This window comes from Argiope bruennichi, chromosome 9 (genome assembly GCF_947563725.1).
Source record: "Argiope bruennichi chromosome 9, qqArgBrue1.1, whole genome shotgun sequence".
NCBI lineage: Eukaryota > Metazoa > Arthropoda > Arachnida > Araneae > Araneidae > Argiope > Argiope bruennichi.
In genome coordinates, this window is record NC_079159.1 from 84,539,361 (window position 1) to 84,827,718 (window position 288,358).

At 29.5% G+C, this 288,358-nt stretch overlaps 1 protein-coding gene across 2 annotated transcripts; it reads left to right on the forward strand.

Moving 5' to 3' along the window:
* The first annotated feature begins 30,969 nt into the window (after positions 1-30,969).
* On the forward strand, positions 30,970-243,237 carry LOC129984054 (calcium/calmodulin-dependent protein kinase kinase 2-like). 2 transcript variants are annotated; one of them, XM_056093823.1, is made up of 17 exons: positions 30,970-31,204; positions 121,868-121,946; positions 148,180-149,269; positions 163,572-163,625; positions 173,449-173,500; positions 216,100-216,218; positions 222,244-222,280; positions 223,584-223,605; positions 223,714-223,802; positions 224,785-224,858; positions 228,335-228,434; positions 228,539-228,564; positions 230,825-230,952; positions 233,948-234,035; positions 236,754-236,882; positions 239,937-240,064; positions 242,950-243,237. In XM_056093823.1, the coding sequence occupies exons 1-17, from the start codon at positions 31,186-31,188 to the stop codon at positions 243,002-243,004; spliced, it is 2,289 nt and encodes a 762-aa protein (XP_055949798.1). In that variant the 5' UTR covers positions 30,970-31,185; the 3' UTR covers positions 243,005-243,237. The 2 variants fall into 2 exon arrangements, with proteins under 2 accessions (XP_055949798.1, XP_055949797.1); XM_056093822.1 differs by lacking the exon at positions 30,970-31,204 and adding an exon at positions 96,916-97,060.
* Positions 243,238-288,358: the final 45,121 nt, after the last annotated feature.

A 288,358-nucleotide genomic window follows, 5' to 3' on the forward strand; every position in this document is an offset into this window, starting at 1 on the left:
AACATTTATGCTTTCTTTTTTATAAATCCTGCTGCTGCGTTTATTCTACGAGATATTAATATTATTTTGATTATAATGGAAATAACAAACCGAACATTATACCAAAATTTCAAGATCTAATTTGTTTTTTTACCAGATACTGTGTATTTTTTATATGCAAAGCACATCATAAATTCGTTTAAAGTTCAAAACTCTCGTTATAAAAATAATGCTAGAAAAAAATTTCGTTTTACAAGAATATGATCAGACATTCGATATTTTTCCATGCATGAAAAAAGTATTTATTCCATAAATAGCGGAAAGGAACGCCCACATGTAATATTACCAAGAAATGTTAGTAATTTATAAATACTTTGCTGGAGTATTTTCTTCCCCTTCTCGTTTTTTCAACATATGTTTTATATAAATATCATTCTCATTTCCACGTTTAATTGCATAAAATCATATTACTAAAAATAATAATTCTAAACCACCAAGATAGTTTGCGCTCTATAATTTTCGAATAGCTTGTCTATTTCCAAATGCAGTCGTTGGCTTCGCAATAACAGCATTCCTTCCAAATAGATTGCCATTTCGCAATAACGCTATGGAGTGTTACTACCGGAAAAAAACGTCTGAGGGAAAAAACCATTTTGCCAATTAAGCGTCGAAGTTACGTAACAATATAAAAGGGGATATGATGAAAAATATAGTTGACAAAATCCACCACCGATGTCAGAACTATAATAGAAACAACAAATAAAATGGAAAATCGACAAAATAAAATTGTGATTAATCTTAAATTTAAATTCTGTCAAAAAGTTTTCCTGATACTAATTGTTATTAAAATTGGATATTTTACTGTCACTGTTTATAATTCAGTTATTTTATAAAATATCTAATAATATCATGATATAAAAGGATGAAATAAGTGAGATTAAGAGATATATTCGCAATTCTTAGCTTTAATTATTTTATGAAATGAGTTATTTTATTATCTAATTAATAATACAGACGTTCAGATTTCAAAGAAAAAAAAATATTACACGTATTTTTTTTTTATGTTATTACGTTTAATGAACATAATAATGTCGATATTTTACACTTTAGATCATGAAGCATAATTCTCCCAATTATTTTTATTACCATTATTTGAGATAACTTTGCCGCATATTTCTTTTCTTTTAACTACTTTGTAAACGAAAAAAAAAAACAATACTTCAAGACCATAACAGACCATTAGTCTCGATTGCTACTTTTAAATTGTGCAGAATCAAGATAATTGAAGTAAATATTTATATATAAAATAATAGCCATGACCATTTTATCCTGGAAAAGAAACAATTTTGCAAGTTGTATAAAAGTCTATCACCCCCCCCCCTCCCCCCAAAAAATAGAAAAAGCTATTTTTGAAAATATAAAAACGTTTTATACATTAGTAGCTAATTTTTATTATAAAGAAAGAAGTATAAAAACGTGGGAATGTTTAATGAGAAAATTAAAAAAAAGGGTTTATAATTTTATCTTAATAGATTAATTCCCCCCGATTTTCACTGTGAAAGAGTCAATAAATCAGCTTCATATTTTGCACATTCAGTGAAGCTTTATTTTCCCTATTTGGAACCAAAAAATTATTTCTCCTGTTTCTGGTATAAAAATATGAAACTTCAAAATCCCATCTTCATAACACTGAGTAAATTCATCAACAAAATGATTGACTCTCTTCCTCCTGAAGAACATTACAGTAATAAGCATTCCAATATTTAATTTTGAAGAACCATGCCAGCAATCTCCAGGATTTTACATTTTATCATGTTCGACAGGTATATCATGTAAAGAAAATACACAATAAGATTTATATATGCTGTAGTGGTCATTCTTTTCTCTCTATTTATAAGCACCGCCCACAATTTGATTTGCTGAAGAAGTACATGCAAGGGATTGATCTTTTTTTACCAATTGCAAAATATGTCTGGAGATCTAGTTTAGTTATATTAAAGTCAAATTTTAAAACAACACTAGGGCTATCTAGGAACAGACTTCGTAATTTTGAGCCGCTGTCAGATGACGAGGCTGGCACCTCCCTCTGTACACTTCCACACCACACCAAAGATTCGACCTGGAGATTTAAGAAATCTTTCACGAGAACATTAAGAGGCATTCCCCATTCTCCACAAATAAGGGTCTTATCTTCCTCATCCTTTCTCAGAAAACTTCGGCGTCTTCATTTTTTAGCAAAAAAACACTTCACTTTTATTGTCAATGAATATTCAAAGGATATTATTACTTTAAAATGATATTCTATTTATCATTAGCTACAGTACAGACAGCAGTTTGCAATTCAGTTTTTGCACATATGATTCAATTGTACATGAATTCCAGACAGCCTTTTCAATTATTTATTCTTCTTAAAACTTATTTGAAAATACATACATTATTTACAGTAAAATAATTCTTAAGGGTGTAAATTGCTATAGTTCTCCGGTACGTTCCACTATGTTTAAGTACTATGTTTCCGATAGCTGCCACAAAAGTGAAGCAAAACTTATATCAAATTTAATAATACGCTGAACTGTGCCATCTGGCAAAGCAAAAATCCATTATAATTATTTTGATAAATGCTACTTCCCAATTTGGAATCTTAAATACATATAAAACAAATGCGGAAAAAGCATGATTCAAAAAAGGTGTACTAGAATTTAAAGAAAAGAAAAATCCGAGACCGGTAAAATTCTCCCATTTTTACCCTGATTTCTAGTACAACTTAGCTAGGTTACGTCATTAAACTGAAATGCAAATGAAATTTAAATCTAAAACTGTTTCTGAAATGGTGCTGTATGCTAATATAAGTAAAATCAGTTTAAAAAAAACTTGCATTTGACTAAATGGGTTTTCTGAATTACTTTAAAGGACAAATTGAAAACAAGGGTTAAAACGTGCAAGAAAAAAGGGGCTTCCCTTAAATTTCTCTGTCATAAAATTATTGACATCTTTATTGTTTGGTTCAGACTAGGAAACCAAACATTTTTTTAACAAATTGGTTTATTTTCCCATATGGCAAAGTTGCACTGGTTTATGGTACGTTAATTTTATCATGCATTATAAATATACGGAAAAATAGATGCCATTATTTCATAAAATAAGTAATTATTGAAATAACTGCTATAACATATTAATTAAATAAAATTCTTTGTAATAATTAACTATCATATTAAATAACTAGTCATTTTATAAATGAACTAATGTCAAACAAATAAAAACATAATTTATTTTTGAAGAATGTCAAAAAAAAAAAATCTTAAAAGAGCATTATTCCAAATGTGGTGTTTATTAAATTAATTCAAAATCGTGGCTTGTTTAAGTGGAATTATTAGTAAATAAGCTCTGAGGAATAATTAAATAAATTCTTAATTTTTCCTAAGAAACATATTGTTAAGTAAAATATGAACATAATTTTTTTAAAAATAATATTTAAACAATATTAAATAAATTATTTAAAAAAATTAAAAAAGAGTTTTTAAGAAAGTAGTAAAAAAAATTTAAAACCCTATTTTAGAGAATGAGTTTTAAATAAAATATTAATACGTTGTTAACAAAAACATATTAACCAAATATTGTATTTATGTACAGTGAACCAGTGGGGTTGTCTCCACAAAACTCCACCTCTTGGCGACTTATTTGAAATCTCGCCAAGTTGACTACTAATTGAATATTTGTTATTATTATTTTTCAATTAAAAAACGATACTTCAAGACCAGAACTAATAATAAATATAATAAAAAATAAATATAATAAATAAATAAATAATAATAAAATAAAATAATAAATAATAAATAAATAAAAACTAAATTAAATAAATAAAATTAAAAAAATCCGTCTAGGTTGATTATTTATTAATAAAATAATAAATAAAATAAAATAATAAATAAAAAATAAATATAATATAAAATTTTAAAAAAATCCGTCTAGGTTGCCACATTGGCGGCGCCATCGCCACTCGTTTGGCGAGAATTCAAAAAGAGGCCAAGAGGTGGGCTGTGCTAGGATCCACCCCGAAATATTAATCTTTGCCACGAATTTAGTAATTTTACTAAATTTATTGGCGAGTGTTTTGGCGATTAATCCCGGACATTCGTTATTATTATCCAAAAACCGAATTTAGGATTTAGATACGTTTTTCTCAACTGGTTGAAACAAAAATTGAATACAAAAACTACACTTGTAGTCAAAAATCTCATATCAAATTTCATATATTTAAATCATTGTGTTTTCGAGTTATTACGTTTATGTTTCTGAAAGTACAGATGGACAGACGGCCAATCCGTTGTTGAATTTGGCTCAAAATTTAATAGATGTCTACATTGTAGTTGTTAAATCTGTGTAAGGAATTTTATTTATCTAGCTCTTTTTCTTTAGCAGTTATGTTAAATTATATTCGAACTGCCTGACAGTTTAACTTCCTTTTAACAGATTTTAATGAAAATTTGTAAGATATCTAGAAATTCGGTGTAAAGACTGTATGCCAAATTTCATTAGTCTACCTCAAAATATTTTTGAGTTATATTTGTCACAGACAGACAAATAAACATTTTCCAATAATGCATTTTTTGAAATCATGGAGGTCTAAAATGTGGATATTTATCAAAATTTCGAGTTCGAATTTATTACAATGTTTTCTCTATACTACGTATAAGAGAAAGCATATAATCTATATTTAAGTGTAAGCGTGCATGCTTGCATGTGTGTGTGTCTGTGTGTACGTGTATTCGTTCATTAGATATTTATAATCAAGTATTGTTTTAAGAATGAATAAAAAAACACTCCGTAGCAGCTTCTTTTACATTTCATTAATAATAAAAGTTAACTTCCTAAAACAAACTATCTTTTACAACACAAGAAAAAAGTTTTACGAAAACGTTAATGGTAGCACTGAAAAACTTTGGGTGTTTCTTGGTTAACAGCGTTTCTTGTGCGACACCATTTAGTTACTATTTTTCTTTTTGTCCTTACTGAAACACCATTTGAAATATCGAATCTAACACGAAGGAACTTTTTACTGCTAAAAGCCATCCGGGGAGGTATTTAATGGGAAGAAAACCTCGCAAAAACATTTTAAACTTCCTCAAAGAGTGAAAGAAATACTTTTTAGTTCATTCCCAACAGAGTGGACAATTCCCTTAAGTAAGAGATTCTGCAACTCTTCCAATTACAGAAGCTCATACTTAATTGAGATTTTTCCAAGTCGTCTTCGCAAAATCTTAAGCTGCAGTTTCTATAACTAGTTTAACTGATCTTCTCCAAATATTCTCGCATGCTTTCTAACAACTTTATTATCCCAGAGAACACTTTACATAGTGTTACGAACCTGTGATGCTGCTTCCCAGCATAGTTGGTTCCATAGGAGGTCCCAGAGCTTGACGACAAACTTGGCGACCATTCGGCGACTTGGCGACGAATTTGGTGACTTTGGCGCCAAAATGGATTATACCCGAAACATCTTGAATTTTCCCGATCCGGCTAGAAGGAACGGTGATACGCCTCGGACGTTCCTGATTGGTTGAGAGGCTTCTAGCTCCGCCTCCTAAGACCTATAAAAGGAGCTGCAGCTGGCGATGAATTGAGTCGCGAACCAGTGGAGTCGAAGAGTAGTCGGAAACGACGATAAAGAACTTGCCTTCCAGAGATAAGCGGAGCAGTCGGAGTGAAGCTAGTGCTGAACTAAACTGTGTTCTACTGTCTGCAGTAGAGTCTGTTGTATGCTGCTGTGTATACTGTTTTGTATGCTGCACGTCTCGGCTGAAGATAATTGTGTGTTGTATATAGTTGTCTTCTTTGTGCTGTCCTGTGTGTCTTCGTGTAAATAAACGTCGTTGTTTCTTTTTCTACAGCCGCCTGCTGATTGAGCTTTCTTCACACCATATAACTTCCACTATCCAAAATAACCCGGGAAATTCCGTAACAATAGTATTGGCGTTCAATATTTGTGAAATACTAACTTTTGGCATGAATTTGGCATTTCTACTGATTCTTGGCGAGTGTGTTTTGGCGATTAATCCCTGGTGTGGGGTAAAAAGTATCTGAAAGACAAAATTGGTTTTTATATACCTTCTTCTCAATCGATTGAAACAAAAATTTGACACAAAACTACACTTGTAATCACAAAATTAGACACCAAATTTGAGATATTTAAATCACTGTGCTTACGTATTTCTAAAATTACAGACTGACAAATGGTCAATCCGAAGTTGAATTTGACTCGAAATTTGATGAATGTCTAGACTATAGATGTTAATTCTGTATACTAAATTTTATCTTTGTTTTGTATTTGTAATTTGTTAAATTATATTCGAAGAGCCGAAACAGACTTCTTCTGAACAGATTGTCTTCAAAATTCGATAGATAGAAAGCTACGAATTTGGGAAAAAGTCCGTCTACCAAATTTCATCCATTTAGATCAAAGCGTTTTGGAGTTATTTTTGTCACATACAGAGGAATATTTCTCAAAAGTGTGTTTATCGAGTTCAGGCAGGTCTAAAACGAGAAAATTCGTCAAAATCACGATTTTGGATTTTTTTGATAATTACTATACTTTCTCTATATTAAGTAAACGAGAAAATAAAAATGACAAATTAAATTAAATGAAACGCATTTAAGCTCATATAAATAATGGATATGTTTTTGGAATAAATTTTTTGATCACTACGTGTTTCTCCAAATTCTTAAATCGTACTGGACACAATTATTATCATTTCAAGGTGCTTTGTGCACCTTTTTTACAAAATGTTCAAGTTTTGCACACGTATTAGTAGATGGTGCACAGTTTGTCACATTAAAATGTATTTAATAAATTTCAATAAAAGTAACATTAAGTTGTATTTATATTATTATTGCTAGACAAATATTTCCTTGGATCGTGAGATCAAACTGGACAAAAGTAAAATCATTTCTTTTTCCACCTTGGTTTATCGTGAAACTTTGATTTCATGTAACTAACAAAATGAGAAACAACAAATAAATTTAAAATTTTGTGAGCATCGAAATTTGGTAACAGTGGAAATTTATCACTTAGTAACAGTCATTGCTTATTATAATAATAATATTTATAATAATACTTAATATAACAATATTTAATAATAATGAAAGAATAACTTTTCCTCGGTTTATCTCTAATAATAAATTAATTAGCACGGGATACTATCCACTGGTGGAAACATACACTTGATTCCTGATTCATACGCCTGAAGACAAAATTATAGTATTCCGACGAGCATCGGAAGCTCCAAAATTAAACAAGCAGCTACTAGAACATGAGTGTTATTGTAGACAGCCTCCTCTATTTGGTAGCCGTGAATGCAATATCTAGTGGATGTTTGGAATTTAATTATTAGTTCGCTCTACAAAACTAGCGACCTTTGAAACTGAATTAAAATGTAAATAAAGTTGTAAAAATTATATGTAATGAAATCGAAATGCCCCAGGTACCAAAAACGCATATTTCGGAAATCATTACTTTTAGAAAAGGGAGAATCTTAATATTAAAATTCTTTTTCCTTGTTCTAAACGCTTTTGTCTACCGATAAGTAGCTCATCAAAATTTGTGTTATATTATTTTATTTATATTTAAATTTTAAATGACTAGATGTTAAATATAAAATATGACAATACATGTAAGTAATAGATATCAGACTTCAGTAATTATTTAAGTATTAAAGCTAATAAAAGGCCTATTCAGTTGAATGATTTTTTACGCCTTGATATTACTTTGAAATGTGCAATTCTAGAAGTAATCCTTATATAATCGAGGGAAAAAATGCTCTATTGAAATGGTGTAATCAACATATTTGTCCATTTTAACTAGTCTAATTAAAATGATTAGGTTCCACAGACAATAGTAAAAAAATATACATAAAAAAAGTTAGGATTTTTTTGGTTTTTTTAAAAAAATTTTTTATTGGGAACAAAACAAGTTCTTGTCGTAGTTTATATTAGCATTTGTGTTGTTCGAAAATTTCCCGTATGTTTGAAAGCAAAAGTAATTTTCATTCTAACCAAAATATCAAAATATGTCAAATTTGAGATTTTTTTTCTTCCTTTCTCTTCATATATTTAATACAAATCTTTATCCATTTTTAGAAACAACCAATCGCGTTTGTTGATCAACAATTCTCCCATCATTAATATCAATTTATTCATTTCAACCTAATTTAATTAACTTTATCTTATCGCCTCAAATGAAAGCATTATTTTTAATTTTAATTGCATAATAAACATAAAATACTTTGATTAGTTAGAAATGTTTGCAAAGTGACGAAAAGAATTGGCGAAATCGTTTCAATTATTAAGATTGAAGGCTACGACTTTTTAATTTCCAATATAATCAATATAATTAAAAAAATGGAGAGTGTTTTGTATTTAGGTGACCATTGATAGTGTATTTAGCTACCATGGGCTTTTATTTGAAATAAAAACTAACTAAATTAGTTCAATTTTGCGCGGTTAGGGAATTCAATTGAGGGGCTTTTCTTTTCTTCAGTAGTTTTTTTAGGTTAGTTATATTAACTTCCCGTTTTAAAGTAACACTAGGGTTATTTTGAGATGGATCTCTTAATTTTGAACTGCAGTCAAATGACGAGATTGGCATCTGAGTTGATACTCACCTCATCAAATGTCCACATGACACCGGCGGGTGACATTTGACCCCGATAGATTTTATATGAACCAGTACGAAGAACGATGTTTCTTCCGTGGAATCAGGTCTCGAACTTGAAACCTTCTGGCCCCGAAGACGAGGTTTTATCCCAGGACACCAAGGTCTTTTCCTTAGAGAAATCGAGGATGATGAGGGATAGGCGAACACTGATTATTTATCTAATTATTATTAACCTTCAAATGAAATAAAATGTAGTGAATCGGACTAGTGGTTGGAGCTGAATGTCTAGTTCTTAGATTTTGTTAAGTATTTTAAATACAGAGATTATTTACAGTATATTTCATCTAAATTTTACTAAATCTAACAAAAATCTATGTATGGTATCATATTCGTGAATATATTTTTATGCAGCAGGAGCTCATTTGTTGTAATTGGAAATCTGCATAACAAAGGGAAAACATTCCTTTCAATTACTTTCATTCCTTTCCAGTGTCTCATATAGTCATATAAATATTTGATGAGGTCATTCAAATATATCAAATAAATTATTAATCCAATTCTACACCTGAAATTTCTATGTGAAAATAAGTCACCGTTCCCTCAAATTTCTGTATGAAATTAATATAATAAATACATTGACATTTACTGTTTAGTCGATTTCTGAAATCTGTTAATATGGAAAAAAATGACTCTGGTGTGTTTTAAAGGACGTAGATGGTTTTGAAACTCAATTTCAAAATTTTTTGCTACACTGATTGTTCTTTTCCTTTTATACTAAATAGTTTTGTGTTAACCCTTTAAAGAGCCATTTTTTTCTAGTCATATTATGTTAAATTATTTTTAGGTTGAAATTAGAATAAGGGATTCATTTAGCTGATTAGATAAATTTAATTTGATTCATTAATTAATTTGGTTAATTAATAATTAAGTGACAAACCAAGACACATCATTTTGCGTGAGATAAAGAACTGAAGCATCTAAGTTTCTGTCCTTCTAAAAAAATTTGTCAGAACTTATGCCAACCTACATAATTTCATACAAAGATTGAAAAATTTGGTGGGAAACATACTTCCCACGGCCATAGAAAGGGTTAATAGGCAAGTTCAAGTGCCACTGTTCTGTATACGAACATTATTTAACCATTTTCTTTTCACTGTTTCCCCTTAACTATTTGTCTTTGATTTACATATTAAATGAATTTGTGCTAATATAGAAAGGAAGATAGCACTGGCTGATTAAAAACAGTATTTTTATAGTTAATCATTTCCTTCAGCCTATTTTTCCTTGAAAATTTAATATTATCTTTGTTTTATGTATTAAACAATTTTACGTAAATAAACAAGTGAAGAGGACAATTCTTATTTGAGATATTATAATTAATTTTAACGGCACGTCTTTTGTTATGATTAAGTCAATGGTTTTATTTAGTTTCATGTTTATATGGATGGAATTTTGAAATCGATATTTCTGGATATGTAATAGTTCTGAATAAATATACAGTTGTGAATTGCCGGTGATAATACAATATTTTAATATTTTGTCAACTTATTTATTGCATAATCAATTTTTTATTAAACTTCTATTTCACATTAAGGGTAATAAAATTAAGAAAATTAATTTTAAGAAATCATAGTGTTTATTTAAAAAAAATTATGAGGTATATTATATATTATATCAAATATTAAACACCATAAAAGAAGAAAATAATAAAATTAAAAATCATTATAAAACTTTCTGTAAATACTGTATATAAAATAAGAAATTTCTTTTCTCAAAAATGGATGTTGAAATTAAATTACAAAACTATAGACGCTAAAAATAATGCTATGAAACTTTAAATCACTGTAGATGACATAGGGAAGGAAAGTTTAATTGAATTCTTAGGAAGTGTGACATATCTCTGCTAAAAATAAATATGTGTGTTTTTATTACAGTCTACAAATTCTGCAGCTATCTAATTCGGTATCTTACCTTATACCTTAGTGGGTGTGACTGTCCAGTTCGGAGTGATGTTTTTCAGACTCTAATTAGAATTTTAATTAATTAAAAATTAATCTAAATCAAATTTTTTGCAGTAAATACCAAAAATGTAAATGCAAAAAAGATTTTACTTTGTTTCAAAATCCAAAAACTTACCTTTTTCGATAAAGGTTTTTCATGGTTTTTGATCATTTATTTTATTTATTTATTTTACTTTATTTCCAATTGATTTGATTATTTATCTGGAATTCAAAACTTTTTTCATTGTTTCATCAAAAAAAGGCTTGATTTTCTTTCAATATTGAAATATTGAAATTGACTCTGTTATCAGTAATCATATATAAAAAAAATGCTTTGTTTCAGTAAAAAATATTATTATATTGATTGCAGATTAATTCTTTCCACTTTAATTTAAAGCATAAATTCTACGAGAGCTAACAGAAAATTAGTGAGATACATATCACGTTATGACTGAAGGCTTTTATAATATTATGAGTGAATTATATGACTATCAAAATTTGAAGTTTTAAAATATTTTGATGAAAAATCTATTAAAGTAGGAATTGCGTAAAATATTTAATTATTCAAATTTAAACCAACATTAAGATTGGCGAACCAGCTGGTCGCCAAAGGCGGCTAGTATTGAAATAAAAGAAAGATTCTATTTAATGTCTGTGTACATTACTAAACGAATGAACAGTGAATTTGAAATGCCAAATTTAATGTCTAACAATTTGACGGAATCATAGACATGAAATTACGTCCAAGCGATTTAATTGAATTTATATATAACCAATATTCTCGGCGAATCATTTAGTTACAAATTTTATTAATATTATACGGTTACTTGCAGCATTTCCGTTAGCGCATTTACGATAAAATAACATTCTCGGTATTATACCTATGAAGATGTGTCTTTAAAATATTTTCAATTTCGTTATTCATATAAAGAAAATTATACAACACTGATAATTTTCTGAAATATAAAGATAAAATATAATCTACCGAATGTGAATATTTGAGACAATAATGACTGATATAAATGTTCATTTCTTTGTTAAAATGCATATACATTTGTATGAAAAGAGAATTCTTATTAATATTTCTGCATATGTTCTGATATATTGCACACAATAGCAGCATACAATCCTCATGTCTAAAGAATACCAGCAAAACAAATGAAAACAAATCGCTTATCTTTAGAAAAAAAAATCAGACACATTTACGCTCTATACGTTCCTCAATTACTAAAAGGAAAGAAATTGAAGACAGTGCCCATTTATTTCGGATGTATCCTAGGCCAGTATCTATTCATTATATTTCTCTTCGACGTCAAAACCTTTGAGTAATGTAATAATCATTCATAACGAAGTTAATTATTCGTTGAATGAGAGTTATTACTTCACCGAGCCTTTCAGTTAATTTAAGCAAGCCTTATTAAGTCGAGTGCAATAAATAGGATAAAAGCGCTACAATATGTTTGTAAAATTAGATACTTCCTCATAAGCCCTGAATAATTCTGTAGCAGTAATAAGACTAATGGAAAAATAAAAGGGATGTTGATAAAAAAAAATGATACATTCGTATATTAAAAGTTAAAAATGTAATTCACTCAGACACATCATGGGCAAATTACATACAAGATTGGATATTCCATATCCAAATCGTGTGGTCATTTTAGCTGGGTAAAGACGTGATTAAGAAAACATGAATCAGAAATTGAAATATATGTCGTCTATCTAGCTGTGCTGTTAACTGGAATTATTCAAAACCTGGCAGACATATTATCATTTCAGCAGCTAATTAATTCCTCGCGAGTACGAGCTAGCTTGTGACTATATTTCTCCAAGCGAAACGCATATGTGGTGTAACTAAATCTAAAAACCATTAAGAAAACAACCGATTTTCCTAAATATAAAAATTAAATCATATTTCTTTTTAAGATATTACCTGGACATAATTAATATGGTATAGTATCACCAGAAATGTCCCATTGCACATGGTAATAATGATTAAGTGATAATAATGATCATGGTAATAATGATTAAGTGATAATAATGATCATGGTAATAATGATTAAGTGATAATAATGATCATGGTAATAATGATTAAGTGATAATAATGATCATGGTAATAATGGTTAAGTGCAAGACATACACCTATGCTGAAAGTAAAGTTCTTGTTTCATTATATATGTGTGTCCTTTTAATTGATCAATAGAACTTAATTCCCACATCTCCAGAATAATAAAAAATAAATAAATAATATGTGATCTCCCCGAAACTTTTTCGCATTTCTCCAATAAGTATCTACTTCCCCTTTCTCCATGGGCCGCGGTTGCCTGGTGGTAAGGTCTCGGCTTGCGAGCCGTAGGGTTTCAGGTTCGCGACCCGATTCCACCGAATAACCGTCGTGTTAGGGGTTCTGTTGCGCGTTAAATCCGTCAGACCAAACGTCCTACCGCTGGTGCGGTGTGGAGATGTCATCTTCGTCATCTGATCGCGGTTTAAAATGACGAGGTCCGTCCCAAAATAGCCCTAGTGTTGCTTCACAACGGGACGATAATATAACTAAACTAACTCCCCTTTTTCCGTATAAAATTTTGAACCTTGGGTAAGAATAAAAATAATTTGCATGACATTGGTGAACTATAATTACGAAATGTAGATCTTTGCTCTGAATCGAGCATTTTTAGTGAATCTGTTTCAAGAATATGTATTTTGGACCTCTTTTTTGCCGGCCGATTGATACAAATATTGGTCACTAAACTACGGCTACTGCCACAAGATAACATACTGATTTATTTATTTTTTATTTATTTAAGTTACTGGTTTATGAGCAATTGCGTTTACATGAATTTGAAACACAAACCGACAGACGGTAAATCTTTGGCGGATTTGGTTCAAAATATGATTCGTATTTATATTTTAAATATTAAACCTGCGTACTAAATTTTACCTACATAGCGTTTTGGGTTTCAGGCTAGTACATGACCAACAAACAGTCAATTTTTGGTTGAAGAGTATGGTTGAACATTTTATTTACATTTCTAATGTCAAATGCACCAATGTGTACCAAATTATACCTAAATTGTTTAATTATTATAATTAGCGAATTCAATTATAATCGAACAGACAGACAGACTTTCTTTGAATAGTTATCATTCAAAAATTGATATAAATCTACAAATTTGGTCATAATTCCATATTTCAAATCTCAGTTTTCTAGCTTAAAGTGCTTTTGAGTTATCGCACAGACAGACAGACGTTATGACCAAAATGTGTTTTTCTGATTGAACATTGATTGATTGATTGATTTTTGATGAATATTTATCAGTATTTCATATTATTATTTTAGATGCTAATACTTATGTACCAAATTGTATGTATCTAGCTCTTTGCATCCTGTTGTTATTGAGATTATTTTTACTAGCACAGTCAGCCAGATAGATTTCTTGTTAATGGTTTTCATTGAAAATTTGACAGAAGTCTATAAATAAGATCGTAATTCCATATAACGAATTTCAACCGATTATCAGAAAGCATTTTGGATTATCAAGTTCATAGACAGATGTAATATTATAATGATTTTTTTAGACTCAGAGTATCGTAATACGTGAAAATTTGTCAAAATTTCGAGTCCCAAAATTTTGACGATTATAATACTTTCTCCGTTCTCCATATAAGTGAAAATAATAATAATAATACAAAAAAAAAGAATATTATTAGTGAAATAAAAATTACTCAGAGATAAATACAAATATTCTATCGAAGATAAAAAACAGACCACTTCTTCTACTTTAAAAATATAAATTTACACATATGTTTTGGTAGATTTCAACAAAATACTCGCTCTAAATGATAGTTGGCTTTATAATTGTTTTAGGGGAAATCACAGCATTTTAACCCTTTGTACTCGAAAAATAATTCGATGCATAGTTTTTCTCTCTAATACCTAGTACCTTGTTTAGTGTCCCGGAAAATAAAAATATCTTTGTTTTCAGTTGAATTTTCCCGAGAAGGTAATCTGCCTCTTCTTACAAATTTGTAGGCATTTTTAGCAATAAAAAGTAAAAAAATAAAGAAAGAAAGAAAGAAATGGAACTTCAAAAGGATGCGCCGTCTTGAATGGCGAGTGAGAGTCACCATCCGAGTGCAAAATGTTAACAAAATATTTTAAGTTTCTAATAAACTTTACAACTAAGATAACAATAAATATTCTTTATAAAAAAAAACCCAAGAAATTTCACGTTCTATTTCTAAACATATATTTCTAAAATTCCATATTCAAATATCTATTTCTAAATTTTTCAGTATTATGAAATTATAAAGGAACTGAAAAATAAATTCTTCTAGATCCTTACAGCGATATTTAACAAAAATGGCAATGGAGAATTTTAGATTTCAACACTTTTACTCCCAAGAAAAGACAATAAAAACATTCTTGTTATAGTTTCCTCAAAATAATTCTTTGAAAGCTTTCAGCAATTTTCTGTACTCTCAGTCAACATCCAATTATGAGTCAGCTGTTGCGTTTTCGAAAAATCTGACAAAATTTAACAACAAATGTTTCGCTAAGTTTTAATCTTTTGTTTACAACCGATAGATACATCTGAGATATCGTGCATTCAAAAATAGGGTTCTATTTTAAACATAATTTATTTTAAGTATAATCTAATTCTTTGCAGCTAAAATATGTTATTATTTTTTAAGTTCAAAAATTTTTTAAGTAAATCGGATTGAAAATAATGGAACTTATAAGAAGAAGAAAAAAAAACTTATGATTTCAACAAAGATTAAACACACGTGTATTAAGGTTTAATAACTGGAAATTATGAAGATAATCAGATTAATGAAAATAAAAAAAAACAACATTCGTTGGCAAGATTGTGTAGAAATAGGAGATTTCTAGAAGCTGCGCGTGTGTTTATTCTTTTTATTATTATTATTATTATTTATCTTAATCTAGAAGCAACATTATGGGCTTTTTTTTTGCCCACTTTTTCTTTTAGCATTAAAAATAAAAAGATAATTTTTTATAAAGCATTTTCTTAAATTTTATGCAATAAGACGAAAAGAATTAAAAGCTACGGCTGCTTCAGAAAGGGGGAGGGTCGTAAAATTCAATATTTCGTAAACATTATATACTTACTCATAATAAAGGGGGGGGGAATGTATATATTTATGGGGAAAGGGGATGCTGGCACTCTACAGGCCAGACCGTTTCTTCTAGAGCTATAAAATCTGATATTTGTACAATTTGGTGAGAATGTGTACCTCTGATGAAGTTTTTTCATTTTTAGTTATAAACTTATTTAATTAAAAGTTAAGTGAAATTTTGGCGTTTTCATACATTAGCTTCAAAACTTGATTTTTACATAATTTAAAATTTATCAGATGATTGTTTAAAATAATAATTATCTACCAAATATTTTTTTTTTATTTTTAATCAATTTTAAAGAAATATTTTAGGTATATTTTACAACGAAGTCATTCATTGAAGAAATGAAACTCAAATCGCTTTCTTGATTTCCTCGTGGCTTTTTTTTTTCATTGATGATCAAGACATGAATATTCGGCTTATTTCTTCATATTGAGTCGGATTTAGTATAAAGTATGCTTTTGACACTTTTTTTTGAAATTTTACTGTGCTTTCATTGAATATTTAACTTCAGAATTAAGAAACAGTGAAAAAAGTTCTAACGTATACCTTTTACAGTGATATAATTAGGTGTATAAAAATATAGATGGAAAGGAAGAGGCGTAATACAATAAACAAAACAACATAAGGCTTTTAATAAAGTATAAGCTGTTTCTTTTTCTCGTCCCTCATATTGTCTGAGTCCCGGCTTTCTTGCTGGCTACTAAACTTCTCCCTACTTTTTGTCTCTAAACCTCCCAAACTACCAATACAATTTTTTTTTATTCCAACCACATTTCGGCGGCGGACAACAGTCAGTCATTCTTTATACCATGATTCGAAGTACCTACCTCTTCTTTTTGGTACTTGTGTACCTGATAGAAAAGAAAATCGCCACAGAAAGTATTTCCTGTTCACTGTAAGGTGTATGTACACACTTGAAACTTCGAAAATCGTTCAAAATATCGAATATTTTCTTTATTGCTTAATAATGTTGTCTAATCCTTTAGCTTTCAAACGATACCAAGATGTTATCAATATTCGAAATATTTCTCGAGTTATAATTATTTTTCTTGGGGAGCTTTCATTAAAAACTCTAGTTACGGTGTTTTTAAAACTCATTTTATGAAGAATGTTATTTTTCCATTATGTTGCTTCATTCAAACAATCATAACTCAACAAGAAAGGAACCAAATACAGTTATTTATATATCAAAATAATCTGTAAGAAATAGCGGATGTTTTGTGCCTCAATCAAAGTTAGCTATAAAAAATTTATTTCTATAAATATATTTGAAAGTTAAAATGATAGAAAAAATCTCGTTTTTTCTATTCATCGTTGATGAAAAAATTGTTTAAAAAAAACTATACATTTTTATAACTTGATTGAGGCAAACAACATGAAGATTAATATTAGGCATTATTTCTAATTAGAATTATGTGTCTGTGCAAATTAGAATTTAAGATATTATGTTTCAAAAAATAGACTAATTAGCTCAGTAAATATTAATTAATTAATTAATAATTAGTGTAATATGGTTTTTTCTCACTGAAATGAGTTTAAACATATATTAATGACCTACCATGAAAAAACTGGACTTTTAAAGTTAAAATTTTAAAAAAAATCTTCAAGTGTGTACGTACACCTTAAGACTCCTTTCTTTCCTCAAAGGAAAAGAACTTTTGTAATCTTATATAACCTATAAAAGTAATTTAAAAATAATGAAAATTAAAAAAGACATGGTTTAATAAATTAACAAATATCAAAGAATTGCTTTGAAATGCTTAAAATTAAACCTGGAGATTTAAATTACTTTTTAATTACTGTACAAAGAAAGATATATATATAATTATTTATAATAACTACTATAAGATATTTTTATTTTAACTTTAGGAGTAGCAAAACACGTAAAGGAAATGATACTTATTCGATGAGAATACAAGCTTAAAATTGATGAGGATTCGTTTTTGAAAGTTAATTATTAACCTCCTTTTGAAGTTTATTATTTGTTGCATTTCTCAAATAAAATAAATGTTTATTTTTTTTTAATTTTAATTCTTATGTGAAATTTTTAATATTTTTACGTCAATATCAAAAGAATATGACTTCAGAGAAATTTAATCAGTTGAAAATAAATATTAACATAAAAAAACTACACCTAGAAAAATATTTTTTTTAAGTATAAATTTATATCAGCACAATTTTCCCATCTTAATTATCATTTCAGAAATCATGTCCTTTTTAATTTATTGTTGGTTTTCCTAATAGAAATTGGTTTTAATGTCTTTGAAAATATTTTCACATATTTGATGAATAAAACACATTGAAAAGATATAAAATTCTTAAATTCTAAATAAAAAATATTTCTAGACCTTTGAAATGCTAGACTGTAAGCTTTTCGTTATATGAAGAAGTTTAATAAACATAGTTACTTTTATATCTTGAAATATCTAAAAAAATTTATCTGAGACGCATGCATTTTTAAAAAGGGCGTCCTGAAATTTAAAATGTTATATTCATCGTCTTTTATACAGGATATTCTAAAAATGCGTGCCTTTCAATTCCATGATTTCAGCAGGTTTTCTTGTAATATAAAATGAGAGCTATTCCTTCTATTTGGCTAATTTAAAGATAAACATTGAATCTAAATTACCTTCCTTAAGATAACTTTTTTTCCCTTGAGAATTACTTGCAACCTACCCTGCTTAGCCATTTTATTTACTTCGTTCAAGAAATTCATATGTAGAGAAATGTAAAAATTTAGATAATGTTTTATAATGGATCTTTTATGTCTAAATGTTCGCTCAAATGTAAATGTAGTAAAAGATGTTGACTCTTTGACAAATTATTTTTTAAAAAAATCACTGTTTAAATGCAGCGTTTGCAAATGAGTTGTATTAAAACGCGAAATGTGGAGATTTATATGAAAGAAATCGCTGGATGTAACAGAAAATGATTTGATTTCAACCCGCGGACTGAAGATTGCTAATAGTAGTTACAAATGCTCTAAATATTCCATATAATGCACAATTACATTAGTTATGCAATTATGATCTCACAATCCTCCTAATTATTAAATCCTCCCAATTATTTTATCTTATACGAAATATAGAGAAAGTATAGTAATCATCAAAAATTTAGTCCTCTCTGAATTCGAAAATGCCTGTCTGTCTCTTTGACTGTGACAAAGATCATTCAAAATTATTTTGCGCTGGATAGATGAAATTTGGTATACATGCCTAAAACCGAATTTGTAGATTTCCATCAAAGTTTGAGCAAAATCCGCTCAGAAGAAGTCTGTCTGTTCCGCTCTTCAAATATAAATTAGCACTATAACTACAAAACGAAGAGAGCTAGATAGATAAAATTTGGTACACAGATTTAGCATTTGTAGTATAGACGCTTACAAAATGTTGAGCGAAATTCAAAAAGAGTTTCATCGTCTGTCAGTCTGTACATTCAGAAGCATGTAAACGCAATAACTCACAAATGAAGCGATTTAAATATAACGAATTTGCTACATGATTTTGAGATTGCAAGTGTAATTTTGTGTCGAATTTTTCTTTCAAACGGTTAGGAAAAACGCGTCTGAAACCGAAATTCAATTTTTGGATACTGTTGACCGCATTCCAGGGATGAATCGCCAAAAACACTTGCCAAGGATTTCGCTATCCCATGATATTGATAATTATTTTAGAAATCAAAAGAGTAATTCTCAAGATTTAGGCTAAAGTTCTTCTGGCGTGACTTCATGGAATTGCTCATATTCATGTTATTATTAACCCATTCGCGCAGCGTAACGAGCTACAACCGTGATGCATTATTAAAGCCGAAATTTGTAGTAACGAGTCAGACTCATGCATGTGTCTCGAAACTTTACATACAACTTAGCAAGTGTCTTTCATGCTGCGTATGTAGTAATTGATTTTATGTTATCTTTCTATATAATTAAAGTATTTATACAGAAAGATAATGATGAATCATTGTTATTATGTAATGATGAAGCATGGCTAAATATGATTACGCGTGGCATTAATTTAGTAGATAATAGTGATAGTGGCAGTGATGTATGTAGTTTTTTGCAAAAACGTAATAGAAAACGTGTCAGACGTTTATCGTACGAAGACTCCGATGATGATATAAGAAATGTAACTGATACATTAATTGGTGAAAAGAATTCTAATTCATGCTGCGTATGTAGTAATTGATTTTATGTTATCTTTCTATATAATTAAAGTATTTATACAGAAAGATAATGATGAAGCATTGTTATTATGTAATGATGAAGCATGGCTAAATATGATTACGCGTGGCATTAATTTAGTAGATAATAGTGATAGTGGCAGTGATGTATGTAGTTTTTTGCAAAAACGTAATAGAAAACGTGTCAGACGTTTATCGTACGAAGACTGTGATGATGATATAAGAAATGTAACTGATACATTAATTGGTGAAAAGAATTCTAATTCATGCTGCGTATGTAGTAATTGATTTTATGTTATCTTTCTATATAATTAAAGTATTTATACAGAAAGATAATGATGAAGCATTGTTATTATGTAATGATGAAGCATGGCTAAATATGATTACGCGTGGCATTAATTTAGTAGATAATAGTGATAGTGGCAGTGATGTATGTAGTTTTTTGCAAAAACGTAATAGAAAACGTGTCAGACGTTTATCGTACGAAGACTCCGATGATGATATAAGAAATGTAACTGATACATTAATTGGTGAAAAGAATTCTAATTCATGCTGCGTATGTAGTAATTGATTTTATGTTATCTTTCTATATAATTAAAGTATTTATACAGAAAGATAATGATGAAGCATTGTTATTATGTAATGATGAAGCATGGCTAAATATGATTACGCGTGGCATTAATTTAGTAGATAATAGTGATAGTGGCAGTGATGTATGTAGTTTTTTGCAAAAACGTAATAGAAAACGTGTCAGACGTTTATCGTACGAAGACTCCGATGATGATATAGGAAATGTAACTGATACATTAATTGGTGAAAAGAATTCTAATTCATGCTGCGTATGTAGTAATTGATTTTATGTTATCTTTCTTTATAATTAAAGTATTTATATAGAAAGATAATGATGAAGCATTGTTATTATGTAATGATGAAGCATGGCTAAATATGATTAAGCGTGGCATTAATTTCGTAGATAATAGTGATAGTGGCAGTGATGTATGTAGTTTTTTGCAAAAACGTAATAGAAAACGTGTCAGACGTTTATCGTACGAAGACTGTGATGATGATATAAGAAATGTAACTGATACATTAATTGGTGAAAAGAATTCTAATTCATGCTGCGTATGTAGTAATTGATTTTATGTTATCTTTCTATATAATTAAAGTATTTATACAGAAAGATAATGATGAATCATTGTTATTATGTAATGATGAAGCATGGCTAAATATGATTACGCGTGGCATTAATTTAGTAGATAATAGTGATAGTGGCAGTGATGTATGTAGTTTTTTGCAAAAACGTAATAGAAAACGTGTCAGACGTTTATCGTACGAAGACTGTGATGATGATATAAGAAATGTAACTGATACATTAATTGGTGAAAAGAATTCTAATTCATGCTGCGTATGTAGTAATTGATTTTATGTTATCTTTCTATATAATTAAAGTATTTATACAGAAAGATAATGATGAAGCATGGTTATTATGTAATGATGAAGCATGGCTAAATATGATTAAGCGTGGCATTAATTTCGTAGATAATAGTGATAGTGGCAGTGATGTATGTAGTTTTTTGCAAAAACGTAATAGAAAACGTGTCAGACGTTTATCGTACGAAGACTGTGATGATGATATAAGAAATGTAACTGATACATTAATTGGTGAAAAGAATTCTAATTCATGCTGCGTATGTAGTAATTGATTTTATGTTATCTTTCTATATAATTAAAGTATTTATATAGAAAGATAATGATGAAGCATTGTTATTATGTAATGATGAAGCATGGCTAAATATGATTACGCGTGGCATTAATTTAGTAGATAATAGTGATAGTGGCAGTGATGTATGTAGTTTTTTGCAAAAACGTAATAGAAAACGTGTCAGACGTTTATCGTACGAAGACTCCGATGATGATATAAGAAATGTAACTGATACATTAATTGGTGAAAAGAATTCTAATTCATGCTGCGTATGTAGTAATTGATTTTATGTTATCTTTCTATATAATTAAAGTATTTATACAGAAAGATAATGATGAAGCATGGTTATTATGTAATGATGAAGCATGGCTAAATATGATTACGCGTGGCATTAATTTAGTAGATAATAGTGATAGTGGCAGTGATGTATGTAGTTTTTTGCAAAAACGTAATAGAAAACGTGTCAGACGTTTATCGTACGAAGACTGTGATGATGATATAAGAAATGTAACTGATACATTAATTGGTGAAAAGAATTCTAATTCATGCTGCGTATGTAGTAATTGATTTTATGTTATCTTTCTATATAATTAAAGTATTTATATAGAAAGATAATGATGAAGCATTGTTATTATGTAATGATGAAGCATGGCTAAATATGATTAAGCGTGGCATTAATTTCGTAGATAATAGTGATAGTGGCAGTGATGTATGTAGTTTTTTGAAAAAACGTAATAGAAAACGTGTCTGACGTTTATCGTACGAAGACTCTGATGATGATATAAGAAATGTAACTGATACATTAATTGGTCAAAAGAATTCTAATGATTGGAATTGGATTCCTACCGAAATGTATCCAAATCAGACAATGGATTAATTTATATTTTTCAATTTTTTTTCTTAAATAACCTCATTTTTTTATTCTCTCTTTCTATGCATATTCCTCTAATCAGGTTTCAGGTTTTTTTTTTAATACTTTGCGAGGACATCATCATAAAATGTCTTAAACATCTTACCCCTAATATATACAGAAATGAATGCCGTGCGAATGGGTTAATGGCCTTCCTTTTATGATGTAGCTATCAGCGACCAAGAGTTAACAGGGTGAAAAAAAGTATTTGCTAGTCACTCCATATAATGTACATATATGGCGAATACAGGCGAAAGTCCCTTTAATTACTTTTTCTACAATGAATTTCATTCCTTAGAACTTCCTCAGTTACTTTAAAAGTATAATTTGTTCATTATTTAACATAATCAAAAGTACATCAAAAATAGGCATCTATGCTTTAAATTAAAGGAAGAGCTGAATCGTCCATAATTCGATTTATCAAAAATAATATTTTATAAAAAAATTTGATTTGATTAGTTGACGATTATATATATATATATATATATATATATATATATATATATATATATATATATATATATATATATATATATATATATAATATATGTAAATACATAATTTTTGGAAGCAGTTTCGTGGCCGAAGTGAGAAAAGACATTATGTTAAACTTTGCTTTTATCCCATCCCGGGAGGCATGTTTTATGTACAAAGGGCACGGACGAACTAGAGTCCATTCACCAGAGATGCAAGAGCAGAAGAGAGTAAAAGAGAGAAAAAGGGCAGAAATATTTATCCCCGGTCTTATATATATGAAATTCTTCTATATATATGATAGGGATTTCTTTACACGTGTAGATTTAGATAAGAAAATTATAGACATCTTTTCAAAGAATGTGTTAGCTCCACATATTTTTATCCCTTTACTCAGAGTGCAGGAACTTGATGTCAGTAATTTTACAGAGCTTTTGTTGCATTAATTAAATAAAAAAGGTGGAATTGAATCGGAAAATAAGAGAACATTTAAGAATGAATTTAATATGGACAAAATTAAGATGAAACTTTGTAAATTAATTAGAATTAAAATTAGATTTTAAAATATTATGACATCTATAGTAATAAAAATTACAAGCAATATGAAATTAAAACCTATTTCGGAAACAATCTAAATTATTTCGGAAACGAAACTAAAAATATTTCGGAATCAAATATATATATATATATAATATAAAGTTAAATTAATTTTAATGAGATACTTATTTACTTTTCAAATCATAGTATATTTATGCCGAATATATTTAATGCTCTACAGAACGAACGGGCGTTTCTCTGACTCTTGTAAGGTAATAGATTTGTCTTTTAATGTCATCAGTAATGAAATGTAGATGAGTGGAAAATAATGCTTCGGTAATGTGCGTTGTTTTATTTATTTTTATTTCTCCTCCCACGATGCATATGATGAGCCAAGCTTTTATGTTTTCAAAGCAAAGGTAATCGATCCCTATTTTGAATTTTATTCACGTCAAATGGATTTATAAAACTCCGATTTCACCGCCTTTGGAGCATCGTTTCGTCATCTTAGCCCGTGATTTCGAAATAGAGCTCTTTTCACAAAGTATTGCTGAATGTATCCTAATGCATTATTTCCTCAAACTTACTATTACATTAAAAGTAATCTGTTTTAAGTGATATTGGCGCAATTTTGCAAGGCGAATTATATTTGCTTCAGCGTCATTTCCAATAGTAAAACTCTAATTCTTGATGGCATAATCGCGTCTATTTGTCCAAGTAAATGCCATTGTATTTTCATTAGATACAACTAAATGGACAAAACTTTGAATATTAAGTACAACGTCTCTTAGCCAAAAGTCTTTTTAAAAAATTAAAGTCTGAAATTATTTAAATTTATAGACCAAAATATCTTATCATAGCAATATTTTATGATTTATTTGCGTTTTATTTATTTTTTGCAATTTAGTTTTAAGTATGCGGCAATTATAGTATGCATATAAAAAAATCAGTTTTACATCGTTAGAACACGCATAGGTATAAATCAGAGAAAATTTTATAATCGTAAACAATATTTGAATTCGAAATTTTGATGAATCTATATTTTTCAGACCTGTCTAAAACTAAAATTTCATTTTTGGTATAATGTCTGTCTCTCTGTGAAATCAAAAACACTTTAATCTAGACGGTTGAAATTGGAATTATAACCAAATTTGTAGATTTATATTAAATTTGGAATGAAAACAATTCACATGAAGTATATCTGGCTGGCTGTTTGATTACAATTTTATTCGATATTTACAATAAAGAACAATATAGGTAAAATTTGGCACACATCAGTACATTTAACATCTGAAACATAAATAAGATGTTGAACCAAACTCTCAAAGGATTGACTGTCTGCTGCTCTTGTATTGACTGGAAACGGAAAGAACTAGGTAAATAAAATTTGGTACACAGTTTAATATCTAAAATTTAGTTTGGTATCAAATTTTGAATCAAATCTGTCAAAAGGATGTTGCTGCATGTTATCTTCAACTCTAAGTTTTCTATAGTTTTCAAAATGCATATTCTAGCATGAAAGATTTAGTAAAAGTGTTAGGTTCACGCTAAAGATCTATATTTGTAACTATCATTTACCAACACCATGTAAGTTATTCATGCTCTTATCCAAAGTTAACAATTTTATGCTTATAAAGAAGGACAATGTCTTATTTGAGAATATGTAATTTTAGGGAAGAACACTCTTGATTAAAATTTAACGTGTGTTTAAAATGTTCTTAGCAGAATTGGCCACGAACTACAGAGGGAAGTCAGCCATCTAACTCTCCGACCCGCCACGAAAGCACACGGATTTAAACCCTAAAAACTGAATGACCGGACCGCCGCAACACCACCATTGGTTGAGTCCTAAGGCCCGTCACCGGCCACGGTACAACCCTCCCCGAAGGAAGTACGTCCCGTCATCGATGGGAGGAGTCAGATCCCCCACCTATTAGTGTACCCTCCAGGGGGGCGAGATCCAACCACCATGCCGGAAGCATCTCATCCTCATTCCGAGGTGCTCCCCCCGGGGGGGGGCTTGAACTATTGAGGGAAACGTTAAATTTCAATTAACTCTTATTTAAAAACGTAGTTAAAGTTTTGAAAATGCTTTTATTGTGAGTATTCACTATTTAAGAAGCAGTTTCTATCACTGCACTGCATAATGAATTATTTTTTTCATCATGCCCTATCACGCATGTCGCATGAAGCAATTTAATAAAAAAGTATTAAAGCGACAGTATATCATCGTATTTAAATAATTTTTGTAATAAGTTATTCCTATTTACATTCAACTAAAAGAGAACTAAATTGTGCAAATACATCATGTTTTGATTTTTAAAAAACGATTTTTTTTTTCTGTAAGATTTATATTTATTTAAAGAAACTGCATAAATGAGGCTCAAAACGAACTCTTGGAAATTAAGATTCTGCTTCTGAACTTCTAAAATGTATTTTCTAATAAGTTATGGTTTTAAGATAGGTTTTATTTTATTTATATTTGCGTTCATGTGTTAAGAAATTGGTAGGAAAAAAACGCTCAAAATTTAATAAATATTTCTTTAAATTATAATTAATATTATGAAAACACACACTTTCGGATACCTAATATCCAAGAAGTAATTACATGACAATTTTGTTTGCTTTTTTGTTCAACGGTTTGCATTTAATGGTAAAGGTAGAACAGTGTAAACAATTTTTTATACTGCAAGTTACTTTACGAATTTCGCATCGTGCAATTTACAAATAATTAGTCACTTATTAGCATAATCAAGTTAAAATAATTTTTCTAATTAATTATGATTTAAATATTATTATTTTTTGCAACAATACGCTTAATGTTAAATGTTTTGCTGAAATTATGGACGAATAACATTAAAAACAATTCATATTCATTATAAACTTAATTAAAATTTTGAAACACTTTTTTTGTGAGTATACCTCAGTAGAAACTGCATGCCAGTGTGGTTGTTCAATGCCCAAAGTCTTCTCTGTAGAGTGCTTTGAACCATCATTTCATCATTCATACCATATCAATTTGCATGTTGCAGTTCACAGATAGATACGCCAGCTTTCAATATAATCTTTCTAAAAGTATTAACTTATTCCTAACTGCATTAATTAGCTACTGAATTGAAAGACCAGAACTAAAATATGCAGATATATTTTGATTGATAAGGAGGAAAAAAGTCTTTTCCCTTTATGATTTAGTTTCAAATGAAGAAATACCACAAATGTCAAGCAAAAATTAGTCATATGTTTTAAAATTCTTGCGAGATTAAACATATCAATTTGTATCCTTGGTGGAAGAAAATATTTCTTTGAACATATAATAATTTGAAAAATTTTGAATAGTTATTTTCAACTTTTTTTTGTCTGCCCAACTAGTTCTGTCCTCTGCATTGCTATAATCTTAAATCTTAAACTGGCTACTCCGACCCTCTGGAAGACACACGAATTCAATGATCGGAATGCCATGACAGCAACTCTTGCGGGAACTGTGGTTGAGTCCTAAGAGTCGTCACCGACCACGGTACAACCTTTCATACGGGAAATAAGTACCCTCATCGAGGGGCCAGACCCCCACCTTTTTCTGTACCCACCAGGGTGGAGAGAACCAACCATCAGGCTGGTAACTTCTCATCCTCCATTTTGAGGTCCCCCCGGGATACTCTGCATTGCTATAATAATAATTTTCAAAAAGCTATTTATTTTTAAGATATAGGTAACACGACGCAATTGTTTTCAATTGTACCGTGTTATACGAATCCGCGTACAAAAGAAAAAATAATTTAAAAAAAAGGGAGATTAGAGTGTTCAAATTGAAATATAAAATTTTTCATTATCTGCAAAGGTAAATTTCATGCTAGGTAGAATAGGCAACTGCTTAACGTCGCTAGACTGAAGACAGTCGCAGACAGATCAATAAAAATGTTATTAAACTAATTACAAAATCAATATTTTTTTATCAAAAATACAAATTGAATTAATTATAAAATATTCGGACTAAATCTGTTAATTAAATTATTAATATCCTTGGTAAAGATATTATTAATGGCTTTTTTATAATATATTAGATTATCAATTTAAATAAATTATATTCATTGTCAAATCCTATAAAATTATTATTATTTTTGTTTGGAGTTTATTGTTTCAAAATAAAATATCGTAATAAATAAGTTCTTTTATTTCAAATAAGGGAAATAATTAATTAAGAGATTAAATTTTCAATTTTTTATTTTGATGATTAATTTTATATTATATGCAATTTCAAAAAAAATATTATCTGTACTAGTCCTAAAATGTACTTGTGTCTGTTATTGTGCGATAGCTCTCTGAAGAAAGCTTGATCTAGAACTATCAGTATTAGTACATTGCTTGATCTAGAACTATCGGTATTAGTACATTGCTTGATCTAGAACTATCAGTGTTAGTGCATTGCTTGATCTGGAACTATCAGTGTTAGTGCATTGCTTGATCTGGAACTATCAGTGTTAGTACACTTCTAATTTTATTCAGGATATTATTTAATTAAAAATTAATCTAAATTTTGAATTTTATTCTCCCAAACTGTCGAAAATATTATAGCATAAAAATGACTTTCACGTTATCTTAAAATTCAAATATGTGTTGAATAATATTAAATTTTTGCCATGTGCAATTTTTCTATTTTCAATTAATTAAAAAATATTTTAAGCATATTTTACCTCAATATTTTTCATTTTTGAAGTAAAACTGAAGACGTTTTAATTTTTGCTTCTGTTTTTTTATAATCGATGATTATATCTTGACTGATTAATGATTTCTTGATTATCAATTTAGGATCATATTTTCAAGATATGATGAATCGGTATATATTTCAAGATAAGAAGACTTGTTTTTTCTACGCTGAATAATTTTCAATATTTGTATAAAATTTCAAAATTTTTTGTCTACTTATGATTAAGGTTTAATTTCAGAACAGGCAATGATGAAAAAATTGTTAAGCCATTCTTGTGGTATAACTAGATGTATAAATATACAGACAGAAAATTAGAAGAATGCATACCGCAGTGAATAGAATTATAAAAAAACTTTTCTCTATAAAAATTTGAAATTTAAAATTATTTTGATGAAAAGATAAAAACCAACTTACAAAAAATATTTAATTGAAACTTTTAGCAACTATTTATCTCGACGAACCAATTGGTGGTAAAAGGCGGGTAGTAAATAAGCAAAAACATATATATATTTGGTAATTTACTAGTACAAAAAAATCAAATTAAATAGTATCATTAATATGTTGATTATGTTGAAAATGTGTTGAAATATGAAATTAAATTGAACGAGTTCTGGAAAAAGGAACCTATGTAATTTGCATTGCTTAAAATCATAAAATGCTTATTGATGCTGATTGTGCATTTTGTTTCGATTAAAAATATACAAAATCAATCTAATTTTAAATCTGCATAAAATCAAATTTAACCAAATATCTACATAAAAATTTATTATGTAATATTTTACTTGTTCATTATTTCTAAAAGCACTACTCGAAAGTTCTAAAACGAGATTTTTATTATTTTATCAAATCTCTTTTGTTTGCTCTTTTGAGGCATTTTTTAAACATATTAGATATTTTTGTCCTTTAAATCTCTGATAACAATGCATACTGTACATGTATTTTCCTTTTGTGGAATCGAATTTCTTTCATTTTTATAATCTTTTTATGTTCTGCGTGCTACGGATAATCTTCTCTGCTTGTTAGATTGACACAAGCAATGTTCTTTAAGAAAGAACATTCTCATGAAATTAGATTTAAATCCCATTTCACTAGTTTTGAAAATGATTACTGTAAACAAAATTTCTTATCAAACATAGAATGACGATAACAGAAAATATACTTCAACTTCTAACAAGATCAACAGGATTTTATCATTGATTTTTATACGACATTTTTCAAAAGCAGACCAAATTTGCAATAAGAATACAAGACTTTTTTTTGTTTAAATCCTTGCAAAATTGGACCAAATTTGTTTAGCACAAGTTAACATATGAATTCAGCACACTTGCTTTTTAATAAGATTGTCTTTAATCCAAATGTCCCGTTTGTTATTTAAAAAAATAATGCATTAAATATTATAGTTCATAGATTATTTTTAGTTATATATAAAGGATGTCCCAAAGTTAACGCAAGAATTGGCCACCATTCGTACAGTAAAGTGTTGACAACCCTATTAAAAAAACCCACAGTTGATAGTAAAAATGGAACGTAACACGATAGAAAAACGTGTTAACGCAAGGTTTGAATTAAATTAAAAACAGGGTTTCTTTTTCTTTTAAATTGTTATATTTTTATTGAATCGTGAAGTGCACAGGATAGAATTATGTATGGAATAACACAGAGCGCATCCACAGCTTTGCTGGCATAACGCACTCTTTTGTCGTAATTTTCCATAACCAAACGTGGCTGAATTTCATTGATGCAGAGTTGAATTTCCTACTTCAATGCATTTGTGCTTGTGAACTTGTTGGCATAGACATTTGACTTCAAATAACTCCATAAAAATAAATCGAATGATGTTAAATCCCACGATCTTGGGGGCCAGTTCCCAAATTTTCGAACTGCGGCCGCCAGACTTTCATTATTTTTTGCATACTGTTCAACAATGAAAACATGTTGCTCTATCGTATAACATTCCATATTTACTAACCTAAACTATCGGCTATCAAATGATTTTTTTAATAGTTGCCAACTCTTTGCTTCCCGAATGGTGGCAAATTCAAATCTTGAATTAATTTTGGGACGCCTTTTAGATATGTATGTCGCTAAGTACTACACCAGAAACAAAAACATTGTGTGCATTTTTTTTTTTTTTTTTTTTTTTTTTTAGTTTCTGCTTCAAAATGATTGAAATAACAGAAAAAATATAAAGTAAATGACGCAATGATATTCAGGTAATGCTTATCCCACAGATTATTTAAGATATTATGTACAGGATTTTACAATATGTATATTATCTAAATAATGGTTATCAGTTTCATAATTTTTTCTATCGCAAAGAATAAAGAGCAGTACTCATTTAGATAATGAACACCAAATATTAGAAAATTAAAGAATAAACACAACGATAAAAGATTGCATTGTGTTCCAAAACAAAGCATACTTCATTCCTATTTTCTCTGATATTTTATTGATACAAATTTCTTACGCATCGATTCTATTTCTAAAACTATCAATCAATATTTATCCATTCAGATAAAAGGCAACATATACACATAAATAAGTAAACACGCCCGATCCACTTACCACATAAACATTGCACAATTGTTCATTGTACTCCCGATCACTGATTTGGCGCAGTTTCGACAAGCGATCAGTCGCCAAGCGCCAGCAAACTTCCTTCAAGAGAGCCAAAAGCTGACCTGGTTCAACTTTCTTATCAGTAGCTCAGTTCGTGTTTTGGAAACCAGTCGTCACGTGACACGGGCTTGAGGTTCTCTCTCTCTTGCCTCCTTTTCCGAACTGAAGGAACGGTTTTTCTTTAAAAAGAAAATCCCCCTCCTTTTGCTGTCGCTTTGTTCTGCCCTGAGCGGAACTTTTCTACAATTGATCGATGAATGATTTTCTTGGCTGCTTAATTGAACCTGAAGATGACAGCTGAGCCAAACGGTGAGTGTGATTCTATAGCGTTTTTCTCTCTCTGTTTTGGAAAAGTTTTCGAATGTTTGATATAGTGCGGGGGTGGAATGATGATGATGAGAAGAATTGCGCAATAGTTGAATTGTATCTAAAAAATGCACTGCTAATAATTGTTTATGCAATAGTTATGAAATAGTAAATAAATAATTTCGATATAAAATGATTTTTTTTGCTTTTTTTTCAGAAATTTTTATTTAATTACGTATTAACAGAAAAGGGAAGGTAAAAAAGCATTAATATAAAAAAAAACGTTTTCATAAAAATACTAATGTATTAAATTCTAATTTCCAATAAATTCTACATAAGATTCAGTTATGGACATAGATTTTTTGAAGTATAATATAATCTTCTTTTTCTATTTTGCTGAATAAAAGTATTTTATTCGAAAAAAAATATGTAAGTATTTCAAGAATATTTTAAGTTTATGTGAAAGAATGTGCTCCTATTTAAAATATATATAAAATTGCGTCTATTTTCTGCTATTCAAACCTATTGGGCATACTTCTATTTTTGTAACAGATTTTGATAATATGATTGATTAGACAACTTAACTGTCATATATAAGACAAAATATGTTTTCTGATGACTTCAAATTTTCTTAATATACATTTTGAGATTCGATTCAATTCATTCAAATACATCTATATATTTTTTTTTCTTAAATTTCTCTGATCTTAAGCAAAATTAACAGTTTATTTGCATAATAATAATATGACCTGTTTTTTTTTTTAATATTATGATTTATACTTCTTTAAAATTAAGTGATGCCACAATTTGTAGAAATTTTAATGCTTTGAACAGTGATGAACAAATTATATAAATTTTATTCATTTGAAATGGTAATTATACTTTCTAAAAGTGAAACATAAAATATATTATCCTCAAACCAGGGTACTTATTCTTAAAAATTTGCATATAAATTTCTCATAAAATTTCGCTGGAGGATAGATACTTTGTAGCTAATGTACCAAAACTGAAAATAATACAATAATATACGAGTGTTGATATTCGATAGTAAATGACCCGGAAGTATTTTAACTAGCACTTAACGAACTGAAGTAGTAAGTTAAATGTCATCCTGTTTGATAATCCTGCTGTTTTCGCTTATCGCATCACAGCGGGAAACACCTGTGTGATGCCCGCCGGAAAGATCATCTCCGTAACCTACTTTCTTCAAGTTCTTCGATTAATTAAACGTCCGTTAAGCGCTAATATATCTTTTGGTCCATTACTGGAGAATCTAATTTTCTTTCTTTCTTTTCTTTTTTCTGCTCGTAAAATTCGTTCGAACTTCTTTTTTTTCTCCTAGTGTTATCGTGTGGTACTGACAGCTGCTGTTTTCATTTATCGTTTGCTAATAACAAAGAACATAAAGCAAGAGTTGCGATAAAAATTGTATTGCTGCTTAAAATTAGTTGAAACGCTCAGTTTTAAATAATTAAAATCAATTTATTTGTGGAAATGTAGAAATGAATTTTTTTATCCGAAATTTTTCAAATTCATAATATATTTATTATCCACAGAATTTTAGAAATTGTATAGTAGAAAAATATTTGTTCGCTTAAAAATGTGCTTACCCGAAACGGGGCATAAAATTATTGTGCATTTAAATATTAAAGAAAAGCTTTATCATTTCGTTATTTAATTTATAACGGAAAACAGAGTGTTTTCATTTATGAGTTATTGTATTACATAGTAATTTTTTCAGTGCATGCGTTCAGTGTTCGTTTTAAAATGAGCTTTTTATTCGTCAGACATTCGTTTTACATTTTTGCTTGAATTCTTTTTAAAACAATCTACTATTGTTAGAATATTGGAGTTCTGTTTCCTATCACAAGCTCTTATTTTGTTTCGGCATCCATGTTGTTTGTTTCGGAAACTGAATGTAATTATACATCCATTTAATTTCCTCCATTGAATTTTAAATACTTGATTGTTTATAAAAATATATTGGTTCCTTGAAAACTTATTACAATATGTTGCTTGAAACATTTTCTTCGATTTCCATCGAATGTTTCTGCAGTTTATGAATATAAAATTGAATATCCATTTGTTTGTTTGATCTTTATACATCTTAACCAGTTAAATGTTTCGATCTCTTCGGAAAATACGTATCTAAGTTGTGTCAGAAAAATTTAACTATATGTACTATTTATTACTCCTGACGAATAAATAGCGCAAAATGTTGCACTTTTTCCATGACGAGTATGCTCGTCAAAAACATTTAACCTGTTAATGGAATCGGAACAAAATTTGGCACACATGTTCCTTAACACCTAGAAGGATTAACTGCACTATTAAAAAAATTCTACGGTTCTTAAAAGGGGTGAAATGGGGATAGAATAATTGATTTAAAGTTTTCCCATCATAGTTTTAACATCATCCAAAAATTAAAAAAAAATAGCTTCTCAGTGACCGAATTTGATTTCTCTACGACTATTTCTCTAATTTGAATCAATTTTTTTTTGTGCGATAATACTATTTAGATTAGAGTTTGAGGGTTTTTTTTTTAACAACTTAAGTTTTTGAATATAACAATTCAAAAACTGTTCGACCTAATGTGGTATATATTGTATACGATTACAAGTATACGATTAGCGTATATATCGTATACTTGTAATCATTTGAAGCACATATTTCTTCCAATAAATTAGAAGCAAAGATTTCTTTCGTTATATTGTAGAAACGTTATCTTTTGGATGCGGATTAATATTGCTTGAAAACCTTGAATATCAACTAAAGTTGCAGGATTTTATTTTTTCACCTTTGACTAGCGCTCTTTTGAAAGATTTACGCAGTTGGGAGAACACACTTCAATGTTAGCTTCTTCAAAGTATAAGTAGCCTCGTGCAAGCAGATGTTTCTTCTTGACACACGTCTAAGAATAAACAAAAGGGTGTGTTTAGTGATGTCAGCCTTTACGATGAAACGCATGGTAAGTGCTAACGTTAACAAGGTAAATGTTGAGTGATTCAATATCGCAGGAAAAATGATTTTAATGCAGCAAGGATATGGAAACAGAGATAGAAAGAAATGTGCTTTATCATATTAAAATGCATCTCTTTGATGCATAGGAAATATTGTGAACTGAGTATCAGAAATTCATTATGTAATGTAACGTGAAGCTATGGTTCGCCAAGGAGGCAAATTTGTACACAGTGATTAAAATAAATATTCTCTGAAATTGCTTTGTTTGCTATTATGATGAATATATGGAAATAACAAAAAATAAAATATGTAGTTGTTTCATAAACCAAACTCTATAGAAAATTTTACTCTGTTCTCTTCCATACCTGCTGTTTCCCAATTTTTACTGCTTATTGCTAAAAAAAAGCACGTGTCACTATCTATGTTTTTACTTCTGCAATTGGTGATATGCAGTGAGTGCGAAGATAAGCTTTTACGGAGTTCTACGTTTAGCGTGTCTTTCTTTTAACTAATCTTTTGTATAGTTGGTTTTTTGATATTCTTTTAGAATCGTAATATTTTGTTTTGAGAAAGTGTAATTTTTCTACTTATTGCTTAGCGTAAAATAAATATATCTTCTTACATCTTTCATTTCTTTCTTATTTTCATGAAACCAAAGCTGATTGGAGCATATGCAAAACCTTGCAGTGTTTTTGTATTTGAAAACAGCAGTGTTATTTTTTACTTTTTTGTATAAGAAAATAAAGTTTTATAATCGTTAAAAATTTTGAACTTGGAATTTCGGCGAATTTCCATGTTTCAGATCTCCTGCGTCCCTAAAATACATTTTTGGAATTATGTCTTCTATCTGAATACTGTTTTTAATTTGATACAATATGGTCAGCATTTTAGCCCTAACACCAAATCGCCAAAAAAAAATTTTTTTTGAGTTAAAAGAATAAAATTTTGCATGTGGTGTCATACCAAATTTTAAAATTTCCATCGAATTTTGATTGAAATCCATTCTCAGGAAATTTATCTGTTATATCTCCAAATACAAAAGAATACAATAATTACAAAACGCAAAGAGCTGGATAAAGATATTTAATATACAGTTTAAGCAAATAATATATTGATCAGCATCAAATTTTGAATCAAATTCGTCTACGGGTTGAACCATCTGTCTGTCTGTATATTGCGTGAATGTAATGATTAACTGACGAATGTAACGACCTAGATAAATGAAATTTGGCATTTCATCTAGCGAAAAAAATTGTAGTTATCTGTCAAATTTTGGTTTCAATTGGTCGGAAAAAGAACCATCAAAATACATAGTCTTTTGGCTTGAGTGCGGGATTCAAAATCTAAAATTTGGCGTACTTATAATCTTTTAGACTTTTACTGTGAGGTTGGTGGGGAAACTTTCAAAACACCTTTAATAGGGAGTAGGCAAGAAAGTTCAGGAGAGACTACTTCAGTTGCTTTTCTTGGCTTTTGTTTACTTACACTTCGATTGCATGATATGTGAAATTGGCACGTGCGCAAATACCAACCGTTTGATCATGTGACTTCCGCTTTTTTCTTTTTGTTTTTTTCATAAGACGACTTTACAAGAGCCTAAGTAATTATTCCTTTCTCAAATTTATATTAATTAAAGGAACTGTAGTTTTCTTCAAATGTTCTTTGATCAAATAATATTCCAGTACTTTTTTAAAAACATTTTCTCTCAAATTAAATTCGGAAAATCAAGAATTTTCTCTTCTAAACCGGGGCCAACCCTATTTTCTCAAAATATGGCACAAAGAATCGAAACTCTGGAACTACCCCGTCTGGTACTGAACGTTTAATCATTTTAATAAGAGTAACAAATATCTTTTTTAACGTTTTATCTTTTGAAATATGTGGCAATGCATGAGGTCTTGCAAACGATTTATTATTCCACAGTTAAAGAAAAACAATAACTACTACATTACATTACGTTTATCGTAAAGAATCCTCATTTGACAGAATGAATGATATTAATTAGGAAATACTACTCTTACGTAGCGAGTTCAAACATAAACAAGTAATGTTTCCCACTCATTTGAGTCAACTTCCTTCTTCTTTCAGTGGCAATAAGTTATTTGAAAGAATTTTGCTAAAGAGATAAACTGTGTGAGTTATTGAAGAAGTAATAGGTTATGGGTTATAGAATGGGATCCAAGAGATATAAAAATCTTTGTTGCATACATATTAAATTATGGCATATTGTTCAATTAGTGTTGAAATTCCTATTTTCTTTATTTAAGTTCATGTTTTAGTTTTTCTTATTTTTACTCAAACATTTTAAAAGGATTGTGGCCTTTGTCCGTGTCTGGCTACGTTTTATTTAATACTAGCCGCCTTTGGCGACCAGCCGGTTCGCCAATCTTAATGTTCGTTAAAATTTTAATAATTAAATATTTTATGCAATTCCAACTTTAATAGATTCTTCAGGAAAATATTTTAAAACTTCAAATTTTGATAGTCATATAATTCATTCATAATATTATAAAGGCCTTCAGTCATAACGTGATATGTATCTCTCTAATTTTCTGTTACCCCTCGTAGAATTTATGCTTTAAATTAAAGTGTAAATGATTAATCTGCAATTAATATAATAATATTTTTTACTGAAACAAAGCATTTTTTTTAATAATATGATTACTGATAATAGAGTCACTGAGCGTTTAAGCTTTATGGGCACTAAAGAATATCTTTCTTAATTTATGTAATATCTCAAGAATTTGTCAACAAAATTTCTCAGATTCATCAAGAACAGATTGATTAATTAACAATGTTTAATTTTAAATGCATCAAACACTAAGAAAATAAAATAAAATGAATCATTTAAAATAATTGGTCTAAAACAGGTTTAAAAAAAGTACTTAAAAAACGATGGACTTAAAACTATAAGCATATACAAAAAAATATATAACTAACATAAATACAATTTAATTACAAAAGCATGCAACTAACCTAAAAATAATTTAAATCATACGTTGATAGTGGTTGTCATGACAACAATCAGAACAATGCGCATGCGTGAAGTTTCTTCGCCAGTTAGGTAACGCAAATACGTGAATTTTTCTACGCCAGTTGGGGTAACGCTATGCAGATTAGACATTTTTAATTTCCTTTATTCTGTGTTATTTTAATTCAAAAGTACTTCAGAATGAATCTGAAACATGGATTAATTAACAATGTTTAATTTTAAATGCATCAAACATTAAGAAAATAAACAGAATCGTTTGAAATAATCCGCCGAAAAATATTAACCCTAGCCTCATTACTGTTGGGAGAAAAAGTCTTACTCATTTGGAGGTGGGGAAAATGGAAGATTATTTTGGCGCAAAAGTTGGCGGTGGGAAAAATGGAAGATTTTTTTGGCGGGAAAGTTAGTTTTTAATTAATAATTAAAATTCTAATTAAAATTTCAAAAAAAGGGACCCCAGGTGCACATTCCCGACCTCTAAGGTATACATGTACCAAATTTGATAGCTGTATGTCAAATGACCTTGCCTGTAGAGCGCCTACACACACACACACACACACACACACACACACACACACACACACACACACACACACACACACACACACACATTGAGCTTTATTATAAGTATAGATGTTTTCATTTAACAAGGCATACTATTAGACTTAGTTTCCAAATTACACTTTTATAAGCTTCGGAAGTTGAAAATGTGCATCTCTAAGCGACTTTTCATATTTTAATTAATTGAAAAGTAAGCGAAATCTTGATGTTTCCCACCGTATGTGTCGAAAGGATTAAGCACACGAATCGGTTTTGCACCATTTTTAAATTCCAAAATATTATCTTTTCATTGATACAAATTTATTTGCTGAACAGTTTTTTTAATTAAATTTTAAAAAGACTTTTTTAAATTATTTTACGATACTTTTCATTGTCATAAAAAAATTGAAACTGTTGTTACAGATATTTCTTCCTGCATTTCTGCATGCATCCCTTTGTTGATGAGTTATATAAAGAAACCCGACCAATCGATAATGAATAGATTAAGACATGAATATACATCGCATGTTTTCACAATACGTATGTTTCTGCTTAGTGTATGTTTTGAATAATTCACTTGCAATTTTATTATTTCGCAAATAATCAATGAAAAAATCTTAATTTCGTCTTTATCTTAAATTGGTTTCAATTACAAAGTTTTATATCGATTGAAGTTTCATCATTTCCATTACTAATTCAAATTCAAATTTCAGATAAGTCGCTAGAATTGATAGCACATTTTAAAGAATTTGTAAAGCGACTAAAAACTATGTGATTTATGTTTATCAAAATTTGAAATTTAAAAATGTATTGCTGGAGAAATTGTTAAAAAAAAAAGGCAAAACACGATAAACGTTTGATTGGAAATTTTAGCAATCATTTATCTTGCGAACCAACAAGTCGCCAAATACGGCTAGTGTACACTATTTCTCAAAAAGGAAATTACTGTTTGAACTGTATGAAACAGTTATTTAGAGTTATTGAAGTGACTAAGACTGGTATAAATCAGATTCTTTACCGCTGAGTTAGATCACTTTAAAATTTTTCAATGTTATTTATTTTTATTAACTTTAAAATTTTGCATTGTTATTTATTTTTATTTTATTCCGTTATTGTTTAAATTAATTAATATTTTTAAATCGTTTGCTGATATATTACAAACGATGTAATTGGGATAGAAAATATTATTAAAGAGCTATCGCTTTTAAATAAGAAATAAAATAAAATATATATGTCTGCCATTTAAGGTTTAAAATAAAATGATCATATTTGTTAGGCATTTATCCGTTGCGGTCAGACAAAAAGAAATATCACGTGATATATTGCAATATTATTGTTATTTTGATTCTACCAGCAATGTCAACCTAAATCTTCGTATTGTTTTAATAACTTTCGAAAAATTTGAATAATCCTTTAAAAATTTGTCTCTTATGCATAGTGAAAATAGAACAGAAGAATTATCGTATTTAAAAGTTTTAAGTAATTCAGTCAAGTGAATAATATATATTATTCCAAAAAAATTTCATATGACCTACTGAAAATGTATTTGACTTTGTAAAGACAGAGCATAGATTTTTTAACTCATGATTGTTTGTCTCATCATGTAAAGTAAAGTTAACAGAAAAAATACAAAATGCATTAGAGATTTAGTAATAGGTAAAAACATCTCTCAGAAAGCACCGTTCCTCAAATTAAAAAAAAAAATCTTTTTTAACTGAAAAATTTCTGGCAAATTTTTGACGATTATCTTTTGCAAGAAAAGGGGACACCAAATATAATTAATAGTTCTAATGAATAATTGTTTAAATTAAAATTTTAATTTTATGATTTAAGTATAAGTAAATTAATTGACCATTAATACCTTTGCGCCTTTTTTGGTGCTTTTTACTTATGGGGTTAGTGAAAAAAACAGGGATTTTTCGTTATATAATGAATTTCTTTTTTAAATAAGGAAAAGAAAGATTTCTTCTTTTATTAGAAATCTTTTAAATAAGGAAAGAATAAAGGATAAAGCTTTCCAAATGTTTACAGCTTCCTAAATCTAAGAACAAATTAGTATAAATAATAATAAATGAATGTTTGTCAAATTAAAAGAGGAACAATGCAAACAAATTAAAAAAAAAAAACTGAGAAAATCACAGATTTATTTTCAACTTTTAAGAGTCGTATAATAGGAGAAAATACCTAATTTGATCAAATTTTTGAAAGAACAATTCAGTTGAAACTTTAAAAAATAATTGAAAGTCAGTCATTAAATTCTTTATTTATTTATAACTAATTTTTAAAGTAATATATTTTCAACAAAATATATTACTTTAAAAATGTCATTTATAAAAAATAACCCAAAGACTATTTTGCTATAATACTATTAAAAATTATTAGTTATTTCGTAAAAATGCATAATCTAATTTTATTTAAGTAATTGAAGTATTAGTAGATTGAAGTCCTAAGTATTGAACCTTCTAATGAGAGCAACGAAAAACATCATCATATTTCTTTTTTTATTAACATTATTAATTATATATACGTCGCATAAAACTTTATTATGCCTTTTGATTTATAGTCGTATGTTTGGTGTCGAAATGAGCAACAATAACAACAAACAAACAAAAAACTATTCTCTGTATTATGAGATGAGCAGCTGGTTTCTGCCTTTTGATTTATAGTCAAATGTTTGGTGTCGAAATGAACAACAATAACAAAAAACTACTCTCTATATTATGAGATGAGCAGCTGGTTTCTGTCATGTCTGACGAACGTTTCATCGAAGACAGGACGGTATTTTGGATTTTTAAATATAGTATATATCAAACATCGTTTCCTCACATTTTCATTGGTTATCATTTATTTTAAAAATCAAAACAATTTTAATAAAGGCTTTTTCCGCAAAGAAAGATTCATAGATTTAATACTTATATTTGTGTTTCCCCTTCAAAAGTTTTATCTCTGAATAATTTCCATACATGTGTACATTTCATTTTAAATCGAAAATTGAAATTCTTGGTCATTTTTCAGCTGATTACTATTTATTTTAGTTTGTTCCATATTATTCTTATATCTTGGATATGGAAAGTTCAATTGCTTTTTCTGTTTCGTTGTTTTGAAATATATGGAATATTCTTTAGTATTATTATCGTCTGTTCAATCTGAAAAAAAAATAATAAGAAAAAAAAACTTAGGAAAATTCTATTTTAATAATTCTATATTAATTGATGTCGGTCTAGATTTTATAGTTAAAGTTTTGTATAAAGCACAATGCTTTTTGATTTTACTTTCTATTCACAGAATTTCCCTCTATTTTATACTTTAATTTAAGAGCTTACTGTTACAGTTGCATTAAAAAGATCACTACGGGTAAGAAAGAAATAAGCAGTATCGGAAATTTATCAATTTAAGATAATAATACTCCACGCAACATGGTTTTCAATAAATAGTGTGGCTAAAATTTCCAAATATCGATACGGAACATTTAAGTGTTAAATAAATAAAAAGATCCTTAAAGTGACAAGTAAGTGCCTTATCTTTCTTTGATAAAAAACATCTATAAAATTAAAGAATCTTATAAAATTTAATATGCAGAATTATAAAAAAAAATATTTCTAGATCGATCATAATTCATAACTATAGCTTTTTCTTGCTTCACATATTTATAAAATCGGGTTGAAAATATTTTAAAATTATAATGACAAATTAAAGTTATATCTATTTATCTACTTTATTTATCTCTGTAATTCCAACCTGTTTCTTTTGTCTGACCATTGAGTTCATATTCGGAAAATATTTTTTCCACATTTGTATTGGGAATTGAGATGGCAAATAATTATTTCCTTATTTTAGGTAAGAATTCTGATAAATATAATTTGTATCTGAAAAAAATTGAGCAGTTTCTCTTCCATGCACAGTTTTGTTGTTGCTTCATAATTTTAGTTGATATTATTTGTTTTGTAAATATTCTTTTAAATCTACAAAATGATTAGCCGGTATCTCAGTATTGAAATATTGTTGTTTTGTGCAGTTTAGAGAATAAACGAAACATAATAAAATACTTGATTAAGTAGTGAATTACGGTAGCAATCCAGTATATGCGGGTCGTATGGCTATACAATATGTATTCCACAATGTGGGACTTTCTAACTATATTGTGTATGGGTTTTTGTATATGAAGTCAATGTTACATATATATATATCTTCCATATTCAATTTTGTAGTTGCTTTGCAGTTTTGATTGGTATTATTTTTCTCTTTCTTTCCTGTTTATAATCTTTTAAATGCACCAAATAATTGAACGGAATCTTAGTATTCAAAATATCGATGCTTAACTACGAAATTTAGGGAAAAGAAAAAAAAACGGAAAATCGGTAATAGATGCGATTGAGTAGTAAAATACTTTGACAATTCCGTACATGTGAGTCGTATGACAACTTTACTTATATATTTTCGCAAAGTGCGGGATTTTTTTAACCACATTATGTATGGGTCTCTCTGTATATGCAGTCAGTGTTATACATGCATACACACTAGGTGCTATACATGTATATATGCAGTCAGTGTTATACATGTATGCACACTAGGTGCTATACATGTATATGCAGTCAGTGTTATACATGCATATGCACTTATTGCTATACATGTATATGCAGTCAGTGTTATACATACATATGCACTTATTGCTATACATGTATATGTAGTCAGTGTTATACATGCATATGCACTTATTGCTATACATGTATATGCAGTCAGTGTTATACATGCATATGCACTTATTGCTATACATGTATATGCAGTCAGTGTTATACATGCATATGCACTTATTGCTATACATGTATATGCAGTCAGTGTTATACATGCATATGCACTTATTGCTATACATGTATATGCAGTCAGTGTATGTATATATACATGCACTTATTGCTATACATGTATATGCAGTCAGTGTATGTATATATACATGCACTTATTGCTATACATGTATATGCAGTCAGTTTTAAACATGCATATGCAGTCAGTGTTATACATGCATACGCACTCGGTGTTATACATGCATACGCACTCGGTGTTATACATGCATACGCACTCGGTGTTATACATGCATACGCACTCGGTGTTATACATGCATACGCACTCGGTGTTATACATGCATACGCACTCGGTGTTATTACATGCATATTCAATCGGTGTTATACATGCATATGCACTCGGTGTTAAACATGTATATTCAGTCAGTTTTATACATGTGTACGCAGTCAGTGTTATACATGATAGCCTAAAAATTTCTTGTAAAGATATAAATCTCTTATTTTTCTAATCAGAAAATCAATTTAGAATAAATTCTAAGCAATCCAAAAAATGTACTCCAATCCATTCCAATCCTATGTTAATTTCAATTACATAATTTCTTTAGTACTGGTCATCGTTAACTTCTCCCTTTGCTCTTAATTTTAAGTTCCAACAAGGCAAATAAATTTCAACTAGCAAACTAGACAAAAAAATCAAACAAATCAATCCGCTATTCCTATGATCTTACTGAAACAGTTGCTGAAACTCGCATCAAATACATCGAACTGATATCCTTCTGATGTTTGTGGTAGAGCAACAAATTGTGGCGTTGCGTTATTGTTGCCATTATCGAGGGAAGTGGGCGTTGTTTCATTCGAAATGAAGCATACACGAGCGTGATATGTCGTCCCCGGAGTAATGTAGCCATACAAACAGTTCGAAGTAGACAAGGCCGCGACATTCGTGAGGCAAATAGAGGGCAACGTTCTCGTCCTTCACCGGTCGGCAATTTGACCCAATTGGGTTTCCCTTGCATATTCACGGAGGCCCGTATATGTTCAGTCGGAGGAGTTCGGAACTTGTTTCTTTGGCAAATTATAGGTTTCTTTTAATGTAAACACTTTCCTAAAGAGGTGGTAGAAACTGCTAAACAACACTATTTCTTTTAGTTTTCATTGGTGTTAATGAAGCCTGTTATGTTTGGTACAAATTGTCTTAAGTTGCTTGGCAATACAAAGAGACTTTGACTTTTTATTTTTTTTTAAATTCGAATTAATTTCTTAAATAGTCTTATTTGAGTTTAGTTATGTATGTTTGTAATGCCATTTTGAAATCTGAATTAAATTCTAATTAATTTCGTAATGTTTATCCTAAATTAGTCGATGTCAACTTAATTATAAAATGTTTTCTTATTTCCTGATCCAGTTCCCACTTTTTATTTAATTACTTTTAATACGTGCTCTAGAAAATGACGACTATTCATTTTCTCAGTCACCGATCGAAGGGATAAAAACCCATAATGCTTACGACATTCTTCTAAATATACTTAAGATTCTCTTGTCTAAATCGACGTGGCAAAGAAATCCTTATTAGAATCTCATAGTAAAATCACTGAAGGGACAAATTTCCGTGTCTTTTGTTCTTGTATAGAGATGCATATTGACTAATCTCCTATCGTTTTTTCTCTGTACATATGACTCTCGTGGTAAAATAAATCGGAGTTAAAATTAATTTTAAAAGTTTCTTCTTTTCGACCATGTACCTGCTAATATATATATATATAATATAATATGTGTGTAATGATATTTTAAAATTTAATTTAAACTTAATTAATTTCCTAATTTTTAGCTTAATTTAACCCATATTAACTTCATTCTAAAATATTTTTTTATTTTCTGATCCCATTCAACTTTTTTTATTTAATTAATTTAGCATGAGTTCTAAAATTGCTGAATCGGCCGAAAGCCGATACTTTCCCACACTCCGAGTGAAGGGATAAAATATTGCTGATTTAAACAAATTCCACTAAAAAATCACTGCGTCTCCCTTACTTATGATTGAGACGTGTTAGAAATTCCTATTAAAATCTCATTATACATTTTCACAGGAATAAAATTTTCATTGGCTTTTCCGCATTTCGTGCTGTCTTTCTGTGTTGTGCTCGTCGCTTCTGCTTGTGCAAAAAATCATGGCTCCCGGGACGGAAATAAAACAAAGTTTAAAAAAATCAAAAGTCTCTTCACTGTCTTCAAAACTGTTTTCTGCTTCAAAAATTATGCATACATTTTATATATATATATATATATATATATATATATATATAATATGTAAGCAAATTTGAATCCTGTCGGCTTTTTAATATGTAATATTATTTGTTGTTAAGCATGATGCAGTTATGACCAGCAGTGAAGAGACTTTTTATCTTTTTAAATTTCTTTTTAATCCATCGGGAAAGCATAATTATTTACAAGCAGAGACGCGGACAAGACGTCCGCTACAGTGCAGTACAATAGCCGAAGCGGGGAAAAAAGGGCCGAAATAAATTATCCCTCGCCTTATATAACCTTACATTTTGATAGGGAAAATATTTCTTCATAGTGCTAATACATTAATAAGATTCTGATGCATGTCAATCACATGTAAGGGAAACACAGGGATCTTTTAAGAAAGAATGTGCTTACTGGACATTTTTACCCCTTCACGCCGAGTTTGTGAAAATATCGGCGTTCAGCTGACTAAGCATTTTTATAAAGCTTCTCTTGAATTAATTAAGTAGAGAAAATGGAATTGTATCACGAAATAAGAGAATGAACTCACTATGGGCTAAATTAAGATAAAATCTTAGAAATTAATGAAATTGAAATTAGAGTTAAAATATCATTACATATATATATATATATATATCCAAATTAGAAATAAATAAATTTTAAGTTTAAAAGCAAAAGAATTAAATGAATAAAATTGTATAAAAACCAAGGAATGAAGAATCTGGCCTGAAGACTTCATCAAGGATCACCCTCAGGCGGGGATTCAAACGAGAGGTTATTTTCTCCGAGATGTCTGACTTTCGTCCAAGTATTGACTCCTCGAGGCGCGAAAATCCCAAGGAATTGAGATTTTTGAAGACAGAAATGGATATCAATAAAGCAATGACAATAAATTACACAAAATAATAAGCAAAATATTATTTCAAAATTCAAATCTAAGCAAAACCATAACAAAAACACTAATGGCTATTTTCAAACTGTAAAACCAAATAACATCAATAAAATGTAAAAGCAAAGAACATATCAATGGAATGCAAAAAATAATCCAAAAGATTTTATAAAGAAAATTAAACTTATCTCTGCGGACATTTACACACATATATACATGTATATTGCTTTTGTAGAAAAATGGACGTGTTTTAGAGAGAAAGGATAGATAGTGATGTATAAATTTAAAGGGTTGGCAAGGAATTTTTGATTTTGTGTATTGTTTTATTGAGAAATCTAGTTTTATATCATGGTAATTTCAAACTGATAAACTGGTTTCATGAATTTTTGTTATTTTGTACAAAGTCAAGAATCTCTCTGATTTTTTTTTTCAAAGCGCAAACAATTTTTCTTTATTCATTACCTTTCAGAACTAGATTATCCATATGTTCCATGTGTCAGACTGATCCATATTGTATGTTTTTTGTTAATATTGCAAGGACATCGAAAGTAAGAGATAAACTTTTGGATTTTTAAATATTCCACCGTTTTAAGTTATTTTTAATGCTTAAAGTACATTTTGAAGCTTAATCATACTTAAAAATTGATTCTTTAACCCTTTCTAGGGCCGCCGTGGGAAGTATGCTTCCCACCATATTTATCAATCTTTGTATGAATTTTTGTAGGTTGGCATAAGTTCTGACAATTTTTTTAGAAAGACAGAAACTTAGATGCTTCAGTTCTTTATCTCACACAAAAGAATGTGTCTTGTTTTGTCACTAAATTATTAATTAACTAAATTAAATTTATCTAATAAGCTAAATGAATCCCTTTTCTTATTCTAATTTCAAGTCTAAAAATATTTTAACATAATATGACTTGAAAAAAATGGCCCTTTAAGGGGTTAATATTGCAAGGACATCGAAAGTAAGAGAGAAACTTTAGGATTTTTAAATATTCCACCGTTTTAAGTCATTTTTAATGCTTAAATTACACTTTAAAGCTTAATCATATTAAAAAGAAAATTTTTTTAAATAGTAAAATGACTAAAAGTGTAATAATAAAGAAAGACTCTAAAAAATGCAATGATTTAAATTTTCATTCTCGGGATTCTTCCTATTTATTTTCTTATATACGAAATATAAAATATTTTAATCATCGAAAAATTTGAATTCGAGATTTTAACGAATATCCATATTCCAGAACTCTTTCAGCTCCCAAAACTCATTTTGGCATTACGTCTGTCTGTTTGCGAACGTAGTAGCTCAAAAGTGTTTTGAATTGAACAAATATAAATTGATTTCTAGACTTCAAACTAAATTTGTAGATTTCTATCAAATTTTGTCTGAAATTCATTTTGAAGGAGTCTGTTTATCTGGGAGTTCGAATACAAGTGAACTCGACAACTGTAAACCCTATATGGGTAAAATTTGGGACATGGATTTAGCATCTGAAATGTAGATTCTTATCACATTTTGAATCAAATTTGTCAGTATATTGACTGTCTGTCTGCTTCTACTTTCGCTTGCAAATAAACGCAATAAATCCTAAATGCAATGACTTAAATGAATGAAACGGATTATGATGTAACTACAATTGTAGTTTCGTGTAAAATTTTGATTATAATCGATCGGAAAAAGTCATCAAATATACATATTCGTTCGATTATGTAAAAATGAAATATTCAGACTAATGATATGTATTTCGTAATATATAATATACTATGATAATTAATATATGTATGCAAAAACATGTTTTAGCATATGCGTCACCGAATCGACGAAACTTTTTCTTTTTTTAAACTTTGATTTATTCCATCACGAGAGGAATATTATGTACAAGAAGCGATGATAAAACCGACATCCGTTTACATCGCGATACAAGAGCAACAGAGACTGACATTTTTCCCTTCAGTGATTGTACAATGAGATTTTTGAATAGACATTTCTTTGATTCGTGTAGATTTAGGAAAGGGAAAATTAGGTATCTTTAAAAGAATGTTACGTTAAGGATTTTTATTTCTTCACTTGGAGCGTGGGAAAATGCTGAATTCAGTAGTTTAATTGAGCTCGTGTAAAATTAATTAAATAAAAAGTGGAATTGGATTAGGAAATAAGAGAATATTTTAAAATGATGTTAATATGGGTTAAATTAAGATAAAAATTAGGAAATTAATTAGAATTTGAATTATATTTAAAAAATAGTATATATAATAATAATTTTATACTAGGCATCCGAGGCCGTACCTAATGTCCACAATTTTAGCGGGGAGATGGGTAACACGAAAGCAGAAACATCTTTTTTTAGAGAAGATGCAAGAAAGTTTCGGAGAGACCATTTCAGATAGTTTATAATTATTTTAATGTATCTCATTCATTTATTGCCCTATTTTCAAAAAACAGATTATTGAAAATAAACAGATGGTACAGAAAATAAACAGATGATTTGAAAGATATTATAAAACTATACTCGTTAAAATTATAGCGTTATAATGTAAAAGGCATTAAACTCATTTTTTGAAAAAAAAATTCTTTTATTGTTATGTAACCTCATATATGTGTTTTCTTGAGAGCACCCCAAAACTATTTTCTTAAGGCGCCACAATATGTGGCCAAACATGGTGGTAGTCTTAGAAGTGTTTCCAAAATATATTTCCCACTTCCACGCAATATACACGAAATTGGTCTGGGACTGCCCTTAAAAGATGTAAACAGAGATATAAATGTGTACGATTTATCCTCCGTTTTGCTCCAAACGGTCTGAAATGTCATCACTCTGATATTAATGGATAGAGTATTAGACTGTGAAAGAGAGGACATCTGCAATTCTAATCGCGGTCAAGGTCAGACATCGCAGACAAACATCTGATTACTTTAAGTGTAAAGTATTTGTTGCTGGGGTTTGTAAATAAACAAAATAATCTTTTTAATCGTAGAGATTTTAAATATTTATTCTAGGGCTTTAGATATTGAACTTTGCCAGATTTTGAAATGTGTTTTATTATTATTTTTCTTTCTATAAAAAAGACTTTGATCGAATATGTATTTTATTCGGTTAGAAGTTTAAAATATGTGATTTTATTAAAATTATGATTTAAAATGTTAAAATTAATTTTATATTTTTATAATTATATATATATATATATATATATATATATATATATATATATATATATATATATATAATTATTTTAATACTTAAATATTAAGATATTAAAATCAGTATAAAATGTGTGATAAAAAAAGCTGAAAAGATTATAAAAAAGTTGACAAAAAATACTAAAAATCTGTGGAAATCTGTTTTTAGAAAGAAATATAAATAAAAACCTAAAAGTAAAAAGCCTTCTGGTTAAGAAATTTACTAAAGGATGCGTTCAAAATTTTACAGATAACTTAAGATAACTTGCTCCTAAATGAAAAATAAACTGTATTTTGTTTTACTTTTTAATAATGTGATTTAACTTGATATTTTCAATTTCTCCGCTTTATGTAGCATTAAAACATTTGCAAATGTTTTGAAACAAATTGCTTATTATGTAGTGCAGAAATTGCAGAACATATTGAGGAATTATTTTACTAAACTGTAACAATAATATGTGCAGGATTTTAAGTGATGATTTAAGTTTGTAAGCAAATTCCTTCGAAATTTAAAAGTTAGAAAATAGTGATTAATGACGTAAAATAGCATTAAAACGCAAATTTTGTATTTATCAAAATGGGCAAATAACTTCCCAAAGAATGAACATAGAAATGAAAGCAGAACGATTTTTATAATGCAAATCATTAAATTCAGAATATTGATTTAAAAATATTTTATATTTTCGCCCAAATTCGAGTTTTTAACTTGGTTACTTATTTGTTGTAATCACTTCTTTAATGTTTAATGTTAAGGGAACATCCCAAGAAGAAGAATGCATTGAAGAAGTTGACGAGAGCTATGGAACCATCTGAACATTGAAACAATGAACATACATCTTTTATATCTGTTTTGTAAATTATTTAATTACTTTTTTGCAGTTTGAACACTCGTTTTTTCTCAAATCGATTTAAATTTATAAATCATTTAACCGATTTAAACTTTGGCTAGCTTTCAATCACAGAAAGGATTAGTAATTGTAGTTTTTTTAATAAATCCATAATTGTAAATTATGGATTTATTAAAACCATGAATATATATGGATTTATTAAATGGGTTTATTAAAACCATAAATATTTATAAATAAATTTCTATTATTGTAGTTTTAATATTATATATATTGAATGCGAGGAAACTCGTTCAATCCGAGACAATGCAAAAATAAATAAAATAAAATAAAAACCATGATTGGGTCAACTATTCTCTCAAACACCATTTTACTTTTGATTCAGTTACCAATTGCACAAACCTACTAGAAATGGGTTAGATTCCATAGATTTACTGTTAAGTTATCATTCACTAAAGTAGAAGCATATTCTGTATTCAAGGTGCACGTTTAATCGTATTTCGAAAGCCAGTTTTTAAGCCCCTGAACATAAACTTGCATTTAAAATTTAAAAAAAAAAGGCCTTTAAGTAACGTAAAAATTATATTTTATGTTTCAGTCATTAACTATTCTGGTTAAAAAAAGTTGCCAAACCTAAATTTTTATACAATCGTTTTCAGTTTGATCTTTGCACTAATCTCTATCTAATTTATTCACAGTTAACGGCTTCAAAAATGTAGATTGGTTGCGTCTGTAAATACCATCATTTCTCTGAAAGTTCAACCCATTGTCCATTTGTTTTTGAGTATTATTTTTGTTCTTTTCATTTAATTATTACTTTGATGAAACATTAAATATAGCTCTCCAGGATGTCACATTCTCTATGGAGATCCATGGATGATTTACCGTTTCTTTCTTTCTTTCTTTCCTCTTCTTTTCCTTCCGTCTGTACTCATCCAATTGGTTAGATAACTCAGAGTATTTGAGACACAATGGGCGCAGGATGACGTTATGTTATGTGAAATTAGTTATCTATACTTATAATAAAGCTCAATGTGTGTGTGTGTGTGTGTGTGTGTGTGTGTGTGTGTGTGTGTGTGTGTGTGTGTGTGTGTGTGTGTGTGTGTTGGCGCTCTACAGGCCAGACCGTTTGACAAACAGCTACCAAATTTGGTACATGTATACCTTGGAGGTTGGGAATGTGCACCTGGGGTTTCTTTTTCCGAACTTTTAATTAGAATTTTAATTATTAATTAAAAACTAACTTTCATTAACATTCTGAAGAACTTTTGAATTAAAATAAAACAGAATAAAGGAAATTAAAAATGTCTAATCCGCATAGCGTTACCCCAACTGGCGTAGAAAAAATCACATATTTGCATTACGTAACCGGCGAAGAAAATTCACGCATGCGCATTCTGTTCTGATTGTTGCCATGACAACGTTATCAATGGATGATTTAAATTATTTTTGGGTTAGTTGCATGCTTTTCTAAGTAAATTGTATTTATGTTAGTTATATATTTTTTGTATATGCTTATAGTTTTAAGTACATTGTTTTTTAAGTAGTTTTTTTAAAACCTGTTTTCAACCGTTTATTTTAAACGATTCGTTTTATTTTCTTAGTGTTTGATGCATTTAAATTTAAACATTGTTAATGAATCGATCTGCTCATAATGAATCTAAGAAAATTTTGTTGACCAACTCTTGAGATATTACATAAATTTAAAAAGATATTCTTTAGTGCCCATAAAGTTTAAACGCTAAGTGACTCTATTTTCAGTAATCAGATTATAAAAAAATGCTTTGTTTCAGTAAAAAATATTATTATATTAATTGAAGATAAATTCTTTCCACTTTAATTTAAAGTATAAATTCTACGGGTGCTAACAGAAAATGAGAGAGATACATATTACGTTATGACTGAAGGCCTTTATAATATTATGAATGAATTATATGATAATCAAAATTTGAAGTTTTAAAATATTTTGATGAAGAAGCTATTAAAGTAGAAATTGCATAAAATATTTAATTATTAAAATTTTAACGCACATTAAGATTGGCGAAGCGGCTGGTCGCCAAAGGCGGCTAGTAATAAATAATTCTAAGAACACTTGTATTTTAAATTAATTTACCGGTTTTCTACGACGAAAATTTATTGATTTAGGAATGTTTGAATTTCATAATTGTATGACCAATCAGTGCCATCGTTCCTCGTTTGCTGATCTTTCCAAATATAGGGATTGATATTGCCTAACATCAGCTGAAACTAGGATATTGAAAGCTTCATAATTATGTGAATTCCTTTTAATATTGTGATTAGAATATTTTTACTTAATATGAGTAGAAAACTATATAAAATTTCAAACTCCATAATTTTTTTATTCATAGATTCTAATGCTTTAGAAATTAACCTTTCGGCATGGATTTCAGTTGGAGCCCTGTATATTAAAGATCAAGCGTTCTTTATAGGTTTTTTAATACATAAAAAAATTATCTTCTTCGAAGAACTGTTTTTGTGTATCTCAAAAATGGCTCTAAGATTTGGATCAAATGTTATATTTAGATAATGTTTTGTTTTTTAAGTTTATCTATATAGGTGACTTTCCTGAAAAACCGTGTTTTAGATACACACACACACACACACGCACACACACACACACACACACACACACACACATTATAACTAAATATTGGCATGTTATACATGTGCTGCATAAGCATGTTAGAAATAGAGTAGTGGTTAGCACTTAAGAAACCCATGCATTTTTGTCTTGTTCGATCACGCGTTTGCAATTCAATTAGATATCGCTTATAATTTTAAACAAGCCATAGAATTTTATAAACGATTTTCAAAAAAAACAACTGTAAATTGCAGTTTTGTTTCCCAGGTACTGAATTATTTACTTCGAATCACACAATCAGACATATTTTATTAAAAACAGACCAATCTACGGCATTCCTGAATTAAAGCAAATAATCAGAATTCTTGATTTCTCAGTTAATAAAAGAAGTTTCTTTACTTTTTGACTATTACTTTTGCCACTGTTTTTAGGAGTAATAGCTACAGAATTTCATGTCCATTTTCCCAGAAAATGTTCTTTCTTACTTTATCATTTTTCTGACTGATATTGGAAAGTATTTATTATTGTTATCATTTTTGTAAATCGAAAAGTTACGGTTGTTTTTACTCCGAAGCATTGATAACAGATTAAAAAACTATCGAATCCTATAAGAAATACTTCTATTATATAGAAAGTAATTATAGCAATCGCTTAAGTAAATCGAAATTTATATGAGATTAACAAACATGATAAGATGGAAGGAAGATGATTTTTGAATTGGGAAAAAAAACCGCATTGTACTTAAAAATCTTTTAAAAGTCGCTTATTGCTTGCTCTCTTACCACTTAAATAGATTATTGTATTTGAGTTTTGTAAACTTCCTTTATAAAATTGCTCTTAAAAACATTATTTTTTAAATTAACTTAGATACCATCATGAGGATGAGCTTTTATTTTTTATCCTAATAATTACTCCTTTTTAAATTCTGTATATGTTAGAAAGAAAAAGTATAGTAATCGTCAAAAAATTCAAATTCGAGATTTTGCCGAATCTCCATGTTTCAGAGTTCCTCGAGGTCGAAAAACACATTTTTGAAAAATTTCTGTCCCTCTGTCTGTAACAAATAAAACTAATAAACGCTTTGACCTAGACGGTTGCAATTCCGTATAAGTTCTTTACACCAAATTTGTAGATTTTTATCATATTTTGAGCAAATTTAACGCTGAAGAAGTTTATTTGTCTGGCTGTTCGAATATAATTTAACACGATAACTACATAAAGAAAACAACTATATAGATTAAATTCGATACACAAAATTAACATTTATAATTTAGATATCTTTCCAATTTTGAGCCAAATCCAACAAAGGATTGACGGTCGGTTCGTCTGTACGTTCAGAACCATATTCAATAACTCAAAGTCGTAGTGACTTAAATGTATCTGATTCGGTATGTGGTTTTATGACTACAAGTGTAGTTTTGATACAAATTTTTATTTCAATCAGTTGGAAAAAACGTGTCTAAAATACATATTCGATTTTTGGTTGCTATTAATTGCATGCCAGGGATTAATCACCAAGGATGGCATGATATGTAGATTCAATAAAGATGCTAAATTCACATCAATGGTTAATATTTCGTAACTATTGTACGCCATTGCCAAACAAAGCGTTCTCTGGGGTAACACCTTTATTAGAGAGAATGCGAAAAAGTTTTTAGGAGACCACTTCCGCTAGTTTCTCTTCATTTTAAGATAGAATTAAGCAGTATTCGTCTTTTCCTTAAACTGGTTTATTTATTTTGGCGCCAAAGTCGCCAAATTCGTCGCCAAGTCGTCAAATGGTCGCCAAGCTCTGGGACCTCCTATGGAACCGACTATGCTGGGAAACCGCATCACAGATTCGTAACAATATTGTTTTGACCTTGATGAAATCATATTTTAAAATTTTATGCTAGCCTAAATGCGGATATTTTTCAAAAGAAATTTTATATGATCCCTAATAAAGTGCTTCAACTGTGAAAAAGTTTGACATTTTGTACTGGCGCGAATGGTTCCCACGAAACGTTCCTGCAAGGTCCTTGATAGAGATATTATCTCTCGTCTACATACTTAATAAATTTTGTACAGATCTTAAATAGTGTCGTAAATGCAAAGAGTATTTAGAATTTTTTTGTGGAATTACACACATGAGCGTTTTGTACTTCGTAATATATGGAAGCAAACCGAGAATCCATTTTGAATAACTTTTCGTTGACCGGCTAAAACAAATATTTGATACCGAGTCATAATTCTCATGACAAGATTATATTTTCCAACTCGATTTTTTAATTAAATGCATTTTTTTGTTATATCATTTATACCCATATGTACAGTCTGCCAGACGGAATCAAAATTTGATTGTGGATCTACTTCTAAAATGATAAAATTGTGTACCAAATTTTATCCATACAACTTTTTATTTTCTCGTGTATTTAGCATAGAAAAAGTATAATAATCGTCAAAAAATTCGAACTGAACAATTTGACGGATCTCTACGTTTTAGATTTTTTGAGTTTGGAAAACACATTTTTGGGAAATGTCTGTCTGTCTGTGACAAAGAAAACTGAAAATCGCTTTGAGCTAGACAGATTAAAATTAATATAGAGTCTTCACACCAAATTTGTAGCGCTGGTGTGGTGTGGAGAGGGGGTGCCCGCTCAGGTGTCGTCCTCGTCATCTTCAGAATTACGAGGTCCGTCCCAAAATAGCCCTAGTGTTGCTTCAAACGGGACATTAATATAACAAAACAAAACCAAATTTGTAGATATTTTTCCGTAAAATCCGTACAGAGGAAATCTGTCTATCCGGCTGTTCGAATATATCGAATATTAACATAACTACAAAACAAAGAGAGCTAGACAGTTACATTTTGGTAAGAACATTCAATATATATATAGCGTAGCCATTTTTCAAATTTTGAGTCAAATCGTCTGTCGGTCTGTACTTATAGAACCTATTAAAACCCCGATAACTCAAAAACGCAGTGAGTTAAATATATTAAATTTAGTATAGGATATTGTGACTAGAAGTATAGATGCTAGCGTTTAACAAATTTCTGTTCCAATCGGTTGAGAAAAGTGTTTAAAACACAAACTCGATTTTTGGATGCTATTAACCGCATGTTAAGACTTAATCTCCAAATATCTCGTCAAAGATGACACGATATATTCAATTAAAATGCCAAATTCACGATAAAGCTAGATATATTGTAATTATTGTACACCAGTGCCATGCAAGGCGTTCTCTGGTATAACTTTATTAGAGAGTATGAAAGAAAGCTTTGGTGAGAAAACTCCTGTTGTTTATGTTGTATAACTATTGTGCTCACTTGCGTTGAAAGACAGAAAATTTCATGTGAATATATTTCCTTTAAAATTTTATAAAAAAAAAATATTCAAGTTTACTATAAAGAATACGCAATAAATTCCATCCATTCTAACTCAAAGCGTTTTTGTCTCATCGTGTAAACAGACAGACAAACAAACATAAAAAAAAAAAAAAAATGTAAAACCATCTGCTAGCACTGCGAAGTTTCCGCTGTGCTGCAACGTTTTTCTCTCTTACTGTAAACAAAGAGATGCTTGAATAAATTGTTCATGTCGTTGTTGTTCTGAGTATAAAAGCAATGACTTCTCTGAAATCAAGCAACTTTATTATTAAGCACATAAGTGGACGGCTCATTAAAAGATGCATAAACAAGACCCACATAAAATGCACTATGTGCATTAACATTTAAATTGCGTCTATCGTCAGTTTAATATTTTTATTATCTTTTCTTTTATTTTTCAGCTTTATTGTTTGTTTGCGCAACGAATGTGAATTTTCGATTTAACCAATTTGTTTTATCTAATCCGATTTTATCCCTAACTATTTTATCAAACAACAAATTTAAAAAAAATTAATGATGAAAGAAAATTTCTTGGTCCATTTTTTTCTACATTTGTTAGGATTATTTCGAGCTACATCCTACACTCATTGTTACTCGGATGAAATCTTTATATTTTTTTACTAAAGAAAAATAATTGTCTCGTATCCTTCATTAATAACTTGTTTGTATTTTAGTGTTCATATACAAAATTTTAGGATGTGTCGTAAGATATGTATAAAGTAAAATTCGATTTAATACTATCATTCAATGACATTTTCAAACCTGTACAGTACTTTCTGTTTCCTTATGTCGAAGATTCTTTTATACTAGTCTTTTGGCAAACAATTGGTTTACCAAATTGATGATTTCTAAAACTTTCAATTAATTATTTTATGTAAATTGGTCTTAAGGATTTCCTAAGCAAAATTTGTTTAAGCTTCAAATTTTCATATAACTTTTGATATTTTATATTTAGAAGCCGTACACCATTTTGTTTTTTAAAAGGTATCATTGAAAAGATAAAATTTTATAGATGAAATAAAAATGTTTCTCATGGAATAATTTGTTTCGACATAGTGGAAAAACGGCAAAAGTTTGATTAAATTCAGATTAATTGATAGTTTAGCTAACTTGTGCTCTTCGGAAAGTTTTCAATACTTCTTCTCTTATCTTAGATAATATATATTTCCTGAGCAAAATTAGTTTAAGCTTCTCAAATTTTGATAGTCATATAACGAATGATATTTTATATTTTGAAATCTTACACCATTTTGTTCATTAAAAGGTATCATTTGAACGATAAAATTTTGTATATGAAATAAAAATATTTCTTATCGAATAACTTTCTCCAAGGTTCCTGTTGAAAAACGGTTAATTTCTAATTAATTTGTAATTTAATAAACTTAAAGTTTAGAAAATTATCAATATGCCTTCTCTTATCTTTGATAATATATATCTCCTCAGCAAAATTTGTTTCAGCGTCAAGTTTTGATAGTCATATAACTACTGATATTTGATATTTAAAAGTCTTACAACATTTTTTTATTAAAAGATATCATTGAAAATGTAGACTTTTATAGATGATATAAAAAGAATTTCTTATTGAATATTATGCTCCGAGGATTCTGTTGAATAAGGAAAAATTTTGGCTAATTTCTGATTGTTAATTTAACAGATTTCTGCACTTTTGAAAGTTTTCAATATTCCTTCTCTTATCTTAGATAATAAGTATGCGGAGTCTGGTTGTATTCTGTCTTGCTGTTTAAGACCTTGTTGTTTATATAGATTAGATACAACGACTTTATTTTAATATATTCCCTTAGATTCTCCGATGAATGCTACACAACCTCTACGAAAAATCACTTAAAACGGGACATCATTTTTGAAATACTTTCTAAAGCACTCAGCATTCCCCTTTCATGATGATTCATATAGAGACATAATCTCTTTTCCGTGTTCGAATAAAGTTGATCCTCATTTGCATTCTATACGTTTTCGCATCGCCACGAAAATTGAGCCTAGATAATTTAAAGCACTTCCGCGGGGTTAGGGGGGGGGTGGAATTCCTAAAAGCTGGCGCACGACTTTTCGCTTTCATTATGGCGGATTATTGATGATATTGCGTTACCAACATCATTATGGGTGATGGTTATTATACCATAAATAAAAAGAAAACGGAAATGTTGCTCGCATAAATTTTGCTGAAAAGGTTGTTTTGATATGATTACTATGGCATTTTGATGAAGAATTCTGATTATAAATTCCTAGAATTTAATTTGGATTTCTACCAGAAACTCTTTCTAATGCAAATCTGTTTTGTTTTTTGTTTTTTCATTTTCGTATACAAAACCAGAGTATTGTAACCATTAGATCTCGAAGTTCTAGTGAATATCCTTGTTTCAGATCTCCCGGAGATAGAAAAACAAGTTTTTGGAATTATGTCTATCGCTTTAAACACAATAATTCAAAAATACTTTTAACAAGACAAATGGATATTGTGTGCTATGTGGTTTTTCACCAAATGTTTTTTTTATCAACTTTTGAACAATATACGTTTATAAGAAATACGTCTGACTGACTGATCCAGTATAATTTATCATGATTACTACGAAACGTAGCGAGTTACCAGAAACTCTTTCTAATGCAAATCTGTTTTTTTTTTTGTTTTTTTTTCATTTTCATATACAAAACCAGAGTATTGTAACCATTAGATCTCGAAGTTCTAGTGAATATCATTGTTTCAGATCTCCCGGAGATAGAAAAACAAGTTTTTTTAATTATGTCAATCGCTTTAAACACAATAATTCAAAAATACTTTTAACAAGACAAATGGATTTTGTGTGCTATGTGGGTTTTCACCAAATGCTTTTTTTATCAACTTTTGAACAATATACGTTTATAGGAAATACGTCTAACTGACTGATCCAGTATAAGTTAACACAATTACTACAAAACGTAGTGAGCTAGATGATGCATAGACTTAGCATCCAAATTCTAGATATTTACAAATTTTTAAGAATATATGTTTGAGAGTTGACTGTCTGTCGTTTTGTACTATAAATGCAATATCTCAAAACAGAACGTTTTGGAGAAATGAAAATTAGTATATAGTTTTAATTTTAATATTACAGAATTTTGCAGTGCCTTTTTTCTGAAATTCATAACTCTTTTCATATGAAATCAAAATTTAATTGAAGTGCAACGATTAAAATTCATAATTAATATATGAAATAATGAGAATTTTTTATTGTCCTCGGGAACATATAATTAATTATATGGAAAAATTGTTTAAATATATTTATTTCTTGCCTGCTAATGAATGCTTTGAGGGAAGGAAATATTTGTCTTTACAGTATATGAATGCTTTGGACGGACATCTTTTAATATAGATATACCTAGTGAATAGTGTTGCGAATTCCTTTATCCAATTTCGACAGCCAATCCTCCTGTGCCTTTCATGGTGTAATGGTGCACGGTATATATGTCGTCATCAAACATCCTCAAGTTGGTGTCGCTCAGATGTTTGGTAAGAGCAAACTCAACTAGGATGTTTTCATAATCATCTAATCATGATGCGAAATTACATTCTATAATTGATTCAAGATTCAAAGTCTCTTCTCCGTATAAACATATTGCAATTCATTCTATAACTGATTCATGATGAATGTAGAAGTTACCTTCTATAATTGATTCATGATTCAAGGTCTCTGCTCCATATAAACATATTACAGCTTCACAATAGGTTTGCTAATTAATAATATTCACTAATTCTGGTTAGTATAGATATTTCTTGATTGAATCTTGATTCAGATGATTAGAGCGTCGTTTAAATTGCTCAAATCTATTTCTGTAAAGATTATATCTACAGACTAACCAATGCTGATGGTTAACTGGCTTATATGGAATATATTAGTTACCTTTTTACGGTTTCTGCTCCAGTATATTTTTAAGTTTAGAATCATGCCTTTAAATCCCTTTATTTCAAAAGCCTTTCACTTGTTGCGTCCTTTGTTTACCACATGAAATAAAAACATATGATATCACAGAATCATTATAACGTAACTATGTGGGTCCTATTTTCTTTTGCGATATCGTTCACTTTTTTTTATTTCTCATCCAGAAGGTTCAGATATTAGTTTGAATGTTTATTTTAACAACTTCCGACATGGATGAAAATCGTACGCTTAAGTGTTTGATGAAACAACGAAAATTGTTTGAATTTATTTTCAACAATGAAAACAATTGTTGAAAGTTTTGTTAAAAATTTCTTTTAAAAAAATCATACAAATTTATGAAAATATTTTAAAACAATTAAATTGACATCAATGCTTTCTTTAAATTTTAAATTGGATTTGAAATTTAACATGGTTTTTAATTAATTAAACTTTCAAAAATATCAAGCTGAGATACATTTTCTCAATCTTTGATGTAGTACGTGTGAAATTTGGTAATTTTTGGTTAATCAGTCTGGACTGTAGAGCGCCAATGCACACATACACATATAAATAGTTCTTCATAGCAGTGCGTGTTTATTTATACTTCATCTAATTCGTAGTAACATTTTTGTTTATAATATTTACATGTTTTTTTGTTAATCATGGGCCAAATATTCATTTGTAGAGAAACTCTGTTTACAAATAACAAAATTCTAAATTCAAAAAGTTTTCTAGTAGGTATAAAGAAACTTGGCTTCCTCAACAGGCACATTTGTTTTGAAATCTAGAGGCCCCCTTGAGGGAGTCTTGTGAATTGAAGATTATTTCAAGAGGCGAAAGGGAGTCGAGAAACTACCTATGCTCCCTTTTCACGCATTCAGACTACATGACCTAAATATTTTAGAAATTTTTATTTGATGAAAATTGAGTTAGATCAATTAAACTGTCCATAGTTCATTGAACTTCAGTATGGGGCTTTGGATCGTTGTACAATTGTTGAAGGTTTTTTTGGGAGAAAAATAAAGATAAATTAAGTTAATTGTCATAATTATTTTTAAAAAAAATATTAAAATTGAAATAACAAAAATGAATGTTTTTTTATTAATTTTTATCTTTATCCTTAAGATTAATTTATATTCTTTGGTCATTGATAAAAGAACCTATTCTATGATGAGAAAGATTTAGAAAAGAAAAATTCTTCAGAAAATGTTTTTGAATATTGAATCAAATTAATCTTTATTAATATAAATGACTTGCTAATATGTCTGAAATGGGAACAAATCAAAATATTTTATTCCAACAGGACCACTTTCAATTCAGTACTCTTCTTTAGAAAATGGAACCGTCCCGATCAATCTGGAACTTCTTTTCACTTCATGACGAAAGTTGAATAAGAGATAATTACACTTTCAGTATGTCTAACATGCATAAAGATGATGATTCAGAGCATTTTATTCAATTTGGAACAGTTTCAATTCTTCTGTACTTTGTGCTTACTTTTGAAATTAGAACATCGGAGAACTTAATCGGAGATATCTTGTCATTTTATAAGTGTAATGAAAACTGGGAAAATGCTTTCACGTTTTATTTGAAATAAATTAACTATTGTTAAAGTTTTAAAAATTAAAGTTGGTCTTTTTTAATATGAACTATTTGTTTATAAGTATTATATGACCTTTTAATTCAGATTTGAAGGGAATAATCGAGATTCTTGTGTATCCCAGCTGTACCGAAGCCAGCGTGGATTTTGGAGTCCATTGACATCCTCAACTTCTACAATCAGTTATTGTTTACTCATTTCAATTTAATCTGTGAATAAGCAATTTTTTAAATAATAAATATTATGGCTAAGAGAAACATCATTCATTTAATGCTAATAACCATCAAAAAGATTATTTAACCTATGTGGCGCAGTAGATTTAATTGATCTAAACGTTGGTGACGTGACGATTGCAGTGACAAAATTTTATGCAAAATTTCATCCATGTAAATAGTTTCTTTTTTAATATATTGTTGTGTTCATACGAGAAAGGACAGATAGACATAGATATTTTGGCTATAGGTTTTATTTGAAGTTTTATCGCAATGTACGATTTCGGTGTTGAGAGTGCGTCCAAAATTTTATTCGCCTCGATTTTTCTACTTTTTTTTACTTTATCAAATACAAAGTACAGAGAAAGTACAAATCTCTACTTCCTGAGTTCGAAAAACGCATCTTTAATAAATGTCCGTCTGTCTGTGATAAATATAATTAAAAAATGTTGTGATCTAAACGGGTGAAATTTATTACAATCTATATTACATATGTGTAGATCTGTATCAATCTATTGTGCAAACTCCGCTCAGAGGAAGTCTGTCTGTCTGTCTCGCTATATTGCAACATGATTATTATAAAACAGCTACATATGTAAAATTCAGTAAAACAGATTTAACATGTACAGTCTAGACACCTGCCAAATTTTGAGCAAAATCCAACAAAGGATTCGCCACCTGTTGGTCTATAATTTTAGAAAAAAATGTAAACTCAAACTGTGACTTAAATTTGCTATGTGATTTTGTGACTGCAAGTGTAGTTTTGTGTCAAATTTTTGTTTCAGTCGTTTGGGAAAGACACATTTAAAACACAACTTCAATTTTTGGGATACTATTAACCTCATGTGAAGGATTAATCATCACAAAACTGGCAAAAGATAAATCCATTGATCCAGTAAAATTGCTAAACTCGCGCCAAAGTTTAGTATTTCATAACTATTTTACTCCATTATTATGCAAGACGTTCTCTGTGATAACATCTCTATTAGAGTATATACGAGGAAAATTTGAAGAGACCACTACTTCTATTTTCAACCAGTAATTTATTGATTATATTCACAAACGAATCGAAATAGAGACATTATTCCAAAAACAAATGTTTACTGTGCCTGTGGGGAGTCAAAACGTAGAGTTTCAGTAAATTTATTATTATTATTATTTTGGCAATCAAAAACTTTATCTGCCAATAACATTGGGAAATGTCAAAAGGATATTAAAATTTTGATTTTTTTTTTTTCTTTTTTCTATCCATTATGACGATACAAATCTTCCTCTGTCGATGGCACAGAGAAAGTCAAAAGTGTGCAGTTTCATCAGAATTTCGAGGATTTATTTATTTATTATTATTATTTGAGGATCATAAAACTTCTATCGCTGTTTGAATAAATTCAATAACACCACTTGCTTTTTAATTTTTTAAAAAAATATTCTTATTGGACCTATCTTCGAAAACTGTTAAAAGTAATTCTGATGAGAATATTAAAGCTGCAATTCCTTAGGAAGTCCATAAAATGAAGTAAATCTTTCTGATGATTCTTAAACATGAGAATAAAATGCATATCCAGTCATTGAAAGAGAAAGCCAATTGGCGATAATCCTTATCTGCTCTTGTTACAAAGACACTTCCTTTGGCGCTAACCCGATATAATCATCGCCTTCCTGTATTACCTGTGGGTAAGGCTTCCGCTTATCTTGGAGCAGTTGTCATCGCCTTTTGCATTGGGAGTAAGTAGTTTAACTTTCTCAAAATCAATGCTCGCCTTCCTATTTACTTAAGACTTTCGCTTTATGCAAATATGCGATGAAATCCGCGATTCGGACGACTTTCCTCACCACTAAGCCCCTGGAGTTAAACGGAGAACTTCCGGGTTATGTCGTAAGGACCGAGTGCAGGATCGTTATTGACGTCAATTCACAGCAGGATGTTAGATGATGATACTCCTTCCTATGGTCTTAATCTAAATAAGGCTCTTTGTCGCCCTTGCTTTTCTGTGAGTCCACGTGGATTTAAAATCAAACTAATGCTGGAATGCCAATGGGATAATTATGCAATAAATTATTCTAATTTTATCGTTGTTTAATGTTTTATCAGAAATTAGTTATGTAATTACGAACACCTGCGATTTTAGTGATGGAAAGTGTCTCCAAAAGTGAGCTATAATAAATCCTTCCAATTATGTATTACTTAACTAATCGTCTTTGGCGACCAGCTGACTGACTTGCCGTCAACATTTGTGGTTATTTAATGTTCATGACATTCATACGAAAATATTTTAAAGACCAAATAGTGACAAATTAATGACCTATTAGCTTAGTATCCTACACCTATTTTGTTTATTGTGTATATGAATTATCCGAATAGATCCATATTCTATGACATCGTAAAGCTTAAAGATGTAATTTTACCATTCATTTATCATCTAACTTTCCCGGTATTGTAGCTCTTATTTGTTATGTAAATTATATTACTAAACAATTTTTTTTTTCATTTGTTTTCAGTAAAAGAAAATTACCTGATTAAATATTTGAAACAATGAAAACTTTTTCAATTTTAGGGCAAAAATAAGTATCTGTAATTTTAATGTTAATTAGTAAGAACATTTAAATTCGAAGATACGTTACGTAATAATTTTAATTCTTATCTATGTAATAATTCTATTTCTAATATTCTATTAAATTATTTTATTTTTTATTATACATTTTTTATTTCTTAGTCTAATCTAATTTAGTATCGATGATGCTAAGCAATAGAATAGTTAGGCCCATTTTAAGTGTACAATTATTATTTCTTAAGTAAAATTTCGATATTCAAACAGAAATCCAGAAAATAGATTTTAACTCATATTTGACATTACAATATATACATATTTCAGAACAATATACCACATTTTACGTCAAATATGAAAAATAAAGTTTGACATTTTTATTATCCTTTTTTTTATTATTCTGTTTCTCATAGCTTCCTCTAAAAGATTAACCAGCCGAATTAAAACAATAACTCCTACTAATTGAGTCAATTTTATTCAACTTTGATAGGAAAATTAGAGCTTGAATAATTGAAGATAAGAATATGTTCTTCAATGAAGGATAATTTGAACGATATTGAATGTACCGGCACAAATCTTTTTTCATGAACATTTCCCTTTATAAAAAGTTTGTTTTCAAATAATTCTGACTCTTGAAGTGAGCAGATGAAAAGGGAATGGCAGGTGTTTTTTGAGCGCAGATTTTGAACTTAACTTGAATATTGGAAGCTTAAAAGTGTGAAAATATATCGTTTGGTGTAAAAGTATGTTTCTTTAATTCGCAAATGGAGCGATTTGAAAAATCGGTTGCAGGTCTATATGGACTAAAAGTAAGTTCTGATTTGTTGGATTTTTATGTGATGTAAAATACGAATAAACATGCTAATATTGATTGTCTTCATATTGCTGTGGAATTTAATAATATGTCTTGCTTATAAATATAAGAAAGTTAGCAAAGATATGTCGTGTTTCTTTCTTACGTTTCCATTTAAGTTATCAGCGTTATTCATAATGAGCATCTATGAAATTAACAATTTCAATTATGAGTATTTTATACTTTTTTAAATTCCTGGCTAAATATATATTATCGATTTATTCTATTCCTTTGAAGTTCGCTGATAATTTGATAGATGTTATTTAGTGAATATCATTGATCTAGTTATAGCTAGTAATATTGTGCCTTGGTTCGATGAAAGTTGTTTAAATAAAAAAAAATGCATTTTTATTGTATTCTAAATTTTCTTGTGTTGTGTTTTAGAGTAAAGTTGTGAGAATTATGATAATTTCGAAATTGATATAAAAATTAATGATTTAAAATTATACCAATATCAATTATATTGATATAATTTTAATTCATTAACTTTTTTTTTGTTGAATCTGACCAGATCGTAAAAAAAATGTGTTTAAATAAAATATTTTTATAATAATAAAAAATATTCAAAATATTTTTCTTCAGATACCTAAAATAGTCATGGGTTTTTTTTCTTGTCTTATTTTAGTTTATAATAGGTAGCTAATAGTGAAGAAAAAATATTAAAAAAAAAGATTCAAACTATAAAAAAGTTAGTTATTGATGTTTTTTTAAATTTTATTACTGAGTAAAGGTTGTTACTTGTTTGATTATTTGGATGATATTATTTTGTTGAAAAGGCTTAGGCCTACTAAATTTGGCCCCAAATTTTATAATAATGTGGAATTGAAAGTAAATTTTTTAAGTAGAAGTTCCTCACAATGTAAAAGTTTCTCAAAATTTTAATTCATTGAAAAGAAATCTGAATTTATCTATTGCTATAACTTTGAAGCATATTATCGCACACAAATAATTCTTACAAAAAGTTTCTTGTTAATGATTCTTTTAAGTGTTTTTCTTATTTTAAAAAGTATTTTCAAATTAAATTTCAATACATTTTTAATAATGCTTTTTATCATTATCATAAAATTGTGGCCAATTTTATTGCTTCATGAAATCACTCACTTGCTTTTGTGTGTTAACGGTCTGAAATTATTTCATAACAATTTCAGGCCGTTAGCATCTAAAGAATATTGTATTTTAGATGTTAATTGCGAACAAAATTTTCATTTTCGCTGTTATTTACATAAACTTATTATGGCGGTATTTTTTTGGTAATTGCAAGACGTAAAAATCATTGAACACAAATGGATGATGTGAACAATTATTATATCACCATATTTCGTACTATTAGTTTTAAATTAAGAAAAAAATTACTTTTTTTAAGAAAAATCGAAATAGTAAGTTAATTTTTTTATTATTATTTCTTAGTACAATGTCAGAGCCAACATTTCATTGTGTACCTGCATCCTAGAAGTTCAGACAATCTATTCGATCTGCATTTGATTTGAAAGGATTATGTCAAGAATAAAACTAAATTTTTTTGATTAAAAAATCGTTTATCCTTATATATTAATAAAAAAATTACTTTTTGTATGGCATATCAATTTGAAAATTTAATTTTCCTAATTGCTTATCTTCAAGGGTCTATTATTAAGAGAAATATTCGCTATTGTATGGATGTCCAACACGCAAATCTGTTTGATTTGATAAACCGAGGAATATTTTATGAAAAGTATGCCATTTCAGAGTTGTTATTAAGTGATTATTGGCCTAATATTCATTTTGTTTTTGTAACTGATTTTTTCTATCTAATTCGATGTTTTGAAAAATTTGATACTTCCAATTCAGTATAAAGAGAGTTGTTGCAAAACAGAAATAATTTTAATACAATTAAAATATTTTTCACGACATCTTACGTAAGATAATATTTTTATAATATTTAATTGAAATCAAATATCTAAACTTCAATTGAACTGTAAAAAAAATCGATTAACGAATACTTTAAGTAGAAAGATATTTATATATCTGTATTTTTGATATAAAATTTTGGAATTATAATAATTTAGAGCAATAAATTTGAATTTTGTGTAATTTAGAATCGATTATTGTTACAGATAATGTATTACTTTGAAAATTTTATTAAAAGATGGATACGTATATTGGATTAAAAACAAACAAACAAACAGTGGACATCTCGATATTTTAGAATCTAAGTTGTTATGCCTAAATTATCAAAACTCTGTGCTTAGTAAATTTAAATAACTTCCCTTTAAGCATTCGAGGATAGTAATGTGTTCCGTTGAGATAAAAGATTATTTTGATTTGTATGCTAAATACTGTTAATGGCAGTTTTTCCAAAATATTTTTCAAAAGATTGCTGCATATTAAAGTTTGAGATAATGCATTGTATTCCCTAATTACTTTTTAAGCATAGTAAATTAAAAATTATTTGGGACAATTTTTCCATCATGCGTTTTTTCAACTTAAATTATAATCTTCTATAGTTTCTTTTAAAAATAAAAATTATTTTGAATTCTAGAAATTTTAAATTGCTTCAAATTACGTCAATTGTGATCAACGTTAACGAAGTATAGAAAAATATCTTTTTACAGAAAAATATGTGTTTGAATTTTGTATATGGTCAATATGTTTAACGGCGGTAAAATGCACTTTATTCGTCTTTTCCGAACAAACTACCAGTTTTAACAACCTTGAAGAGGAAACGCGTAGGAGAAGTTGTCTTTCAAATCATGACTGACTTTTCCGTTGTAAAATTGTGAAGAATTTTTTTTTTTGTTTAGATTTTCCTGAAAGTTGTTAAGCATTTTTATTGGTGTTGTATCATAACTATTGCTTAGCAATAATTGTGATGAAATCACTTCTCTGATCATTGGAAATTTTTTTATCCTGTGATATTTTTTGGCAATAAATGTACTATTTGCTCTGTTAGTTACCTCATTCCGGATGTTGTTACATTAAAATATTGAAAGCTATTGCATTAATGCTCAAAATATACTTGGTATTTGAAATAAATAAGGCTAAGCATCGGAAGCATTTATTTCTCTGTCATTGAGATTATTTTTTAATTCAGCTTTGGCGAATTTCTATATTAAAATTTCTAAAATGTGTTACACAGTTTTAATGCATCCGGCTTGAATTTAAAGAAATTGATAGTTAATTTTTAAAAAATACGCTGTTAAATTCCGATCTTTGATCATTTTTATAGTCCAAAAATTTACTTTACGAATTTCAGATTACACCAAGAACGCCAAGGTAATGTGATCATTTGGCGATTTCAAATGATTCCAAAATTGACATAAAATACCAAGATATTTCCATTTCCGTAGTTATTAGTCAACATCAAATTATCTTTCGCCAAGTTGGCGACGATTTGCATTTTTTTTTTTTTTGACGATTTTTCTTGAGGAGAATATAAGAAACTAGTATCTAAATCTCTTTAGTTGTAAACGGAGGATTTTACTTAAAACATTTTAAGTACGGGTCCTTCAAAAACAGAATCACAAAAATACATGAAAAAGTTTACTAATACATTTTCTTTAAACTGTATATAATTTATGGGTGAGATTCTTGAAGGCGCCGTATTTTAATTTCTAAAATCTGACCTTCAAGATGAATCGCTAAAATATTTCATTTTGGAACTATAAGTATCATTACAAAGACATTCTATATAGTGTGACGATTGAAATCGACGAATTGGCGAAATTTTTTTTGGTCGCCATTACAACCGTCAAGTATAAAAAAAAAATCTGAGATCTCAACGGGACACTACTAGTAAAAAATTACTTTTATTTATGGGTGTGACGAAAAGGTAAATATAAATATGCAAAAATCAACATACATATACAAAGAGACAGAAATTATCATAAGATTCAGAGATAAAATTATTTGTCAAAATGATAATTAGCAGCAGTGATGCCAAATAATGTTAGTAATAATGGTTAACTAATTACAAAGAATTATGGTAATGAATGAAAAATTATTGAACAGCAATAATATTGTGCAGTAACAGTATATTGTTACAATATCATAAATAGCTCGGGGCTTCATACCCAAAACAAATTTCTACAGAAAAAAAACCACAGATTTCCTGCAAAACGATGCGACTTTTTTCAGTAATCATAGTTCCATGACAATCGATGATCGCGAGACTACACGTTCCCCGTTCAGATTACATTATAATCGCCGAGGTAGTGATTCCAATAATCAATACATGTTCAAGCAATTTGTAATGTCAAGGTCAACAGATCCGTCCAAATTGCTTCCACCCATTGTTTTCAGTCCAATCTTTTTCCTGTTTATTTTATGTGCGAAATCTTTTATGAACTAGTTTTCCAAAATAACGCTTTTTTGAAGAGGAGACAGAATGGCGGGTTGATTTGGATGGATGCATGTGCAACTACGCTTTGAAGTGAATAAACAGATTAAATGTGTTATCATTTTAAGAGGATCTGATTTTAAGATAAGAGATTTAAAATATAGAGATGTTTCTGCTTGTGCAAATTGATTGTGGATTAAATAGCTATAAGGAAAAACAAATTGCTTTGATTGGATGATTAAATTTACTTTCAGGCTTGTTTTTTCCTTGCTCTCATTTTGATTCGTATAATTTAAAGCAAATTATCAACTAGGTTAGTTTTTTTCTTTTTTTAATTATGTGGAATTTTGAATGAAAAGTTTTGGAAAAAATAAATGTTTCTGATTGTTTATCTGATATTTATTTGTTTTTTTTATCATGCTGCATTTTATTTTATGCATTAGCAATAATTTTTATTCCGGATTTCAAATTGACCGAAATTCTGAAAAAAATAGTTTTTTTTTGTTGTTTCTTTGTAAATATGCATTATAAAAAGAGTTTAAAAAAATTTCAATACTCTTAAAATTATTTATTATATACATGTTAGTATTTGAAGAATCTATAAGAACTGAAATGTGGAGATTCATCAAAAAATTCTCGAGTTTACATTTTTTGATTATTATAATGCTTTCTATTTTCTTGTGTACGTAGTATAAAGAAAATATAGTAATCGTCAAAAAATTCGAGATTTCGACGAATCCCCGCGTTTTTTACCTCCCTGTGTTCGAAAAACACATTTTTGGAAAATGTTCGTCTGTCTGTTATAAAGAACACTCAAAAACAGTTTGAGTTAGATGGCTGGAAATCGGTATAAAGTCTTTAAACCAAATCTGCAATGATCTAAAACATTTTAAGTAAAATCTGTTTGGTGGAAGTTCATCTGTTCGGCTGTCCTATTATACGATAATACTACTATTACAAAACGAAGAGAGCTAGATAGATAAAATTCGGTTCGTAGATTTAATTCTATAATGTAGATACCTATCAAATTTTGTACTAAAGCCAACTATGGGCTGATTATCTGTCGGTTTGAACTTTCAGAAACATGTAAACGCGATCATTCATAAATTCAGTGACTGAAATCTATCAAATTTGGTATAGGATATTGTGACTACAAATGTAATTCTGTGTCAAATTTCTGTGTCACATGCATGCACGCTCGGATGGGATTTACACATATATACATGATAGTATTCCATTTAGATATTAACGCATTAAAAATTTGCAAACTAACGAAGTTTTGTCTTTTAATAATAACAAAAATGCAGATAGTAAGGTAGTAATTTTGAACTGTTTGAAAAATAATGTTTGATTTCGAGTTATTTTAAACTAAATATTGAGATTTGAACTTTTGGCGGAGCATTTCATTTTACCGATCATTGGATACACTGACTCAGTCTGCCTTCTTCCAGACTTTTCAACCGAACATTTCTGATTTCTCGGGAATATGCAATCTTTTATATCTGGAATTTATGTATGGAATATAATATCAAAATAGATATGTAAAGGATTTTGACAAAATTTAAAGATGATAAAAAAAAGACGACAAAGTTTGTGTATATATTTTAAAATAATTGTAAGGTAGTTTACATTGGCATCCACTTTTTAAAATCATTCTATGGCTAACACTCTCTGATCTCAACTGCTCTTAAATAATGAGAACGACACTTACGACATATCTATCCCTCCACAAATTAGACATAGTGGCCTAGTTATAAGATCCCCCTCCTAAGTCGGCCCTAATCCTTTAAACAGGTCTTTATAGGATTGCAAAACCAATTCCTATAAAGGTATGTCGCGTATGTGGCTCTGATGCCCATGGGGCCAAGCGTTCTGCCTTTTGAGTCTTGTGAAATCTTTGAGAGAAGGATGACAACTCATTTATCTTCTGTTTTATCTCACCGCAGTTAAACTCGAGGTCCATCCCAAAATTACTCTCTTGTTGCTGCTAAATACCTATTTAGAATCTGAAAGATATGTAACTGGAAAAGGTTTATAGTAAGTGTTCAATAGTAAGTGTTTGACATCTTCAATTTTTAAGGCCGCGGTGGCCTGGTGGTAAGGACTCGGCTTCGGAACCGGAGGGTTTCAGGTTCGTGACCCGATTCCACCGAAGAATCGTCGTGAAAGGGGGTCAGTTGCACGTTAAATCCGTCAAGACCAAACGTCCTCCCGCTGGTGTGGTGCGGTGTGGGGAAGCTCAGGTGCCGTCCTCGTCATCTGACCACGGTTCAAAATGACGTCCGACAAAGGTCCGTCCCAAAATAGCCCTAGTGTTGCTTCAAACGCGACGTTAATATAACCAAATCAACCAAACCATCTTTTAAACTCACAATCCCTTAATCCAGAAATCGAGTTTATCATCAGATGATCATGTTTTCTAAGTAAAAATATACAGTAGATCCATTGTAGTCTCCAATGCAATGTCGCATTCTTTATAAAAATAAAAGCTGCAACGAATTCCAGGGGAATTTATCTCAGTGCGTGTAACGCAGATTACTACATACTTAAAGTATTGGAAATTCGATAATCGAGAGATGCTTGTTTCACAGTCCATTGGACGTTAATATTTAAAACATTAATCGATTATTTGTCGCGTGGCAGCTGTAAAGGAATAGATCAGCCGTGAATAACCTTGAATTTGAAGTTCGCAATACAAGCATGAGCAGCAGAATTTAATTAAAAATTGCATGAAACCGAGAAAATGAGTTTAATCCGTCTTTACTGATATAAATTGAATGGCACCGTTAATTAAATTAAATGGTTATTTTTAAAGATCATGCATTGTCTCCGTATTATAAGAGAAATTCAATATATGGTACAGGCATGAAAATATTATCTTAATTTTAAGAATTACTGAAATTTCTAATTTTGTGTATATATATATATATATATATAGGTTTTATTTAATAATGACAACGCCATTGAAGCCACAGAAGCTATTTAGTTAAATATATAGTACATTTAAATTTCAAACTTTTTAATCATTTTTATATTATATCTTATATATTTCATATAATAATAAAAAATATTATAATCTACCATCGAAAATTTTAAGTTATCCTGTGCGAACATTTTTATTTTACAATGTAAATTTTGATTACCGAGCGTTCTATTTTTGAACCACACATAGTCACACGGAATGAATTGATGAACTGAACAAGGCCGCGGTGGCCTGGTGGTAAGGTCTCGACTTCGGAACTGGAGGGTTTCAAGTTCGAGATCCGATTTCGCCGAAGAACCATCGTGTAAGCGGGTCTGGTGCACGTTTAATTCGTCACGACCAAAAGTCCTCCCGCTGTTATGATGCGGAAGTTTGGAGAGGGGGTACCAACTCAGGTGTCGTCCTCGTCATCTGACCTCGGTTCAGAATTATGAGGTCCGTCTCAAAACAGTCCCAGTGTTGCTTTAAAACGAGATGTTAATATAACTTGACTGAAAAAAAAAAGACTGAACTGAACAATTCCATATATTATGGGTGTAAAAAATTTGATTTCCTTTATCCCATAAACTTTTTGCAGTGAGATTCTCATTAATTCTATAAATGTAGGAATTTCAGATTATGATTCATAATCCAAACATAAAAGATTTAAAATCGTAAAAATGTCCGTACTTTTCTATTTCGTACATTAACATTTTAAAGTTATTTCATGCTCATATTATGACTTGGTACAACCTAAATTTTTGTTTCGATTTCTCTTTTAATTATAATTTCTCCCTTTGATTTGTTTTTTTTAATCGAAAGTCTCTATGAATTAATTTTTTTTTGGCGGGTGGCTTTATATTTTCTTCCAGCTTCTCGCATATTTTCTTTATATTTAGGTTTTCGCCTGACTTCTTTTCGTCGTTTTTCCGTTTATTCAGTTAATAACTTTTTACAATCCATGGTCTTTTTTATGTTGACAGAAAAAAATAGTTTCAGAAAATAATTTGATTTATTTTAAAAGGAAAAATAAAGAGAAATTCTCGCATTAAAGGTAAAATTTAAGAAAATAATTCAATCAAAAGAATTAAAACATGTGAAAGGTCTGGAAATCTAGCTAGTCATTTCTTCATAACGGTGCAATAATTACTTCTTGTATTTATTTAACTTGTTTTCTTTTAGTTATCAAACGTTGGGCCATGTCATAAAGAAATACATGTAGAAGCTATTTTATTTTTTCTTTCTCCTATAAATAGTATAAAGAAAGTATAGAACGGTCAAAAAATTCGAATTCAAATTTTGACGAATCTATACATTTTAGACATTCTTGAGTTAGAAAATCGCATTTTTGGAGAATGTCCATCTGTGACAAAAATGCTTTAAGCTAGACGGATGAAATGTGACGTGTGGTCTGTACACCAAATTTGTAAATTTCTTATAAAATTATAAGTCTGTCTGGCCGAATATTTTAGTATGATAAATACAAAACAAATAGATCTAGGTGGACAAAATTCGGCATACACATTTAACATCTATTGTATAGACACCTGTCAAATTTTGAGCTGCATACAATGAGGGGTTGACCGTCTATCGGTCTGTACTTTCAGAAACATGTAGAGGCAATAACTCAAAAACGCTACGAGTTAAATTTATTAAATTTAGTGTGGGATTTAGTGACTACAAGCATACAGTTTTAGCTAATTTTTGTTTCAATTGATTGGAAAAAACTCATCTAAAACACAGATTCAATTTTTGAATGCTATTAACCACTTGCCAGGGTTTAATCATCAAATAACTCGACACGATATATTCAGTAAAAATGCTAAATTCATGATAGATGTAATATTTCGTAATTATTGTACACCAATGCATGCAGGGTGTTCTCTGGTATAACACCTTCATTTGAGAGTATGCGAGAAAGTTTTCGGAAGACCATTATTGCTGGCTTATTATCTGTGGTAATATTTAAATTTGTCCATTTTTTCGATATTACAAATTCTATTCCTAATATATCATTAGTTTCTCATATGATAAAAATGCAAAAAATACAATGATTGATTGTTAATCGACTGAATACGAATACTAGCAGAAAATTTATTGAGAATTGAAATCCTTGTACTAAGGCAACTGGAATTTCTAATAGTGATAGGATTGGTGGAGTACCTAGTCCAGAAAAGGGTTCATCTCCGGTAAAGATAAAATAAAGTTGAGGTCTTACGGTCAATATATTTTTGTGATGTCTAGGAAAGGGCCTGGACAGTTTGATAGAGCTACATATCATGAGCAGAATAAGTAGATCAAGGGGAGTAGGAGAACCAATCACTGTTAAAGTGGGTAGAGTCAGCGTTTCAGGGTTTGTAGACTATCCTGGGAGAAAGGTTAGACTTTTGGTACGTCTGTATTGTAAAGGTTAATCCTTTGTTTGTAGAGGACCAATCAAGAGATGAATGTTGGCCAAATGGAGTGAGTATGGTAAAATAAAATGAATGCTAGAAAAGATTATCATTTTCATCTTAATCACGGCGCTGCAAATTTTATATCTGGATAGTTAATTCTCTCTTACTTTATTTATTTTTTACATGGCATACTTTATTTTATTTATTTGTTGTTTTTAATGATACACAATTTTGTCTTTTTTTTCTCTTATTATTTCTTGTATACATATCAGTTTTATCTTGTTTGTATAAGTTTAAAATTAACTACATAATTTTGTACAGTTTTGACCATTATTCTGTACAATGTTGATGTGCATATGTACAGTATCATTTTTAATTTGAAGACTTAAATACGAGAAAACCCCGAATGAGGGTAAACAAGGTCTGAAACTGATTGCTGCTAAATTTTTTAAAAACTGAAAGCAAAGTAATGATTCATTTAAATTGTTAATGAATTTGTAATTAATAACTAAGAATTAAGCAGTGAGTAAATTTGATAAATAAAGTAATAATTATAATGATTATAATGTTAATGATAATTTGAATAATTATTTTTAATTATTCCAAACCATATACGGAATTTTGAATACCAAAAGTGTTTATTAAAATTCCAAAATTTAATAGACAATTCACATCCTACATATTGTTTATGCCTTCTGAATTGTTAAGTTTTAATTCTTTTTTTCTTTTTTAAAATTCTAATAAAGTAGTAAAATTCTCAAGTGATTGTATGGGTATGGAGCTTTCTCACTTGCAATTACTGAAAACATAAAGTACCGACATATGTAACTAACCAAAACATTCCGGACTACAAGCAAGGCTTTGTAATTTTAAATTAACTTAAATAAATTGGAATTATAGAAGATGCATTAATATTATGTTAATAAGAAATTCAAAGTACAAAAGAAGAAATTTGAATTACCAATGAATTAGTATTAAATGTCTTGCGATTTCGAAATCAGCGGAAAAAATCAACCCGAATAATATACTTTTCATTTTATGATTTTCTCTCCAATGTATATTTTTTATATGTAAATAAAATGTTGTTTAAAACATGCTGTGTAAAAATGAATAATTTATGCATTCAGAACAATAAATATGATTAAAGATGATGGCTTTTTCAAAATGATTTTTTTTAAAATATGCATGCATCTGAAAATTCCATATTTGAATTCTTTATGCGTCTTGCATTTTAACAAAATCGTTTGGGATTTGAAATCTATCCTGTATTAAAATACACATGAGCATTAATTTTGGATTTCGAATATATTTCGGTTATTAAAATTAAATTTAAGTAAGAAAAGCAAAACATTTTTGTCAAAATTCATTGCGTATGAATGAAAGCGTATTTTGTGAATGAATATCTCATTCAATTTTTAACCAACAAGAACTTTTAAATGATTGCAATGAGCATATAAGTGAGAAATAAAAAAATCGAAAATTTTGGAATGTTTAAGCATTTTTTAAACAAAATTTTCTTAAAATTAAAAAAAATAACCAAAATATATTTGCAATGTTTCGTATTGTTTCTGTTTATTAGTACAATACAACTTTGTTGCTTATTTTAGAAGATGATCGGTCCTGTTAGGTAATTATGTTGATAAATAATTTAGAGTTAATGGTATTTTATTTATTTACTTCGCATATAACCAACAAATATCTTTTTAAAACACTATTTACATGTAAATAAGCTTAAAAACAGTTTTAAAAAAATGTGAGTACTAAGTAGTTTTTTTTTTTTAATTTAATATTTGTCTATATTTAATCCCAAAATAATTTTTTCCTTCAAATTGCTCGCAAATGGCGTCCTTAGTTTAAATTCCAAATTCAATTTTGATAAATGGATAATTAAGTTGAGAAAATATTTATAGATTGTCATAGAAATAATAAATGTGTACGAGATCTCAAAATTTTGTGTTATTTTGTTTATATATTTTAAGAATGCAGTTTGTATTTACTGTTGGCTGTTTTTTAATATTTGTATAAAAGTTTACTAAAACCAATTACTATCTTTACAAAAATTAAGGAAATACAATTAGGTAAATGTAAAACAATTTTTATAAATGCACTTAAATTTAAACTAATAAATGGAACTTATTAGTATACAGTAAAACGATATTTTATAATTCATTATTAAAAAAAAATAGTTTCAACTTCGCCATTAAATGATTGTTCACATTCATATGGAATTTGTTTTATTAATTTTTCGATTTACGAATAATTAGGTCCTAAAAATATTAAAATACGATTTTGATCAGCAACAGGTATAAAAAATATATCTGAATTCTATCGTTTGAAAATAAGGGAAGAATCAATAAAATAATTTAATTATTTCACACTCCGAAAAAGTGATGCTAAACACAATTATGTTAACATATTAAGTCCGCTGATGAATTTTGAATTAATGAACTTCCATTAACTTAATTTTAAAACCGAATTCAGAAAATATCGTGTAATTCTGAATTTTTACTGCCCTTCACATCTCTCTCCTATTTGTCAACATATTTCCTGAAATATAAGGCTGCTTTTTTCGCGCTTAGTTTAAACATGACATTTCCTCCCTTGAGGTTATATTAAGTGGGTACTCGGGGTGCAGGAACTCTAATGATCCAATCAGTGAGGCACTTTAGGGTCACTCGACAGGCGCGTAATCTTAGTTTCTTTATGAAATGTTCCACCAGAAACAAACAGAGGATGTTAGTTTTGGCATAAACCTCTTGTTGAGATCCTAAAGCACAATAAAAAAATCATGTTTATGAATTGAGAGAATATTTTAGAAGTTATTTTTTTTTTCAAGAAAAATATCCTGCACTGAAAGTTTTGAAAAGTGAAGGTTTTATGTTGATCACATGGAAGACTTACGCCTTTTCGAAGATTAAAGATGATTTGTGTTTTATAACATTAATTTAACTCTGATAAGCTTCGATTTGGTTAACAATTTTTAATTGTTAATTTTTCAACTAATGAATTATTAATTCTTCAAATTCGCAAATTATTTTTAATTGCCTGTTTTTCACAGTCTATTGAAGCTAAACAAATCTTTATTTATATGATAAGTTAATTAATCTGAATTTGTTACTTATTTCAATTACTTATTTGAACTGAAATAAATTTTAAATCATTGGAAATTGTAGTGCGAACCTTTTTATTGAAAAACAAAAACTTGAAAAAAATTAATAGATAATGTTTCCAATGTAAAACCGTTCAAAGTTAACTGAATAACGAAAATCTGTAATAAAAATTCTTTCTTTTTTAATAACTTTCTTGCATAATCTTTTTTCGCATCTCTTCCATTAACCTAGAAGATTTAAAATCCGCTTTGTTTTTAATTAAATACTATTTCTTTTAACATCATGTTTCATTTTCTTTGCATAAATACATTTCTATTATAACTGGTTTCTATCTTATAGCTAACGCACTAAATAATTTGAAACAGTTGATGTAGATTGTTAATGTTAGATCTTACATTGTGACAGAGATGTCCTTCCCAGGGGACTTTCTACTAAAATTGGTCTCTGTTCATTCAATATGTATAGGAGCCTAAGCGATGAAGCAATTGAAGCAGATATTTCATGCTAATTACCTTTTTGTTGTAAACTTGGCCTACCAGAAAAACACTTTATTCAATACATTGTAAAGCCTAAGCGATTCAAAACACTTGGAACAGATTGCTGCTGTAAATTCCTATATTGTGAACTTATCCTTCCTGGAGGATTTTCTAAGATAATTAGTTTCTATTCGTTCATTTAACACATAGAGGAGACTAAGTGATGAAGCATTTGGTGTAGATAGTTCATGTTAACTACCATTTTGGTGAACCTTTTCAGAAAAACATTTCATTCAATACTTTATAAAGCCTAAGCGATATAAAACACTTGAAGTAGATTGTAGATCTCCTTATTGGAGAACTTTATTAGGTAATAGGACTTTTCCTCTTCTTGCGTACAGCCGACCACCCCGCCACCACTGAACGTAGCAGTATCGACAGGATTTGTTGTGGCCGACTGCTATCTTGAGCATTGTCCATCTTTGCATTGACCGATTTGTCAAACTGACATTCTCCTCGAGAGGTAATAGGACTCTATTCGCTCATTCAACATGTAGAGGAGTCTTAGCGCTGAAGCACTTGAAGTAGATAGTTCATGTTAATTACCATTTCGTGATGTGATTCCAGAAAAGCATGTTATTTAATACACTATAAAATCTGAATTATTTAAAACACTTGAAGTAGATTGCTGATGACAGCTCTTGTATTTTGGTAGACTTTTACTTCCTGGGGGACTTTCTAAGGCAATTGGCCACCATTCCTTCATTGAATATGTATAGGAGCCTGGGTGATTTGATGCACTTGAAATAGAGTGCAGATGATAGCCTCTATTTTTCGCGGATTTGTCTTCCTAGGTAAATATTCTAAGGTAACTGCCCTCCCTCCTTTTATTCATTCATTCAACACATTGGAGAATTTAAAGCAATCCACATACTTAATGAATATAGTTGATATAAGTTCCAGTATTGTTGTAGCTCTGGATTTTGTGAGTACTTTTCTAAGGTAATTGGAAACCATTTAATCTATTCTCATTTATTTGCTGAGACTAAGAAGCAGCGACAACGAGTGATTCGTTGCTATGAGCTCTATCAGTTTATATCCTTGAAAATTGAATACTTGTCTCATTATAAGAGCACAGACAAGGTCTCATTATAGGAGACATTATAGGTCTCATTATAGGAGCAAGTTTTTGTCTCCAATTTGTGTTCTTCAGACATGTTACACAACTCTTTAAATCATTACGAGCTGTTTCAAGATTTCCAAAGCACCACTCTCTTCTAATTTCTTGTATTTATCGATACGGATAAGAAATGAATAAACAAGGGTTTTAAATCTTAAAAGAAATGAGCACCATCATTATTTGCAGTGAGTTGAAGTAGTCTGTGGTATCTTCATAATGATTTCGTTACACTCCTTTTCTTAACATCAAATAAAAGCTTATTCGGGGAATTTATCCTTTAGTAGAATTGATTCAGTTCTCTAAGAATAAGTTTTTTTTAATTCTTTCTATATTTTCCGTCGCATCCCAATTACTCAATTGCACTGAAATAAGTATAAAAAAAATAGTTAAAAAAATTAGCTCGTAAGATAAAACTAGGAGATTCCAGATTGAATTTCTTGTCTCATTATTTTAAATTGCACCTTCTAGGAATTTCGCATCTGGTTTTCATTTACTTCGAAGAATTCGTTATCGTTTTCTTTCTTATTGTTAACGGAAGGAAAGTAATTCCGGCTAGATATTATAGAATTCTTTTTCGAGAAATAAAATTTAAAAAAAAAATGCATTTGACCAGTGTTACAATGCTTGTAACAAGAAATCATTTGTACATAGTAGGTCTTTATAATTAGTAATACTATTATAATTGCATCTAAGTACAATAAATACGAATTATAAAATAGTTTTTGTAAAAGTTGAATTTTTGCAAAATGTTCGAAAATAATATTTTTGAATATTTGCATAAAAAAGATTGGAAGAATATCTATGAAACCTAAATATCTATGACATTAAAATATCTACGACACTAAAATATATCGATATTTCAAAGATATAAATGACTTGTTTCTTTTGCTAAAAAGATGTATAAAGCAAACATTTTCTAGTTTAAAGGTTTATCAAGTTATTTACTTAACATTTTGCAGATAGTTTAAGAAATATATCATCTAGTTCTTGAACTAAACCATAAGCTATATTTCTGTCCATTCTTTAAATACTGGTGTTTCGACTGATAAATAAAACGAAATTTTCATTTTTTTTTCACATTTTGAAGCCTTAAAACAATTATAAAAATATTTCTAAATGAATAGATTACCTATTCTGTATTTCAGGAACTGCTCAACATATTGAAAAATTAATATACAACATTTTAAGGAAAAATATGCTTTAGATTTTAATTTATGAGGGTTTTCGTTAGAAAATTCTATCAAAGATTTGAATTTGAAAAAAATACCATCTAAAGATGTGAAATAGCATTAAAATGTATGTAAAAGAAAATATAAAAATCAGTGTAACTTCCCAAAAAATAGACTTAGAAACAAAATTCTAACGTTTTTATAAAGAAACCTGTGGAATCATCAAGCATATTAAATAAAAAGTTTCATAATTTCTCAAGAAAACGACTTTTCAAAGTTGTCACATACTTAATAAAGCTGGAAAAGGATGAGAGTGTAAGGCAGGTTTTAAGTAATTGAAAACACTCAAATTTGTGTCGCCAATTAAATATATGTGCTTTGTAGAACGTAATAACTGCTACCAGAGCTATTTTGAAGGAACAAAAAAATTACTTTCATCTGGAAAATGCAGTAAATGACAAAATATATTATTATTATTATTATGAATAATAATAATAATATTGTCATGTAGGTACTTTAGTGTAGAACGCAAGACACACACAAGAAGTAGAGCTAAACCAATTTATTAACTCAACTCAGAACAAAGTGACTGACAGGATCTTCTGCTTTTATACTAACAGGGAAAGTTCCAGAATACTTTTCTGGGGACAGTAAGAAAAGTCCAGAGCACTTATCTGGTAAACTAAAGAAAGGTCCAGAATATGCTGGAGCATGAAATAAAGGAAAACATAAAATCAAGGAATTAAATATTTACACAAACTGCGAATCGCATTGTCTCTAGCGGGATTCAAACTTACGATCTCTTGATTATGAGACCAGTGCTATGACCATTCGGCCATGGAGAGTGGACTGCCTTTTTTCAATGCGGCAATATCTTAACCAAATTTTTAGGACTAATATATTATTTAAGTATGTATGTGTTCAACATGGAAAATGAGAAAAAAAATACCCTGTAAGTTGTTGAAAAAGCTTCCATGCAGATCGCTAATAGCATAAATATCCTGAAGTATGAACTAGAGGGCATAATAAGGACCATCAGGTTCGGCAGGAAGGACAGCAATATCACTAATTTGGAAAAATAAAGACTTTTCATACTCCAAACATAATTTCCAACCTAAGGAAGTATTAGAGACATATTAAATATTCGATATTAATAATGGGAAAATTTTAAAAAATCAATTTACATCGGCTATTTAGAAAACAAGCGATGGATTCAATAATTTCCGATTCAACAAATTTCATTTTAAATAAATATTCATTTTTTTATATTTAAATATATTTAAATGCGTTTTACTTCATAATCAATTAAAAAGATAAGTAAATTAATTATTAATTGTGCTGAAACTATTTTATATAAATTATTTTATTTAAAAATATAAAATCTTACATTAAATAAAATGCTATTCTAAAATTTTGTTCATTCTTGCATTGAAAGTAACCAACATTAACTATTTAATTCGATCTGTTTATTAAAAGAATGTAAAGTTTCAAAATTCAGGATGATGTGACGAAATAATTTTTACAATAACGATTGGCATTCTATAAAATACAGAAAATTTTCAGACCTGAATAATGTGACAAATAAAATGATTTCAGCATTTTCTCCAATAAAAACATAGAAAGAAAACACAAAATTATTTTCTCATTTCTGAAAATTATGCACCATTTTGACTAAGAGTGAATATATTTCATTCCGGGTGTTTACACATTTTTGTCTTAAAAGTGTGGCGACTTTTAAAAGATTAAAAACTTAAATTACCATCTTAAGATACATTCACTACTTTTATATCCATCTTATTATTATATCCCACACATAGCTGACAGAAATGCTTTAAAAAACTCCGCACTCCGTTTCGTAAACAATTGGATTAAACATCTTTTTTTTTCTTCCTAATTTTGACGAGCACAGCTTTATAAGTTGCGTTAATTTACATTCGCTATATTAGTCCTGTCAAGAGCGTGTGCGTTTTTAATCCTCTTATCGCGGCTTATTTTGTTTTGGAATAATTCTACTAGAATGTTTTAGCGAAAATCCACTGAGAATGGGATATTTATTTTCTAATTAATTTTCTACTGCGTAATGGCGATGGTATATTTTTGAAAAAAATAATTACCATATATTAACCAAACTACCAAACGTAAAATGTATATCAGAAAGATTGAAATTTATGTAAATTCATTTGGTGCAGATAAGCTAAAGAAATGAAAACAAATGAAAATATTTAATTTTATTTTATACCAGTGATGTCGAAACAAATTGATTGAAAGATTGCTATGAGAAATATATTTATTTTATGCCGTGAAAAATTGAATGTATTTTATACCGTAAAATATATATTTATTTTATGCCGTGTAAAAAAAATATATTTATTTTATACCATAAAAAATGTGTTTGTTTTATGTCGTGAAAAAAATATATTTATTTTATGCTGTGAAAAAATATATTTTATGCTGTGAAAAAATATATTTTATGCTGTGAAAAAATATATTTTATTCCGTGAAAAAATATATTTATTTTATTCCGTGAAAAAAATATATTTATTTTATTCCGTGAAAAAAAATATTTATTTTATGTCGTGAAAAAAAAATATTTATTTTATGTCGTGAAAAAATATATTTATTTTATGTCGTGAAAAAATATATTTATTTTATTCCGTGAAAAAAATATATTTATTTTATGTCGTGAAAATGTATGTATTTAATACCACGAAAAAAGTGTTCGTTTTATGTAACGAAAAATATATTTATTTTATACCTACTATATGAAAAAGATTATTCCAATATTAAATATAAGTTACATTTAAAAAAATATCTAATTGAAATAATAGTATAAATTGTTAACTGAGGATATTGTAGATGACCATAAATGTTTGCTTAATTTACCATATGTTTCACCAAATCTATCTTTAATGCCATGGATCCCAACAAATCTTGGTCAATAATACGGCGCTGATTTATATAATTGTTCGAACAGCTTTGATGAAACTTATAAAAGTTAATTCAGTTAAGGTTAGTAATTGATGTGTGCTTGTTTTAACAATTCGTATTAATTTATTTATGCTTGCTTATTTATTGAAGCTGCATGATGGCAATTTTATCAAAATTTTCATAATTCTAATATTAGAACGATGAGGTTAATGATTGAGTGGACACTAATACTTCAAATTACCTCACAAGCAGACATGTGCTTAAACCATAACCAATATTTGGTGGATGTATATATTTCGAACTAGGAATCTTAAGCTGAAATTCAATCCCGTAATATCAACGGCGCAGTTCGATTAAGTATTGATATTATTTAGTAGAAAAACTTAATTTAAATATTATTTGTTATCGGAAATGTTCCTTTATGGCTCAGAAATACCTTATGAGACCATGAAATAATGTATTAAAATTTATTTATTAAAGCTTAAATAGTAGATAAAATTTATTTATTAAAGCTGTTATTTATAATGTATTAAATAATGTTAATATTAATGTATTAAATAAAAATTTATTTAATACAGTATTAATGAAATAATGTATTAAAATTTATTTATTAAAGCTTAAATAGTAGATAAAATTCTGTGACATATAGAGGAGGCTTTATATTAATTTCATATTTATTTAAGCATTCAACTTTGTAAATTCTATTTAATTTGAATATCTTCCTTAAATATCATTTATATTTGCATCTGTGAAATTAGTGCTTAAAATTAATGATGAGAATGTGTTAAATAATATTTCAGAAAAAAAAGTAGAGGGGTGGAGTTAATCTCTCCTTCTTTTCCACAGTTATCAGCATTTTCACAATTTCTACCAATATACAAGCTAAAAATACTCATAACATTATAAATGAGCTTCTAGATTAATAGATTCAATATTTCAAAATCTATTCGGTCTCTGTCTATATATAAAATGCTATCATACGTAGCGCATAAATCGCTGTTATTACTTATTGCTGAATGGTAATAGTGAAATGTAAACAAACCAATATACAGATATTTCAGATGGCTTCATTAAATAATTTTACAGCTGCACTTGATTTAATGGAGCTGCAAAATATTATTAGAAATACTTTAGAAATAACTGGCTTTACCATTTAGTCATAGGAAACAAGATGTAAAAGAAATAAAGAAATACGAATCAAATAGAAAGTTTTGCAAGCTCTAAAATATGCTTAACCGTCGGCAGATGGATAACCGCTGTTTCTTAACAGATGGTATTAAGTCTCTACCTTGTTAATTCCAAGAAAACAGTCTGGTTTATTGAATTTTTCTTGGCGCATAAGAAAGAACCATAAGCAAGCACTTTGTTTAAATCGAAAACCTTCGTACAGTGAATATTGGATTTTTGCATTATTTTTAGGGAGAACACTTTGAAGGCACTATATAAATACAATTAACTCATTTCCTGAAGTCATATTTGATGGAAAAGCAAATAATAATAATTTGCATAAGAGTCTATTTAATGTCTTTTCTGTAAAGAGAGGATTAACTAAAATGATTAATGCAAGTACTTTTACAGGATCTAATAAAGTCAAGTAAAGTAGTAACACTTTGAAGGCACTATATAAATACAATTAACTCATTTTCTGAAGTCATATTTGATGGAAAAGTAAATAATAATAATTTGCATAAGAGTCTATTTAATGTCTTTTCTGTAAAGAGAGGATTAACTAAAATGATTAATGCAAGTACTTTTACAGGATCTAATAAAGTCAAGTAAAGTAGTAACACTTTGAAGGCACTATATAAATACAATTAACTCATTTCCTAAAGTCATATTTGATAGAAAAGCAAATAATAATAATTTGCATAAGAGTCTATTTAATGTCTTTTCTCTAAAGAGAGGATTAACTAAAATGATTAATGCAAGTACTTTTACAGGATCTAATAAAGTCAAGTAAAGTAGTAACACTTTGAAGGCACTATATAAATACAATTAACTCATTTTCTAAAGTCATATTTGATAGAAAAGCAAATAATAATAATTTGCATAAGAGTCTATTTAATGTCTTTTCTCTAAAGAGAGGATTAACTAAAATGATTAATGCAAGTACTTTTACAGGATCTAATAAAGTCAAGTAAAGTAGTAACACTTTGAAGGCACTATATAAATACAATTAACTCATTTCCAGAAGTCATATTTGATGGAAAAGCAAATAATAATAATTTGCATAAGAGTCTATTTAATGTCTTTTCTGTAAAGAAAGGATTAACTAAAATGATTAATGCAAGTACTTTTACAGGATCTAATAAAGTCAAGTAAAGTAGTAACACTTTGAAGGCACTATATAAATACAATTAACTCATTTCCTGAAGTCATATTTGATGGAAAAGTAAATAATAATAATTTGCATAAGAGTCTATTTAATGTCTTTTCTGTAAAGAGAGGATTAACTAAAATGATTAATGCAAGTACTTTTACAGGATCTAATAAAGTCAAGTAAAGTAGTAACACTTTGAAGGCACTATATAAATACAATTAACTCATTTCCTAAAGTCATATTTGATAGAAAAGCAAATAATAATAATTTGCATAAGAGTCTATTTAATGTCTTTTCTGTAAATAGAGGATTAACTAAAATGATTAATGCAAGTACTTTTACAGGATCTAATAAAGTCAAGTAAAGTAGTAACACTTTGAAGGCACTATATAAATACAATTAACTCATTTCCTAAAGTCATATTTGATGGAAAAGCAAATAATAATAATTTGCATAAGAGTCTATTTAATGTCTTTTCTGTAAAGAGAGGATTAACTAAAATGATTAATGCAAGTACTTTTACAGGATCTAATAAAGTCAAGTAAAGTAGTAACACTTTGAAGGCACTATATAAATACAATTAACTCATTTCCTGAAGTCATATTTGATGGAAAAGCAAATAATAATAATTTGCATAAGAGTCTATTTAATGTCTTTTCTGTAAAGAAAGGATTAACTAAAATGATTAATGCAAGTACTTTTACAGGATCTAATAAAGTCAAGTAAAGTAGTAACACTTTGAAGGCACTATATAAATACAATTAACTCATTTCCTGAAGTCATATTTGATGGAAAAGTAAATAATAATAATTTGCATAAGAGTCTATTTAATGTCTTTTCTGTAAAGAGAGGATTAACTAAAATGATTAATGCAAGTACTTTTACAGGATCTAATAAAGTCAAGTAAAGTAGTAACACTTTGAAGGCACTATATAAATACAATTAACTCATTTCCTAAAGTCATATTTGATAGAAAAGCAAATAATAATAATTTGCATAAGAGTCTATTTAATGTCTTTTCTGTAAATAGAGGATTAACTAAAATGATTAATGCAAGTACTTTTACAGGATCTAATAAAGTCAAGTAAAGTAGTAACACTTTGAAGGCACTATATAAATACAATTAACTCATTTCCTAAAGTCATATTTGATGGAAAAGCAAATAATAATAATTTGCATAAGAGTCTATTTAATGTCTTTTCTGTAAAGAGAGGATTAACTAAAATGATTAATGCAAGTACTTTTACAGGATCTAATAAAGTCAAGTAAAGTAGTAACACTTTGAAGGCACTATATAAATACAATTAACTCATTTCCTAAAGTCATATTTGATGGAAAAGCAAATAATAATAATTTGCATAAGAGTCTATTTAATGTCTTTTCTGTAAAGAGAAGATTAACTAAAATGATTAATGCAAGTACTTTTACAGGATCTAATAAAGTCAAGTATAGTAAATAGAAGAATTACTTTTGAGTTTTTACTTAAAAATGAATAATCTAGATAGAATCCAGTGCAAAAATGATAAATTTAATATTTAACCTCTTGGACAAATATTTCTCTTTAAGTGCTTGAAACCACTTTTCTTGAAAATTTTACTTCCCGTGGGAGATATAAGTTGTGGACATTGTTGACAGAAAACCCAGGAAACAAAATATCGTAAAGTTTATGCAAACAGATTTACCGGAAGATTCAACAAGCGCGGTGCAGTATTTCTTTCCTTTGAACTCGCGTCCACGTATCCGTCCAAAAATAAAATTCAAATGCAATTTTAACTGCTCGGCTTAGAAAATTTTTTCTATCTATTCCTGAAGTCAATATTTCCAGAACTTCCATCGATAAAGCTTCGAGTAAAGTAAATTCCATCTTACAGCAAATCTCTGCTACTAGATATATTTTAGGAATTTAGCTTTTTCAATAAAGTTTTAAGTCCCCCCCCCGCCCTGAAGCAAAATGCTTTGGCCTTCATAAATATTTTGGTACGTTGGATATCTTCTATTGTCAAACATCTTATTTCAGAAAAGCGCTTTAGGATAAAAGCGATCGAAATCTTTTAACTTCCATACTTGAATTGAATTCTTAAACAGAAGAATTTCGCAATAATCTAGAAGGATTTTGTGAATTCACTGGTAGCAAAACATCGATCTTTAAAATGTTTTTCTGTTGTTGTTATTGCCTTCTAGGTCGGTCTCAGTTCCAAATAGCTGCGAAATTGTGGTGTGTCCTTGAGGTTCGCTTTTCTTACGTAACAGATGGTTCTCGATTTCTCGCAGATTTGTCATGTTTGTTGATGACATTAGACTTAGTTTTGGTCATGGTCAAATATTTGTAATTGAAATTTGGTGGATATTTGAGAAAAAAAGGAATATCAGAGCAGGTGTGTTTTTCTGAACGGATAATAAGCTTAAATTTGCAACTGCTCAGAATTTCTTTTGAATTAATATTTATTCTGTTATGCTTTTGCAATGTGATTGATTATAATTTGAGATCGGGCATAATTGTGGTACCGAAATGTTCCTTGTGCTTATTACTTTTTGAGTAGGGCTGATTTACTTTATTATGATAATTTAAAGTTGGAAAGCCCATTGGATCCATATGAGCAAAATTCGAGGAATTGTTTCACTAAAACTTTTATGCTGGCTCCAAAACTGTTATTATGGTTAAAAAAAACAATTAATTTTTACTGGACAGTTAAATATCAGCCAAATGTAAAACATTTCGCAAGTTTTATCAAAGTTTAAATTATTTTGAAATTCTAGTTGATAGCAAGATAAAAAAGGAAGAATGGTTGTGTATAACCAAAAATAAATATTTCTACATTTTAAAATTAATTTAATAAATTTATAATCTTTTGATGTTTTCGCTTAGCAAGTGCACTACAAAAATTAAATTTAGGATCCGATGGACCATCATCTTTCATTAGCATAAAATGACTTTTGAAATTTTTGAAAATATCCTTGCGTGTGTAATAAATAATTTCCAATCCTGCTTTTCAAATTAAAACTTGCAGTTGTCTCAATTTGTCGGCAGGTTACAGTGAGTTACCAGAAATTCTTCAAAATTCTGTATGAGCAGTTTCTTATATGTTGCATTTCAAATTAAACTCCTTTTCTGTTTCTTCTTAAAATCCCCGTCACGAATTTGGCGCATTTTTTCTATAATTTTTCGTTGATTGAAGATACATGCAACATGGCATCCATTATGCCAAAGTGACTATGAATTTAGATATTTCTTTAACAAAGAATTCTGAAACGACAGTTAATTATTTTATCAAATCTATTGTTTTTTTAAAAAAAATATCAAAATAATTTGCGTAATATATTTTTTATTACATTGTTTATTATATAAAATAATGTATACCTTTTGTTCGTTTTTATATTTAACGCAGCTGTTGGCACTCCATTGTCTTTACGCTCTATAACCAGAAGACAATTAACTGACTTTAATAAAATGTCCAGAAAAACATTTCCAAAAATCCAGGGATTTGGAATGAAAAATATTAGTTAGCAATTACAAGAATCTAAACCAGAAATCTAATTGCCAAAAATTGGATGAGAAAAAAAATACTTTTATTTTTAATTTTCAAGTTTATTATGTTCCGGTTATATGTTCTTATGTTCCGGCCGGCGTATTCGCTTCAATTTCTGACAAATATTCTCATTTTTTTTTCCGTGCTTATCTCTCCTGTTTGATATTTTGCATGAAACACTCTTCTATAAACCCTCTGCATGGTGGCATGTCTTTCGATTTTGTTGTCTGAATGTATAAACATTTCATTTTCGATATCCGATTTTGTTGCAATACAAACTGTTCTCGAACCGTTATCCTCCGAATTTATTTTTATTACTGTTTGGATGTATTTGTATATTTGATATATTTGTATTTCAATAATATTTTCTTTACTTTTATTTATGTATTGTCCCAGTGTATTTTGTTTCTATTTTTATATTCTATTTTATCCGGCAACCGTTTTATTTGTGATAGCATTGAGTTTATCTCTCTGTGAATGGCATCGTTGTTGTAGTAAAATTCTGTATCCATGGCCGCACTATGCTGTATGCATATTTGTCACTTTATTATGTGCCGTCCTCGTTTTAAATGTGAAATAAACTTTGTGTGTGTGTGTGTGAAAGAAACGTATTTTTGTCCAAAGTGACCAATTACTTTATTATTTTTGTCTGACTTGATCAGAATAATTATTATGATAGGTATTAGAATTCTTTTGTTAAATCTTAAAAAGACCAAAATGAAACCACAAAATGATAAAATCATCACATTTATTTCTTTAAATAAATGCAAGATGGAAAAATTATTTTGATGCTACTACAAAATATTTAGAAATATACTTCAAAAATAATAATAGCGCTCATTTTTTTCTTCCCCCCCCCCTTTTATCGTTTCTGTTTTATAGATAAAAAAGGCAAATGAACTATAATATACTTTTCTTATAAGAGAAGAACTGGATATTTAAAATATTTATATCAAAGAAGAAAATATTTCCTTTTGTAGATTTAATGTGCAAACGATGAAGTGTCAAAGTAATTTAGTTAATGTTTGGGTTCCATTGAAATTCAACGAGAATCCCAGAAATTATATTAAGCTAATCGAATAAATGCTTCAAGTTTCTTCTTTGACAATAAAAAACTAAGTCTTTAGAATTCTTAATATAAATTACTTTTTTAATGGTCTTGAGATTAAAATTGTATCGGAAAATAAATTTTTCTAGACAGATTTGATCGTAATGTAATTTATTGCTATAAACATATTCTTTGTGAATATTTAAGTACATTAAAGTTAAAAAATTTAATATTATACCTGTTTTTCATTCTGTAAGACTGTAGCTGGACTCCAAATATATATATATATATATATATATATATATATATATATATATATATATAATATGTAGAAGCGTCTTTTTAAATTTCATTAAATGAAATTGTTGTTGAAATGTCAATATACATTTTGTAGTTTCTGTTTATTTCTTCGTTAATTAAATTTCAGTTCAAGTATTCTAGCATTTTCTCAGTATTGCAATATCTCTTCTCTTCTTCGGTGAAATTGTAATTTATCTGCAAATATAAATAATGCAGCTACATATTAGTTCTTCATTAAATGATGTTTCGAACGATTTTCAAGTTGTGCATAAATAATATCTAGCTTAGAAGCATTATATGGTTAAATTTTTTTAAGAAATCAAATTAGATATATATTGAATAAATTATTACTATGTGTATGCATTTCGCTATTCAAACTGCAGAATTCTAGCGTAATTCAAACTGTCATATTCGAAAAAAATCTATTAATCATCTCTAAAAATAAAAGAGAACATATTAAAATTTTGAAGCAATGTTTCACAAAAACAAATTATATGTATTTTATTTAATACTGAAATACTCTTATGTTCAATTCATCATTCTTATGTTCCTTTTTTATTCAAAATTTTTTTAAGAAAGTTAGAAATATCCCGAATAAATTATTATTATATGCATGCATTGTTTTGTATCTTCGAATTGTAAAATTCTGGCGTAATTCAAGCTATCAAATTCAAAAAGCAATCTATTAATCCCTTCTAAAATAACAGAGAACATAGTAAAATTATAAAAAAAAAAAAAACGTTCTACAATAACAAATTATATACATTCTATTTAATACTGAAATATCCTTATGTTCAATTCATTATTCTTATGTTCCACGTTTATTCAAAAAACTTTAAAGAAAGTTAGAAATATATCGAATAAATTATTATTATTTGCATGCATTGTTTCGTATCTTCGAATTGTAAAATTCTGGCGTAATTCAAGCATTCAAATTCAAAAAGACAATCTATTAATCCCCTCTAAAATAAAAGAGAACATAGTAAAATTTTGAAGCATTGTTTAACAATGACAAATTATAGATATTCTATTTAATACTGAAAGAAATTCATTATTCCTATGTTCCTCTTTTATGCTAACTCGATACTTAACAACAGCCTAAAAATTCTTTTTAAAATTAAACATCAAGGCAGAATTTTACCTATAAAGATAATTAATGATCCATGATAATGGTTGACATGCTCAACTATTAAACAACCGTGTTATTGAATAATGACATAAATTAATATTTCCGACGAATAACAACTCATCGCTCAAACTATTTCCCAAAACATTCACTATTGCTGCACTTATTTCATTCAAATGCCCATAATTACACCATCATTGGATAAACATAAGTTATTATAATCGTATGCCATAGAATGAATTCGCACAGCAACAGAACCATTATTTGTCCTCCGCTGCATGTTGACGAAATTCAATATCGAGCCCATTTCCCATCCGTCTTTGTAGTGCTTGACAAATGGGAAGGATGCGCCTTGATTGATGAACGTTATGATAAATGAGTTGACAAATCCTCTTAACCACAGTGTAATGCATCTTTTGTGCGCCATTGAGTGGGTGGAGAGCTGTGTACTGCATGCAGGGCTTTATATGAATTTATGGATTATCTGTATATTGGATTTTCGTATGGTACCGGAAATAACCAGTATTAAATCATCTCACATGTTTTTAAAAGTTGTATAAAAGTATTATCATGCGAGAACATGATGTTGTTTTGGTTAGGAGGTTTTGAAACTCGAAATCGCGTAAGCAATAAATAAAGCATAAATGTCAGTTTTCATCATCATCATCATCTTTTAATCGCATATATTTTTTACCTGCTTTTACCAGTATTGCATTGTTATTACGTATGCTCTTTTGACAGCAGAAATGCGTTTTTAAAAGGTTGATATGACATGCATAGAACTATGACATCATAGCTGTTATTTCATCTCAAAATCGGTCGAGCTCCAAACCTTCGTTTGCCAGATAGAAAAATTGAAAATGAAAGTTTAAAAAAATTATCATTATAATATATACCAGAGGGAGGGAGGGAGGGATAGAGACCCATAGAGAAGTCTCGTGATTGTTTCAAACCGCTTTAAACTGATTAATGACTTAAATTAATTAAGACAAATAATGCCTTAAATATAATAATGTTCTCACATGATAACTTGAAATTTTCGATCGCAGATTTCATTATTTTTTTTTAAATATTTTTTATCTTAAATTTGTACAAATGCATTTAAATTAATGTGTCGAAATCAATTATTGGCTTAGTGATAATGTCTCCACTCCAGATTCGAACCCTCTTTCCACCTAAAAGTCTTTCTGCAAATTGGTCTGGTATATGCTAATATGCTCGTGGTGGTCTGTTGTTGAAGTTGGAGAGGTGTCAAATCAGGTGTCAACCTCATCATTTGATCTTGATTCAAAATGACGAAATTATGGTCCCACAATAGTCGTAATGCTACTATCAAATTGGCATTAATTGATCTAAATTTCTAAATTAATTGATCTAAATGCGTTGACAAATCTTCTTAACTTTATTCTTAGTGCGCGACTGAATGAGTAGGTGTTGCGTAGGTATTGCAGAGCTTGATATGATTTTATGGACTATCCATATATTGGATTTTCATATTATATCGGAAATAACCAGTTTCAAATCGCCTCGTATACTTTTTGAAAGTTGTATGAAAGTATTTTATATTATTTTATGCATGTAGTTTATATTCTTTCGTGAATTTTTATCATAAGTTTGTAAATTAATGTGTCAAAATCCATTATTGTGGTGCACCGTTACGGCCTAGTGTTAATGCCTGAACTCCGGGTTCTAACCCCGATTCCAGTGAAAAATCGCTGTGCGAACTAGTTTAGTATATATGCTAAATCTGTCGGGGACAAATATTTCCCTGCTAGTGTGTTGTGGAAGTTAGAAAAAGTGAAGGGGCATCAAATCAGGTATCGTCTTTATCATTTTATCTTGGTATTTTATATATTTTATGAATTTTTGTCTTAAGTTTGGAAAAATGCATCTAAATTAATGTGTCAGAATCAATTATCAGGTTTGGCCACGGAAACCTGGTAATAATGTCTCGACTATAAGTTCTAACCCCGATTCCGATACTTTTTCATAATTTAAGTCATCTTTAAATTTCGAACCTCTTGTCCGAAATATCACACCATGATATTGATTTAGGCTTCATTGACTATCTTGTCTGTGTCAAAGGTGATTGGTGATTGCTTAAACTGTTACAATACGTGCGTAATAATTTTTACAGTTAGCAATTTTCAGAAATTCAAAATTTATTATCCGTTTTGTTTTTCTGAAGTTTCACTTTGATATAATTACCGAAAAATTTTGAAAAACTCGGAAATTTTATCGTATCTTTGACTGTGACGTCTGTGAATATAACGTCAATTTTTTTTATAACAATAACAAAATTTTCAAATTTACAATTTTATTTAAAACTATTTAAAAAATCAATTAGAGAAATATTTACAAGGAAAAATATAATGTAAAGTTAATATTTTGCATGTTCAGATGTTGATGAGATCATTTTTGTTCAATAATATTCGCCGGAATTACTAGCAAAAAAATTAAAATTTTGATTATTTTTTAACTAATATTATCATTTTAACATGGACTGAATTACGTGGACCGATTTTTCTATCACGCAATTGACATGTCATATCAGTACATTGGAAATATCCAGTTTAAAATTGCATTCTAATATCACGCTTTTTTGGGGTTGGGGGATTCACAGTATAATTGCTTTTAAGGTTATGCTGCTTCCATGGCAACGTTTCGATTTTTTTCCCCCTCAAGAAATAATACTGTACAATACAGCGAAAAACTTCCGCAAATTGCTTTTTAATGGTTAAATGAAATTACTAGTAGTTTGAAGGAATTTTTGATTCAGGTAAATAAAATGTCCTTTATTTTTATTTTTGTTTTTCCTTTATAAAAAATTTGTACACCTATCGTTAAAAAAACAAATATTATTTTTCCAATATTTTGAACCTATCTTTGCAATTATTGGCGTTGATTGAAAACTGAAATTCTCAGCAGTTTATTAAATAATTTATGCTGCAAAAACTATGATATTTTAAAATTAATGATGCATATGTTTGAATGTGTTGGGAAAAATTATTTATGTTATCGTTTGCATCGTTTTATATAATCGTTTGCGAAATACTGAATGAAAAAAATCTAGATCATTATTGCAATCTTTTTTTATGCATTTGTTTTATTAGAATAAATTGTTGTATAGATACTGTAAAAGCATGGAGGCAAAATCAAGAGTATATCTTTTCTTTGAGAAAGTCGTATATATTGAAGATCAGCAAAATTATAAAAAATAATTGTTTCCTAACAGAAATGATAAGGAACGTTTATTCTTGTTTCGCATCATTTTGAAAATTTAACTCTAATTTTTGTTATATAAAATGTTCGAATTAATTCTCTAATAATTAATACCACATGAACAAATATTTAGATTAACATTTTATTTAATGAACGAATCCATAGTATTTAAGTCATCCAATTTAAATTAATTCCATTTAATTGTGATCCTATATTAATAAATCAAATATTTAATGTAATCGATTTTAACGGATAATTATTTCAAAATTCAATTTAATTGTGTACGGTTACAAAAGTTCAAGTTAATCATAATTAACAATGACTTAAAAATCCACTTCAATTACCTTAATTTGTTAAGAATTAAGAGAATCGATTTAATTGTGATTAGTTCAAATATATTTCTATTTGCGAAATTAATTAACGAAGTTCTATGTCTTTTGGAAATATTTTTAACATTTAATTAAGAATTTGTTAAACTTCTTGTATTTAAATTAAATTTTATGAGTTTTAAATATTTTTAATGAATAATTTTCCTAGTTTCAAAATTTTAAATACTTAACGCACAAATGTAATCTGTGTTATTTATATAAAGTTATTTAAACTGTCTCTTAATTATTGTTTTATCAATTATATTTGAAGAATATATCTTTTAACTTTTTCATATTTTAAGAATCAATATTGTAAAGATCAAAAAATTCTACATCGATGTTTTGACATAATCTCTATGCTTCAAATTCCCCTGAATTCGAAAATACATTTTTAGAATTATGTCTAACACTTAACAGAGAAAATTGTATGTGTTTTTTTTTTTTTTTTTGTTTTTTTTTTTGCCAAATTTGTTGATTGTTTTCAAATTTTTAACGAAATTCCTTCACAGGAAATATCTATATTTCGTGTTTTTCCTTAATTCGAAAGTGCCTTTTTGGAACTATGCGACAATTTTGAGTTAGATAAATGCAATTTCTTATATGGTCTTTTTGCCCAATTTCTTGATTATTTTCATATTTTAAACGAAATCCATCCCCAGTAAATTTTCCTAACTATCCCAGTAGAAACGAATCCGATAACTAGAAACGTAAAACTCGAGATGGGTTAAATTTAGTCCAGTTTTATTATATTTTAAATCTTATTGAATTTCTGTTTAAATACGTTAAAAGGTCAATTTCAGGTCAGTTAATTTACATTTTGGCAAACGATAATTCTAATATTTGCAACTTAAATGAAATCTGACATACGATATTATTACTAAAATTTTATTTCTGTGTTAAATTTTGGTATTAATTTAACAAAAAGAAAACTATTCGAATCTTTAAATGTTTTCTTGATCATAATACGATTTACAAAACGTTTTGGAAATAATATATCAAATATTGACTCCTCTCATGTCCTTAATTTTATACGTGTGGAATTGAAGATGTGACCTATATTAGAAGATATGGGCGAAAATTTTGAGATGATCATTCTGAGTTCTTTATTTTTGTTTCAGCATTTTATTATTCAATTTTTGTTTGTACATTTTATCATCTTAAGACTGAAAAACATAACTCGTTTATACTATTTTATTTGTCAGTTTGGCTGCAAATTGTATTTGATTAGCAAAACGTGTCTGCATTCAAATCAACAATGAGTGTTAATACAATTAGGAAACAGCACCATTCAATTCCAGCTGTCATATTAATATTGAAGGCCACCGCCAACAAAGGCGGATGTAAAATATAACAAATGACGAGCAATATCCTGTGCGTAGGGGCAACGCCCTACTAAACGAGATGCATTTTTAGATTCAGATGTCGGTCAAAACAGAACGATAAAGCTTCTTCTGGGGCAGAAAATATCTTAATATAAAAAAACAAGAATTCATTCTATTAAATGAGATGTTATTTCTCTTTAAGACTGAATTGAAGGACGCGCATTTCCCAGATAACATTTGCCTGTTTAAATATTTGTTGTGACATTGGAAAGGAGCAGATACAGTTAAATCGTGCACCTGTTGCTTATGGAAGCAGATAAAGAATTCAGTGACGCTTGATGATACGATGGAAAAGTGATTGGGATATTTGCTTTGAGGCATACAATAGCAGATAGCTGTACTGAAAGCGTGACAGTTAAAATATCAGCTTGCTATTCAGAAGAGTGTTGGGAAAGTAGTTAAATATTTGGAATTAAACTTATGAGAAAAGAATGTTCTGCTATGAGCAGTTTTTAAGGCGATGAAAGTCGGCATTCGAGAAATTCCTTTGGGTTTGTGCAACTTTGAATGAATATTGTATTTACCTTGAAGTTAATTTATTTTGCTTGTAAATTCTTTGAGAATGAATTGAATATATTATTGTGGAGTGTAATAATTTTTCATCTTATAGCACTCATTTTTGATGAGAGATACGTTGCGTTAAGATTCAGATATTTAATTTTTTTAATAAATTAAGTTTATTTTAGTAATATTTCATAGCTTGTTTTAGAAATAATGAAAAACTGGTCATGAATTCACTTTGTGCTTAGAGAATGTACTGCTTGATCATTTTCAGCTTGATTGCGAACAATTAACAAGCGTTGACTATGTCCTTTTCACGTCATCGAAGTTGAAGGAACAATTTATCAATATTTCTCAATTGTCTTTGATGGAATATCCAAGAAATATTTTTAATATGGTACGCAAGTTTTTAATTTAAAAACTGTAAATGGGGAAATGAAATGAGTATAAGATGCTTAAGTATTGTTCCTGCTGAAAACTGATTATATTTCATAAATATGTATAATGAATATCATTCTTACATGTATTTTATTTGAAATACCGATGCATTTAGTAAAAAGGATGTCTTTTGAACAATATTTTCTTATTACAATCAAAAAGGAAATATTGAGTTTGGTTCCCTATTCCTTTTAAAAAAGGAAAACATGAGCATGAGAAATCAATGTTCGTTTCTGTTTGTTTTTTAAGCATAGCCTTTATATATAGCCATTCTGTTCTTAGTAAATATTGTATTCACGATTTGGGAACATTTTGATTTCGTCTGTTTTTTACCCGGATATCTTCATTTGCTTATATATCTGTTGAAATCGAATATATAAAAAAAAATCTAGAATATGATCAATAAAAAGTTTTTAAAAATTATCTTTATGGCAGGGGTTCTCCCAGTTTCTTTCCTCCCTTGCAACCTTGAAGAAATGAAATATATCCTTCTTCGTGTGTATTTAAGAACATGATAATTCTAAAAAAGATAAGTGGAAAGAATTAGAAGTAATGGAATTAATTCTCTAAGAAATTTTGATACCAAAATCTATGTTGATCTTGGGATCGATATTAAATTTTGGATGGAATCTGTCAAATATAATTATGATTATTTGTTTGTCTATCTTTTTGCAGTTTAGTTTTTGTGCAGTTTTAGCAGCAAAATCCAATTATCAAATTAGAGATATTTATGCCTTTGCGTTTTTGAGTTATCACATTTACGTGTTTCTGATAGTACAGACGGACGGACAGCCAACCTGTTGTTGGATTTGTTACTATGGCTCAAACTGTGACAGCTATTTAAGCTGTAAATGTTAAATTTGTGTACCGAATCTTATCTATCTAGTTCTCTTCGTTTTAAAATTAACGTGTTAAATTATAATCGAACAGCCGGACGTGCGAACCTTTTCTGAACAGATTTTACTAAAATTTGATAGAAATCGGCAAATGTGGTGTAAAAACCGTACACCAAATTTCATCCGTCCAGCTTAAAGCGTTTTTGAGTTATCTGTCGCAGACAAGCAAACGGACATTTTCCGATTTTTTTTTTTTTTTTTCGAACTCACGGGGTCCTGGAATAAAGTAATCGTCAACATCTCGGATTCGAAGTTTTTGACGATTGCTATACTTTCTCTGTACTACGTATGCGATAAAATAAAAAAGAAAGAAAAGAAAGCATGAACAACGAGCCGAATGAAATTTTGGATGCACTCTCAACACCGAAACTGTACATCGACCTAAAATGTCAGATGAAACCTGTCGCTAAAATGTCTGTGTCTTTATCCTTACACATATGAATACAACATTATATTAACCTCTTCGTCGTCCGTAACGCGTTCAAGTGAAACTTCTGCAGGGCAGCCATAACGCACTTCAAGACTTAGCTTCGCTTTAAAGCTTTTAAACTTTTAAAACACTTTGGAAATGTTTACTTGTTTGAGTTTTTATTTTCGTTTCTTCTAATGCGGCGAAATACAGAAATTTTCGCGGTCAGGAGACGATGGCAGAAGGGTTAAAGAAACCATTTACATGGTTGATAAAACTGTTTACATGGATTTTGTATAAAATACTACGTATACAAAAAAGTAAAAAAGGCATGGTGAATGTTTATGAGTTGCATCCCCCACACACACATACACACTCTGATGATACACGAGCAGTTGACCTTGATAACAAGCAACAGACAGTTCTATTCTACTGTACTAATAGCATTACTTTCGTGTGCTGTGAAGACAAAATTTTCTCTTCTAAAGGCATACGAAAATATTTAATAAAACTATTAACTTTTTGCTTCAGCATTTTCAGCCGATTGATGGTTTATGTCTTTAATGCGTTTAAAGCATTAAGCAGCAGTAAACAGTCGCATCTTGCCATAGAAAAAAAAAATCCCCGAGTGAAAAAGTTGGGAGTAAATGCTTTGGCGCAGTTGTAACAAGTTTAATGTTCTTTCAACTATCCCGTTTAATAGCGACACTAATGGATGTCCAAAAATCGATGATTGTGTTACTGTTTCCTACTATAAAACAGTAACTTTATTTTTTTTTCAAATGTGTAACATTATTAAAATATTTGTTGGATAATCCTCGGAAATGTCCTAAACCAATTACAGGAATTAAAAGACGCAATGTCACCATTTATTTCTTTTTAGTAATTTTGCTTTGAATATTATGACATTTATTATGAAAGAATTGAAGTTATATAAAGAAAAATAAGCATAGACGTTATTTTAAATTTTTGATTGCATGAAATTGACAAAGTTAGCGAGAGAATTTTTAGATTATTTATTGTTAGAGTAGAAATAGTTACATCATCTTTTTATATTAAAATTGTCTAGAAATATCCTTAATGTTCTTTTTGGCATCTAGCCAATTTCTATTTAGGCATGTGTTTTTTTACACGCGTGTGGATCATGACTACTGGCAAATGAAATGTTTATGAACATGCATATGATTTTTTCTTTTCTTCTATTCAGCAATTCCTTTTTATTTTGTATTTGGCAATGCATTAGTTTTGCTTAGTAAATCATCATTTGTTTCAATATGATTTTAATGATTGGTTTTAATTCAACGAGAGCTATTTGTAATTATGGGATCGTAAACTTCACATTTTATTTGCATTTTTTTATGTTGAGTTGTAGCAAAGATAATTCAGCTGAGGTCTGCCAATATTTTCTTTCAGTATTTTTATTTTGTATTTGGGCATTTTACTTGCATGGAAAAAGCGGGTTACAGTGTTTTTGAATCAAATTTTAACTTGACAATTTTTTTTTTTGTTTAAATTTGTTAATTTTATTGTTTATTTAATCATGCTTACTTTTGTGTACTTGGTGTTTATGTCTTGCAAAATTCATTATTTAATGAAATGCGTGCTTTTTTTGTTCTAAACACGTGATATATATACAACATTATTTTTTACGCACTATGCTAACGTGCATGAGATTTTCTATTACAACAACTTTTTTTAATTGGATCTGTGACATTTATCTCGGAAATTATCTGTAGGGTAACAGCCCGTATAGATGGTTAGATCTGCTAATTAGTAAATATCTTAAGGATAGGATTCTAGAATAGTGTAAATTAAAAAAATATTTATTTTGTAACTATGAAAATATACAATTCAAATATTTTAAAGTCAATTTAATATATTTAAAAAAATTAGATTTGCTTAGCATTTAACTTAAAATAATACAAAATGCAATACAGTACAGATACGTTGTCATCGCAGTATTATACCGTATTTAAAATATCGTACAGTGTGGTAAAAACATTGTAGAATATCTTGTGTCAATAAGAAGCCTTTAAAAACTTATATAACAGTTTCAAAGAATTTTCAATTATGAATATAATTGCATATTCACATCAAAGGAATATTCTAAGTAAATATTATCTAGCATTAATAATTTGTTCTTAAAGATATGGTTCCAAATATTTTAAAAATAAATATTAAAGATACTTTAAAGCTTTAGTTTTGAAATATATAAATGTATAAGTAGAAGTACGTATATTGATATTATAAAAGTCTGATTTCCATTTAGATTTCAAAAATATTTAAATATTCTCTTCTATTTAATGAAATATTTTTTATAAACTTTTATAAGTAGATTCATTTTTGTATGATTTGAAACCGTTATTTGTACTAATTTCCTGCATAACTGGATTGTATTAATTATAAAAATGTACATTTCAGTGTTCAAAACAGGAAGGACTACAGTAAAAACTCCTTTTATCCTAAAAAAAAAATCTAAGAAAAACTGTATTTAATAATTAATACTATAAGAAGAAACGACAATTTTGGAATTAGTTGGCAACAAAAATGTATTGATACTAATTAAGAACTTCAATTACAGCTATTAATATATTGCTAATTAGAACATTAGGTTATTTAAATTATCTAATGTTGATTAAAACAAAAATTAATGAAGATGTTAAAAGATTAATGATATGTTAATTTTTAAAGCCATGCAAATCTTATACAGAAATTGAAAATTTAATTGGAAATGTGGTCATTAAATGAAATTGTTTGCTCCAATCTCAGAGAAATTCTTTGAAATAAAACAGTAGAGCATTTATGGCTGGAAACAATCATTACTAAAAGGTTCATCGCGGTTTTGGAATACATTGCAAGTATTAGTAGAATAACCAGTCATTTCGTGGCTTATGCCATGTACAGTGGGTAAAAAAAGTTTCCGTACGCAGCTATGACTGTTAATAAAAGTTTAATTTTTGGCACAAAATATTTTGTTATAAAAAGGAAAATTTTAAAATTGGTTTAACACAATTTCATTTATTATTTATGAATATTATAAAGGAAAAACTATGAAGAGAATTAAATACTTAAATTGAAAGAATAAAAAAATGCCACTAATAAGGAACAAAAAAGTTTCCGTACGGTATTTACATAGTACATGAAAAACCTCTTCCTTGCTGACCAACTTGCATTTAATGATCGGTTGGCCTTCCTTTAGCCTTTATCACTTCTTTCAAATGTTGTACCATAACCCTCATCAGTCTTTTTTGTTGTTTCTGGAGAAATACTACTCAAAATGTCTTGAATGACCCTTTTGAATTCAACCTTGTTCTTTGTGTCATATTCTTTTACCTCACGACCGATTTCTTCCAATAAATGTCATATAACGATTAAATCTGGAGAGGGCTATTAAGCTATTTTTTAACATTATAGAGACATTACTCTTGACAAATCTTTGATGTGTGCTTAGGATCGTAGTCCTGTTGAAAAGTAAAGTCTATTCCAAGGGACAATTTATCTGCATTGGTTAAAACGTTTTGTTTTAGAATGTCAAGATGTATGTGCCCATCCATATTTCCATTTATAAAACACAAATATCTGACACCAGCAGCACTTATACACCCCCATACCATATTCCAATCATCACCGTGCTTCACAGTTCCACATAAATTCTTAAGTAACATATGCTGTTTTGATTTCCTTCAGATCATAACTTGATCATCTGACCCACGGATATTAAATTTTGATTCATCACTAAAAAGGTCCGATTCCCAAAAAGATAGAGGCTTGCTTGTATGCTTCTTTGTAAACTCGAGACGCTTTTTCTGTAGCAGAGACTTATAACAGGCTTCTTACGGGATCCACATCCATTATAACCTTTTTTTAAATGACATTTCTCAGAATTTAAGATGCGAATTTAATGTTGTAATTAACCATTAAATCAGTTGCAAGTTGAGGTGCACTAATCCGAGGGATTATCTTGCACCTTACACATGATATTTCTTTTATGCAAGCATTTTAACTTCGGAGTTCTTCCGGATCGATCTCTGTCCTCAAATGTTTGCACATCACGGTATCTTTCAATAATATATTGCACTGTAGACATTTGGTTTGTAAGTTATTTCACTTATTTTTTTCATAAATAATCCATTTTTTCCCAACTGAATCACTATTTTTCGAATGGATTTCTGAATTTCCATTTTAAGACGATCAGCGAAACATTGGAATTAAACAACTGTTGTTATGTCGCATTCTTCACTCTGACAAACCATCAAACTTCGAATATTTACTGTGGATTAGTTGTAGAGCACGTCAGGAGGAATTTGCATATTGTGTACAGAAACTTTTTTTGCATGACACTTCGTCATTTATCTTAAAAATTGCAAACGGACTTGCTGAGTTTTGTAAAAAAAGAGAATTTGTTATGAAACTGCTTTTAAAGACTCATATTAACAATATATAAGTAGTTTATAAAGATAAAAAGCAAAGATTACAAATTATGCTAGTTTATTTTTATTTTAGTCTTCCGTACGGAAACTATTTTTACCCACTGTATAATCCCATTAAAACTCCTGCATGTTTCGTCTTTCTTCAGGAATACTTAATCCATTCGTTATTTTCATCTAATCCAAATTTACAGAAACAAGTGTGGAGTGTCATCATTGTTTACACTACCTTACTCCTTGTGATTACTTCTTGTTTAACACCTTAAAGAATATTACTTTCCGGAGAAATCCTGCAACATTGGGTGAGCTCAAAGTTTCTGTAAAACATGTGCGTCTATTTCGATGAATATATTATACAGGGTGATTAGAAATTTCTCTCATCTCTTGCGCAATCTCTGTAAAGCTCTGTAATCTCTGTCTGTCATGATTATTTTCAGTTAACAGTTTTTAACATTTATCTGGTATTTTTCTTGACAGCGTACAGTACCACCTATCAGCAGCATTGTAACTAATTTTGAAATCTCTGTATCAGATTTTTATGGTCTTCAAACTGAATAAAATATTTTTTTAATTGTTTTATCAATCTGCGTTGTGTAGTCATTTCATTTAAAAATGAGGAATTTCTTTGAGAGAAATTACAAAAAAATATTACTATATATTATTATAATGATTTTAAAATTGTTAATAGTTTAAGTGATAATTTCAAAAAATAAGTAAATAAATTTGATTTAAAAAAACATGAAGATCATTTTCAATACAAAAATTACACATAAAGGGCAATTCAAAATAAGAAATGTACGCCCCGATGGTGGTAAAGTCCTCGTTTTCGGGACCTGAGGGTTACTAGGTTCGAGACCCGATTCCACCGAGAAACCATTGCGTAAGTGGATCTGGTGCCCATTAAATCCGTCAAGGTCAAATTCCCTCCTGCTGGTGTAGTATGAAAGTTTGAAGAGGGGGTGCCAGTTCAGGTATCGTCCTTGTCATCTGACCACTGTTCAAAATTACGAGGTCCGTCCGAAATAGCCCTAGTGCTGCTTCGAAACGCGACCTTAATCCAACTGAACTATACTAATTAAACTTAAAATAAAAAATAAGAATAGAATCTTAAATCAAGTTGGAATTTTTTTTATTTAATATATTATATCTTTGAATGATTTAAAGCTGTAAAATTTACCCACGTACAATCACTGAAAATATAAGATACAGACGTATATAACTTACAAAAATAATTGAGTGTAAAAACATTTTTTGCAGTTTTTAGGTTTGACTTCACATTAACCAATACATGTTCGAATTATCAAAGATATTTTAACATTATTATGTTGGAAAAAATCAGAAAATCACAGAATGGGGGGAGAAAACAAAATTATCTACAAATGAGAATTTTTAAAAAAAATTCGAATCAACCGAGTTTAACTGTATTAAAAAGTTGCTACAATTCTGCGACTAAGCTGATATCTGGTCATAAATTTTATCTTAAGTCTCCAGACAAAAGAATTCCCAGCAGTGAGGGTATTAGGAAAATGTCTTACGCATAAAAAGTAAGAAATTTTCTTCCTTTTTTTCCTGCAGTCTCGGAGGAGTTAATTATGTTACTTAAGACCCTAATTACGAGGGATTTTAGTTGCTTCTGCTGGTTGGTAATCCTAGTTAATAGAACACGGGACAGGATTTACGATAAATTACCTGATATTCCAGGTACGAAATATCTTTTGTGAACCAAGTTTAAATTAATGTTATAACATTCATTCTCGGACTCCCCTGGCAAAAACTTCATAAATACAAGAATAAGAATGGATCATTTAATATATGAATATAAAGCGATTCATTAAGATGAAAATACGCATGATATTTTAAAAGCTTTATTTCTTGCTCATCGATCATTATTTTTAAATATATTCTAGTCATTTCTTCTTTATACGCAATTTAGATAATTCAATTTTTTTAAAAAATATATAATTAAAAATGATAAATGTGCAGTATCATTTTCAGTCCCTAGATAATGTTAATTAGAGAATTTAATCAGAAAGTTCTTGTTTTCCTAATCATATATAATTTATTGTAATTACATTTATTTTCACATTTCTTGGAAAAAAAACCTTTGTCGCATATAGGGGACATTTAGTAATCAAAGTATTTTTGCACTGTTTTCGTGAGCATATACCTTGTGCTCCTGTTTGCAAAAAATATAAGATTCTACGCAAGAAAAATGAGGGAACAGTTTTCTTGACTAGTTATCCATTTATTCACACCGAGCCATTCCTTATTTTTATACAATTTCCGGTAAGCAATTCCATATCACGGTTACGAATATTTCTTTAAGACAAAAATTATTTTCTTCATTAACTACTAATTTTACAAGGAGCTCGCTGATTTTCCGCGTTAAAATAAATTTGCTCTGCTTTTCCTCGAGAGATATCGCTCACACACACGTGAACGTCTCCTCTTTTTGACTGCCAAGCAAACAAGAAATCTTTTTGGCCTTACTGTCAAGACAAAGGGAATGCGCTGCCATTATGTTATTAGGAAAGTGAACTAATCTTGATACCCTTAGTAATAAAATAACAATTATACCTGAATAAATTCATCATGTAGCAAACGATTCCTTAATCTTAGTATTTTTGCTGAGAGTATTTTCATTTTAGAAATTCTTATATTTTTTCCTACCACATTTTTTCTACTTACTGCCTTTGATCGCTTTTGAAATTAAAAATTCTAACACAGTTTAACAAAAAGATGTTTTTAGATTCAATTTGGACCAGGCATTGAATCAATTTCAAAAACTACTTTCAATATTTGTTCAGATATTTTATTGTATGGGAATTTTTCAAGATGAATAATCAGTTGTATAATATTATTACATTTAAAAAAAATCTGGAATTCATTAAATACTATATAATTTTTATATAATAGAATATTTAAATAAATTTTTAAAAAGTGATGAATTACTTTGACAGTTAATAGTTATGAATGGTTCTTTTTCTGGTAAAACAATCGAAAACAATGTGACCTTTCAAAGTTGGTTTAATTCAGTTTAATTACATACTGCCCAGACAGATAGTTGTAGATACATATATAAGAAATTCTTCGTCATGAGGGAAGGTCAAGCCATGAGCCCACCTTCACTACAATGCTCTGCCTCACAGATCCCTCTTGGTATTAAATTATGTGTCAAAACATCTCATTCCTAGTTTCTTCTTATATCATTTTATGTCACTATTTCCTCGGATAAAGAGTTTGTTTCGGTGCAACGATTCTCAAGTTCTGAAGAAGTGCAGTGGAACGTCCAGGGAAGTATGGCAAACGAATGTTTGCAGTCCATGTGTATATGAACAACAACAAAAACTTTATAGCTGCAGCGAGTAATTATATCAAATAAACTGATTTTTTTAACAAAATTAGTTCCTTAACCTTTTAAGCTATATTGTGGATTAAATATAATATTTGAGCTTCATAAAACTTAAATTTATCGAAGACAGTTCGAATTTTATTTCCCCTTGTCTTAATTATTGACTTTGAGATATGTTCCTGGCATAAAATTGCTTAACAAATAGATTAATAACTTGGCATCCGGAAATCGCAATTAATACTCTCAAACTATATCATTCATTGTTAGTGGAATTCCTGTTCGGCTTCTTTATGAGAAAATGTCATTTTATATTTTCTCTCTTGATTAAAATTTATGTTTTCCAAATAAATTATTTCTCAATCAAAGCATGCTATTAAATTGAACATAAAGGAAATATTCATTCATTAGAGGAAATATCAATTACTTAGTTTTATCTGGTTCTGTGCTACACTTCGTTGGAGACAATATGCTGGGTTTTGAATTCTTTTGTGCGCGATTCTACAGCGATTAATATTCATTAAAAATTTTATGCTATGATGGCGTTTGCTTATTGTTTCAAGCCAGAGATAAGTGTACTGGAAGATGTTTTTATTTGAATTCTACACCAGAAAACAAAATAAAAAAAGACCGATAGAAAATTGATAGAAATTTGCAAGCTAATTGGAATTTTAAGTTCATATATGATGTTTATTTGATTGTTAATGGATATTTGCGAATTGTATTATTATTGTATTCTTTATGGCTAATTGTTTTATCATGTTGCTTTTAATATAACTAATTATTTTACGATTTTTATTTCATTTCTGGATTTATGTTACAAATTTTTACTATTTCTTTAGTGCACTAATAAGGTTTTATTGAAAAAATATATATTTTTCGGTTTGCATTCTTCAGTTTATTAGTTTCTTCTTAAGTAATTATATAAAACGTGATGTTTCTTCTCGCGAATTAATTTGTTTCTCTAATTCTCTAGCAGATTGCGCCTTTCGGATGGAACCAAAATTTAACTTAAGCGATATTAATTACTGATTAGTATCAGAGTAAAATATTGTATTTGTTACATTTATATTGAAAGTCAAAACTTCTGTTGATAAATGAATGATAGAACGTCAATTAAATGTGCGATGTTTTAAAACAAGAAACTAAAACAAAAATGAAAGAATCTAAGCAAAAAAATGAAGAGTTAAAAAAAAATGTAAATATCGTGATAATGAAATAAAATATTCTGGTATGTTAAATATGAATTTTGGGCATATATGTAATATAAATTATTTTATGAAGAAAATTTATTAACATCGATTAAATGCAATAATATTTCCGTGTGTATATATTTTGGCTCACACAGTGTCTTCATATATAAATGTTTCACATTTTTATTTGAATAATAGATGCAAAAATTAATAACACATTCTATTCGCCAAGCAAACTTTTCATTATTTATTATGGAATTTGACGTGTGAAAGCCGAAAACAAAAAAAAATGTTTGTCAATGTAAACATAGTAACATTTTGTTTATTAATAAATGTATAATATTTTAATATTTTTTTTCTTTCTATTTGCTTCGAATTTTTGTTTCGACGCTTTTACGCCATGCATGTCGTGTTTCATCTTTTCGAAACTATCAATATTATTATTCATTTCTTAGCTTGTTTTAACCCTTTCTAGGGACGTGGCAAGTAAGTTTCCCGCCAAATTTATCAATCTTCGTTTGAATTTATGTAGGTTGTCATAAATTCTGACAAATTTTTATACAAAGACAGAAACTTAGACGCTTTAGTTCTTTATTTTACATAAAATGATGTGTCTTGATTTGATAATTAATTATTAATTAACCAAAATAATTAATTAATCAAATTAAATTTATCTAATAAGTTAAATGAATCCCTTTTCTTATTCTAATTTCAAGCCTAAAAATATTTTAACATAATATGAGTAAAAAAAATGGTCCTTTAAAGGGTTAAGAGAACGTTGACGCTTGTTATTCATAATTTTATAGAGAAAAAGTAAAAAATCGCATGTCAGAAACAAAATGTGAAACTGCATTACTTCATTATTAACTTATTCCCTGATATTTATTGCTCATGATTCCACGCAATCGTATTATAAGGATAGAGCTTTAAACTCAGGGTAATTAGTTGATAGTGAATGCAACGATGAGACTGTGCACCAAATTTGATCCTAAACCTGACAACAGCCGTCAAATATTCGAAGATTAACACATTCCTAAATGCACCTCTTTCAAATAAAGAAAAAAAAAGATAAAACAATTCCTGTCGTCTCAAAATTTATATATATATATAATGTGCAAACAAATAAAGACTCAACCATTAAGATTCACTGGTCGTATCCAGTCGCTGGCGAAATAAGACGCAGCTCAAATAAAAATCGAAATCATATTTTAATATGACTAGAAAAAAATGTCCCTTTAAAGGGTTAATTCAGTCATGTAAAACATCAAAATCTTACAAGTGTTTTTAGTCAAGTGAAACGAGCATTTTGAATTAACTTTTGTATATTTTTTATTTTTCATCTTACTTCATCTCATTAATTTTTATTATTTAAAAAAAAATAATATGAATTTATTATTATAAATTTGACAGTAATTTATTATCTGAGTATAACTAATTCATCTCGAAAATTTAGTTTACCATTATTAGTTACATTTTAACTGTAAATATGCTTTCGAAATGTTTAAACTAGTTAAGAGATATACTACTTTCACAGATCCAGTTATTTCATCATTTATAATAGAGTTGTATCGTTAGTTTAGTTGGAATGCAAATTAATGATGCAGTATCTGAAAGACTTTGACATTTACCTAATAAAATATTTAAATAGTTGTTTTGAAGAATGTTGATAATTGACATATTTTATATCATATATAAATATTTAAAATAAATAGTTATAACTTACATTTAATGCATTTTTCTTACAAAATCGACTTGTTTAGAAACACAGAATAACACAGTCATTTCATCACGTATAATAAATAGTATTTTGACATTAGTTTAATTGGAATTCAAAATCTTGTCGCAGTATTTGAAAGTCTTTAACACATAATACTCAATAAAATACCCAAATATTTGCAATTAATTATGTTAATAATTGGCATAATCGAATTATATTAAACATATTTATTTGATGTAGAGTTATATTTAAAATAAATAATTATAACATACATTTAATAAAGCTTTTCGTACAAAAATTGATTTATTCAGGAAGTAAAGAATAATTTCTATACTCAATTGTTTTAATTTTAGAAGAAAAAAATAATAAGCGAAATTTAACGGAAGTTCTTTCATTTAAAATTTATTCTCTCATCACCAAGATTCTTTAAAAAGAGATTCTTTCAGCAAATTATCATTATTTTGTACCTCCAATTATTTTTTTTTCTTTTTCCTTTTCATAAGACGGCAAAAAAAAGAACAAATTACCGGAAAACATACTTCTGTGTGGAATTACTAATTTACCAGCTGTCATTAAAGCTGTAATAGAAGCGGAAGATAATTGCTTCCTTTCTTTCTTTCTTTATTTATTTTTGAATTTCTTTTTTCTTCAAGTTTATCGAGTTTATTCTTCCATTTTTATTATTATTATTCTGCAGTCTCAGTTTCTTCGAAAAAAAATTTGCGTTAAGAATACCTTTAAAAATTGATTTAGCTGCATTTTCATATCAGACAACAGGAAAACAACATATTGTTTAGAATTTTCTTAACATATTTTGTTGATTTAAATTTAAGAATACCTATTACCGCTACTTATTTCATAATGAAGAAATTAAAATTTCTATAAGGGTTTGGAATTCGGTTTCAAAAAATAAAAATTTTGTTTTTGTTAAAAATAATATCAAAATTTTCATCAGAAATGGGTTTTTTTAACGAATAAGCTGTTTTTAAAATATAAATTTTTATATTTAGAATTGTATAAAGAAAAATAAAATCTGGACATAATAGTAGTGAAAAAATAGTGACAAATTTTAAAATTTTAGCCAATTTCAATTTGCTACTGTAAATATTGGTGATTTGTTGATTATTTGATACGAATTATTTTATAGGAAGAAGTAACTACGATGTCATTAAAAAAATTCTTAAAAAAATTGTTTGGATTAGAAAAAAAAAATCCATTTCTTTATTAATTTTACAACAATACAATAATAAACAAACTTTTGAACGAAAGTTCTTTCATTTAAAATTTATTCTACTCGAATAATAATAATTTTTAAATTTATCTACAATTAATTTTTTTTTTAAATTTTTCTACAATTTATTTTTTTTAAATTTATCTTCAATAATAATATATTTTTAATTTCTTATTAATAATAAATTATTTAATTTTTGGCAACCATGGCGAGTTGGTTCGCCAGGATTAAGGATTGCTTAAAATTTCACATAAACAGTATTTGTTCTCTTGTCTTAAAGGCTTCTTCAGCAAAATATTTTTAAACTTCAAATTTTGATAGATATTATGACTTAAACTACTTTGGCATTTTTTCTGTCTGTATCTTTATACGTCCAATTATACCACAAAAATGAAGGACAGTTTTAAGAAAAATGGAATAAAATTTGAAACTTTTGTTCCATTGCTTAGTTTTGAAATTAAATCTTAATTGTAAATTTTCAGAAAATTTGTTAAGAGGCCTTTTACTGAAACATATTCAACATGGAAAACTAATCGAAAAATTTGTATTTTAATTATTAACTATAGAATAAAAGCCAAAATGATATACTAATAACTAAATGACAACGATTTGAAATTATTTGAAAAAACGTAAAATATTTAAAAAATTAATTACATTTAAAAACACTTTACGGGGAATAAATTGGAATCATTGAAAAGATAATTGCTTGTATTTTAAGTTATATTTATTAATAATTTTTGTACTGTAACATTTTTGTAAATTATTGTGAAAAAACGCCATTAATAATAAAATTTATTAATTAATAAAATTTCATTGTATTAATAAAATTTCTAACCAAAATTTTTTTAAAAATTCTCCGAACCACATTTTTTCGTCCTTTAAAATAGGCACTTGCCTACTTTGATGCTACCAATTTCCTGTCTTTCATTGTCTCGGCGATAGTAATTCATGTGCAAATTGAGGTTCGAGCTCGCAACGTTAGGATTCATAGCCGAGTAACAAAGCCACTAGACAAAAGTGTACACTCCTTTCCGGAGGTTGCTATCCGGCTTATGAAGTTACCACCACATTCATTTTGTTCCATGTACTAAGGCAAGGCAGAATAGCTGACTTATGACAACAACTATTTAAGAGCCTTAAGAAGGGGAATGGGTAGTATTACCTCGAGTACGTAGATGAGAAGTTGTATAGATTAGCAGCCTTCCATTAATCCTAAGAATGTAACTACTATTGCGTGCTTGTGCTGACTATATATCTCAGATGGTACATATTTTCTATTAGAGGGTTCATGCCTGGACTGGTAGTAATATTTTTTTAATGGACCACAATAGTCATGTTACTCTCTCAAGCCCGGGATACCAAGGCAGTGGGGGGTTTATTATTTTTTCTAACTAGATTTCTAAGTAATAATTGTTATGTTTTGCTTGTTCTCTTTCTCTATAATGGAGGGGGTTAGAAGTATTATATTTTGAATCTCTGATATCAGAGTGTTTCACGTTTGCTACAAATTACCTTGATGTAGACTATGGCTTTTCACACATTCTTTTATGTAAAAAATAATAATAATAAGATTTGAAATATGCATATATAGATATATTGGAAGTAAATTACATTTTTCTAGAAAAAGAACGGCTTATTTTTCTGTCAGAGAATTTTGCAGTGTATATAATTAATCTTGAAGTTAAATTTACAGTTTTTATTAAAAAGATCGTCTGCAGAATATTCCGATTTAGAAAATCATTGTGATTTCTTATGAGACTAAATAATACTACGCTATTTTAACAGCAATTAAGTTCATAATGTTCTAAAATACACTATCAGAAAATTCTAGCTTTGGAAAAGTAAATCATCTTCCGTTTAGATCTGAACAATAATTATCATTTTATGCGTTTTAATATTAAAAATTAAATTTTGATTTATGCATTTATAAGTGAATTTACCTTTCAAACTTTTATTCCATGTTTTACACAGAAACTTCCTACAATATTACCTCAACTTTATCGTTTTCCTTTTATTATCCTCTTATTCTTTTATATTTTATAGAATATTTGTGGGCAATGCTTAGAATTCTATAATATACAAATAAAATATTTATTGATATTCCTTTGGAAACTTCAAGATTTAATTATGTAAAAAAAGGAAGTATTAAATTTGCGTATGGTAATCTGTTTATAAAATTTTTTTAATCGGATTAATTTTAGTAATGTAATTCAAATTTAATGGTCTCTTTTGTAGCATATTTTTGTACTTATTACTACTTCTTTATCACATATTGCCATTTAAAAGTATTATGTATGTATTATTCAGTTATTTATAGCGAATAATACATGGATGGATAATTAATTCACTATTATTTGTTTTCTTTCCATGTTCGTTTTCTATTGTTGCTGTTAAGACTCTGTGACTTTATTTTATACAAGCCGCCTTCGGCGACCAGCCGGTTCGCCAATCTTAATGTTCGTTAAAATTTTAATAATTAAATATTTTATGCTATTCCAACTTTAATACATTCTTCAGCAAAATATTTTAAAATTTCAAATTTTGATAGTCATATAATTCGCTCATAATATTATAAAGGCCTTCAGTCATAACGTGATATGTATCTCTCTCATTTTCTGTTACCCCTCGTAGAATTTATTCTTTAAATTAAAGTGGAAATGATTAATCTGCCATTAATATAATAATATTTTGTACCGAAACAAAGCATTTTTTTTAATAATATGATTACTGATAATAGTCACTGAGCGTTTAAACGTTATGGGCACTAAAGAATATCTTTCTTAATTTATGTAATATCTCAAGAATTTGTCAACAGATTCTCAGATTCATCATGAACAGATCGATTCATTAACAATGTTTAATTTTAAATGCATCAAACACTAAGAAAATAAAAAGAATCGTTGAAAATAATCGGTCGAAAACAGGTTTAAAAAAACTACTTCAAAACGATGTACTTAAAACTATAAGCATATACAAAAAAAATATATAACTAACATAAATACAATTTACTTACAAAAGCATGCAACTAACCTAAAAATAATTTAAATCATTGAAAACAGGTTAAAAAAACTGCTTAAAAAACGATGTACTTAAAACTATAAGCATATACAAAAAATATATAACTAACATAAATACAATTTACTTACAAAAGCATGCAACTAACCTAAAAATAATTTAAATCATTGAAAACAGGTTAAAAAAACTGCTTAAAAAACGATGTACTTAAAACTATAAGCATATACAAAAAATATATAACTAACATAAATACAATTTACTTACAAAAGCATGCAACTAACCTAAAAATTATTTAAATCATTGAAAACAGGTTAAAGAAACTGCTTAAAAAACGATGTACTTAAAACTATAAGCATATACAAAAAATATATAACTAACATAAATACAATTTACTTACAAAAGCATGCAACTAACCTAAAAATAATTTAAATCATCCGTTGATAGTGGTTGTCTTGACAACAATCAGAACAATACGCATGCTTGAATTTTCTTCGCCAGTTAGGTAACGCAAATGCGTGAATTTTTCTACGCTAGTTGGGGTAACACTATGCAGATTATACATTTTTAATTTCCTTTATTCTATGTTATTTTAATTCAAAAGTACTTCAGAATGAATCTGAAACATGGCTTAATTAACAATGTTTAATTTTAAATGCATAAAACATTAAGAAAATAAACAGAATCGTTTGAAATAATCCGCCGAAAAATGTTAACCCTAGCCTCATTACTGTTGGGAGAAAAACAAAACTGAAGCCTTACTCATTTGGCGGTGGGGAAAATGGAAGATTATTTTGGCGGAAAAGTTGGCGGTGGGGAAAATGGAAGATTTTTTTGGCGGGAAAGTTAGTTTTTAATTAATAATTAAAATTCTAATTAAAATTTCAAAAAAAGGGACCCCAGGTGCACATTCCCGACCTCTAAGGCATACATGTACCAAATTTGGTAGCTGTATGTCAAATGACTGGGCCTGTAGAGCGCCAACACACACACACACACACACACACACTTTGAGCTTTATTATAAGTATATAGATTATAATTTATAAGAGTATTATAAATTGGTTACAACAATAAAATGATATAACACTATTTTAAAATTTAGTAAATTTATGTATTTTAAAATAAATAGGGAAAATATATTCTTTCTAAAATATATAGTTGTTGAAATTAAAGTGAAAAGATCAATAATTTTTTACATTCTTATTAATTCCACCCTGCTTAAAATAATTGGATGGATATTTTTGGTTGTCAATTAAATTGAAGTTAAATATACATTAAAAAAACTTGTTTACATTGCCTGATTGGCGTTGCAGCTGTTAATGAAAAGGTGCAAGATTTTTTTTTTTTTTAATTTGGGAATTAAAAGCTATACCTGTAAATGACAGACATGTTTTGTTATTTAACGAAAGTGTTTTTATTTTGTATAGCTGTTCGTTCCTTCATTTTATCAAGATAATAAATTTTTCTCTCGAATTTGTTATTATCAAAATTATATTTCAATATAATATTAGTGTAACTTAAAAATAAATGTCAAATCATCTTTTTTTTTCAGAATTATTCGCATTTTAGTCAATTGATATACTTAGTTAGTTTGAAAGTATTTTTGTACTAATATACGGCAAAAATACTAATTGACAAACTAAGTAAAGCCACAAGATAAAATGCGTTTCTTTTACAACGATTGATTTTCTACTAGGAAAGTTAATTAACTTTATGTTAACATATTTATTGTAATATATATATAATATAATATAATATAATATTTTCGAATCCTGTCGGCTAAATAATATGTAACATTATTTTGGTTGAAGCAGAGTGCAAGTTTGAAGACACAGACGAGACGTTGTATTTTTAATTCTCTTTAATATCCATCTCGGGAAAGCAATTTATTTACAAGCAGACGCAGCGCGCGACATAAAAGCAGAAGTAAGAATGCAAAAAAGGGACGAAACAAATGATCAATTGTCTTATATAACATAGGATTTCTGGCCATGCGCCATGTTTTGACCTCTGATAAGGGCAAAAGTATCACTTTCATTTGATACGTAGTACTGATGGCGCATTATTTTTACAAAGGGATTAATTAAACCGAAAGTGGAATTGGATCGCGAAATAAGAGAATATTTTAGAATGAAACTACGATTGGCTAAATTAAGATACAGTTTTGTAAATTAATTTGGATTAAATTAAGAGTTTAAAATATCATTACATATAGCTATATAACATAATTTTATTTCAAATATGTGGCTAAATTGCAGAAAAATTTGGAAAGAACTTCAATTTATTTTTCCACGGAAGGGCAAAATTTGTACACAGCCCAAAAGGCGGAACGCACCTGTTCTGTTCACACCAGTACACAACAGTGAAAGTGTCTGAAATTTTTACCATGAGACCTTTATTAAGAGATTCTTAAAGATATTTCTTTGATGTGTGTAGACGTCGGAAAGGAAATCTTAGGTATCCTTAAAAAATGCCCTATGCTGTAGGGATTTTTATTCCTTTTCTCCAAGTGTGGAAAATCCAAACTCAGGAGTTTTTTAGAACCCTTGTTAACATAATTAAATTAAAAAAGTGGATTTAAATCAGTAAATAACAAAAAAATTAGAATAAAATAGCATGTGTTAATTTAAGATAAAAATAAGAAATTAAGATTTAAATTAAGAAATATTATTATGTATATATCTATTAAAAGCATACTTTAACTTTGCCGTTCATAATTAGATAATTAAAGAAGTTGCGATTACAACATTCTGTTCCGGTCTAACCGAAATAATCATTAGTAATTTTTTTTGAAAAAAATGTTTATATTCAAAAAATCATTAGTAATTTTTTTTGAAAAAAATGTTTATATTCAAAAACAATGTTAATTTTAAAAATTACATAATGAAAAAAAGGACTTCATAATTTCTGGTTCATCACTCCCTGTACTAAATAAATTAAGCTTGTTCATATGTACAGATGGATGGATGGAATATATTGTGGAATGTTTCGAATTTCAATAATTTGTTTATATATGAATCCTGTAAATCATTTCCTGTTAAAAATATATGTATACGTTATATATATATGTAGACTTCCTTTGTATATTTTATACTCTAAACGGCAAAGCACCCATTTGCACAAATAACACTTTCGTCCATGCTTCGACTCCTAAAACCAAAAATTTCTTTTATGAACTTCACCTTCTGTTGCAACAAATCGTAAAAATCGAAAGTCTTCTTTAAGGCCGGAAATACTTATCTATATCAATAAACAATTTTGAATATCCCATTTTTTTTTCAAAGAAAAAAAGAAAAGCAGCAAAAAAATATATCCGGTCCATCCATTTCTTTCAGATGGTTTACCGACATAAATTCTCAGCAAGACCACGTGACTAGGCGCTCTATTTGCCGTAAGTTTCGAATATAAATCATTTTCGGGGCAGCTGGAAGAACAGCCGGCAACTTGAGAAAGCGATTCCAGCCGCGGATATTCGCCATTTATTTGAACGGCCGAAAAGTTTCGATTTTTATTTGAGCTGCGTCTTATTTCGCCGGCGACTGGATACGACCAGTGAATCTTAATGGTTGAGTCTTTATTTGTTTGCACATTATATATATATATATATATATATATATATATATATATATATATATATATAAATTTTGAGACGACAGGAATTGTTTTATCTTTTTTTTTTCTTTATTTGAAAGAGGTGCATTTAGGAATGTGTTAATCGTCGAATATTTGACGGTTGTTGTAAGGTTTAGGACCAAATTTGGTTGCACAGTCTCAGCGTTACATTCACTATCAACTAATTACCCTGAGTTTACAGCTCTATTCTTATAACACGAATGTGTGGAATCATGAACAATAAATAGCAGGGAATAAGTTAATAATGAAGTAGTGCAGCTTCACATTTTGTTTCTGACATGCGATTTTTTACTTTTTCTCTATAAAATTATGAATAACAAGCGTCAACGTTCTCTTAACACTTTAAAGGACCATTTTTTTTTACTTTTATTATGTTAAAATATTTTTAGGCTTGAAATTAGAATAAGAAAAGGAATTCATTTAGCTTATTAGATAAATTTAATTAATTAATTTGGTTAATTAATAATTAAGTAACAAATCAAGACACATCATTTTGTCTGATATAAAGAACTGAAGCATCTAAGTTTCTGACTTACTAAAAACATGTGTCAGAACTTATGCCAACCTACATAATTTTATACAAAGATTGATAAATTTGGTGGGAAGCATACTTCCCACGGCCCTAGAAAGGGTTAAGGGAGAAACGAATCATTGTAATTCGTAACCCAAAAATGATCCTCAGTTGGGCACAAGGGGTCTGCTTTACCCGCTTTTTTGGTGGGTATGCATGTTTAAAAGATATTTTCTGCCTAGTTTAGTTAAACCCCCTGTCTGTTTACTTCCCGTGTCGCATACGCCTTGTTAGCTATCAAGTGGGCTATCATAAACAGATGGGTCGGATAATGTAGCCTGACTTGAGGATCGGGGCTTGCCTTAGTACGTTTTCACTTCACCTACACTTGAGTTGCACTGAACGATGGCTTGACTTTTTCTTATCACTATAAATAATGTTTTGCATTCATATGCTGAGTTGACTCATAGTTCCCTGTCCTAAGCAGAAGAAAACTAAATTCTAACTCTAATGATACCCGATAGCCTAACGAATCCTCAGTTGCATGCAAATAGTAATCCATTCCGTTCCTTTCTAAGCTTCTCTTGAAGTTTCTTGCTGGCTGGAAATTGTGAATCTTGTTGGCCTAAAAATAGATGAGTCAAAAAGTGATGCATCTTGCTCATAAACTTCATTACCTAAATATCCTTATCGTCGCATATTGCTCTCATCCGAATATATAGTTCTTAAAGACTGAGGATATGGATAATGACACAACAAGGGCTCAAGAATTGCATGCCTATGGATCGGAAGCTGGCTGTTTAACGTAATAAGCCATGCAGTGCTTCTATAAGGATGTGTGATGCGATTGAAATATAAAGAATGAAGGAAAAATAAATGAATATGTAGAATTATTTTAGTACAGCGTTTATTCCAGACTTGTGCCCATGCATCATTTCATTTATTTTATATGTATAATATACATTTGGCGAATAAATAAGAGATGAATTATCGCCAGATCTTAACAAGTTCGCTGCCATGATTGGTTTATGTGATTGAGACTACTTTCTAATAAGATACTTACTTATTTGCTCTCTTTTAGTTTTAGTAGAGAAAAAGATATCTGTTTAGATGGTATGTATGAATCACAGGTGATTCATGTGCAGGGCAACGTGTTAAAACAAGGAGATATAAGCAACGCTTAGGCTTGTTCTATTCGCACTACTTTCTAATAAGATACTTATTTATTTGTTCTCTTTTAGTTGTAGTAAAAAAGATATCTATTTAGATGGTATGTATGAATCACAGGTGATTCACGTGCAGGGCAACATGTTAAAACAAGGATATATAAACAAAACTTAGGCTTGTTTTATTCGCCTCAACTTCTACATTGAGTGAAAACTTTTGCTGTCATGCGAATGTGAGTGTCACGGCAGTCAACGTGTTAAGTTTCTTTTTCATATTTTTCTTCATGGTTAAATAAAATGTTCGTCTCTTAGCAGCTTTCAAAACTTCTTTGTCAAAACTCCTGTCTCAATGATTCAAAGCATCCCTACCTCCAAAAAGGATTTCTACCAAAATTTAACTGGGTAAATATTTTAGACGCGTGAACTTCACATGTTATTACAGCTTAGTGCTGAATAGTTAAAATTACAGAAATTATATCTTGAGCAGGGTGGAAACGTCCTCATACAATTCAGAAATTGAAGTGAAGTTTGATTTCAAGTGGTTAGAAAATATCTAATTCTAAAAAAGTGAATAAAAAGGATTCAATACATACATGCCTTTTTTTTTTCTATTTTATGAATATGCGTATGATTCTAATACCATATATGAATTACACCGAGGAATTGTGTTGTTAAAATGTATGTGAGAGACCCTGTAGCGGATTGAATTGAGCGAGGATAGAATCTGGGACCTTGTGGTTCGCAGCGGAGTAACAAGACCACAAGACAAAAGCAATTGCCCGTGTTTCGTAGCTGTTAACTGGCTTATAAGATCTTCACCACAACCCAAAAGAGTACCAAGCTCCTTAAGTGTGCTTATTGAAAGGTTATTACGGGCAATGTTTGGCTCAGTAATGGGTGGTGATTATGTTAATTATTTACATTGTTTATGAGTGAATGTCTGCATCTAAATTAACCATCGAAAGAAGAATCATTGAACTGATTGTGGTTTTATAATACCTATGCTCATATTTAACCAATTAAAGAAGACTATAGCAAGATTAGTTTAACTGTGAAAATGGGTATAATTTTTTAATATTTGCCCTTAGAATATTCTTTTGTGCATTGTCCGCTTAAATTTGATATAATAAATTTATTACTAAACACAACTTCTCATGAACAGTGGAAAGGTAAATATTAAATTACCAGGTGAACGCGATCGATTATTTCAACAATTAATTTTAAAAGGAATTTTATATACTCCCCTACATTTATTACTTTTTTTTTCTTTCCCAAAGTAAATATTTGCAGCTTGGACTTAATTTATTGCTGCTAGGCATAGATGGATAATTGAAGTCAAACGGTTGAAAGAATTACGGTTTACGATCTAATGAAAATTACAAGAAACAAACACTGTCTTCTGCCCACTCGACTAATTAAAAATTATGCCGCCAATGAGCGCGCGTGTTTGAATATGAAAAAGAAATAATAAGATATATGGAGGCATTGCCTTAAGGAATAGAGAGTGTTTTTATTAGATTTCCTTTTAAATATCAATCGAAATGACAGGATTCGTTCAGAGACCTTGACATGCCTTTCAGACAAATAAAAGGATTAAGTAAATAATGTTATTAAATCCAAATGGTTGTTTTCTTACATAAATAATTCACGCAATCAAAATTGTTATTTCTTTCTTTCTTTTGGCAGCATGCGTAGTATATGAATTAAATATACATGATTTTACTCAATCTTATTGATTTTAGAAGAATATAGTGAAAAATATAAGAAATTCTGCTCCGAGAATTATCTAATTTTGTATATTTTAAAAGGAAAGGTGTAATATTCTGTATCTATCTGTTCGTTGATTTTGATGGAAAAGAAATTAAATTTTCTATATTGCCATTTTTATATAGCCGCCTTTAATGATTAGTTGATTCGCTGGAAATGTTCGTTCATTTTCAATTAAATATCTAATCGTATAAGTTTATGTTTAATACAGTTTCAAACAATGTGCAACAGACAAATGTTTTACAACGTGTCAGATTTGATTCAAAATTTGAATAAAAAAATCTTCATATCAGATGCTAAAAATGTGTATTGAATTTCATTCACATTTATTATTGCGTTTTTTTAATTTTAAGTTTACATGCATGTGAAAATAGAAACCAACAAATTATCGACCTTTGAAAATTCTGGCTGAAATTTTAATGCGTACCTAGATTTTAAATTTCTATATATCAAATTTTATGCACGTAGCTCTTTAAAATTTGCACGACAATGGAATGTTAAGCATTAAATTATCACAGATTTTAAAGTCGTGTTATTTAAATAGTTTAAAATATGTTCTCTTTATTTTGTATATGGATTTTCCTAGCGAAATCAAGTCCTAGGACATTTCAGTACCATTAAATTCCATTAGTGTTTGGGTAATCTGAAATTTCTATCGAATCTATTCTATTAATCTATTTTAAATCTATTAATCTATTTTAAATTGCGCGTTGTCTTTTCTGGTATTGTAACTTCACTTTCCGATTGTCAATTATGTAGATAATTTGCAAAATTTTTCTTCCTTAATTTTCAATAATGGCTGAGCATCACGTGATTCAATTTTTGATGAAACAAAGAAAATTGTTTGAAATTCATTGCAACAACGAATATAATATTCACAATATATGTCATTCCCTGAATCCTCCAGCGTTTTCCTCTTGAAAATTTTGAAGTGGATAGTTGTAAAATTAACGCGCTAACATTTATGTATATTTCTTGTTTGGAATTGACGTGTATACGATAGCAAGTGTTTATTGTTTCTTATTCGTTGTTTTCTTTCCTTGCAGCATCCAGTTGTTTGTGTCAAACTTGGAGAGAAGTTGCCAGTCACAGGGGCCAAAACTTAACTGGAAGTGAACTCTACCGGTAAGTTATTCGATTTGTTTATTTAATTAATATATTATTTAAAAAAATATAAATCACTGTAAAAGTGTAAATTAAAACCCAAAATATTATTTGCCCTTGTTAGTATTTAAAATGGCTTTATTTTAAAACCTGTAAACTATCCTAAACTATCTCGTATGCTCCCCTATAAAGGTCTTATACTTCCGTTTCCCGCTTAACTCTTTCATTACTGATCCGGCCCAATCGGCTGAGGAAATTCTGACAGGGCAGTTTCTGTTTGAGACGAGTAGTGTAGGAATAAAACGTATTATCACTAAGAGTACCTTCGTTTTACATCCTGCAACAGTAGGCAGCACGTCAGTCTCATAATCTTTCTTAGGAGCAATCTGATGGTCCTGTTAAGTATTTGAAACAGAAACTGGCTGTGCAAGATAGAAGGCCGGACCAGTAGTGAAAGGGTTAAAGTCATGGCCATAGGCTAAGATCAAATACCATGAGTGCTCAAATTTTATGTTCATTGTCTCACACATGAGCGTTGTGTGCTTCGTAGTGTATTAAATAAAGCAAATACTTTTGTATTAATTGCATACATTGGCGAAGGACAGTTACGAAAAGTCGATCTCTGGCGTTAATCTAGCGTTTGTATGCAGATGATCTGATGTTTTATTTGTTTATATTTGGCGATAAATATCTGGTTTATGTCTAATACACAAATGCTATAAAATTGAATTTATAATTTTGAGTTTCTCTTTTTGATTGACTAAAATAAAAATTCTAATTATAATTACAGTTTTAGTGGCAAGATGACATGCGAAATTTTATTTATTCAATTCATTGTAGGTTTCAGTTATAGAATTAAACTTAATGCAAACGATCAAACCGGTACATTCGAGTTGTTTCAAACAACCTGTGGTTGCAAACAGTCAACCTTGTAACAGATTTGATTCAAAATTTGAAAAACACCTTCATTTCAGATGCTAAAATTGTGTATCGAATTTCATTCACTTCAGTTATTGTGTTTTTTCATTTTTGGGTTTACAGGCATGTGAAAGTATAAACCAACAAACTATCCATTTTTGACAAATCTGGTTGACATTTTAATACGTATCTAGATTCCAAACTTGTATATAAAATTTTATTCATAGAGGTCTTTTAAATTTTATAGCTATTGTGTTCATTCGTATTCGGCCAAACAGACGCTTTCGTTCAAATTTCGTTCAAAATTTAATAGAGATCTATACATTTTATATACAGAGCACATATTAACATTTTATTCAACCTGTTCAATGTGTTATCAAGTTATTGTAATCCCAGGCAGAAAAACAGAATTGCAAACAGACATAATTCCAAAAATGTAACTTTTTGGAATCGGGGTGGTCTGAAAACATGAAGATTTGTCAAAGGCTCGAATTTGAATTTTTTGACCATTACATTTCTTTCTCTTTGTATATTTCGTATACGAAAATGTAGAAACGCGCAGTTGGTAAAAGCAAAGACAAATGTTTTTCTTTGCAAAGCTTAAATTGAAGTAAAATGCGTTTTGGAGTGTGTTTATTTAACTGAATAAAACTAAATAAGTAGAATATTCTTCTCTCGAATTCCTAGTATGCTTATGCTGCGTGGTACGTTTTTGTATTTAACTTCGTACTAAAAAAAAATTAACCGATAATTTATTTCGAAAATTTGTTAATATTAGACATTGGTTTCAAAATTATGAATAGATCTACAATATGAGTGTGAAGACTATATTCCAAATCTCATTTATTTCCTTTTTTGAAGGTATCAATTCATATTCACAAAAGCTGGGGGACAGACTGACTTATTACCAGATTTTGCCGGGGCCGCGGTGGCCTGGTGGTAAGTTCTCGGCTTGTGAGTCGTAAGATTTCATGTTCGACACCCGATTTCACCGAAGAACCGTCGTGTAAGGGGGTCTGTTGCACGTTAAATCCTTCATACCAAACGTTCTCCTTCTGGTGTGGTGTGGAGAGGGGGGATGCCAGCTCAGGTGTCGTCCTCGTCATCTGACCACGGTTCAAAATTACGAGGTCCGTCCCAAAATATCCCTAGTGTTACTTTACAACGTGATCTTAATATAACAAAACTAAACTAAACTAAACCAGATTTTGCTGGCATTTTCGTACAAATCTATAATTTTGGTGGGAAGACCACTTACCAAATTTCATTTACCTTGAGAGGCCGCGGTGGCCTGATTGATGGTAAGGTCTCGCTTTGAAGCTGGAGGGCTTCAGGTTCAGGCCCGACTCAAGCGAAGAACTGTCATATAAGCGAATCTAGTTCACGCTGCATCCGTCGGGGTCAAACGTCCTTCTGCTGGTGTGGTATGGAAGTTTAGTGGGGGGTGCCATCTCAGGTATTGTCCTCGTCATTTGTCCTTGGTTCAGAATTACGAGGTCCGTCCCAAAATAGTCGTACCGTTTCTTTAAAACGGGAAGTTAACATAGCTAAATTAAACTGAACTCATTTGTCTTAATAGCTCCATTGTTCATTTATACTGTGTATGATAGATACTTGTACAGAATACCGTGTACAGAGATGGATATAATTCCAGAATGATTTATTTTTCGGAAACTTCCATATTTTTAAAAATTTCGAGATTGCCTTATTTGATAAATGCAGTAGTTTTCCAGTTATATTCCTTATATGTAAAATAAAAAAAAAAGTGATTGAATTTTGGTAAAGTTTTCGTATCTCATTTTACCATCAAAAGGAATTTTATAAACCATTTATATCCCATTTCTGAAAACATTTATCCGACCATTTGTTTTCAAGCAATTTCCAAATGAAAAAAAAAAATATTTATGTGCTCAGGGAATGGAACTAATTTGCGGTTAGACCGCGATATAAACCTAACCGCAATGAATGTATCACCTGCTAGTAAAACATGCATGACGCCATGTGTTTGCGTTCATCGCGGAATTTTAAGATTTCTATCATGATTATCAAGTTACTTTTTAAAAATGTGTATTTTGTTTGATTTTTCCTGTATATATTCAACAACGTGCAAAATTTGAATCTGAAAAATTTTACAGTAAATGCGATTAAACAGTGTTTGATCATTAATCATCGCTTATTTGAATATAGCACCTGATATTTGTCCTTCATGGAGTAAAAATCAGCAAACGTTATTTCAAATTCAGTTTTATGGTTCACTTTTCATCGAATGTTATTTATATTTCTATCTTTTTACACATATAAGTAAATTTATTTGAAATCTTTAAAAGTTAAACATAAAATTGTGTAGTTAAAGCAAAACATAATATATTCTATTATGAAAAAAAATCAAGATTTTTTTATTCCTCGTATGTGTAGTATAGAAGAATTATTGTAAATAAATTATTGCTGTTGCATTTCTTGATTACTCAATAATTTATTCGGTAGTGAAGATTGTGGTCTGGGTGAAATGACTTGAAGACACATGTTGTCTTTTATAGGGTTTATTGGTAACATCAACAACAAAAGGCACATAGTGTAGTAGGCCTAGAGATCTACACATAAAACTTCTCGGGAGAGAGAGAACCGAGATCACACTCCCCCTAGGACAGGAGTCCAGTTCGTTTCTTGTCGGAAAAAAAATATATACTAAACAACAACAGGAAGACAACATGATACATGATTGGCAGCTAGCTCCGCCCAGGAAGATCACGTGGTTAACTGAATTTTTAACAATTATTGTAATCATCAAAAATATTCAAACTCGATATTTTGACGAATCTTCACGTTTCCGATCTCCCCAGGTCGAAAAATACATTTTTGGTATTATGCTTGTCTGTCTAAAAACATGTTAATTAAAAAATGTCTTGAACTAGATGGGTGAAATTTGGTATGTGGAAAAATGACCAAATTTGTAGATTTTGCTTTTTTTTTGTTTTTTTTTTTGCCAAATTTTGCACATAATCTGTTAACAAGAAGTCTGTGTCAAGTCAAGTGAACTCTATAGCTACAAAACGCAAAGAACTAGGTAAATAAAATCTGGTTTAGCGTCTAAAATATCAAATAATGAACCAGTTTTATCAAACGGTTGAGCATCTGTCGATCTGTATTTTTGCATGCGTGTAAACGCAGTGACTTCAATCATTAAAACTCGGCTCGTATCTTCCGATTACAGTTGTAGCTTTGTGTCAAAGTTTCGTTTCAATTGTCGATCAAAAAGAGGTCTAAAATATGTATTATGTTGGTAGATTCAATAAAAGGACTAGATTAATTCCAAAGATCTATATTTCTTAACTATTATTCACCAATCCCATGTAAGGAATTCACTGCTTTACTTAAAATCTACAATATTGTTACGAATCTGTGATGCGGCTTCCCAGCATAGTTGGTTACATAGGAAGTTCCTGGGCTTGGTGACAAATTTGGCGACCATTTGGCTACTTGGTGACGAATTTGGCGACTTTGGCGGCAAAATAGATTATACCCGAAACATCGAGAATTTTCCCGAATCCGTCCAGTAGAAACCGAGATACGCCTCGAACGTTCCTGATTGGTTGAGAGGCTTCTAGCTCCGCCTCCTGAGACCTATAAAAGGAGGCTGCCGGAGTAGGCGGAGTGTGAGAATAGTCGGAAGCGACAGAGAAGAGTAGGCGGGATCGACGGTGAAGAGTAGTTGGAATCGACGGTGAAGAACTGGTCTTCCAGGGATTAGCAGAGCAGCGACGGAGTCAAGCTAGTGCTGAACTAAGCTGTGCGCTACTGTCTGCAGTAGAGTCTTGTATGTTGCACGTCTCGGCTGAAGGTAATCATCTTCTATGCTGTATATAGTTGTCGTCTTTGTTCTGTCCTGTGTGTCTTCGTGTAAATAAACGTCATTGTTTTATTTTCTACTGCCGCCTGCTGATTGAGCGTTCTCCACACCATATAACTCCCACTATCTAAACGAACTCCGGAAATTTCGTAACAATATGATGCAAAGGAAGAGGGATTAAACTTTTATTGGGGAAATGTGAGAAAGTTTCTGAGAGACCACTCCAGCTGTTTTGTAAAAAATAATCTGAATGCATTAAAATTTCAAGATATTGGCACAATTTATGTATTCTATCATTAGCTGGCACTGCTGAGTCAAAAGAGCGCCTAATAATCAGCTATTCAATGCAAATGGATTAGATTTGTTATGTTTTCTTAATAGAATCGTTATATAATGTTAATTTTAATAAATCGTAAATATGTTCATTCTGGATCTCGAATTTGGCCAATTTGATACATAGCTTCGCGCATGGCCCATTTGGGAATTGAATCTGTTAAGTGATTATAATCAATGCGTCGCTGTAGCTGTCTGTGACAGAGCCATCAATTATTGAAGGGAAACCTACGGTAAATTTATAATATTCAAAGCATAGAGAATACGATTCTATCCTCAATATACCGTTTCATATTAATATTTAAAAGAAGAGAATGTTGTATTTTACATCATATATTCAAGTTTGTTTTTAATCGTCTGCAACTTATTCTTTTATTATAGTTACAGATTCCTATTTTATGTAACATCTTTTTAATTTTAGATTTCACTATTACTTATATCTTAAGTCAATTAAAGAGAAAAAAATTATAATTGCATGCGAAATGATCCATAGTGCAAAATGATTTTGTGCATTCGATTACACTCTTTTGTATCTTGGATCCTCCTTTCCTTTGTAGCATCTTTCTATTTTTCCTCAACTCCAAATGTATTGAGTGGTAAAAGACTTAATATCAAATGCACATCTTACACGTTTTAACCCTCTCATTTCCAAGAAAATTCGAATCCGGGTATCTCATAATATTGGAATGCCTGAGGGTCTCTTTCATTGATAAAAAAAATTCTTTGTTACTTCCTGAAGCACAATGACAGCCCGTGTTTTTTCGGGATTGATATTCCAAATAACATTTCTTCTAGTTGATGTATATTAAGCAAATGTGTGGGCGGATATCCTTTTAGAGTTATCTGAAAATCTGATTTACTGAGAACCCATCTGATTTGGGGGGAGGGGATGCTCTTTGTTCGTCAGAACATCTCTAACGAACAAAGCACACGCCTCTGGTATTCAACGCTGTGATAAAGAAACGCCTCGGGCGTCCACTGCAGTTGCATCGAACGGGAGTTGGTGACCCTTTTTTTTATTAAGGTTGAAGAAAGTATTAACATCGATAAAATTGAAAGTTGTTGCTTTTAGAAAATTTATCCTTTTTTCGATTTTTTTGTTACAAAATGTTATAAATAACATTTTTGGTGACTTTTAAGAGAAATTGTTTCTAACTTGTCAGATGCTGCAATAAAGAAGTTATAGTTTGATCAAAATAATTTAATGCGTGTTGACCTTTTGGATATAAATCATTGTTGAACCATTTATCAGATTATTAAATTTATTTCAAAAATTTCTTAGTAAATATCCAAAATAACATACTCTGAGGTTTTCCTGACAGTAAAAAAAATCGAGTTACATCATTTATATGTATTGGAATGTTTTTGTGACATTTTAATGACTCTTTAGAATGAGACATAATTTTATATTACCTATCGATACATTATAGAAATATAAGCTCTCAGACTCATTTTAAGCTTTTAAATATGGTTGATATCATAAACATATCGACCAATCACATTTTATTAAAGTTAGTCAGAATTTCAGATACGCATTCACTTGCCCTTCACAAGAAATGGGCCTCGTGCCAAGGTCATTTCACATCATTTTTTTACTTGCTTCTTTTTTAAAGCCCATTAATGGAGCCTTATCAGTTTTACATTGTGTGCGTTTGATGATAGGGATTTTTTTTCCCATGGACTATTTTGATTTGATTCTACCGAAAAAGCAAAATGTAGTTCATATTATTTTTTTAGTTCTTCTTTTTCTGCTTAGAAACTGATGTTATATTATTGAATATTTATTTTGACCTTGATGCTGTTATCTACTTTTTCAATGGAAACAAAATATCAGTTTTTTTTTTTTTTTTATGAATGAAATGAAGCCGGCAAGGATTGTAAACAACTTCTAACTTATCCGATGACTCACGGCTGTGTAAAGCAAGCGGTACTATTCTAGTGTTCCTCTGATAAATCTTGTTATCTTTCTTTTTTCCTCGTATATCTCTTATCTTTCATATCTCTGTGCGTCTCAGTCTGCCCCTCATTGTTATCTAAATATTAAGTGTTTGTATGTTTAAACTTGATGCGGTTTTCTTTGAATGGGCTAAAGATATTTTTTCCCATTTTTATTTCTTTTGAAAGAAATTGATGATTATATTTTGTTGGAAATTCTTGGTACATTTTAGCTGAAGGATGATATTGATTATTATCTTTTGTTGGAAAATTCTTAGTACATTTCGGCTGAAAGATGAAATTGTATCAGACTTGCTTTATTGAATGCGTTTCGAGTTTAGTGGGGAAATGAAAAAAAAAAGTGGTATAGTTAAATAAATACTTATAAATACTAGCTGAATGAATAAAAAAAATATTTTTTTCTCTGAACTTTTTAAATTTTATTTACAGTATTCTTCGTTTTTGGAACGAATCAATAATACATTTTCTGAAAGTTTTTTTTATCCCATTTTTTCTACAATATAGAAATTTAATCTATATCTATACTTATAATAAAGCAAAATGTGTGTGTGTGTGTGTGTGTGTGTGTGTGTGTGTGTGTGTGTTGGCGCTCTACAGGCCAGACCGTTTAACATACAGCTACCAAATTTGGTACATGTATACCTTGGAGGTTGGGAATGTGCACCTGGGGTTTCTTTTTTCGAAATTTTAATTAGAATTTTAATTATTAATTAAAAACAAACTTTCCCGCCAAAAAAATCTTCCATTTTCCCCACCGCCAACTTTTCCGCCAAAAAAATCTTCCATTATCCCCAGCGCCAAACGAGAAAGGCTTCAGTTTTTTTTTCTCCCAACAGTAATGAGGCTAGGGTTAAAATTTTTCGGCGGATTATTTCAATCGGTTCTGTTTATTTTCTTAATGTTTGATGCATTTAAAATTAAACATTGTTAATTAATCCATGTTTCAGATTCATTCTGAAGTACTTTTGAATTAAAATAACACAGAATAAAGGAAATTAAAAATTTCTAATCCGCATAGCGTTACCCCAACTGGCGTAGAAAAAATCACGTATTTGCGTTACGTAACCGGCGAAGAAAATTCACGCATGCGCATTCTGTTCTGATTGTTGCCATGACAACGTTATCAGTGGAAGATTTAAATTATTTTTGGGTTAGTTGCATGCTTTTGTAAGTAAATTGTATTTATGTTAGTTATATATATTTTTTTGTATATGCTTATAGTTTTAAGTACATCGTTTTTTAAGTAGTTTTTTAAAACCTGTTTTCAACCGTTTATTTTAAACGATTCGTTTTATTTTCTTAGTGTTTGATGCATTTAAATTTAAACATTGTTAATTAATCGATCTGCTCATAATGAATCTAAGAAAATTTTGTTGACCAACTCTTGAGATATTACATAAATTTAAAAAGATATTCTTTAGTGCCCATAAAGTATAAACGCTGAGTGACTTTATTTTCAGTAATCAGATTATAAAAAAATGCTTTGTTTCAGTAAAAAATATTATTATATTAATTGAAGATAAATTCTTTCCACTTTAATTTAAAGCATAAATTCTACGGGTGCTAACAGAAAATGAGAGAGATACATATTACGTTATGACTGAAGGTCTTTATAATATTATGAATGAATTATATGATAATCAAAATTTGAAGTTTTAAAATATTTTGATGAAGAAACTATTAAAGTAGAAATTGCATAAAATATTTAATTATTAAAATTTTAACGAACATTAAGATTGGCGAACCGGCTGGTCGCCAAAGGCGGCTAGTTCATAATAAATTAAATTAGAAAAAAATGTATAAGCTTATTGTGGCACTTCCTTATTAGACTAGATTTCTAGAGTCAATAGCCAAGCAATCGAGACACATTGCCAAGATAATGATGAAATATCGTCTAATCTTTTGTAGTCCAACAATATACACGTGTTAACTTTTTTATTTAAGTATTTTTGGTACGTGTTTTAAATAGATTCTGAGTCTTCGATATTGTGACATAATCCTAAGTTCGCCTAATAAATCTGAAATCTATAACAGGAGAATACCCTTAGTTTCATCAAGTATTTAAAAGATAAATTTTTTTATTATTTTCAAATTTTTAGTTTTTAGTTTAATTTATCATTACTGTTATTATTGTAGAATCACGAAATCAGTTTTTCTTTACCACCAGATGTTGTCCTTGTAAAGAATCAAAATTTTATTAAATAAATCAATTAGCTGGAAGATAAATTTTAAAAATGCTAAAATAGTGTTTTGTTCCTGACAACACGGGTGGAAATATTTGAAATCTCTAAAACAACTAATTACTATTATTGTTATAAAATCTTGAAGTTGGTTTTCTTTTTTGCCGCCAGACGCCATCCCTTGTACAGAATCAAATTTTAGTTAATTGAATCGATTAACTGACTGTTAAATTCTAAAAATACGAAAATAGTGTTTTGTTCCTGACAACACGGGTGGAAATATTTGAAATCTCTAAAACAACTAATTACTATTATTGTTATAAAATCTTGAAGTTAGTTTTCTTTTTTGCCGCCAGACGCCATCCCTTGTACAGAATCAAATTTTAGTTAAATCAATCGATTAACTGACTGTTAAATTCTAAAAATACGAAAATAGTGTTTTGTGCTTGACAACACGAGTAGAAAAATTTAAAAAAACTCTAGAAAATCATGAAGTAAATGAAAAATAGATTAAAATATTTCATCTCATTTGAAAGTTTCTCTTGCAAAAATATCTTATATATAAAACCTGAAATTGAATTATATCCGGTAACACGTCTTTATTGCTTTTATACTCGAGACAAAAAGAATCTAGAAGTACTGTAAGAAATCTTAAGGTAATTTGAATGATATTAACTCATGTACACTTTCTTTTGATAATGGTAAATTGATAGACATTTCTTGCTGGTGGAAGAAAAGCGATTTCATTTGTACTTTCTAAATATTTTTTTACCAACGGGATTTTTTTTATTAATCGCTTTTTAAAACAGTCTCACTGAACCAATTTACCAAGAATTTGATTTTTTTATATTAATTTTTAAAGCCTTAAGGATATACAAGACAATTTTGAATAGATGAAAATACCAAAAATACTCTATAATGTTTTTAATTTACAAATTATATGCGTTAAAATATATGTTATGTCCTCTTAAAGTTTTCAAAATCTTTTTTTTACTTGTTATTATCTGAGAAGCCTTTATTCCGAAAGTTGTTGTTTGTGCTGCTTGCATCAAATTACAATTTTTTTTAAAGTCGTATTTTGATATCTCCATGTAAACATAATAAGTGTTAACATATTTAAAATAATAATTTTTTACACACATGAAGAAGAGGAGGCCTCTCTAACATTTTTAAAAGTATTTCAGCAATATTTATCTGTTTTAATGGAAAATGAATATAAACTTGTGCGTAATTCAGTAGTACGCTCGAGACGTAGGAAAAATATCAGCTCTGCCGAGATAATTTGTAGAATTTTAGAATTTTCTTTTTTGAAATTCTAGAATTACGCTTTGGATACTTCAATAGCAATAACAAAGAACTTCTACTTCAACAAAATTTGCCGGAATTCATCGAGATGCTAGTTTGTATCTGTATTCATTGCTGTTTGTTAAGTTCTTGAATTTTTGAAAGATGCACTGGCAAAGTTATGGAACAGAAATATTTCCTACAGGCCGTAGAAAAAAATAGGTGGGTGTTAGACTCTTTCAACTTGCTCTATTTGAACGCCAGACTCTTTCAACTTGCTCTATTTGAACGCCCATGCATCTTTGCTACCGAATATGCGAAATAAATTATGAAGCTGACTATCAAAGAGAAATATCACATATTTCCTTGATACATTTTTCCAAAATTCGGTATTAAAATTTATACCGGCATTTTACGTTTTAGTTGGAGAAACTCTTTCAAAACGATTCCAGAATATTTAAAAATTATTTTCTGTCTGCATAATTTTTCAATACAAATTTTCACCATTATAATTATTTATTTTGTGAATAAGATTTGATGCAGTTTAATCCAAAACATCGTAGGACGATAGCATTATCTTATTAAAAAGCATTTATTTTACCGTCTGCGTTTTATACAGCTTATTTCGTTGCCATTTCTAAATTAATTAAATAATTCAGAAAAATTAATCATAGTAACTCAAAAATGAGAGATTAAATTGGAACTTGACTTAAATTTAACATTAAACATGAAATAAAGACACATAAACAAATTTTGAAAATTAAATATTTTTAGAAATTAAATTTATTGATTTTTTTTTAATTAAAGGTCATACAGGAAAGCTGATGCCACAAAGAAGAAATCCATTGATCATTTCAATTGCAAATGAATAATGAAACTTTCTTACATTAGAACGGGGATAATAAATTTTGAAAAATTTGTTAATGTTAAAAAAACAAAAAAAACGTGTACTAATACAGTTGGTTTCACTGAAATGCCAATGTTTTGAATTTTAAAATTGTTTCAGAATGTTTTTGTATGCTCCGAAGTAATTGAGGAAAATTTTCATGAAATTAAATTTTAAAAATCATTTTTCATGAGGGAATCGAAGAAAGGGTTCTTCTACACCTCAATAAATAATTATTTAAGAAGTGTGATGAGTGTAGGTCAAACGATCTGCCTTGCAGAGGGTGTTGGATGAATTTATTTTTTTTACATTACGTATTTATAAATGATAACTTTTTTTAAATAAAGGCTCAAATGAACATTTTTGTTTCTATATGGATACATATCTTTTTGACGTGTTTTATGAATCACGTTATCTTGGTGATTAGGCTTTGGCATCGGAATGCTTCAGATTCGCGACCTAAATAAATTACTACTATTACTACTACGCCATGTTACATCTCCTACAGCGTTACCAGTAACGCTACCTATAACGCTTACGTTTCTAAAATTACCTATAACGCTTACGTTTCTAAAATTACCTATAACGCTTACTTTTCTAAAGTTACCTACAAAGCTTATCTCAACAAAACTACCTGTAATGCTTACCTAAATAACGCTACCAGTAATGCTTACCTAAATAACGCTAACTGTAACGCTTACCTAAATAACGCTCTCTACCTGTAATGCTTGCCTAACTAACTATCTATAACGCTTACCTAAATAACGCTACCTGTAATGCTTGCCTAACTAACTATCTATAACGCTTACCTAAATAACGCTACCAGTAATGCTTGCCTAACTATCTATAACGCTTACCTAACAAAAGCTATAACGCCCGCCTAACTAACGCTATCTGTAACACCCACCTAATTAACGCTACCTATAACGCCCGCCTAACTACCGCTACCTGTATAGCTCACCTAATTAACGCCCACCTAACTAACGCTGCCTATAACGCCCGCCTAACTAACGCTGCCTATAACGTCCACCTAACTAACGCTCACCTAATTAATGCTACATATAATGGAACCTAACTAACGCTGCCTATAACGTCCGACTAACTAACGCTACCTATAACGCTCACCTAACTGACGCTGCCTATAACGCCCGCCTAACTAACGCTATCTACACCGCTCACTTAACTAAAGCTACCTACAACGCTCACTTAACTAACGCTACCTATAACGGAACCTAACTAACGTTGCCTATTGTGTTAGTCGTTACTGATGAGTTCGGGATGTATGAGAATGAAAGGAAAGGACAAAAAGGATTTTTTTAAAGATTTTATGATTAGGGAATTTTTAAAATTATATGAAATAAAATTTAGGGGTTTGGAATTGGTTTCTTCAGAATATGAGTTTGGAAATTTCATCAAAAAAAAAATCGTTACTAGGCCTGCATTTTATAACATCTCTGAGAGTTTGCTATTTAGTTTTGAACAAAGTGATCTTTACGTTTTTAATTGCGATTATACAGATAAAGTATTAAGTACAACAAGAAGGGAAAAGAGAGGAAATCAAGGGGCACATAATTACATACAAATACAATAAATTCTTGTTCTTGAACAAAACATTATCTGTTATAATATGACGTGTAAAATGAAAAATCAATGTAAGAAAAAATATAGAAAAGATGAATTACTTAGACGCAAAATGATTATATATACAGGTTAATAGGATACAAATGGTATAACAAATATGTGGTCTGGCTTAAAATCCAGATTCCATTTGATAAAATAACGACGGACCAGTGTTGCCTTTTTCTAAATTATTTATTGACATCACACAAGACAACTTAAAACATTAATATAAATGGCAGTAAATTTTGTTATTGTGGGTTTCGATTCATACTTTAGCACAGTGATTACCCACGTCCGTTATTGCCGAAATCCTCTCGGCGTCTCCCCGGGTTTCCCCTTGTTTACACTCGTGATCACATGACCGGTTGGGAGCGCGCATGCGCCAACAATATGTATACAATGTATACAATTTGTACAATGTAACAAATATGTATACAATGTATACAATTTGTACAATGTAACAAATATGTATACAATTTGTACAATGTAAAAAATATGTATACAATTTGTACAATGTAACAAATATGTATACAATTTGTACAATGTAACAAATATGTATACAATTTGTACAATGTAACAAATAATTATACAATTTGTACAATGTAACAAATATGTATACAATTTGTACAATGTAACAAATAATTATACAATTTGTACAATGTAACAAATATGTATACAATTTGTACAATGTAACAAATATGTATACAATTTGTACAATGTAACAAATATGTATACAATTTGTACAATGTAACAAATATGTATACAATTTGTACAATGTAACAAATATGTATACAATTTGTACAATGTAACAAATATGTATACAATGTATACAATTTGTACAATGTAACAAATATGTATACAATGTATACAATTTGTACAATGTAACAAATATGTATACAATTTGTACAATGTAACAAATATGTATACAATGTATACAATTTGTACAATGTAACAAATATGTATACAATTTGTACAATGTAACAAATATGTATACAATTTGTACAATGTAACAAATATGTATACAATTTGTACAATGTAACAAATATGTATACAATTTGTACAATGTAACAAATATGTATACAATTTGTACAATGTAACAAATATGTATACAGGTATACAATGGTATAACAAATGGTTCAAAATAACGAAGACATATTCTTGAAGAGATAAAGAAAGGAAGCAATATTTGAAAATACATGCATGAAAGTGAAGTACCCCACACATGTAAATATGTACTCTAGAGATTTTAGGAACAGCATAAAGGAACATAATAACCAAAAGCAACATATAGAATAAAAATGAAGTAAAACAAAATTCCGTGGGGAATTTTGATTTTGAAGAATTCTATGATTTGAAGAGTTCATTGTTTTGCCCCAGTTTGTATTTGCGTAATGACATATTTGCGTTTCAGCATCTGAGCAGCTGCTCATTGGAATGTAGGAATCGCATCAGGTTTTCGATCTTCTTGTATGGGGATTTGAAATGAGATTTCGAAGTTAAGAAATTTTACAAGCTTTTGGCGGAGTTCTGATATGGTAAGAAATATTAAGAGGACAAGACATTGCGAAGTGGAAAGATGAATTTTCTTTGTCGCATGCACTATCGCTCGATTCAACCACTTTCAATTTTTTTTTAAAGTTCGTATTAAAGTGGAAGTTCTTAAATATCATTTCAGTTTTATTTTTCCCAAGCAGAACGCAAATATAACAGCTGAATCAAACTAAAAATGGGTAAAATAATGTTGACATCGTTGAAAACTCAATTTTTGACAATATTTTTTTTTTTTTTATTTTTGAATCGTTTTCGTTATAAAATCGTTTGAATCTGGTTTCTCATACATTTTTTTGAAATATAACTTTATTATTAGAATTATATAGCATATTTTATATTTTCAATTTATAAGTATCTTCTTACACAAAACGTCATAAATTAAAATCTAATAAATATATTTTATTCAAATTCTATAATTTTTATTCGATATGTTCTACAGTTTCTGAACTATACTATGAACAATCGTTCTTTAAAAAACGATTTTTCAGTTGTTTTAATGCTGCAAAATGCAAAAAAAATCTTATATTTATCAGCCGAATCTTTGTATTTTAATAGAAATATAGCTCATTTCTTAGTCCGGATACTGGATAAAATATTTAACGTATTATTTCAAAATCATTTTATAAAATAGAAAGTATCTCGGCCTTTTCATTCTTTAGCCATCCTCACTAAATTCCCATATTTGAAAACATTTGTCTTTTAACTGATATCTTTTTAAAATATACTTTATTTTAAAATTCAAAGATATAACAAATTTCAAAAAATTCCTCTCGGATTTCTTCAAATGTCTTAATAATGCAGTTTCCTTTCATTCTCAAAATAAAGAAATAAAAGATAGAGGAAACTGGAATTTCTTGAATATTTTCAGTTTTTGTTATCTGAATGGAGGAAATAACCAAAAATATAAATTTTGTAGATGCAATTTCAGTTTTCCTTCCTTCTTCTAGAACAACAACAACAACAACAAAATATGATGAACACTAGGCGATAAAAGTTAATTCTATAAAACATTTTATGCGAATATTTTTTTTATTTTTATCTAGAGTGCAACATCTGTAAAAGAATTTGCCTGAATTTTATCGATGAGTTATTTTGTAGCTACAAGAATACAGTTCCTAAATAGATGTATCTCTTGAATAAAAAGCAGTTGAATTATTGATCAGATATATTCATTCTAGAAACTATAAAGAAAGACGTATATGGGCTGATATATGATTATACTTTTAACATTTATTTTAGAAACAACAATGCAATTTTTCAATTTTTATTCTAAATAAGATATAAAGTAAAGGTAAAATATTACCACCATTCTTTTTAATTTCACCCTATATTCAGATAAAGAAAGTCATGCAGACAGTCTGGATTTTCTCCGAATATAAAAATAAAATTTTATTTTAAAATTGTTTTCATTTTCATTTTTTTTTAAATTTTAGATTGTAAATTTTTTGCAATCTACATTATTAACTCTGATAGAGAGTAATTACAGAATTTTTACCTAGTATTGATTATGCTTCAATAATAAAAAGTCGTTTGATTTATTCATCAATTCCGGGAATAAATTTCCAAGCAGAAATTCTATCGAACGGTAAAATTTTGAATTAATTTCAGGGCTCAAATTTTATTCTACTTCTTTCTTTGCCTCATTTAAATTATTCGATTTTTTGCTTGAGAAAACAAAATATGATTCTACTAATTACTTAGCTTTTTTTTTTTTCTTTCTTTTTTTTTTTTTTTTTTTTTTGGCTGGAAACGTCCTTGAAATTAATGGCAGTTTTACCCTTGAAAATTTATTCTTTTATCCAAACCATATGTTTCCCTCTTGCTAAGAAGTTTGGTTTTTTTCTTCAAAATTAAATTTTTAGGAAAGGTTCGAGATCAGTAATTTATTCATATTTGATTTTTTCATAGTTTTGGAACTGAAACTCGTGCTTCTGTGCGATATGTTTGAGTTCATATTCAGTTTAGCTGTATCAAATACAGCCTGGTACTGATATCAGATGGTACCTGATACTTTTAGCTGATACAGCTTATAACGGATTTTTCCCATTGGAATGAAACTGGGTTCTCAGTAGGCACCCATTGTTGCAATTGATTGGTAGAAATATGATTCTAATTTGGGATTTCGCATTTTAGACGAAGTTATTGGCGACGATTCCCCAATAGTCGTGATTGACGGGTGGGTGAGAAGAGGCTTTATTGTTATAGTTAATATAGGAGAAGGTAGAGATTATCTAGTGATATGTGTATGTAAAAAGCAGAATTTTATATAGTTAAAGATAAACATCTCACCTTCTTATAGCGTCGCTGAGGCAGGGCAGCAAATCAGGCACTACTTTGTATCAGATTGATATAGTTTCAATAGATTGAAAACGATTGGAACCGAATATATTATCAATCGAATTCAAACACTGATACCGAATATTTAAACTTCTAATTATGTATCAGTTTAGTGCACCTGATACTTTTGCGTCACGGATTCATTGTGTTAGGTTCATACAACATTGCCCTATCTACTGTGTAGCCTTTTGTGATGAGAAAGTTTTTGTGTCTATTTGTGATCTCAATCCGGTAATATACAAAATTACCTGCAAACACAAAAAATAACTTAAAATCTTTTCAGCTTGAGTTATCATGGTTTATTTATTTATTATTTTTTTCGATTTTAAATAATTTACTTTTTTTTTCTTTATTTGTCGCTAAATCAGGGTAAAAATTATATTTCCCATGAAAAATAAGCCCCTTTTATAAAACAAATTTCAGAATGGTATTTACGATAAAAAATTGCATGTTTAGAGTTTTTATTCCTAAATGATTGGTCGTAGAGAAGAAAATTATTTAAATAGAGAAATTAGTAGTAATTTTTACTGAAAATTAAAGTATCTGTTGACTATTTATCATCAACGATATCTTCAACAGAGTTTTCATTTCCCTTTCAAACCAATGTTTTGATATTTTATCGCAGTATATTACTTCTGCCAATTGGATGGTAGTTTAATATTAGTATTTTGTATTGAATTATTCCTGTTAATCATTTGAATGACGAACGATTAATTAATTTATACAATAATTTCTAAATGATTTTATTACACTAGACTAGTTGCTTTTGGCGACTAGTTGGTTCTCTAGAGATACTGATTATATTTAATTTCATTTAAATAGTTTAAATGTAATTTAAGGTCCATAATTCAGACAAATTAATTGTATTACATTAATTGTTTTCGTATGTTGTACCCATTATGGACGTGAGGAGAATTCCCATAAAATAATACCGCTATTAAAAACATGATTGTTTAATTCAGCTATCTTCTAAATTTGGTGGTATTGTGAATTCACATTTTTATTCGTTTCTTAAATTATAGAGATATCAAACAGAATCCGCCTTTGGCTTTCAACTTTGAAAGAAAATCACGCTGTTGAATAGTTGAAATAATGAAAACTGTTTGAATTCCAGAGTAACAATGTAATCTATTATTAGAATATCAGAAAAAAAAATATTTAAAATATTACTATTTTTTTTTAATTTCATGGTTTCTAAATTAGTGCTAGTGAAATTGTATTTTAATCAATAACTATTTTATATTACATATTTATTTTTACATTTTTATTGTTTTTACTTTTTTTTATGAATAGTCGCTAAATTGGAAAAATATAAAAGTTGTTTTTGTGCATTAATATTTTCGTATATGTTACAAGAAAAACGCCAAAATTCAATTTATTTTCTAATTATTTAAAATTTGTATCAAAATTACAAAAACATCTCTAAAGTGCACATTTTTAACTCTTCGAAATATATAGGGTCCAAATTTTGTATCTGTAGCTCAAATGGTTTCACTGGTAGAGCACCAATGCACACACATACATCGTTGTTATTAGCAGAGATGCATTTAGGGTTTGATTAATGCTTCTAAGATCTGTTACCAATACTCGGGGATAGAATATGTGTGACTATCGAATATATATATTTTCAAAACATCCTGTACATATATATGCAATGATATTTTAAACTTTAATTTCAATTTAATTAATTTCCAAGGTTTTAGCCCATAGTAACTTCATTCTAAATTATTCTCTTATTTCGTGATCCAATTCTACTTTTTCTATTTAATTAATTCAAGAGTAGCTTTGTAAAATTGCTGAATCGGCTAAAAGCCTAACTTTCCCACACACCGCGTGAAGGGACAAAATACCGCTGACGAGATACATTCTTTTTTAAAAGACCCCGTGTTTCCCCTACCTCTTCGACGCGTGTAACGAAAATCCCTATCGAAATCTTAATAATATATCAGTACTGTAAAGAAATATTTTCCCTATCAAAATCTCAGGTTATATAAGACCAGGTATAAAATGTTCAAGAGCTTTTTCCTCATTCCTTTCTGTGTCGTTCTGTGTGCTCATCGCTTGTACATATGCCTGCTTCTTCAAAATGAAATAAAGTGATGCCACGAAATTGAAAGTTTCTTCACTGTCTTCAAAACTGCATCCTGCTTCACATAATTATATATATATATATATATATATATAATATGATTTGATGAAAGATGAGCAATTAATTTCGTAATTTCTGTACAATATTATATATATGTATATATTTTGCCCCAAATAGAATACTTGCGATAAATTAGCATGAATTAAGTAGCAGAGTTATTGTGTTTCTGCTGATAAACTGAACACAGATAGATAAATATCTTGCATTTAAAAAATTCCTTTTAAATATATCAAGATAACTAATAACAGGGTAAACATCCGTAGCAAAAATATTGAACCGCCATTTCTCTTGGTACTATTTTTTCTCTAATCTCATTTAAAAATTTGTGCACAGCTTCATAATACTTTCACAAGTATGAATATATAATGATATTGTCATAAGCCATATCCATGTTTTCATAGTTGCTATTGTTTTCTTTGAAAATAAAAACCAGCGATAAAGGCATATTTAAAACCTTCTCGCATACACTTTAATAAAGATGATTTCTCAGTGAATGTCATGCATGGTATTAACGTATAATAATTGCGAAATATTAACCTTAGGTGCGAATTTATAATTTTTATTAAATCTATCGTATGATCCTTGGCGAGTGTTTTTGGCGATTAATCCTTGTGTGGGTTAAAAATAAGATGAAATCAAATTTGGGCTTTATATTTTAGATTTTCTTACTTTAGATTTTTGGCTTTAGATTTTCCTATCTGATTCTAATTTCTAATTTTGGCACAAGCTGAAGACACAAAATCACGTACCAAAGTTGATATATTTAAGCCATTGCGTTTTTGAATTTTCGCATTTACATGTTCCTGAAAGTACAGACTGTCTGTCTGTACTTTCTGCCAATCCCTTTTTGGATTTGGCTCAAATTTTGGTACGTGTACTCAAGTTTTTAAATCTGTGTATGAATTATACTTATCTATATCTCTTCTTTTTGTAGTTATTGTGCTAATTTATATTCAAACGAGCTGTCGGATAGATTTACTCTAAACGGATTTTGCTCAAAATTTGACAGAAGTCTACAAATTTGGTTTTAAGCACGTATACAGGGCTCAAACGTCTAACTCAAAGCTTATTTGAGTTGTCTTTGTCAAAGACGGGCAGGCGAACATTTTCGGAAAAGTGGGTTTTTCGAGGTCAGAGAGGTCTAAAGCGCGGGGATTCCCGAAAATCTCGTGTTCGACATCTTTTGATGATTATAGCACTTTTTCTATACTTCGTATGTGAGAAAATAAAATAAAAAGAAAAGGAAATAATGATTTACATACTATCTTGTTCCTTTGCAAATCATTCATCAATTTGAAGAAATGTTTTTCTCAGCAAGAATCGTGATGAATAACATGAATCTACACCATTTTGATTCCAAAACTTTTCCTCTATCGTTTTTTTTTTAACTGATTAAAATGAAACCGATCTCTTTTGTTGAGTTTGAAAAAAATAAATTACATTTTTCCAAACCGCAGAGTTGATTAAGTTTTATTTTTTGCTGAAGCCCCACAACTTGATCCGATAGGAAAAGATAGTTTTACTCTGTTTTATTTATTATTCATTTTGATTTATATGCAATCTAAATTTCCTCTCTCTGCTTTTAAACTTTGTTAACAAAATAATTTTTATGCGATTTTTCTATTATTAATAAATCCTGTTTAATTGCGATTCAATCTGACTTTCTTTTGTTTACTAGATACCTTTTTAAAATTAAAAACACAAATTTTTTGTAGTTTGAAGTGAATCTTTGGAACATTCGAAATTAATTTATATCTATGCAGTGGAAAGTATGTTAATCTTAAATAAAATTTTCTGGTTCAAGAGAAATTTTTCTTCTCTTAAATAATTTTCTGTATTATCCACGCCGCTCAATGATAAGCATTTTAATCTTAAATAAATTTTTCTGGTTCAAGAGAAAATTTTCTTCTCTTAAATAATTTTCTGTATTATCCACGCCGCTCAATGATAAGCATTTTAATCTTAAATAAATTTTTCTGGTTCAAGAGAAAATTTTCTTCTCTTAAATAATTTTCTGTATTATCCACGCTGCTCAATGATAAGCATTTTAATCTTAAATAAATTTTTCTGGTTCGAGAAAAAATGTTCCCGAGAATAATTTACTGTATTATCTACGCTGCTCAATGATAAGACATTTTTTTTACAGTTTTTAGATGGTGAAAAGCTGTAATCTTCGATTTCACGCGTTTATTATAATTCAGTAAAAGTTATCCACCATTAAAATATTTTTTAAAAAAGAAATATTCTGTGTTTATTTATTCAGAAGTATTATCAAGTATCTATATTTTGCCTAGACGTATTTGAACTTTATTGATTAGAATCTCTAGATAATTTTTGTTCAAGGAAGGGGGGGGGGGTAAAATTGCGAAGTTATTCTTCTAAATCGTTTTACTCCTTTGCTGAATGTATAGTTGTTTTCAAGATACGTAATGCGATATTATTTGGAAAAATTTAAACATTAAGCCAGAGTTTATTAGTTTTGAATTGACTAGATTTTGAATTGATTAGTTTGAATTGACCAAATTTGACTAGATCATTCATTGTTATAGCAATCGGGTCTGTCCTTTTACCATCAAAACCAATATATATATATATATATATATATATATATATATATATATATATATAATATATACAGTGGTGGCCAAAAGTGTGGACATTTTTTGAAAGTTTCATGTTTTTCAACTTCGCGTGTTTGTAGAATATATTAATTTTCACTTAAATACAAATGTTTATATATCAAATTGAAGGTAATTTAATGTAAAATTTAATAACAAAAACAGTATTACAATATCTGTATTACAAAAAAAAGTTACGCTCATTTTAGTAAGATCTATCTTAAATTTGCATTTTTTTAAAGTGATACTTACACGATCAGTACTTAGTAGGATAACTCTTGTTTTTTAAGACAGCTTCACAGCGTCTTTTCATCGAGTGAACGAGTGTTTGGAGTTCATCTTTCGTAATCACATGGTGCCAAGAATCAATTATAGATTCAATAAGTTGTCTTTTATTGGATGGACGTAGAATTTTCAAACGTTGCCACAAATTTTCAATTGGCTTGGGATCAGGGCTGTTTCCTGGCCATGGTAATACATCTATGCCTTTATTTTGAAACCATGCTTTGCATAATTTTGCTGTGTGGCATGGAGCTGAATCCTGCTGAAAAATAAATGGTGATTTGTTGGGGAAGAAATCCCCTATGGAAGGTATCAATTTTGGTTCCAGGACAGTTTCGATGTATTTTTTGGCATTCGGGATGCCATCAATCACTTGAATTCGGCCCACACCATCTGCAGACATGCCCAAATCATGGCATTTGTTGTTGTATGTATAGTTGTTTCAATGCAATCAGGATGTAGTGCTTCACCTACTCTACGTCTCACGTATTTTCTACCATCACTACCAAAGAGCGATATTTTAGTCTCATCGCTCCAGATTACTAGCTTCCATTGATTTTCTGTCCATTTAATGTGTTCTTTTGCCCACTTAACTCCTTTTTCGCGTTGCTTTTGATTTAAATATGGTTTTTTTCCTTGGAATTTTAGCTTGTAGTCCAAATCCTGATAACCTTCTTCTTATTGTTCTTGAACTTACTGCAATACCCGCTGCATTCATTTAACATCTAATAGCATCTGATGAAATTTTTCTATCTTGAAGGCATAGCCGTTTAATTTTTCTATCGGCAGTAGCACTTGTGCATTTTTTTCGGCCTGATTTGGCCTTATTTTCCACTGATTTCGTTTTTTCATAACGTAAACAGAACTTTCGTACACCAGAACAAGTCACTGAACCAGCAACTTGTCTTGCAATTTCAGCATAGGAGAGGCCATTTTCTCTCAATATGACAATTCGGCTTCTTTTTGTAGATGTCCAATCAGTTCTTGTTGGTGACATTGTTTAAAATTAGTTTAATTAAAACAAAAGGACTTAAAATATTCAAAAACAACAATACTCTATTTAATTGTACTATTAAATAATCTAAAATCAGAGGATAAGGATGGCTTACGACTATTGATGAGGTTTCACAGACTTTCATATCAAATAAAAATTGGCAGAAACGAACCAGTGGATGGGGCACTTGTTTTTCTCCATTGAAAAAGTAGAGTAAAGTAATATTTTTTTAAAAAATTATCTGGTAAATAAAGAGTGGAGAAAGAATTCGGTTAGTAATATTATATCTAGTCTTACATAATATTTCAGTAGATGTCATGAACTCTCATATATGAAATATAAATTGGCGAGATCGGGGGTGGTGCTTGGGACAGGAGAGAGATAGAGAGCCTTTGGCTTTCTTATTTGTTTCAAATATACAGGGTGTCCCTGAATTCATAGGCTAAACTTTAAGAGTATGTGAAATACGTATAAAAAGCATATTTGTATAGCAGTGTGGGATCGAAAATTAAATGTTTCCGCGGAAAAAACAAGAAATGCTTAGAAAAGGAAGAGATAGCTCTTACATAATATTTCAGTAAGTACACAAATGTGCCACCACTAGTATCCACTGTGCAGGATTAGTAGCGTCTAGCAAGTAATTTGCGTATGCTCCTTCGAAGGTGCCAGATGTGCCATGAAAAGCTGGAGCGGTAACTGAAATTTTTGCAATGAAATTTTTATCAAAGTCATTGGAAGTCTGGTAGACACTACATTTTCCCATTTTTTGCACTTACTTGTTCCGCCTACACTTTTGATATCCGACACCATACTGCTAGAAAAACAAATGCTTCTTTATATGTATTTTACCTACCCTTAAAGTTTAGCCCATGAATTCAGCTTCTCACTGTACAGATGAATTACCTATTCCCATGAAGTGAGTATATATTAAGTTAAATACAGTTTAACATCTTTTCAGTTATGTTTGTTATTCCACGAATAATTAGGCACATGTAAAGAAAGAAAACATTTGCAATAATTACATATGTATCTTAACTTTGCTTTAACTTCAGCATGATAAAGTGTAAGGAGCAAATAAGGTGTATTTTGAAAAGCAGTTGTGTTTCTTGAGTGGGAAATGATAAAGATATTGATTCTGAATATTTCCTCAGCAGCAGAAGTAACAGAGAAGCGACGATCGACTCTTTCAGCATTTATTTTTCAGAAGGAAAGAGAATATTTTTTTTTCTTTTCTGAATATGTAGAATAAGCTCAATAGGAAAAAAATAATAAAAACTCCCTTCATCTTTTTACTAGATATGTTCCCTCGTTTTTTTAGTATTAAAATTTAGAGAGTGGTTGCATTTATTGCTTAAGGTTTTGAAAGAAAATGGAAGTATTTTAGCAAGCTTAAAAGCTTTTCTCTTATCTACATATCGTTATTCATTTCTTTTTCTTTTTTGTTATGACTAGTAATTGGGAAGATTCACGAAATAATACTGTTTCATGCCTGTTTCGTATAGGATTTTAGGAATAGCATTTTTGAAAGAGGATTTGTCAGCAAAAATTCTGCAGATTCGCCGAATTCGAGAGTAGCTTCTCCTTAGATTTTTTTATATATTTGTTTTTATTTTTTAAAGTAAAATTGATCACATTTAGATTTAAAGAAACTAATAGGTTCGATGGTAATTATGTTTTTTTCTTCTTTATAGTTTTTCATGTGCTATGTTTACAAAGAGAAAGTATTATGATAATCGAAAAATTTAAACTTGATGTTTTTCAGAATCTTCTCGTTTTCAAGCCCCCATGAGTTGAAAAAACACATTTTTGATATCTTCATCTGTCATTCTGTCTGTCTGACCGTGAATATGTTAATACAAAAAAAAAAAAAAAAAAACTTGACAGAAGTGGAGGAGATTTAAAAAAAGAAATTTCTACATTTTTTTTTAGCTTTTAAACAAAATCTATCATCGGAAAATATTTGTTTAACTAAATACTAACAAATACGACGTCTAAAAACTTGAAGAGTCAAATAAATAAAAATTGGTATATTCATTTAGTTTCTGAAGTATTGATTTCTGTCGATGTGTGAATCAAATTCATCCGTTAGTACCTTCGCATGCTTGTAAACTTGATAGCTCTAAAAATCCATAAAATAAATAAAATTTAGTAAAATCACAACAATTTTCACATAATTTGCTATTGACAAATCTGTAAAGAATATATTAGTTATTTGATATTTTTAGAATGCAATATACTTCATATGTAGCTTTCAAATTAAAATGCTAAATTACTTATGACTTAAGTAGCATTTAAAAAAAAATTGCATTCTCTTGATAAATATTTTTCCAACACCACTGATTTCTGATCTGCCTAGCCGACATTGCATATTATTCGGGATATCTTTTATTTTATTCACTAGCAAAGAAGTTTCTTCTACTTTTCAAATCTTAATTTATTGCCAAATTAATTTGGTTCGGTATTCCGGACTTAACTTTAAAAATGTAAGTGAATATTGCGGTATACCTTTTATAAAGCTCACGTGGGAAAAAAAACTTTATTATCAGATTGCCGTTTATTTAACCATAATCGTGTACGAGAAGTAACACTTTTTTGATATCACGAAGGTCTATCGTGTTCTTATATACATGTACACAATTACTTCTAAAGACGAATTTTTCTTACCTTAATCTCCTTTATCTTTTTCTATATTCATTTTGCTCTTACTTGCTTTTTTTCTCATTTATTCCTCGTTTTTTTTATTATTTAAATTTATTTTAATAAAAATCGTTTTCTTCTATTAACTTTGTTAGTTTCCAGAATTATTTTTTTTATTTTCTGATTCATATGTATTTCTATTTTTCACTTTGTTTATGTATTTACTTTATTTATCTTCCATTTTATTTTCCTTTTACTGTATTTATTCTTTATTTTTTGTTTTATTTCTTGCTCTCTTTGTATTTATGTATGTTATTTGTTTTATTTTGTTTACATTCACTGTACTATATAAGATTTCTGTATATATTATGCCTTTAAGCTGAAAGATTTATATTGAGGTAGTCAGTCCTCTCTCTTCCGAATGACTAATGCCAGTGCAATAAAGATATAATTTTGCTCTTGGTCATTGTGCCAAAATTGTACATATGTAGCAATTTTGAATCGAATACATTATAATTTATCTAAACATCTGATCAGTTCATAATACTATCCCTGACTGTATTCTGAACATACTCATTCCTGACTGTATTCTGAACAGTTCATTTTATTTGAATTTTAAATATCTTACTCATTTGTTAAATTAGCAGATCTTTTATTTCCAGGTTAAGTGATTTGTATGCCGAAGAGAAGAAGATTGAAGCATTGAACTGTATAGCAAAACCTAAGTGCCAAAGGATACAAAATCTGACTTCAGAGCAGAGTGGCTACACATACCAGACTAAAGATGAAGCCGATACAGATAAGTTCAGAAACAGCCATCAGTCCATACCTTTGCCTTTGCCTTTGCCAACCAAACACCAGCCAAACAAGACATTTTTCAATACGCATTATACTAATCCCGAGCTAAGTTCCGATATTGTTCACGATCGAAATTCTCAAACAAGCCATCTCGTTTCGAAATCCCACAAACTAAACGGCGCACATAGATTCGCCAATGCTTCAAATTCAGAAAGTGAATCTGCAAAGAGTAACATCGCCTTCAACCATTCCCACAATCCATCCTCCCAAGAACTTCTTTCCGGAAGTGCTTTATCTGGCGCACATGCATCGAACCAATTTCAAATCAGAGCTTCACCACCTGTTGATTCCTCGGCTTTTGATAGGCAAATAGATTCCTCTTCTTCTTCTCAGCTACAACAAGACACTGATGAATCCAAACAAAGCTTGGGCAACGATTCTTTAGCTTCTTCACCTATCGTAGTAACATTAGAACATTGCCAGGCGAAACCAGCTTGGGAACCCCCTTATTGCTCAAAAGGTGCTCGAAGCATTTCATTTGATCAGTCTTTAGCTAACAAGCATGAGCACGCAAATAACCTTTGCGAGAGGATGTCCACCCTTTCTGTGGATCATACTTTCAGAAAAGCTTCCCTCCCTATCACTGTTTCTGAACCAGAAGCTTCTTCGCAGTCTTCTGATCTGTGGGCACCTGTTAGGACTTTCGCAAGGTGCAGTCGGAATTCTGTTCCTCGAATCACTTACAGCAGATCTAATGATACGCACACTGTTTCATCGACAGGAGAGAGTCGCCCAATATATCCATCTTTGCCATATTCTCCATTCTGCTCGCCAAATTCATCGCCAAGGCTCCCAAGGCATCAACTGCCCAGGGAAAGTCGTAAAGTGCATCTGGAATCGCATCCTGACTATGAGCAACTAAATCATTATCGTCTAAAAGGAGAAATTGGTCAGGTGAGTGAATTTTGAACTAAAAACAATTATATCAATAATATTTTCATAAATTTTCTTTATGTATTATAATATTTCTTTATTTCATAACTAAACTAACAAATGATGACTAGCTATTTATTGTCCACATTTCCCTTATAGACTGTTTTGACAAATGCTCGCTTTCTTTTATTAAAGCTAAGATATTTGTTTGCAAACCGTTTAAAAATTCTCTCAACAGTTAAAAATTATTTTTATTTTGTATCTATATTGCATCTATTTCTAGTATTCATCCTCAATTTTCTCATATACATCCAGAAAGCATATAGTCCAAACGTTGAATATTTACATCTGTAGCGTGTAAAACCATTGTAAATTTTGCACGAAGGCCACGATTTAGATTTTATTCATCCGTCATATTTTGTTTTTAAATTATTGTGATAACAAATAGGTAACGGCCGTAAGACTACTTCATTTTGATGAATTTTATCCATTATTTGATATAGATCTGGAATGTAAATGAAGACCTATATCCGATGTCATTTATTGCCCACTGTGAGTTTCTGAGTTGCCATGTTATATGTTCGAACGCATGGATAAATATCATAGTAAATGAAAGTTTAGATCCAGAATGATTCAATAAGTACATATTTACCAAAATCTTAAAATTGTACTTTTGAATGATTGCAATAATTCGTAAATGGTACATCAACAATCATGAGAATTCTGGCTGTTTGATTTTCTCATATATTCAGACAATATAGCACCGTGTTTTCAACTCTCCAAATACGCTTAGTACCTTCTGCCTCTCCTGAATGCATCATACGGATAGCTTTCGGAAGTAAGCAGCAAACCCTTCAAAGTCATAGTAAGTTAGATCCCAACCCAATTCGAGATCTGCGCGTATATTGGGTTCTCTATTTCTTAGTATAATGGAGAGAATCTAGCACGAATTTTGGAAGTCTTCAACCGATTGGGTCTACATGTCTGTATAAATACATGATTTTGGTCAGAAAACTGGATACTAAGTTTTTTTTTTATATAAGTCGCTTATTTTTTAAGCTATCTTCTTGTAGCACACATATATTGTGTAATATTAGGCAAAATTTGCAATATTGTATAATACCACTCAGTTAACTACGGAAGTTAATTTTTTGAAGTTCCTCAAATCATCCTTTTTAAAGTCTAGCATTGACACATACATACATCGAACCCAATACAAATGGTTGTATAGTAGATTTTGCAAAATAAATCATCATAAAGCGAAAAATATTTAATTTTATAAGATAGGAAATTATACATTGACCGAGCAAGAATGAAAATTGGGACTGAGACATATCCACGTTGAATACACCTAACTGGTTGCTAATATTGTTGAACATTGCAAAATATTGGTACAATATTATGCAACTTCAATTACCTTCGTATAAATAGAAATAAACAGAAAAACAGATATCCACCATCAATTGGATCCCAATGTCAATATAAACCTATAATTTTGATCAAAAAACAGCTTACTAAATATTCTTTTTCTAAATAGTTAATTTTTGAGTTATCTCCTAGTAGACAGATTTATTGTACAATACTATACAGTATTAAACAATATTTGCAATACTGTATATCATTGTTGAATATTGGGATATAATGTGTGATATTGTACATTATGCTGCGCAACCTGTGTTGCCTTCATAAACGGGTGAATTGACACAGAGAGAGAGAGAGGGAGAAATGATCGATCTATTGTATTAAAATGTCATATTAATCTACAATTTTGGTCAGGGAAATACATACTAAATTATCTTTATCTAAATCGATCATCTCTAAGTCATTTCCTAGTAGTACACATATATTGTACGCATATATGAAATACCTCACAATGTTGTACAATTGTGTGCAGCAGACTGTGAAACCTAAGTCTCCTTCTTATTTAAGAGAATAAACAGATAGGCAGGTGTACACTTCACTGAAAAATTCGATCAAAATTTGATAAACATTTACTTTCTTGGTTTCAAATGTATGAACTAAGTTTCATGTATCTAGTTGATCTTTTATGTACCACGGCAACTCTTTTCCCTTCAATGGCTTCTGAAGCACGAGAGCAATTTACAAATTGGGTGTTAAAATCACTTACCAAATTTCATGATTCTAGATCAATACGATTTCAGCTGTTGCGCTCACAAACAGATTTACAAGCATAGTGACAAAAATATATCTTTCGGATTCAGAAAGGTCTGGAACGTTGTAATAAGATTCATCAAAACCTCGAGATTTGACGAATACAAGATATTTTGATAATACAAGACAGTATTTGTAATACAATCTCTCGAGATATTTTGACGAATACAAGATATTTTGATAATACAAGAGAGTATTTTTAATACAATCTCTCGAGATATTTTGAAGAATACAAGATATTTTGATAATACAAGAGAGTATTTGTAATACAATCTCTCGAGATATTTTGAAGAATACAAGATATTTTGATAATACAAGAGAGTATTTGTAATACAATCTCTCGAGATATTTTGATGAATACAAGATATTTTGATAATACAAGAGAGTATTTGTAATACAATCTCTCGAGATATTTTGAAGAATACAAGATATTTTGATAATACAAGAGAGTATTTGTAATACAATCTCTCGAGATATTTTGAAGAATACAAGATATTTTGATAATACAAGAGAGTATTTGTAATACAATCTCTCGAGATATTTTGATGAATACAAGATATTTTGATAATACAAGAGAGTATTTGTAATACAATCTCTCGAGATATTTTGAAGAATACAAGATATTTTGATAATACAAGAGAGTATTTGTAATACAATCTCTCGAGATATTTTGATGAATACAAAACCCTCACTTTGTATACTTCTTATACAAGGAAGTTAAAAGACTTTTTTTGGATTCTTTTCAGGAACAAGATATGACTTTTTACCCCACTAAATAAATTCATTCTATCTACTCTCGGAACCGAAACTTTAAATTAAATTTAATTAACTAGTTTATAGAATGTCTTCCACTTTACTTCAATTCCCATCTGTAGGGAAATATCTTCTATAAAACATTATTAAAAGAAGAATATTCTTCGAAAGGTTTCGAAGGTTTAATATTTGGGGCTCCTTAAAAGTATTTTATAAGTTCTCTAAAGAAAAATTTTAATCAAGTCAAATCCCTTCTCTCTATCAATTTTAGCGGAAAAGATGTTCGCGGAAGTGAAGCAATCTAATATTCAAATATTCCATCTCATTTTCAAAGGCAGCGATGAAGTAAGGAGTGAATGTATTATTGTTTTTTGGTCCGTCTCATGTGCATACAGAAGGTTTTATTTCAAATATCGGTTTCACGTATGGGTAATATAATGAATTTTCTTTCGAACGCACGCAGGGTAGATTTCTTAAGGTTGAGGTATTTTCTAAATTGTTACAATGTAGAACTATGGGAGAAAATAAGTGAATTTCTTTCAATCTTTTTTTTTCGGTGTCTTAATTTTCGTGTAGGTGAAATTTAAATTTTAATCTAAACGAATTAATTCTTTTTTACTTTCTCATTTACATAGTATAGAGAAAATATACTAATCATTAAAAAATTCGAACTTGAGATTTTGTCCATTCTACACGTTTTAGACCTCCTAAAGTTCGAAAAGAACATGTTTAGAAATTTGTCTATTTGAATATAAATTAACGTGATAACTGCAAAACGAAGAGAGCTAAGTGGATAAAATTAGGTACACTAATTTAGCATATGTATTGTAGACATCTGTCGAATTTTGAGCTAAATTCAATAAGCGATTTGCCATTTGTACTTTTAGAAACATATAAATGTAGTAACTCAAAAACAGAATTATCTAAATATATTAAATTTGGAATAGGATTTTCTGAATACAAATATGAATTTTGAACAATTGTTTGTTTCAATCGATTGAAAAAAAAAACTCACCTAAAATACAGATTAAATTTTCGGATGTTATGAAGCGCATGCCAGGGCTTCATCGCCAAAACACTCGCCAAGGATAACACGATGGATTCTGTAAAAATGCCAAATTCATGCCAAAGGTTAATATTTTGAAGTATTGTATGTCAATACCATACAAGAAGTACTTAGGTATAACACCTTTCATAGAGAATATTCTAGAAAGTTTTTTGGGGACCTCTTCTGCTGTTTAATTTCGCCATCTTAATTTTCCTGTAAGTAAAATCTAAATTTTAAACTAAATGAATTCATTTTTCGAAATTAGTTTTTTAGAATCATTTTATATAAGGTTCTATGAAATTTTCACAAATATATATTATAAAGCTTGTAGATTTGAAGAGAATGCCGACTGTATGAAATGATTCCTGAAAAAATTTAATTTATAAGAGCACTCTTTGGAACTATTTCAAAATTTGTCTTGTTTCTTTTTTGCAACATTGTTAATTTTTTCCTTTGCTTTATGCAGTTAAAGATGAATATACTTTTTTTATAGAATACTAGAATTGGTCATGAATCCTATTATCATACTGCAAAATTTCAGTTCATGTCGAAAACACTCTTGAAATATTTTCTCTCTTGAACTCCAACTAACTGGTATCAGTGTGCATGGCAAAATGTTGCATAGACATATAAAACAGTGTTTCCCGTGCCCATATCTGTTCTGCACACACAAACTGTTAAACCCTATTCTTCGGGAGGGGGAGGGGAGGAATCTGAAACAGGAATTTTGGCAATATTCTTTAGTTTCCCTTTCCCATCCCTTTTTATTGTCTCGTATATGTAGTATAGAGAAACTATAGTAATCGTCGAAAAACTCGAACTCGAGAGTTTGATTAATCTCCACGTTTTAGACTTCTATGAATTCGAAAGACATATTTTTGAAAAATGTCTATATATCTGCGAAAAAGTCAGCCATTTAACTATCCGACCCGCCACGAAGGCACACGGATTTAAACCATAAAAACTGAATGACCGGACCGCCGCAACAGCAACATTGGCGGGAACTGTGGTTGAGTCCCAAGGGCCATCACCGGCCACGGTACAACCCTCCCCGAAGAAAGTGCGTCCCGTAATCGATGGGAGGAGTTAGATCTTCCACCTATTAGTGTACCCTCCAGGGTGGCGAGATCCAACCACCATGCCGGAAGCATCTCATCCTCATTTCGAGGTGCCCCCCGAGGGTTATATCTGCGAGAAAGCTAACTCAAAAACGCTTAAAGCTAGGCTGTTGAAATTTAATCAACACTATACACTATATTTGCAGATTTCTATCAAATTTTGAATACAATCTGTTCAGAAGAGGTCAATCAGTATAATTTTTCGAATATTGGTTAACACGATAATTATAAAACGACGATAGCTATATAGATAAATTTCCTTACGCAGACTATACATGTTTAGTATATACATCTGTCAAATTTTGAGCCAAACGCAACAGCGGGTAGACTGTCCATCGGTCTGTTCTTTCAGAATTATGTAAACGCGGTAATTCAGAAACGCAGTGACTTAAATATATCAAGTTTTTTTATTGGATTTTGTGATTACAAGTACAGTTTTGTGTCAAATTTTTGTTTCATTCGGTTGAAAACCGTGTCTAAAACACAAATTCAAGTTTTGTATACTACTAACACAGGTCAGAGATTAATCGCCAAATAACTCGCCAAGAATGGATACGACGGATTTAGTAAAAATGCTAAATTAACGCCAAATGTAAATATTTCTGAACTATTGTACGCCAATACCCTGTAAGACGTTTTTTGGTCTGATAAGTTTATAAGAGAGCATGTAAGAACGCTTTGTAGAGACCACTCCTGTAGGTTTATTTTTAGTTTGTTTTCTCAGTTCATTTGTTTTAAATTTCACGCTAAAAAAGACATCTTCTCGCTTTTTATGTTTAATTCCAAATTCTTTTGTATTTCTTTGTTCCAAATAATTTTAATGCTTATTAAAAATATTTTGTTTTCTGAGAGAAAGATACATTTTGAATTACATTTTTAATTTAGTTTTGATGCATGATTTTTAGACAATTTCTTAGTATGGAGCGCATTAAAATATGAATCTGCTTATTTGATTCTGTTAAAATATACTAAATTGGCAAATGGCATTGGATTTAACAGTTTTAATTTTAAAAAGATAATAGCGACATTTTAGTACTGTTCGTTCCTGAGTTTATTAACGGATATTGATTTCAAGTCCTGTTATTGTTTCCAAAACTGATTTTTTGTTAATGCTGAAAGAAATGCATTGAATTTATTTTTATTCGCTAATGAAAAGCAATGTAATATATTAATTATTTCCATGTAAAATAACTCCCTAAAAGCTCACAGTTATTGGTGACCATAGATGAACTATAGGATGAAAATATAGAATATTATCTCAAATTACTTTTTCTGACACTGAACATTTTAAAATAAATTCAAAGAGAAAATGAAGATAAGTAGTCTTATAAAAACTGTAGGATTCAAATTTCTCTTAAGTTTTTTAGCCGTTATAGTAACCATCAAACTGGAATACGTTGAAATATTTAAATACGAAATATGGTTTAAGTATTTCAACAGCAGTGAGTTCTTTATCTTTAAGACCATTTCAAAGATTTTAATTGTAATTTGAGTGATTTACAATATATAATTAGTAAATATACTCACCATCAAACCTTTAGTGTGATAAGATAAAACTGATAGTGTAAACATTACATATTTATTAATAAGGTAAAGAAATCTGAGAAAATGCGTAATGCAAGGAGATGATGCAATGATTTCTAAAGGAGTTCGGAAGTTATAGCAGATAGAATCACTTTGAATTTGGTTGGATTAATTAATTAAACATTTGACATTGAAAATCTTTTCCCATAACTCGAATATCAAGAGAAACTGAAGGTAGTTAAAAGTTTTAATAATGCATAGAAACGGTAATGAGAACCAAGCAATCAGATTCGGTTTATAAATCTTTGAATTTGGGAATTTATTTAGAAGTCTATTGCATATATTTCAAACATTTGATGTTCAAATATTTGAAATTGAAGATAGGGTATTGAAATTAAAATTAGATGTTTGGTATCTCTCACACAGTAGTTGAACTGTAAACGAACTTTAGCCATTCAAAGAGGTCAATCTTTACATGGTCACTAAACAGTCTGCTACTGGAATTTTTCAGTAATAAAATGTCTTGTTCCTAACGATTTTTATGGAAAGTGACCTTTGGGAAAATTAAAAAAAATCAATATAAAGTTTATATAGTTAATAATTGCATTTAATTTTACTGTTACGAATATGTAACATTGTCACCTTACGCCGTAAGTCTCATGACAAGGAAAACATTTTTCTGATATAATAATGACTATTGATATCGAATCAGTGACACCCGGCCTTGGTGACAAAGGGATTATTGCCAAGACAAGAAATTCTTGATTGTTATTCATTTTCTGTTTTATATTTACATCTTTATTACTTTTCTAATGTTTCGCATTTGATGTATTCAAAGAGAAAAAATAATAAGCGTCAAAAAATTGGAACTCCTAAGTGTTTTCATATGTACACCACCGCTTGAGTCCAAACAACACATATTTAGAATTATGTCTTTCTTCACTCTATCTGTGTGTGAATATGATAGCTCAAAAACGCGTTGAGCTAGGCTTTTCTTTCCAAATTTTAGTCCGACAAATGCATTTTTGAAATTATATCTGTATATCTATCTGTCTGTAAGTTTCCAGAATTCTATTAAATTTTGAATCGAATCCATGCAGAGGAAATCTGTGTGCCCGGCTGTCTAAATAAAAATTAACACCATAATTATCCAAAAAAAATGAATTAGAATACATAGATATAGCATCCATGTTATTGCTGTATTTAATTGCACTTGCCATAGACAAGCCCACTGACTTTAGAAGTCAATGATTTTAAGCCAAGGGTGCGTCTCTTGTTTTTTCAGTAGCGCCATCTAGGGCCAAGAGTACGACTTAGCTACACACACGACACAACCCTTTTTACGGGGCGGACTTCATTCGTGCATTTCATTCACTCATCCACAAATTGTAATTTGGGATTGAATCGGAGAACGATCACCTGTGATCCAGTACCCCCAGTGGTATTATTACTCTCGACATAGAGGATTTTGTGACCACGACAGATTTATACGTGCGCCAGCCACCACACACACGGAGAGTCTTCGACCGGCGGGGTTCGAACTCGCAACCCAAGGGACGCGAATCCAACGCCCTACCAACCAGCTTATCTCGGCCCCTATAGCATCCATAATGTAGATATCAATCAAATATCAATCGCGGTGATAGCTATATCTCGACTTGTACTTCTGCAGGAATGGAAAGAAGATAACTCAAAAAAGCAGTGACTTAAATAAATAAGATGATTCTTATCTTGTAATTCCAATTCTAATTCTGCATCGTGTTTTAGTTTAATTCCGGTTAAAAAAAGACATCGAATATTTAGTTTTCTTGTACTTGCATGCTAAGCACATCAAAGTGTTTAATATCAAAATATCACACATTGTTAGGCTCTTTCGTAACAAGTATTCGCCAATGGCATACTTTAAATATTATGCAATAACCAGTTTTCTGTACTGTAATAATATGAAACACACTACTCTCATGTGCAGGACATTAAAAACAAAAATCGGAGCCTCCGCAACATTCACAATGTTGCCCAAGATTCGGGATTTTTTTCATGGTTAAGTAATTATGAATGTTGATGCGAGAAAGCTGCGATAAGACAGTTCCTTCACGCTCCTTTTATGTTAATTATCAAGTGAAAAAGTTAGCAAATGATATAAGAAATAAAAATACAGTCTTAAAAAAATAATTTCGATCCATATCGCAACCATTTCTAGTTGAAATGTATAAACCGTTGCTAATCTTATAACTGATAATTCAATTATCAACGTTGTTAAAAGACAATATTAGATTATCTTCTGTAATTTTGTTAAACATATGTATCTCGAAATGCGTGTTTCGAAAATCGTTGGCTACAGCCTAAAGGTATGTACTATTATGTAAAAATTCCTCAACGAAATGCAGTTCCTAAATAATTTCTTAATCTTACAAAATATTCCTTCTAAAAATTATTAAAGATTCACTCTTAGATAATTATTATTTATCATGTTTGCTGTCTAGCAAATTATTTTGTTATGGATACAAATGTTAAACATCCTAGATCAAACATGGAGTTAAAAATTTTATCATGTTCTCTTATAAAATAGAAAACTCCTTGTTCGTGTTTTATCATTTTTTTACACCTAGGTGAGGTGTTTGCTTAGTCGCTTCGATGTAATATCATACTCTTGCTCTTATAAAAAAGAACATAAGCCGTCACTGGTGAGAAGAATAATTTTGTTTCTCTTGCGAAGACATCTTGATGGGGGGGGGGGGGTGCTTCTGAAGTAGAAATGCGTCTTCTGTCTTCTCAAATGATATAAGAATTGATGAATAATTGTAGGGTTATAAATCGAGGGAGACCTCTTTCAGACTGTTACTCAGTTTATTTCATGTTCTTTTTATTTCCTCGTATGCGTAGTATAGAGAAAGTATAATAGTCTTCAAAAAATTCGCACTCGAGATTTTGACGATTCTAAAATATTTGAACCTCCACGAGTTCAAGAAACATATTTTGCAAAATTTTTGTCTATTTCTAACTGTCTATCTAAAACTGTCTATTTGTTGTCTTTGGCAGAAATAACTCGAAGAGGATTTGAGCTAAATGGATGAAATTAGAATTACAGTATTTACACCGAATTTTAAAGTCTCTGTCTAATTTTGAATAAAGTCTATTTGGAGAAACGAATTTCCAGTTTTTCGAATATAAGTTAAAACGATAATTAGAAAACAAAGAGATATAGATAGATCAAATCCGGTACATCAATAGTGTAGAGATCTATAAAATTTTGAGACAGATCCAGTGAGGGGTTGACCATCTGTTGATCTGAACTTTTAGAAACATGTAAACACGATAATTCGAAACCGGAGTGACTTAAATATATCAAATTTGGCATGGGAATTTGTGACTATTAGTGCCGTTTTGTACCAAATTTTTGTTTCAACCGGTTGAGAAAAATGTATCTAAATCTCAAATTCGATTTTCGGATACTATTAACGCATACGTGGGATTAATCGCTCAATATCTCGCCAAGGATACGTTAGATACGATAAGACGGATACAGTAAAAATACTAAATTTACGCCAAAAGTTAATATTTCGTAACTATTGTGCGCCAATGCTACGTGAGACGTTCGTTCGCTGGTATGACAATGTTATTAGAGAGTATGCGAGAAACGTTGAGGAGACCACCCCCACTGGTTTTTCACTGTGTTGTAACAATGATAAATTAACATTACAAAAAAAATTGTTTGAAACTTCGGCTATGATAAGCAAACTAAAGAAATGACTGCTGAAGTTGTTGCTGATAAATAGGTTAACTTTCATATGTATTAAATATATGTTCAGATTTGATTTCTAATTGCCGATTTGAAATTACTTAGAAATACCAGTCACGATTATCTATTAAATTTACTGTACTGTGGCATATATTTCCGTTTATTCAAAAAAATTATAATACACTTTTCCGCCATTTCGAAGAACTATGGCTTACTTTGCTACTATGCCAAAGAGCTTGAGTCGTACATTTACCTCCAGCTCTTTGGTTATGTTATTACCTCATAGAAAATTATAGCATACTTATCAAAGAACTAGAGAAGCACGCTCTTACTACTACTAAAAATTGAAATAAGAATTTGCCATTCTCTCAGTGAAATATAATTTTGCTACTTTCTGAAGCAACAATAACACAGAGCCCTTTTGTAAGAGAACATAGCATACTTTGTCATTAATACTGAAATCTACTTTTTCTTTGTACCTCATATTTTTCCCCCGGGGGCACCTCGTAATGAGGCTGAGAGGCTTCCGGCATGGTGGTTGGATCTAGCCACCCTGGAGGGTATACTAATAGGTGAGGGATCTGACTCCTCCCATCGATGACGGGACGTACTTCCTTCGGGGAGGGTTGTACCGTGGCCGGTTGATCGCCCTTAGGACTCAACCACAGTTCCCGCCAATGTTACTGTTGCGGCGGTCCGGTCATTCAGTTTTTATGGTGTAAATCCATGTGCCTTCGTGGCGGGTCGGAGAGTTAGATGGCTGACTTATACCTCATATTTGCAAATTGACAATTTTGTTTGGTTTACTCGGTGCAAAACATTTCAAAACTATACTATGGCTATTTTGAAACTCATGTTGTCATTTTGAGACGATAAATGCTCTGAAACTTTCAAGCCACACTGAAAAAAAGACGTTTGATCCATGATGGATTCAGTCTCCATATTTTCAAGCCATGCTAATAAAGAGGACGTTTGATCCATGATGGATTCAGTCTCCATATTTTCAAGCCATGCTAATAAAGAGGACGTTTGATCCATGATGGATTCAGTCTCCATATTTTCAAGCCATGCTAATACGAGTAAAGAGAGCGTTTGATCTATGATGGATTCAATCTCCTAACTTTCAAGCCATGCTAATAAAGAGGGCGTTTGATCTATGATGGATTCAATGTGCAATCATCCTAAAAAGGAGTTAAATCTTTGTACAAATGAATCTCCAATCCGCTACCCTTACCTTACGAAATCAACATTATATCCATATCACCAGGAATGAACAATTTTGTGAAAATAAAGGTCATACAATTTACAATTCAAAATTTGAAAACACAGTTTGGGCTTGAAAACTCACGAGGAACAGATTTTTTAATATCAATTTACCATTAGAAGAAGAAGAAAAATTAGAAACTAAACCACATGCAGGAAAATTTTCAGTTTTGATTGGTAAACAATTTTGATGTTACACTTGGTAGAATGGCGTGTATACAAGAAAAACAGTTCCATGTATATTCGTCATAATTGTAATCATAATATCCCTGCATAATTGTTTGCCATAACACAGAGACACCCGGTGTTAGCTCAAACCTTTTGCTCGCGATATGTCTTTTTCGTTATTGATTTATTCATACACTGACAATAATTATGATATATCTCGCATCACACATAATAGTATCTATTATGATATGCATCTATTATAATCTTTATCCAATCCCTCGAGCTGAAATTAACTTACCCTAAGGGATAAGTTAGTTTTAATAAGATAAAATTCCCAAACGCAGGAAAGGGGGATGATAGTTTCATTTTTCCTTTACTTTTCCCCGTAAGGGAAAGTTACAAACAATGCGTATCTTGCTACGTTCAAAGTTTTATTTTACTTTATTTAAATCTTTTTAGTCTGTTTTATTTTTTACGCACGCTTTTTGTTTGTTCATTATTTTACAATTTTGCTTTTATATTCACGAGAAATAAACACTGTATGATTAAATTGAATAATTTAGTTCTTTCTCTCTAAATCTTCTGTTATCTTGGAATCGTTTTTATAATATAAATTATTATATTAAAAAATTAATTTAAAAAATGCACTTGAGCATGCAATTTTCAGATTAAGCCTTGAAATACATTGTATTTTCCCTGTACTTGCCTTAAGTTAGTTATTGTCGTTTAATATAAAGGTTCGGAACCATTCGCTAATAATATAATTCTATCAAAATTCAAAAATAATAATAATGGAATATAAAACAAATTTTAAAAAATGGAATAATATAAATATAAAACAAATAAAAAAAATGGAATAATATAAATATAAAATGAAATAATATAAATATAAAATAAGTTTAAAAAAAGAAAATAACTGTCATTACATTAAATTTTTTGAAATGAAATTTAATAAATTAAAAATAAAAGAAGGAAGAAAATATATCTAGCCACGAAATAAGGATTTAGTAGATTTGAACCGAATAAAAATTTAAAGAATCATGTAATGCAGTACTTATTATTTTCAAGATATTTCACTTATTATTATTATCGAGTTAAAACATTGCTTAATCAAATATTTAATATCTCCTCTGCATATTATCAACTTCTGCAAAATAATGTAATTTCAAGGTTACTGTTTATAATTAAAAATGTATATTTTATTTATTTTCATTAATATTTGTATCTTTTTACTGAAATTCATCTTAAACACATAGCTTTTAAATTACATTTTCAAATTTAATTTAAATGTTAACTATTACCTTTTTACTTTGTGAGGATTATATCAAATTATGAAGATTCAAAATAAAGAAAGAAAAACGTGAAATTTGTTTAAAAATTTTGACATATTTGAGAAAACTTCACAAAATGTAGCGAGCGTAAATTTATAAAAAGCGTTTTGTTTACCTTCCCTGCAGATTAGGATTTGCAATTAAAATTCATTACATGTTACTTTAAAATAGCATTTTTAATTCCAGCTTGGAAATTCAATTTGAATGTTCAATTTTTACTTCTTTTTCGATTTTGTGAGTTCTATGGAAATATCTGCGATTATAAGTATAAAAAAAATTTCACAGATATTTGTTTCATTTGTAGATGAAATATATTTATCTGTAGTATTTCAATTAGGATATTTTAAAACAAAAATAACTTCTTTTATTTCTGTTTTTATAATATATTTAGAAAGGCAAAAATACAATATATGATAACTTTTTTTCCAAGTTCCATTTGAAGCGAAGTATTCGTTTTGTATTTCACTTGAATACATTACATTGTTATCATAAAAAGGAAATTTGGGATGCTTTTATGTAGTCATTTCTATCTTTTATCGTTTTCTATTTTCTCTTTGAAACAAAGCAATATATCATTTTTATTCCCTACAAAAGTTATTCAACGAAAAAGACTGTGTTTCAAAAATATAAACATATAAATATCGTTTGCACCTAATAAAAATAAATATAAAATTGTGGAACATAAACAGTTTCTTGCATTTCTATGACATTATGGATATGAATACCATTTGTTCTTTATGAAAACATACTATTAAAAAAAGCCTTTTAAAAGGTTTTGCATCCTAAACTTAAAATATATTGAATATTATTGCACGTAAACATAAAGTAGGTTTCTCTATCTAATTTTCGATTTTTCGTTGTGTTGTAAAGGTAAACATGATATAATTGTTTATATATAAAGATGCTGTGTTTGTTCGTAAGAATAAAAAAAAAATTATAATTTAAAAATCCAGTAAATTCTAAAATTCTTTATTCATGACTGCTTTGCTACTGATTTAAAGAATACCCGCGTAAAAGATATCTGCAGAGGAAACATTTAATATTTTTACATTGCGAAAGTTTATATGCTTCTTTTAGTCTAGAAATATAAAAGAATGTTTCTACATGTTTAAAAATTTAGAATTATTTAGAAAAAAGTATCTTAAACGAAAATTGTTTTCGGTCTTTGAAAAATATTTTATTAATGTTTCTTTTGTTTTGATTTTAGGGATCTTTTGGCATCGTTAAACTAGCGTACAACGAAGAAGATAATATGCATTATGTGAGTAAAACGTTTCTATTTATTTAAATATTTGTTTTGGCGCTAAATTTTCTTAAATTGATCAATATTCTTACTGAAATTCTGCTGATAGCAATATAAGAAATAAAAGTTTCTAAAATACTAAACATTTTATTTTGTATCGTAGAAAATGGAGATATTTATTAAGTGCATTTTTTTGGTTTTTAAATATTCTTTTTTTTAATCAAATTTTTTCGTATGTATAAAAAAGGAAAAAGTTTTGATTACTGATGTGCTAACATTCTAAAATTTTGTATACTTATGCATTCCCGATGGCTATACAATATCATAATTTTTCAAAATTAATTTAATTAGTTTATCGATTAATTTTCATAAACATTTTTTTTCAAATGTAAACGCTATCTAATAGTATATTTCAGAAAAAATTATTTTAATATTTCGAAAAACTTATTCTAATATTCTTGAATATATTACACAATAAATTATGAAATATATTATTGAAGACTTAATTATAATTAATATATTATAATAACATATTATTAATACTTAATATATTATTTAAGATTAAGATTTGAAAGATAGATAACATTTTAAAATACCTGTTAGTAATTTTCACGTACTTTTTTGATTAATTCTTTATTATTTTGAATTTTATCATTTTAAAATTTTGTTACTATTATTAATTTTATTTCTTTTTTAATTTTTTCTTCGAATTTTAATTATTTTTTTATATAACATCTTTATCATATTATATATTTTATCCTATTAGATCACATTCAATAATTTTATTCATCACAAAAGGGTTAATTATGACGTATTTATATACACGAGATTTTGAGGGTCTAAAAGAATTAGAAATAAAGTCCATTATTTTGAAACTCACATTTTAGAACATTCTAATTGGGAAACTTAACTTATTAAACTGAATTATTCAATCAGTTAAATATAAGAAAACATTAATCGAATATGATAAATTTTAAAAACATCAACAATTCATTCTTATTTGAATTTAATTTTTTTTTAAAAAATGACATTCTGTTCTTATTCATCAGCGAGATAATTTTGGATTTTAATGAAGCCTGTAATTTTTTTACAACCTTGTTAAAATCTAAAGATTCTAAGGTTAGGAAAAGAGCGGGAAAAAGAGGCTTCGCTTTCCAGAAAATTTTCTTAAGAAAGAGAATTTTCTTTTGTGTGAAATTAAAAATTAAATACCTTCTTCTAGCTAATAAACAAATTAATCCTAATTATTTCTCTTAAAACTTAAAAGCCCTCTTTTTTTTACAATTTGTATGAAATATTTTTTCTATTAATGATGCTGAAAATAGCTATACTTCCTTTCACAAGATAATGCACCTTGTCACAAGGCGATAAACTTTAATACGTTTCTCATTAAATTTTAATGGTTGTTTATTGTTCTATGCATCTTTTCTTCTTCCGGTTTCGCAATTCAAAAAAAGGATAATTTGGTTAATTATTTGAATAAGTAAATAATAATTTAGATTATTCATTGATTGGAATTGTATGTGATAAAATGTAAGTTTGTTCTTTCACAGAGAATAAATTCTGAAAAGATTTCACAATTTCCCAAAATCATGCAAAAAATCTATAGAATTTTCACAGGTAAAATACGAAAAAATTAGCAATTTTTCAAGAAAAGGTACAATATTGAAATCAAGATTATATTCAAGTAAATTTATAAGGAAATATTTTTAAGAAATACGCCCTTTTTTAATAACATTTTATATTGATATTGAAGAAATGGCATATATTCTTGCAGCGTTTGGCGACCAGTTGTTTTCTAGAATTAATGTTGACTGAAAATTTCTATTAATTTTTTGATTAACTTGGTCTTGATAGTATCCTTAACGAAATGATTTTTAACCTCAAATTTCGATAGATACATATAACTCATACTATTTAAGAAACTTTATACTGTTCTGTTCAATGTATTATTCATTTTTCTAATATTTTCTCTGTACATACATCCGATTATATCTCGAATCGTATGTCTGTTTATACATCCGATTATATCACAGTAAAAAAAGTCATGGATCCAATTTGAAAAGGGTCATGTACCTAATGTATATATTTAATTGCTTTATGTTAATGTAACATTACATTTGTAATGTACACGGTAATGTAATACAATACATATGTAATGTCTTACATTACCGTGTTTTTTTAATTGCTGTACATATGTTAATGTAATACATTAACATATGTAAAGCAATTAAAATAATACGGTTTTAATGTCTGACAATTCAATGGAATCATGGAAATGATTTTTTTTATTTTTTTCTCTCTGAAAGATTTAATTAAATTTAAATGTAACCAATATTCCTGCAAATTAACAGGTAAAAAAAGGCGTCAAATATATATTTATAATGTGTACTAATATATATTTATAATGTGTACTTACACTGTACGAACTAACTCTACTTGACATATTTTAAGTACTATTTAATATGTTTATTAAAAAAAGGCTTACATTTCATTATCACCAAATTCCTTAAAATTCATTTCAATTAAAATCTGTACATACATCCGATTATATCTTGAATCGGATGTCTGTTTATACATCCGATTATATCAGAGTGAAAAATGTCATTGATCCAATTTAAAAAGGTTCATGTACGTAATATATATATTTAATTGCCTTACATATATTAATGTAACATTACATATGTTAATTTACATATGTACACGGTAATGCAATACATTACATATGTAATTTATTACATTACCGTATTTTTTAATTGCTGTACATATGTTAATGTATTACATTATATGAAGCAATTAAAATAACACGGTTTCAATGTCTGACAGATCGATGGAATCATGGAAATGAATTTTTTTTTGTCTGAAAGATTTAACTGAATTTAAATATAACCTATAATCCTGACGAATCAACGGGTCAAAAAATAGTAGTAGTGTAATGGTTATAGCAGCATTATAAAATAGCAGTAGTTGAATAGTATAATCGAATCAACAGGTCAAAATAAAGCAGAAATATAATATGCACTTACACTGTACGGACTAACTTGCTTGACATATTAAGTATTTAATATGCATATTTAAAAAAAAAGGCTTGCATTTCATTATCACCGAATTCCTTAAAATTCAATTTATTCCACCATTTCTGATGGGTTAGTGTTTTACTGTCTTCTTTTTTGAAGTTATAATTACTCAATCTAATTGCATAAAAATTCGCCGTCAACGTAAACATTAAATGTCTAATTGAATTTCGCGAGAAAGCGTTAAAATACTGTTTAGAACATTTCATTTTTTTCTTGCCTATTAAATTCAGTTTCTTCCTTTTGTTTAAAGTCGCTGTCCTTGAACGAAAGAGAAAAGAAAAAAAATTAATTACTCGCCTCGTCTCTTAACAGTAATAATTAGATCCAATGTTCGAGAATTTCAAAGAAGTTGGAGAACTTACTTTTCGATTTTAAAACTTATTCAAGGGCCTGTAATTTTTTTTAAATTGGTCCCTCAAATAAAAGAAATGAGAACTATTAGAAAAATATCGTGGTGCAAAGTAAAATCTGAATAGATTAAAACTATTTTTTTTTATTAGTTGAAACTGTATTATGAAAGTTTATGATTACAAAAATGGGTTTTTTAACACTTCACATAAATTTTAATATTTTCTTTGTTTAATATTTTAATTTTTGTTCTATATAAAACAATCATGCAGGATAGAATTTACGAATAATATAGGGAAATATATCTTTGAATACATCGGTGTTCTACTGGCCGCTGTGATTCAGAAAAACCAAATTTGGCACAAATATACTTTCAGGAGAGGTAATGAGCACTTCAAAGCGGTTCTTTTGAAATTTCTATGAGAAATTTTATGAATTAAAAATTAAAAAAGATTTTGATAATTTCGGTAATAACTTCTAAAATTATTTTGGCTCAAAAATTAATATAAATTTAGTTGTCTTGGTATCTCTTCCTTAATAAATTTTGCGAATTTTCTGAAAATTTTTTGTGCATATTTTCTTAAAATTCATTAAAATGTTGCATTGAAATTCAAACTATACTCATTGCTTCACCAAATGTTTAGTTGCACACTTTTTTTTCAATGTCAACAGCTGAGGAAGAAAGCTTCTTTTCTGCTTATTATCTTACCTGAAGGATAAGAAACTTGTATTATCTTTAAAGAATAAAATAGTGACGTTTTTGATATTTTATCATATACTTTTCTTCCAGTAGCCAAGGAAGAAAGTTTCTGCTAATTACCTTACATGAAGAATAAAAAAAAACGTTATCTTTTTTAAAGGTTAAAAAATTGATCTCACGGTATCTCAAAAGACACCGTGCAATAAGAATACGGATTACCTGATTTTAATAGCTTTAGAATAGCATGGGTTTAAAATGTTACGAATTCTCACATATAAACTGAATAAAAATAAATATTTGAAATAAATATTTGAAAATACCACTACTTTATTGTATGTCACAATTTTACGCTTAAAATATTGTATTGAGGGAAATGTCAGTGTTAAATTAAGCTTAAAAGTTTTAATTAAAATTAATGCAAATTGATAATCCAGTAATAATTAGATGACCGTCAAAAAAGCTAGCTGTTATATAAAAAGTATTGTGGTGCTTAAACACTTTCGGTAAAATTAAAATAAATTAATCTCTGGTATTTTTTATAAAATATTATGGCTCTGCGAAGTGTAAATTGTTTTTATTTTTATTTGTTTGAAGAAAATTTAGATTTATCGTTCAATCACTTCGTTTATAGACTTTTTGTCGTACAAATAAGATATCTCAAAAAACTGAAATACTCTAGTTTTTCTTTCAGAGATAAGATAAAATTCTTACTCCCCTCCCCTCAGTGTTCTTATGGGATATATATAAAAAAGAAGACCCGTTCAGCTGATGGCTATTAATCTAATATATGCTTGGACATCCTTTAAGAGATCTCAGAAATTCCCCTGCCCTTCTATAATCCATACGAATGATTTCCTCTAAAGCACGTTCTTCGGGTATTCAATCAATCATAGCGGAAAAAGGAGGAAATTTTGCAGTGATAGCCAGATATCTCGAACGCCTGCCGTAATTTCGTTGAATGGATGTTCGGGGTCTTTCGGTATTAAAAGAGTGAAACTGTTATAAAAAAATCTGTAAAACTCCACCCCAACTTATAGATGATTGAATTTTTATACTATTTATAAAGTTTAAAATAGTACTGATTGGAGAAGGATATAGTAATTTTGGAATAAGATCAAATGATGTGTATCTCATTTAATTTAAAATCCTATCTCCAGGTTTACATACCTCTGTAGTGAAAGACTGTTTTTGTCTTTTGAATGTGCTAAACTCCTTGTACTTAATTCATTAATGTACGGCAGATTCAGGTCTGGAACTCACCAACTTTCAATCTATTAGTTGAGGCTGACGAGGGCCGTCGTGGACATATCTGTCAACCTGTGGGTATATTGCCCAATTCAATTATTTTATTAAAATTTTTGTCATACAACTAGCTAGTTTTTTCTACAAATTCGAATTTTTGCATTAATGCGCTTGTCATTTCTTTAATAACCGCGTAATATTTTGTACAAGCATGCATTTTATTTATCAAGTAGTTATTTACAAAATTTTTGTTCAATCATGTTAGATGCGTTTATTGACTTATATCTCAGTTCACATGGGCATTCAAGAGGTGGAGGTGAGGTTCTTGTTGTTGTGGTATGATTATCTTTAGTTGAGGCTGCGCATTTGTTAGTTAGTTTGTTTACATCTTTACTAATAACACAATTGAATGTGTATGTGTGCTTTGACCCTCTACTGCCCTCACAATCTGTCCTCGATAGGGATTGCAATACCAGACCAAAATTTCAATACCGATATTCGGTATTTTTTAAATCTTAATACCGGGATACCGGTTTTAATACCGGTGTTAGAAATTTTAGAAAAGGAAATAAAACACAGGTGTTTCTTTGTTTTATTTGCCAGTTTTTTTAGGGAGCGTAAATATCACAAAAAATAATTTGTAACTTATAAATTATAACAGTATATAATCACAAAAAAAGTAAAGAAACATCTTATTTATTTAAATCACAAAAAAAAGTGTAAATATCATTATTCAGTCTGTGGTACTATTACAAATTTTTGAAATGTGATCTTAAAAAACATAATGCATTAATTGTACTGTCATTAAGCCTGAAAAGTAATTTTGTGTAAAAATGACCAGCTGTCGAAAACGCTCTTTCGGCATCTACGCTAGTTGGTGGTACTGTTAGCAATGCACAATATACTTTTTAAAATTATTTGCCTCTAAATCCCTCATCTTCAAATAAATCGATTTCTCGTCGGATGATTTTGGATATAGCTGATTTCTGTATTGTATTTTGCTTCGTTGAATTTTTTTTATTTATCGCTCATTCTAATTTTTGTTCAAGAGACAATTCCTTTTCACTGTCGACAGTAGTGACATCATAATCTTCGATAATTGAATCGAATTCTTCTCAATGTGGATAGGTTTGTGGGTAAAAAATTTTAAGAAAATTTACTCTAAACTTAATCAGATTTGAATTTGTTCGTTTCTTTTTTTTCTTTTTCATTTTCATTTTTAAAATCACTATAATTATGTAAATACCATACCATTTTCTATTTCGGTATGCCTTTCTTCTGTGCGGTTTTTCAATGTAATATATAATTCTTCAGATAGTGATGCGTGTTGTTCTTTCAGTGACTGCAACATGAAATTTATAGTTGCATTAACTGTTAATAAATCAATCTCTCCGACATAATGCCTCAGTAGTCAGTTTTATTGGAAGTAGAGCTGATATAGTTCTGGATATTAAGGCGATTTCACTATCTGAAAAATTAATTTACAGGTTTAAGTCGATTATTGCTTTTTGGATTGGATTTCTCAGTTTCAAAAATCATTCCATCATTAGGAGTGAACTATTCCAACGTGTTTTAGAATCTAATATTAACATATATTCTGCTTTATTTTCAGTTAGTATATATTTAAGTAATATATCCTTTTTATAGCGGAACGTTGAAATATCTTAACAATTTTTCGAACTTTATAAATTATAGGAAGCATTTTTTGATAGGTTAATATTTCATCCTCATTAGTAATATCTACTTCAACAATTACATTGTCATTATCTTCATTATCAATATCACTCTCACTCTTACTCTCTTCAAAGTTGGAATCCGAAATTTCTATATCCACAGTATTTGGATTCTTCGGTTCTTTATTTTTTTGGTATAATGCATCTATTACTCCTAATTGAATTCCATGTGCATAGCACAACTGCTGATTTGCACCAATCAACTTTCCAACTTTTTTCATAACTGTTGCCCCATCAGTCGTTATGGATACAATATTTTCTTTCAGGGATAATTCATGTTTCGCTAATTTAGATTTAAGCAATTAATTAAGCCATTAATTAGCTAATTCACTGCTGCTCTTTCCTGTCATATAAATGCGTATATGAAGATAAATAGATGAAATTCTGCAAATGCACGGCATAATGCGCAGAATAGGATATATTATGAGTTATATGTTTATTAAAATTTGAAATTTAAAACATTATGTATAAAGGTATAGTCATGTAAAACAGGCACTAGATGTATTACAGGAAATTAGAGAAGTGCCGAGCATAATGAACAGAATGGTGTATACTGTGAATTATATGTGTATTAAAATTCAAAATTTAAAAATATTTTGCTGATAAAATTAGTTTAGACATAGTTACACAAAAAATATTTGTTGAAAATATTTTATAACCAATAATGTCAGAAAATCATCTAGTCGACAAAGATGGTTAGTTAATTATAATAACCATAAAGCGGCACTCTTTTCTTTGATAACTCTTATTTTAAACTTATATTTTACTTCCGTTGTCGTTCCTTTTATCTCTGTTTTTAATGTCATCTCCATCTTTTTGTATTAAATCAGCATTAAACAAAAACTTGAAAATGGCTGCTTTCAAACAAGACAGAGATTTCAAAAAATGTTCACAAGTATAGAAACAAGGTTCAACTTGATAACACTTAATTTTTTATTATATACAGTACTTCCAAACAAACTTTTTAAAAACAAATAAGCTTTATAAAAAATCTTCAATCGCCTCGAGCAAAAAGGCTTTGATTGTTCGTCTCATCCGCCTTCTATCTTTTTGAAGAAATTTCTCAGACATCGGATGATGAAAATCCAAGTCTTTTCTTATTAATTTTTTAAATCTTACATTTTTTCTTTCTTTCTTAACTAAAGAACTGTATTTATGGTACAAAGGTTTGATGTTTACCGAGATGCCATCTTATAAAATGCTTTTGTTGTTCGTAAACCTGTTTTTGCAGATAATTCGAAATTTGTATAATGGATTTTCTTAAGCCTTTATAGTTCTCTGATATATATTCGTATCACCTGCGAAATATTTTTCATGGTGGCTCAAAAAGGGATTTTAAAATGATAAATAGGATAATCAGATGCTTAAAATTCGAGTGAGCTACCTTAATAGCTCAAGTTTACATTAGAAATACATTAAGTTACTAAAATTAGTCAGAATTAGTAGAGGCTGGCACGCGTATAAATCTGTCGTGGTCACAAAGTCCTCCATGTCGAGAGTAATACTACTGGGGGTACTGGATCAGGGGTGATCGTTCTCTGCTTCAGGTCTAAATTGCGATCTGTGGATGAGTGAATGAAGTCCACCCCGTAAAAGGGGTTGTGACGTGTGTGTAGCTAAGTCTTTCTCTTGGCCCTAGATGGCGCTACTATAAAAACAAGAGACGTGCTCCCCCCACCGGCTTAAAATCGCTGTCTTCGTAGCAGCGGGCTTGTCCATGGCAAGTGCCATCAGAAACAACAACAACAACAGAATTAGTAGAATTACTAGATTTACTACATTAGTATACTCAGAAATACATTAAGTCTGTAATTAAATATCATTTAAATTCCAAAGTGACAAATATGCTTAACACTGCACATTCACGGTGAGACTTTTTCTTAACGACATTAAGTACCAGGGTCTGTCATTAAATTTTAACTCCTGGAAAAGTTTTCAGAAATGAAACACCACTGTGTTGTGTTCTTTGTGTCTAAGATATTCTTATATTTGATTATCATTATTTATTATTGAATTTATACAATTTAAATTCAGCATTTATTTTTAAAAATGAACAAAAACTATTGATGCAGTTGGAATTTCTTAAAATTCGGAATCTTCCTCTTAATGACTTGATGCACATTTTGACTTCATATTTGATGTATTAATTATTTGAAAACTGTAATTTACGACATTTAAGTTTATTTCTTAACACAGAATGTGGGTAAAATATTATTGATAAAATTGAATTAGGTTTCAGCAGTTTTATTTTTATGCAATGTGTCGATCCACCCATCCAGCCCATCAAATGTAAAATGAGCTTCAAATTTTAATGTAAGATATTACTGAATTTGAATTCCGAGCATTTTCATGATTTCTAATTTCAAAAACTGTATAAAGTTGTTTTAAATTACCTTAAACTGAGTAGTAAGTATATTTACCAATGAACATTAAATTATATTTTTTGCCCTTAACGTTCAGTAGTAAGTATTCTTACCACTTTCAGTTCTCGCTAAACGATCTCTGGTAAGTATATTTACCATCATTTATTTCATACCTTAAATAACTATTTTACGAACTTTTGGTGTTTTAGTATTTACATCAACAGCTTTTTACGATATAAGCCTAAAAATTTACATTTGTCAATATCCTGGAATTATACCTTGTAAAGGGTTTCTTAAAATTGTTTCAATCACACATTTACTTTGCTTTTCATGTTTTTGCTTTTCATCAAACATTTACTTTGTTTTTCATTCATACAGGCCATGAAAGTTCTTTCAAAGAAGAAACTGATGAGAAGGGCTGGTTTATATGGTAAGTCAATATTTTGACATTTTTTTCCCAGAAACATGCTAAATTTTTTCGGTAATAAGTGTTATAATGTGTTGTCTTTTTTTCGAGTATCATGGAAATAAAAATTTGTAAATTTGTTGGTCCAAATGAAATAAGTGTCCTTTTTAACATTTCTGTTGTTTCTTGACTTGGATATTCGCATGGTAACAATGTCCCTTTTTTACAGCCTGATTATTCCTTTGAGGCACATTTCATAAAACTATTAAATTTCAGGTAGAAATCGATTAAATTAAATCAAATACCCAGTAAGAAAATGAAAATGACAATTTATTAATTTACATTGGCATACAAGTTAGGGGGTAGCTTCATTCGAAGCCATTGTGGCAAATCTTGGCGACATACAGGGTCTTGAAAAAATAAAAGGCTTGGTGAAATCAAACGAAATCGCTCTTCTTCAAAAGATTAATGTTTCAAATCTATAATTACCTTCCTAAAAATAGAAATTTTTCAGTTACTCATAATGAATGCATAATCGGTTCAAAGTCTATTTGGCGACTTTGGCAACAAAAATATAGATTCTGGAAGTTGCAAGAATTTAGACTATACATCTATATGAACTAGAGATTATTCAGAGCCGATTATTCCAGGAAATTTCATACCCTATCGATATATCATAAAAAGGTGAAACAGTTACACGAAATTTAGTTCTCTATCCACAGTTGATGCCAGTGTTATATACTCAGAGCTTTGCTACTGTTTTCGTAATAGCGATATTTTTGTCTCCTTGTGTTATACGTTTCTAAAAGTTCTTTGTACTATTTTCCGTTATCTAAAGTTGCGGATTTTTGGCACTGGACACTATCGGACGATTTTCTGTGATTGTATAAAAATAGTACTTTGAAAGCCTCGGAATTTTAGTTAAATCACATTTTAAATCTTACTGCAAAAACCTCTTAGAATATAAATTAAATGAAAGTTAGGAAAAATCTGACTAATTTTCAATTTTGCAGTAAAGAATTTCAAACAAAAGATTTCGTCTCCGAATGTCTCAAATTATTTTGGTTAAAGTTTTGAGGTACATGGCAAAATAAAACTTTGGCATCTTTAAGAGTTTGTCTTTTTTCGGTAATCTATATATCTAAAATAATTAGGGAAGGCAAACTAATCTTCCATAACCAACATCTGGTCCCATCTCTTCAATTTTATTTCTTTTAAAAGTGCATAATGTTTAGACATGTTATGGATGTTTATTTGCTTTCCCCCGCTCTCGATTTCTTAGGTATATCGCAATATATAACTTCACATACTCGTCAGACACAAGTGGACCGATTTTGCAAGTTAATTTCGCCACTTTGCTTGCATAGCTAACCCAAAATAATCAGCGTTTATTAGAAGGTATAATTTAATATATTATTTCATTTGGTGTAATACGATGTAGTTAAACAAAGTTGGATGAAATTACCAAACCAACAGCTAGTCGCTGAAGGCGGTTAAAATTTTTTTTTATATAAATATATTCTTTAAATCGTATTGTCAATGTTTGATGTATGTGACATTTCTATACTTTTTTGTTATTTATTTTACCAAATGGCTCATTTTTACAATCCAAGTTCTACCCCTCTGGTTGTGACAAACGCATCTTCTGCTCAGAAATAAGAACTTCTACTTTTACTCAGAGAAACAAAAAAAAAAGTCTTATCAAATCCCTCGCAGATATATTTCTTTCTGATAGTGGCAACCAAAATAAAACCAAGAGCGTGAGCTGCCTGACACCCAGCAGCTGACAAGAGCTCTAGCTTCGTGTGTCCGTGGCTCATCTGACAAGCATTGACTTCAGCAACTCTTTTGTCTTCGTGACAAAAGAGGAGAAAACGCAAACTGTCGGTAATCCAAAGGGATGTAATTCGATTTGGGATAGGGGGCGGGAAGGTGTGCTCTTGTCACATTCTATTACGCTAACGTTTGCTCTTTTGCCTTAGTAATATGATCGCGGCGATACTCTGCCGTCTTTGTCGACAGCACCCCGTGTGATCTATCTGCCCAAGAAAGAATATTGATAGAGATATGGAAGAAAAGGATATTTTTGGGTTGTTTGATATTCAGTGACTGTTTATTCGAAAGGTGGTTTTGGGATCAGAATGTTTCTTTTGTTGTTATTGGATACACTTATTTTTGAGGGGAATGAGTTTACTTTTGTTTAAAAAGATGATAAAAGACGAATCGGTATATTTTTCATTCATGGAAACGATATTTTTTTTCCCCTTTTACTTTCTCGTATATGAAGAGAAAGTACTTCAAAGAAGAAGGAAAAATACATTTTTGGCATTATATCTGTCTGTATCTGGCAAGATATCTCAAACCTTTTGAGTTAGATGGATGAAATGTATGGGATTTTTATTCCAAATTTATAGATATGTATCAAATTTTGAATGAAATCTATTTATTCAGAGGAAGTCTATGTGTCCGAGTGTAAGGGCCCAAAAATTCCGAAATTTACGAACTACGAATAATACTATGACTACGAAATATACGAACTACGAATAATACGATAACTACGAAATATACGAACTACGAATAATACGATAACTACGAAATATACGAACTACGAACAATGCGATTACTACGAAATATACAAATTACAAATAATACGATAACTCTGAAATATACGAACTACGAATAATGCGACTACTACGAAATACACGAACTACGAATAATGCGATTACTACGAAATTTATGAATTACGAATAATACGAAACTACAAAATATATGAATTACGAATAATACGATAACTGCGAAATATAAAGAGCAAGATGGATAAAATTTGGTTCAAAGATATATCTTCCTAGGTGTAGATCTGTTTCACTTTCTGAACCAATTCGAAGTGAGATTTAAGATCTGTCGATACCGTCTATCTATGCACAATTTTAATATCTAAAGTATAATTTTTATTCGAATTTTTAACCAAACCATACAAAGGCTGACCGTCTGTCTGTACTTTCATGAGCATGTAAACGTGATTACTCCAAAATACAGTGATCTAAATAAATAAAATTTGGTATTGGATTTTTTTTATTGCAATTGTATTTTTATGACATTTTTTTTAATTTGTCGAAAAAAGGCATTCCAAAAACATATACGATTTTCTGTTACTTTTATTTTTTTCCATATGCGTTGTAAAAAAAAAAAAAAAATGCCCAACATCACAAATTGATGATGACTATCGAGAATCTCGAATGGTCGTCATTGTGTTGGCATGCGGTTACTGCACTATTACTTGTTATCTTTACTGTACTACTGCATACAAAACTCGCGTGAATGGAAATAAAAATCGGAGCACTTCGCAACAGTATTATTGTATATTGTGTGCTCATAGAGATACTACGAAGGACCAAATGCTCATGTGGGGAACTTTTAAAAATGTAAACACTCTTTGCTGGTTTTCTCAGCTTTACATTTATTAGGACCTTTATTAGAAAATATGCGAGAAAAATTTCGAAGAAACCACTCTAGCTGGGTTCATAATTTGCCCACCCATAATTTTAAATACATACAGTCGACATTTGACAATACCGACAAAAATGCAATGACTAAGATAAATAAAATGTGCTTAATGCTTTTGTGACTAAAATTGTAATTGTGTGCTTTTGTGACTAAAATTGTAGTAGGATGCTTAGTGCAGGATTCAAAGAAATAAAAAAATATCGAAATATTTGTAGACTGACGTTTTGGTCCTTCTTGGACTTCGCACTAATACTTTTTTTGAGGAGATAGGATTTACACAGTTATTAAGGATTAAGCGAGAAAATTTTGAAGAGACCGTTCTCGCCCTGTAAATCAATCATTGTTATAGAAAGTCTTTATACAAATGAGCTACATTATTAAAAATGAATGTTTTCTATTTCCGCATTTTAATTTGCATTATTTTCAATACCAGTTTTTTTAAATCCCATCAATATGCAGTATCGTGTGTCTTTCTCGCGAATAGATTTCCAAAACTGAATAATAAATGTTCTAAACAGAATGTATCATATGATTAGAAAATTAGATAAATTTGTTAGGGATAGGTTTAAGATAAGGTTCATAGAAAGTGCTTATCTCTGGGGCCATTTTCAGATGGAAATCAAGATTTTCAGCCGTATTCAGATAACAAGATTGAAACTTGAGCCGGCACATTTCCGTGCAAGTATCCATATCACGCAGTCGTCTGAAAGAACTTTTGGATATCACACCGTTAGAATATCAAATTTAGTGTACATTTCAGAATTTTGGTAGTCAAATTTCGAAAATCTAGTTTTAACCTTGATGCCAGGCTACTGTGGTCTTTATTGTGCTGTTATTAGGCTTAATATTTTTTCTGACAGAAGAATCGTTAATAGCATAGGGACTGCATTCACCCGTTTGCTTTATTTTTTCATATATAAAATATAAACGTATGTTGAATCGTTAAAATTTCGAACTACAGAATATGTTGACTTCCTGGAGTCCAAAACATACATATTTGAAATTTTATCTTTCTATCCATCCAGCCAAATATCCATCTGTAAACACGACAGCTCAAAAATTCTTTGATCTAGATGATTGAAATTCGACATATGAATTACGTCCTGATTTGTAGATTTATGACAAATTTTGAAACGAAATCTATTCACTGGCAGTATGTTTGTCTGGTAGTTCAAGTACAAGTGAACTCTGTAACAAGAAAATGGAAAGGCCTGAGTAGATAAAATTATGTATGGAGATTTAATATCTAAAATGCAGTTACTTAACAAGTTTTGTTGTTACTTATCAAGTCACTGTTTTTTCGCATGCATGTAGACAAAATAACTCATAAACGCAGTGTCTTAAACCTTTGAAACACAATATGTGATATTTTTATTAAAATTTTAGTTTAGTTTAGTTATATTAATGTTTTAAAGCAACACTAGGGCTATTTTGAGACGGTCATTTTGAACCATGTTCAGATGACGGGGACGACACCTGAACTGGCATTGATGGCTGAAAAATTGATATGAGAGTAGGGAAAACCGAATATTGCATGTCATTCGCTATGGCACTCGTCCCGGTTTTTCTATAGGGGTATTCAAAATTTAGACTCCGTACTTTCATGCAAAGTACTGGCACAAAATGAAATCAGAATAGAAGAGAAATTTTTGACTCTTAAAATAATCTATATGGATTAAGGGATATACAGATATCAAACCAATAATGTTTGAAAATCTTTTCAACACTTCAACATTATATGAGCATATCCGGTTCTACTATGACTACTGAAAATTCATAGCTATGTCTATTTCATTGTGGCAACGCATATATCATATTAGTAAGTCCTTTTTCGGAAGAAGCAGAGTTGGTTGTTTGGAAATAGAAAATTGGTGTATTAGCTAATGCTTTAGTTTTAGAATGCAATAAAATGGTTTTTGTATAATAATATGTTTCGAAATTACGGCGTAAAAAAACGCAATTTTTTTCGTTAATTAATAATTTATCTGTTTATTTATTTATTTTTGTATCTGTCGAGGGGTGTATAATTGCATACGGTTCAAACAAGCAAACAAACAGATTTTCAACTTTATATACGTAGATTTAGTATCTATACAAAAGATAATATACTGGATTTCTAGTGCGAGCATATTTGATTTTTTTTTCCTAATTCATACCATTTTCTACATTAGTATCATCTCAAAATTTATCCGAAGACTTTTATTCCTTTTAAAATATCATTTGTAATTTAATCATCTTCTCTTTTTCGTTTAAGAATTTTGAAACTGCATTTTTCGATAAGGTTTTTAATCTTTTGATTAAACCTGGATATGAAATTATTGTCTCAAATATACATTATTATTTTATTTTATTTTTTCAGAATTTCTTTCTTACAAAAACTTTAGTCTACTGTAATTGGCAATTGCGCAACTTGGTGTAAATTACAGTAAGATGACATTTACCTGCGGGTTCAGAAGTCTCAATTTAAAAAGACGCGTAGAAATTGCGAGATCATCGTATCAGTCACGAACCGTTTATTTTTAGAATGCTGCATCATAAATTGGTGGAAGTCTATATTTAATTGAGCAGTTATAAAGAAAACTAATATCGATGTTTGCGTAATGCAGTTACTTTTAAATGCCTAAATTCAATCTTTTCGTGGGTTTGTATGATGTTATATATATATATATATATATATATATATATATATATATATATATATATATATATATATATTCTTGTTTTCATCGATTTCTATTCTTACTTTTCTTTAATTGATGATGTGTTATATAACTATAATTTTTTGAAGCAGAGTTCGTGGCCGAAGAGAGAGAAAAAGGACACTTTGTTAATTTTAAACTTCATTTTATTCCATCCCGGAAGGCATAATTTATGTACAAGAAGAGATAACGAACTAGCGTTCGTTCAACAACGATACTAGAGCAGAAGAGCGTAAAAGAGAGAGAATATTTCCGCCAGTGTTTCAATGCTATGAGATTCTGATAGGGATTTCTTTTCACGTGTCGATATACACAGGGACATTTAGGTATCTTTTAGAAGAATTTGTTTAGGTGAGAAATTTTTTATCCCTTCACTCGGAGTGTGCAACCACCAACCTAAGCATTTTTACAAAGCTTCAGTTTAATGAATTAAATAGAAAAAGTGGAATGGGATCAGGAAATAAGAGAATATTTTAGAATGAAGCCAATATGTGCTGAATTGAGTTAAAAAATTAGGAAATCAGTTAAGTTTAAATTAGATTTTAAAATATCATTACATATATATAACATTGAAATGCATCTCATAAATAAGTCATGCGTTATAAAAATCTAAATTAGTTAAATGATGTTTATCAAATTTTGTTCATAAATATTAATTATGAAGTATAAAAAAACTTTTTGACAATTATTTAGAAACTATTTCTGCCATAGAAAATATTATTTTATATTTTGTATTATATAGAATAAAAATATCGTTATTTTCAGCTGTTTATTTAGTGACGTATTTTCCTTGGAATAAATTATGTATTCTTTAAAAATTATTAATAACATACGAAAGAAAGGTTTTCCATTCACTTTTAATAATTGTTTATCTTAACGGATATGTTCAGTTTAATTACAAATAAAATTGCAGAAGATAAAATTTTGCTTGTATGTAGAAGTGTTTAAATATATTTAATACTAGCACTTGTCAGACTTCCAATGCGTTAAGAAAACGTTTTTAAATATGTATATTTTATACAGTATTATATAAACTATATAAATCCTCATAATGTTTACAATGTTATTTTTGTTGTAATCTTTTTAATGTAAGATATTTGAATTCACGCAATCTTTCTACTATAACTTTATTTTAGATTGAAATAAGGAAATCTATTCCATCAAAGCATTTTAATATTTGACAATTTCTGTAAAAATTAAAATTTGTTCGAAAATTTAACAAAAAGAAAAATGCTGAAAGGTAAATATTTTTATTAATTAATTTTTGAATACAGATGCATGCTTTAGGTAAACTTTATGAATGACGACTTAAATATGTATTTACAATATGAAATATGATGGTTACCGTTTTCCTCAGAGAATATAAACTTCCATCGGCTTTCGAAAGCAAATATTTAATTTTTAAATTATTTTTAAGAAACAGTAAGTCTCAAAATAATTTTCAATTTAAAGGCATATTTTCTGTTTGGAATAATGCTAAAGAAATTTTATATAAATAACCTACTTTTTCTTCCTGTAATTTGAATTTATTTTATTGAACATATTTTAAACATTGTCATGTTGTTCGTTTCCTCAAGACTGCGCCTGCGCATTGGAAGCATACTTAAAATGTTTTTATTAATCCAATGAGTAGTTTGGATTTCAATATGATTCAAATCCAAACTGGCATTTCAGTTTTATAACACGGCCAGTTTATATTTTCAAATAACTGTTAGGTATGACTTGATTCCTTTAGTGCTGAAAAGACAGAATAGATGCAGATCTTCTAAAATAATGTTGGAGAAATTTGTTTTTCAATTTGAAGTTAAAGTACGGAAGTAGTCTCTCCGAAACTTTCCCGCATACTCTCTAATACATTTGTCATGAAAGAGAACGCCTTATATGGCACTGGCGTACAATAGTTACGAAATGTTTTTTGGCGTGGATTTAGTATTTTTACTGAATCAATCGTGTGATACTTGGCGAGTTATTTGGCGATTAATACCTGACATAAAGTTAATAATATTCGAAAATCGAATCTGTGTTTTAGAAATGTTTTTGTTAATTGCAATTGTAGTCATAAATTCTCATACTTAATTTGATAAATTTTAGTTATTGCGTTTTTTAACTATCGCATTTACTTAATTCTGAAAATACAGATCAACAGACAGTCAATCCATAGTTGGATTTCTCTTGGCAGGTGTCTACAGTAAATGTTAATGTAAGTACTACATGTTAAATCAGTGTACTGAATCTTATCTAGCTTTCTTCGTTTTGTATTTATCGTGTTAATTTATATTCGAACCGGCTGCCAGATGGACTTCCTATGAACGGATTTTACTCAAAATTTAATAGAAATCTGCAAATTTAGTTGGAACAGCATATACCAAATTTCAACCATCTAACTCAAAGTGGTTTTGTGATATCTTTGTCACAAACAGATACAGTTTCCAAAAATGTTTTTTTTTCGAACTCAAGATTTAGTTTAGTTTAGTTATATTAACGTCCCGTTGAAAAGCAACACAAGAGCTATTTTTGGGACGGACCTCCTAATTTTGAACCGCGGTCAGATAACGAGGACGACACCTGAGCTGACAACCCCTTCTCCACACCTGCGGGAGGACCTTTGGCATGACGGATTTAACGTGCAACAGACCCCCTTACACGACGGTACTTCGGTGGAATCGGGTCTCGAACCTGAAGCTCTACGGCTCACTAGCCGTAACCTTACCATCAGGCCACCGCGGCCTTTCGAACTCAAGGAGGTGGGGATTCGTCAAAATCTCAATTTTTTGACGATTACTATACTTTTTCTATACTGTGTATACGAGAAAATAAAAATGCTTTTGAGCAATTGTGAATAGAGAACAATATGTAAGAAATGGATTTGAACTCTCGGTAAACAAGCAGTTATTTCATATTAAGATATAATTCCAGTCACACAGCAGTATTGATTAATTTCATCGATTACAGTATTCACTGTATTATTGTTCCGTATTATACTCTAATACTACGTGAAATCACATTTTACAGAAGTTTCAGCTTACGAGAAATAAAGGAAATCAATCAAGCGAAATTTTAACAGTAAATGCAGAACAGAATAATGCTTTAGGTGTTAGATGCTGTACCAAATTTAGAATGTGCTTACATCTCGGATATACCTTGATTTTTGTTTTCTGCCTGAATTAATGAACACAGAGCAAATTCTTCTTCAACTTTTCCGAAGACTGTGGTTCTATTCTTCCAAAGTTCTTTGAAGAAACCTTTCTTCGCAGGTGCTAATTTGATCCTTCCTACAGTTAGCAAATGTAAATGAGTCTCAAAGTCTTAAGCATTTGTTTTCTCTGAAGCTAAAGAAAGAAAAAGTATTGAACTTTCGTATTTCGAAAGTGGCTATGTCCCTCGAGAGTAATATGAAGACAAGCATGGTAAAATGCAGGAGAAAAATGTATTAAAATTATTCGTCATGCTTGTTAGCGATTCTTTTAAAATAATTAATCAATAAATTACGAACTTTTCTGCTCATTTCTGAAATCCTATTGATGAAATGTTAGTCTTGAAAAATTCTATCCCCCCCCCCGAAAAAAAAAATATTGACAGAAAAATTGTGAATCTAGAATCCATTTTAAGTAAAATTAATTAAATGTTTGAAATGCACTGAAACTATTACTTTTTAAAGACGAATTTCTAGAATAATTAATAATTCTACGATGTGTATTTATGTTCTAGAAAGAATATCCTGTGTTTCAGTCTAGAGGACGCCGTATTGGTGAAATATTTTTGCGCTTCCGTCGAAATTCTGTTTTCAGGATTAAGCGTTTTTACAAAATGTTATAAAATAATCATAGCTTTTTGAATTCTTGAATGAATTAGATTATAAGCAGGCTTGTGATACAAAATATTTCAATATGTTTGTGATATTTCAATTATTTTTTTGTCTAAAAAATAAGAAGAGATACGTTTTATAGGAACAGCGGAAGGGAGTCAAAAGAAGATATAAAGCAGAAATTTTAATTTATAATTTTATCAAAGGATTTGTTCAGAATCTTGTCGATAACAAAATACATATGTAATGATATTTTAAACTCTTAATTTAAACCAAATTAATTTCCAAAGCTTTATCTTAATTTATCCCAAAGTAAGAAATTCTCTTATTTCGTGACCCAATTCCACTTTCAGTTTAATTAATCCCTTTGTAAAACTAATGTGCTTACGTATTAAATGAAAATGATACTTCATTTGATACTTTTGCCCTTGTCAAAGGTCACCATATGTATTCCAACCGCGCGTGGCCGGAAATCCTATGTTATATAAGGCTAGTGATCATTTGTTCGGCTCTTTTATGCCTTCTGTGTTTGTGCCGCGCTGTGTCTTCTTGTTAATAATTATGCTTTCTCGAAATGGATATTAAAACGGCATTAAAAATACCAAGTCTTTTCATTGCTTCAAACCTGCATTATACTTAAACCAAAAATATGTTACATATTATTTAGTCGACAGGATTCGAAAATTCTTTACATATATATCAATTAGTTTTTAAACTAAATTCCTATCCATTCTTAAAATACTGAGTTTCGATAAATAAACAACAGGAAAATTTCTATTTGTTTACATTACGAAGCACTAAAACAACTGTTATATATATATATTTTAAATGAGCATGTTTAGTTTGTAGATTAGAAACAGCAGAGCATATTAAAATATCACTCCAATTTTGAATATATATATATATATATATATATATATACGGAAGCAATCCTCTGGCCCTAGATACTTATCGAATTTCGCCAATTTTTATTTCATGCTTACCTATAACTTCCAGATATGCCATAAATGGTAGTATTCCCTCCATTTCTGAGTGAAGTTTTAAAACATAACTTTTTTACTGTACATTTTTTCATGACAAAAATACTTTGACTGAGTTTAAAATGAAACTTCTTGACTTTTACATAATTGGTCATGGCATTATTGGTCACCTGAAAGGAACAGATGATCTTTACATCATTGGTCACTTGAAAGGTACAGGTGACCTTTACATCATTGGTCACCGGAAAGGTACATGTGACCTTTACATCATTAATCACCTGAAAGGTACCGGTGATCTTTACATCATTGGTAACCCGAAAGGTACAGGTGACTTTACATCATTGGTCACTTGAAAGGTACAGATGACCTTTACATCATTGGTCACCTGAAAAGTACAAGTCACGTTTACATCATTGGTCATCTGAAAGGTAACGGTGCCTTTTACATTATTGGTAACCCGAAAGGTACAGGTGACCTTTACATCATTGGTCACTTGAAAGGTACAGGTGACCTTTACATCATTGGTCACCTGAAAGGTAACGGTGCCTTTTACATCATTGGTAACCCGAAAGGTAACGGTGCCTTTTACATCATTGGTAACCTGAAAGGTAACGGTGCCTTTTACATCATTGGTAACCCGAAAGATACAGGTGATCTTTACATCATTGGTCACTCGAAAGGTACAGGTGACCTTTACATCATTGGTCACTTGAAAGGTACAGGTGACCTTTACATCATTGGTCACCTGAAAGGTAACGGTGCCTTTTACATCATTGGTAACCCGAAAGGTACCGGTGACCTTTACATCATTGGTCACCTGAAAGATGCAGTTGACCTTTACATCAATGGTCACTCGAAAAATACAGGTGACCTTTACATCATTGGTAACTTGAAAGGTACAGGCGACCTTTACATCATTGGTAACTTGAAAGGTACAGGCGACCTTTACATCATTGGTCACCTATACTCCTCCCTCCGCTATCTTGGGGTTTCGAGAGATGTCACAAACTATTTTAATTGGGCTTGTTTTCCCAAATTTATTCAGCAATTTTTATTTTGTATGACTCAGAATGCTCAATGTTTATTTGTTCAAATTTAATATAAAATTGTACTTTCTTTTGCTGTGATTTGATGTAGTTTATAAAGTTCATTGATGTGAATTAGGTTAATACTACGAAAATAACTATTTAATCTTCTAATTTTTAAGAAATCTATATGAAATGTGTAAGAACAATGAATTTTGTAAGACATTTGAACAGTTTTATCATTTCAAAATCAAATACAGAATAATCCTAAACTAAACAGAAGCAGTCTGTTACGAAAACCACTTATTGGATTATTACCCAATTTTCTTGTATATATTTTTCTGAGAATGAAATTAAGATTTTAAAACAAAGAAAAACAATTCATATTTTGGCTGAGAGGGGGAATGGCGGTACTACATCCGTAAGTTATGAATACTGCAGCTTATTTTTAAAAAGTATCTGCAATATTTTTCTTTTAAGAGAAAAATGTGAAGTTATTAAACAGCGCATGCATTGTTGCTATCATCCGCATTTGGTATTACTTGTTCAGTTACTACGATCGAAATTTTATCAGGAGTTTGGCATTCCAGTTGGTTTCCCGCTCCGCTTAAGTTTGAATGTAAAAGTTTCAGTTTCCCCAAAAGCAAAATCATTCTCTGGAAGTTTTTAATAAGAAGAAAATCATAGCGCAAGCCTTTACTTTTTGAAAGTATTAACAGACGGAGGAAATATTATCGTTCCTTTGGTAGAAGAATTCAACAAGTAAATGATAAAGTTACCGCCATAGTTATTAAAATCGTAGTCAATGAAAAATAGCTTTAGACGTCCACTATATTGTCACAAAATTAACAAATATTTTAGATTTTATACAAATTACTTGTACCTCAGGGCCATTTAATCCTTTACAGTCAAAATATACAATATATGGGGGGAAAAATCTGAACTCGAAATTACCATTAGGAGAATTGGTACGAAATTCGGTTGCAATTCATTCAGTAGTCTTTACAAAATAAATATTTACGCATCTCTTGCTTAATATGAATCGGCTGTTAGTTATGGACAATGTTTATTTATTTTTCTATGCTGAATCTGATATTTCTAAATGCCAAAGGATCAGGTTTTTTAAGAGTGGAGTGTTTTTATATTTTGACTTTGGGAAATAATTTTTCTGCAATGTTTATCCAAAGGGATTCTTTTCTTTGACATATCCGAGACATGAAACAAAAAAAAATTAATAAATGGTAAGCTTTTTAATGATTTTTTTTCTGACAAACTAACCATAAATTTTCTTTTAAAACATTTTTTTTTCTTTCAAATAAAATTTTTACGTAAACGTTTTTCTGAAAATTTAATGCCATCTATTAAAAAGAAAATTTTCAAGCAAAAAAAATATAGTTCAAAATGTTTTTAATATAAAATTTATATTTAAAAAGGGCAGAGTTTTTCAAAAGTCTCGGCTTTTTTTGATAAACTGGAGAATAGCCTACAGCGCTGGCAGGCGCAGAACAACTACACGCTCAAAACAACTAAAAAAAAAGCGTTTCGATTGTCCATTGAACTAAGAATAATCTTTTCAAAACATTGATTAAACTTGTTCAAAAAGATTTCAAATATTTCTAATGAAGAAATGGCATAATCAAAACATAATGTATTATTATATGAGACTTTCTAATACAAAATATTAGTTTTCACTAATTATTCAAATAATTTTTTTAAAGGACAATTTTCAAAATAATACTTCATAAACTTTCAAATTTAAAACAAGTTACGAAAAATATGTTTTGTACATATAAAGTTTCGTAATCGTGTAATTTTTAAATGATTGTTTTTCTATCATATGCAATATGGCAATAACATTTGAGGCTACCTTAATTGTAAGTTAACATTTCAGGTATGCTTTTAAAACTTAAATTGTATTCTTTAAGATGGAAATTTTTAAACGCTGAATGCTCATTAATGTTGAACATTTAATGAACATTGAATGAATGTTTAAACATTCATTCATTCTATTTATTGAACATGTGAATAAGGATAAGATAGCCAATTCTTATTCTCATGTTTAAAGATATTGTCTGGACACATAATGAAAGATTTTAAAAGCTTTTTAGTTTTAAGTGATAAAGAACAAATAGAATATCGATTTGATTATCATTAACCCATCGAATGAAATGTTAATCGAATCAATCCGTAAGAGTCAGCGATGTATTGAGAGAATTAGGAGGATGTATTTCACTTCGAGTTTTCAGAATTTTTTTAACACGGTTGTAAACAATAAACATTTTGATGAAATGCGAAAACATACAGTCAATTTTTATTAACCTTATTGGAGACAGATGCTATAGAGTTGCTCTCTAGCTTACGCAAATCTGAACAAACGGAAATTCTCAAATTGACGAATAAAAGACGGGAAAAAAAAGGAAAACTCATTAAATGAAATAGCCATTGCTTAAATTTCATAATTTCAAAAAATTTGAAACTCATAACATTGAATGTAGGGTAATGCTGTTTAAAAGCTTGAATGCTGTAACATTCATGCCGTTTCGCACCATAGTGTAATTGAATACCATAGTATGCATAAGTGTTAAAAATGTTTTATAATCTTGTAAAAAAAGTTGGAGAATTTATCAAAAAAAAACATATTTCAATAAACATATTTCTTTTCTTTTAATACTTAGTAGATTTTGAAACATCTTATATCATATTTAATTTTGTTGAATTAAAAATTTTATACTTATTTACAATATACGCTGAAAATTTTGTAATTGAATTTTTAAAACTAAAATAATTGGAAAAATTAAATCCGAAAAAAATTCTCAGGTCATTATTTTTTTTTCTTTTTGCCATGTAGTATTGTTTATCCTTATATCAGTTATGAACTTTGATGATTCATTCAAACGTACCATTATAAATGATGACTCATCCATGTAAAACAAACCATTTTATACGTGTGTTTTTTGTAACAATCTGTTCTAAATTCATCCAATGCGTTTTTCGTGATGCGGTCAAATTTAATGAAATCTCTTTTTTTTCTGTGATAAAAAAATCTTGTCAACTTTTTTATTTCCTTGTCCTTCAGGTTAGACCTAATGAAGTCTGCGACATTATTATCATGTTTTGAGCCTCATAAAAATACAGTTAAAATTTTTATGCATTTTTTGTGATCACAAAAGCAGGGCATTCAAATGTTGTTTTTACGACCTTGTCCATCTCATTCAATTGTCAGCATTTGCGGCCATGATGTCGGCTTCAAAGAATAAAGTAATATCCACTTGTTTAACGTTTCCATGAAAACCATAATGCCTACATTTTATGTTACACGAAAACAAGCAAATCTCTTGCATATACTGAGGGTTTGTTAATTACTGTAATAAACAGCTTATTGGACAGAGATGAAATATTCACTCCAAGTAACTCACTGTGTAAATGTACCTTATGCAAAAATATAAAAGTGTTTACGATGTATAACAGAATTAATCCAATTCGATTGTCTATTCAAAGAAATATATTGTTACGAAATTTCCGGGGTTCGATTGGATAGTGGAAGTTATATGGTGTGGAGAACACTCAATCAGCAGGCGGTAGTAGAAAATGAAACAACGACGTTTATTTACACGAAGACACACAGGACAGCACAAAGATGACAACTATATACAGCACAGAAGACGGTTATCTTCAGCTGAGACGTGCAGCAACAACAGCATACACAGCAGCATATAACAACATAAACAGCAGCATACACAAGTCCCCACTGCAGACAGTAGCGCACAGCTTAGTTCAGCACTAGCTTCACTCCGTCGCTGCTGCGCTTATCTCTGGAAGGCCAGTTCTTTATTATCGATCCCGACTACTCTTCGACTCCACTGGTCCACTACTCAATTCACCACTGCCCGGCAACTGCGGGTGCTTCCTTTTATAGGTCACAGGAGGCGGGGCTAGAAGCCTCTCAACCAATCAGGAACGTTCGAGGCGTAACTCGGTTCCTACTGGACGGATCGGGAAAATTCTCGATGTTTCGAATATAATCTATTTTGGCGCCAAAGTCGCCAAATTCGTCGCCAAGTTTGTCGCTAAGCTCTGGGACCTTCTTTGGAACCAACTATGCTGGGAAGCAGCATCACAAGTTCGTAACAATATCAGATTGATCAAGGTTAATCAGTTATCAAGGATCACAATGGTTAAGACCCATTTATGGACGACGATCATGCAGTTGGCATGTTACTTTCTAATAATCAATAGACTTCACGAAATTTATATGGATGCCAGTTATAATATTTAAATATTTTCTTCACTATCGGTTTTGAAATGTTGAACTCAGGACTGACTTTCATATACAAGCAGAGGATAATTTGAAAAATAAGTCAAAATGTCAATTTCTACATCACATGCGTAACTTCTTATTCGCCTTCCATGCCTTTTCTTTTTCGGAAGATTAAAGATCCTATATGGTAAAGCTAAACCGCCACATTTCCTAGAAGGATACCGGGAAATGGCATTTCTTATTCTTCTATAATTAAGCCGATGTTACGATTACATAAAGTATAAATCACCAATATATCCAGTGTCCTTTTTACTGAAATGCATCTATCTTTTAGGAAGCATACAAGTGCAAGCAAACAATTTTACTTTCTATATCGGTATTTTCCATTTTTTTCTTTGATATAACTTAAATGTTCAGTCCCTTGTAAAGTCGAAGCAACTGTGCTAATCTAAGTGAACAACGTTATGTGTAACTAGCAAATTTATTTGAAAGCATAATAATCAACTGATGTACTACGAGACAAAATTTACATATTACAGTTTTTCTATATGGCATTTTTGAAATACATGTTTTCATCAAAATCTATTAATAGTCCCTCTAAATTTAAGATTGTGCATGGGTGAAAATTTTTGAAGATAGAAATGTGAAACTTTTTCAAAATTAATTAAAACATCATATTAATTGATAATTTTACACACTATGAGGGACATAAAAAAATTGATGTTTTTAATTTTTTACAGTCAACTTCCATTGAAGCCAAATGAATTTTGCCTACCTTATTTAGTGAAATTTAGTGTCTGTAAATATATGTCTAGGTGCTGTATTTACGGAAAGAAAACCTTGTTCCACTTCATATATATATATTATGTGTATTATATACGCATGCATAATCACTGTCAAAACAGTTTTTGGCTGGCCAAGTATTTAGCAAACGTAAACAACATTCCAGGATTCATCCTCCAACCTTCATTGTTTTTTCAGCTGCATCCTGTAACAAAAACTCCTGGTGCGGCAAAGCCAAACTTTTTATTTCAGCATTTTCGCTACTATATTCTAAACACCATCTCTTATTAACTATTGTTGAAAATTTTTCCTTAGTGAATGGTGAAAGTTAAATATAGAATTCTACGATGAACTTGTTATTTAAGTAGTTTTTCATTCGTATATATGAGCCATTTATTTTGAAAATGGGACAAGTCCATTTTTTGTTATTGCGAGATATTTAAAGGTTTGCGTTTCAATAAATATTTAAAAAATATTGGTAAGTATTAATACATATATTTTTTGTATTTTGTGGTACCAGATAATGCAAGTTTATGATCCAATAGTGTTTACAGTGCTGACTTAAAAAAAATACGAGTTTTATTATAACTAAATGGACTTGCCTCACTTTCAAAATTAATGAATTATTGTAAACGTTCATTTAACTGGGAAATAGTTCAGTTGCATCAGCCTTTTTTTAATAATAAAATCAAAATGTTATTCAAATTTTATAAATATTTAATCATTTGATAAGAAATGAAACAAAACAAAGAATGTTCTTGTATAAAATATAACGTAACAAAAAACAATTCAGTTTTATTAAGAATTTCAATGAAATTATACGTTTTCAGTTTATACACAGGTATAATTAAATTGAATTTTATTCAATATTTAACATTTCAAAATGTTCATGATGAACGGGAGGTATATATGGTAATAATCCTTGTATATTTCGGGAAGTAATAAATCTTCTTTTTTCATACATAAAAGATAATTTTATATTTCTGAAATTACTTAGTCCTCCTCGTTGTGGTGACAGATCGATAATTTTATATTCAGCATATCGTTCTATCGAAGTTTTGTAAAATATTTTGTATGTTTCATCTCTTGTAAATCAGATCCAGCATATATTTAACGAATTCACGGTTTCTCCATCGGTATTTTTCTTTCTTTTTAAAACCGCTTTCTCCAGAGGTTTGGTTGAAAATAAATTTCCGCGTTTCATTTCATGTACTAAATATTTATAATGTTTCCGACAATTTAGTATTGCTTTATAGTAATCCTGGGGAATATACAAGGAAATGGCTTTCCGGATTTCCAGTTTTACCACTCCAAAATCACGATGGTTTGGTAAAAATAAGTATTCTGACAATAAAAATTTGTGATCAATGATATTTATTTCATTGTTACTGGACTGAACACTCAGTGTTGGAAGTAAACATATTATTATCGAAACACAAAATTAAGATGTACAGTATTTCATAAAAAAATGTATAACTACCAATTTTCAGTATCAAATATAGATAGATAGATATAAACACCCTAGATTTCAGACATAATGTCAAACGGCCACATTTGCTTCACTATACAGCAACCGGAGCTAAATTTTTCTGTAATATATTCTGTCAAATATAATTTCGATATAAGATGGACTTGCATCACTTTCAAAGTAAACAGATTTTCAATACTGTTAAGAGCTAAAACTTCCATCTCCAAAATACTATAATCTTAATTTTTTTACTATAAATTGTTTACGCATAAAAAAATCATAAGTTTTATATATAGCTGCCATTATCCCCATTTTTTTTCAAAAATGGACTTGCCCCACTTTCAAAATAAACGGCCATATCTATTTACACTGTTCCAAGGACAACTTTTAACATTTATTTTAAATTAAATCTTTTCTGATCTTGATCAATTAATAAGCTATTTCGAAGTATTTTCTTCTCAAAATGAGTAATTCTGATAGTTTCTTTCATGTTGTACCGCACATGCTGTTGTAAATAAAAAGATTAAATAGAATTAAAATATTTATAATAATGGTTTGGATTTTTTTCACTTATCTACAATGATTTTTTTTCACATAATTTAAAACGTTTTGATTATCCGTTGCCATCAGTAAATTGCTATAGTAACCGAAATCATGGTTATTTATGCGCTCTGTATCTTTTAACACTTTCAGTTTTAAAGTCTGGTGACATCGGCTGGCTGGTCATTATTTGTCGATGATATCAGTGTGCGGCCAGCAATATTGTTGCGGATTTCCAACGGCGAGTTCGCTTGGTAGTGGGTGTATGGTGTGAGAACACAATCAGTAGGCCTCAGTAGAACACAATGACGTTTATTTACATGAAGAGACGAACACAAAGAAGATGAATACACAGACGACAAATATTTACAGCCGGGACGAATACACAACAACACACTACAGCAGACAGTTAACCACAAGTAGAAATAGTCCACAACACACGGAGCGGCCAGACAGAATCCAGCAGGAGAGGGATCCTCGGAGTTTCGCTCTACGGTCTCTTCAACGGCTGAACTTCTCGCTGTCTCTTCTCGCTTTAGCTGCCAACTCACTACTTCTAACAACTGGCAACTACACGAAAGATGCGACGCTGTTTCCATATTTGAAAACAGAATTCAGCACACAGCAGTTCAGCACTCGCTCCACACAACGCTGACACTCAGCTGTTGCTTCGCTACCCTTTCGAAGACTCGTTACTTGTTGACGACTCTGACTACAATTCACGACGACTCTCGACGACACAGCTTGAGAATGCCAGCCTTTTATAGTTCCCGGGAGTTGAAACTAGAATCTTCTAGAACAATCATGGGTATCTCGATTCCTAATGAGCGGATCGACAAAATTCTCGAAGCTTCGAGCCATTATCCATTTTGTCACCAAATTCATCGCCAATTCGCCAAGCTCTGTGACTGCTGGCTCGGCATTCGGCAACATTCAATACAAATGACTATAAAATGGTATTTCTTATGATGACACTATTCGTGATGGAAAGCGAAATTACAGGTTTGTAATAATATATACCATTGTGTGTCATTGTGATGCCATATGTGCCAACAGGTGCCAGATTTCGCATCACCAAAGGAAAGAAACACGAACACACAAATCTGATGCATGAATCTTACAAAGTTCCATTACATATGAAGGATTGACTTGCTACTTGTGACCAAAAAGAAATATTTAATGAATATAGAATTTTTTTTTAAAAAATGGAGTTGTTTTAATTTTAAGAGATGTGTAATTTTAAAAAAAAAATTCTTAAACTAGAATGTATTTTAGCCTTTTTTTTTTCAATAATCTCTGCAAATCAGATACATTTATGTGTATCATCTTATAAAAAGCTGCTATGTTTATTATGATAAGATGAATTTATGTTTTATAATGAACATTTTTTAATGACTTTGCAAAAAGTTCAGGTGGCAGAGAAGAAATTATTTTTCGTAAAATTTTTAAAAATAGCTGTGTAAGGAAGGCTGTAAATTAAAAATTACAGTCAGTTTATAACGAATGCAATAAAATTTGTTAGCCATTTGATACGAAATCGGATTTGATAATAAACAAATTCTTGCTTTAATTAAACTGCAAAAGAAAGGAAAAGCAGTATTCCATCAAAATTGATTTAGTGGGAATTTAAAACCATTTAGGACCTTGTCACTGAAAATAAATCATTTTTTTTGGTCAAACCAGTAGTTTATGTTCCTAATAATTTTGGCGAGCGAACAATGTAATTTAATCTTATTTGTTTTAAAAATTTGTTCTAAACTTAATTTGCTTGAGTGAGATCATGAAAATAAGTAATATTTATTACATTTAATTTATAAATATGTATAGATTGATTAAACATTTATTATTATTACAACCAATAGATCGATCGAAAATTCTATAATTAGATTTCTTGTTTACAATTAAGTTGCCCCTCTTAACAGATGCCATTAAATGATATACAACTAATAACCGCACATATTATCATGATTGATTTAAAATACTATGAATATATTTTATGTTGGAGAAACTAATTAATAATGCCGCGGAATTTAATATGGAAATTATAATTCTTAGAGTCAATGATGTTTCAAGAAGTTAATAAAAATGCAAATTGGGAGTATCTTTTTGTACTCCGAAACCCAAATTTGCATCTTTATGAAAATCAATTAACAGTTTCGTAAAAATGAAGGCTTTTGTAATGAGAAATGAATACAGTATTTAGCAGAAGTACAATTGAGCTATATTAGATTTTTTCATAAAATTAAAAAGTTATTTGTTATTTAAAGGAAAAAAAAGATAAACTAAGTTTTCTCATAAATATAAGCTTTAAATTATCAATTAATCTGAGATTTAAAAAACTGTTTTGGTTGTTAAATATTTAATCTGCAGCAAATGATTTTGAAACGTTAGAAATGCAAATAATTTCCTCGTCAGAAATGAACTGCAAATATTCTATGGTAAGTAGTAATGAGGAATTTAAAATTCCTTAAGAAAATTTTCTCGAGAAACTAAAATCGTGACAGATAAACATTCTACAGAAAAAAAATTAATTACTTTTTCTTAAATTAAACTTAACTAGAAATGTTTTGTGCATTTTAAATAAATATTGGACCAGAAATACAACTCAGGCGCCTACTCAGAAATGGTTGCAAAAAGTTGCGACATTTGTTCCTTTTCTTAGACCTTTATTTTCCGGAGTTTGTAAATCTGTTATCCCACGTTTCCAAAAAAAACCCACTTTGTGTAATTAAAATTTATAATTATAGTAATTTCACTTGAAATTACTTTCTTAATTCACTTGGAGATATGGTATGAAAGAAATTCATAGCAACCAACCGCTGAAAGAAATTTTGGAATGGTTTTGAATTTGTAATGTTCGGGCTTTTTTTACTTTTAATTACAATAAGCTTTGACGCCTATGTTTATAATTCATTTTTAGAAATAGTTCATAAAAGACAATTATTTTGAGAATAAGAAATAAATGGAAGTAAAGCGGATGTTTTGCTTTAATGAAACATTGATTAATTGTCAAGTTTGGCGGCCATGAAGAGGTATGTTCTTCCACATGAGACGAAATTAAGATATGTTTTAATATACGATATATAAGCCCTCCAAACTTCGCCATTCTTCAATTTTTACTTTTTCGTATACGATAGCCGTAGATATAGAAACGTAATATAGAGAAAGTATAGTAATCATAAAAAAACTCGAGATCTTAATGAATATCCACGTTTCACAGCTCTGAGATCTAAAAATACATTTTTAGAAAATGCCAGTCTGTCTGTGACAAAGATAACTCAAAATCGCTTGGAGCTAGACTGACGAAATTTGGTATATGGTCTTTATTCCAGATTTGTAGATTTCGTCTTTTCGAATATAAACTAACATTATAATTTCAAAAAGACGAGAGCCAGATGGATGAAATTTATTCACGGATTTAACAACTATAGTGTAGATAACTAAAACATTTTGTGGCAAATCCAGCGAGTGGTTGACCGTCTGTCAGTCCGTACTTTCAGAAACATGTAAAAGTGATAACTCAAAAATGCTCTGACTTTTATATATCGGATTTGGTACGTTATTTTATGACTACAAGTCAGTTCAAATTTTTGTTTTAGTCACGTGTAAAGAACGCGTCTGAAACTCAAATTTAATTTTTCGATACTTTTAATGGTACGCCAGTAAGTAATCGCGAATTAATTCGCCAAGGTTGACACGATGGGGAAAAAATGGTAAATTCATTTCAAAGGTTAATATTTCGTAACTATTCGCCAATGTGAGGCAAGGCGTTCATTGTTATGTTATCTTTATTATAGAGTATGCAAGAAAATTTTGGAGAGACTGCTTCCGCTGGTTTGTCTTAGAATAGCTCTCGCGATGAGTTCTCTCGGAGTTTCCTCTGCACCTTGAAGTTCGAAACTTGTTCTAGTGCCTATGAAGGTTGGCTGGATCTCCGTCACTATTTTGTAGTTCGACATGATCTGCAACGAAAAGTTTTAAATTTTACGATGATATTTCTTCCCCAATTCATTATTTCACCGACTGAGTGCTAACTCTATCATGGCACATGAGAAAGCCAAAAATAAATTTCAAGGAAAAATGGTATAAAACAGTTGCCTCGAATAACCTTTCTCGCGACAAGACCCACACTATTGTATATCAAATTCACAAATACCAAAACCCTTTCAAGACCACTCTCTAGTTAAGACCAAAATGTCACTCATCAAAATTAGCCTAAATTATTCCCTCTTAATTGTAATACCCTACAAAATGAACTTACCACGCTCTTACAAAGATAAATAGAAATCAATACCATAGGACCTAGACAATAGCTACAGATTTCTGATTCAACAATCTTTGTTTATATCTGTCATACAGATGTTTGCAATGTTATTTATCAATTTTTATCATCTCAATTTTTGTCTTCAATTAATAATTTCTATATTGTTTACCCACAGCTAGCGGCTTCAAAAATGTAAAGAACTTGCGTCTGAAAATATTAAAATCCCTCTAAGTTTAATCCATTGTCACCATTCGTTTTTAGATATTTTCGTCCCCTTCATTTAATTATTACTTTGATGTAACATTAAATATAGTTGCGCATGATACAACTCCATTGGGATTGTCTGTGGAGATCTCTGCATGGTTTGTCGTATCTTACTTTCCTTTTTTTCCTTCTTCTATTCCTTCCATCTTATGCTCATTCAGCTTGTTAGATAGCTCATTGTTATAGGCACTAGGGGCGTAGGATGACGTTATGTTATGTATTTCTCATCTAAAGAGAACAACCTGTGATGGTCGTGTTTCGGAAACAGCAATAAAACTGTGTTCTCTAAAAAAAATACTTTTTCCTTTCAAGCTGTTGATTTACTTCTTTCATTTTAAAATGTGACGAAGGAAAAGTATTCGAGTGAAGATTAAATTCTGGTGACAGATGTCAGCAATAAGATACAGAAACAATTCCAACAAAAGTAAATTTGAAATTGACTTCAACAGATTTCAACCATGTGTCAAAAGAAATTGCGATGTAAATTTACATTTTTAATATCAAGGTTAGACACCATTCTCATTTTGTGAGCTGGCTGTATTTTTGAATTATTATATCTCCGTACAAAATCAAATGGAGTAGTTTCACTAAAAATTTCTCATATACTCTCTAATAAACTTGTCATGCCAAAGAAACGCTTTGCATGATATCGGCGTACAGTAGTTACAGAATATTAACTTTTGGCGTGAATTCAACATTTTTACTGAATCTATTGTGTCCATCTTTGGCGAGTTTTTTTTTTCATCGATTTATCCTTGGCATATGGTTAAACGAATTTGAAAATCGAATTTGTGCTTTAACCCTTTCTAGGGCCGTGGGAAGTATGCTTCCCACCAAATTTATCAATCTTTGTATGAAATTATGTAGGTTGGCATCAGTTCTGACAATTTTTTTAGTAAGTCAGAAACTTAGATGCTTCAGTTCTTTATCTCAGACAAAATGATGTTTCTTGATTGGTTACTTAATTATTAATTAACCAAATTAATTAATGAATCAAATTAAATTTATCTAATAAGCTAAATGAATCCCTTTTCTTATTCTAATTTCAAGCCTAAAATATTTTAACATAATATGACTAGAAAAAAAATAGGCCTTTAAAGGGTTAAACACGCTTTTCTCAATATATTGAAATAAAAATTTGACACAAAAGTGCTTTTGTCACAAAATCCCATAGCAAATTTGGTATGTTTAAATCACTGCGTTTTTGAATTATCGCGTTTTGAAAGTACAGACAGACAGACAGACAGGTAAACCGTTGTTGGTTTTGTCTCAAACTTTAACTAGTGTCCACATTACACATGTTAAATCTGTGTACCGAAACTCATTTATCTAGTCCTCTTCATTTTGTAATTATCTTATTAACTTATATTCGAGCAGACGAATTTCCTCAGAACAGATTTTACTCAATATTTGATAGAAAAATTTGTATAGCAAATTTCAGACATCTAGATCAAAGTATTTGCACATTATCTTGATCACTAACACATGGATATTTTCCCAAAATGTGATTTTCGGGAGGTCTAAAAAGTGACGATTCGTCAAAATCACGAATTCAGATTGTTTGACGATTACTGTATTTTCTCCATACTGCGTATAAAAGAAAGTAAAAAATGATGACTAGTGAGGCCTTTGGCGAATTTTGTCCAAAACTTGATGCACGTCAATAATTTTGGTTACAAAAATTGTATTCCACATTTTGCATAGAATCTTTATAATCTATTCTAAAACTTTTGGGCGTTTGAGTTATCTCCTTCATATGCACACATTCGGACGAACAGGGGTACAAAATTTGCTAGAAATCAACAGCTGTATATAAACTAATAAATGACTATGAGTCATCCACCCATCTAGGTGACTGCGTTTTTAGTTATAGTTGCTCATAGACAGACGTTATTCCAAACACAATTTTTCGTGTTCAGGAAATCCTAAATATACAGGTTGGTGAAAATTTCAAGGTGAAATTTTTAGTGAATCAGTTTCTTTATATTGTTTATATACAAATAAATATAAGAAAAGAAATGCTTAGTTTCGTAGCGAAGTGTCAATCATTGTATGTATCAAACATCAACCTTTTCTCTGAACAGGGCGTACAAAATTTGCTAGAAATCAACAGCTGTATATAAACTAATAAATGACTATGAGTCATCCACCCATCTAGGTGACTGCGTTTTTAGTTATAGTTGCTCATAGACAGACGTTATTCCAAACACAATTTTTCGTGTTCAGGAAATCCTAAATATAAAGGTTGGTGAAAATTTCAAGGTGAAATTTTTAGTGAATCAGTTTCTTTATATTGTTTATATACAAATAAATATAAGAAAAGAAATGCTTAGTTTCGTAGCGAAGTGTCAATCATTGTATGTATCAAACATCAACCTTTTCTCTGAACAGGGCGTACAAAATTTGCTAGAAATCAACAGCTGTATATAAACTAATAAATGACTATGAGTCATCCACCCATCTAGGTGACTGCGTTTTTAGTTATAGTTGCTCATAGACAGACGTTATTTCAAACACAATTTTTCGTGTTCAGGAAATCCTAAATATACAGGTCGGTGAAAATTTCAAGGTGAAATTTTTAGTGAATCAGTTTCTTTATATTGTTTATATACAAATAAATATAAGAAAAGAAATGCTTAATTTCGTAGCAAAGTGTCAATCATTGTATGTATCAAACATCAACATTTCCTCTCTATTGTTCCGTATATCATATCTACTATATATTATCACCAGGTAAACATCGACCTGTAATGGAATATGTGTGAGAAAAAAAAATCACTTTCGGTCATCCTGGAAATATTTCGCGTCCTTCAAAATCAGAGGAAAAAGTGCGGAAATGGATCGTCTTTAGCGGAACAGTATGTCCGGAAAATGATCGAGTAAACATAGTTTAGGAATTTATGAGCTCCTTGCGGATTTTTTTTTTCCCTCCTGGCAATTGTCCAAGTGAAAGGAAAAAGCAAAAAAAGAAAGGAAAGAGCGTTTCACTCGGTGTCCTGAACGGATAGTGGTAAAGTGCTCTGTGGAATTTCAGGTCGCTGAAGTATGCTGGATGGATGTAAACACTTGCTTTTGCTTTTTCAGCTCGGAGTTATTTTGGAGCAAGTTTTGCTGATCTTTCCCAAACAGCTTTTGTTGAAAGAAATTTTTGACAGAGATTCTCCCTGAGATTTATTTTTCGGGTACCTGCTTGGAAAAGTGCTTATGGTGTGTTAGTTTCGAGTTCTTTTAAAAAAAAAATTCCCAACTTATTCTATAAAATTTATTATTTTTGTAATGATATCTCTCGATCTAATTTAAATCCTAATTATTTTCTTAATTATATCTTAATTCAGCCCATTTTACCTTCACACTAAAATGTTCTCTTATTTCCTGATCTTTTATTTATTTATTTATTTAATTAATTCTACATGCGTTCTGTAAATTCAGCTGGTTCTCATGCTCCTAGTGAAGAAATAAAAATCCTTAATGTTTACTACATTCTTTTAAAGATACCTACATTTCCCTATTCTAAATCTACTCGTGTTAAAGAAATCCCTATCAAAATCTATCTCATAGTAAAATCATTGAAGGGAGAAATTTCGATCTCTTTTTTTTCTTGTATTGCGAAGTAGACTGACTAGATCTTTTATTATCGTTTCTTGTGCAAATAATGCGTATGTATTATATGTATTTGAGAAGTTTCAAGAATAAGATAAGAATATTATAAGCAATTTTTTTGAATGCATGATTCTTAATCAAAGTGATATTTTCATACTCATTCAACTGTTCGGCAGATATATGGTTACAGGGACGGAAGTATGAAATGTTGTTCTATATTTTGATATGATCCTTGTGGGACTGTATGCATTTTGAAAGTATTGGTGGTTCTTTACCAACATTTCACTCTGCATTTAAATTATAGAATACGTTTTTTGAGGTTTTGCTCGAAAATGTAAGTGAGGTGATGAAAAGATAATTTATTCATAGCTGATAAATTGGCAGAAAGCTTTCATTTGAAATACAAATTGATAATATCATTATAATGGCTGTGGTTAACAAATTCTATTATGTTTTTTCCCATAACGAATATAAAGCCGAGTAGTAATTTTGAGATTTCTCTCAAAAATAAGGCGCGTGGAGAAAAGGCGACCCTTAATGACTTAATAATTAGCCAATACATTTTCGTATGAAATGTACGCTAACTAAATTTGGCTACTGGTTGTGATCGTTGGTCTTGGACAGTTCATTTTTAGGTTTGCCTTTAATAAAAATATTATTTTTGACTTCAAGTTTTTGAAAATCAGACCATGTCGGCAATTTTATGAGAGACACTCACAGATTTTATAGAGTATGGAGAATGGCATTTGTCGTGCAAGAAAATCGAAACCAGCATGTTACTGGTATGCTGTTTTATGAATAATATGAAACCTCTATCAATCCACGGAGAAGATTTCTCGAAATTTTCACTACAGTTAAATGGCATAATTGGCTGTTAAACTTCACGTTTTAATGTGACCATGCATCTTCATAAATTCGACCGATTTTCCTGTTGGCTTGAAAAGTCTACAACATTTACGGCCATTCAAGGACAAACGCTGTTTACAATTGCTTTATAGAGTTGACTTATTTACCTGTTGCTTTAAAAAATTCATTACATTGACGGCTGTGCATTGACAGCGCTATTTACTAATGTTTTGGAGAATTGACCTATTTGCCTGTTGGCTAAAAATATGCTCTGTATTGACAGCCATCTATTGGCAAAGCTGATTACAAATGCTTTAGAGAATTCATCTATTTGCCTGTTGGCTAAAATTATGCGCTATATTGACAGCTGTCTATTGGCAAAGCTGATTACAAATGCTTTAGTGAATTCATCTGTTTGCCTGTTGGCTAAAATTATGCGCTATATTGACAGCTGTCTATTGGCAAAGCTGATTACAAATGCTTTAGAGAATTCATCTATTTGCCTGTTGGTTAAAATTATGCGCTATATTGACAGCTGTCTATTAGCAAAGCTGATTACAAATGCTTTAGAGAATTCTTCTATTTGCCTGTTGGCTAAAATTATGCGCTATATTGACAGCTGTCTATTGGCAAAGCTGATTACAAATGCTTTAGAGAATTCACCTATTTGCTTGTTGTCTAAAATTATGCGCTATATTGACAGCTGTCTATTGGCAAAGCTGATTACAAATGCTTTAGAGAATTCACCTATTTGCTTGTTGTCTAAAATTATGCGCTATATTGACAGCTGTCTATTGGCAAAGCTGATTACAAATGCTTTAGAGAATTCACCTATTTGCCTTTTGGTTTAAAAAATGCGCAACATTGACGGCTATCCATTGGCATCGCTGATTACAAATGTTTTAGAGGATGGATCATCAATGCATCTTTACAGATGCGAGGCATTTCACTCTAGCGAATAATTCTGAATGCCAACTAAAATGATGTAAGATGAGGATCAAAACTCATTGCGACAACATCGAAGAAAAAAATCAGCACTCCAGAAACATCTCATGTTGGATTGAATACAGAAGGGTATAACTGATATCCGAATTTCTAATAGCAAAATTATTGCCAGAAAGTAAGCTTTCGCCATTTGTGGTTATTCCGAGATGTTATTGGACCGAATTTCCTTTTTATGGACGATATTATATCACATTAGATTCTTGAGGTGGATGAACTATTTGAAGGTGAGGTATCACTCTAATAAATAGATTAACGTTATCCCTTGTTACTAATTCTAATTATATTGATTATGTCTGGGATGTTTTCAGAAAAATTATTTCTGCTCATCCGCGCCAACCTTCCATTCTTCCACAGCAGTTAAAAACTGCCATGGGAGATGCCAATGCCAAGAATTTCTCTATAATTTTAACTACTAAATGCTTTAGTAAGGGTATTTAACTACTACCCCTACTAAACGACAGCTATTCGCTTTTCTACTCTTTGTCGGACTATTTTTATAGTCTTCACGCTTTCTTTTTTTTTAACAGCATTGACATAAATTATTTGGTGCACAATAAGACAGTTAATATTATGTTCATCAGATTATTTATTTAAAAGTTGCTCTGCAAAACCCCTAATTTAATATTTTTATGATAGTATGTATAATGTGTAGAACTTGAATGATCCATTCAGTATTATGTGCCAGAACTTCAAATGAAATATTAGAAAAAGGCATTGAAACATGAATAAAGAAATGTAACTCGTTCACTTTTTGCTACAATTTCAATATTTATCCGTTGCATTGTTTGCAAATTAATACTATATTAGACGATTCTGGAAAATTATGGAATGTAAGTCACATATATTTTGTTTTCTTTCGGATATGAAAATCCGTTATACTTTTGCGCATGGGCTAATCGGCTTTAAAAATTGTTTGTGCAATCAAATGCAATGGAGGAATTATTTATTTTTAACTGGACACTGTATATAATTAAAAACATTTCGAATTAAAACAAAATGATACGATTTTAAAAGGAAACGGCAATCAACATCAAGAAAACAATGCGTTCAACAAAAAAAGCAGAAAAAGCGTTCATTATTATCTGTGGAGAAATATCGTCCACAAATGATAAGCACATGTTTATAAACGAACAATAAAAAGGACATTTATTTACTACTAGCCGTCTTTGGCGACCAGCCGGTTCGCCAATCTTAATGTTCGTTTAAATTTTAATAATTAAATATTTTACGCAATTCCTACTATAATAGATTCTTCATCAAAATATTTTAAAACCAAATTTTGATAGTCATATAATTCACTCATAATATTATAAAGGTCTTCAGTCATAACGTAATCTGTATCTCTCTAATTTTCTTTTAGCTCCTGTAGAATTTATGCTTTAAATTAAAGTGGAAAGGATTAATCTGCAATTAATATAATAATATTTTTTACTGAAACAAAGCATTTTTTTGTAATATTACTGAAAACAGAGTCACTGAGCATTTAAACCTTATGGGCACTAAAGAATATCTTTCTTAATTTATGTAATATCTCAAGAATTTGTCAACAAAATTTTTTCAGATTCATCATGAGCAGGTCTATTAATTAACAATGTTTAATTTTAAATGCATCAAACACTCAGAAAATAAATAGAATCGTTTAAAATAATCGGTCGAAAACAGGTTTAAAAAAATTACTTAGAAAACGATGAACTTAAACTAACTTAAATAAATTTAATTACAAAAGCATGCGACTAACCTAAAAATAATTTAAATCGAGTCCGCTTTCGTTGAAAATAGATGTCAACAATCAGAACACAATGCGCATACGTGAATTTTCAACGCCAGTTACGGTAACGCAAATGCGTGAATTTTTCTACGCCAGTTGGGGTAACGCTCTGCAGATTAGAAATTTTTAATTTCCTTTATTCTGCGTTATTTTAATTCAAAAGTACTTCAGAATGAATCTGAAAGATCGATTCATTAACAACGTTTAATTTTAAATGCATCAAACATTAAGAAAATAAACAGAATCGTTTGAAATAATCGGCCAAAAAATGTTGCGTCTTTAGCGTGAGGAAAAAATGCTGAAGCCTTACTCATTTGGCGGTGGGGAAATAAAGATTTTTTTTGGCGGGAAAGTTAGTTTTTGATTAATAATTAAAATTTCAAAAAAAGGGGCCCCAGGTGCACATTCCCGACCTTCAAAGTATACACGTACCAAATTTAGTAGCTGTAGGTCAAATGGTCTTTTCTGTAGACCGCCAGCACACACACACACACATTGAGCTTTATATAAGTATAGATTTGTGCATGCATTTATGTTAAGAAAAGAGCTTTTTTTTTCCTCCTTCAGTTGTTAAATGAGACCCCCCCCTCCCCCCATTTTTTTTTTTTTTTTTTTTGGTTTCAAGCAACATTTCTGTGATTCCTCTTAATATTGCAAAACTTAATCTTATTTGATAAATTAACCAATAATTATTAATTCTACTCAATCTATTTGGAAATAACACATTCATTATGATAAACCTTAACCATTTATCATATTCAGCCTACAAAGATAAAAAAAAATGGATGAATTTTGTCCTCTGTTGACAAAACATAAAACAAAAATGCTTTTCATATTTATTTTACTTTATTTTTATGTGAAACGAAACTTCAAACTTTTGTAGATGTTTAGCAGTGATTGCTTTAGTTGCAAAAGTTTTTGAATATTTATTCAGACAGTGCATAAATTCTGGAATGTGTAAATGGTGCAATGATGTCTGAAAACTCTATTTTATACTTTTGCTTCGTTTTCTTCTGACGAAACTACTCGATAGAAAACATTTGTTGTTGTGCAGGCTGATAAATGACCACGCAATCTATTTATTAATGGAGGTCAAAGAAAAATATCAACGAAAAAATTGTTTTAATACATTTATCCCCAAGAGCGAAAAACTAGATAATTTTAGAATATTTATAAGTATTATTAAGCACTTAGATAAATTTTATTTGTGATGAAATTAAAATTGATGTTCGTTAAATTTTGGGAAAAATTGTTTTGCTGTTTGATTCTTTATTCTATTTAATAATTAAAACTTCAGATCCTATTATTTAATTTCTTATTTTATTAATTTTGTGTTTATTAAATGCATTTTTTCCAGATTTTCTGTCAGACTTTAGGAACATAGCATGAATTTTATTTTTAATTAAAGACTTTTATCTGGACTCTTAAGATTGGAAAAATAGATAATTAAATGGCGCATTAATTAAAAGTAAATGGAACAGTAACATTATGGATTTTATAAATTTTATTGAAATATCTTATGCCAGGATAAATTTGTGAAGAATTTTTTCCCTTCAAATATTCAAAGAATTATGTTTTTAATTAATTCAAATGAAATAAGTATTACGAACTTTATAGTCCCATTTTATAATTTAAAAATCCTTGCATTAATGTTAATTCTTTTAAGTCCAAGAATTGTTAATAATTTATAATATTGTTTTTTTGCTAAGTTAGTCTGATATAAGGAAAAAGGGATAAGATATTCTGAAGGGATGCCCGATTATTGACCTCCCGCTTTGGCTACAAATTTGATAACTTTGTTAAAAAAAATGAAGATTCCAGAAAATATAATAATTTTAACAGTATCTCTTTTAGGATCCGAGATCTTTTTAGAGTATTTTACAGTATTTAATGGAGGATGTATAAGCGGAAGTGTACTCATAGGCAGATAATTAGGTCTTCAATTCGGAGTGCTGATCGCCGAGCGAGCTCTCTAGCTGCAGTGTTTCTGTTTTTATAATAACTGATTATTTGTGTGTGAGTTTTTGATTTATACAAATGCTATATTTTTGTATACTTCAGCAATGTTTTGCTACTTGTACTACGTGTTTGTCTTGTGAAACAAAACATCATTATTCTATATCGAGTTTGCTAGACTTGTAATCGTATATTCACTTGATGATTTCAGAAAATATTTGAAACAGTTCTATTTTTTTTTTGTTTCTCATTTCTTTGAATTTTTATTATGATAGAAAAGAAAACACAGTATTGAATTGCTATTTTAAATATTTATTCATACTTGAATTTCTCAATCATAGTTCTTATAGATTTGTTTAGAAGAACATGTATAATCATAATTTCTCCATTTTTTAATAGAATAGCAGTTATTTATCGAATTAAATTATTTTCGTCAGAGTAGAAATTTATTTCCCAAACGCTTTTTAATTCAATATCGTCAGTTTTCATGGTTAATTTAATTTAGTTATGTTATTGCCCCATTTAAAGAAACTCTAGGACTGGTTTGGTCTTGAATTTGTAATTTTGAATTCTCAGATAATAAGGGTGACAATTTTAACATCCCTTTCCCTCAATTTCCAGAAAAATAAAGCGACTCATATTTTTGGATGAAATATAATCCGTTTTTTGGGAATACCTGTGTCATTCTGCTTTTTCTTTCTTCGGCCTATACCATTCTTTCCCAAGCAATATATAAAACATTCAAAATCTCTTAGTTTTTTCACACAAAATAAAAAAAAAATTAATAGACACATTTGAAAAGAACTTAGTGTAAAAAAACTCAAATCTCAACATAAGGATCTATTTTTAAAACATTTAAATCAAAAGCATTCGGAAAAAACCTTCTCTTCTTTATGATAGATTTACCCTATATTAAACTTCTGACACAAAACTTTCTTCATTTCATTCATCAATCATGAAAACCTTGCAAACACTCTAGTTCTTAATTATTTATACATCAGGTTCCTCTTACATGCCAGATTTTAGAGAAAGCACACGCGCCTTGAACTTTAAAACTGAGCTTTCACGCCATAAATTATTCATAGCAGAAGAAAAAAAAATTACCTCTTAAACTTTTGAGAAGTTCAGAGAGATATGTCGTCTCTTTCTGTTTTTTTTTTTAGGTGTAAAGTTTAAAATAGACTGTTACGCGATAACAAAATATATAGGCACCATATACTAGCAAAGGATGTCGTGCGAACATATGAAGATTAATTTGATGATATTTTTGAACAAAATGAAAAAATTTATAAAAACTCAATTTATTCTATGAAAAAAGTAACCTGATATTGGAATATTGCAACTTTTATGTTCCAGCCTTTAATGTTCTCCTTTAATTTCAGCACTTTTTGTTAATCGCCGTAAATTAAGTTTATGTCGAAATTAATTAAATAGTTTCCAGCAATTAACTTTTTCCACCTCTCCACCACTTTTCTTCTTATTATTTGAAATATGTGAAAGCTAGGAAATAATTTTTTAAAAAGGAAAAATAGCTTCTTGATTGTGTTAGGCAATTATCTTAGTGTATGGCTTGTGTTATTGCTTTTATTTTTATTTCACGTTATTTATTGTAGTGCATCTTGCGGGGAATAAAAACTGTGCTGTTGTTCAATTGTTCATTGAAAATAACTTCCTTAACACTACTACATTTGTAGAACACTTTTTAGTTTATTTTTGTATTAACTTGATATTGCTATACAATTGTTCATTGAAAATTATTTCCTTAATACTAATATATATGTGGAACTCTATTCGCTTTATTTTTATATTAGTTTGAAGTTGCTATGCAATTTTTCATTGAAAGCAACCTCCTTAATACTAATAAATTTGCGGAACACTCTTCAGTTTATTTTTATATTAGCTTGAAATTGCCATTCAATTGTCCTTCGAAAATTATTTCCTTGGTTCGGATGTATTTGTGAAACATTCTTCGGTTTATTTTTATATAGTTTAAATTTGATATGCAATTGTCCATTGAATGTACTAGTGTATTAGTGCATTGGTGGAACACGCTTCGGTTTATTTTTGTATTAACTTGAAACTGCTATGCAGTTGTTCATTGAAAATAACTTCCTTAATACTAGCACATTTGTGGAACACTCTTCGGTTTATTTTTATATTAACCTGGAATTGCTATAGAATTGTTCATTGGAAATAACTTCATTAATATTAGTGCACTTGAGGTTTAAATTTGTATTAGTTTGGATTTTCTAGCACACGAAAGATACTATTACATTCACAGAGTCCCAGTACTCTGTAAATATTTCCCATATGTGTTATGTCAGTTCTCACTGAACAAGTAAAATAAGTACAGAGTGCTATGCAACCGGCCGATTAGTTCGAACACGTTTATGTACAATTACAAGCATTCAAAACTTGACGTCTCGTGAAAGGCCAAATTATGAGCGCTGTTCATAATTCACCTGGTGCTAAATTACCATATAAAAATTACCCGCTTAAACTTGTTCCATGAGTCACCTTCCTGGAGGAAGAATTTCTTTAAAAAAAGGCAATGACTCTCATATTCCGAAGAAGTGCATCGACAGAGATAATGGAAAATGGGATGAACCAACAAGTGGTACTTTTTATCTCCTTATCCAGGCTCAAATATTTATCCACAAGACTTAAAATGGATTAATAAAACAAACATGTATTAGAGATTATACCCGTCTCTTAGAGCACTTTTGGTACTTTGGGTTGCTTTGTTTTATATTTTTTTTATATATATGTAAAGAAATGCTGTTACAAAATTGTATTGATTTCAAACATTTCTGTAAAATTTGTTTAATATTTACTTCAAATTTAACTTTTTATTTATCATTATTTAACACAGGCCTGCTAAGTTTAGGAGATGATGCAGAAGGGGTGAATATCCCGCACTCGAGCCCTATTTGATGATCAGTATTGGTCAAAGATGAGGAAAAATATATTTTAGCATTTATTTTCTCACAACATAAAACTTTTTTAAACTTATTAATTTATATGTGACAGGTAGGACAGTGGTCACTATGCTTATATCTTAACATCTCTTCTAGAATTGAACTCCCCTTCCGACGGTTAAATTTTATTCAACCCGTTCTGTCCCTTAATCATTTTTTAAAACCATTTCTGTAAATTATAATATTGTTTATAAATGCTGACGACATTTTCCAAAGTCTTCTTGATGTCATAATTACTGACAATGAGAAGAAAGATTTATATTTAGCTTTTTTATACCTTACTTAAAACGGATTTCATATAACATAAAAATTCTGTAATAAAAAGTTCTTCAGGTTTGAAAAAGTAAATATTTGTGATAAAAATGGAGGTTTATTTATTTATTTATTATTTAAAATATGGGGAATAATATTAGAAAAGTTTGCCTGTGGGTGAAAGTCCCAACGGCACCATAGGAATACATTTTGTTTTAATTTTTTACATTTTTATTTGATTTCACTTGTGCCTTGTTTGTGAAGAAGGAATTCTGAAATCGATTTTTCACTCACTTCTTGGTTTGTAATAATTTTGAAATGTCCAATAATAATGTATTTTCGATGATGACACCCTATTATAGTACTTTCAGAATTTAATTATCAGTAATATAAGTGACTTCATCTAGTAATCAATTGGTGCAAAAATATTTAAAGATTCCGTAATATTTGTAATATTGAACTAATCTACAAGTAAAAATATTTTTTAAACGATTTTCAATTGAATAAATTTATGCAATGAAAAAAAAAAAAATGAGAGCATATTGTAAGGATAAGTGCAAATGTCATATCACTCACTAATGGCATTTGAACTTGTTACGCCACTGAATTCCACTCTATTTATAATTTGTAATTATTGCACCAGTCGTCTTTACTTTATGCAAACATTTACAATTTATTTATGATTCCCTTGAAATATTTTCCTTTTTTTTTTCTTTTTGGTATACGAAATATAACTAGAGAAGTATTGTAGTCATCAAAAAAATTCGAATTAGAAATTTTAATGAATCTTCCCGCTTCAGAACACCCTTAATCCGAAACACCTTTAAACTATTTTTATGATTATGTATGCCCGTGAACAAGATAATTTAATAACGTTTTCGCCAAATGCACCAAATTTGTGGATTATCATCGATTTTTTGAACGAAACTCATTCATAGGAGTCTGTCTGTCTAGCTGCCCGAGTACAATAATACAAAACGTGAAGATCTTGATGGGTAACATTTAGTAACATATTTAGTATCTGAAGAATATATCCATGTTAAAATTTGATCCTTAATTCGACAAAGAATTGACGACTCGGATAGACCATCTGTCTGTACATTTTTTGCATGTATGTAAACACGACAATTCTAAAATGCAACGACTAAGATTAATGAAATATTTAACATAGTATTTATATTTAAAGTGTAAGTTTTCTATTTTTGAACCAAATTCGTCAAAAAGCTGACCGTTTGTTAATATGTACGTTCGAATGCATGTAGATGGAACTGACAAATGGATTGATTTGAATAATAATAAATCGGTATGTTAATTTGTTATTAAACTCATAGTCGGTGTCTAATTTTGATTTAATTTTAATTTTTCACTTGATTAACCAAAATGATGTCCAAAATTTATATTCGGCTTTTTTACTATATTAATGTTGAGAATTACATATAATATTTCGGTTGCCCAGTTGGCAACACCTATTTAAAATTAGTTTATTTTTTTGAGAAAATAAAGATATGTTTTTAATACTTTTCAGTCTAATTTAATAACTACAAAGTTAACAACATGAAGCCCATAACTCTCAGGTGCTGAATTCTGAAAATAAAAATCGGAGCACTTGTGGCTTTCATTACCTTGGCCAGACCCAATTTTTATGCATGAGAATTGTGGAGAGATAATACACTTATCTGGTAGTATGCAAAAATGTTTCCCTGAGACCCTCCGCACTGATTTTAAATTGCTCTGGAATCATGAAAGCATATTTCACAAATTCTTGTTTTCCTCATATTGTACTATAATGGAGACTCGTACAGCTATTCGAAAAATATAGATCTACTAATTTATAAAAGAATGTAAACAGCCCCCCCTTTCACTCTTTCTTGTCATTTAAGAAGAAATATACCCTTGAGAATGTCAAATTCATGAATCAGATTACCGGATTTTTAAATTAGTAATCAAAAATTAAGTAAACCGTGACCATTAAGATTGGAAATTTAAATCAAGTGGAAATACTTTAAACACTTCAAACATTCCAAATGTCCTTAAAACAAAATCACAACAACAGCCGATTCAAAAATCATCGTTCAAACATTGTGTCATTAGATAGCAAAGAAACTCCAAGCATCAAACAGTTAACAAGGATATAAAAAGCTGTAAAAAATTATCCATTCTTATGCCATCAAGAACCATTAAAACTAGACATACTTTAACTACAATCAAGAACTCTTCTGAAAGAAAAAGAAAATCAAATAACTTCCCATCACTTCTTAACAAGATCTCTGTCCCATTCACTTTCGCAAACGTTGCCAAATGTCATAATTCTCTTCAACTACATCAAAACATCTTTATTCACTGAACGAATATTCGTTCCGTGCTGATTGTTTGCCGCCCTTGGCATATTGTCCCTGCGACGTCACTCGCCGATTTTGTTGATGACGAACTAAGGAAAGGGTTGCCTGAACTTGGAGAACGCCGCCGGACCCCACCCCCACACCAGGATGTCACGTGACATCAACAATGTCCGCCTTTCAGTGCCTTCGAAGTCTGGTTGGCCCACTGCCAAAGTGTGGAGGGACTTGCAGATTTTCCATGCGGAAAGAATAAGTTGTTCCGGTGGTCGGGGAGGTGAAGTACATTCTTTTTTTATTCCTCTCGTGCTGTTTGGAAGTTATGCGGATATGTAGACACACCCACGAGTTTCATGGGATGAGAGTTTTACATTAAGTCTGTTTCTTAAGGTGGAGTTTAGTTTTTATAAATGTTATTATTCACCCATTATGGATAATGATCTGTTGCTGATCGCAATTTATATTCTGATATACTAAGTCTACAAAAAAAGTACAGTACACCACCAAGTATCTGCTTAATGTGGCGGAAGGGTAGACCAGATATACCGGAGTTCTATGATCTTATTTCTTTGTCCACCAAAACAAGAGGACAAAATTTTTATACCAAAATTCACTGCTACTGTACGTATTTTCTCACTTCTTTATTGAATACCTCCATTTATCTCAAGTCACGTCGAATGTGAACGCGGCCCTGTGAATCATAGGAGCGATTGCCGGTAACGTGTCGAGTTAAAATGGAAGTCTCTGTACTGGTCTTTTATATACTGCACTACAAGAATTTATTAGAAAAAAAGTAAGTTAAAGGATATAAGCTGTTGACATTTTAACCCTTTCTAAGGTCATGGGAAATATATGCTTTCCACCAAATTTATCAATCTTTGTATGAAATTATGTAGTTTGGCATAAGTTCTGACAATTTTTTTTAGTAAAACAAAAACTAAGATACTTCAGTTCTTTATCTTACACAAAATGATGTGTCTTGAATTGTCACTTAATTATTAATGAACCAAATTAATTAATTAATTAAATTAAATTTATCTAATAAGCTAAATGAAACCCTTTTCTTATTCTAATTTCAAGCCTAAAAATATTTAAACGTAATATGACTAGAAAAAAATGGCGCTTTAAAGGGTTAACATGGATTCTGTTCACTTCACTGTGGTATAAGTAAAAAAAAGCATGAAGTATAGCTAAAGAAGTATAGCAATTTACGAATTCTGTGCGTACTGTGCAGTTCTAATCAGGAACAGCGGCAATAATTGAGTCCGTTACACTCTGACGAAACAATGAACAACGAGCAGAACGCTGCTCTTCTGCCGCCAAAATTTGTATTTTGCACACGACACGTTAGAGGATCGTAGCGGTGCCTTACCACACTCAATTAATTACGATAAAGAAAACTAGGCCGGATAGTCCAGAATTCGATTATTATTCTGAGGCTGAAATCGGTAACCGTAGTCATAGCCATTTGGGGTGGGGTGTATCTTAAAAAACACAGGATATAAATTAAAACTTAATCTTTAGTTTTACTAGTCACACCGCCTAATTTTGTCATCAAAGCACCATACATCAAGATTTTTTTAATGGAAAAATGTGATACTCAAACTTTATCGTGAAAATGAAGAAATGAGACATTCAGCACATTCCGTATTCATCTTTTTTGTCACCTTTTTTACTTGTTTGTTCTATAGCTTCTTTTATGTCATTTTGTTTTACTTACTTATTAATTCATTTTATTTACTTTCTTTTTTTTATTTTACTTGTTCTTAAAATTACTCTGACTGTTTTGTTTCATATAATTTCATATTTGTATGTCCTCAAGAACAGGACAAATTTTTAATTTAAAAAAACGGATATTCCTTCTTTCAATAGAAAGGTGTTGATCTTTGCCCTCAAACGGATGAGTGTATTTATTGCCCTTGGGAAAATGGATACAAAATGAAAAAAAAAATGTAGAAAAACATTTTTTTTAAATCTATACATACCGTAATAGGTATTGGAAAAATGTTACGAATGACAAGATTTTATTTATTTTTTGAAGCATACTGAAACTTAACTCGAGAGTGAAAAAATACGCTGCATTTTATAGGAAAATGTATTCGAATGGTTTTTAGGTACTGAAAAATCCATCTTTTTACATAGAAAATTGGGTACAGGTAGTTATTGATTATGTTCCATCGATGCAACTACAAGGACGCAGGTGGTATTTTTGTCCAATCCCCATCCATTAGCTTTTTACCCTTTCCTTTCCTGTATTGTCCCAAGGCTTTTATATATTTTTTCCGCTGTTACTGTTATTGCTTGTTATGATCAAAGAAGACCTGCAATACAACAGAAAATGAGATTATATTTGCTTGGTAAACGGCATAAAGGAGGTAAACTGGAAATGTTGACAGTGAGTCTGAAACAGTGTTTACTTTTTTTTTTTTTTTTTTTTTTTTTTGCTGCTGCTTTGTGTGCTATCTATCCTTGTAAAGTTTTTTTATTTTCTCGTATTCGAAATTTACAGAGAGAAAGTGTTATACTCGTCAAAATATTCGATTGCAAATTTTAGTTAAATTTTAAAGGTATTTCTAAATGTTTGGGATGCTTACTGGTTTTACTTTTAGATTAAATTCTGTGAGGACACTTAGACAATACAGTTTTCAATTATCCTTTTCCTCCATATGAACTTCTCAAACCAAATAATTTTATTAAATTAATTTAATAGTTAAAAACGCAGTTTCTAAATAGTAAATATTATGATAAATAAAATAGCAAAACATTTCATTGCGGGTCATCTTCAAGAGATTTAATTTCACTATGCCGCATATAAAAAATTAAAAATGATAAAAAAAAAAAGATGCATATCTTTTAAACACATTCTTAAAATTCAAACATAAGTTTATTAGTCCTGTTGGCAGTTATTCCGTCAACTGACAATAATCTGAGGTAGTACCCCCCCCCAAAAAAAAAACAGCGCAACACCTTATATGGCGTTGGCGTACAATAGTTACAAGATATTAACTTTTGTCGTGAATATAGTATTTTTACTGAATTTATAGTGTCATTCTTGGTGAGTTATTCAGCGTTTAATTTCCTTCATACGGTTAAGAGTATCCAAAAATCGAATTTGTGTTTCAGACACAATTTTTCATTTTTCTCAATCGATTGAAACAAAAATTTGGTACAAAACTGCACTTGTAGTCGCAAAATCCTAAACTAGATTTGATACATTTCAGTCACTGCGCTTTTGAATTATCGCGTTTACATATTTTTGATAGTACTGACCGACAGAAGGTCAACTTCATGTTGGATTTGATTTAGAATTTGATTGGTCTCTGCACTATTGATGTTAAATTTGTGTACTGAATTGTTTCTTTCTATCTAGCTTTCTTCTTTTCATAGTTATTATCATGTTACTTTGTATCCCAACTGCCGGACAGGCACACTTTCTCAAAATGGATTTTGCTCAAAATTTGATAAAAATTTATAGGTCTTTTCATTATTGATGTTAAATTTGTGTACTGAATTGTTTCTATCTTGCTTTCTTCTTTTAATAGTTATTATCTTGTTAATTTATATCCGAACTGCCGGAAGTCAAACTTCCTCTGAACAGATTTTGCTCAAAATTTGATAAAAATTTATAGGTCTTTACATTATTGATGTTAAATTTGTGCACTGAATTGTTTCTATCTTGCTTTCTTCTTTTTAAAGTTATTATCTTGTTAATTTATATCCGAACTGCCGGAAGTCAAATTTCCTCTGAACGGATTTTGCTCAAAATTTGATAGAAATTTATAGGTCTTTACATTATTGATGTTAAATTTGTGCACTGAATTGTTTCTATCTTGCTTTCTTCTTTTTATAGTTATTATCTTGTTAATTTATATCCGAACTGCCGGAAGTCAAATTTCCTCTGAACGGATTTTGCTCAAAATTTGATAGAAATTTATAGGTCTTTACATTATTGATGTTAAATTTGTGCACTGAATTGTTTCTATCTTGCTTTCTTCTTTTTAAAGTTATTATCTTGTTAATTTATATCCAAACTGCCGCAAGTCAGGCTTCTTATGAACGGATTTTGCTCAAAATTTGATAGAAATTTACTAATTTTATTTAAAGACAGTATACCAAATTTCATCGGTTTAGATCAAAGCATTTTTCACATAAATATCTCGATGTTCTCTAAAATTATTAGCTAGAGTAGGTAGTTGTCTAGCTTGTCCAGTCTAGACTATTTCTAAAAACTGCTTCTTTAATCTATTTTCCAATTTATATAAATCATTCAAATCATCTTAATTGCATTTCAGGTAGAGTACCTCCTATTCGAGATGGCCAGAAGACTCGCGTCGGACCTCTTGCTCAGATCTATACCGAAATTGCCATTTTGAAAAAGCTTAATCATCCGAATGTCGTCAAATTATTTGAGGTGAGTTGTAACAGAGTATTGTATGTTTTTAAAAAAATTGTTTATTTTGTATATAGAAACGAAATTCCGCCTTGATGAAATTTGGTCCAGGTGCTTTTCAATAGAAAACAAAGATCAATGTCAAATTTCAAAGTTCAAAATTTTAAAAAAAAACATATGATAGTTAAGAATTAAACTTTTGGTATTTTCAGATATATTTTTCGAAAATATTCTTTCAAAAAATGGTTTCGAAACTATTTTGAAATTCTAAAAATTATATTGTAATGATGATAATTTTATTTCCGTGCAATTTTTTTCTCTTATTTTAATACTACTTTAAAAAAAATTAATTTGATACACCATCTGCAACAATATTTTTATTGTTACGATCAAATTAAAGCTTTATTGCTTTTTTTATTAAACTTTTCAGTCGTATTTCTTTTTTATTGATAAAATAAAATTTTAATTATTAACGTATTAAATTAATATATCATTACAGTTGTGATACTTAACAATAAATTATAGTTAATTACTCAATATAATTATAATTAATTAAATATATTAACTTATTGCATAACTATAATAAATACTTTGGATATTAATTCCAAATTGGATTTTAATCTCCTTCTTTTTTCGCAGCATATGCACTTTTTAATTTGCATGAGCCGTAATTTGTAATACACAGATTCAATTAGTTCATATTTTTCAGTCAAAAATAAGAATGAAATTTTAAATAAACCTTTCCATATTAATAGTTTAATAGCCAGAAATGCAAGATTTCTTACGTCAAGCTAATCATTAATCGCTAGTTACCTTTCACTAGCGATTAAAACCGTTTTTCAGAGTCTTCATTGTTTATCCTGAATTTAATCTTTTGACTACGGAGTACCATTTCTTCTAAGTGCAATTGTCTAAGAAAGAAATGACACTAACATTTTTCACAATCGGAGATCACTTCAGCCTTAATTGTGAACTTTATACCCTGCAGTTAATTGTAGTGAGGGTCTTAGTAGAATTTCAGTGATGCAAGACGTATTATAAATTCCGACTATAGATGACAGTATATAGGTATCGTAAACGTGATTTGTAGATATAAAATGTCGTTTGACCCGTGCAGTCAATAATAATATGATTAACATTGAATTCGGTATGCCATATATTTGCTCATGCAGCAAGTAAATAGATATTATATGGCATGCAAAGTTTGTTAGTCTTGTAACTACGACATCAAATAATTTATTTTCTCCATTCTCATGTTACTATGCGCTTATGTCTCCAGACAGTATGGGGTTTAGTGAAGGCAGGGTGTAACTAGTATACTATTTGGTGATAAAGATTTATATTATAGCGCATGTAGTCTAGCTGTCAAAACAATAGCAGATTTCTGACCAAGTAGCCGCATAGGGTTACTGGGTTAAAAGTGTATGCAAACAAGTCAGTTAACAGCTTTTTTTTCAATAAATAAATAAATAAATTTGTAAGGCATATCCTGTAGTGAAAGATTGGGATAATATTAACACTTAGCGAAACCTTTTTAATTAGATTCCAATATATTTGATTGTATTCATTTATTAAATTATTAATAAAAATCGAAATTTCGAAATTTTGATTAAATATAGTTGTGTACAAACGTGGGTACAGTGCAGTTATGAGTTAAACATGTATTATTATTGTGTAGATTATTTTTCAAAAGTTACTAAAATAAATATAATTAATCTGAAATATAGCATAAACATGGTGGCTAACTTGTAAATGTGTTGATGTGTGAAAGGAAATAGAATACTTTAATAATATATAAAGTGCACAGCCTAGGGTCACAAAATGCATGACTACGTCTCTGTGTCAAAGGATTAGTTGATGTAACTGAATTTTATAATCATGTAGATTTTCATAGTTCATATAATAGTTAGCATCAGATCATCATTCAGTTGATGTAACTGAATTTTATAATCATGTAGATTTTCATAGTTCATATAATAGTTAGCATCAGATCATCATTCAGTTGATGTAACTGAATTTTATAATCATGTAGATTTTCATAGTTCATATAATAGTTAGGCATCAGATCATCATTCAGTTGATGTAACTGAATTTTATAATCATGTAGATTTTCATAGTTCATATAATAGTTAGCATCAGATCATCATTCAGTTGATGTAACTGAATTTTATAATCATGTAGATTTTCATAGTTCATATAATAGTTAGCATCAGATCATCATTCAGTTGATGTAACTGAATTTTATAATCATGTAGATTTTCATAGTTCATATAATAGTTAGCATCAGATCATCATTCAGTTGATGTAACTGAATTTTATAATCATGTAGATTTTCATAGTTCATATAATAGTTAGCATCAGATCATCATTCAGTCGATGTAACTGAATTTTATAATCATGTAGATTTTCATAGTTCATATAATAGTTAGCATCAGATCATCATTCAGTTGATGTAACTGAATTTTATAATCATGTAGATTTTCATAGTTCATATAATAGTTAGCATCAGATCATCATTCAGTTGATGTAACTGAATTTTATAATCATGTAGATTTTCATAGTTCATATAATAGTTAGCATCAGATCATCATTCAGTTGATGTAACTGAATTTTATAATCATGTAGATTTTCATAGTTCATATAATAGTTAGGCATCAGATCATCATTCAGTTGATGTAACTGAATTTTATAATCATGTAGATTTTCATAGTTCATATAATAGTTAGCATCAGATCATCATTCAGTTGATGTAACTGAATTTTATAATCATGTAGATTTTCATAGTTCATATAATAGTTAGCATCAGATCATCATTCAGTTGATGTAACTGAATTTTATAATCATGTAGATTTTCATAGTTCATATAATAGTTAGCATCAGATCATCATTCAGTTGATGTAACTGAATTTTATAATCATGTAGATTTTCATAGTTCATATAATAGTTAGCATCAGATCATCATTCAGTTGATGTAACTGAATTTTATAATCATGTAGATTTTCATAGTTCATATAATAGTTAGCATCAGATCATCATTCAGTTGATGTAACTGAATTTTATAATCATGTAGATTTTCATAGTTCATATAATAGTTAGCATCAGATCATCATTCAGTTGATGTAACTGAATTTTATAATCATGTAGATTTTCATAGTTCATATAATAGTTAGCATCAGATCATCATTCAGTTGATGTAACTGAATTTTATAATCATGTAGATTTTCATAGTTCATATAATAGTTAGCATCAGATCATCATTCAGTTGATGTAACTGAATTTTATAATCATGTAGATTTTCATAGTTCATATAATATTTAGCATCAGATACGAGGCAATTCAAAGAAAATTCAGGAGTAGATTTAGAATGTTTATTTTTAATGAACGGTAATGGATAAGACTTGTGAATACATCACTGAATAGAGGAAAATTCAAAAATTTGTTTTATGCATTTCCAGTCACTCAATAAAAGCGGCGCTGTCGTTTGTTCACCAGAAAAGGGTAATTATGTATTGTGAAAAGTCATTTTGTGTACTGTATTAGCATCGTGTCATCCGATGACAACACATTGGTGTCATGCGAAAACTATCGAGAAAATACCGATGATTACATTGGTGTCAGTCGATATTTATCAGTTTTTAGTTATTGTATGAATTTATTTTATTTTATTTTAATTATTTATTATTAATTATTATTTATATTATGAAAATTATTATTATATTAGTTAATTATTTATTTTATGATAATTAAAATGATGATCGCCGGAAAACCTCAGAAAACCGCCAACGGCAAAAGTCCTTTCGACGCCAAACAAAAGAATTCGGATTAGATGTGCGATCTTTGAGTTTAAAAGCAAGAAAAGCAGAAAAGACATCAGAAAGGATAGCTAATCAAATATACTTTTTTATAGCACTTTCAGCCGATAGTGTCTTAGTTGGGAGGACCCGAGCGCGAAGCACCTAGTATAACCTCCATTCCTGAAATGTGCTAGGCAGATGCTTTGCAAATTATTCTAACATAATACTACTGTGATTTGTTAGTATTGGGGAAACATTTTCTTAATTACTTAATTTGTAGGTATTTAATTAGTATCTTAGTATCAAAAGGGAGAGGCTTTTAATAAATACAATAAGGAAGGCTAAGTAGTGGGTAATTCTAAAGTTAAATTGCTGTGAATTTCTATTGCGTTAAGTTTGGTAGGAAGCGGATCAGTGAAGGGGAATCCCCGTCCTTGAGCAGGCCGGCAGTTCGCTGTCTTGTCCAACTGGTTGGGGGAGGGGGGTTATAGCACTTTAATTCAAAAAGAAAAAAGAATAACAAAAGTGATGTCGTCACACAGAAAGGAATTCATTAAAAAGGTTACAATAGTTAACAGTTAAATCAACACTTTTTCTTGAACTTACAGTTGAAGAATGCTTATTAATTCGAAGAGGATACACATAGTACGGGTGCTTCGTAAAAATTAGCACAATCCTTATCACTGTATGCTTCTAAAACACCGGGTTATATACCAGACTTGAACATTAATTCTAAATTGAGTGCTCCTTTGATGTATTCGCTTTGCCATAATCCAATGATATTGCTCAACTTTATACATGAATTGTGAATGATGATTCAACAAAAGCAATATGTGGACGTCATACACATTAAGCTTCCTCCAGGCTGTCGATGTAGGGTCTTTTCGGAATCAATCTTAGCTTTATCTTCACTTGCATTTTACCATGAGTGTAGGCACAAGGTTGGCATTTTCATGTTGGATCTTTTCAAGATTTTATTAGCATAATTTTGCTGACTGATTACAATATATTCATTTTCAGCCGTATAATCTCTAGCCAAGATCATTTTTATATGTCATATTAAATCCATGCTACAATTCTTCGAGAAAAGTATTCTTTGTTTATGATTTTGTGGCAACAAGTCCATCACCAACATGTTATCCTAGTAAGAATTTCTTTTGTTTGTCATTACTGCAAAACAAATACGAATTAGCATTGCTTTTCTTAAATCCATATACTTCCAGAAACTCTTTAAAGCGCTTGTTCCAACACCTAGGGGACTGTTTTAATCCATATAGACTTCTGACGAGTGGGCGTGTTCGACCTGAAGCGTTATCATAGCCTTCATAAGTTGTACATAGCCTATCATAGTTGTCTCATATAGATTTCTTCCATACAGAAAGGCAATATTTACATCAAACTGTGTTAGTTTTAAATTTTCATTTGCAGCAACGCTTATCAAAGGATAGATAGTTTTCATACCTTGCTATTGGGTAAAAAATATCAGAATAATCTATGTCTTTTCTTTGAGAAAATTTATTTACATATTTTACATCGTCTATACATACTTTTATATACATATTAGATTGCTGTACATTTTTGTTTTTAAATGGAAGAAAGAATTTATATATATATATAATGGAATTATGTGTACAAATATTTCTGAAAGATATACGAGAGGGTTACAAAATCTAAGTATCTTTATTCCAACCACTATTGAGGGATGAGGGTCCAGAGTCTTTGAGGGCACAAGTAAACAGAGTCAAATTATCCATGTAGAGTAATTCATACCATGCTGAGATATATAATCTCTATAATTTCTAAGTGGCGTATAAATAGAGTTTACGTCAAGAAATGTAGTTAATACACGGAATAATTAATTCATATTGGGTTACATAAGGAAGGTAATGATTTCTTAATTAAAAAATAATCATTTTCGTCTAACATTTCCCACCCGTCTAGAGTTCCTCTTCTTTTTTTTTTTTTTAACCATTTGTGTAAGTGCGTTTATTTATATATATATGCACACGTCTGACGTTCGTTTAATGGCTCGCAATTTGATTTAGACCAAGATACTTAAATTCTATTCTCTTTGTATAGAATACAATGAGTATAGTGAAAAATAATGCATACAATTCTCATTACATATATTATATGCAATATATCTCTTCCATTTACATTTGTCGTTATTATTTTTATGGCTGAATAGTAAGATATGTATATCTCGAATACAAATGATTTTTGCAATATAAATATTTTATATTTTGTTTTAGGTTTTAGATGACCCGGATGAAGATAATTTATATATGGGTAAGTAATTGTTTTTGATAAATACTGTCTAATTATTATGTAATCATTTTAAAGAATGAATTATTCTTTAAAGAATCTTTAAGAATAAGAATATTCTTAAATAATTCTTGAATTATTTTTGATAAATACTGTCTAATTATTATGTAATCATTTTAAAGAATGAATTATTCTTTAAAGAATTCTTTAAGAATAAGAATATTCTTAAATAATTCTTGAATTATTTTTGATAAATACTGTCTAATTATTATGTAATCATTTTAAAGAATAAATTATTCTTTAAAGAATCTTTAAGAATAAGAATATTATTAAATAATTCTTGAATTATTTTTGATAAATACTGTCTAATTATTATGTAATCATTTTAAAGAATGAATTATTCTTTAAAGAATCTTTAATAATAAGAATATTCTTAAATAATTCTTGAATTATTTTTGATAAATACTGTCTAATTATTATGTAATCATTTTAAAGAATGAATTATTCTTTAAAGAATCTTTAAGAATAAGAATATTCTTAAATAATTCTTGAATTATTTTTGATAAATACTGTCTAATTATTATGTAATCATTTTAAAGAATAAATTATTCTTTAAAGAATCTTTAAGAATAAGAATATTATTAAATAATTCTTGAATTATTTTTGATAAATACTGTCTAATTATTATGTAATCATTTTAAAGAATGAATTATTCTTTAAAGAATCTTTAATAATAAGAATATTCTTAAATAATTCTTGAATTATTTTTGATAAATACTGTCTAATTATTATGTAATCATTTTAAAGAATGAATTATTCTTTAAAGAATTCTTTAAGAATAAGAATATTCTTAAATAATTCTTGAATTATTTTTGATAAATACTGTCTAATTATTATGTAATCATTTTAAAGAATGAATTATTCTTTAAAGAATCTTTAATAATAAGAATATTCTTAAATAATTCTTGAATTATTTTTGATAAATACTGTCTAATTATTATGTAATCATTTTAAAGAATGAATTATTCTTTAAAGAATTCTTTAAGAATAAGAATATTCTTAAATAATTCTTGAATTATTTTTGATAAATACTGTCTAATTATTATGTAATCATTTTAAAGAATGAATTATTCTTTAAAGAATCTTTAAGAATAAGAATATTCTTAAATAATTCTTGAATTATTTTTTAAGGAAATTTAAAATTTAAAAATTTGAATTAAATAAAACTTTATATAAAAAAGGTGAGTGGAAGGGTTCTAGTTAAATTTCATAATTATTTTAAATTTATTAACATTTTCTTGATATTATGTTTCTTTTTTTATTTCAGTTTTTGAGTTGCTTCAAAGAGGGTAAGTTTTATTCCGCGAATGGTTTCGTTATTATTTTTATTCCTGATGCATTTATTAATTCTGATTGCATGACTCATTTCTTCTTAATGTTTTATTTCTGCCTAACAGACCTGTGATAAATGTGCCTACATCAGACCCTTTACCTGAACTAAAGGCCTGGCAGTATTTTAGAGATATAATTATGGGAATTGAGTATCGTAAGTAAAGCATCAATTGCTTTTATTTATTATTATATGAAATATATAAAATGGCAGAACTCGTGAATCATATGTGGAAATTTTCAAAATTGCTTTTATAATTGTTCTGATTTCTCATTTATTGAAATGTCCCATTTTTTTTCAGTTGATAATACAAAAAAATTGTGTGTGATTTGTTTATAAAGGCCCTCTTTCTTACTTCAATTGACTCCTTACTACGAATTATCTCTTTCTGAGGATTTCCTTTTATATATATAACTCAAGAATGATATTGTAGTAAAAATGTAGTAGTACTTATTCAAGTATAAAATGTAGTACTTCTTAGTATAAATTGTAGTACTTTTTCAAAAATAATGAACGTTTAAAAGAAATAGTAAACAAGATGTTTTGGCCATCAGTGGCTAATGAATTAAGACATAAGGAATATGATCTTGAGGGAGAATGCAAATATAGTGAGAAACATTACCTTGAGAGAGAAGATAATGCCAATGCAATGTTTTGTAAATTTATGGGATGTGTTAGCCTTTGAAAGGCATAATTCATTAATTGTGTGGACGATATATGTTTCAACAATGATCTCCTGCTTTCTCTCGAAGCAATACACAAATACGGGTCAGTTTTCCTAGAAAGTTCTTTAGGAAAGCTGTTGTCTTCATATATTAGAGCTGAAGCTTCTACATCTTGGTTCTCTTAGTCGCTATTGACCAAGTAAAGATGATACATTATATCCCATGAGTTTATCGGCATATGGATTTGATAGGATAAGGTAGTTCACTTGATATTAAAACTATCATTAGATGCTCATTTCTATTTTATAATATGCGTAATCTTTGTATTTTGTATATTTATAATATTGTGAATTCCTCATAATTTCTTTTAATAATTAGCAATAGATTATCAACTATATTTTGTGAATATTCCACAATAAATGTATTCAAACTTCTAGCATATTGCTTATAACAAATGGAATATTATTTTTCAGTTCATTACCAGAAGATTGTGCATAGAGACATCAAGCCGTCCAATTTATTACTGACCGACGACGATAGGATAAAGGTTTGTTTAAATTATTATTTATATTATACCTACTTCAAACTTATCACTGTAGATATAATTTTTCAAATAACAAAACAAAAAAAAAACACACACACACACAAAATAATGTGTATAAATTTTTGGATGAAATATCTATAAGACAAACAAAAGAAAAAATAAAAGCACTAGACGCTGACATAAATATATATATTTAAATATATTGTCATTTCATTGCATACAGTAAATATCTTAATTTTTAATGAATGTATTAAAAATTCTCTTGGATATCTAATGTGATTTAACCGACTTATTATAATGTTTTTATTAATTTAAACTTTTACAATTTTGCCTTTTTTTAAATTTTGGATTTAAAAAATATTTTACAGTTTTTTATGTTAGCAAAACGTGGCGTTTAAAAATTTCTTTATTTCTACATTTTTTCTTAATTTTGGTAACGAACCATTTTTTTCTTTTTTTAGTTTTTAAAATATCTCACTAGTATGAAATCTGATAATCAAATTGTCTTAACTTTCCTACCTTATGTCTCTCGTATTAAATCGAAACTTAATTAAATTATAGGTATTAGTCTATAATTAAATGTCGAAAATTCTCAGTATGTGCATGTGAAAAATAAGATATATAATTGTATTTGTTAGATATATAATTGTAAATTGTAAAATGTTTGTAAGATATATAATTGTAAAATGTTTGTAAGATATATAATTGCAATTGTATCAATCTAATGATTTTATTTAATGCTTTTGACAGAACCTGAAAAATTAGCCATTGATTTATTTTAATTCCTAACTTTCACCCGCTGCAAATGATATTGTATCTTTTTCATATTGATGCGGGAAATCTATCCCGTGAGATCTATAAGTTCAATCTATCATGTGCGTAAGTTCAATAAGTTCATTAATGAATAAAAGAAAACCTTTTTTCCAAAAAAAAAGAATCACTAATGTAGTAAAATAAAACCGTATATGCACTAGTTCTTTCAGAGATCAACATCAAAGTTTCAAATATCAAATAATTAATTGAATAATTGCTCAGCACAATATCACTCAGCCCCACTATCACTTTCTCGACTGGCCTCACTGGTTTTAGTCTTTTGCTTAATTGAGAATTGAAAAGTCCAGAAGGATCGGATAAATCTTGAGTCCTTATAGAGAAATTGACTTTATTCATGTATTTTCAAGAATATTTTTTATCGCCAAATTCATCAAATGAGTCGCCAAGGCCAGGAGTCATTGACCTGATATCCATTCAACATTCATTAAAATATCTGTAAAACATTCTTCCTGTTACAGATTAGTAATAATATGATTTTTTCTATTAAAATTGTAAAAACGATTTAATATTTAGAATTGCGAGTTAGAGTGGACTTAGAGTCCAAAGGGTTTCAATTTAATAATACCTTTAGGAACGAACAAATTTTAAATTATACTCAATTATATGAGAAAATAAAATGATGAAATGAAGGAAAAATCGATTACAAAATTTTATCTGTACAAAATGGAACAAATTAATAGAAAGCTTATAAAATAATTCCAGTTTGCAGAAACAACTTTATTTAAATAATTTAGTTTCATTTATATTTGCCATTTGTGGGATTGTCGCTAGCTGTTGTGATTAAACACCACCGAGGAAACATCTATGGGAATTAATTCTATTTTATAATTTTTCCATAAAGATTCTATTTACTAATTAAAATGTAACGCTAAAGGAACTTTTCATAGAAACTGCTGATAATCTCTTTAGATAATAGCTAATTAAATAGTTAATATATTTTATAACAATGCAGCACTTTAAAATTAGATATATTGAATTCCACACTGTTATAACTATCCGTAAGATTAAAAATTTTAAGTTAAATAATCTGATTATAATGGCTGATTCGAATCATTATTTTGAATCTTAACTTAGCATATATGTAATAAATCTGAGTATAACTTATATTTATTCGAGTTTAATTGTAATTGTTTAAAACAAATAATCATTAAGAAATTTTTTTAACTAATTGTGAATAGATGCAGCCAACCATAGTTGTTAGATTAATTTTTAATTTATCGAATAAATAATATACAAAAAATACTGAAATCGTCAAAAAATTCCAATTCAAAATTTTGACGAATCTCCATGTTTTAGGCCTCCTAGAGTTCAAAAAACACATTTTTGGAAAATGCCCGTCCTCCTGTCTCTGACAAAAACAACTTAAAGACGATTTGAACTGACCGAATGAAATTTGGTATATGTTCTTTGGAGATTTCTATCAATTTTGTGTAAATCTGTTCAGAGGAAGTCAAAACTGTTCAGGTGAACACGATAATTAAAAAGCGAATTGGGACAGATAAATAAAATTCAGTGCAGACATTTAACATCTATAGTTTAGGCGCCCATCAAATATAGTTTCAGTGTCTGTCTGTTCTTTCAGAAAATTTCTGTATTTCAAAAACGCAATGACTAAAATGTACCAAATTAGGTATGGGTTTTTGTGACTACAAGTGCAGTTTTGTGTCAAACCGTTGTTCCAATCGCCTGAGAAAAAAGTGTCTGAAACACAAATTCTATTTTCGGTTACTTTTAACTGCATGCTAGAGATTAATCGACAAATAACTTCCAAGTATGATACGAAAGATTCAGTAAAAATGCTTAATTCACGCCAGAAGTTAATATTTCGTAACTACGCCAATGTACGCCAATGCCATAAATGCCATATAACACAAGTATGCGAGAAGGTATTCGTGAGACAATTCAAGCTGGTTTATTTGTAGATTTTGATGCTGAAAACTACTTTTCTATTGTTAATTTTTTTATATTCTTCTTTATTATATCGTCTTTTATAATAATGTTTCTGGGGATGTTATCCTTAAGTGGGGTTCTCTGGAACGGTGTTGAAATCACAAAAACATTCTACTCAGATTATTCTTTCAGACAACGATTCTTTAACATTTATGAGGGTGGGGGGTAATATATAAGGGAATGCCCTTTTTTCGACATTTTTTTATGTCAGATTTTGTATTTTATTTCATCGTAGAAAGAGAAGAATTGGGAATGTAATTTGGAGCTGTACTTTTTCTCGGTGATGGATTGGGAGCAAATTATGGTGAAGATGATACCAAATTTCAACCATTTATATATTTTAGAACATTAAAAGTTTTAAACTTTCTTGAAGTGTGATGGAAGACATTTTATCTAGAATGTCGCTACAAAAAAATGAAATAAATATGGAGTCGCATATTTTTGTTTTTGTCGTTATTTTCTTAGTCACAGGCAAAGCCAGAGATGGAAAGGATTTAATAAATCTCAGTAATTTATTTAAACATTTTAATTAATTTCCGTTTTACGCATACACACCTTTCATATCGCAGAATAGAATTTAAAAAAATTCATTTGTTTTAATAATTTTCTGCTCCAATTTGACATTCAATAATCGTAGATAATTTGTAAAACATGGATCATTTGCAATTAATATCACAATGTGTGTATTTTTGTAGATTTCTGACTTTGGAGTTTGCAACCAGTTTGAAGGAGTAGATGCTTTTTTGTCTGACACAGCGGGTACACCTGCGTTTGTGGCGCCTGAAGTTCTAAAAGGTAAATCCACTCATATGCATATATTTTTATAAATTGTTTACTTTAAATTTGTGAAATATTAGCATTCTTTCATAATTTGAAGATAATAATTGATTTTTTTATAGGGACCAGAGAAGTTTACAGTGGCAAGGTAAGTGATGGCTTTTTTAATCATAATTACGATATTTAAAATACCACATATATATAGAGAGAGATAGATGGATATTAATTTGATTCTAACTTGAACGTTAAGTTTTCATGTTATTGAAACGTTTTCCTGTGAATTCAGTTTCGTTTTAAATTTAATTTACACCAAGTGACCGAAATATTAGGAAAACCCTTCACTGAAATTTTGATTTGTGTCTGTTGCAAATGAAGTTGCATTATGAACTGGATGCACCATTAAAAAGATAACGATGTCATTAATCAGAAACATACGCCATAATCCACCTATTCACGGAGCAAAATAAGGTACTTGAGTGACTTCAAACCCGGCCCAATTGTGTACGCCGAAATTGCAGTTGCATTCATCTTCTAAATCATTGGCTTTTTTTTTACTTTCTCGTATAAATAGTATATTTAAAAAGTATAGTAATTGTCAAAAAAATTCGAACTGGAGGTTTTGACGAATCTCCACATTTTAAATCTTTCTGTGTTCGAAAAAACACTTATTAGGAAAATGTCCATATGTCTGTGACAAAGATAACTCAAAAACACTTTGATCCAGATGGATGCATTTTGATATATAGTCATTATACCAAATTTACAGATTTCTATCAAGTTTTGAGTAATATCCACTCGACGAAGTCCGTCTGTCCGGCTGTTGGAATATAATTTAACATGATAACTACGAAACGAAGAGAGCTATTCAGATAAAATTCGATGCGCAAAATTAACAACTATATTTCAGACATCTAAGAAATTTTGTGACAAATGCAACTCGGGATTGACCATCTGTCCGTCTGTACTCTCAGAAAAATGTTAACGCGATAACTCAAAGATAACTTAAATATATCAAATTTGGTAGGGGATGTTGTGACTACATTTGTAATTTTCCCAAATGTTTGTTTTAACCCTTTAAAGGGCCATTTTTTTCCAGTCATATTATGTTAAAATATTTTTAGGCTTGAAATTAGAATAAGAAAAGGGATTCATTTATTAGATAAATTTAATTTGATTAATTAATTAATTTGGTTAATTAATAATTAAGTAACAAATCAAGACACGTCATTTTGTCTGAGATAAAGAACTGAAGCATCTAAGCTTCTGACTTACTAAAAAAATGTGTCAGAACTAATGCCAACCTACATAATTTCATACAAAAATTGATAAATTTGGTGGGAAGCATACTTCCGACGGCCCTAGAAAGGGTTACTCGGGTTTGAAAAACGCGTCTAAAACATAGATTCGATTTTCTGACATTATTAAGCGCATGTCAAGGGTTAATCACCCCCAAAAAAAACTTTCTAAGGATCACTTGATAGATTCAGTAAAAATACTAAATTATCACCAAAAGTTAATATATCGTAACTATTGTATGCCAGTGTCATGCAAGGCGTTCTCTGAGATAACACATTTATCGAAGAGTATGCAAGAAAGTTTTTGGGAGACATTTCCCTTTGGTTTATTATTTTTCTCTTACACGAATGATTTAAATCTTTAAATAATGGCAATTAAGCTAAAAAACCTTTAAGAAAAAAGCAGAATATTGGGTGTAAATTGCCTTTGGATATTTGGTGCACAATTAGTTCGGTGGTGTAACAAATAATAGAAGAGCTACAGTACAAAATATAGCATTGCAGGATCATTGCAAAGCATATCCATGCTTCCAATAATACAAATCTTACGGCAAATTGTTTTTGGTACTGGAGGAAATGAACAAAACTTCGAATTTCGCTGCAAGATCCAAAAAGGCGTATTTTGAGGACTTAAAAAAAGAGTCATTGGGCAGTTGATGGATGGAAAAATATCGTCTTGTCTGTTAGTTCAGGCTTCTGCTTCATGATGGTAGGGTCCCTGATGACCGGATCTTCATGTGACGCATTTCTGAGATGAGGCACGAAGCTATATCCATAGTTTTTTAAACCTACCGACTAATCTTTGGAATTAACAGTGGCCATTTTGTAATTTTGGACTAATATTCATCCCCAAACATTTTAAGCTGAAGCTTTAGAGTTCATGCCTAAAAAGAGTTCGTGCCTTTTGAAATCAAAGTCAAAGAAATGTTCGGTATGATTAGTACTGCGGCGATGGTTTCAATAAAAGATTGAAATTCATCATCATTAATTCACAAAATTTCATGCTTTTCTGATGAAAGATTACATATGTAAGCTGTTCTGAAATAAGAGAATTTTAATTATTGGAACTCTTCTTTTAAATGTTAGATTGAAGACATTTTATTTTCGTTTCAGGCTCTGGATATCTGGCAGACCGGAGTTAGTCTGTACACATTTGTGTACGGCGATGTTCCTTTCCAGGATCCGAACATCTTGGCTCTTTACACCAAGATCAAATCCTCTCCAGTGCCATTTCCAGACAAGTATGTGTTTCTGATTTAAAAATGGTAACCTTATTAGCAACAACAAAAATGCCTAACATTGTAACGATATATTTACGATATTGAGCTCGTTCATAATATCAAATAGCATCGTAGAAATATCGTACAATCTTCTGTGAAGGGAAAACTTTTCATATTTTTTTTCTTAATAAGAATGATTTAAACATCCAATATTCGGAATAGGTTATCTAGAGAATGCTAATTTTGATAATAAAAATAAAAAATAATTTTTGAAAAGTTCCTTTAATTTATTTATTAAAAACAGAATATAGTTACTAAATAAAAAGATTTAGTAAGATGTAGAATATAATTTTTTTTAAAATCAAAATATTGAGGCCAAAGCAAAATCATAAAACTATGAAAAGCTTCTAAATATAGTCTGTCACTTTTTTTTATTTTTTAATGAATGCTATTGAATTTTCTTTCTTAATGAGATTCAAAAATGATTAATATTCGTATTGTTTTAATTCCCATTTTTTTAATGTTTTAATTTTAAAAAAGTAATCATGTTTTAAATTTTTCCGAGTTTTGACGATTTTCGAATTTTTTAATAAAATATTTAGGTCAAAGCAAAATCATAAAAGCGTAAAGCGCTGCTGAATATACTTTACCACTTTTTTATTTATTTAATGAATGTTATTCAATTTTCTTTCTAAATGAGATTCGTCTTGGTTTAATATACATATTGCATTGTTTTCAAGTTTTAACGTTTTTGCTTTGGCTTCTAGGGCCGCGGTGGTCTGGTGGTAAGGTCTCGACTTGTGAGCCGTAGGGTTTCAGGTTCGAGACCCAATTCCACCGAAGAACCGTCGTGTAAGGCGGTCTGTGGCACGTTAAATCCGTCATGCCAAACGTCCTCCCGCTGGTGTGGCGTGGCATGGAGAGAGGGCTGCCAGCTCAGGTGTCGTCCTCGTCATCTGACCGCGGTTCAAAATTACGAGGGCCGTCCCAAAATAGCCCTACTGTTGTGTTACAACGGGACGTTAATATAACTAAACTAAACTAAACTTGCTCTGGCTTCTATAATCTTATCAATCTGTAATTTCGCTTCCCTACGCAGTTTGTCTCATAGCAAGAAAGATAAATTAACGGATATTTTTGAAAGATGCCGAATGAATGTCAGATCAGTGACTCCTAACCTTTGCGATGAATTTGATGACTTTTACACTAAAAAAAAAGAAGTTTCTAGAAAATTAAAAAAAAATGGTGATATCTCTATTGGGAAATCTTGACTTCGAACAGATTTATATCAATATCTTACCAATCTTATATTCTTATCAATTTGTAATTTCGCTTCCCTGCGCAGTTAATTTCACAGCAAGGAAGAGAAATTAACGGATATTTTTGAAAGATGCTGAATGAATGTCAGATCAGTGACTCCTAACCTTTGCGATGAATTTGATGACTTTTACACTAAAAAAAAAGAAGTTTCTAGAAAATTAAAAAAAAAATTGGTGATATCTCTATTAGGAAATCTTGACTTCGAACAGATTTAAATGAATATCTTACCAATATTCTTATCAATTTGTAATTTTGCTTCCCTGCGCAGTTAGTCCCATAGCAAGGAAGGTAAATTAACGGATATTTTTGAAGGATGCCGAATGAATGTCAGATCAGTGACTCCTAACCTTAGCGATGAATTTGATGAATTTTACACTGAACAAAAAATGAAGTTTCTAGAAAACAAAAAAAAATTGGTGATATCTCTATTAGTAAATTGTGACTAAGGATAGATTTAAATGAATATCTTACCAATCTTATATTCTTATCAATTTGTAACTTCGCTTCCCTGCGCATTTAGTCCCACAGCAAGGAAGATAAAATAACGACTATTTTTAAAGGATGCAAAATGAAGTCAATGACTCTTATCCTTAGCGACGAATGTGAAAGTATTGAAACTAAAAAATGAAGTTTCTAGAAAATTAAAAAAAAAAAAGGTGATACCTCTGATAGAAAACCATGACAAGGAACAGATTTATATCAATATCTTATCAATCTTATATTCTTATCAATATGTAATTTCGCTTCCCTGCGCAGTTAGTTTCATAGCAAGGAAGAGAAATTATCGAATATTTTTAAAGGATGCAAAATGAAGTCAATGACTCTTATCCTCAGCGACGAATGTGAAAGTATTGAAACTAAAAAATGAAGTTTCTAGAAAATTAAAAAAAAAAAAAAAAAAATGGTGATGCCTCTGATAGAATACCATGACAAGGAACAGATTTATATCAATATCTTATCAATCTTATATTCTTATCAATATGTAATTTCGCTTCAATGCGCAGTTAGTTTCATAGCAAGGAAGAGAAATTATCGAATATTTTTAAAGGATGCAAAATGAATGTCAATGATTCCTACCCTTAGCGATGAATTTGGTGTCTTTCACAGCAAAAAAAAAATGACGTTTCTAGAAAATAAAATAAAAAAAATTGGTTATATCTCTATTAGGAAATCGTGACAACGAACAGATTTAAATCAATATCTTACCAATCTTATATTCTTATCAATGCGCAGTTAATCTCATAGCAAGGAAGAGAAATTAACAGATATTTTTAAAGGAAACCAAATGGAAGTCAATGACTCCTACACTTAGCGACGAATTTGGTAGCTTTGACTGTAAAAAAATAAAATTCCTAAAAAAAAAATTGCTTGCATATCTATTAGAAAACCGATACAACGAACAGATTTAAATCAATAAAAATAACATTGTTTTAATGTCTGTCAATCTGACGCAATGACATGAAATTTTGTCTAAATAATTTAAATGAAAAAATATAACCAAATAATCCGATGGCGGCTAGGAAAGAAAAATAAAAACGTTTTTACTCTAAGATTTTAACAAAAGGTTTGGGCGGCTTCGAAGAATCGGGTGCTTATAATCACGAAAAAAAAGCCTGTCCATTTTTAAATGTTAAATTGAGTGTTCGATATTGTATAGATTTATATTTAATGCGTGCCTTTATTTTGATCGCAACAGATACAAAGTCAGTGAGAGGCTGAAAGATTTGCTTAGTAACATGTTAGAAAAGGATCCTAAGAAACGAATCACTCTGAAGGCTATTAAAGTAAGTACTATATTTCATACACTTTATATATGAAATGTTTCAAATGTTCTTATGAAATTCTGAACTATACCTTGATGCTAAGAAAGCAAATTATTTCTGATGCAGAATTTTACAAACGTATTAAAATTCCACATTCGTTACATTTCTAGTTTTTTATTTAAAAAAAAATGCTTGAAATTCCAGTATGAATTAATTGTAAAATATTTTGGATTAATAGTGTAAAAAAAAAATTGCATAATTATATATTTTCAATCGAATATCTTTTTTTTGTGTGTGTTGAAATATACTCTTAGAAACTTCCAAGTGAATTCGATGTATTTATAGATGTTAATTCAATGTAAATTAGATGAATTTATAATTTCACGTATTTTTTCGGCAAAGTCTCAAATACTTTATTATCCGTAATATTATTGCCAGTGTTTTCTGATTTCCCACATATTTCCATAAAAATGATAAAATTAATATTTTTAAGACGATAGGCGGTTTAACGAAAAGTATGCGGATGTCTGTAATAAATAACTTACTCGTGATAATCATTCTGAAAATAGGTCTTATTGAATATTCAGAATGTGCAATCAATAAAAAGTCAATTTATATGTCGAGATTTACTCAAAATGATATTTTCAGGTATTTTACTAAAATTAATGGCTCAATTATTTATGTAGTTCTTGATTTCAAGCGGTTGGTATTAATAGAATAACCAATTAAGCTGTTGGCTACTAAGTATATGTATACTCAGACATTTCTGAGAGTTCTCAGAGACTCTTTCTGCCCCATTTGAGCGAGCGTATTGAATGATCAAAGCACTTGTCTAGGTATTTAATTAAATATACTTATTAAGAGAAATAGGAAATTCGCAGTGATGTCCAATCAGCTTGGGTAGTTTTATTGAAAGAGCGTTTGGGGCCTTTCAGTACTGATAAAAAAATTATTGGCAGAGCTGAAAAAAGTGATGTTAAATGATAAAGAATTTATAATTTAAATGGATTGTTCAATAATAATTTAATTTTATAATATTATAACAAGAAATAAATAACCCAATTTAAAAAAATTAATAGATAACAGCAGTGCATTCATATAGGATTTTCTATTACTGATCGGTGACCAATCACTTGATGAAACTACTTAAATTGAAACTAAAAGATACTGGTATCTTTTCCGAAGAAAAAACGTGTGAAAGAAGTTAAGTAGATGATGTATGGTATTTTTTTATGAAATATGTTCTGTACAATAAATGCATATGCTTAATTCAAATAACTATGATATAATCGTTTAGTACCACACATCCAGAAAAATGAATTCGTGACTGAAATAAATTATTTCATATCTGGGATATTTTATTGGATCTAAAGCATTATATTTTATGATTATGCTGTATATTTTATGATATACTGCATAATAGGTATTTAAAATGTGTTCACACATTTAGGACACGATGTTTTTATTTTATATCCTGCTTTTTATTACCTGAAATTTCATAGAAATGATTATTTGTGTGGTTTATTTAATTGCTTCCTGTGTTTGAAATTATTTGATCTCCAGTTACACTTGTTTGCATGAATTAATATGTGTAACTAGCGGGGTCAAAAGTTTGCTGTATTACTTACTCAATCCGATGCGGGTAAGTATCGGAAGATTCTTAGAAATGCATTATTCAAGATTTCTGATTCAGACAACCCTCATAATGGATATCCAATGCATATGTTCGCGCTGATGGGTTTTCTTAATTTTTAGAGGGAAGTAGGCTAATAGTAATGGGTTTATATGAATATAAATGTTTATGAAGTTATAAACAAACATATGAAACAATTTTTATTAGATTAACGAAAATTTTGCCAGTGCTAAATATGTAATTTAAGAATTGTTTCTAGATATTTAACTCTTAAAAGCGTGAATTCTTATTTTTAATAAATAAAATTTGAAATCAACTAGGAAATAGGTATAATCAATGAAAAAAAAACCCAAATTTGTTTCTAATTTTCAAAAAAAACAAAAAAACATTGATATGTATTCCTACATCATTATGGGCAATCAATACTTGAGTTCTACAAATCAACTGCGTACAATAATATAATATTTTAAACATAAATAATATTTCTCATTATATTATAAAACATGAAAATTCATGAAGCATTCATTTTTAGCATTTAAACATAAAGGAACGTTGCATTTGCTTTATAATCACTGTGTGGTACCCTTACATAGTGGAATTTTACACCTCAATCTGTTCGTAAATATAAGCCAGTGACCAACTCCATCTTTTCGTAAGTTTATTAACGGGATGATATGACCCTCTAGGTTTAGTGAACTTATGTGGAACCGATTTTGCAATATTATTGTACTTTTAAATCGCGAAAAAGCTATATTTTTTGCATAAATGTATCAGTATATGCAAAAATACATATATTTTTCGTTATTCTTACCTTTTTCTGTATGTTTTTATTATTTTTTATATAAGTAATCGTAATTCGTAACACACAGCGAATTGAAATGGTACTCAGATAACGCGCCAATATTGAAAATTATCACAGATCAAGGAATAAACTATCAACTATTCTAATTGCGCTGGGAAGTGATAAAAATTGTTTGGTAAAATTAAAATTTAAAAAAAGCACTACGTAAAGTTACTAGATAAAGAAATATGAGGTTTTAAACATAGGGTGTAGATCTACATAGCTATGCATTTAAGGGCTAATATTCTTTTTCTTCTTTTTCCAGGAGCATAGATGGGTGACAAATGACGGCCTTAGTCCGTTGCCATCGGAAGAAGAGAATTGCAGACCCGTAGAGGTAACGCAAGAAGATATACAAAAGTCCATCAATTCGATACCAAAGTTAGGCACATTAGTAAGTTGTTTGTGGTCTTTTTTTTCTCCTTTGTATTATAATATTCCTATGAATATTTAAGGAACTATTAGAGCCAGTGATTTGCTTTAATATATTTGGAGGGAAAAAGTGAACAAGATTTAAAAAAACTCTCACCGACTCATACTACTCAAAAATGAACATAAAGTCTTACTAAATCTGTTGGGAGGATATACAGTCATAATCCTAAAGAGGGGCAGTAATTAAATCGCAAGCTAATGAAAAATAACAGACACTTTCTGAACTAATTTAAGTAGGAAGAAAAGGTGGTTATAATTTTCCACCTTACTATCTAATGTTGGAAGATCTTATTTGCCTACAGTCGCATAGCACAAAAATATTGTAAGTTAAAAATAGTAACCGTATTATAATTTTTGTTGAAAAAAAAACACGATCCTTTATTAAGTATTTGAGCAATAAAATTTAGATTATGATAAGATTAAAACATTTAAGAATGCGCTGTCTTTAAAATAAAATTATGCCTTATAAAATTTACACTAGCATCGAGGGAAATATTCTTTTCATAATTTTTGGTTCCGTCTGTATGTTTTGCGTCATTTGTATGGCATTACCCATCTATCCTGCCTAGGGATTGCAATACCGGACCAAAATTTCAATACCGGTATTCGGTATTTTTTAAATCTTAATACCGGGATACCGGTTTTAATACCGGTATTAGAAATTTTTTAAAAAGAAAGAAAACACAGATGTTCCTTTGTTTTATTTGTCAGTTTTGTTAGAGAGTGTAAATATCACAAAAATTAATTTGTAACTTGTAAATTATAACAGTATAAAATCACAAAAAAGTAAAGAAACATCTTATTTATTTAAATCACAAAAAGTATAAATATCACTATTAAGTCTGTGGTACTATTACAAATTTTTGAAATGTGATCTTAAAAAACATAATGCATCGATTTTGCTGTCATTAAGCCTGAAAAGTAATTTTGTGGAAAAATTACCAGTTGTCGAAAACGCTGTTTCGGCATATTCGCTAGTTGGTGGTACTGTTAGCAATGCGCAATATACTTTTTCCAAGTATTTACCTCTAAATCCCTCATTTTCAAATGAATCGATTTCTCGTCGGATGGTTTTGGATATAGCTAATTTCTATATTGTATTTTGGTTCATTGAAATTTTTTTATTTATCGCTAATTCTAATTTTTGTTTCAAGAGACAATTCCTTTTCACTATTGACAGTAGTGACATCATAATCATCGATAATTGAACCGAATTCTTCTGAATGTGGATAGGTTTGTGGGTTAAAAATTTTAAGAAAATTTATTCTAAACTTAATTAGATTTGAATCCGTTATTTCTTTTCTTCTTTTTCATTTTCCTTTTTAAAATCATTATAATTATGTAAATACCATAAGACATTTTCTATCTCGGAATGCCTTTCTCCTGTGCGATTTTTCAATGTAATATATAATTCTTCAGATAGTGATGTGTGCTGTTCTTTCAGTGACTGCAACATGAAATTTATTGTTGTATCAGCTGTTAATAAATTAGAATCTCTTCGATGTAATGCCTCAATAGTCAGTTTTATTGGAAGTAGAGCTGATATAGTTTTGGATATTAAGTCGAATTCACTATCTGAAAAATTAAATTACAGGTTTAAGTCGATTATTGCTTTTTGGATTGGATTTCTCAGTTTCAAAAATCGTTCCATCATTAGGAGTAAACTGTTCCAACGTGTTTTAGAATATAATATTTACATATATTCTGTTTTATTTTCAGTTAGTATATATTTTAGTAATATATCCTTTTTATAGGGGAACGTTTAAATATCTTAACAATTTTTTTGAACTTTATAAATTATAGGAAGCAATTCTTGATAGGTTAATATTTCATCCTCATTAGCAATATCTTCTTCAACAATTTCATTGTCATTATCTTCATTGTCAATATCACTCTCACTCTTTTTTTTTTTTTTTTTTGAAAGTTGGAATCCGAAATTTCTGTATCCACAGTATTTGGATTCTTCTGTTCTTTATCTTTTTGATATAATACATCTTTTACTCCTAATTGAATTCCATGTGCATAGCACAACTGCTGATTTGCACCAATCAGCTTCCCAACTTTTTTAATAATTGTTGCTTCATCAGTCGTTAAGGATACAATATTTTCTTTCAGGGATAATCCATGTTTCGGTAATCTAGAATTATGCTATTAATTAAGCCATTAATTAGCTATTTAATTTCGCCCGTTAGGGAGACATAAAAACAAAAACGTATACTATTTTGCTATGTTCGCGATACCTGAACATATAGTGGAGACAATTTTAAAAATTTCTAGTAAATACCGAAAAACCGGTATTTAAATTTGTGAATACCGGTATTACGAAATTGTACAAATGGCTCGAAATACCGGTATTCGGTATCCCGGTATTGCAATCCCTAATCCTGCCACTGCATAGTCATCTTACTTCTATTTTCCTCTTTTAACATTTGGAATAGTTTTGGGACTACAATATCTAATTGATCTTTTTGTGCAGCCTGTTTGGCCATATTAAACTGCTTAGTATTCAACATAAAGAAAAAAAGCTGTTAAAGAGCTAAAAATAACACACATAGAACAAATGAAAACAATCGGTCGAGATAGCCTGGTTAGTAGGGCGTTGGATTCGCATCCCTTGAGTTCGAACCCAGCCGGTCGAAGACTTCCCGAGTATGTGGTGACTGGCGCACATTTAAATCTGTCGTGGCCACAAAGTCTTCTAAGTCGAGACAATACCACTGTTGGTACTGGATCAGAGGTGATCATTCTCTGATTTATGTCTAAATTACGATATGAGTTAAGTGAATGAAATGTATGAATGAATTCCACCCCGTAAAAAGGGTTATGACGCATGAGTAGCTAATTCGTAGTCTTGACCCTAGATGGCGCTGCTGAAAACCCGAGACGCTAAATCCATCGGCCTAAAATCGGTGATGTAGTTAGCTGGCTTGTCTATGACAATGACCTTACGAAACAACAACACAAATGAGAACCGACGTTTGAGAATTTTCTAAGGTGATTTTTCTTTTCTTTTCAGATCTTGGTCAAGAGCATGCTGAAGAAGCATTCCTTCAGTAATCCTTTCAAATACAGCAGCGTCTATGGAAAGAAGCTGGCCCCTGTAGTGGCCAGTGCTGCGTCCACCTCAGATCCTCATTTAGAGCGGTAGGTTTTTGCTTTTTGTCTTTTAACTCAAAACAAAAAATGTGCTGAGTCGACAAGACTACTCGTAATTACCTTGCTATACATGTACATCTTTCTTCTGTTTCTTTATAACTCTTGTCTTGGCTATCCTGATTTCAAATTGTTTGTTGTAAAGTAGAGCTACAAGATAATTCATAGCAGGATACGATACTTCCTCTTTGTATACTTTATATATAAAAAAGCAAAAAAAAAGCCGGAATTTTTTTTTATTAATAATAAAGCATATTTTCATTGTTGAGGCTCTACAGACAAAATCATTCGGTCTAAAGTACAACATTAGTCGCAGATATACTTTGGAGCGTTAGACATATGCACTTAGGAATGGCTTTGTGATATTTCTATTAATTAACAATGAAGCGATGTTATTCCGAAAATGTTATTGTACGAAAATAATTGTTTAATGCTATAAATTCAAAAGATTGTTTTTAACGATATTAGTTATCTGGTCGCGAAATTATTTCTTTGAATTTTGAACGTTTAAAAAAATTTTTGTGTGAATTTTCAATGATATTTTTCATTGTTGCAAGGAAATTTCAATAGGTTTTTATGGTTTTACCAAATAAATTAATCGAAGGCTTTTCTTCCATTGATACTACCACGGTGTAAAGGCCTAACTATGTCAAAAACAACGTCAGGAATAAGGAAGCAAAGTTGCAATACAGCGAGAAAAAAACAAAAAAGCAGTTAAACAGCAGTTAAAAAAATAAATGGCTTTTCTAACTTTTGAATTTTTGTTGATATATGATGTACTGTCAACAGGCTGGAAGGTTCATTCATACAATATATAAAACAAGTGTGAGTCTATTAAAATAACACGGCTTCAATGCTTATCCGAATACGGTTATATTTAAAAATAATTTGGTTTGGGAGCTATGAATATCAAGTCTTGCGTAAGAATGTTAAATGAATTTAAATAATCAATATTTCCATCGAATCAGTTGACCACTGACGGAGACTAGTTATGAATATTCAAAGCAATTAATTAAAATTATAAAAAGTAAAAATAATAAAAATGATTTTAAATCATGTTTTTATTAGTGCAATAAGTAATAGAAAATTCTTTTACAAAAAGTCTTATAAGCGCATAGTGCTAAAACAATATTATAACTATGAATGTTAAACAATAATGAATATGCTTTTAAAAAATGTGATAAAAATACTGTTTAAATTATTTTTATCAGTATCGCATGTTTTTATGATTTTGTTTAACCTCCTAATTTTTTTGATAAAGTATTTCCTTTTTTTAAGTGATAATAAAAACGAATTTTTAATAAATTTATTTTTTATCTGTCTACGTCTAAAATGCCACTTTTGGTCAAAATTCACAATTTTTTTTATTTTTTTTATTTTAAAGTGCATTTATTTAGCTTTCTAAATGTGTGTTTATTTTTCTCCTACGATTGATAGAAATGGAGATATGAAGATTTATGTAATTCAAAAGAGTCGAAAACGAAACCGGAAGTGCTTACCGGAAGTTGAATGTTTTTCGTCGTTTCATCAAATATACGCTCCTAAAATCATAAATTAATTAACTTTTTTAATTTATACAAAACTATTTGCAAGCCACCTAAATTTGAATTAATTTTCAGCTCTTTATATACAGAAAAGATTGGCAACAGCTGCTTCTCGAACATTGTTTACGTTTGAAAACATCTGCTTGAGCTACAGACTTTGGGATGACAGCTTTTGTAGCTAAAAATCCCTAAATCCCCCTCATTCAAACAAACAAGCTACAGACTTTACGTTTGGGAGCATCAATAACTGCAATAATTTTTAATGATGGATTTTATTGTCTCTTGGCAATTTTTTTGAACTGGGAATAACTCCTGGGGATTATACCCTGAGACACTTCCTTTCTTTCGATAAAGAAAGAATCATCACGTCAAAAAGGCAGTCATTAAGTACAACAAAAGTTGCCAGGAAAAAATTAAGAGCTATTAAAAAGAAGAAAACAGATAAAATTGTTAACAAAGAAGATGTATTATACAAATGTGGTGAATATTAAAAAAAATAGAGAGATTTTTCATAAAACACAATTAAAAACTTTAAATGCATTTTTTGAGGAACTTTAATTTTGTAAAAATTTTGATACGCAAAACATGATATCTCAAAATATTATGAATATTTTTTAATGAAATTTTGTATGTATGTTATTTATACTATTCTAAAGGCAATGAACTAGGATTATAATTCTGAGATTAATAGTTTTTTATTTAGAGCTCATTAATGTTGTTTATGCATAAGAATTTTGATAAATTTTCAGTTAGGAAATACTCGAACTGCTATAACTTTCTTATAAATGCAAATATTTCTTAGATCCTAGTTCATTGCCTTCACTAAAACTGTAACTATATTTTGTAGAAAAAGAATTTGAAAATTTTGGTTAGAATTCTTGTTAGGATGTTTTGCGTTTTACACCAATTCTCATAGTTTTTTACCCAAATTTCTCCATTTGACTGAGTTTCAAATTACATAAAACTTTTTAAATGGTATTATTCATTGTTTTGAATAGCAATGACCTAAAAATTAAACTAAAAATGAAAATTGAACAGTTTTTTCAAAAATTTGTCTTCGCACGTAGACAGATACCTGGGTAATTATTTTCTTATTCTTCTTATTTTTTTAATATTCTCTCTTTTATTATTATTGTCTTGTTCTTTTATACTCTAATAAAAAGCGATTTTAATAAAGTTTTTATTGTTTTATTTGACGAGCATTATTTTTATATGATTTATTGATATCAACTTTTTTTATAAAATGTTATGTTCTCATTTAATAGATATTCTTTATCTTTAGTCTATCTTTTAGTTATGGATAATTATGTTTGATTTGATATTTTCTTCTAGGAAAGCCTTGCCAGCCTTAATTGAAGTGAATTCCGGAAGTGTCGAAGACCAGTGACACCTCATTCTATTCTCCTGTACACATTGTATAAAGAAAAACAGCTTTTGTAAAATTTGCCACAATATTCTATTTAACTTATTCCAGTCTTTAACTTTTCTCGTTAAATCTTCGCTTTCTATGAATAACTATACATCTTTTCTCCTCTCTTTATCTTCTGGACGAAACTCTTACACGCTTCTGGAATCTTTATTCCATTCTGAGAATATTTTGGTAAAATATTTTAAACAGTTTGTGTCTGGGTCTTTTTTTTAATGCTTCTTACATTTCACGTAAACAACGAGCATTATTATAAAAATTCACATGAAGTAAAACGTTGTTTATGCAATCACAAAAAGACTTTATTAAACTTTTATTGAACGTAATAGAATATAATTCATAGTGATTTAAGGTATGTGACAATGTTTAGAGTGAATTAAAAAAAAACGTTCGAAAATTGTTATATTTTTCAATATTCAATATTTGAATAAAAAACATTGAAAAAACATCAATGAAACCAAAATATACCAGTTAAGATCCAGATTTTTTTTTAATTGGAAAAAAGGGTTTTATTTGGCTCAAAAGAGTTATAAAGCAAAAATCTTCTACTTTAGAGATTTTTCAAATGATTTGCTAAAGAGTTTGCACATAGTTTAAGGAATATATTATCTAGTTCCTAAACTAAAAAAATAAACTATATTTCTGTCCATTCTTTAAATATTGGAGTTCAACTGATAAATAACACAAAATTTTCAATTTTTTGTCATATTGTGAAACAATAAAACAACTATAAAATATTTCTAAATGAATAGATTACTTATTCTCTAGTTCAAAAACTGCAGAACATACTGAGAGAGTATTATTCTAAATTTGAACCAAACTTATGCATTATATTTTAATTTATAAAGTTTTTCGTAATACAAATCAATCTTATTCTATATTTAAGAAAATAGCGTCTAGAGATGTAAATTAGCTTTAAAACGTACATAAGTGCAAATATAAAAATCAGTGTATCTTCCCAAAATAAGGAATAAGAAACAAAGTTCTAATATTTTTTATGAAAAGAAAGCTGTTCAAGCATTAAAATTATTGAATTTAAAAAAATCATTGTTTCGCAAAAAAAAGAAAAAAAAAGACTTTTTAAGGTAGTCATCTATTTTAAACAGAATTGTTCGTTTTCGTTTAATTTCAAGCTTATGTTTCAGAAGAAATCTTAAATGAGCGCATTAACACTCTACTGTGGTTATAAAAATGTATGAAGTAAGAATTATCTAATGAAAAAAACTTTCTTCGTAACTAACCATCACTCTTATCTTCACATAAAATTAACACTAACAAGGAAAAAAAGATAAAATCACACAGAAATTCTGAACGCACATTGAACATATCGTGAACAAGAATACAAAGATGCAAAAGAATTCTGGAAAAATACATAGTTATTGTTAAAATATACTATCAGTCGCAGACGATTTTTGATGAAACATGTAAAACATTGTTATTAAACTTTGAATTTTACGTTTATTATTTTTATTTCCTGTAGATTCTGTATTTTAATGGATTCTGAATATATTTGCTATTTAGTCCTTGATACTATTTTTCTAATTAAGGTTTATAGAACTACATTTTTTTTTTTAATTTTTAAATCGCTTAAAAATTTATAACACAAATTATTTCATCTACATTTAAAAGTTACACAGCATAAATTATATCACATACAATAATACTTTTGTTGTACATTTCACGCTCTCTTTCTTCCTAAAAAAATTAATTTTCTTAGAATAAGAAAATGACCTAAATTTTTAATTATAAACGACAATATTTTCCTTCGTGTTTTTCCTATATTTATACAATACGACACATTTTGTAACTGTATTCATTGTACTACAGCATATTAAAAGTTCCAATTTATATATATATTATGCCATATCCACAAGAATAAGCGACTAATAACATACGGCATTCAGAATAGGTTTCATTCAACTCAAATACGCATGTGCTTGGAGTTTATCAAGAATATAAACATTCAAAACTTCCTATCGTCTGGAAAGAGTTCCATTACGATAAGATGCGGGGTCATAGGTCCTATTAGTACCAAATTACTAATAAAAAATATTATTTTCCATTGTTTCTATGAGCAGTTGATTTCTTTGGTCTGTCAGATGAAATTTCTTAATCCTTCCCAGCATAATAGAATATATAAAACCAATATGATTTAAAGTTGTTTCAAATTTATGTTGAAAAAGACGAGGTGCAGCGATTCTCGAGTTCCAAAGAAGTGCAACGGCGAACTCACAGGAAAAGATGGCAAAAGAATCTTGTAAATAGATTAAGTAATCATGTTCTCATATTCAGGAACAAATAAGAAAATAGATAGATAATAAAACATTAGCGATTGGTCACAAAATTTAAAACATTTTTACATGAAACAATCCGGTTAATTTTATCAAAATATCTGTTAATATATTTAATTTAACTTATTCATATGCGCATGGATGGACAGACTTTCTTTTTGATATACTTCGGTTGGAACTTGATAGATCTGTACAATTTTGATGTGCAAACCACATGTCATTTTTTTCGCTTATGTTTTATTTTCTTCTGTTCTTATTAGCTTATTCGCAAAGAAATAATCTGCGAACAAATTCGAAACAAGCGATTTCAAATTCGAAGAGGTCTAAAATGGGGCAAAAATCTAGAGATGAAATTCTTTAACAATTGTACTCTTTTGTATTGCTTCAGATAGTATTACGTGGACAGTAACAAACAATTAAAAACTGATCTTGGACAATAGAAATTAAATAGCATTTTGTTTGGATGCTGCAAATTATAGAAACACGTATCGTATGTAAAATAAAAACCTAGAAATATCTTGGCAAGAAAAATGCTTGTGTAGTTGTGATTTAGAAAAATAATGTTTATTGCTACTTTTAATATGAAACTTCTTTCTATATATCGATTGAAAAATCCTGAACATCGAAATCTTTAGCCGATTCGACAATTAAATCGTCGGATCTTCTAAATACCACCTGCATTTACTGCCTTTAGATGTCTGTTACCAAGCAACAACGAAGCATAAACATTTTCCTTGTTTAAAATAACAAGACCCGAGTTTGACTTTGCTGAAATTTTAAACAACTTGTTATATTTTTATCTATAGTATGAAGTTCTTTGTCAAAACAGAATTTATTGCACACAAAATATTTTATTGGAAATATATTCAGAGAAGAAAATTTATTTATTATTATTAGAAGAATATTTACATTTGAAATTCAACAGTTGCTAAAAATACACAGAATTCATTATCAAAATTGCTTTTAATCTCAAAGAGATCTATAACTCCCCTACCGAGGCATGGGAATCCAATTAATTAGTATTTATTCATTTTACCTAAATAACTACAATTGATTGTTGAAGGAACATTTAAAGATTTTCGTTCTGACATGTTAATGAAATAAATAATTTTTAAGAAAATTAATAATTAAAAATTGCTTAATCAATGCTTATTTAAAGAATAATTTTTGAAGAAATAATTACAAAAAAAGTTTTTTTTTAAAAAAAAAATACTCATTTTAGTGTAATTTCGATTGATAATTTAAATTTTTTTCATTTTTTTTTCAGAAAAATTTTTAATAATATTTTCAGAAAAATTATTAATAATATTTTGACTAATTCCATTATATTATGTATTTCATATTTTAAATAATCAGATAGATTACAAATTCATTGGTGTAAATTGAGTGGAGGGGGCGGTACTCCAATCTACACCTCCGAAACAAAGCATAATATGGCTTTTGACTTAAATTGTAATTTTCATCTTTTTCTAATTCAGCTATTGCAATTTTTTCTTAGTCGTTTTTAAATCATTCAGCGTGAAGGCTATTAGAAAAATATTATCAAATTAAAAAAAAACAAGTATTTTTGATATGCTATAGCATTTTTTAGTGTTTACCTAATATTTATTTGTATTTCTTCATCTTTATAGATTATTTTTAAAACAAATTTAAAGGAAATATCTTTGATATCAGTGAAAAGTAAATTCCTTAAATTTTGAAAACGAGTACATTTTTTTTTTCGATTATCTGCTCCGAAAATGTATTGAAGAAAACGGTTAGAATTTAGAATAATTTTTGATCAATTAAAAATATAATAAAAGTTCCGAAATACCTTTTGATAGTGAGCACCTTCTATTCAAGAAATAACTATGTACCAAATTTCATTCCTTTAACTCTCTCACCAAAAGAGCGTTTAAACAACTTTTATATAATACATGGTACTAGTTATAGAAAATATCCAACCTGTCAATATTGAAATGTTAAAAAAAAATAGCGCTTAGTGAAAGTAAACTCGCGATTCTTGCGTAAAAGGTGACGCTTAGCCAAAATAAATTCATGCATTAAAAACTGTTCATGTATTTTTATGCATTAAAAGCACAATGTATGCACTGAGTATCTTTTTTTCGAACTGCAATGCACTAATGGACTACTGACTGATCGAGTAATGGTTTTGACTTTATTAAATTAATATTCAATTTTTCACTTCAAATATTAAGTTGATTATAACTTATCAATTATTTTTAAATGTTTTATTTCACATAGCGCAAAGTGCTTCATTGACGTGACTGATAGAAAGGATTCCGCGTAATGTGATATTTAAAATTCTCTAGGTTAAGAAGTTCTTCAAATTTTTTCGGAGATTAAACAACTTTTTGTATATGGTCAAAATAAATTATTTTTGCTTAAAAACAACTGCTACTTTTTTATTCTTTGTTTCAAATGTGTTTCGTTATTCTTCAGTGACTAATTGTAAGGTTTAGTAACCTATATTTACTTCACTTTCATTGACGGATGCAGTTTTGTCATTTCTATTATCTATCTGTTTGGATCCAATTAAAGAAAATCTCTACTTTCAATATGTTAACAAACCTAGAAATTTTAGAGGCGATCTTACGTTCCTGGTAAAATAAGCAAAGCTGTGCCCACTCCACTCCACTAAGTCTTAATTTTTTTAATAAATTTTCATTTTCTGTATAATCTTTCTTTTCTTCCAGTAAATTCCCTTCTCATATTCTTTAGTAAATTTTGTAAGGGATTATTGTAAAAATCATACATTTTCTGAAAAATAAAATTTTAATATAATTTCATAAACATGAAATTTTTCTAATAAAATAAAGAATTTTTTCGTAAATTCTACAAATTTTCTTATAGATTTTTTTCGCCCTCACATATTACGTAATCAATTACATTAAGTTGATTCTCATTTTTTTTGTTTTGTTTTTATTTACACAAAAAAATTGAGCAAGTTTGACTTCTTTAAATCATTTTTACGACCCCTTTCTGCCTGCGCCCTTGGCTAGGATTTCTCTCATCACTACATCTTTATACTACCGGTAGACTTTTTAAACTGAAGTCTACTCATGAGATACGAAAAACTGCGATTATGTCTTATCACATTTATAGACTTTTTAAACTGAAGTCTATTCATGAGATAAGAAAAACTGCGATTATGCCTTATCTCATTTATGTAAATGAAGAGTGTAGATTCTTTGAATACAATGTATACTATCGAAGTTACTAAGTCTCCGCTGCCCCTGGATACGAAATCTTTGGATATCTTTATATGTCAAAATATTCTGCAAAATGTAAATTTCAGATGATTCTGGAGCCATCAATACGATCGATGCAAATATGTCAAAGAATTTCTGTATTGTAGATTTTAAAGAAGAAATGCACCCATGCTGTTTCCGGGTCCAAGAAAAAGATTTCGGGACAGAACAGTCAGAAATAAAAACAAATTGTTTTTATATTATACAAAATCATTTCTATTCTAGTGTCAATTCTAATATTTTCTTCTAATTCAGGCTCTTCTGTAGTTTGTAATAAAGATCTTTATAGCATTATGACAGTGTAGATTACTGAATTTCGCAATTACAGACTGTAAAGGAGATAGTGCAATTACATCCTCTTAGGATTCGAAAACAAGATTTCGGGGATAAAGCAACCGCGAACAAAAATAAATTATCCGGCGAAATTTAGTTAAGCTTCTAACTGTTGATGTTTTTAACTGTGAAATCTTCAGTTTATTGTTTATCTTTGGAACCACCTTCCATTTTTAGAATTAGCGGCTTGACATACTTTCTGGTGAGTTCAAACTTATAGATTTCACTTTCTTATTTTAATTCTTTTAGAATGTGAGAAGTATATTTATAAGAAATTCATTATTTTTTAAAATGTAATTATGTGATTTGCAATAAATAATAATTTTTATTTGAATTTTTGACGAAATACAAATTTAGAAATTGTTCGCCTCAGGATCCCGACTTAGTACTTTTCGATGATTGTACGCAACAAAAGGGATAATATGCAATAAGATAAGCGCATTTCCAGAATTCTTTTTCGGATTTTTCTGTTGATATCAGTGCCGTTATATACAATTGTTTCCCGGCTATCGGTTTGGATCTTTCTATTTTATTTCCATTTGAAAGTTTTTAATATGGCTGTTAAATTTTCAGGAGTTTTTCTGAGAAATATCAGGTGTCGCCCTAGTCATCTGACCGAGGTTCAAAATTACGAGGTCTGTCCCAAAATAGCCCTAGAGTTGCTTTAAACGGAACGTTAATATAACTAAATTAAATTAAACTAAACTTTCTGAGAAATATTGTATGTAAGTTTAAATCACCGGAAAACGGTGGGTTAATATTTCGGGTTGCACATCCTATAAAGTGAGTTAGTCAAAATGACGGCGTTTCTATTAACGCCATTATAATGACTAGCTAGGAAGCAGTAGATGAACATAATCCAGCTTTCGATTCACATAAAGAAAAAAATTGAAAAAAGATGATTTTGAAAAATATTTATTGATGAATTTGACTGCATAATTATCAGTTGAAATGTAAGACTTTTAAGAAAAACAAACCCCATTCTATCTGCATTATCTGTCTACATTCCTTTCAAATACACATATATAAACGTTATAATTCAAAAACCAATAAATGTTATTTTGCTCAGACTTAGCCTTTTATATGAAGATGATTATTAAATTTTGAACCAAATCTTTCTCCGGTTTAAACGTCTATATGTCTGTACTTTTACATACATATAAATGCAATAAGTAAAAAACGCAAGATTTGATATTCGATCTTGTAGCGATAATAATGGATCTACCACAATTTTTTTTCAACCGGTTGGAAAAACAGCTTCCAAAATATATATTCGTTTTTTCTGGCACTTGTGTATTAAACATAATGCCAGCAGTTAATCACCAAGACAAATGGGAAAATTTACGGTAAAATAATTCGGTGAAACAAGAATAAAAATCTTAATTCACTTCCAAACTGGAATACAACATATTCAATTAAATGAATATTTAATATTCGGATATATTATAGATGAGTGACTAATTGTATTTCAATGTATTTAATAATTTAATTTGGGCACATATTTTAGACCTAATATTTTATAATCAATAAAATCTGTATTATATAAAACTGAATTTGGCAAACTAGATGAGATAACTAAATATTTTTATATACATGGTAATGGCTTATCCTAATGCCGGATTTACACTCGGCCAATTATAAGGCGGCCAATAGGCAGCGCATGCGTAGAAAGGCGGAAAACTGCTGTTCGGTCGATGACAAGTAATTGTCTTGAAGGGACCGTAGCATGCTGCTGTTTTGTATTTTCTTACTGCGCATGCGTTTGTAGAATTTGGCGTGTGTTTTTTTTATCGTACAAAAATTAATCACTTATTATAGATTAATTCCATTTGTTGCTCTTTGTTTTTTCTAATATGAGATGTATGTTTGTTTAATTTTTTTTTGCCATTTTTTCCTATAGCTTTCCAAATTTAGATACGTTGACCTTTCTTTTTATTTTACCTTGTTTCTTTGTGAAAATATCCATCATTCTAATACAATACGTAATGAAAAAGAAAAATTAGGGACGCCGAAACGGCAATTTATAGCCAAGCATGGAATGCCTGAATCTATCTTGTGAAATTGTGGAAAACATAAATCGGTCCCTTTCTACGCATGCGCTGTCTACTGGCCGTCTTATAACTGGCCAAGTGTAAACCCGGCATTAGATCAGCGATCCGAATCCTCTAGCTATCGATAATTGCGCCATATTAAATATTATCCATTATGAACTTGCTGAAAAATGTTAGTTAACAGGCAAAGAGACAATATTTGTAACTATTAACATTTTTAAAGAAAATGTAGGTGGCGAATGGGCGTTGTGTCTCGGGCACGGATTGCAAGTCCAGTTCCATTTAAATTAGTGTAATGCGCAGTCATTTCAGTCCTCTTTACTCCAGCTGTTGTTGCCTGAAACTATAATAGCTCATAAATAAGTGGCGACTCCAAATACGAACTTTTCTGGGGTTGCATTGTGATAAACTAGTGATGTAAATAAAAATGTTCTCGCTTTATCAATATGGAAAAGAAGCATGGTAAATATATAAACCATAAATCGTTCAAAGCAAATAAGTATTATGAAGCACACTTACCAATGAGCGTTAAGATTTAAAACATCATAGAATTTTTATTTATTTTTTTGGAAATTTAAAACAATTTGTTGGATTTTTTAGTGTAAGTCCTGAATTTCTTTCGGATTAAAATTAAACATATAATTAAATGGAATTTTGAAATTCATTTTATATTTGATGTAACGATGCAATATATGGTGCATTAAGCATACATATATTGTACAATGTTGTACTATGTAAAATAATAATTGTTATATTATATGATATTTTTGAATATTGAGTAATATAATGCCGCACAATATTGTATAATATTGTGCAACAGGATTGTTTAATTGATGTGCTACATTTGCGTAAAAGTAGAAATTACAGTAACTTAATATAACTTCATAAATAATCTAACTATTATTTTTTATAACTCTTATTTGTGCTATTAACTATCATTTTGAAGACGTAATTTGAATAACATCATTACAGGAGTACCTAGAATTTGAAGAAATGCCTAATGCTTCAATAGTTTTTACAAATTTAAATTAAGTAAATTCAATAACAAATAATTGAAAATTAAATACAAAAATATTTAAAAAAAATAGAATCATAATAGGAATATTTTTTTTTACCTGAGAATATTATCATGAATTGAAATTTGAATGACATGAATGACAAATGAATAAACTCGACTTTGCTATTAGCTCACATTGTGATCGGGAACGAATGAGTTATTTTTATCTTTTTTTAAAATTTAATACAGTTTAAATGATAGAATTAATGCTTTATGGATTTTTATTGCTCAATCAAGCCAATTCATCCTATTTAACATTTAAAAATATTTTTTCATGATATTAGAAGAAATGTTTCGTAGAAATACAGTACATTTACCAGAGATCTATAATGGGTTACAACTGGAATGGAACTGGCCGGTTGACGTCAGCACATAATGACAAGGTCTTTCCAAAATAACTTAAACATTATTTCCAGGCGAGGGGTTAATCTAAATAATAAGCAAGGCCTAAAGTGTGCTAACATAGCACCTGTTTGTGAACTGCTGAAAACGAGTAGTTATATATAGATATTTTTTCTCAGATTTACTAATTGCGCTCTTGTGGAAGCACGCCTTAGAAAGAACGAACTTCTATTCCCATTTTTCCTTTCAGCTTACATGAGTCAGTTATTTCTGAACTGCGCAGTCGTGGATATTTAGACGCGAGTCTGTTAACAAGAAAGAGTGAGATGTATTTCATCACTCACGACTTACCTCACTTTCGAATGTTTTCTTAAGCTAAGTGGTTCCCGGCAGGTGGGTTGCTTATTTCCAAGGTCCCAATTAGGAATGTTAAATAAGTGAAAAAATAATAACTGAACGTTGTTAATAGGGAAATTTTAAAGCGCACAGTTTGAAACATAGTCAAAAAAGTATAAGGACACTTGGCATGAATATCTACAAAGTTATTTATAAAACTATTTATCACATTAAAATAAAAACAAAATGAATCAAGAAATATTTTAACATTTGGTTAGAGTTTAACCTGTTATAAAGCATAATTCCGGGGCATTCACAAAAAAAAAAAAAAAAAAAATTAGGGTTATAACTTGTTAAACTGATGATGTAAATACTAAAACATCAAATGTTCCTTGATTTGTATTTTAATTTATGAAATAAAGGGTGGTAAATATTCTTATTATATATAATATCTTATATATATTATTATAAATAATATATAATTCAGGGAAATCTGAAAGTGGTAAGCATATTTACCACTGAGCGTTAAGTTTAAAAATATCATCGAATGTTAATCGGTAAGAATATTTATCACTCGACTTTAAGTAACTTAAATCAATTTTATGCAGTTTCTTAGTTAGAAATCATGGAATTCAAATTCAGTAATGTCTTACATTGATGTTTGAAATTCTTCTTGCATTTATTCAGCTGCCTGGGCGTAAATTGCTACATTGCATAAAAATAGAACTGTTGCAATCTGATACAGTTTTATTAATTAGTCACATTTTGCTTTAAGATTTAACCTAAAATGTCATAAACTACAGTATTCAAATAATCAATATATCAAAAAGGAAGTCAAAGTATGTATAAAATCATTAACAGAAAGATTCCGAATTAAATAAGAAATTCCAACAGCATCAACAGTTTTTGTTCATTTTTTTAGAATGAATGTTGAATTTAATTTAAATGAATTCAATGAAAAATAATGATATTTAAATATAAGAATATCTTAGACACAAGGAATACAAAAAAATGGTGTTTCATTTCTGAAAACATTTCCAGGAGTTAAAATTTGATAAAAAAAAACACTGGAACTGAATGCCGCTACGAATATCCTTACATCGTGAACGAGCAGTGGTAGGCATATTTACTGCTTTTGAATTTAAATGATATTTAACAATAGACTTAATGTATTTCAAAGCTATTAAGGTAACTCAATAGAATTTTAATCATCTAACTAACATATTTATCATTTTAAAATACACTTTTGAGCTTTCATAAAAAGTTCTTTTACAGGTGTCAGAATATAAACCAGAACATTATAAAGGGTTAAGGTTTATTGGAATTTTATAGTTATAACTCTATATAGCTTTTGAAATACAATTCAGACGCATATAAGAGTCAAAAAAATTATTGGGACACTTTGAAATGAGAAGTTCAACTAATATACAGTACATTAATTGAATTGAATTTATTATCACTTTTTTTTCTATAATTTTAAACATAAATGTTTCAACAGATAAGTTTACTTGTAGAAAAAAAATGGCATAAAACAAGGATATATAGGTTGATGTGCGAAATCTTGGGATAAGTCATTGGAAAATCAGTTCACTGTATAGGGCATATCTTGAAGTTGAGTAAGTCTACTGTTTTCAACATTATTCACAGGTTCAAGGAAATAAATAGTGGTGAAAAAAGCAAAGAGCATGGAGCCTAAGGGCATTTACTGAACGTGAAGAAAGGTGGATTGTGAAACAAGTTCACTTTAATCCAAAAATTGATTTGCAATGTAAAAGTTCAGAAAATCTGTGAATCCTCTCAGAAATGTTTTAAGAAAACCTTACTATCAGAGAACAATACCTCAAACAGAGCCCTATATTAGCAAAGTAAATCAACAAGCTATGCTGGCATTTGCTAAAATGTGTGTAAAGCAGAAAAGAATTTGGGGAAATGTAATTTTTGTTTATTCAAGTAAATATAACATTTTCGGGTCGTATGGCAAGTAAATGTTTTGGCGAAAATCAAATACAGCAACGTCTGCCAAAAATTTAAATTTATTTTTGCACATTTCGTTTAATTTTGATTGGTAAAAAGCACACATCTGAGATACAGTGAGCATGAAAACTTTAAAATGGCTGTGCCAAATGACATAATTTTGTCCTAGAGTTAGTTTTATACCAGAATGAAATTGAACCCTAGAATTAATAACCAGTGAACCGGGATGCGTCTCCCACACACATCCAACCGTCTCCCACGTTACTTTTATTCCACACAGACGAGCAGCGGTAAACTTGGGCTTCAGGGTTTCAACGTATAATCAGTTATCCCTTCCTTAAGAGTCTGATTATACCAAACCGAATAAACAAATCAATAACATGTCTGACAATGCTAAATATATAAAAAAATAATTAAAAAAAAAACTTTCTTTGGAATTTGAAAAGCAAAACAGCTTCTGCTTTTGCAAGAATTCTATTTTTTTTTATTAGTGTTTAGAAAATATCTCGAAGTGAAAAAAATCATTTGATCTTTTAACAAAATTTTGAAGAAAACTAAAAAATTTTGTCCTCTTTCTTTAAATTTTTAATAACAGAGCATTTATATTTATATCCCACGCTAGTTTGAATATTATATAGATCATGATGGCTATTTAGCTGAAATTAGTAGTGATTACAATAAAAAAATGTCACTTTATCCATGAGTATCTCGTAATTCATAATTTTAAACTCGTCTGTGAGTTTTGTTGAGTTTCAAATGCTATTAATTATTTATACTATTAATGAAAATATAAAATAATCAGTATATGTTATGAAATACTTTTTGTTTTGTCAGTAGAAAATTATGTGGTTGCTGATGGTATAATTCATCAAATAAAAATCAGCGTTCTTCCCCCACACACTTCTGTCTTCCCGCTGTAAACTCAATAACCCTCTTTCAAAAATAAACATAAAATAAGATGCGAAATAAGAGATCTGCGACGTTCGTTGTTTTTTAATCCAATAATTGATCTTGATACAACTTGAGGAGAGAAGATAAAAATTGTAAAATTTAAAAATATTGTTGCTTTTTTATCACTTGAATACAGAACAAATAAATGTACACGTAGAAAATTATGATTCTTCTAAAAGATATACCAGCTAATAATATATATGGTGAGTGGAAGTGAGCAGTGGACTTTACTTTTGCTTAAACTTCTTTATTTACAACTATATACACTTCTTTTGCGGTGAGTAGTTCACATAATACATGGTTGATTGCGGTTGGCTTTGTTAAGCCTTACAAACTGAAGTTGTTTACAGCTTCTGCGGTGGCTGGGAAGCCGATGCGGGTCAACGTTCTAATGAACCCCTGAAAGACTCGACCGGAAGGGCGGTAAAGGGGTTGCCGTCATTTTAAGATTGCCAAGTTTGGCGTTAAACGAAATCCGCGTGAACAATATATATATAATATAGTTTTCTGTATTTTGCAATATTTTATGCAATAAAATTTGATTTTGTCATTAAAATGCATTTTCTCAAATGTACCTCTACTAATCTGACACTTTCTATAATCCGGTAGTTACTTGGTCTAATATCTGCTGGATTACTAAAGGGCGATTGTACTATAACTTTTAAAATCAGTATAAAAATATCAGGAATGAAATGGTATCTTCCGAGGTACTGTGAGGTTAACCGCCTGTTAAAATATATTTTCTGCATAATTTTAGAACTAAATAATCATCCGATCTCCAATTATACGAATTGCTAATAATTCAGGCCACTTGGAAAGGGAAGAAATCTGCAACAATATCTGAATACAACATTTTTATACAAATACTACTGTGGATGAAGTCCAACAAACAGAAAAAAGTTATGCCTTTTTACTCAATTAATCCAGATAACTCGAAGTAATTGCGATAGAAAAAAGACCCGAGATATGCTCAAAGAAACAAGATTTTTGAAACTAACGGCATAAATGAAGCAGACAGTAAATCTTCTGCAAAGAACAACAATTCATTTGGAATAGCCTCGCGTTTATATAGCTTCCCGGTAGAGTTTGACAGCATATGTAATTTTCAAGAAGAATCCTCAGATCTCGGTTTGTAATAAGGATAGGGCCATTTCTAACATCATTTTTCTCAACGATCATATCGAATTAATCGACACGTTGTCAGATGTTAGTCACAGTCGGCGGTCTCTTTGAATCATTCATTCAGGATCCCCATAAATGTCTTTTCCTTACTATAAGACTAATAAGGTAGAGAAGGGTAGAGTTTCATAATAATAAGTATGCATATAAAATATACACATTTTCCACTAAATTAATGCTTTAACAGAATTTTTTTTTTCTTAAAAGAAATGACTTCATTTCGATATTTATCCAACTAATCGATTACTCTGTCGGAATCAGACCGGATTTTAATTAATCAGGATCACTGAATTTCTCCGAACTTAAATCACGGAATTTTTAAATTAATTCTACTATTGATTTCAGATGAATCAATATTTAATAATATTATTAGTCTATACTTAGCAATTCGTCTTATATTTAAGCATTATTTTTATAATAATTTATTTTTACTGTTATTTCTTTTTCTGTTAAAATGCGGGATAATATTACGGTGTGATAAATTGATTGAATTTAAAATCTTGTTTTCTTAGCAATAAATCATAAATAATAATAAATAACACTATTCGCAATTTGTTTATGTATAATTTAACACAGGGACAGTTTTTTTAAGCTCTTTATTCCGAAAATATATGTTTTCATCATAGACTTCTAGCTTTGTATTTTTAGAATTAGTTGAAAATTGTATCGAGAGATGGCGACATGATCAAATGCTGATGAATGGCAAAAAATATTTTTTGAGCTGAGAATATAGAATGTAATCAGACGTCTTATGAAGTTAGGAGAAAAACATTTTTATGTTATTCTTAATTATATGCGATTACAGGTTTTCGCTTGTTTAACAGTTGGTATGAAATCTGTAGATATTTTGATTTTGTTGTGTGTGAAATGAATTGTTGAAAAATATGCATAAAATATTTATTCAAAAATAAAGCATAAATTAGGAATATAGATGAAATATAAATTATCCGGTAAAATATTAGTTACCACTAAAAAGATAATTTTTTGAATTTTAAATCGGTATAAAGATTATTTTAATACTGTAGTAATTCCGAAAACTACCGCCAAAAAACGACAACATTTCGCTTAATTTTTTTATTAAAATTTCAAAGAAAAATAATAATAGCTCGAAGTACACATTTCTAATATATATATATATATGTGTGTGTGTGTGTGTGGCAAGTTTGGTAGCTCTAGACTGGCCTTAACGCCAGCACGCACGCGCACACACACACACAGTGCAAGGCTGTAGAATATTCATAATTGTTTCCCCTAATAGAAAATATATTAGCAAAAAATAATTTTCAATAGTGGCTGGATCGAAGGAAATGCTTAAACTGCAATATAAAAAACAGGATAACTTAAAGAAAAAAAAATAGGAATTCCAGAAAATATTTACAAGAATTTAATTTATTCAGACAAACAAATCTTTTTAATTAAGATAAAAATTTTATGCACAATATGTTTCATTTCCAAAGTCTAGACTGTTAAAAAATCATATCAAAACTTTCTTGTTTTGACTTTGACTCTATGAATGCATTAAAATACAACAGATTTTTTTTTGGAATTTACTATAAAGAAAACTTTCTTAAAAATTTAAGTATTTTCTTTCGACTTTTTTGTTTCGGCATTGACTCAATTAATACATTAAAGGCAATTCAATTTTTTTAAATTTAATATAAAATACTCTCTTAAAAATTTTAAATGTTCTTTCAGCCACCCTTTAAATTTGAAGATACTTTAGTAATGAAGAAAATGTGTATAAAGAAAAGATCTCAAATTCTTTTAGGGAGTATCAGAAACTTTTAAGGTAAGTACTACCAATATAAGTTTCTTAAACTTTAATGTTTTGTCATCTACCAAATTAAGTGAAGGATGCTGCTCGGAAATATGATATTCAGTAAAGTATAACGTCTATAAATGTTAAGGTATTGTTTCCATTAAAAATCCATCAAAATTTTGAACATTACAAATCATTTTTGTATCATAAATGGCTGAATAAGTTTAATATCTTCATTAGCAAGTAACTCATCCGTGATAGGCCCTTACTATCTAATTGTACCAAAATAGCTATCTAATTAGATGAACCCATCTCTATTATAGTTAAGAGATAGCAAAGAAAGGGTAATATGATTAGATAGATGATGATAATATCATGTGTGAAAAGGAGTAGTGGACTTGCTAAAAATATTTACTCTTTGTTCAAACCACTATTTGTCATCATGATTATGGTCATAACATGGGAGCAGCAGTGGGTCATCCTCTGGAGATATAGATGTGTAACACTCCTAAAATTTTTTCAAACTTCTTTTATTTCTTGAAATATAACACGAGTACATTTATTAACAGCAGAAAATGCATTATCAATCAAATATAAATAAATCTGCTGAAATACAATTTTTTTTTATTTTTTATTAAGCACACTTTGCAATCGATGTCAGAATCGGAAACATTGATTTTACTGCAGACATCTGAAGTTCAAATTAATGCAAAATATATAACATAAAAAGGGAAAAGAAATTCCTCGTTCAAGAATTGGTTATATGGCTAATATAATAAGAACATTACTAACCATTATTGTATCATATATGGCTGAATAAGTTTAATATGTTCACTAGAAGGTAACTCATCCATGATTGGCCCTTACTATCCAATTGCACTAAAAAAGATATCTAATTAGATAAACCCATCTCTATTATAGCTAAGAGATAGCAAAGATAATTAGATAGATGATGAAAATATCATGTGTGAAAAGGAGTAGTGGACTTGCTAAAAATATTCACTCTTTGTTCAAGCCACTATTTATCATCATGATTATGGTCATAACATGGGAGCAGCAGTGGGTCATCGTCTGGAGATATAAATGTGTAACACTCCTAAAATTTTTTCAAATTTCTTTTATTTCTTGAAATATAGTGTGAGTTCATTTAGTAACAACAGAAAATGCATTATCAATCAAATATAAATAAATCTGCTGAAATACAATTTTTTTTTTTATTAAGCACATTTGGCAATCGATGTCAGAATCGGAAACATTGATTTTACTGCAGACATCTGAAGTCCAGATTAATGCAGAATATATAACATAAAGTTGAAAAGAAATTCTTCGTTCAAGGATTGGTTAATATAACAAGAAAATTCTATTCGAAGAATATATAATTGGCAGAAGTGCAGTTATTTTTCCTATTTTCCCACATCTTTTCTTTTTTCGAGCGAATTTTGTGATTTCCTTCTTTAACATATCACCTTTTTATCAGTACTAAACAAAGTTTTTTTTTTAAAATTAAGTTGAGATTATAATTTTACATCCTAATTATAATTCAGTTACTCAAACTGATTCTTACTGATGAAGATAACTGATCTTTATTAGAAAAGAATGAATACATCTTATAAAGATGTATTCATTCAAATTCCGTGCTGCCATTTGATGGCAGCACGGAATTTGTTAAAACGAAATCTTTCGCTTGATAAATACTTCATTCTTTGATACATTTAATATCTTTTTTATCTCTTAAATGAATAATTGAATACAAGAAAGAAAAAATATAAACATATGCAGCATGGATACTTTGGCTTTCTTTTACAGCAACTGATATTTACATATGTACTTTTTCTTTATTCCCAAAATACATTCGAGCAGTCTTTATTGAAATTTTACCCGTAATTTCTTCCTGATAAATAACTTAACAGAACTAGTAATTCACATACAGCTTATTTTACGTTAAAGATCAATCTGCATTTTTTTCAGGAAAATTAGAAACATGTTGTGCAGCAGCAAACTAATACCAACAACTGCAATATGTTCTCAGAGAATGGTTATGTGTTTTGTAATCGAAAAGAATTTACTTGTGTACTACGGCTTACCGATGCAAGGCAATAAATACTTTCTAAGAAGCAAGTCCATCTTTTGAATTTAAAGCATTTGTTGCAAATTTCAACCATCAGATGGCAGCACGAAATTTGCAAATATGAAATCCTGTTTAGTTTGAAAAATATTTTCGTTTTTGATACATTCAATATAATCTTAATCGCTTTAATCAATAATTATAAAAAGAAAAGAAATAAAGTAAACATATAGCTGTACTACGGCTCTATCAATACATGGCAATAGATACACCCTATGAAGCTCAACTTTGGAATTTAAAGCATTTGTTATAAATTTCACCCGTCAGATGGCATCGATATATGGCAATAAATATCTCTAGGAAGTCCATCTTTGGATTTACTATTTTTCGCTTATTGTTTTTTCTACTCCCTTTTTTTTTTACATAAATTTGTAAAATTTCGATTTCTCTATTGAATAGCTCTCAATAGGTATATTTTAACTATACACATTCTCAATTCACATCATATGCATTCTAATCGTTCCACGATAAGTAATTTCTAAATCTTCAGAAAGAGGCATATTCTTTCAAGCGAAAAAATATTTGAGATGCAAAGAATTATGTATCAAATGGTTTGAGTAAATCAGTATAATGCTATTCGAATTATGAAGTCTAAAATTTGTATTCACTCACTCAGTTTTTGTGAAATATTTTTTTTTAATATTTGAAAAGAAATAAAGTTTGATTTTTCTGCTATTTAGACTGACAGAAATATGTAAATTTGAATTCCAGTATTTTAATCGATTTTTAGAACCTTTCAATAACCTCCTCAAGGATTTCCGACAGTCGACGGTTATGTTTCGAGGCGTTCTTTGATTGGTTTAAAATAATAGAATTCAAAGATTTTTAACTAGCTCTGTGTTGACCACAGAATAGTGAAAATTGTTTGTTTAAAATGTCCAGGCCACAAAAGTATTTCACTAAGTGCCCTTAAAAGGATTGAGTGATTGAATAAAAATATAGACTTCATAATTTTTCCATCTCTACATTCATAGACTGAAATAACTTGAAATAAAATCCTTCATTCCATTTGAAAAATTTATCCAACTGGAGATATATAACTTTCTCTGATAGTTTATAAATTAGTTGATGGGTCTCCATTAAAGTGCATCCCCAGTTTAAAAAATTTCTGTGGTTATAATTTTAACTATTCTGCATTATATTACCCATGGTGATTTCGTTATTTGTATTTCCTTCTTTTTCGAGTAATGATAAATTTTATGACTGGATTTAATTTTTTTAAATAATTCTCTTATTAACCATATTCAACCTATTTTTTTTCCTAATTATCATAAAATAGAGAAGATTATTTGATTGAATAATTTCCGAACAAAAAAATATCTTTGCAGAAGGATCTATTGAGCGAAAATAAATTTAATACATTGATTGAAAACTCATTTCTTTTCATGCTGTTTCTTAAAGTTGCGCTCATTCATTCGAATACAGCGCATTAGCGGAATTTTTTATTCAAGTATTCATAACATCAGGATATTGCTGTTTCTAGAAAAAGTTACCATTGTAAATATTGTTATTGAATAATTCTGGAAAGGCCTTGTTGCTTTTTAAAACTTATTTTTAATGATATTTATTAATACGTAAGAAAATAAAATGGGAAAAAAACAAAGTAATCTGAAATTTATTTCTTCATTTTAATATTGGATTTGTATATCGGTAATGAAGTAATCGGTAATCGGAATGAAGTATTTAAATGATAAACGAAATAAAACTTTAATGAACAAAAACTAAAAGAACTATTAATGAACAAAATATCGAAAATGAATTAAAAAAATCAAGAGGGTAGTACCTTTTAATAATTGTAATCAAGTTTTGTCTAAAGAATTTTACTGTAAAAAATTACAGAAATTAAGAATATTTTTAAACAAAGATTAATTTAAATTTTTCTTATAAAAATATTTTTAAATAATTAAAAAAAAACATGAACGCATTCATTTCATTCTTTAGTGATGAAAATTATGGTTGAAAGAATTTATTTTCATTTAAACCACATATTTTAGTAAAATATAATATTGTTTTACTGTAAAGAAGAGGTCTTTGAATACAATTTATAAATGCGTCAAGGTAATGAAGCAGAAAAAAGAATTTAAATCATTAATGCTGCCTCATGAATAAAACTGAATACGATTCTCATATGAAATGATACACTCAAAATGTATCACTTCACTTTTATCTTAATCCCTTACAAATTCCTTACGTTGTCTTGAAAGAGTAGTAAACCACTTTAAACAGTGTATAAAATGGTATGTGTAGTGAGATATGTCGTATAATTTGAACTTCACTTGAAAAGATTTCATTGTTTGTAGTTACATAGCGATGATAAATCGTATATCATCGCATGTATTATGACACATAAAATACCTTAATCCCTCATCATTTTCAGTGTCTTAACGAAGTTATATGTTGTTCAGGACACAATATTTTTTTCTTCCAGTTATCATATTTAACTTGAAAAAAATTCGTATAGGCACATTAACGCTTCAGTTTCATAGCATCTCTTGAGATTGTTGTCCTTGGCTTTTATACATTTCTTTTTCAAAAATGTCTCTACGTCACTGAGAGTCTTAAATATCGGAGACATGTGTTTTCTAAATTTTATATTTAGCAAATTCGTTTATTCAATAAATTGCCATAAATGCAATGTATGCTTCGGAAATAAAAGGAAAGTAATCATTATAGAAAGGAAAATGTTACTCGAGTTACTAATTACCATTCTCAAACTCATCCCAGTTTCGAGTTACCATGTTACACAGACAGGTGTAAGGGAGAACGAAGGAAATCTGTGCACATAAAACAGTTTTGAAATAGTAAATTTAGTAACGATTTTTCACTGACCAAAATCCAATATTCTTTTAGTTTAATCATTAAATGCGAAGTCAGATCATTTTTATTTTTGTCCAAACAGTTTACTTTTTTTCCCAAAATAACCATTTTTCTAAATAGTACCTTTACGTGGTATCCCCTCCCTGCAGTGGGTAATACCGCGTAAAAATTTGTATCGATATTATTCGGTTTCTTCTAAACTGTAAATTCGTTTTCCGATTAATTTGTATTTTTCAAAAGAACTTTTGTAGACTTTTAAAGTAATTTTCTGTTGTTTCTTTTTTAATTCAGTGGTATGATTATGATTGTTGGTTTGGGCTTTTCTTAATGATATGCATCACTGCTGATAAATCCATTTTTTTAATGAGTTACACATAATTTCGAAGCATCTATAAAATTTACAAAATGCCCTTTATGTAAAGCATTTTTTTGTATGTAGTAATATTAGGTACAAATTTCTATGCAACATGGAATTACTCAACTCAGAATTTATTCACTGAATTATTTTTTTATTTCTATAAAAACAGGTGATTTCGTTGAAAAGTCGGGTTTTTTTTGTGTTGCAAAATTATTGAATTTTTTTTATTTAATATTTTTAATGTTTGAACAGGCGTTTTTATAAAACTGTTTGAATTTAATTTCTAAGTTTATTTTTTGGATAGTTACGCTGATTTTTTATTTAATGCTGTTTTATATACGTAGATGCTATTTTCTCAAATTCCACTCCTTGATAGAATTTTCTTACGATACCCTCTTAAATTGAAATATAATGCGTTTTTTTTTTTTTTTCAAATTTGAAATATAATTTCTCAATATGTTCTATAGTTCTTGAAGTAGAAAATAAATAATATATTTTTTTAGTTGTTTTATTGTTCCACAAAGTGAAAAAAATTGAAGATTTTTTGTTATTTATCACTCTAAACTCTATATTTAAAGAATGGATAGAAATACAGTTTATTATTTTAGTCCGGGAACTATTCATTTCTTGAGTTATCTGTAAAATTTAAGCAAATCATTTGATACCTCTTTTTAGCCGAAAATAGCTCTTTCTTCCAATTTTTAAAAAACCTTCGCCACTTAACTAGTATATTGTGGTTTCATGGATATTCTTCCAATCTGTATTATGCAAATATTCAAAATTATACCTATTTTCGAATGTTTTTCAAAATACTTCATCTCGAATGTAGTCACATACCTTAAAAATACATCAATTGACTAAAAAATGATTTATTCTAATGTCAAATATGACAATATTTCCAGATAGAAATTTTTTTATAGCTTTGGAAGAAAGGTTTTGTTTTAAAAACTAGAGTCCTAAAATTGTTAGGGAAACTTCAATTTCTTTCAATATCCGATAATGCTCTAATCAAAACTAGAAGTTAGAAGTTGAGATTGCATACATCCATATACCTTCATATGTATATATAACTTCCGCTCCGTATTTTCTAACACATTCCAGGTATGTAAGCGATTAGAGATCATTTTCCGTGTGTTTTAGTACTGAAAATAACTGTGAACGAAATTACCTCGCTTCTCATTAATTTCAATAATGGTTTTTTTTCCGGACTAACAGGGATAAAATAAATGGTAATGAAAATCCGTACAGAACAACTCCATATATCCGGCCTAATGTGGCGGAAGTGCAGGCCGGATAGGCAAGAGTTCTATGAACTTATTTCTTTCTCAACCGATACCAAAAAACACAACTTCTTATACCAAATTTCACTGTTATAATAAGTATTTTCTCAATTCTTATTGAATACTAAGCTCTCTATTTATCTCAAGCCACGAAAAATGTAAAGGCTGCTGAGGCCTGGCGAATCATAAAAGCAGTTGCCGGTAATGCGTTGAGTTAAAATAAAAGAATCTGTACTGGTAGTTTATATATGCTTATATACTGCACGTCACGTTTCGAGAATTTATTAGAGAAAAAGTAAGTTAACGAATATAAACTGTTCACATTTAAGCATGAATTCTGTAATGCCCAACTTCAATTCAGGAAACATAAACAGACTATTAACGTAAATCGTAGGTCTAGTTCTTAAGAAAATTGACTCAAACTGGTTTTATTTTTCATTGATAAATGGTTACACAGATATGAAAAGGTAACCCTAAGATAAATTTCAAAACTTACAGTTCTTAGTTTTAAAGAAAGTTCTTAATAAATGTCCTTTACACACTAACGAAACTTTGAACAACGAGCATAACTCTGCTATTTTCCTGTCGCAACTTGTATTTTGAACACGAACCTAGGAGAATCATAGCAGACGCCCGCTTCCAATGCCTTGACAGTGATACCAATGCAACGCCTTGGTTAATTACAATAAAAGAAAGCTAGGCTGGACAGCGCGGAAGCCAGATAATCGCGAACCCGATACTGGGGTGTGTACTGTATATGCATTAAAATATCAAGAATGTATATATTAAAAACAATTATTCTATTTATTTTCTTTAGATACCAACAAGAAAAAAATTGTAAGAGAATGTTATTTTAGAATTATTTTTAATGTCATTTAGTTATTTGCAATGTTCAATCGTAAATGAGAATATTAATCAATGTTTTGATCGAATTTTTTTATGTTTACAATATTTTTCCTTATATTTATATTTTTTGAAAATGAAAAAAATATATAACATTGAAAATTATAAATATCATATTTTATTAAAATTACTTGACGTAGATTCCTCTTAAAATAATCATCTAAAAGAATAGCAAGGCAGAAGGTTAAAAAAATGTTTTGCATATTTAATAATTTATAAATCCTTCGCATCTTCAGAAATCCTAATTAAAGTCAACACGAAGAGTTGAAATAAAACAAAGATAGAATATTAAAGTTCCAGAAAAAAAAGTATGGATAAAACGCCAACACGATAAATAGAATACCAATTTAAAACGAGGAGAAAAACGCGCATCAGAATACACATCCTGTAAATCAAACATCAAACAAATGGAACGCAGATATTTTTTCCACCGTTGCCAAAGCTAAACAAAGTTAATCCTTTGCTACGTGCAGAAAGATGATATAATCAACATTTTAATTCCAAAGGCACATTAATTTACTACTGAATTACTTTAAATCCATTTCATTCGTGTTTTCGACTTTTAAAATTAATTTTATATTCAGACGAATTTTAAAAATTTATTTGTACATCCATAACAAACTGTTAATTAACATGGTTTATATTTATTTGTTTTGAAGTAATATTTAATTACCTATTCAAATGATACACAAATTATCAGAAGGAAACGAATAAAAGGTAATTAAACGAAAGTAAAAGAAAATAAGGTTTCTTAGGAAAAACATCTTTTTAAACAAATGCTATTAATCAGGAATTTTAATATATTTTAATTCCTATTAATTTTATTTAAGTAAGCATAATTTTATTCCTTCTTTAATTCCTGAAATAAAATAAAATACCCATTAATCTAAGATATTCCAGCTTAGCGTTGATTTTGAGTAAATAAAAATTAAGTCATGCAAAATGGCGGTAGTTTTCAAAAATACTTTCTGGTAAAAGTTATTGATTATAAATGTATCTGTTTTTCAATAAAATAAGAATAAGTAGCACAATTTATGCTGGTGTTTTTTATTTACATTTCTTGAAGTAAATTCTTGGAAAATATTTGGAATGTTAGATCATTAGCTTTTAAATTATCTTTAAAACTAAATTTGGCATTTTCGAAACATTTAAAAACAACAAAAAATGATATTTTCGAAAATGTAAGTTATTCCACAGACAGACAAAAAATAATATTGGAAATTTAATCTTCTAATGCGAAAAGTCGCAGAAAAGTAAAAATATTATATAACTCGTCTATTTTTATTTAATCTTCAGTTTCGTTTTCTAAAATCTCGTTTATTACTTTTTTTGTTATTTTTTTTTCTTTACTTTAAATTTATTCACTTTTCGATTACTTATGAAAAGACACATCGTCTTTTAATTGAATTAAAAATCTCTGTGAGTATTTTTTTTTTCAAAAAAAATTGTAAGTTATTTCTAACAGAAATCTTCCAGATGTGAATACTTTTCTTTTGCTAATTTTGAAACCTCTTCTTTTTATGCAAAAATTCTTAAGAAAGATTTTCTCATTTCAATCGAATCTCTTTTTGAGAAGAACTATTTCTCAAATAAAAATTAAACTTCTTTTTTTTTAAAGTAAAACTAAAAGTTTATATTTAAATTCATCTAATTCTGATGTCTTGATTCAAGATTCGCATTGAATTAAAGATACGAAATAAACTTGGCACATGACTTATTTCATTTTCAAAATTTGTTCTTAATTATGTAGCAATGATAAAGTGAACATAAAAAAATATATTTAAATATTCATATTTTAGTGAGTAAAAAAGTTTAGCAATATAAAGAGTTTGAAATATTTCAACTTAACTTGAAATATTAAAATCGGAGAAACTAAAGGTCTGCATGAAATTTTGAGACATACTCTTTCTTCAATATAGGTTTTAGAATCCTTATAAAATTATGGATCTTAGGCAAGGCAAACAATAGTTACGAAATTACCAAATATTGAACTTTGGCAACAATCGGATATTTTTAGATTCCATCGTGCGAATATGTGTTTCGGGAATTTTTTCTTTTCTTTTTTTCTTTTTTTGTGACCGATTGAAACAAAAATGGCACACGCAACAGCAAATATAGTCACAAATGTCAATTTTCGTAGATTTAAGTAATTGCATTTACTGTGTTTGCGTGAATGTGACAATACAGACTGACACAACGGCAAACCCTTTGAGATATGATTTGAAATTTAATACTAATTTGATGCTTTTATTTTGTACCTAATTTTATTTATGTCGCACTTTACGTTATGTAATTATTGGTTTTACTTGTAATTGAACAGCCTGATAGACCGACTTTCTCTGGATAAATCTCCTTCAAAATTTTTGATAGAAAGCTACAAATTTGATCTAAAATCTGTATATCAAATGTCTTCCGTCTATCACAAAGCTGAGTTATCGTTTCCACAGACAGACATATAAGGACAGGGAGATCTAAAATGTGGTGATTCACTAAAACGTCTTGTTCGATATTTTTGACAATTATAATATTTTACCTGTCTTTATATACAAGAAAATGAAGACTGTACGGAAATAAAATTAGCATCTCTATAAAACTTATATTTAAATTTAAATAGTTGCTGTGCAATTATATTTTAAGAAGTTATTGAGGAAAAATTTTAAATTAAAAATTTAAAGGAAACTTGAGAAAATCTTATCTGAGTGAGTACTTACTACTCTAGAAATAATTTCGTGTCAAATTTTATAGCTCTATGACTAATGATCTGTCCTGTTTAGAGTTTTAAATATTTTTTTTAATGCATGTTGTATCATTCATGTTTCGGTGGTTTCTGAGAGTATGCTAGTCCATAAGCTTTATTATGTTGTTGTTTCTAATGGCACTGGTCATTGACAAGCCCACCGACTTTAGAAGTCAGTGATTTTAAAACAAAGGAGCGTCTCCTGTTTTTCAGTAACGCCATCTAGGGCCAAGAGTACGACTAAGCATACTCGTTTCAACCCTTTTTATGGGGCCGACTTCATTCATACATTTCATTCATTCATCCACAGATCGTAATTTAAACCTGAATCAGAGCGATCATCCCTTATCCAGTACCCCCAGTGGTATTACTCTCGACATTCAGGACTTTGTAACCACGGCCGATTTATACGTGCGCCAGCCACTACACACACGAGGGGTCTCCGTCAAGCGGTTTTCAAACTCTCAACCCAAGGGAAGCGAATCCAACCTACCAACCAGGCTATCCCGGCTCCAGCATTATCATATTTTCTTTGAAAATACAAAAACTCATTTACTTTGATAGTTGTGTAAACATATTGTATTAAGAATATTTACCATGGCGTCTCTGTCATGCGGATCATTATTTTAAGTTCAAATATGAAAGAATTGTAATTTCTATTCATTTAGAATAGTCAAGTTCATGGACTAATGATGCATAATAAATAGAAATATTGCATCTTTTGTTAGCCAAAACGCATAAAGTAGCTCCTGAGAAATCTGATTATTTCAAACCAGCGGGGGTAGCCTCCGCAAAACTTTCTCGTCTACTCTCTAATAAAAGTGTCATGACAACGAATGCCTTACATGGCACTGGCGTACAATAGTTGCGAAATATTAATTTTTGGCATGAATTTACTATTTTTACTGAATCTATCGTGTGATACTTGACAAGCTATTTGACGATTAATACCTGGCATACGCTTAATAGCATCCAAAAATTAAATTTGTGTTTTAGACACATTTTGCTTAAACAATTTTTTAAAATATTGACACAAAACTGCGAGTGTCATACAAAATTGATATAACTAAGTCATCGCGGTTTTGAATGATCGGGTTTACTTATTTCTGAAAGTACAGACCGACAGACAGTCAACCTCTCATTGCATTTGGCTCAAACTTTGACAGGTGTATGCACTGAGTAGCGAATATTAACTATCTAACTCTCTTCGTTTTGTATTTACCGTGTTAAGTTGTGTTCGAAAAGCCGGACTTTCTCTGAGAATATTTTACTCAAAATTTGAAGGAAATCTGAAAATTTGGTGTAAAGACTTATTCCAAATTTCAATTGTCTGTCTCAAATTGTTTGAGTTATTTTTGTCACAAGCAAGCAGACAACCGGGCATTTTTCAAAAATGGGTTTTTCGAACTTGGAAAATTCTAAAACATGGTGATTCGTCAAAATCTGGAGTTTGAATTTTTTTCACGATTACTATACTTTCTCTATACCATGTATACCAAAAAGATGCTGAAAGTCGCAATTAAAAACATCAATTTGGCTGCAATCCATTAAATGGCGACTTTTTACATCTCTGAAGGACTTCAAATAGTCAATACCAAAAAGCAAATTATTTGTACCATTACAATGAAGCAGTTTTAGTTAATGAGCGACTGCTTACAACTTAAAAGAAATTATATTTTTACCAAAGAAGTCGCTGATTTTTTTTTTATAATTTTCAAAACTTTATAAACTCGTGTTTCCTTTATTTACCGTATCAAACATATTATATATATTTGATACCATCCTGATTTTTGGCAAAAGGATTTCAACCAAACTGAAGTTTTAGTATGCAATCTTCAGCAATTTATATTATGATACGAGTGAAAGTTTGTCTTCTTTAGAAGATTTCAAGTAAATTTATATTAACATCGTTTTGGACACAGGTTTGTATTAACCTGGAGGTATTTCTTTAGCGTACAGACAGACAACAAAGATAAATTAATTATTAAAACACATGCAGGCGTGCCAATTTTTACATAATATTGGTTATAAACAAAGATGAAATTACTATTAAAAATTTTACTAGGAGCACTAGTAAACTGACTCTGGTATGTCACTGCATCCAGGTTATTAACCACATTAATAAAATAATCCTAATCATATTTCTCACTAATTTATATTCAAATAAGCTCCCTTTTACAATATTTCACTTATTTAAAATTCCATTTCTTCAATTTCATTTTCATTATCATTTTAATTCATCTTCAACTAAAATTAAGAATAACTGTTTTTTACGCTCGGAAAGATGTTGGTTATGTTTGATATTTATAAAATAGAAAGATTTATCTTTTTTTTTTAAAAAAAATTCTTTTTCCCAGCAACGTCAAATCTTTTGATGCGTAAATGAAAATCAAAACCACGACATTAAGAAGGTTTTTTTTTTCGTTTGTTTTGTTATTATCTTGAAAAGTGAATTATTGTAGAGGAAATGAAAAAATAAGCTCCCTTTTGAAAGCTGGAAAATTTCCAAATATTATTGAAGTATTTTCTAATGAAATATTAGGTTTCTTATTTTTGTTCTAAAAAATTTTACAAAAGGTTACTTTTCCATGTTCGAATGATTTGTAAATACTTTTTGCTGAAGGCAAAAATAAAGGAAATGATGCGTTTATTAAGTTTTAAGGAAAAAAAAACAAATGCTGTATTGCAGTCCCAGACAAAGCATTTCTATGGTAACAGCTGTTTTATATATAGTTTAATGATTTATCTTTGCTAATAATAAAGATGAATGCGTGTGTTTATGTTTTGGCATAATATAGGGACAGAGTTTTTAATTTAGTTAATAAATTTGCAACAGACATACTTTGAAAGGTGGAAATGTACGTCTCGGAGATTTTTTTCCTTCAAATTTTATTTAGATTTTTAATTAACTAAAAAATATTGCTGAAATTTAGAGTTTTCCACACTACATGAACTTCTAAAAAAGTATTACGGCATAAAAAGGGAAAAAAATATAGCTGTTTCAAAATTTAAAAGAAATGTTTTGAATGATATCAATAGTTTTCAAATTTTTAAAAGAATTTAGGCAAGTTCTAAAACATTTTTATTTTGTTTGATTTTCAACATTAAATTACATTTTTGCTAAAAAAAACTCAAACCGCTTTGTATGTTTCCTCGATTCTTTTTTCATGGTTGAAAGCTAAGGAAGAGGGTTTCTGTGTAATATTTATGTAATTTACAAAATAAATAGTAAAAGTCAAATTACAATACCGCGAAAGTTAGAAGAGATATGAACAGAACAATTTTTATTTTAATAGTTATACGATGTCATGAGACTGGTTTATAGTTGAAAGATGAACAGAACATACGTAAGATTATCAAAATAACACGGCTTTAATATCTAATAAATAATTTGTTCTGGGAATCCTAAATTATCTTAAAATGATTTGTTCAGGGAATCATTGGCATGAAGTTATGCTTGAGATTTAATTGAAAATACATATATTTGATATCCCTGGCGAACCAGCTGTTCGCCAATGGGGGATAGTATATTATAAAGAAAATAGTTAAAAATTCAAAAAAATATACGAATTAAATTTGAAATATAATTATGCTACAATCTTTTATTTTAGAAGTTTAAATCTGCTTTAATTTTTTGCAGTGCAATAAATAAATATTACAGATTAAACACTTAGCATAGAGTTAATACTTTTTATATGATTCTATAGCAATACATTTGCGGAACAATATTTTTTTGTATTCAAAATATAAAGACCGCGAAAGATGTTATATGAGGATGACCGATGCACCATTCAGTGCAGTATTGATGTATTGTATATTTTGATGTATATTTGATCAGTATTGATGTGTTGTATGTTTTCATAAATTATAGCAGTTACGTTTGTTTAGTGACTTTACTGTTGCACAAATTATCTATTTCCATTTTAACGGGAATTTTTGATATTTAGCGAGTCACAAATCATATTTTTTCAAGCTCATTTTAATTCTACATGGTAGTTTTAATGTTTTCCATACAAAATTGCTTTTTAAGTTGCTTGGTTTGCTTTTTATTTTGTTTATTGCATTGAATAAATTTAAAGGAATTATTAGGGTTTTTTATTTATATAAATTTAACAAATAATATATCCATGTTGAAAATATTGCTAAAATTCTTCTTAAATTCATGATTCTCTTACTGTATTTATAGTAAATTATAAGTGATTTTCCTATTTAAATTCATTAAGCATTTTTTTTATGGTTCAACAATAATTATATTTTAGTTCACATGTGTCTTAAAAATAATGTATTTCTTTTAGAACACACTCAAGTAAATCGTTTTGTTAAAAAATAAAATACTAAGCAGTAATTTAAAATTTAAAAAAGAAATGACATGTTCCTCCAGAAAACTGTTTACGTGCAAAACTATATTTTTGAAGATTTCGCAATAAATTGTTAAAAAAATATCTTTCAAACTAGTCTTGGTGAATCAATCTGAAATGAAAATGATTAATTCAGTTTTAGTAAAACGTCATAAAAGTATTTATTTAATATTTCCATAAATTATTTTGTATTGTTACAATTATATTCATTCAATTTTATCAAAAAAAAAATTCTTTATTTATTATCATCATCGCTTATGAACAACTAACGATTTTGGCAAAATTATTGAATTCTGAATTGCTGATTCGAAGTCAAATTCAACGATTCACTGTTTGAACTGAAAAAGACACAAATTTCAAAAAATCGGAAAAAAGAGACGAAAGCCTTTATTTTATACGCATTTCTTTCTTCCCGAAAGATCCGTTGTTTATATAACCAAGTGTTTCTTCTCAAAAGTGCAAATGTAAAATGAATAATTATTTCTTGATGATAATTACTCATTTTCTGATACAGCCAGTCATATTTCGTAGGAAATCGTTAATTGGAGAGAAGATCTTATTCTTAATAAATAATATAGGGGAAACCTTTTTTTTTTATCTGACAATAGCAAAACTTCGTTTTAACTTGGGATAAAAAATTTTTAATCGAGAAATTGAAAACATGCTCTTTGATTTTACTTTATTTTATGTTTTATTTTACTTTATGTTTTGTGATTTTATCGGCATAAATAGAAATGTACAAAATCCGTTGGTCATGTATTTTTTTTTGTCATCTGAAATTAAATAAATGAAACGAAATCTACAGATAACATAATGAAATAATTTTTTAATTGTTGTACGTGTTATCTTAAATGTAGTCATATTTCATTGAGTGATCACATATAATTTCAAACATTTGCCTGCTTAAAAGATTGTTGAAAATTCACTCTGCGTATAATAAAGCATTATAACAAATTTCTAATGTAGACGAGCATTGCTTAGTCAATCTCTTGAAACTATGTAGTCCACCATCTGCCTCCTTTTCCTGTTACTTTCTAGACCAGCTTATAATCTCTATCTTCATATCTCCCACTTTTTCCTCTTCGTCTATCTCCGTTCCTAATATTCGATTATATTTGGTCATCAAGAAAGACTGTGGCAGGAAACGGATTGAGTGTATCAACTACAACTTTCATCTTATCGTCACTCATCTCATCATTTATCACATTGGCTTGCAAGTATGCCATACTTTGGATTTCATTAATATCTCTGTATACATTTGAACCTTATTAATATATTTTAGAAAACAACAAATAAAAGATTTAATCATTTCTCCCGAAAGAATCATTACTTTTTATTACATTATTACTTCAGAAGTCATTGCTTTAAACTGATTTTTATAATGCCTTACATATGGTCACTTACCTAAAAATTATCCCCTTTCAATTTTATATTTTTGGCATAGTTTTGGGTTATAATTTCTTCATCATTTATATTTATACCGATGAAATCACAAAACATAAAGTAAAATAAAACGCAAGACAAAGTACGCATTTTATTCTGCAATTTTTTATATTATTCACTTTCTACAAACAACATAACGTATGTATCCCTATGTTTTTACAACCTTTTTAAGACAGCATGTTTAATGCCATCATTAGCATTCAATGAAAACGCATGGAATTTGAAGAGAGAATATGTATTTTAAACTTAAAATTCAATGATTAATGTTATTATATAAATCTGTATGATAAATATTCAAATATATAGCTTATCAATTACAGAAATCAAGGCTTAATAGCTTACACTGATCGAAAACAAGCTTTTAAGATATTCTGGGGTTTTTTTTGCAACTCATTTTTTTTAACTAAACTTAATAAATAAGTGTAGACATTTTTTTGCTGCCATGTGAATGTTTCACACTTTAAAAGTACAATAGCTATAAAAGCATGTATTAAAAATTAACAAAGCATATCGCACTAAAAAGTCTCGTGTGTTAAAAGTCTAAAATTATTCCAAATGGATGCATTAAGAAATGAAAACGATGAAATTAATTTAAAATTAAAGTTTTTACACCGATGAAGGCCATTTTTTAACATTACATTCAAAAATGGATTTCGAAAACAATCATTTGTAAGGAAATATCATAGGAAAGTTGATATTTTAAATTTTAGGATGATATAAAAATGTTTGAGCGATGATTTACACTTTGTTTATCGCGGAAAATATGAAAATCCCTTTTAATTTTATTTAAATTCATTAATTTTTAGAAAATTAATTAACTTAAATAAAATAGAAAAAAATGAATTAATTTTTGGATTTCCAAAAATATTTTTTTGTATTAAATAGCAATTGTTTCAAATTTATTTTAGTAAGTTCGAAGATGATAGTTCATCAAAAATAAGAAATATCCATAATCATATTGATAAGTTAAAATGTTTAAGTATTTTATTAATGATCTTAAGATTTTTTTCAACAATTTTTTGTTTAATTGTTAAGAAATAAAAAAAAATTATCATTTTTATCAAAATAAAATATTTTTGAAATCAGACTTTTTAGGATCAATCGATTTTGATTGTGTATTCATATTCAAAAAAACATGCCTTACATTGACTACATTGTTTCCAAAGATAATCGTTTTCCAATAAATTCTTGCGTTTTATAGTTCCGCATATATAAAAAAAATTAGTAATTATTGTTTTTCAGAAGGCAAAGCCACATTTTTATCGGCATGTTGTAAATTATTTTTTTTCTCGAATATATTTTTTTAAATTAATGTTATTTTTTTTTCGTAATTTAATTAAAGCAAAGAATTTTTAGGAAACTGCTATTTTATCATAATTATAATTTATACAAAAGAAATCACAGATTTTTTGACATTTAAAAAAATAAATTTATGTCGCTAAATCAATCTATGCTTTTCATGTACATTCATAAATTCGCTTGTTTAAATTAAATTATATATGTTATACGGTCTTTCATGAACTACATTATTAAAAAACGAAATAGGTAATCATTTCGAGATTTACAGTTCTTTAGAGGAAATTAAGATTAATATTATCGTAATCACGTAATAGGGTATTGGTTACTAAAAATGGAAGATTTAAATGATATAATTGAAAATTAAATTACATGTTTAATTTTCAATGTTAATTGAGGTAAATTGTTCTTTGTCAGAATTAAAACGATAGTAACCCGGAATTCTTGAAATATTTCAACAATATGTTCGTTATTTGAGCATTCTTTAACGTTTTTATTTCAATGTATTTCTGATCATAATGCAGTTATTGTGATTATTAATATTGTTCAAAATAAAGGATTCAAATAATGTTCAAATAGGAAATACGTTAACTTGTCAGTATTAAGATATGTGTGTACCTTAAATTTTGCATTTTGTTGAAACTTTCCGAAATCTGTTTTATTTGTTCGTTTTAGAAGCTACATTTCTAAGTATTTAAAAATGCTTTTTATTCTTTTTTATGATTACTTGAGCCATAATTATATAATGAATAATAAACCGGAAGTGGACGTTTAAAGAACAATAAAATTGCAGCATATTAATTTGAACCATTTTCTTTTCTGAAGCAATATATTGTTAAAAAAATATAGATTTCTTTCCTTTATTCACTTTGTTGTTGTTTCATTTACTTCTAAGAACTGTTTTTGAAATTTATATTAGACTTAAAATAGTTAAACCATACGTCACTAAATAGCTGTGTCCCAATTGTTTCCATTAATGGTTAGAAAATCTCAGATTAAAAAGCAATAGTGTAATACTGTAAAATATATTACAGTCACACCTTTGTCGTCAAACAACAGAACTGTTAGAAAACACGAATATTCTTCGAAGCACTTAGAAATTTTGAAAGATCATTGACAGGGCTAGAAAGTGTTTAATGCTGAGAAAATTCTGAAAATTATGAATCTAAAATCTTATGATAGTGAGATATATTTGTAAGAAAACCACAATCCTAAATTGAGAAAAATAATAGGATTTATACAAAAAGGAAAGAGATTCATTTCTTAAAAGGTAGATTCATTTCTTAAAAAATTAAGAGAGCATTTTTAAAGACAACGATAAAATCCACAATAAACTTATAATTCCAAAATTATTATGTGATTGTTAAACCGTAGAAATAGTCTGGAAATAAAAGAACATGCAATAAACTGTAATAACAGCTTTTTTTGTTTTTGTTGTTACTGCTGCAATAAAGGTATCAATATGTTGAAAAACAGTTTTAAAAATATAAAGTCCTACTGATTCAGTTATGAAAACCAATAAAAGCAATTTATTCAGCACTTTGTAATTAAAATTTGCTCAGGAAAGATTACATGGTCATGGAAATTTTAACAACCTGAATCATTTTCCCCCAAAAAGCTTTAGTTTAAATAATAATAATAAACCGTTATTACGTAATTATGATGTAAAAATGCATTACCCATTCCCAAGTTCTAAGGAATTGCGATTGATCCACTAATATTTCAAAACAACATGGGAATTCATTAAGAACGAATATAGATATAGAAACGTCAGTCATTGACGACTACAATATAATAGAAAAATCAAGAAAAAGAGAGTTTGACCTGCAAATACGACAATTTTAACATTCTAAACTGATAACAATTTTTATTGTTCTGTATTAAGTTCTTTAAACGCATTTTCTTTAAAACTAGATTTTTCTCATTTTCATTTGCTGTAAACATATTTTCAGAAAACTTTTTTTTTAGATATTGAAATGCCATTTTCCCAAAATATTTTACTTCGCTCAAGTGATTTTATGAACCAGAATCTAACCTTTCGGTTCATATTTAACCTTTTTACCATTCTTTTAATGAAAAAAAAAAACGATAATTTTTTAATGAAAACCTTGAGTTTTCTTACGAAATTGCGAATATTTCTAAAAACTCTTAGAGTTACTGGAAATCTTTTAGTTCATAACACAGCTAAATACATTAATTATGTATGGTGTAAAAATAATTGAAATATATTTTATAATAAAAATTATTATATTATAAAATAATTGAAATACTACAAATATTCACTAAAATTTAGCTAAAATTGCTAATAATTTCAATTTTCACTGCAATTTCTCTGAAAATTCTTAATTTCATTTCCTGTTGTAATTAAAAATCTTGGTTTTATTAAGATTTCACAAATTTCAAAGAAAAGTCTTCCGAAGTTAGGCGCATACCATGCATTTCAACAAAAATTAGCTTTCGAGAACAGTAATGGTTAGGTGGTTGGATATGAGTTTTAATGGCGCAAGATTCTACCTTGGCTAAATTGCGCCAGAGAACAGTAATGATATGATAATAAAGTAAAAATAAAAATGTTTTTTCACCAAAGTTGTCGGAAATCTGTGTTTCAAATGCTATTGGATACTTTAAAGGGAAGAAATGTTCGACTGCAGAATTGGAAAATTTAATGAAGTGCTCTTGAAGGAGAATTTTTGACCCACTTTTACTAAATAACGTTTAAGAAACTGATCAGATAGTCAAAAGATTTTAAGATACAGATTGTGATCAGATCCCAGAGCATACAAAGCTTGCTTAGCATAACTACATGGGTGCGTAGCAAAGGTACATGGTTACAAATGGTATTTTCTCATCCAACTTCCCATTCCAACGATAATCCTATTTGCAATACCCATGATCCTTAAAAATGATTGCATCATTTGAATTTCGAAACACCCTCCATAAAATGTTCAAACAAATCAAATCCAGACGCAACATTTCAATGTTATGGGTCCCAACTATGCCTTCACTATTACTTCGCGAAATCGTTCCTATTCTAAAAACACGCGTAAAGAAGGTAGCCATCTACTCATATTCACTCAAACGTGAAATTCCATTACTCCCCGGCGGTTAGTTCCTCACTTCCCCATTTGTACTCGGTCCCCCGCTTCGATTCGGCGGAAGATTTTTCTTGGCCTATCAGGGGCTGGGCCGGGTTTCAGCGCGTTTTCAAAAAGAAGGGATTTAGAATTCATCCCTTCCCATCTGGGCACGCCAACCCACCTCCCAACCCCCCTTTCTGAAATTCCAGCATCGATAACGCGAGAAAATATTCCTCATTTTTTCTATTTATTTTGATCCCTTCTCTGGTGCGGCGGCGGGTCGATGCCAAGGATATAAAATGGCTTGACGGATCGCCAGTTTCCGTTGTTGGTCGTGCCACGCTTTGAAAGAGCGAACGCTCCACTTATTAATAATAAGGAATGGTTTCACTTGGGGTTTCTTTTTCTTTCTCTTTCACAACAAAATATGTGATGTTGCGTTATCTCTGCAATGAAAGCTGAAAGATAAATATAGCATGAATTTTAATTGACCTTTAACCTCGAGATCAGCAAATATACGCATGAAAAGAAAATGTTTAGCCTCATGTCTGTCACCTTTCAGCATGTCTACCCACAGTCAACTTATTAATAATAAGAAATGGTTTCAGTTGGGTTGCTTTTTCTTTCTCTTTTACAACAAAATATGTGTTGCGTTATCACTGCAATGAAAGCTGAAAGATAAATATAGCATGAATTTTAATTGAGCTTTAACCTCGAGATCAGCAAATATACGCATGAAAAGAAAATGTTTAGCCTCATGTCTGTCATCTTTCAGCATGTCTAACCACAATCAACTTATTAATAATAAGAAATGGTTTCAGTTGGGTTTCTTTTTCTTTCTCTTTTACAACAAAATATGTGATGTTGCGTTATCTCTGCAATGAAAGCTGAAAGATAAATATAGCATGAATTTTAATTGACCTTCAACCTTGAGATCAGCAAATATACGCATGAAAAGAAAATGTTTTGCCTCATGTCTGTCATCTTTCAGCATGTCTAACCACAGTCAACTTATTAATAATAAGAAATGATTTCATTTTCTTTCTCTTTTTCAACAGAATATGTGGTAGTTGCGCTATCTGTGCAATGAAAGCTCAAAGAAAAATATAGTACGAGTTTTAATTGACCTTTAACTTCCTGATCAACAAATACTATATGTATTGAAAGAGCAGATGATAAGGAAATGTTTAGCTTAGTGTCTATCATCTTTCTACATGTCTACTCACAGTCAAGTAAAAATGACTGTCCCATTTTTTATGGTTTAAAATTATATTTATTTGATAAAAATAATAATTTTAATTGACCTTTGACTTTGAGTTCGGAAAGTATATGAAATGAAAGAGAGCATGAAAAGAAAATGTTTAGTCTCGTTTCTGTTATCTTTCAACATATTTTCCCACACTGAAGAAAAATGACGGCTAAAGTTTTAATTGTTAAAAATTATATTCAGTTGATAAATATATTACTACTTCACCGGAAATGCTATTTTATAGGAAATAATCATCAGTATTATCATTACTTCTATCAATAATTGGCAAAAGACGCCTTTCAAATTTTAACTAAAAATTATTCAATAAACTTAATAATTTCTTCACAGTAAATTTTTTGACTTTTTGTGCAATATTTTGATTAATTTAGGGGCCGCGGTGGTCTGGTGGTAAGGTCTCGGTTTGTGAGCCGTACGGTTTCAGGTTCGTGACCCGATTCCACTGAAGAACCGTCGTGTAAGGGGGTCTGTTGCACGCTAAATCCGTCAGACCAAATGTCCTCCCGTTGGTGTGATGCGGTGTGGAGAGGGGGGTGTCAGCTCAGGTGTCATCCTCGTCATCTGACCGAGGTTCAAAATGACGAGGTCCGTCCCAAAATAGCCCTAGTGTTATTTCACAACCGGATGTTAATATAACTAAACTAAACTAAACTTGAATTAATTTAGATATATCGTATTCCTTCGGCTGATCTTAGGTCTAAAAATGTGTATATAGTATACTTGTTTTACCATTAGATGTTTTCGCACTTTTACCCTCTGATTGCATAATTTTTTTAAAAATCACTATTTAGATGCGATGAATATATTTGAAAAATATTTGAAATAAGTTCAAATATTTTTCAAACAAAATGAACTGATACTACATATTACATGATAACAATATGATGCAATAAAAGTCTGGAATCGTGAATATAAACAAACTAATTGCGAAAAACGCGGGAAATGGACCGATTGCCAACCCGCGGAAATCGCTGGATACACAGACGGAGGGTTAAGGATTTCATAACGGGTGTTTAATTTTAAAACCATTTTACATATAAATATTAACACCATTTTATAGCATCATATCCAATTTGAGAATCCCGGTTTCACTCTTAACGGGAATTGCATGAGTTTCATATTCGATTATTTTCCGCCATGTTGCATTTTATTACATATCGTAGTAGTGTGGAACTTAAAAAATATTTAATAACGCTATTTTGTTTTCCATTTCGGGTAATAGGCTGAATACAAGTAAATTTTGTTTGCATTCGCGAAAAATTTAGCAAACGCATTACCTAGGTAGCACAACCTGATGCACAATATAGTGTAATATTGTGGGATATTGCATTATATTAATCAATAATTCGCAATATTAAACAATATTGCAAATATGGATCAATGTCATGCAATATTTTTGCAGTGTTTATTTACTACTAGGGTATTGAGATCAGCATTGAAGGTTTATAAGTAGTAAAACTTTAATACTTGTCATTATTTCTAATTTTTTATTCCTTTTTGTTATGAAAAAACGTAAATAACCTATATTATACAATTTATGGATGTCAAGAGAAAATGACTTATTTCAAAAAATAAATGACATAAGTGATGAATGCTCTTAAATGTATGACAGCTGACGATCTGAAAGTGAAGACGAGTTGAATGATTCTTCCGTAAGTGACTATGCATTCGATAGCGATTATGATAATTACTCGTGAAGCAATAAGAAAGAGGAAGACAATTCGAATGCAAATAGAGGACAAAAAAAGAACGAGATTGTTGACGGATTCTGAAGTCGAAAATGAAGAAAGCGATGAAAGGTAAAATTGTGAAATCACTGTTGATGGAACAATTTGGAAAAAGATCGAAGCAAGTTGGAATAAGAATATATATATTTTTTTTCATTTGGGGAAATAATTTCATCTTTAACAGTGATTTAAAACTTTAGTAAACGCTGTTTATTAGCATAGAGGTTTTATTTTCTTTTTTGGTAAAGTTAAAAAAAATCAGTCACATGACATTCTTTTTTTCATATTATTTAAGAAGCGCTTGGCAGCATTCAGGATAAGATCAGTAATACCATTTGTTTGATAGTTGTCAATATCTGTCGCCTTCTCTCCATCAGCCATGCAAAAAGTTTTTTTTTTTTTTTTAGAATAAATCCTTGCGCACATAGAAATTATTTTTCTATAATTAACTTTCTTTCCAATAGTTAACTCGATGACATTAATTTTAAAACTGTTTGATAACTTCTCAAAAAGAAATTTTAAAATCCGCTATGGATAAAATACAGGTGTCCCACAAGGTATGAAGCGTCTAGTACTTACAGATTCAGAAAGAGGAGGTCAAGACAAGTGTTTTGATGTATAACACTTGGGGTCGACGAATATAGCGTCATAGTCTTGTAGCGGATTGTTATGAGCGAGGATAGAACCTGGGACCTTGTGGTTCACAGCCGAGTAGCATGACCACAATACAAAAGCAATTGCTCTTGTAGCGTAGCTGGCTTTCACCACAGTCTAATTACACGAAGAATATTAATTACGAATCCGTTTGTATTCCAAATTATGATGCATACAATGATTGCACAAAATTGAAGCTTCCCTAGGTGACTATGGTCACCACATCATAAACGACAGCAAGACATTCAAAAGTACATATGAAAGATAAACAATTATTGGTTTATGCAAGACGATGCTAGACCTCGTCGCACTCAACAAAACGTCGATCTATTAGCAGAATATTTTCACCGTAGACTTGATCGGGCAGGATTCCATTACAAAAATAGGCATTTTTATAGAATGGCCACCCTACTCCGCGGATCAACCCTTGCTATTTTTTATGGGACGTTTGAAAGACACAGTGTGTCTCACATAACCCTCAATATTGGGCTACTTGAGAGCAGCAATTGAGACCGAGGTCAAGGAAGTTAGAACAGATCATTTGCAGAAAACAAATTCGAATTTCGATTCCAGACTTCGCCATATCAATTGTTCGAAAGGCCGAAATCAAAAATCTGCTGTATTGAAAGTTCTCAATAAAGATTTATTTTCACTTTTTTTTGTCATTTCTTTAAGTTTTTATAATATAATCTTCACACATTAATTAGACTATGACACTATATTCGGGGACCCATATGTTATACATCAAAATAATCGTCTTGACGTGTTCTATCCGAATCTGTAAATATTAGACGCTGCACACCTTGTGGGACACCCTGTATTAACAATTAAACAAAAATATATATCTTGCACTCTAATTTTTCGAGTAGTCAAACGATGAGCTTTTGATTACGTTTCATGTCAGAAATTCCTTTGCAATTATGATTATTTTGATAGTGTACAACTCCTCAACAACCTGATCTAAGAATTGAGACATTCTGTATTTCTCATATTGTTTGGCTTTACTTTTAAAGTATCTTATTGTGTTTTATAATTTTTGATTGAACACTTTTTTCTCATAATATACCTCAAGGGTTTCAAGAAAATTATTAATCCACATATTCTTCGAGAATACTTCTTTTTCTTACAATTTTGTTTAAGTGAAGCTATTCTGCTATTATAACTGCTAGAAAAAAATATCTTCCACTTATCAAACCGTTTTTTAAATTAAATTCCTGCATAATAAAAATACGGGGATCTGTATTTTTTACTATGCTGGATCTATCTGTAGTATGTATGCATTCTAATATACATTTGTATGAATGTATTTTTAATAATTCCTCTGCAAAACATTTGCATTACAGTTTCAACATAATAAGACTATTTAAAATTTTCACTCTTTACGATCATATAAATGAAAACCAAGCAATCATTGCTTCTGCCCTTCAGACATTATTGAAGTTGGCATTTAATTTACGTTTTGATTCCACTGCTGGATGACTTTACTACCACGGTGGCCGGTAGTAAGGTCACGGCTTTGGGACCGGAGGGCTCCAGCATTTGGCTTCGCGCATAAGAGACCCAACTCCATTCATGAACTGCCATTTAAGCTAGTCTGGCGCATGCTAAATCCGTAATTGCGTTGAGGTGGTTCGGAAGTTTGGAGATAAAGATCCCGCTCAGTTTTCGTCCTTTCCGTGTGATTTCAATTTAAAATTGCAAGATTCGCTTCAAAATAGCCCTAGTGTTGGTTTAAAACTGGATATTAATAACTAAACTAAATTAATCAGTTGTTGAGTTATATTATTTATATTATACTTACAAACTATTTATATATATATGTAGGACTCAGAAATCACTACTATTTTAGAACGCACATTTAATTACATTTAGGACGATTAGGACATTTAGGATATATATACATTAACATAAAAGAATTGAACATTCAGTAGATTTCGTCGAATACGTCGCGTCGCGTCTCGTCTCGTCTTTACTTTCGTCCAGATCCGTCTGATCTGACACGTCTTTACTCTCGTCCAGATCCGTCTGATCTCGCACGTCTTTACTTTCCTCCAGATCCGTGTGATCTGACACGTCTTTTCTCTCGTCCAGATCCGTCTGATCTGCTCTTTGTCTAACTAGCGTCAACTCCGTCTAACAACCAGCAGATGGCGCTCGCCAACAGGCACTCGTCACTACATATATATATTATTTTATACTATACTTTATTTACATTATACTATTTGTTTACATTATCTATTTATTTACATTATGCTTTACAAACACAGGTTAATATAATTTCTCCTATACTATAACTACAATAATTCCTCGGCCAAACATTTACTTTACAGAATCATCATGACATTCTAAGACTACTGAAAAATTTTATTCACCACATTCATATGAATGAAAACCAGATACCCATTACTTCTGCCATTTACGCTTACCTCAAACGAGGACACACTTTATATTTTGTCTTTAATGTTCGGGTAATACAATATCATGGAAGTAAGTTTAATGATAAGCAACCACAATTTACATTCGACTTTAACAACACATCTCTCTTTTATTACAATTTCTCTTGTCTTGTAATTATATTAATTCTTCAACGAAACATATGTAATACAGAATCATTAAGATACCACAGGTATATTAAAATGCACATCCACTATTATTTCAACTCTCCAATAAATAAAATCTAGGCAGATAATACTTCTAACTAGATTTTCTCAAACAAATAGTTAATTTCTAATTTTCACTGCTGGGTTGGCAAATATATAGAAAATGATATGCTTTACTTTGGTTTAATGTATCTTTCTTGTATATCATTATCTTCCTAAATATTTCAGTTTTATAAATTGGTGTTTGCTCTTGCAAACTAGTTATAAAGTGACTATTGTGATGTTGTTTATCTTTTTAGCTATAACTATGTTTGGTGTTTATTGCGTTTGAATCTCGTAATCTCCAATTGAATCCCCACATCGAGAGAAAGAATCAAGTACTTTTTCTTATATATTTTTTTATAAAAAAAAATGTAATTCACGCTTTCATAACCGTGAATATCAAGTAGTGACTTTTGTTATTTCTGGAAGGCGTATTCTTTCTCCACCCTCTACCTATGCCTCTGAAGAACAAGAACGTGTTGAACAACTAGAAAAATAGTTCTATCTAAGCAAAGCAAGGCTCTCTAGTAATTACTAATCAGAATTAATGAACACGATGATTAGGCGAAAAAATTACCAGATTTTTTTTTCCAACACCCGTTCCTGTAAGGCACCGACATCTCAACCCTTCTTTGTCTTTCGCCGTCTCTCATTGACACAAAAAATCATTCGGTGGCCCTTTTTTTTCCAGATGACCCTTTATGAGTGCTGCACAGTCTTCAGATGAGTAAGAAGTGATTAATCTTTTGTCTTTACCACATTCTATGCTTTCATAAAAAGTTCTGATTAAGGCCTCTTCTGATTAATTCATAACATCAAACGAGCCGCTAAAAGGTTCTGTCACACCCTCTTTTAGAAAAAAAAAGGAATATGGAATTTTGTTTCCAATATTCATTTAAAGTTATCTTTCTTCATATATAGTAGCAACTTGTTTATTCATGCCTCTGTCAATCAAACTCTCTACAAACCGATAAGTTAAAAAAAAATAATCGAACAGTGTTTTATAATTTTTAATAAAAATAACGATTTTTTCAGAAATCTTGGCATCTTGAATTGGTAAAAGTGACCTGGGAGTTCATTGTTAGTACCCATTGTAGAAGTAAATCTGACATGAAATACAGGGTGTTTATAAAGTCCCGGACCCATTTTGATGTTTAATAACTCATAAAATAGTAAAGATAGATTTAAATTAATAACATAAATGGTTAAATAGACTCAAAAAGTTTCATGGCCCTTGTCAATGAACTTCCACGTGTGCCCACTTCGTCGCACGGAGAATATCAAGTCGATAGTCAATTTCACTCCAGGTAGCGACAAGCATGTCCGCATCCACAGAGCCATTTGCGCACATTATGGCGATTAACAATGCCAGAAACATGAAAGGATGCTTCATCGGAGAACATTATGCTCTTCAGAAAATCAGCAGCATCTTCTATCCTCCTTAGCATATCTGTTGCAAAGGCCATCCTCCTAGGTCTATCGTTCGGTTCCAAAACTTGAACAATTTGAACTTTGTATGCATGCAGTCTTAATTTTTTCTTAATAACCTTGTACACCGTCGAAATTGGTATATCCAATTCTGTTGCCGCTGATCTCACAGATATTCTAGGATTGTGTAAAAATGTCTCTCTGACACGCTCAACATCAAAATCACTTGTGCAAGGACGTCTGGAACGTTTCTTATCTTCGATACTTCCAATTTCTAGAAAATTCTTTTTCCACCGCAAGATGCTGTTTTTGGATGGAGGATCTTTTTGGTAAATTCTTCTGAAATTTCTCTGTGCTTGTACTATCGATTTCATTTCTATGAACCACCATAAAATCTGTGCTTTCTCTTGTGGTGTATGCATTCTCCTTAATATCCGCTCGAATAAAACATCACATACAAAAGTACAACATAGAACAAACACATCAAAAGTAAACATAACATTGCAATAGTTGCCAAAAACAAAAGAGAGAAAAATGCAATTAATAAGCAGACAATATTTAGAAAAGTACAGATATTTAGACTGGAAAATGAAATTATCTGAAATTAACCACACGCGCAGACGATATTTACAAAAGTAAAAATATTCAAACCTGAAAAGGAAAATATATGAGTTATTCCATCAATAAATGTCATAAGTGTGTTTATATCTTTATTATTTTATGAGTTATTAAACATCAAAACGGGTCCGGGACTTTATAAACACCCTGTAAGATTGGACAAATGACTAGGAGGTTATTAATACAATGTTTAGAAGAAACCATTTGAAAATGTTACTAATGGTCTTATTGGATGTCGTTGTATTATTCTTTTTTTTTCATTTTATCATATCAAGCGAAATTCATAGGTCACAAATTCATGGGTGGATCACAAAAGAACTCATGGATGGATCACAAAACTCATAGATGATTCACAAAAAACTCATGGATGGATCACAAATCTCATAGATGATTCACAAAAGACTCATGGATGGATCACAAAACTTATAGATGATTCACAAAAGACTCATGAATTATTCGCAAAAGACACGAGGATGGATCGCAAAAGACTCAGGGATGTATTACAAAAAGACTGAAAGATGGATCGAAAAAGACTCAAGGATGGATTCAAAGGTCTCATGGATAGATCACAAAGGTCTGATGGATAAATCACAAAGGTCTGATGGATAAATCACAAAGGTCTGATGGATAGATCACAAAGGTCTCATGGATAGATCACAAAGGTCTCACGAAGGGATCACAGAGGTCTCACGAAGGGATCACAAAAAGACTCACGGATGGATCACAAACCCACAGATGATTCTTAAGACTCACGGAGGGTTCACAAAAGACTCATGGGCAGATAACAAAAGATTACTTAAGATTATCACCATACACTCATATATAGATCAGATTAAATCAACGACGAATAAACAGGAAATGAGACAAATTATTATAGTCAAAGTGATCTTAAAACATCTTTTTTAGCATCTAAGGTTGAAATCTAACTTGAACGATAATACATAGTATTGATCTGCTGCCTTCAAAGTTTTTTAGATGAAAATAAATCACATTTGTGATATGCGTCACTGCACAAAGAAACCTCCGACTACAAAAAGCAATTCATTATTAACATCGATTCG

Bases quoted from the DNA above. Each gene is read 5' to 3' on its own strand.
- LOC129984054 (XM_056093822.1), top strand. From the start codon at position 97,030: ATGAAAGTCGGCATTCGAGAAATTCCTTTGG. The intron at 222,281-223,583 runs GTAAGTAATTGT...TTTTTATTTCAG, and splicing joins TGAAGATAATTTATATATGG to TTTTTGAGTTGCTTCAAAGA. The intron at 223,803-224,784 runs GTAAGTAAAGCA...ATTATTTTTCAG, and splicing joins AATTATGGGAATTGAGTATC to TTCATTACCAGAAGATTGTG.